Source organism: Chiloscyllium plagiosum, unplaced genomic scaffold, assembly GCF_037043375.1.
Source record: "Chiloscyllium plagiosum isolate Xiang-an unplaced genomic scaffold, Cpla_swu_hap1 HiC_scaffold_32, whole genome shotgun sequence".
Classification (NCBI taxonomy): Eukaryota; Metazoa; Chordata; class Chondrichthyes; order Orectolobiformes; family Hemiscylliidae; genus Chiloscyllium; species Chiloscyllium plagiosum.
In genome coordinates this window covers 34,765,711-35,037,662 of record NW_028270170.1, presented here as the reverse complement: position 1 = coordinate 35,037,662, position 271,952 = coordinate 34,765,711, and the positions used below count along the sequence as shown (strand labels likewise).

General features: G+C 42.3%; 1 protein-coding gene across 1 annotated transcript; it reads right to left on the bottom strand.

The window, feature by feature from the left end:
- Positions 1 to 29,097: 29,097 nt before the first annotated feature.
- LOC122539982 (integrin alpha-8-like) lies at positions 29,098 to 180,506 on the bottom strand. The gene is made up of 30 exons (XM_087977898.1): positions 180,259 to 180,506; positions 158,783 to 158,913; positions 146,365 to 146,462; positions 140,031 to 140,205; positions 136,252 to 136,301; positions 134,095 to 134,140; positions 121,833 to 121,961; positions 118,224 to 118,268; positions 110,380 to 110,423; positions 100,430 to 100,486; positions 96,029 to 96,081; positions 92,721 to 92,929; positions 90,616 to 90,807; positions 87,485 to 87,530; positions 85,393 to 85,500; positions 84,107 to 84,162; positions 83,080 to 83,231; positions 73,198 to 73,335; positions 71,574 to 71,641; positions 69,782 to 69,929; positions 63,555 to 63,647; positions 62,129 to 62,205; positions 58,021 to 58,101; positions 56,392 to 56,497; positions 51,013 to 51,165; positions 46,006 to 46,125; positions 42,722 to 42,835; positions 40,451 to 40,552; positions 35,421 to 35,543; positions 29,098 to 31,671 (listed from the first exon to the last, which is right to left on the bottom strand). Exons 1-30 carry the CDS (start codon positions 180,486 to 180,488, stop codon positions 31,618 to 31,620), a joined length of 3,198 nt encoding a protein of 1,065 aa, XP_087834024.1. The 5' UTR covers positions 180,489 to 180,506; the 3' UTR covers positions 29,098 to 31,617.
- Between the last annotated feature and the right edge of the window lie 91,446 nt (positions 180,507 to 271,952).

Genomic DNA, 271,952 nt, shown 5'->3' with positions numbered 1-271,952 from the left:
CTGACCCTTGCAGAAATCCTCTAGTCACCGGTTGCTATACTGATAAAGACCACTTTATTTCCACTTTCTCTGCTCCAAAAGCTAGTGCTTCCAAATAAACCTGTTGGACTATAACCTGGTGTTGGTGAGTTTTAACTCTCTCCACGCCAGTACCATTCCCCTGATACCATCAACTCTTATCTTATTTAGCAGCCTCCTGCTTGTCAAAAGCCTTCTGGAAATCTATGTAGATCATGTCCACTGGCTCTTCTTTATCTAATTGGCTCATTATCTCCTCAAAGAATTCAAACAGATTTGGTCAGGCATGACCCACTCTAACTAATATCTTCACATGCAGATGAGGAAGTGCACCACTTCAACTGGGACAACACATCCATCCTAGGATAAGCCAAGCAGAGACATGCAGAAAATTCCTAGAAGCATGGCATTCCAATCAGAACTCTATCAACAAACACATTGACCTTGGATCCCATTTACCAGGCCCTGAGAAAAAGAACAGGAAATGACATCACCACAGGAAATTATGTCACCAACCCAAGGAAACCTGAACACATAAATAAAAAGCGGCCATACCACCAGTGCTTCACTGGAGGCTCACTGATGATGAAATGTCTGAAAACAAATATCCAGCTGAGCAAGCAAACTTCCAACCATGACCTCCTGTTGATGAGACCATGCTGACTCAGCCCTATTTTACCATGCACTTCCAAGAACTCCCTCCCTTTTTAAAACAGTGGTGTTACATTAATTATTTTTCAGTTCTCTGACACCCTCCCCGATTCCAGTGATTCCTGATTTGTGGTGATCTATGCCTCTACAGGCTCCTTAGCTTTCCCCTTCAGAACTTTAGGGTATAGTCCTCTTGGTCTGTGTGATTTATCCAGTTTCAAATGTTTCAGCATCTACCACCTTCTCCTTAATGAAGGCCACTACCCTTATCTCTGCCCCCAACTCTCTTGAAGTTCTGGTGTGGTACTGATATCTTCCACTCTGAAGATTGATGCAAAGTAACTGTTTAGTTCCTCCACTATTTCTTTGCTCCCTGTTACTACTTCTCCAGACTCATTTTCCAGTAGTCAAATGACCACTCTTGCCTCCTTTTCTTTTGTATATCTTAAAAAAACTCTTGCAATCTTCTTTTGTATTACAAGCTAGCTCACTCATGTTTTACCTCCCCACTTATTTTGTTGTCCTCTGCTGGTTTTTGAATGCATTCCAATCCTTTGACTTCTCACTAATCTTCACCACAGTATATGCTTTTTCTTTTGCTTTTATGCTGTCCCTACCTTCCCTTGTCAAAAATGTATGCCTTATTTTCCACTTAGTATGTTTTCTCTTCCTTGGGATCAATTTCTGCTGAGGCTTCCCAGTTATCCCTGAAAGGTCTGCCATTGCTGCTCCACCACCTTCCCTGCTTGGCTTACAATCAGCTCTGGCCAGCTCTTCCATCGTGTCTTTGTAGTTACCTTTACTGCATTGTAATACCATTACATCTTATTCCAGCTTCTCCCTCTCAAACTGCAGGGTGAATTCTATCATAATATAGTCATTGTCCCCTCAGGGTTCCTACACCTTCATGCTCCTTCTTTCTGTAAGGCAGGAAGAGAACCTCAAGTTTTTTTGTGTGTAGCTGTACTGTAGTATACAAGAGGTCAGAAATCTCAAAATCCAAACAATTTATCTTCCACTGCTTTCATTATAACATGTTTTGCTCACATTGTATGTTTTCATAAAGTTTCATGAAATATTGTTCTTCCTGTTACTGAGCGCATTTGTAATGATGCTTTTTACTGTGAGAAATTGCTGACAGCACTGGCCATATGAACATGACCTTCGAACAAAGGAAAATGGAACATTTTCTGCTCAAGAAAATGCTGACTCTGATCCAACTGAACACAAATCTAGTTTTATGAAACATTTAAAAAAAAAGCACGCTTCGATAAGCTGGTAAATTTAAATACAAATACGAAACCAGAAAAGAATGGAAGTATGCAGCAGTCTTATCAGCATCTGTCTGTTTAACATTCCAGTCGTTGATTCTTTGTTAGCATTGAATACTGATAAAAGGTCAACTACCAAAATGTTAACACTGTGCTGTTCACCAGCTGGAAATATAGATCACACTCTCTGCTGCTAGATCAGCTAGGACTTACCAACTATTAAACAAAAGCAGGAAGCACTGATAAATTCAGCCAGTCTGGCCACTTCTGTGGAGAGAGAAATGTCTAGAGTCCAGTGTGACTCTTTTCTGAAGTAGCAATAATTACTGAGTTTTCCAAAGCTTTCTGCTTTAATTTCAGTTCTGCAATATCCGCCATTAATGGCTTTGATCTTAACAAGTGGTAGCTTGGAAGGCAACTGGAGTTGAGTGAAGGGGGTTCCAGGTCTCATCAATGAGCTAAGCTAATTGATAAGAAATTAATCAATAATCAGAAAAAGGTAGAGATGCCTTATTTTGGTATTGGATTGCAGAGGCTGTCACAACATGATTGATTTACTTTCAATGTCTTGTTTTTCTCTCAAAGCTAATTCGCCTCAAGTGTCATTTACAACCTGTAAAGTTATTTCTGTTAAACTGCCAACCTGGATGACTACTGTCAACATAGAGTCATAGAGCCATAGAGATACATAGCAGGGAAACAGACCCTTCAGTCCAAATAGTCCATGCCAACCAGATATCCTAAATTAATCTAGTCCCATTTGCCAGCGTTTAGCCCGTATCCTCTAAACCCTTCTTATTCATATACCCTTTTAAATGTTATAATTGTACCAGCCTCCACCACCTCCTCTGGCAGCTCATTCCATACACGTACCACCCTCTGGTGAAAAAGTTGCCCCTCAGGTCCTTTTTAAATCATTCCCCTTCCACCTTAAACATATGTCCTCTAGTTTTGGACTTCCCACCATGGGGAAAAGACTTTGGCTATTCACCTTATCCATGCCCCTCATGATTTTATAAACTTCTATAAGATCACCCCTCAGCCTCCAATGCTCCCAGCTGATTTAACTCAAATCTTCCAACCCTGACAACATCTTTGTAAATCTTTTCTGAACCCTTTCAAGTTTAACAATGTCTTTCTTGCAATAGCGAGACCAGAATTGCACGCAATATTCCAAAAGTGGCTAACCAATGTCCTGTACAGCTGCAATATGACCTCCCAACTCCTATATTCAATGCCCTGGCCAATAAAGGTAAGTGTACCAGATGCCTCCTTCACTATCCCGTCCACATGTGACTCCACTTTCAAGAAACTATGAACCCGCACTCCAAGATCTCTTTGTACACCGACATTCGCTAGGACCTTACTACTGAGTGTATATGTTCTTATCTGATTTGCCTTACCAAAATGCAGCACATTTATCTAAATTAAACTCCACCTGTCACTCCTCAGCCCATTGGCCCATCTGATCAAGGTCCCGTTGTACGCTGAGGTAACCGCCTCGGCTGTCCACTCTACCACCAAATTTGGTGTCATCTGCAAACTTACTAACCATACTTCCCATACGTTCATCTAAATTATTTATGTAAACAACAAAAAGCAGTGGACCCAGCACTAATATTTCCTGAAGAAGGGCTTATGCCCGAAACGTCGATTCTCCTGTTCCTTGCATGCTGCCTGACCTGCTGCGCTTTTCCAGCAACACATTTTCAGCTCTGATCTCCAGCATCTGCAGTCTCCTCCAGCACTAATATTTGTCAATTTTAAGAACTATCAAGTCCCCTCTTTTGTTTAAATGGATGCATCCAACAAACAATTTTTTTAAAAAAAGCTAAACTAAACTAACATTGAATTTAAAAAAATCACAATTTAGCAGTGATGAATAAGGTAACATTGTGAGAAAATGTGGGCTTATCCACTTTGGACCAAGAAGGCCAGATTAGATGAATAACTCTATGCAATGGGTCCCGATGGGGACGTGGGCAAAGGGGAGGTAGGTTGCCTGAACTGTGGATGGTCAGACAGATCCAACACATGGTGTCCATGGAAACACTTGAAGGTTTTTCCAATCAATGACCACCAGAAGGACTGCAGTAGTTATCAACATTGGATACGATCATATGATATTATCATTTAATTTTTGGATCAGACACTATTGAGTCCCTTTAAAGGGGGCAATTTTCATTGAAATGTTAATTTTCAATGGTAGTATCTGTAGGGATGGGGCATTGTAGATATGCAGATTAGCCATTGACATACACCTTGATGTATTTGTGATTGCAGTAGCCATGTGAACAAGATTTGGTTTGAATGATGGTATTGGAATCACTATCTGACACCACAACCTACCTCCCCTTTGCCCACGTCCCCATCGGGACCCATCATACCCAAATCCAAGACACCATCAGTGCCCTCATTGCCTCTGGTGATCTCCCCTTCCCTGCCTCCAAATTCATATGCCCCCACCCCATGTTTGCGGTTCTACCTGCTCCCCAAGATCCACAACCCAACTACCTGGCCGACCCATTGTCTTGGCATGGAAGATATAGACTATATGGAAGATATAGACTGTGGGGACATAGATGGTGATATCTTACAAAATGTCCATATTACAGAGGAGGAAGTGCTGGATGTCTTGAAATGCATAAAAGTGGATAAATCTCCAGGACCTGATCAGGTGTTACCCTAGAACTTTGTGGGAAGCTAGAGAAGTGATTGCTGGGCAACTTGCTGAGATATTTGTATCAGTCACAGGTGAGGTGCCGAAAAACTGGAGGTTGGCTAACATGGTGCCACTGTTTAAGAAGGATGGTAAGAACAAGCCAGGGAACAATAGACCAGTGAGCCTGACATCGGTAGTGGGCAACTGAGGGACGGGATGTACATGTATTTGGAAAGACAAGGACTGATTAGGGATAGTCAACATGGTTTTGTGTGAGGGAAATCATATGTCACAAACTTGATTGAGTTTTTTGAGGAAGTAACAAAGAGGATTGATGAGGGCAGAGCAGTAGATCTGATCTATATGGACTTCAGTAAGGCGTTCGACAAGGTTCCCCATGGGAGACTGATTAGCAAGGTTAGATCTCACGGAATACAGGGAGAACTAGCCATTTGGATACAGAACTGGCTCAAAGGTAGAAGACAGAGGGTGGTGGTGGAGGGTTGTTTTTCAGACTGGAGGCCTGTGACCAGTGGAGTGCCACAAGGATCAGTGCTGGGTCCTCTACTTGTTGTAATTTACATAAATGATTTGGATGCGAGCATAAAAGGTACAGTTAGTAGGTTTGCAGATGACACCAAAATTGGAGGTGTAGTGGACAGCAAAGAGGGTTACCTCAGATTACAACAGGATCTGGACCAAATAGGCCAATGGACTGAGAAGTGGCAGATGGAGTTTAATTCAGATAAATGCAAGGCGCTGCATCTTGGGAAAGCAAATCTTAGCAGGGCTTATACACTTAATGGTCAGGTCCTCGGGCGTGTTGCTGAACAAAGAGACCTTGGAGTGCATGGTTCATAGCTCCTTGAAAGTGGAGCGGTAGGTGGATAGGATAGTGAAGAAGGCATTTGATATGCTTTCCTTTATTGGTCAGAGTATTGAGTACAGGAGTTGGGAGGTCATGTTGCGGCTGTACAGGACATTGGTTAGGCCACTGTTGGAATATTGGGTGCAATCCTGGTCTCCTTCCTATTGGAAAGATGTTGTGAAACTTGAAAGGGTTCCAGAAAAGATTTACAAGGATGTTGCCAGTGTTGGAGGATTTGAGCTATGGAGAGAGGCTGAACAAGTGGAGCTGTTTTCCCTGGAGCATCGGAGGCTGAGGGGTGACCTTATAGAGGTTTAAAAAATTATGAGGGGCGTGGATAGGATAAATAGGCAAAGTCTTTTCCCTAGGGTCAGAGAGTCCAGAACTAGAGGCATTGGTTTATGGTGAGAGGGGAAAGATATAAAAGAGACCCATGGGGCAATTTTTTCACACAGAGGGTGGTAGGTGTATGGAATGAGCTGGCAAAGGAAGTGGTGGAGGCTGGTACAATTGCAACATTTAAGAGGCATTTGGATGGGTATATGACTAGGAAGGGTTTGGAGGGATATGGGCCGGGTGCTGGCAGGTGGGAGTAGATTGGGTTGGGATATCTGCTCGGACGGGTTGGACCGAAGGGTCTGTTTCCATGCTGTACATCTCTATAACTCTATACTCCTGCCCCACTGAACTCATCTCGTCCTACGGGGAGAAAGTGAGGTCTGCAGATGCTGGAGATCAGAGATGGAAATGTGTTGCTGGAGAAGTGCAGCAGGTCAGGCAGCATCTAGGGAACAGGAGAATCGACGTTTCGGGCATTAGCCCTTCTTCAGGAAGAAGGGCTAATGCCCGAAACGTCGATTCTCCTGTTCCCTAGATGCTGCCTGACCTGCTGCGCTTTTCCAGCAACACATTTCCATCTCTCATCTCGTCCTACCTCAACTCCACTTCACTGTGGACATGCAGTCCTTATATATGTCCATACCCCAACAAGGAAGGCCTCCAGGCTCTCAACTTCTTCCTCTCAAACAGACCCATCCAGTCCCCCTCCAACAATACCTCCTCCGCCTTGCCAAACTGGTCCTCACCCTCTGTAATTTTTCCTTCAACTCCTCCCAATTCCTCCAAATCCATGTGGTACTCATGGGTACCCAGGTGGACCCCAGCAACGCCTGCCTCTCTGTTGGCTATGTCGAACAGTCCCTTTTCAGTACCAACATGGGCACTGTGCCCTAACTCTTCTGTTGTTACAACGATGACTGCATCAGAACAGCGTCCTGCACCCAGGCTGAACTGGAACAGTTCATCGACTTCGCCCACAACTTCCATCCCACTCTCAAATTCACTCGGGCACCTCCCTCCCCTTTCTTGACTTCACCATTTCCATCTTCAGCAACAGTCTGCAGACAGATGTCGACTACAAACCTACAGATTCCCATAACTACTTGGACTACACCTCCTTCTACCCAGTATCCTGCAAAAAACTCCATCCTATTCTCCCAATTCCTCTGCCTCCACCGCATTTGCATGGATGAAGAGACATTTTACTCGTGAGCATCTCAGATGTCTACCTATTTTGAGTAACATGCATTTCCTCCCTCCATCATCCAGACAGCCATCCACTGCACCACTTCCATTCCCTGTTCCACTGCTCTGAACTGCCCCCAACGCAATAAGGACAGAGTACCCCTTTGTCCTCACCTAACAAACCACCACTCTCTGCATCAAATGCAAATACTAACGCCAACTCCAAATAGACTCCACCACCAAGAACATCTTCCCCTCCCCACTACTCTCTGCCTTCCGCAAGGACCATTTTCTCTGACAGTCCTTAGTTCACGCCACTCCCACCCCCCAACTCCCAGGTACCTTCCCCTGCAACCGGAAAAAAATTCAAAACCTGTCGGTACACCACACCAGTCATCTCTATCCAGGGCCCCAAACAGTCCTTCCAGATGAGACAGAGGTTCATCTGCCTCTCCTCCAACCTAGTTTACTGCATCGGGTGCTCCTGATGTGGTCATCTCTACATCAGGAAAACTAAACGTAAACTCTGCAAATGGCTCACAGAGCATCTCAGCCAGGCCCACAGGGACCGACCGGACCTTCCAGTCACCGCCCATTTTAATTCCCCCAACCACTCCCTTTCTGACATGGCCATCCTTGGCTTCCTCCATTACTAAACCAAACTACAGAGCCTATTGGAGGAACAAACCTTATCTTCTGCCTGGGCACCCTACAGCCCGGAGGACTCAATATTGAGTTCTTCAATTTCAAATAACCTCCCTCCTCATCCCCTGATTCCTTTCACAGCCCCTCCCCTTCACTGCCTTGCTCCCTGCCTCCAACTGGATTCACTCCTCCACTAAACCAACCAGGTCGTACCCTCTACCTGTCTTCACCTATCTTTACCATCACACTGCCCCCGGCTCCCCCTTTATCTGCAGCTCCCCCCCCACCCTCAATCCTGAAGAAAGGTTACACCTGAAATGTCAGCTTCTCCACCTCCTGATGCTGCCTGGCTTGCTGTGTCCTTCCAGCCTCCTGCCTGTCTACCTTGGAATCATTTAGGAGAGAGATGTCTGCAAGGTAATCGTCTATTAGTTTTAATATAGATGCTTCAAGGAAACAGCTTGAGCTCTGGCTCCCACTGACTTGAACCCATACTAAAACATGATGTCACCAGCAGAGACATCAATCAAAAGTAGATTGTGTTTTCCACATGAGGCAGGAACCTTGAGAAAGTTTCCCAAGTACTTTATGTTGAAGATTTACCCAGAATGACATCTGATTGGCAGCTATGTCAACACTAGCTGAGCCATCACTGCCCATTCTACAGCCTTTGATTCTGTTGAAATACTAATGCAGGCATATGGAGGGGAGTAATGGAAGACCCTCTCTACAAGTACAAGTCAGCCTTGGGGCTCCATTCGGGGAGGCAACAGCTCAGGCTGGTACTTTCCTTATGCATAACGCATATTCCAGACCGCATCTTTCTAAGGTAAAGAATTGATGATACCGCAACAGGTTCTCTATCATTCCTAGTAGTGTTTAACATCTCTTTTAGCCCCAAGGAGAACCTTGTAATTGAACATGTTTGGTTTCAACCAGCAGCTCCAGAAACCAGAAGGCTCGTTTGACTCCTTTACTAATGATTTATATAAATTGACCAATTCTTGCAGCTAAGTCATGCTAAAAGATGAGTTTATTCAAGATAGAATAATGGACAGTGCCCTCAATCACAAACTATATTTTTTGTGATCTAAACAGATGTTTTGAGCAGGTGGTCCATATGCTAGGCAGGTAAAACAAAGATGCTGAATCTTGGATGTGATTAGAGGCAAATTTAAGGCTCTGTCCAGGCCTCTTAGTTATTTAGACCCAAAAATGCCTACCCATTCACCAGAAAAGTCTGCCAAAATGGGAGAGAAGGCAGGGGGTGCTATTTTGAAATGTTGGTATTGCAGCACAAGATGGCAACACAGATAGCAAGATTGTCCAACAGGGAATGCACAGCGATCTCACCGTGGTCGAATTGTCATTTTCAGTAATTCTATAAGTCAAGATCACTTTTGAAAGGCAAATTAACTCAATTAGTTCCTGGTCAGCAGGAAATCTAACAAATTGAATAGAATAAGAAAGGAATATAGCATACACACAGTTTTTAATTAGATGGAAATACATGACTCTTGAAGTAATCAAGATTTGTTGTCAAATAATCTTATAAGAATTTTGATGCAAAGTTTTGTCTTGACTCAGAAGCAATCATTCCTATTGATATAAGCAGTATTAGATGAGTATATTGTTGCTGTAGTCCCACTACTCTGAGACTATGAGTCACAACGTGAAATAAACTATTTTACCCAAGTTCCAATATGGCCAATTGGATGCTTTATCTGTATTAAATTTCAAATGGAAAGATCCAACAACCAGATTTCCATTATAATTACAAGATGATTCACTTATTATAATACAAAATTCAATTGGTTAAGATGCAGAATTGGTTAAAATACAGAATTTGTAATATGAAAGTATAAATTTTTACCCATCTAGATAAACAATGAAAACAATACACTACAGGAAAATGGGAAAAGTAAATGAAATTTTGTCAGACTCTGCTGTGAGGAAATCTAATATTGAGGAGTTCCTTCAGTCAATCTTCCAAAAGAAGAATCAAGTTTCATATTGATCTCACAACACAGGAGTTTCAGGAACAGGAGTGTTGAGCTGGGAATCTGCTTTCCTTTCTTCTAACCTCTTTGTAACTGATTCCAAACAATTAAACACTTTTCAAACTCAAAGTACTTGAAACAAATTCATTTTCCACAATCCTTCGAAACTCAGGTCTTCAAAGAAATGATCAATTTGAGCCAGCTTCAATGCTCTGGCAGATATTTCACAATGGAAGGAACTGTACACCTTCAATCATCAGATAGCAAGACCCAGGGTCTAGATTGCAATACCTTTTCACTTAAAGGTTGTTTTGTATCAACCCTTACTTACAAAGGCAAAGTTATTAATGAGTTTAATTACATCACAATCTCTCTGAAATTCTGCCAGACCAGACTGCGATAGAATTCTTCATCTACTCTGACACTGATGCCAGTTTCTATGCTAACAAAGAATGGTCAAATGCGACTACAGTAACACATGTTTTTTTTCAATGCGAATTGGCTATAACATGATTGAAGAATCTAGACCATTATTTGTAGAATGCAAACTTTCCTTACCTGTATTGGCTACAATGTGATTCCGGTCCCATTGCTTTATATCGTGCTGCTAATTCGCGTTTTTCTTATAATGTGGGATCGCACGGAAACAGAACTAACGTATTATATCAGAACAAACTGTACTAAATATGCAAAGGAAGTATAAATGTCTTCAACAGTACAAGGCAGTTACAATGATTTCCTGACTATAGTCAGACAGAGTAAACCAGCTTTACATTCACAGAGTACAACAAACACTGCCGATCCTTTGCAACACTGAAGCAAAATATCATTGTTTTTAACTTTTCCATATAAGCCTAGTACAATTTTTGATCATGACCAACTTTCTTGGGGTACTGTCAGATCTTTGGGGTGGAGGAACACCCACAGTGCTGTGAGGAAGGGAGTTTCACAATTTTGGCCAAGCGATAGTGAAGGAACGGATGATACAGTTCCATGTCAGGATAGAGTGTGATTTGGAGAGGAACTTACAGCTGGTGGCGGTTCCATGCACCTACTGACTTACCTTTGAGCTGATAGTGGTCACGGATTTGGAATGTGCTGTTAGAGGAATTGATAGTTACTGCGGTGCATCTTGCAGATAGTACATACTGCTGCCCCTCTGCGTTGATGATGAGGGCGTTGAATGTCGAAGGTGCATTGGGTGCCAGTAAAGTTGACCGCTTTGATCTGGATGGTGCAAAACTTCTTCATTATTGAGGGAACTGCACTCATCCAGGTAAGTGGATCGAATTCCATCTCACTCTGACGTGTGTCTTGTGGCTTATGGTTAGGCATTGGGGAGACAGGAGGTCAGCTACTTGCTGCAGAATATAGCCTCAGACCTGCTCTTGTAGCCATAACATTTAGATTAGATTAGATTACTTACAGTGTGGAAACAGGCCCTTCGGCCTAACAAGTCCACACCGACCCGCCGAAGCGCAACCCACGCATTCCCCTACATTTACCCCTATACCTAATACTACGGGCAATTTAGCGTGGCCACTTCACCTGACCTGCACATCTTTGGACTGTGGGAGGAAACCGGAGCACCCAGAGGAAACCCACGCAGACACGGGGAAAACGTGCAAACTCCACACAGTCAGTCGCCTGAGTCGGGAATTGAACCTGGGTCTCTGGCGGTGTGAGGCAGCAGTGCTAACCACTGTTTATGATGCTTGTCCTATTCAGATATTGGTTAATGTTAAAACCCTAGATGTCAATAATGGGGGAGTCAGCAATCGTATTACAATTGAATGCAGTTCCCTCAACAATGAAGAGGTTTTGCACCATCCAGGTCATTGGTTAGATTCTCTCTTGTTGAAGATTGTTATTCCCTGGCATTTACATGGCATACATTTTAGTCACCATTTATCATCATAAGCTTGGATATTGTCCAGGTCTTCTATGTTTGGAGATGGACTGTTTCAGGAGTTGTGTCTGAGGAGTTGTGAACAGTGCTGAATATTGTGCCATCAACACTTTTGACATTATGATGGAGGGAAGGTCATTGATGAAGCTTTTGAAGATGATCGGGCCATGGTTTCTACCCTGAAGAACTCCTGGAGTTGAGATGATGGACCTCCAATAGCCACAATCATCTTCCTTTGTGCCAGATATGACCCCAACCAGTAGAGAGTTTCCCCCTCATTTGAACATTTGAAGAAATACCTGTTTAAAACAATAACTTGACTTCTGATCTGAGCTTATCTGAACAGACAAACCCATTACTAAAACATATCTGTGTCATCAACTTCAATGAGAAGCATTGACATATTTACAGGCTCCAGGCACAGAAGTCATGAAAATCCAGTAGATAGTTAAAAGGATGTAAAAAGCTCATTGAATTGTGGTTTCTATTTCATGAGAGCTGGAACAGAAAGGGATGAAAGTGATAGAGTCATAGAGATGTACAGCACGAAAACAGAGCCTTTGTTCCAACTTGTCCATGCCGAACAGATATCCTAACCTAATCTAGTCCCATTTGCCAGCACGTGGCCCATATCCCACTAAACCCCACCTATTTATATACCCATCTAGTTGCCTTTTAAATGTTAAAAATCACACAATATCATGTTATAGTCCAACAGGTTTATTCAGGAGCACTAGTTTTCAGAATGCCACTCCTTCATCAGGTGGTTGTGGAGGTTAAGATCATGCTCACAGAATTTGTAGCCAAAGGAGTCCAGTGTCATGGCAATGTGATACAGTAAACAATCTTAGATTAAAACTTCCATCTTTTATAATGGGATATGCTGGTTTCTGTTCTTTGATACAATAATCCCAGAAATTATTTTAAATTACATTCTCAAGTTAGCTCAGCTGTCTTGAGAAAAACGTGTATTAGCAGCACCATTTAAACTAAAGGGACTGGAATCACATTGTAGCCAATATAGGTAAGGAAAGTTCGCATTCTACATATATAGTCTAGAGTCATCAATCACTTTTAAATGTTATAATTGTACCAGTCCTCTTACACTTGTTTATAACTCTGGGTACACTGTAGCTGTGATATTGCAGTCATTTCTAGTCATTCCACCTCAGGAAAGATATATTGACAGTGAAGAGGATAGTTTTAGATTCACCAGAGTGATGCCAGGGCTAAAACTGTTAAATAATGAGGCTAAGTTGGATAGTGTAGGGGTGCATTATTTTGAATATAAATGTTGAAGTACTGATCTAATTGATATCTTTTAATATCATTTTACAATTTGGTAAGATGGATAAGGAGAAACTGTGTCCTCTGCTGGAGAAGTCCCGAACAGGGGATTTCAGATTAAAATTAGAGTTAGGCTGTTCAGGCATGATGTTAGGGAGCATTTCCTGAAACAAAAAATGGGGCTTCTTGAAACAAAAAATGGGGCAGAACAACTGAAAGTTTCTCCCCCAAAAAATTTCTGACATTTGGTCAGTTTCTATTCGGAAAACTGAGATTGGTAAGTTTTAGTTCGGTAAGGGTGTTGAGGGTTATGGAAACAAGGCAGATAATGAGGTGTGAAATATGGTTCCGCGAGATCTAATTTATTTGTGGTAGAGACTTGAGCGACTAAATTATTGATCCGTGTTCTTAAGGGGGGATTGAGAAGCATGCTGAGTTTTTCCTTCTTTTATATTTTGTTGAGATGACATGCAGAGACATTTTGTGACACATCTTCATCAAAGATTGAAAGGGTTCAGTTAAGAGGCTAAAAATCAGAAATTGTACTCCGTGTTCCAGGAACAGGGAAGAGCTGATGGATCAGCTATTGTTTACTGTTCCTACCCACCAATATCTGCCAAGTATGGCAGCTACTGGGACATGGAATTAGAATAGAAGCTAAATCAACTATGATGCCATGTGATCAAATAAGCTGCCTGCACATGTCATACTGAACAAAAAGAAGAAGAGACTTGCACTTGTGTAAATCCTTTCATTATCTGCAGCCAATTTAGTGTTGTTATAATATAGGAAATTGTCAAACCAGAAACATAGCTGATAGGATAAGGTACCAGAACACTGCTGTTAATGACAGAATGATAACAGTTAGTGACTCCAGGAGTAAGGATGAATGTTGACTTACTCTCATCGCAAAGTGATAATTAAATGCATTGATTGAATATCACATGCAGTGATTAAAATATGCAGTGAAAGTATTTTTTCCCTCAGTTTTCACAGTGAAAGAGTTAAAGACAGACAAATTCAAGCCTCTGCAAGTTGCAGGTGACAGCTGTATTTATTCATTTTTGCTCTTTGACACCACAGAGCTGACTTCATCTCCTGTGTCCAATGTAGCCTTTCTTCTTTTTAGTTTGAGATTTAATGAAATTTATCTTCTCATCTTTGTTTAATAGTAACATGAGTGTCGACATGTGTAGAGACACATTTATCGACTGACTGCTCTTATAGTTAAAAGGAGCTGTGAGTCAGCTTTTTAATAGCCAACCTCTGACACAGTCATGTTCTTGATCTACACAGTAAATCATTGAGAATGGGGAGGCATGAGTTATCTGCCACCAAATACTGCAGGCAGAACCCATGCAGTTGAGAAACAAGATGAGTAAGTAAGCTCAGGAAGTAGAGACTGACTCATCGTTTTACTTTTGGTGTCTCTGAGGGTATTTTGGAAATCTAAAAGAAAACAGAAAAAGCTGAATATATTCAGCAAGTCTGGCAGCATCTGTGGAGGAAGTAACAAAGTTCACTTCTTAGATTAATGATCTTACAGAACTTTTCAGACCTTTCCTGGAAACGCACCTGGAATGAAAAGAAACCGGAAATGTGTTAATTGTTGATCCTCCCAACTTTTGTCCCCATGCTATTTAGTATTCTAAATAGTTCCACTGTCCTGCGTGCCATCATCACAATTGAACCTAACCACCCCCACATGCATACATTTCCCCAAAGGAGGGATCAGCTGTAGGAACATTGGTTTAGTTTCCTGTACTTCCTTAGCTCAGGGATGGTGAAATTAGCAGTAGCACAGCGGTCTGCACATCAGTTTGGCTTAGACAAATGACCAGAGACTGAGAATGAAGCAGTGGGACATCGATGACTTGCATATTAAAACTTTTGGCTAAGTTCCGGTTTATACTGGGGGGGGTGGGAATATTGTCATAGTCATAGAATTGTGCATCACTGAACACATTAGAACAAATCATCCTGTTTGCAGAGTTTATGCTCAGCATAAAATTAACTTACACTTTATAATTTGGAGAACTCTGTCTTAAATAATCTGAAGAGATGAAATATAAATGTATTTACTCAAATTAAACTATTGGGGAACGCAGCATTTTGAGGTTAACTATCAATCTCTAAGTGCAAGGAAAGTCTGTGAATAATTTAGTGAACAATTAACTTTTTTAACACACTGCACATACCCTTCTCTTATCTTTCTATCTTACTGAGATACATAGAATTACTAATTAAATACTGAAAACAACCGTTTTAAAAGCAAATTTACAATATAAATATTTCTGCTTTTTCTTTAAAAAATGAAAGCGGTCATTAGAATTCACAGAGTAATGTAGGTTCCTCTGCCAGGCCTCCCTGTTTGAAACACAGCCAGTGTTAGGGGAGACTGTAACTAGGCATTATCACCCTGGTGTGACCTGACCTAATTTCTCTGGTAAATTTTGTAGAAAGGCAAATGAAATAGGATTCATTAAATATGCATTATTCTGGATAAAGATAGAGGGTGAGAATGTCACTACCATCAACTAATAATCAGGTTAATATTGGTATTAATTAATGTTAATAGACAGACATCAGACATTGACTACTTGTGATTCCCAAAGCACTGTTTCCCATCAGTGGTAATCTGTCTTGGAAACACAGCAGGAAGGAATTAACTCTCTCATACTAACTCAATAGGGAAGGATCACACAAAAACCCCAAGTAGTATTCATTCTAACAAACTAAACATTGCTGTCATCTTTTCAAATAATATTGAGAAAACATGCATGCAATTGTGGTTATTATTTTGTCTTGGCCACAAAACTTCTGACCAATGTTGACCAGCAATAGTTAATGAAATAAAATTGTATTTTTCTTCATGTAGTTGATTTTACAGTAGTAACTAATTTTACAGAGTTTATCAATTGTAAAGGAATCAGTTGTAATTTTCCTCTTTAATAAGAAATACTCGGCCATACAACTTGGTGACCCTTGACCTGGAAACAGTACCAATATGTTATTGCGCTTATTTGATTTATTTATTGTCACATGTAACCTATTACAAAATGCAGTGAAAAGTCTTGTGCAGTGTCATCTCTGTCCAACACCATCTTAAAACACAGAAAAATAAAACAAAACATGGAATATAAAGGCAGAAAAAGGAAAAAATAAAGAAAGTATTCAACTTTGTGGTCATTCTTGCTAAGTCATGGGCCATGGGCCTGGTGGCCAGGTACTAGTGCCCATTACCATGCTGCCACCACTGGATTGAAAGTTGCCACCCTTCAGTGCCATCTCATCTCTGCCAATGCCCTCACCACTAAGCGTCCTCACTGGACCTCACCAATGAAGATGCCACCAATACTGCTGGGTATCACACTGGCCCAAACTTGACCGTGCCAACATCATGAGTCTGCTTCAGGCCCACCTTGCCGCTGCAGCCGCTGTTGATGCATTGGGTCTCATACTTGGGCCCAAACCCGCCACTGCCACTGCCTCCATGAATCTGTGCTGGGAACAGAAGCTGCTGGAAACCAAACCCACCTTCAATATGCCGACTTGCCGATGCTGTCACTGCAAACGAACTCTTCACCAAGAGGTATGAAAAATAAAATAAAGAAGAATAAAAATGAAAGAAGAGAGGAAAAAAAAGTTAAACATGCACAAGAGGACAATGAAGATATGGAAGCTAAGCTGTAGCTATTAGACACAAAGGGGAGGCTATTGATGCAAGGATGAGCTACAAGCAGAGAAGCTGAAGGGTGAAGGTGATCAGTGCAGAGCCTTTGGAACAAAAGAAAAACAAAAGAAAGACAAACACAGAGAATTCCTGTGAGGAAGCAAAGAAAATCTCTCTCAGAAAGAGGTCTAGGATCGCTTAGAAGTAAAAAAATCACACAACACCAGGTTATAGTCGAAGACGTTTAATTGGAGGCACTAGCTTTCGGTTGACAACCACCTAATGAAGGAGCAGTGCTCCGAAAGCTAGTGCTTCCAATTAAACGTGTCGGAGTATAACCTGGTGTTGTGTGATGTTTATCTTTGTACACCTCAGTCCAACACCGGCATCTCTAAATCATGACTCTTAGAAGTAGCGTGTCATCCGGCTGTAAAGATCTAAAATTTGGAATAAAGGTTTAAAAGCTCTGTGAATAGTTTGAAGGTGCAGCTGGGTGTTTCCCAAGCTGTGGACAAACCATGAAAGGAACTCTGGAGAGCAATCAGGACTGTTGTGACTCAAGAAAAAGTGTGTTCATACAAATGTGCCAAACTAATGTGTCTGTGAAACAAGAAGGTGAAAGGTATTCACACCTGACCAAACTTATTTGAGTAAAGAATAGTATATTGTAGAACTATGTAGTAACACAGTACAGTTCCATGTTTGTGGAGAGTTCCTGGTGGTTGAGTAGGATGTGTGCTTGTTGTATTGACTATTTTAAAGTAAAATTTCCCTTTTTGTTTGAGGTGTGGTTTTCCTGCATTGATTCTGATCTACACCAAACTAAGTGTTTTAAAGAGTGAAATCTCATTGGTTATTTCTTCTTTAGGGGCTATTTCATAAATTTAGTTACTTTTGTTTGTGATTACCCCACAACTCTGCAAGGTCTGCCTTGGAATCTACAGCTGTTTAGAAAATGGTGGTAATCTGCTGCTTTGGAAGTAAGTGAGAAAAGAGAGTCCTGATGAAGACCCATCACATGTAATTGAGTAAAATGTGGGATATTGGCTATTATTGCACAGGAAAAGTGGACATTTCACTTAATTCAGCAAAGAACTGGATCATGGATAATCTTAGGGTAAAAATTCCTATTCAAACACAAAATGTGTTGGAGAAATTCAACAGGTCTTCAGCATTTGTGGAGAGAGAAATAGATTAAGTTTTGAGTCTGATATGACTTTTTCAGATTCCATTGGATTGTTCCAACAGTTATGACTGTTCCTAATTTACAAAAGTATTAAAGCTACTGTTAGATTGTGAATTGTGTTTTGGTGCAATCACTCACTCTCCAAATTATTCGTTCTGATATAAACTTGGTCTCCCTGTAAACTATCTACTCAACGTGGCAATAAACTTACCCATTCTGTGACTGTGGAGTGGGTGTGACATTCTGTGAGATAAAGATGTTCTGTTGATGATAAAATATTGTGTTAGCCTTAATAAAACCATACTAAACAAGAGAACTGTTGGAAATATTCAGTGTGTTGAAGTGTTGAGAAACTTGTCTGCATGCATTTCCATTTTGTTAAAACCACAACTCACTGGAATTAACTTTGTCTTCCCAATTAGCATCTGCGCTATTGAGAAACTCAATGCTTCACTAATCTGACACCAAATGTGACTGGTGACTTGCACTTCTTCATCTACTTCCATGTGGGTGCTTGATGCTTTGCCGTATAGCATTGCATCTTTAAATGGTGGTTACAGTCATATGTGCTGCCACATCTCAAGTACAGTTGGCAGAGGAAGGCAAGTCGTTCGCTGGACCATCTGCAAATTCAATTGACCAATGTCAAACAGTGGGCACCTTCAGGCTAAAGTGCAAACTTTAATGGAAGTGTTGATGGCTGAAGAGCATGGAAATGTGCAAATGATGAAGAGGGAGCAGCTGTGGCTGAACCACATCAAATTACAAGAGTGATGGAGCAAAGGAAAGATAAATCAGGCAGGACCATGCCCCAGACAGTCCGGGGTCTGACCAAAACACTCTAGTTTGTCTTAGGAGAGGACAAGTTGGTGAAATGGGTGGTCTCCTCTGATGAGGAAGCTGAAGGTGAAGATGCACCAAAAGGATTCCCACAGAAATGAAGATGACAGGACTGTGCTTAAATGAGTCAAAGAGTCATGCGAGAACCTCATAGCATCTACTTCCAGGGGACTAAGCTACATAGAAATAATTCTTTTAACATTCCAATAGCATGAACCAGCTGGCTGGAAGGCCACTGCACTCATTACTTAAGTTACCGCATTGACTGAGAAACATTGCTTTTTGTACTATTGCTTGCAATCAGGTAATGCTCTTTTTGCTATTTACTTATGATGTGATAATGTTTAGGGACAGGAAGCTTATTTGAGAAATATTGAGGCTCTATGATAACTGTGCCCACCAGTAGCTGCTACACATTAGGGTCTCTTAGGACAGGAGCTCATGGAGATTTCCAATATTCTGGGCCACACCTCCATCAAAGAGAAGGAAGATATGTGTACAGCTAAAGATTATTATAATATATTACAACCTTTTCAGCGTGGGGAGGGGAAGATGTTCTTGGTGCTGGGGTTTAGTTGGAGTTGGCAGAAATGTTTAAGGAAGATGCATTGGATACAGAGACTGGTGGGATTGTAGGTAAGGACCGGGGGACTGTCTTTATTGCACTTGGGGAAGGGTTTAGAACATGGGAACAGGGAATGGAAGTGGTGCTGTGGAGGGCTGTCTGGATGACGGGGGAGGGAAAGCATGTTATTCAAAATAGGTGGGCATCTGGGATCAATTTCGCCTGCAACTTCCACCCCACCCTCAAATTCATTTGGTCCACCTCGGACACCTCCCTCCCCTTTCTTGACCTCACATTTCCATCTCTGATGACAGTCTCCAGACGGATGTTTACTATAAGACTCCCATAACTACCTGGACTACACTTCCTCCCACCCAATATCCTGCAAGAACTCCATCCCATTCTCCCAATTCCTTCACCTCTGCCGATTTTGCTCGGATGAGGAGACATTCCACTCGTGAGCATCCCAGATATCCAACTATTTTGAATAACATGCTTTTCCTGCTCCCATCATCCAGACAACCCCCTACTGCACCACCTCCATTCCCCGTTCTACTGCTCTAAACCCACCCCTCAATTCAAGAGTCCCCCTTGTCCTCACCTACCACCCCACCAGTCTCCGCATCCAATGCATTAATCCTTAAACACGTTCACCAACTCAAACTAGACCTCGCCCGCCACCAAGAACATCTTCCCCTCCCCACCCCTCTCTGCCTTCTGTAATGACCATTCCCTCTGACAGTCCTTGGTTTGCATCACTCTCCCCACCAACCCTCCCCCGAATCCCCAGGTACCTTCCCTTGCAAGCAGAAAAGTTGTAAAACCACACCCCCCGTCAAACCTCCATCCAGGGCCCAAAACAGTCCTTCCAGTTGAGGCAGAGGTTCACCTGCCTCTCCTCCAACCTAGTTTACTGCATCAGGTGCTCCTGATGTGGTCTTCTCTCCATCAGGGAGACTGAATGTAAACTTAGGGAATGACTCACTGAGCATCTCAGCCGGACCCAGGGGCCTGCCTGACGTCCCAGTCACTGCCCATTGAATTCCCCTTCCCACTCCCTTTCCGACATCACCATCCTTGGGCCTCCTCCATTGCCAAATGAACTAGGGACAAATTGGAGGAACAACATCTCATCCTCCGACTGGGCAGCATACAGCCCGGAGGACTCAACACTGAGTTCTCCAATTTCAAATAACCTCCCTCCCCATCCCCTGACCCCTTTCCCAGCCCCTCCTCCTTCCCTTCCACTGCTCCCTGCCACTGACCAGATTCATTCACCCCACTGACCAACTAGGTCGTACCCTCTACTTGTCTTCACCAATCCCCACTTCACCACCCAGCCCCCACCATTTCCTTTATCTGCAGCTCCCCTCATACCCACCCCCACTCCTGAAGAAGGGTTACACCTGAAACGTCGACTTCTCCACATTTTGATGCTGCCTGACTTGCTGTGTTCTTCCAGTCTCCTGCCTGTCTATTTTGGATTCCAGCATCTGCAGTTTTTTGTCTCTAGCTAAGGATAATGATGGAACAGACTCTGATTTCATTCCTGTATATGGCTGACCAGGAATCTCTCCCACTGTCATTACTTGTCATCGATGCATGCTGGAAGGATTTGCATGTGTATTCATTGCTAGGTTAGCTCAATTGGCTGAATGGCTGGTTTGTGATGCAGAGAGACACTAACAGTGTGGGTTCAACTCCTGAAAATGGCTGAACTTAGCATGAAAACCTCTCCATTCAGCTGAGGCATGGTGATCCTTAGGTTAAACCCACACCAGTTGTGCCTCTCTCTCTAAGGAGTGAGGACCCTAGGGTCTGATAGGATTATGGCAGCTTTTCTTCATGACTTGCCCTCAATATTATTCAAAAGGTAGAAGAGGTTAAATAGCAGGTGCAAATAAGCTCCTATGGAAAGGAATATTCAATATTATTTACTCAGTTAGGGAGACTGAAAACTAAATACAGCATTATACTGAAGAAAGATGTTAATTCTGATGCTTATTTACAGCTCAACAAGATCACAAGGAGAGAAATGCTGTGTTTCTGGTTGACAAAGGTTTAGCAAAACTAACCAAAAGTTGAGTTTTCACAAACTCCGTGCAAATCAATCCTGCCTAGTCTCATTGGATGAACAATCAAAATTGCATACTTCATTTGTCTGTTTGGGAGATTATAATTTTAAAAATTCCCATTTAGGATTACCTCAGTCACAGAGAGTTTTTAATGGACTATGTCCAATATTTCACAAGGTCACCTTGCAGCCTTATGACATATTGAAATAGGGGGAAACAGCTGAGTGCATGGTCGCAGAATACCCACTGTCATAGAACCCTTGCAGTGTGGAAGCAGGCCATTCAGCCCATCAAGTCCACATGGAAGAGCATCCAAAGAGCTACCCTAACCCTGTAACTCTACAATGCCCATGGCTAATCCACGCAGCCTGCACATCCCTGAACAATTGGGCAATTTAGCACGGTCAATCCACCTAACTTATACATTTTTGGACAGTGCGAAGAATCTGGAGCATGTGGAGGAAACCCACACAGACATGGGGAGAATGTGCCAACTCCACACAGACAGTTGGCAGAGGTTGGAATTTAAGCTGGGTCCCTGGTGCTATGAGGCAGTAGTGCTAACCACGAAGCAACAGTGCCGAAAGCGTTTACAAACAGAAGGCCTCATTCATAATGATGTGCAAATTCTTCAAGGAATCTATTGTTAATAGTGAAGGCAAAATGGCAGCTCTTCAGAAGTCTAAAGGTATTGTGGAGTTCTCCACTGCAAAAGTTATTTCATGAGCTCCAACGGTTCTTCAGAGATTGTAAATTGATGCATGAATGTTTTGCCTCATTTAGCACAAGAAGACAAGGATGGTTGTAAAAGCTGCATGAAGATAGTAATTTGCAGAGGGTAAAATGCATCTTGACATTCATGGATGTCTTGGTGCATTAAAATGCATCCTTTCCAAACATCGGAGCAGCCAATGTTTCAGCTACAGGCTTGGGAGCAGTGCTCTTCCAGGGAGGACTGCATGGGTGTTGCAAACTGGTCAATTTGTGATTGAGAAGAAGGCTCTCTCAGTTTTGAGTCAAGGTTAATGTGGTGCTGGAAAAGCACAGCAGGTCAGGCAGCATCCAAGGAGCAGGAAAATCGATGTTTCGGGCAAAAGTCCTTCATTCCTGATGTCGATTTTCCTGCTCCTCAGATGCTACCTGACCTGCTGTGCTTTTCCAGCACCACACTAATCTTGACTCTGATCTCCAGCATTTGCAGTCCTCACTTTCGCCTTTCTCAGTTTTGAGTTAGGGAGAGACTTTACCTTTGGTGAGAAAGTGGTCATATAAACTATTCATTTATCTCCTGGATGAGATGGAGCTGTTGGGGATGCTTCCAAAGATAAAAAGATTTCAACTTTGTCTCATGAATTTCATCAATGAGACTGTAAAATGCAGGGAAAACTACAGATGGCAACTGATGTACTCCCAGAGTGGAGTTTCACAAGTCCACTAGGCGCAATCTAAGTTTGTTCTACAAAATCAAACCATACACTCAGTCACTGAGCCAGATCCAACATGAGTATTTGAAGGTCCACAGATGTCCTATCAACTGTCAACATACTGTTGAAAGGGGCCAATGGGTTGGCCCTGAAGACGTATTTTGAGCACCGGTGTCACCTTATAGTTATAGACTTAGCTGTGATTGCTCACTCCAGCCTCACTTCAGGAGGATCTCCCAGGAAAGCTTCTCCAGGGAGACTCAGGGATGGCCAAGTGCAGAGCCAGAACTCGGTCAATAATGTGGTTGCCTGGGATCTCTGAGAACGTTGAGGATTTCATTACCGATGTGAGACTTGCACCAAGCACATAGCACTGGGGGACCTTATCAATATTTTACATCATATATATGCAAAGTCTAATATCTCTGATGTTGGATAACAGGCTACAATTCACTAATTAATGCTTCAGCCAATATGCAGCCAGTTGTGGACTTATAGAGTCAGAGAGATGTACAGCATGGAAATAGACTTGAACACATCACAAGCTGTCTGTGATACCCGCAATCGAATGGAGAAGCTGAGCACAAGGGTGACAATAGTTAAGATGTTCTTGAAGAAGAATACAAACTTCTGCCGGACAATGCTATGTTATAGTCAAGAGTGTGGTGCTAGAAAGGCACAACAGGTCAGGCAGCATCAGAGAAGCAGGAAAATCGACATTTCAGGCAAAAGCCCTTCATCAGGAATGAGTCCTGATGAAGGGCTTTTGCCCAAAACCTCAATTTTCCTGCTTCTCTGATACTGCCTGACCTGCTGTGCTTTTCCAGCACCACACTCTTGACTCTGATCGCCAGCATCTGCAGTCCTCATTTTTGCTTCAATGCTATGTTATAGATTCATTCAGCTCAATGTGTTCGAGTATCATCAGAGTTACAGGATAGGAAACCATAGACTGAGTTCCTTATTCCACCAAAGGAATTGACTCCACATTTACATCTATAAGGCTATCAAAGACATGTATAACAAGGAGCAATCCAATCATATACAACAGCCCATAGACTACAATTAGAGCTAACATGTGAGATGGTGTTTACATTTGGGACAGGAGCAACAGGTATATGGCTCAGGGATCTGAACAGAAAGTATATGGCCATCTGAGGAACAGCAATCCAGAAGAGATTGTATATTGTTTGTAATAGGCGAAAGTAAGGACTGCAGATGCTGGAGATCAGAGATGAGAGCATACTCTGGAAAAGCACCGCAGGTCAGGCAGCATCCAAGGAGCAGGAAAATCGACGTTTTGGGCAAGAGCCCTTCATCAGGAATTGTTTGTATTGTCAAAGGGATCATTAGAAGGAACTGCAAAAACCTTCTTGTGGTATTATGGGTGGCACAGTGGCTCAGTGGTTAGCACTGCTGCCTCACAGCACCAGGGCCCCAGGTTCAATTCCAGCCTTGGGTAACTGTCTGTGTGGAGTTTGCATATTCTCCCCGTGTCTGTGTGGGTTTCCTTCGGGTGCTCCGGTTTCCTTTCACAGTCCAAAGATGTGCAGGTCAGGTCAATTAGCCATGCTAAATTGCCCATAGTGTTAGGTGCATTAGTCAGAGGGAAATGGGTCTGGGTGAGTTACACTTCGGAGGGTTGGTGTGGACTTGTTGGGCTGAAGGGCCCGTTTCCACACTGTAGACAATCTAATCTATATCTCGGTGGTTAATCAGCCAATGAACCAATGGTGACCTTAACAACATAAGGGAACTTCAGATCCCAAACTGTCAGAAAGTGAACTAGAGGTGCAATCTTCCACACAGCAATCAAACAGTCTTCTAAGTCCAAGAAAAGTATTCTAGAACCATCTGAATTTATAGAGTCAAAGACTTGGAGGTGAGATAAGATAGTGATAAATATAATTTAAATTTGAGGGGCATGGTATTTTCCCTGGGTTGGGAGAGTCCAGAACTAGAGGCCATAGGTTTAGGGTGAGAGGGAAAAGGTTTAAAAGGGACCTAAGGTGCAACTTTTTCACGCAAAGAATGGTGTGTGTATGGCATGAGCTGTCAGAGGAAGAAGTGGACGTGTGTACAATGACAACTTTTAAAAGGCATCTGGATGTGTATATGAATCAGAAGGGTTTAGAGGGATATGGGCAAAATGCTGTCAAATGGGACTAGAGCAATTTAGGATATCTGGTCAGCATGGAAGAATCGAACCGAAGGATCTGTTTCTGTCGCATATACCTCTGTGACTCTATGTGCAATCCACAGAACACTGTTATCTAATATTTCAAGATGTGACAGGAAAATCGGCATTTTTAGATATTGGTTTGTGAGATGTAGGTTTCACTGGCTGGGACAACGTTTATCAGCCTTTGTTAATTGCCTTCTAAAGATAGTGCAGCTGCAGTCTATGTGATGTAGGTAGATGCACAGTTTTAGTAAGCAGGGAGATCCAGGATTTTGACCCAGCAACACTGAAATAACAATGAAATATTTCAATGACTGGATGGTGAGAGGATTGGAGGAGAACTTGCAGGTGGCAGGCTGTTCAAACTTATAGACAGTCCTTGTCCTCCTAGATGTTAGTGATTGAAGGTTTGGAAGGTGCTGTCTAAGGAGCCGTGGTGGATATCTGCAGGATAACATAAAGGTGGTACACGCTGTTGCTGCTGAGTGTCATGAGTGGAGAGAGTGAATGTTATTTGGACGTGTAATGATGTTCATCGATGCAATTAGATCACAGATTGATGGGCTTGTAGCTCTGGTAATGTTTCTTTATGAATTACATGACTAGTGCGTGTATGGAATGAGCTGCCAGAGCAAGTGGTGGATGCTGATACAGTTACAACATTTAAACACATCTGGATGGGTATATGAACAGGAAGGGCTTAGAGGATATGTGTCAAGTGCTGGCAAATGGGACTAGATTAATTAGGATAGTTAGTTGACATGGATAAATTGGACTGAAGGGCCTGTTTCTGTGCTGTACATCTCTTTGACTCTATAACTCTACACAAATGTATTTTAATAATATGAAAATAAACTTGTAGTAATGTTGGGTATGGATTAGTTTTGAGGAGTGCCATATTACCATTCATTCTGATGATATTGTATGCACCTGTGGACAGGACAGCCTAAGAGTTTGAAGGAATGAAGTCTTGTATCTGGCTTTCCTCAAGGTCTCCGTAACAATGTCAATCACATCAGTGTAACCTTTAACTAGCTGCTCATATACAATATGTTGCACTGAGCTCGAATGCATGTACAACAACGTGTATCCATGAGTGTAGCTAAGAGGGAATGTTGCTCATTGACCTGCTATATTAGTTACAAGCGGTCAAAATGCATTTCTACTTTATTGTTCATCTTTCACATTCTTAACGGATTAACTTGATTTATAGATTACAACAGCAGCAATGGAATTAGAGTGAATTCAACATGAATAATGTTTATTTACATTTATAAGGCTTTCTAAATGCACTCATGCATTTGCAAAAATGACAGGAGATAAACTAACTGTCCAACTGAGAACATTGGATTTACTACAGTAATATATTGTTAGTGTACTTACATCCATTGTTACACAAATATCACTTACAGAGGTTCCCTACATTATTAAAACACCAAATATTTACAAATGGCCATGTAGGACAATAGAAGACCATTATTCCTCTTTAATTCTTTTTAAGTGGAATATATCCATTAGCAGTATAGGGTAAAATTAAGCTCTGTTGTAATGTGCTATAAATAAATACACATTGGCATGCCGTGAGAGATTGCTATGCAACACATCTTTGGTCCTAGCTCCAGCAAATGATTGAGTTTGTATAAACAAAAGGTGGAATCTGGAGAGCAGGTCAAACAGTCCTGTTCATGTGGAATCATGGGTGAGGTCTGGTATATCCCATTTTATCTGCAGTGGACAGCCTGTGCTGTCCACTGGGACTCTGTATTGGGCTGAACAGATGATGACAACAGCTGCAAAATGCTGTGTAGGACAAGAGATATGACAAAAATTAAAATCTGTTCATTGAAGATGAATGGCCTGTACTTGCATGTTTTGATAGAACGAGGATCCTTGGGAATGTGAGTAGTAGGATAGACTCTGTGCTTCACAAAAAAGTAAATATTTGCCATCCTGAGTTTGCTATTATCAACATTCATAAAGAAGAATGTTGTGGTAATGGGATACGAACACATTCATCGCAGTTTTGCAGTATAAGGCACTCATTACTGGCATTTTGTTGGTTAATCAAAAGCAGATAGTATGCTGGAACATGAAATCTTCTCACTTTTTGAAAATATTAAAACCCTCTTTTTATATGAATATGTTTCCTCTTCTATGATGTTGTAGGACTGGATTAACAGTGTGGGGGTATTGCCATTGCTCTGAGGGAATGGACTATGGGTGTGGAGACTGTAGCTTGGGAGCAGAAGTTTTAGAATTCTCAGATTTCTGTGAGAAGTCGAAATTTGCTTCATTAAAACTTGCATGTGATAAATACAGACATTTCTGTTTGTCTCATGCAGTTTTTATTCTGCTTAGAGATGAAAGCAAAGCTGTAATTTGCATCAAGCTGGTAATAATATACGTATATTAATAAATCACGGACCCAGAGGACAAGCTATTGCCAGAAAACACCAGAATCTTTTAAAAATCTCCAGAAGAAACAGTATCTTAAATTAATTTTAACTTTCAAGCAAACGCTAATGAGTGAGAAAGAATAGGAACTCAAAACAGATGAAGACCACCAGGGAGAGTTATCAGTCGTCCTACCATATTTATGGACACACCCATTCCTGTCAGAATCTGGAAAGAGTCAGCAGGCCATTCAGCTCCAAGAGGCACTACATTTAATCTAGCAATTGTCCTCTCACAATGTTCAAACATATTCACTTTCTAACTAAGGCCATGGTTTATTCAAGGAGAAAGTGAGGACTGCAGATGCTGGAGATCAGAGCTGAAAATGTGTTGCTGGAAAAGCGCAGCAGGTCAGGCAGCATCCAAGGAGCAGGAGAATCGACTTTTCGGGCATGAGCCCTTCACATTTTCAGCCATGGTTTATCAATTCAGGGCAAAAATCCTGACCGATTCTTCCCTAAAGATGTTTTTCTCTGTCTGCTGTCAGCCCAGCTTACATGAGCTTACTTAGCATAACCTAAGGATTGAACTGGGGACATTCCTGGTCTTTGCCATGCTGCATAATACATTTAACATTCTAAGAAGTGAATGGAATTTGAGCTTCATATCAAACACTTTAACAGGAGTCAGCAACAAAATAAATGTCATTCAATTTCCAATTATGTCAACTTTCAGGCTGTGCCTTTCATGAAGCTAAGAAACATTTTAAAAACTCTCGCATCATATACTTTCAGTGGTTTGGAATTATTGAATATTTTGACAGATTTAGGTGCTTTGTGTTATTACATGGCTTCGGAGTTTTGTTCATAGTAGTTATTTGTGGAATCGGTAATACGGTTGTTAAAAGGTGTAATGGGGTATGTATGGAGATTGAGGGGATTGTGGAGGCAATGAGACTTCCACTCATCATCAGAACTGGGCTGATGTCCCAGTGTACTGAGGTAGCCCTTTTTAAACTGATGGCATTGGCATTGACTTTACTCTGCCCTGCCTCTAGCCTGCTGAGGAAAACAGCAGACCTGGACTCAGTCCATTTCTGTTTCCATTTCTGCCGACCCACTATAAAGATATCTTGAGGGGGGATTACAAGAATGCGGTTATCAGGAAATTCCTGACTGCTGATTTCCATGAAAATCAAGCCTGTTGTCTCTCTTCGGTCAGTTGATGTCATCCAGGGTTGTTAGTGGATGCTTCGATATTATCACTTCTTTTGATGTGAAGAAGAAAGGAAAGCAGCCAGGAGTTCTCAACTTTAAATCAGGAGTCTTGTTTCTGATTTCTAGGGAGAAGTGTATGTATTCGACATAAGCATTACGCAGGTTCAGTTACAATGTTTAAAATACATTTTGTTAAGTACATGAAGAGGTAAGGTTTGGAAGTATACGGGCAAAATGCAGGCAGATTGGACTGGTCTAGTTTGGAAACACAGTCAATGTGGACTAGTTGGACTGAAGGGTCCTGTTTTCATGCTGTATGATTCGCTGAGGCTCTACTTAAACAGGATTGCACCTCCTAAAATAGTCTATCTAATGTCTATTCTTCAGCTTGATGAACTAGGACATGGGTGAGCCTGTGAAGAGCTAAAATCAAATGGAACCAAAGTGAAGATCCTAATGATATAAGGAGAAATATATAAATTCAGTTAATATGTTGTCTCTTTCAATCAATCAAATTGGTTTCCTCATTTGTACTTGCTCGAGGGCTCCATACCAGAAAGACTCACTGGTAATATCAGTCTTTAAATATTCAGAGCTGTGCTATTGCATGTCTTGTTAGTTCAAAGCTTGAAAAATAGCACAAAACTTCTTTCATCCATTTGTTTTGTGGGTGCTGAGGAGGGTGCTACTATGACACGTGGAATCATTAACATCAATTCAATTTTATTATTCAGACTGAAGAAGTCAAGTGGAATTTTACAATCCCTAGAAAACATAGAATACAGTCATGCTAAGTAGATAAGTCATATTTAACTTCAAAAATAAAATCTTACATTTGTATAGCACTTTAAGTTGAATCTAACAATATTTGTTTACAGGCGATGGCAAAGTTTTATGGATTTTGCGGTGTTCATTCATTATATGTTCCTGTCTAGTGGTACACAAGGTTAGAGGGGTTGTGTATGTAAAAGGCACTGAAGTGTTTGGTCACCCAGGATCATACTGAATGGCTGGGCAGCCTTAATGGGCTGAATGGCCTCTTCCAGTTCCTGTAATTAAAATAATAATAGCCGACTAATTCAATGCTCTTTCTTGATATCCTTCAAATTGATTTCAGAAATGGAGAGAAAGAAAAAGGAATTTGTCTTGGGAAAGAAGATGGAGAGAGGAAAATATACTCAGGTGAAGACAGAATATTTTCCTTGATACTTTCACTGCAAGAGGCCAAGATCATTATGTCGATGGTTGATTTACCTTATGCCAATTTCAAAATCAAAATTTAACCCTTTAACCAATGGAATGACCAAGTCCTTGCACAGCTCCCAGTTAGAAATTCATTGAAAAGCATTTGATGATAGCTTTCCTCATAATTCAGATTGTTCATTCCTAAACAGGAAGGGAGAGCTATTGTAATGGCTAGCCAAGATCATCAGAGACATGAGACCTTTCCATGAAGCTTAGTGTCACACTGGAAAATACCTTTAACTGCTAAACCATTGGGGAAACTAACCTGAAATCCTTTTTAAAGATAAAACCCAAGAGAAAGGTACATTCATAGCAACTACAACTTTAAAATGCAGACATAACAATGGACAGTTTTGGTCGCCCTGCTATAGGATGGATATTGTTAAACTGGAGAGGGTGCAGAAAAGATTTACAAGGATGTTACTGGTATTGGAGGGTCTGAGTTATAAGGAGAGGCTGGATAGGCTTGGACTTTTTTTGCTGGAGGTAGGAGTTTGAGAGGTGACCTTAGAGAGGTTTATAAAATCGTGAGGGACATAGATAAAATGAAGAGCAAACTTCTTTTCCCTACGGTAGGGGAGTTCAAAACTAGAGGATATATTTTTAAGGTGAGAGGAGAAATATATAAATGGTAGCTGAGGGACAACTTTTTCACACAGAGGGTGGTTCATATGTGGAATGAACTGTCAGAGGAAGTGGTATAGGAAGGTACAGTTACATTTAAAAAAAACGTTTAGGAAAGGTTTAGAGTAATATGGGCCAAATGCAGGCAAAGGGAACTAGTTCAGCTTGGGAAACTTGGTCAGCATGGACAAGTTGGACCAAAGGCCTGTTTCCATGCTATATGACTATATGACTCAAGTTGCAATTTGTTTAAGCATAATATTTGGGAAAATCAGAAGCTATAAGAGATATGGCAACTTATACAATATAAGTTATGACAACCTAGTGTGAATCTCTAGTTTGATAATATACTAGATCCATGCACTGAAATGCTGGAAGGGCTGCTTGCCTTTGGTCTAATGGAAAAACAAGGTAGAGTGCACTGGATAAAGGACCAGTTGTGATGGCCAAAGCAAAAGAATGAGAAGAATAGAATGGGAAGGGGCTGGATACATTTACAATTTTGCAAATTAATCATGGTTAAATCAATTCGCCCGTTATATACAGCAAAACAAGCTTGAGCTAAATCTGGTCTAGCGTCATAACACATAAGGATGTGATTGCTATCTGCCTGCTCTGGGACAATGGTTTACTTCAGAAAATTGCTCACTTCCAGAGTTTTATAAAATTCCTTTTGTGGGTTTTAGTGAGCAGTTGTTGCCCAACCCCCAATTACTCTTGAACACCCTGGTTTACAAGGCCATTTTGAAGTCAACCATATTGCTCTTGATCTGGAGTCAAACATAGGGCTAGACCAGGTTAGGACAGTAGATTTCATTCCCTTAAGGACAATAATAAATCAGATGAGCTTTTCACACCAATTTATTGGAGTTTCATGGTTACCATCACTGAGACTAGCTTTCAATTCCAGACTTTTATTGATTGAACTTGCACTCCATCAGCTGATGAGGCGACATTGTGATGAACCCATCTCTCCAAAGTATGAGTCTGGACCCCTAGGTTACTAGTCCAGTGAGGTTGCCATTTCCTCTCACTTCTCGATTGTCTTGATATATAATCTGGGCCGAAAGATTTTACAAGATTAACAGATATTTTTAAAACTGTTCACAGAATTGAAAATATGACAGGAACCATTTTCAACACAAGTCGCCAGTAGGAAACTCAACTCATGGAAGTTCCTAATGGATACATGAGTATTGCCTTTCCTGCAATTTTTTTCTGAAATTAATGGTGAAAAATCAGACAACAGCAAGCTTCCCATGTACACCTGAAGACCAAAGTGGAATTTGACTCCATGAGTTGTAATAAGATTTGGAGAGGCTGCAGTTTCTTGAGGAGGATAGGAGTGGGTTGCACGTTACAGCAACTCTTCCCTTTCAGTTGGTGGCAGTTTCCGTTTGAAAAATCCGCACTGGAACAAAAAAGGATAAAGGGGAAATAAATAAAACAAAGTGCATTAAACACTCGCTATGCATTCTAATTCTGGAAGGTGAACAGAAGAACAAGATTAAAACCTACAGCCAGGCCGAATCGATAACAGATCAGAATGTAACCTGCAAACATAGGATTAGATCCCAATAATGTGCTGCCCACCACGAATTAGCTTTGTTTAATATTTGGAAATTAAGCACAAATCTAATATTTTAAAATGAGTCTTTTTTTCTCATTTCCTTTTGCTTTAGAAGAGGAAACTCGAACTCCAATGTAGGTGAGTTGCAGTTCCACATCATCCTAGAATAAATGCCATGATTCTTACCCTACAGTGGAATACTTTCAGTCAGTTTCTTTACTTACTACAATTTTAATTTTAAATGGTTTTATGTGTTTATGTATGTACCTCTCAGCTTGACTTGATTGAAAGATCTTTTCAGCTGGTCACTACAGCTGGATGTTGCTACATGTTGATTGTAAGTGCAATTCTTCAGCAACCCAGATGGCCACATGCACCAAGGTCACAGACACCTGCCCTAATGTGAAGAAACATCCCACGTTTCCTCCTCACTACCCTCTGGTCCAATGAAGACCTGTCCACATTTAGGTTAAAAGCAGAGGTTGGATAGCCTAGGACTTTTTCCACTGAGTGTAGGACTGACCTTATAAAGGTCCATAAAATCATGAGGGGCATAGATAAGGTAGATAGCCAACAGCTTTTCCCCATGGTAAGGGAGTCTAAAACTAAAGTGCATAGGATTAAGGTGAGGGGGGAGAGATATAAAAGAGTCCACAGAGGGTGGTGAGTGTCTGGAATGGGATGACAGAGGCTATGGTGGAAGAGAGTACAATTTCGTCATTTCAGAAATATAAAGGGGATAGCTATGGAGGGATATGGACTAAACACAGGCAAATTGGACTAGATTAATTGTGAAAACTAGGTGTTATGGGCAAGTTGGGCCCAAGGGCCTGTTTCCATGCTATAGACCTCTATGACTCTAATTCAGGGTCAATGAGTGTGGAATACCAACAGGCATCCCAATGCAGCTTATGTATTTGGGGCCTTAAAAACCAAAGGCAAGTTTTGTTGTGGGGGGTGACAATCACAAAGGGTGAAGGTCTCAGACACTATGGTAACAGCACAGATTATATTTGTCTGTCTAAAAGGAGCACCTTGAAGGATCCAAAAATAATTCACATAACCATTAGCGAGACTCTTCTGTGTTCCAACACCTGTTGAACCCAGTCAGAGAATGCAGTAGGCAGTGTCCAACCTGGGTCAATGTGAACCAATGATCAGGGATCTTATTTATGTTACAGGATCCCAAGTTCCATATTATAGGGACCAATGACCGGAAACAGAGTTTGTACACCCAGCCACATTCTAAAGAGATCCACCTGCCTTGCCAGTGTTAACTTGGCCAATTCGTATTTCAAGGCTATTACCATTCTATTAATGCCAGGTAGTCAAAATTGAATCCAATTTGCATCTTCATTGAACCCCAATTAACATTACACCTGAATTGTAGTTGCGCACTGTAAGTGGATTGCCTGCCTACTGTAAAACAAGCTGAGATCTCTTCATTCTGAGATGAGCTGAGGGAGACAGTATAACAATATTATAAAATACACTGCAGATCAAAATTAAACTCAAAAGGTCACTGAGAAGAGAAATTGAACGGAATAATAAAAAGTGAATCCTGTGCAGCTGTCTTCCCATTGTCAGAAAATTTGACTACATCAGCAGAAAAAAACAATCCTTCTACTCATAGACACATCGGGCTGGATTTGCAACGTGGGTTTGGGAACCAGTGCACAGGTGCAATCTAGGCCCCACTCTTCAAATTGGTGACTCATTAGCACTGCTGCCTCACAGCGCCATGAGCCCGGTTCAATTCCACCCTCAGGTGACTATCTGTGTGGAATTTGCACATTCTCCCCGTGTCTGTGTGCGTTTCCTACGGGTGCTTCGATTTCCTCCCACAGTCCAAAGGTGTGCAGGCGAATTGGATTGGCTGTGCTAAATTTTCCAGAGTGTCCAGGGATGTGTAGCTTAGGTGGATTTGCCATGGGAAATGCAGGGTTATAGGGATAGAGTAGGGAAGTGGGCCAGGGTGGGATGCTGTTCAGAGTGCTGGTGTGGACTCAATGGACCAAATGGCCTTTTTCCATGCTGTGGGAATTCTGTGATTCTATGAAATTCTAATTGTCTAAGTGGCGAAAAAGTGAACTCAGCACCGAATGGGAGAGTATGAGAGAGACAGAGAGAGTGTGAGAGAGAGAATGTGTGAGAGAGACAGAGAGAGTGTGAAAGAAAGAGAGTGTGTGAGAAAGAGAGAGAGTGTGTGTGAGAGAGAGAGCAAGAGAGAGAGAGAGAGAGATTCAGATATCTCTGGGAAGCAGGCACAGCCTATAGGACACCTATGGCAAAAGGAGATGTTGGGGGCTGCTGCTGCCTTGTTGACCATTGGGAAAGTCATACCGAGAGATGAAGTAGAGAGTGGCCTTAAAAGGGAAGGTTAAAAGGATTCATTATCTGAAACTAATTGGCCTAATGGATTAACCAATCCCTAAAAAGTATACTGGGGCTCCACAGATTGGACAGCTATGCAATAATAGGCATACGACTGTTTGGTCAGCTGGTCAAGAAAACTTGAATATTTTAATTTCAACTGGCCAGGGATACTCAAAATAAACTACTCAAGGACCTTGTGGGATTGAGAATTGGCTTTGACCATGTTTGTAGCTCCTGCCCATTTGCTATACAAGCTATGCTGGAGTGTCAGCAACACAGGGCAAACTCTGGGAACAGGATTTTTAATTCCCCTGAGCATTAGGTTCCCAGCCCTTGTGGCTGTTTGAATATTAAGTCTATGATCCCTCCCTTCCGAGGTCCTTTTCAGCTAACTCACTTCTTCTGGACTGAGCTGTTGCATAAAGGTACAGTTTGGATTACTTGCTCTTGATTGCTAGAATTTCCACCATTTTAACCACCCAAACATTTTTTATAAGATAAATATGTCAGCAACAAATTATTTTCTTTTTCCTTTCAATTTTAATCTCTCTTCCTTGTCCCCACATCAGATGAAGCAGATGGTAATTGTCACCTTCATCACTCAGATGATAAGCCGGCAGCGTGAATTGATCTGATTTTTTGATTTGATTTATCATGTACCTAGATACAGTGAAAAGTTTTGTTTTGCTTGCAGTGCAGGCAGTTCATACCATACAAAGTGCATTAGAAATAGAACAGAGTGAGGAGTACAATGTTATGGCTGAACAGAAAGTACACAGAGAGTGAGATCAACATTAAACTTTAAATTTGAGAGGTCTATTCAGAAGTCTAAACAGCAGGGAAGAAGCTGTTCTTGATTTTGTTGGCACGTGTGTTTAAGCTTTTGTATCTTTTGCCTGATGGAAAAGGTTAGAAGAGATTATAACCGGGGCAGGAGGGGTCTTTGATGATGTTGGCTGCCTTTCTGAGTCAATGGTTGCTCATCCATGAGAGAGGGAAAAGCATCAGAAACGGAGATCAGAACATTTTTCTTTTAACAGAAAGGCCAACAGACTCTGCTCGTTTATCAACCGTGATGAAGGTGAAAATTACACATTGTGCTTTATTTATGGATCAAACATGGATCTGTCAATGATTCTGAGGCTTATTTCAAATGGATCTCATACTCATTCTCACTATTGTACATGCTGTATCATCAGCAGCAGCATAGATACCTTCCAAAGGATGAATACCATCAGAGCCACAAGGAGCAGACCACCAAGAACAGCAACTATAATGCACCAGACAGGTATGGGTAAAACAACCTCAGGACCACTGCGGTCAATTCGAGTTACTACCTGAGAAAAAGAACCACATAATATAATTGATATTATTGTAATTGATGGTATTTACATAGTAGAAGAGAAAGCAGCACTAATGGATTTACCCAACTGTCAATCATCTCATTCACTCTTTTATTACCAGTTGGGTTTGAGCTCCTTCAAAATTCGCACAACCCCGATGCTTAAATGAATTGTAAAGAATGTTGTAGCTATAAACATAAATATTTCCTAATAGCTAGAATTGAAAAGCAGTTGAATTGAATTTTTTTTTCCTTCAAATAAGTGTAGCTGCAAGACAAAATCTTAAAATTAAGTCCAATGATAATGAATAAATTTTTTAAAACAAAAAACAGATCACTGTTTTCCAATACAATATTCAATAGGTGTCCAACTGGGAAAATTAAATTATTCAATCAAGTGAAACATGACTGGTGAGAATAAAGAGCTCAATTGTCATTAGTTTTGAGGTTAATGGTGTTTCTGAATTTTGCATAGAATTAGACTTCCCTCCCTTTTTGAGGGATGAGATGTTAAAATACTGATAGCTATCTCCATGTGGAAGGAAGACGCAGTGAGTGTGTAGCTCATTGGTACCTCATGTTTAACATCTTAGGGCTCTTTCTATTTCAGAAATCTGACCTAGAGGCTTGTGTTTTTGAGGGGACAGAGAGGGAGGGGCGTAGAATCAAACCCAGCAGACACCATTTTCATGAGGGACGACCATGGTTTGCATATCAATGATTCAGTTGCACATGTTAAAGTGAAGCTGCCTTTAGTCAGATCCAACGGGATGTCCAAAGCATGATTTGTATACTTCAGATCAATCAGGAGAAGGTCTGAAGTTATTTTTAGAATCTTAGTGTACCCTTTTGGAGGTGTAAGGTACCTTTTTTGGGTATGTCCAGGTTGACCTTTGGGAGCGTTAAGATTCCCTTTACGATTGTTAAGCAAAGACATGAATGTGTGTGAAAAAGTGATTGGAGCAGTTTAGCTGTCATGCGAACTGTCAAGCTGTCAAGACATTTAAACCCCTGTTCTTTAAATTTAAAAATAAACCCATCTGATTAAAAAGAAATAAATGCTCGCTATTTCATGCTGAGGGCCGACATTTAAAGAAATGTGCTGCATGACTGATTTCACAACCTCTCATTAACATAGCGCTCTCCTGTTGGTTCAAAGATTTAAGTGCGTCGTATGTTTTTGAATTGGGACTAGAATGCAAATGTTTATTTTTGTGAGGAACTTTATGGTTGAAGAATGCCAAACCAAATCAGAGGATTTAAAAAATGACTTCATTTAAAAATAGTGAATTCATCAGTAGACACTGAAGAACTCTATTTCATTTTGCCACAGCATGGACCCTGAGGTCTTTCCATACTGAGTGAATGTCATGGAGGCTGTAAGGGCAAGAATGAGGGACATGGGTTGTGCCTTGATTGGCATAGGGATTATAAAGACCCCTGGGTTTAAAGGAAAACATATAGGTTGAGTTGCATGAGGGTTCAGGTGGCAGCATGCATTGACATAGATGGAGCACAGGGAACACATGGGGAGTGAGGGCTAGAAGGCCATTTATTGTTTTATTTTTAAACAGCTCGGAAACAATTGTTAAACACATGTTAGGTCTTTCTTCACACCCGACAGATCTTATGGCTGCCTCCGACCTCTTTCTTGGGTCAGCGGGCATTGTCCCAATACACTGGAACATCTGACTAACACTCCACAAAAATAGCAGAAAGCTATGCACTGCAGCAACCACTAAATCACCCCCCCATCGCAAATTTCCTCATAGAATTGTGCCCTTTCTCAGTTGGAGATCCTTTGATTCCCTCTGTGTTGTTCAGTGGTCATTCTCTTGTCCCTGAATCAGAATGGGTTGTGGGTTCAAGTCCCACTGCAGAAATGGGAGTGCATAATCTTGACTGATACTCCAGCAGTACTGAGGGATAGCTGCACCTTCAGATGTGCCATCATTTTAATGGGGTGTTAAACAAATGGTCCATCTGTTTCCGCAGGTGGATATAAGAGATCCCAATTCACCATTCAAACAAGGAGAGTCAGGTGCTCAATATTTATCTCTCAATAAGCATCAATTTTTCAATAGATTATCCGAACATATCTCTTTGCTCAGGGACCTTGCATTTTCTACATTTGCGACTGAATTTCTTATGTTCCTCATTAACACATTAAAAGTGCTTCAAAGGTTGTAAAGCACTTTGCAATGTCTTGAGGTCATGATAAACATGTTGTGTACATGAACCTTTTCCTTTGCATAATGACAAACACCTATGTTAACCTCTCATGCAATAATTGTATCCTGCTTTCAGTGAGTGCTATGCAGAATCTTAGTGTTGCATGTATCAACTTCTTTTGTGAACAAGGTCTGCACTAGCTGTCTAATTTGGGAAGTTAAATCATTTAGTTAAGTGTACTATGACTGGTGAGAATAAATAGCTCAGTTGTCTCCAAATGTAAATCCCTCTTTGGGTTTCTCATTGACCTTTCTCCTCCTTTTATCACCCATTTCTGTTCACTGTATTGATAAAATACATTGGAATTTCCTTTGGTATTGGCTGCCAGCAACATTCCCTGCTTCACTGCTTTGTGGCCCTCTATCTAGTAGGTCCAGGAAGCAGAAGCCATTTATCAGCTCACTGGTGTTTGTGGAGGATCCCAGGACTGAGTAGCTGTGCAGTTTAAAGGAAACAAAGACTACAGACTTTTTCATAATCCCTCATTTATTCAGTCTCTCACCTCCCTTCTGTATTCAGCTGGTTCTCAACTTGATTTTAGTACCTGATTCTTGTCTTAAGCACAATTTTTCTTCATTATCTTGAATTCTATCTGCTTTGTCTTACTTTTCCCTTACCCAAATCTTTACCTGCTAGCCCTTGATTTCAGTTTATTTGGCCCAGCTCAGGAATCAATTCTAGCATGACCTCCCTGTGTGTTGGACTGGACACATACTGTTTATGAAACCGTCTGTGCACAATTGAGAAACTCTTGTCCCTTGCTGTCTTTTATATACAGTAACGCCTCGACATACGAATGACCCCATTCACGAACAAATCAGTTTACGAACAGGATTGTACGTAAAATTTTGCTTCAAGGTACGAATGAAGGTAGGAACGCAAAAAGCCCGTGTGTGACCGTGTTTCATTGTTCTGCTTTGCTACGCGCTTGTTGAACGCAAAAGCTCTCGGGCCCCACGTGACCTCATTCAGTTCATCTTTGGCGCGTGTGCTGTGAACAGCCATCCAAGCATTCCTACACTATCTGAACAATGGGAAAAATTTATTCAGTTCGCGAACTTTTCGGTTCGCGAACCGGGTCCTGGTACGGATTAAGTTCGTGAGTCGAGGCGCTATTGTATCTCAGGTATATACAAGCAATTAAAGTCTCCCACTATCACTATTCTATGATGTTTACCTCTCTCTGTAATTTCCCTGCATATTTATTTCTCTACATCTTTTCCATTAGCTGGTGATCTATGGATTATACCTTCATTATCCCTTAGCTCAAGTCAAATCACTGATGTCCCAGAAACCTCTGAAACATTCTCTTTGTCCTGAACTAAAATGTATGATCACTAACAACATCAAGGTGTATGAAGAGAAAGCAGGAGCTTAGCATGGAGATAGGAATTCACCACGATTGCACTAAATTACACAGCAGGCTTGAAGGGATTAATGGTCTCCTCCTACTCCTAGCTTCTGCACTGTCCTTCACAAGAAACATCACCCCTCCTCCTTTTATTTCTTTCCTACCTTTTCTGAATATGGTTAGTTCAGTTCAGTTTTTGGTTAACAGTATCCCCCAGGATGTTGATAGTGGGGGATTCAGTAACAGTATATTAAAGAATATCAAAGAGAAATGGTTAGATTTTCTTTGTTAGAGATGGCCATTGCCTGGCATTTGTTCTGCCAGCTATGATGAGTATTTGGTTGAATTTCAGAAGCTCCAGAACTATTTGTCTTTGCATGGGGAGGAACAAGCATTTTAACTGGTAGCTTTCAGAAGTCACTAAAGCAATCTTTGATGCGTGGGAAAAAAGGCATTTATCTGTTTTTAACACAGATTGATCACTTGAAAGGATTTATTTTGAAGATATTCTGAGTCATGACAGTAGTTGATATTAAATAGGGGACAATGAAATATATATGTGGAGCAACCAAGGGGCATGGGGGATTTGGCGACTGAGGTCTACTGCCCTCAGCACTGCTGTATTAGCAGCAGAAAGATTTAGAGAAAGGTAGTTGATTTATGCTCTTCATTTTCTCGAGTTTTCTGTCAATCTTCCATTGAAGTTACAGCAAATGAACAAGAGAACCTTCAACAAAAACAGAAATTCCTGGAAAAACTCGGTGAATCTGGCAGCATCCACGGAGAGAAAGCAGAGTTAACATTGTGGGTCTAGTGACCCTTCACAAGAACTCAGTTAAACAGCTCTTTGCGAATCTTTGTGGATATTACAAGGCAATGGCCTAGTGGTATTATCACTAGACTGTTAATCCAAAGACCCAGGTAATATTCTAGGGACCCAGGTTTGAATCCCACCATAACAGATGGTGAAATTTGAATTCAGCAAATGTCTGGAATTAAGGGCCTAATGACCATGAATTCATTGTCAATTGTCGGAAAAAGCCATCTGGTTCACTATTGTCCTTTAGGGAAGGAAACTGCCATCCTTACCTGGTCTGGCCTACATGTGACTCCAGACCCACAGCAATGTGGTTGAGTCTTTACTGCCCTCTGGGCAATTAGGGATGGGCAAGAAATGCTGGCCCAACTGGCATTGCCTTCGTCCCGTGAATGAATAAAAAAAAGTCCGTAATATCTGAAAATATTGGCCTATGACTAGAACGGACCTCCCAGTAGCTGAAATCTCCAATTCTGCCATATCTCATCTTGGTGTCACTTACCATCGTGTTGTCACTGGGAAATTCTACAGGCTGTACTTTGTATGGCACTTCTTGCACAATGTATGATGCTTTGGACTGGAATGTAAACTGTTTCTTATGGTTCTGTAAGACAGAAAAGCGATTTTGTTTTAATACCTTTTTATTTCCTTCCCACCTTGCCTGCAGGTATTGTCCTTTGTTGGGAGATGACTCCACAGGTATTGGCAGCTCTCAATGAACATTGACTTTAAAGCACAGGGCAGTTGAAAATCGCTCATGGAAAACCAGGAGACCGAGGATCAAGCCCCACCAGCCGAATTTACCAGCAGTAGGATCCTGCCAATACTCTCATCCTCCACTATATACAAAATTACCTCTTTCAGCTGTCTTCTCGGCAATGGGCAGAGTGGCCTGCCCCAAAATTTTGAGGCCTATTCAAACAACTGCATCATTCAGACCATACTTTATACAGTGTAATTATAAAATTATCTGAGTCAATGTTACTGATGTCACATTGAAAACTGGTCGGTAAATCTAGAGGAAAACTTGGCTCAAGAGTCGAAGGCATTGCCTTGATAAATTTTGCTGGGAGTAATTCATTGGATAACTGTAACCAAAGCATTAAGTATACAATAAAGAACATTATGTACCCTGAAGAATACCAGTTAAAGGTACATCAAAGATTCCTCACATTCATCTTGGGGATTTCAGTGAGATTGATCAGCTGTGGCTAGATATTCTCAGACTCAGGAACGTTTCTCCTTCTGGACTATTGGCGCCAATTTTTTGATTCACATTAGAAGTTGGACTAGAGGTGGGTGGGCTGGAAAATTGTCTTGGGAGAGCCGTGTACTGTTTTGCTAATATGTTCCTGCCTCTGGAGTATTTTAAAAACGGATGCTGGGTGGGTGAAGGTTTTACAGCATAAGCTGGTGATCATTAATGAAGGCTCATAAAGGGCCTAATAAGAATAAGCAGCCCAACCCTGGCCAATGATAGAAAGCACCAGGAACCAGTGTTCTAAACAATTGGTCATCACCACAATGGCTGTGACTGAGAGGTGGCCAAGGTTATGGTTATAGGTTGACTTATGAAGGACTTTCTCTTCCAAAATGCAATCTGGTAGCAGTGGTGAGTATGAATTTCCTCTTCACTCACATGTCTTCAGACGGCTTTTCTATCTCGAGGTCCCTTCTTTATCTCTAATCTACTATGGCAGCTACCTCTTCTCGGAGTGTGGCTGCTGTGCTCTCAGGGCTGGTAGACTTCCATTGGCCTGCCAGTCTTGGAATCCTTACTTAAAGGATGAGCCATTCTCAAATTAGGTCATGCCTAATGCTCCGAATGAAATGCCCTGTCCTCAATCTTTAGGATTGACTCTGAGCTGGAGCCTACAACACCTTAATTCCTAATGCTCACCAGATTGAATATATTGAACTTTGGTCTAAGATGTAAGTGGGTAAAGTTCTTTCTCCCTTGTTCTCCAAATCCTCCTTAAGATGATTAATTATGCTGAGTTATGGTCCCATTAGATACTATTAGGCACAAAAAGTGTGATGCTGGAAAAGCACAGCCGTCAGGCAGCATCCAGGGAACATCCTGATGAAGGGGCTTATCCCTGAAACGTCAATTCTCCTGCTCCTCAGATGCTGCCTGACCTGCTGTGCTTTTCCAGCACCACACTCTCGACCCAGCATCCAAGGAGCAGGAGAGTCGACATTTGGAATGTGAGCTTATGCTTAATCAGAAATGTAAGCTTATGCTCGAAACGTCAACTCTCCTTCTCGGATGCTGCCTGACCGGCTGTGCTTTTCCAGCACCGCAAGCTTTGACTCTGATCTCCAACATCTGCAGTCCTCCGTTTCTCCCACTATTAGACACTATAACCAAGTGACTCTTCTTCATGTGGCACATTAGTGAAGAACATTTTGACATTAGTAATATAAGGAGCATCACATTCTCTCAATGATCCTATTCTCAACTAGGTTCCTTCTATTCATTTTCTGATCCTTGGCCCATAATCTGGAATTGGAATTTTGGTGGATCCTCCCTTTCTCTACTTCAAGGATGGGGTGACCGATTGTCATTGCTAGGCCAGCTGTGTTCATAGGCATAGAACTGAACCAGGAACCTAGCTTGGTTGAGTTCCAGAATGGGCTGTATCTTTATCAATGCTCCGTAATGTTCTGCAAATTTCTGCCAGCTACCAGTAACCAAAATTATTCAGAAGGAAGACGGTGGGGAGGGCTGGTAACAGAATCTGCTCTGAGATAACAAAGTTCATTGATTTACCTGCACAAAGAACTCCATCCTGAGCTGAGAGTTTATGTTTATCACAGCTCGCTTCTCTTTCTCCAGAAGTCCCACGCGGCACATAATTTTCACACAGGTCACGGTGGTGCAAGTCTGTTAAGAAGACAGCCCAGTTTCAGGTTCAAAGCACATCAAAGCCTCATACAGGGAAACATTTGCAAATGTACTCATAAATGAATGAGTATTAAACTAAGTAGCAAAAACTGACCCTGTCCAAATCAAGTTAAGAAAAATCAAAACTAAATGAAACTTAAATCAACTAAATGAATAGAAAGTGGCAAATTATTGGGAATAACTCAACATTCTATCACAAAACAGCATTCCCATAAGGCAGATTGAAGATGAGGGTATTGTTATGGACCAGACCTGACCCCCTCAAAACATTTCATGAAGGTAGCCCAGACCCTAACTTTATATTTTCTTCTGGGCAGATGTAAGTGGATATTCCAGGAGTGATGCAGCTGGTCAAAACACTCAGCTTCGAACAAAACAGAATTTCTTTAAACATTATGAATGAAACACAAACAAAACAAAACAGAATTTAGAATAACTTTAATTTATTTGATAAGCCAACTGACAGGATATCACAACTTAACAAAGCTGTTCCAATTCCTGCAACATCCCATAAACACACCCCTTGGCAAAAGGTAAATTCAAATACAGGCAGGAGTTTTCAGAGAGAAAGTTCAGGAAAGACCTCTGTTGAAACATGGAATTTCTTTTCACTGTAGCCACTTCTCTGCTACCAACAGTTTTCTGACTGCTTGCTAAAAACCAAACTAGAAAAAAAAAACTGGCTGAACTGGCCACTCCCCTGCCACTGTTCAAAGTAAGGAAAAAGTGAGGACTGCAGATGCAGGAGATCAGAGCTGAAAATGTGTTGCTGGAAAAGCGCAGCAGGTCAGGCAGCATCCAAGGAGCAGGAGAAGGGCTCATGCCCGAAACGTCGATTCTCCTGCTCCTTGGCTGCTGCCTGACCTGCTGCGCTTTTCCAGCAACACATTTTCAGCACTGATCAAAGTAACCATTTCCAGATAAATCAGTACTTCTGCCTTTACAATCCATCTTGAAAAAAAACAAGGGTAACACAAAGTTGTTAAAGGGGCAGCATTGTCACAATATATTTTCCCAGCTTGAGGCCAGTCTAGGTGAAACGCTTGCATCAATTGTGTCCAACAATTAAAGAATAAACGAGAATTTTCAGGACCTGAAGCATTTATCAAACGGAAGGGACAGTATTGTTTGGAAATTAGAGTTCACCAATGAGGACTACCATTGTTTCCAAATACTGTTTCATAGGAAATAGGAGCCGATGTAGGTTCTTTGGCTCTTTAAGCCTTCATGGCCAATTATCGAACTCTGTTCCCACTTTCTCACTCTTTGTTCTAGCAAATAAATAATGTAGATTAAGGGACACAGCATCCATTAGAATCAATATTAATTCTGGAACCATTGATTAAAAACCAGATGTAATTTCAAACAATCTGATGAATCCATGCAGTCAGCTTGGAGAACTTGCCAATGACTGACAAAGCCTAAAATCTCCAATTTGTTTATTTGTTCATAAGGTTTTTTTTTCCATGGGATGTGAGCATCACTACAAGGTCAGCATTATTCCTTATCTCTAAGTATCATTGAGAAGATAATGGTAAACAGTGTTCTTGAACCACTTCAGTCCAATTCTATAGTGGTTTAGGAGATTGGAGTGGTTTTCAGAGCACAATTAGGAGTCAACCATACAGTGGGGACTGGAGTCACTAGTGGACCAAATGGACTAAAGGCTTTTGGGAACCAATTAGATTTTAACAGAATTTGATAGTTGCCTGATCATCACTACAGAGATAGGCTTTTAATTCCCAATTTATTAACTCATTGAGTTTAAATTACATCAATAGCCATGGTAGAATTTTAATCTAGGTTCCTATTGTCTCTGGATTACGTGTTGAGTGATATCATTACTACACATCATCCCTGTAAGTTACAGGCAATTCCAACTGACCAGATATTATCTACTTCTAGTAATTACCATTGCACAATCTAAAATACCTTTCAGGTTCATAATTAGAGTTATAGAGTCATTTGGTGTACAGCATGGAATCAGACCCTTTGGTCCAACATGTCCATACTGACCAGTTATCCTAAACGAAGCGAGTCCCATTTGACAGCATTTGACTCATATCTCTCTAAACTCTTCCTATTCTTGTACCCAACCAGATGCCTTTGAAATGTTGTAATTGTATCAGCCTCCACCACCTCTTCTGGCAGCTTGTTCCATAGATGCAAAATAAAAACCCCTCAGTTCCCTTTTAAATCTTGCTCCTCTTACCTTAAACCTATGACCTCTAGCTTTAGACTCCCCTACCCTGGGAATAAGACCTTGGTTATTCACCCTACCTATGCCCTTCATGACTTTTAAAGCCTCCATAAGGTCACCCCTCAGCCTCCGACACTCCAGAGAAAAATGTCCCAGCCTATTCAGCCTCTCCACATAGCTCGAAACCTCCAATCCTGAGAACATCCTTGTAAATCCTTTTTGAACTCTTTCAAGTTTAATAGCATTGACTGATGTCTACAATATACATTGAAAATACTGGTGTGCTGGTTCAAGATTGGAATTAATGGCATTCGCATTGATGCAGCTAGAAATAGTGCTCAATTTTTGCACAGATGAAAATTGTTGTTCTGGCTAAATGATTCAAATTTGGCTGAACTAACAGTCTGATCAAAAACCAGAATTAGTAAGGGGATATATTGAATTCTGATTTATTTTATTAACCTATTTTTCTTACCAACGTGTTCAGAAATGTTATTACACACCTCTGAGAAGGTGGGTCTTGAATCCAGGCCTTACATAGAATTCTTAGCTTGCCTTGAGCTCTGAACATATAAACCCAAGTTTGAGAAACAGTACATCTAACTGCTACACAGTATGAAACTATTGCAATAATAGACATTTATTTGGCAACACATTGCCTCAAGTATGTGAGCAGCATGTGGAAGCCTGTGATAAATAGGTCAGTGTCTTTTCAGGGTGAAGATTTATTTGTGGGCAGGTTCAGTCAGCCAAACACTAAGGCAACAGACTGTGCAAGCTAGAAGTGCCAACATGTTAAATCACATGGAGTAGTGAGACAGTTCTGCAAGGAGTGATTTTACAATGCTGGAGAGGAATGTTTGTTTTTATACAATAAAAATGTTAGGACATCAAGCTGCAAAAACCCATGCAGTTATTCTTCGTTTGACTTTTTGAAAAACATCCTTACCAAATTAAAGATGATCTCCTTCATTGTATTTTCTACTTTGCTGACATCTCTTTTATTTAAGTTATGTCGGGAGTTCTCAGTAGTAATAGACAATGGATTCATTGTACTCATTGTTTCTACCTGCAGGTGAAAAGCAATTTCATTATTCATGATTCTTGAATTCTATGTATAGCTGGATCCATACAACTTTGATAAACTCTTTAAGGCACATCGCTTTCACATGAGAATAGTTTTGAACATCATTTGTTTGGGGTGAATTAAAGAATCTTCACTCTGCTGGCTTAGTTGATAATGGTGTTGTTTGAAGCTATGTTGCTGAGTCTTATAATCTAAAATAACATCCTGATTCAATTACTGACCTCTGGTCAGCTAGTTAATGGTTACTAAGCAAGGCAATAGAGATGCTATAATCGGAGCATTGTCGGTGGTGAGCAAGAAAAGAAATACAACTTCCTGCTCCACAGGAAGAGGTTAGAACTATGTGTCATCACCAAACCTATAAATACATTGGACCCTATCCAAGCAACTATTCTTTATCCTCAACAATGATCAAGTAAAAGGAGCAAACCACCAAACTGACCTACTGTGATCCATCTAGATTCATAGATTCATTCGGGACATTGAGGTTGCATCAACAATAACTACCACTGAATGTGCACTCATTCCAATTTCCTGCACTTGCCCCATATCCTTGAATGTTATGATATTTCAAGCGCTCATCCAAATATTTTTTAACTATTGTAAGGTTTCCAGCCTCCACTATCTTCCCAAGCAGTACATTCCAGATTCCCATCACCCTCTGATTGAAAAAATATTATTTCCCAAGTCCCCTCTGAATCTCCTGCCCCTTACCTGAAAACTATGCCCTCTTGTGATTGACCTTCAACAAAGGGGAACAACTGTTCTCTATTCACCCTGTCCGTACCCGTCATAATCTTATCCATCTCAATCATATCCCCCTTTGGTCTTCCCTGCAGTAAAGAGAACAATCCAAGCCTATCTAGTCTCTCCTTATAGCTCAATTTCTCCATCCCAGGCAATATTCTGGTGAACCTCCTCTGTACCCCCTCTAGTGCTATCATATCCTTCCTGTAGTGAGGTGACCAGAACTGTGCAGACTACTCCAGCTGGGGCCTGACCAATGTTCTGCACAATTTTAACATTACCTCCTTGCTCTTATACTCCAAGCAACGACCGATTAAAGCAAGTGTCCCATATGCCTTCTTAACTATCCTATCCACATGCTCTGTTGATTTCAGGGATCTGTAAATAATTACCACACGATCTCTCTATTCTCCTAAGCTACTCAAAGTCTTGCCATATATTAAATACTCCCTCATCTTGTTTCTTCTAAAATGCATCACCTTGCACTTTTCAGGGTTAAATACTCTCTGCCACTGGTCTGCCCATCTATATCTTCCTGCAACCTATAACATTCACTATTAACCTCTCTATGAATCTTGGTGTTAGCTGCAAATTTGCTTAGCAATCCCTCACATTTTCAGCATATCATTTATATATATAACAAACAATAAGGATCCCAGTACTGATCCTTGTGGCACACCACTGGACACTGGCCCCCAGTCACTCAAACAGCTTTCTTCTGCCACACTTTGAGCGCTATTACTAAACCGATCTATCTCACCAATATCTCCCCATTTCATATGCTTCATATTCTCAATCCATCTCCCATGTCAAAAGCTTTGCTAAAATCCATATTATCAATATCAACTGAACTTGCCTCACCCACACATGATCATATTTTCAAAAATATTCTAACAGATTTGTTAGGCATGACATCCCTCTGACAAAGTTATGTTGATTATCTCTAATTAACCCATGCCTTTCCAAGTGGGTATTAATTTGCTCCTTCAGAATTTTATACAATAGTTTCCCTACCACTGGGTTGTAATTTCTTTATTCATCTATACCATCTATTATGAAGTTGTAGGTGTGTACTGTACCTTTAAGAGAGAGTGACTGCTGTTCTGCACTGAGAGCTTACAAGCACCTAAATCATTTGACTAACTAGCAGTCCCAGGGTCTACTGGAAAATTGAAATATGTAACATTTGGCTGAGAAATAGATACCTGAGTTGGTTGCTGTTTTGACAATAATTTCAATTTAACCAATCAATTTAAATTATGCCCCAAGATACTAAAACCCAACCGAGTTTGAATTTATAGTTTTGCCAACATTGAACCAATGAGACGATCCAAAATTGGGGGTATAAAAAAGGCAGGCAGTTTGACAGTCAGACAGTGTGACTGCCATTGAAACACTTTCTATCAAAGATACCTTTTCATATGAAACGTATTCACAGTAAAAGAAAGAAGACGACCCAGGGAGTTCCTCAGCCACAAAAAGACACTGACGATGACAGCCGCTGTATGGTTTTAAAATTAGGTTCATGTAATTTTAATAAATATTTTATTGGAACAGTACATTGTTATAGAGTTGGAAACAGAAAGTAAGCAGTTAAGAGAAAGGGTGGAGTTTAGAGTTGTGAATAGTTGTTGTTTAATGTTCACCTTTAGAGTTAAAGACTAAATTGATATTATTTTCTTTAAATAGTGGAATTTGGAAGTTCTTTGTCACTCACCTTTTGACAGATTACGAGGTCAGGTGAGCTTTTATGGGTGTTTGGTTTAATTAACAGAGGGGTTCACCGCCATGTCATAACACACTCCGCTTAAAACGTGGAACCACATTGGTCATCCTCCAGACCTCTGCATCTCTCTCGTGGCTAGAGAGGAATTAAAAATTTGTGACAAATTCCTGCCTTGCCTCCCATAGTGACCTGGGATGCAATTCCTCTAGGCCAGGGGATTTGTCTGTGTTTAAGCCCAACAAAGCCTCCAAAACCTCCCTGTGTTCTATGTCAAACTGTGCATGTTCCTCACAGTCCCTTTTCCCATATTCTGTATCTGTGTTCTCCATTCCAGAGTGAAGAATGAAGTTTTCATTTAATACCCTTCCAATATCCTGCGGCTTCACACAAAGGTTCCTTGGTTCCTATTGTGTCCTAATCTTTCCATGGTTAATCTATTCCCCTTAATGTATTTATAAAATATCTTAGGATTCTCCCTAATCCTGTTAGCAAGTCCTTTCTCATGCTCCCTTTTTGCTCTTCTAATTGTTTGCTTAAGTTTCCTTCTGTACTTCATGTGTTCCTCTATGGCTGCAGCTGAGTTGTCTACTTTGGACTTGCTAAATGCCCCACTCTTCTTCCTCCTCCAGTTCTGAATTGTCCTAGACATCCAGGATTCTCTGAACTTATTGCTCCTACATTTCCCTCCCTGGAGTAAATGTTGCACCTGTACTGTCCCCAGCTCCTTTTTGAATGCGCCCCATTGCTCTGCTGTAGACTTACCCACAAGGAGTTAGCCCAGTTTATTGTGGCCAGATCCTGCTTCATTTTAATAAAATTTGCCTTCCCCTAGTCCAAAACTGTCATTTGCAAGCCATCATTTTTCTTGTTCAGAACAAATTTGAACTGAACCATATTCTGGTTGGTATTGCTAAAATGTTCCCTCACTGACACATTGAACATCTGGCCAGCTTCTTTCCACAGAAGCAGATCCAGCACTGTGCTGTCCTTTGTTGGGTCTTTTATATATTGATATAAAAAACTCCCATGGATACATTTTAAGACGTCTGCCCATTCTAAACCATTAACACTATGGCTATCCCAATTTATAAGGAGAAAGTTGAACTCCCCGAGTATATTTACCCAATTATTACTCCTACACACCTCTGTGAACTATTTACAGAGTTGCTCCTCTATTTCCTGCTGACTCTTTGGGGGCCGTATAACACATTCCCAGTAAACTGCCTCCTTAATATTCCTAAGTCCTACCCACAAAATTATCATCTTTCCTTACTGCAGTAATTGACTCCTTAATTAATAGTGCTACCCACACCCTTCTTACACCCTCCTCTGTCTCACCTGAGAATCCTATAGCTCAGAATGTTAAGTTGCTAGTCCAATCCTTCCCTCAACCATGCTCCTGTGATAGCAACAATATCATACACCCAATGCGCCAATCCATGCCACTCACTCATCAGTCGTAACTATTACATCCCGCGCATTAAGGTGAAGTCCATCCAGCCTTGTCTTATTCTCTTGACATTCAACATAGAACTCACTATGGCTTACTTCCCTTGCTGTAACATGATATATCTCCATTTCATTTATATTCTGTGTCCCCTCCTTCTCCTAGATGAGATAAAACTCCATCCTGGGGTCACATCTTTGGCTGCAGAAACACCTGTCTGCTCCCCTAACTAAAGAGTCAACTATCACTCTTATTTTCCCTCCACACCTTCGTTTAGTCAAACTGCTTGTGATGCCAGAAGCTTGGCTCTGACTGCATTCCTCTGAAAGACCAGCACCCTCATCAGCTTCCAAAATGGAATACCAGTTAGTGTGCGAGACCCCAGGGGATACCTGCGCTACCTGCCTATTCTTTCTGGTCTGTCTGGTGGTCACCCATTCCCTTCTTTTCTCTAATCACTTCAGCTGTGGTATGACTCTCTCTAAATGTTGCTATCCATATAACCCAGCCTCACGAATGAGCTCTGGTGTCTCCAACCGCTGCTCAAGCTCCGAGACTCGGAGCTCCAGCTTCTGCAGCTGGAAGCATTTCCTGCATATGTGCTCACCATCTGTGGTCATACGGCATTCCTAATAATAATGAAAAGTCTCTATTAAATAGACAACAGTCACAATATCATAGCATACTTGTCCTAACTATAATAATAGTACTTGAAGAAGATCAAAGTAAAACATAAATATCATTATTCCTTTAATAATAAAATCTTTGTTTTAAATTAGTATCCTCAAAAGAAACTATAAATTGTTAGTTACACGATTCACAAATTCCTGAACAGAACATTAATACAGTATGCAATACACTATAATATGCCGACAATAATGATTTTCATCATCTTATCCCTTATTTCCTCACATGATAACTTGCACATTTTAAAAGTGCAAATTCTTACCCAATTTTCAGCATTGGAAGCGTTCACTGTGCAGTTGATTTGGCCCCATGGAATGATCTTCGATTTGAACAGTAGACTGTTACCAAGGAAAGCTGCAGGCCAGTCAATTTCAAGTACAGCACCACTAATTGCTGATGGACCATTGTTACGTAGCTAGGGTGAGACACAGAACGGATTATATAACACCTTTATTTCATAACCATTTGATCATTTTCAAATTAACTAACGTACCGCACCATGATGAGTTAACTTCTTTTACCTCTTGATGAGAACAAGAGGTCACTGCTCTGCCAATTTGTTCACTAAGAAGTTTGTAATGATTATAATTCCCCTGTTTATTGAATACCCTTACTTCTTAAGTATCTGTCTCCGTCAATTGTTTTTGCAATCACAATATTTTGGGATTATGCATTAGACATTCTTGTGGTCATTTGAGTTTTTTGAGAATAAGCTTTTAGCCTGTTTAGTTCTAATACTATGAATGTCTTCCCCTGTTTTGGACTCCTTTGCGAACTGGAAGAGAGACTTCTGATTGTTTCTGATTTCTATTTTCACATGTTCAATAACTTTCAGGTTGACATTGCAAGTTAAATGAACCCACTTTTGATAAAGTTCTACTGAATTAGAGCTGTTAACCTGGAGCTCTGGTAGTTTTATAGTTGACATATTCCCTAACTCTCAGCATCAAATGCACCATCGAGTCTGCAACTCAACTTGCAAGGTGATACAAATGAGAGTTTGCATTCTGACAGGGCACACTATTCTGAATCTGTTCCTCCACCTCATCGAGCAACTGCACCACCCCGGAGTCATTTGGATTTATCCAGTGTCACAAAAGAAAAGGACTGTATTTTTCATCAGGCCCTTCTTCATTCAGGCTCTGTCACAATCCTAGTGTATCACCAGAAAACTGAGGCAAAATCCTGTATGGTCATAGCTGAGACACTGATTCCGAAAGAAAGATAAGAACAAATGAATTTGTGTGTCAGGACTTAAGGTGGGATTTTCACTAATGAGTCAGATAGCACAAATTGGGAAATTTCCTGACGCGCAGATCTGCCTCAGTTTAACATGCTTATTATCTCACAATTTTCACTCCAAGGCAGAGTGAGGGATATATTGTGAGATAGAGTTGGGTCCAGAAGCAGATCTTAGATGACCATGGGCGCTGGCGAGACAGGCTAATAAGGTGTGTTGTGGTTCTCTGCGAATTCATGTCAGTTGTAATAAAAGTTGCCTTCCAGCCTTTACACTTCATGCTGCCCAGCAACTCCCCATAGCACCTCATACTCTCCATGCCAACTCATTTCCCATTCATGCTCATTCACCCACAATGCACTATGTATATAATAACAATGGCATGTGTGGAACTGCTGCGAAAGAAAAGAACACTCTTCGGAGATATTTTAAAAAATTATTGGCTGTTCCTACAACTCTATAAATGTCAATCAAACAGACCATTAAAGTATCAACAACAGAGGTTTCAAACACTTTATATCTCTTAATCGAGTCTGATAAAACAATTATTCCTTTGTCAATGGCTCACAGAAAGAACAACTTATTTTCACTGTGTAAAAGTGTCATTCGAACAAAGCCAAGAATTTGGTTTGCTTGTTAAAACAGATTCCCCACTGAGTTATTACTTTGATGGTCTGGGTTCTCAACTGAGCTTGCATAATGGGGAATACCTTGTGAAAGTGCAGAAAAGGAGCATAAGTTGGAAATGGGTTAGAATGGAAGGTATTGGTAGGAAGGAATTGGTATTGAATGGAAGGAATGGAAGGTAATGAATGGGCCACAAAGAGTGGATAGGTGTTATAGATTTAGCATTTTCAATGCATTTTTCAAATGGTTCCAGAATCCAGACTATGTTTCATGATGCCTCTGAGGGGCTATGAGCCATGGAAAAGCTGACTTCACAGGAATTGGGGCCTAGGTGATATTATCTTTGCAATGGAGCTAAACAGGTCCAGAATGCAGAGCATGGATTCGCTACATGCTTCCTTATCTCATGCCAGCAAAAAAATTGTTGTTGTCAGCGATGTGATAGAAATCCTGGAATCTGACCATCCCCACTGTTTTTAAATGACTCCAGATTTATTCCAACCCCACGAAGGTCCAGCCCTTAGGTCAATAAGATTTATTCCCCTCACATGCTGCCCATGTTGTCACCAATCAAAGATGCTATTTTATATCAACTTTGTCCAATTAGTATTCATGATTCAATTTAAATTCACTTCTTATGTGGTTTTCCCATCGAAAAACATCTGTGTCTCACTGAAACTTAATACAGCAAGATTGTATGCCAGTCTACATCATAAGGCTTTATCAACTACCATACCACCTTCAAAAATGCATGTCCAGTTTAAAAAGTGCATTTGCTGCGATTTGTTTTTTCAACATTGAGTCCATTGACATTTCTGAGAAAATTGTGATCATATTTCTTCTATTAAGCAACTGACCCACACAGGGAGGAGACACAACATATGTAAATTTAGTGGCTCACTGGAAACTATATATGGTATTGTTGCTATCATGTTGTTTACTGGATAAAAGCACCCACAAAGGATAGCTGATGTACATTGGTTCACCTTGAACATATGACACAGAAACAGATCATTCAACCCAATTAGTCATTCCAATCCACATTAATCTCACCCGAGTCCATCAACTCAGTTCAGCCTCACGGAATTTTATTTTCTTCTAGTTTTCTTTTGGAAGTATTCTATTCACCTCAATGACTTCCTGTAGTACTGTGTTTTACATTTTAACTACACTCTGAGTGAAGTCATGTCTCTGTAGACTCTATTAGGGAGCAGAAGTCATTTGGTTCGATTCCCATCTTGCACTCCCATCAGGGCTCCTGATGAAGGGCTTATGCCTGAAACGTCTATTTTCCTGCTCCTCGGATGCTTTTCCAGCACCACACTCTCGACTCTAATCTCCAGCATCTGCAATCCTCACTTTCACCTCTATGACCTTAGTCCAATCAATAATTTGACAATAATGAGCCTCGTGTTAGGTGGGGAAATGTGGTCAAGGGGTCAATCTGACATCTGTTCGGTGACCATGAAAAGACATTCACAGGCAGAAAATTGGTTTGAAGCTGACTATCTCCTAAGCCCTCCCCTCAGTCATAACCCACTAACGGTGGGCTAAATCCACCCATTACTCAGGGGCAAGGCCCACCCTTGGGTGATGCTAGTCAATCTGAATGGTCAGCAGCCCCCATTACTGCTGGCAGTGCCAGAACTTAGTTGTGGGCACTAGGAATCTTCAGAAAGGTGTCCAAAAAAAGATCATGGCTGACCTGTGAAGGCAAGCTCTGTATTTCATGGTGGTGAAGACTCCGAGAGAGAGTTGGGTGAAGAGATGGAGGCAGGTTCTGCTGGGCAGGTGTTGCTGAATTCTACGTGGGTGGCATCTGGTGCCCTGATATACTTAGGGCATCCCGGAATAAACTCCCCCTACTATTCTTCCCACATTTATTCATGTAGGTATTTAAAAACAGCTTGCCCATTCCTGTCTGACTGTCCACACCAGCTATATTTTCGCATGGGCAGAATATTAAACGAGTCAAGGAAGAGGAGAGGAGGAGAAATTTCTAGACAGTAAATGAACTGTGGAATTCTCTGCCGTAGAAAGTGAAACTATAACATTGAATGTTTTCAAGAAGGAGTTAGGCATGGTTCTTTGGGGTAAAGTGATTAGAGGGTAAGGGGAGGAAACAGGAACAGGTTACTGAGCTGGGTGATCTGTCATAATCATAATGAATGGCAGAGCAGACTCAAAGGGCTGAATGGCCTACGTCTGCTCCTATTTGCTTTGTATCAATGTTTCTAAGTCAGTTGAGCTTTTAATAATCTGAGAGGCCACCAACAAGCTCAATTAACCCTTAATTAGGTATTTGCATAAGTGGGTCTGCCTGAATTACGGGCTGAAATTGGAGGTGGGTGGGTAGGTAATGGGGGGGGGGGTGGAGGGGCACCCTGGGACATATCGTACACACCCCCACATAGCGGGTGCATATCTCCCAGTGTTGATGTATAGTGGGGACATTGCTGATCTCAATTCTGGTGTCCATTATACTCAAAGAGCCTGGTAACTGTAAAATGTAAAGAAGGATTAATTAGGTGAGAGATTCCGATCAGAGGCAGTTGGAATACAATAAGATTAATGTGGATTAGAAACACTGTTACTGACTAACCTGTGAAAAGATCTAATTCTCTGCTCTGTATTCCACAGAAACCTAATTATATGGGTAGTTGTCACTCGATTAGTTGAACCTATTAACTGAGCATCATTGTAGCCAAAATTTCACAACTGGGAGACATGGTGAAGATTGGCAAATGTTATTGATGCAAAGATTCAATGATCTGTGACAAGGGCTCAAATCTCACCGTGAAGCTGGCAGAATTTAGGTTCATAAATCTGGAATTGAAAGTTAACCTAATTAATATTGTGGCACAGTGGCTCAGTGGTTAGCAGTGCTGCCTTACAGCACCAGGATAAAACAAGGATGCTGGAAACCAGATTCTAGATTAGAGTGGTGCTGGAAAAGTACAGCAGTTCAGGCAGCATCCGAGAAGCAGGAAAATTGATGTTTCTGGCAAAAGCCCTTCATCAGGACCTGGGTTCAATTCCATCTTCGGGTGACTGTCTGTGTGGAGTTTGCACATTCTCCCCGTGTCTGTGTGGGTTTCCGTCGGGTGCTCCAGTTTCCTCCCACAGTCCAAAGGTGTGCAAATTCAGTGGATTGGCCATGCTAAATTGGCCATAGTGTGCAGGGATGTGTAGGTTAGGTGCATTAACCTTGGGAAATTCAGAGTGAAAGGATAAGGGATGTGTTACTCTTTAGAGGGTCAGTGTGAACTTGTGGGGCCAAATGGCATGTTTCCACACTGAAGGGATTCTATGGTATTCTATTCTACAGTAATATTGACCAAGAAACTATCACTGATTTGTTAAAAAAACCCATCTAGTTGGCTTTAAAGAAAGAAATCTGTTAGCATTACCTGATCTGATGCGTGTGTGATTTCAGACCCATAGCAATGTGACTGACTCTTAAATGCCCTCTGCGATGGCCCAGCAAGCCATTGAAATCAAAGGCAATTAAGGATGGACAATAAATGTTGGCTTAGCCAATGACACCCACATCTTATGAGAGAATCAAAAAGTAAAATAGCTGCCAGCATGAGATCAAATTAGTGTAGTAAATGCCGCCTCTCTGTCCCAAGATGTGGACGCCGATTAAGACATGAAATTATTTGCTCAACCAGTACGCATGCATATAAAAATGGCAACATCAAAAGCAAAAGATGGCATATCAGATAACCATCAAAATGCAGTACCTTTAAATCTGACAGGCGCTGTACCTACCTCATAGGTGTGCTGTATCATTGGCAGAGGCTCATTCTTCACTTCTAGATCTGCAGATGACTCTAGATCAACATAGGGGAGGACAATGTTCTCAGGTAGTGAAGCCCTGACATTAAAAGACAACAAGTTATGAAGAAACTCCAAAATCTTTAATTTTAAATAATTTTGTTCCTTTGATCAATTTTCTCACAACATGCAACCATTCCCTGGTTTGCCTCCGATTAATTATTCAACTTCTTTGATTGAAGGGTGATTCCTAAATGCTGGGGTCGATATGCCATTTTCCTCTGTTTATCATGAATAGAGATTATAGCTCACATTAATAGTTTGACATGTTGGGAGAGGGGTGTTGCATTGCATGTTAATAACAGCGACAGTCTTTCAACGAATAGAAAGCAAGTCAGTTCCGCAATGCAACACCATCTGCTTGATTTTCCTTTTTGTGCACCGTTTAGGTGATACCCAGTGTTCAAACAGTGAAGAAAGGTATTATATGTGCTGACTTGTGATTCAATTGCCTGAAGATGTCATTCTCCGATTTTGCAGACTGGTATAGCAATCACTGTAGCTCTAAACAGACGGGTTTGTGAGAGTATTTTTAAATCAGTGAAGAAGACCAAAGAACCAAGTCAAGGAGCGTTTCCCTGGGGATGGGGGAGTTCAAAACAAGGGAATATATTTGAAAGGTAAGAGGAGAAAGGTTTAAAAAATACACGAGGGGCACCGTTTTATGCAGAGCCTTGTTTATGTGTGGAATGAACTGCCGGAGAAAATGGTAGATGCAGGTACAGTTAAATGTTTAAAAAGTGTTTGGATAAGTACATGAATAGGAAAGGCTTGGAGGGATATGGGCCAAATGCAGACAGGTGGGATTTGATTAGTTTGGGAATGTGGCCAGCATGGACTGGTTGGACGGAAGGGTCTGTTTTAGTGCTGTATGACTCTATGACTCTAAGCTGGGCATCTGTTCATATCAGTGACATTGGATGATGAAGGCTGATGAGAAAACCTTCAAGCTTTCCTCCAAATCACACCTTATCCTGTTCATTGTTGCTGAACGAAAATTCTGAAACTCCTATCTAACAGCGCTGCAGGAATACTTTCACCACACGAACTGTAGCATTTTAGGAAGAAGGCCTATATCAATTTTCTTTGAGGAAAATTAGAAATAGGTCATAAATACCAGCCTTGCCAGCAACATTCACAATATAGAAATTAATCTAAAATCATGATCACTGTTCTATCCTGTCCTGGCAAAGCATACCTCATGCTTCCCTGCATAGGTACAGATGGTTTTCTTTGTGTGGTAAGGTGAAGGCTATTTGTTTGATGCTGACTGCACATCTTCGGCTATTAAGCCCAACAAGCAGTGCAAATAATTACTTCTCTTATTTCCACAGTCTTGAGAAAGAGTCAGTGGGTCATTATGTACAAGGCAGTTCAGTGAATGCATATTGTACTGTGGGTAAGCCACATTTGCAGTGAGTGCACGTCAGAGGTAGAGTTATATCAGAGATGGGTTCATCCTGCCAGGAACATGGGAAGGCAGGATTACTCCTACAGTTCACAATACCACACATTAAAGACAATAAAAATAAATTTGAAAAGATTAACAAGACTGATTCTTACCCTGTTAGATAAATCTGGGTCACAACTTGAACAGGAAACGTCAAATAGATCTCCTCACTGCTGGAATTTCGTATGTTTTTACTGGAAAATTAAATTGATATCAAGTTACTGAAGGATAAGAGTAAGGAGCCAATGTTCTATGATTGAATTTGTTCCATTATCTGAACCTTGACAATAAATCACAATCTCTTACTCACATTTTCTCATGATTACATGAATTAAAATCAATGCAGATAGAAGTGGAGGTGAAATGGTACTGATGACATTATGAGATAGACATTGAATAGCTAGTTCAATGTGATGGTATAATGAAGAGAGCTGTTGGATGTGATGAGGCAGCGTTCTCAGTAAGAGTGAAGCCACAGTCTTTCATAGAACCAGAGGCTTTCCCCCATGGGATTAATCAAGGTATCCTTCTTCATTAATACATGATACATAATGGACTGCAGTACTTAGGAATGATTTGATTGTATTTGGGTCCAATATGTTTTTGTGTTAGAACATCAATGAGATGCATGTTTTGCATCTCAACTTTTCTGTTTTAGCTCATACACTATTATACTTGTAATTATTCTGATCATTGAGTGTGCATATTGTGTAATTAATTAATTTTTCTTTCAATTATAAAATCATGAGCCATACCCTTCTCTCTGAGCCAGCCTAATCCCTTAGAAGATGAGTCTAATCTGCTCAGAATTTTTAGAAAACAGCTAATGAAAAATATGTTTTTCCCACCAAAATTAAGGAAAATATGTTCTAAAGGAGGTAGCAGTGTGAGGAATGTCCCTCAGACTCAATGATATTTGTGTTCTCTCTACCTCCACTCTCTATTTCACCACTGTTGGGCACTCTAACCTCAGCTCCTGAGATTTGTCTTCAGGTCACTGAGATTGAGGTAAGTGGCATAATATTCATTAGACTCAATACACAAACTTCCTGTGGAAGGCTGACAGGTGGTTAAAGGAGCTCATATGTGAAATGTCAGTGAGGCCCTAGGCCCAATTTCCACTTCAGTAATTTAGACATGACCTGAACAAAACCTATCACAGACAAAGGATAAAATTTCTGCTTTTGTATTTACTTGTCTCAGAGATAGATCCAAACACCCTTTTTTAGTTTTATGGCAGCCTGGTAGCATTAGTCATAGACCTTGAAAGATTCATGCATTCCAACATCTAGGATATTCCTCCTTTTAGCAATTTTGAATATCAAGCCTTGCTTGATATTCTTTGTAACTTATTTATTTGACCCACAGTTCCTCATCACTATACATTATTTGCCAGTAATTGTAGACAAATTGAGGGTGGTATGGTAACTCAGTGGTTATTACTGCTGCCTCATAGCACCAGGGACCCAGGTTTGATTCCAGCTTCAGGTGAGTGTCTGTGTGGAGTTTGTACATTCTTTCTGTGTCTGCATGGGTTTCCTCTGGGTGCTCTGGTTTCCCTCCTCAGTCCAAAGATGTGCAGGTTAGGTGGATTGCCCAGAGTATTCAAGGATGTGCAGACTAGTGGATTGGCTATGGAAAATGCAGGGTTACAAGGATAAGGTAGAGTGGGATGTTCTTCAGATGGGCTAAGTGGCCTGCTTCTACTCTGTAAGGATTCTATGACACATTTCCTCGGAATTGTCTCCTATCTGAGTTAATTATATCATTTATACCTTTTTAAAAATGTTCTCCTATTGTATCTGCATTTGCCTGCAACCTGATTCCCCCCCCACCCCCCCAAATCATTGATGAAGATGATGAGGTTCAACAAGCCCAGATGATCTTGTGCTACTTCTCTGATGCTAGGCCCCTGAGGCAAACTCCTTCCCAAAACCGTTAATGACAGCTCGCTATTTATCAGAATACAATTTCATAACTAGTTTCAAATCTGCCCAACAATCCCACAGGATTCATCTCTTTGAAAAACCTGGCCAACAAAGTTTTCAAAATTAAGATATTCAAATAACTGCACAGAGGCTAGTATCCCATCACTAAATCACCCTTTATTTACATGTGTATTGTACATGGACTGAGACCAGCCAACTCAAAGCCAGTCCCTAGACTGTGGAGACATTCTGAATCTCCTGTTTATATCAGTCAGCCAGGGCTCCCTGATTGGCCCAGGGTTAACAGCCACGATCAAGAATCTCACAGTCAATGAGATCCACTTGGCCCTGGTTCTAATCACTACAGATATGCAATGGCAACCAGCCTCTTACATCCTCATCTCACCCATTCCTCACCTCAGGAAGTTACCCTTATCTTTCAAACTTGTAATCAATCCACAAATAAACACTCTTAACACTTTCTGACAGTTAAGTCTCATTCCTGAGCTCATGGTCCAATCAAAGATCTTGGAAGAACTTGCACCTCCAAAATCAGTGGCAATCTTTTCCCAGATTGAATCTCTCCAATGGTGGGGCATTATTCCATTTTGTCCTCTTTTATGCTTCAACATAGAAGACCACTCCATCATTATTTAATGTTTCACCTCCATTCCCTATTCTGTAGCTAACTGGGTCTGGCTTCTTCTCATTTCACATTGACCTAGCCAAGTATTATCAGTTTGTCTTCACCCTCAACCTCACCTATGTGCTTCAATTCTGTGGCATCATCTCAAACTATGGCGTCAGCTTTCTCTCTATATACAAATACACTCAGACTTTCTGGCAGCGAGTAGAGAGAAAAAAACATCAACACTCACTATCATTCTTTCACTGATACAGAGAGCAACTCCTGAAATTCACACATTCACGGTGAAAAGAGGAAATTCAGGAGTTCCTGTCAGCGATTAATGTTGAGGCTCATCCAATTTTCAATCAATTAGAAATCACTGAACTGATGGAAACTTTACACTATTAGTTACACAGAAGAAACCTTTGAATAACTGACATCTTATTGAAAATTTTATGGTTTCATAATTGCTACTTATCAGCATCACTGGCCCTGCAATTTAATTTTATATTTGTGAAATATCAAATTTCTCCAATAATTAAAAATTAGACATTTAAGGTTTTTTTATACAACTAAAGAATTTGTTTGTGGTATTTCAATTTCTACTTTGATTGTGTGCATACCCAATTATTTATTTCACTCCCTGTAAAATGTTATATTTTAAAAAGTGCATCTTCCTTTCCGGTTTGTTGTCTGTGAGGATTATCTTGTTTAAAGACATTGTTGTTTCTGGACAGTGGGAGATCCCTTGGACTTGGTCTCAGATTTAAAAATCAAAACAGGGGAAACCAATGCCACCAAGACTTCCAGATGTTTATGGGCATCTTTCTTTGTGTCCAGAGTATGCATCGTCAATTCATTGACCACAGACACCAAGCCATTGCATGTTATTGTACTCAATGAGGTGACTTTGTTCAAGGTGAAGTTTCCCATCAATCCTTGCAAGGGACTGACTGGGTTGTACAAGTGTACCGTCAATCTGAGAAGTTTTTACCTCATCAAATATTGTTCAACTTCTCACATACAGGATACCCTCTTCACACTTACAGGACATATTTCTGACCAGTCCTATCCTCAGCAACCCCATCTGCAGCTGCCTCCTGTTCTATCACAAGGCAACAAAAGGTATGACAAACCTTTCCCTATCTGTTAAGAGTTATTTAGAATCATTGATTCCCTACAGTTTGGAAGCAGGCTATTCAGCCCATTCTGTCCAGACCGCTGCTCTGACAAGCATTTCTTCCCAGACCCTCACCCCCTTCGCTATCCCTGTAACCCTCTATTTCACATGGCTGATCCACCTAGCCTGCATATCTTTGGACTGTGGGAGTAAATTGGAGTACCCAGAGGAAACCCATACAGACACTGGGAGAACTTGCAAACTCCACATAGATAGTTACCTGAGGCTGGAATAGAACCTGGGTCCCTGATATTGTGAGGCAGCATTGTTAACTACTGTACCGCACCCACTTACTGCGTGGTTGGATGCACCACCTTCTCAACACAGGCCAAGCTTTCCCGAGACATTATTTTCTTGCCTGGAGAACACTTTTATAAATATTGGCCAGCGTGGGCTGCTTTGTGGCCTTCATAGATATTTGTCATGGGGCTTTGATCAGATTTGCATGTTTTAGCCCATTCACTGTGAGGCTCTGTAATATTTACCTTTTAATCTGCATGCTGAGCGTAATATTCTCCACCTGGTCCAAGTTGTGAACCATGAAATGGAACGTTGCCGATATCTAAGGAGAAGCAAATTAAACAAAGCTTTTCCATTGTCTTCGTCATTGGTGCAGTAAAGTGACTAGCTGTGTACTTATCAAAAAGTCAAGCAGCAATTACTAATCAATACACAACAAAGCAAATATTCCAGGTCTGGATTAATATATTAAAGTAACAAGCCAGAATTTATTTTCTACAGCCAGCGTTCTGGCCCTTTGAGCAGTTGATTTGTCATTACAATATGAAGCATGAGGTGAGCTGGTTAACAGTGAGGTCATGAGGACATGCGGGATTAATGTCTAACATGCACCTGATGAGCATAATCTGTAGCATTCTCACACAAGAATAAACTGACCTTCAGAAGATGTACCGAAAAGGTTGATTAAAATGTATACTTCCTGTCAAACCTCAGTAAGCAGCCAGTCATGAGGTGGATGGTTCAGTGTCAAACATACTGCCTCATGAGTAACATAGTTCAGGAAGGTCTAGGGTCAGACCCTGGTTTCCTCTGAGAGAGTGCTTTGTGGGTTGGGTGGAAATGTCCCTGTTCCAATCAGGAGAAGCAAGTGACAAGAATCAACCCCTGGGGTTTTATTTAGCTTATTCTTGAGATGTGGATGCCATTGGCATGTATTGCTCAGCCATAGTTGGCCTTGAAAAGATGCCAGTGGGTTGCTTTATTGAAGAGCTGTAGTCCGATTGGTATCTAGAGAATTGTCTGAGAAACAGCATGTGTGAGCATCAGTCATCAGCTGTGATGTACATCCCTTTCCCCTCACCTCTTCTGATCTGAAACTCCCACAGTCTCTTAGCTGTCATGCCAGATATAGGCGGGAGGATGCCAATACTATGGCAGCATGATGGCTCAGTGGTTAGCACCAGGGACCCAGGTTCAATTCTAGCCTTGTGTGACCGTCTGTGTGGAGTTTGCATATTCTCCCTGTGTCTCTGTGGGTCTCCTCTGGGTGCTCTGGTTTCCTCCCACATCACAAAGATGTGCAGATTAGGTGAATTGGCCATGTTAAATTGTCAATAGTCTTCTACGTTAGGGGAATTAGACAGGGGAAATGAGAAGCAGTAGGATAGAAGCATGGGTCTGGGTGGGTTACTCTTTGGAGAGTTGGTATGGACTTGTTGGGCCAAATGGCTTGTTTCCACACAGTAGGGATTCAATGATTCTCCTGTGGAACCCAACCCCAGAAAAAGTAAAGGAAAAACAAATAGGGTAAATATTGGGTAAATTATACATCCATATATTGCAATATTGCTATATCATACATCGTCTCTTGAATTCACCCTTCAGTTGTAGCAGTACTTTGTTACACTGTGATCTGTAAATACCGCCATTTAGATATTCTTTGGAGCTCACCTGTGCACCACTTTTCATAGGATTACCGAGGTCACAGATCAAAGTTTTTGTGGCATTCTCCGCCTGCACGTTACAGCTCAGCTTTGTGGTGCCCTTAAAGAAAAACATGTACAAACTTATGGAAACAGCAAGGAAATATAACCTGTCAACATCAAAGAAAAAAAAGTCCAAAATTGTATTGTACAGGAATTGTACGATCATAAATGTGAGATTCCAAGCCCAAGAATAGCACCATCCCTTGGCTGAGATGAAAGAAAAGGTGGATCAAACTTGGAACTTTGTATAGTTATATCCCACAGTGAGGGTACCCTGAACTGATTTTCAAGTTGTCCTAAGTGATGTGTAAAAGAGGTCACTTTAACATTGTGTTTTGTATAGATCAAACATATTTTCCAGCAGGATTTAAACTAACCTAATGATAGGGGCCTTTGAAATCATAGAATTCCTACAGTGCAGAAGCAGGCCATTCAGCACATTGAGTCCATACTGACCCTCTAAAGAGGATCCCACCAGACCCATTGCTCCTAATCTAATCCTGTAACCCTTTATTCCCCATGGCTAATCCACCTAACCCACACAACCCTGGGAAATTTGGGCAATTTAGCATAACGAATCCACCTAACCTGCACATCTTTGAACTGTGAGAGGAAACCAGAGCACATGGAAGAAACCCATGCAGACACAGGGAGAATGTGCAAACTCCACCCAATCACCCGAGAGTAAATTGAACCTGGGCCCCTGGCACTGTGAGGCAACAGTGCTTACCACTGAGCCACCATGCTACCCTCAATTCATCCACAATTACTGGAAAGAAATGTGTAGTGGGAAGGAACTATGGGTTAAATAAACAAGTTACACATTAATAGAGGATTAGTAGAGGACTCTGAGGTCAGCACAATCAGGGCCAAGCCAAAGAAGGATCTAACTTTTACTTAACTTGAAAACAAATCTCTCTTCCACATTAACTCCAAAGTAGCAGCAGCAGCAGTGTGTGAGCTGGCGGTGCTCTGAGGACATGAGCTGGCCACTTTCACATGATAAGGACTTTTGAGCAGAGTGGCTTCCCTCTGCAAGTAGGAAGATGATCTCAATAAGGGCACAACTAGTTCCCAAGAACTCCATGTTTTTAAAATTGCTGACAGGAAGGTCAACAGACCCAAAACCGTCAGAGGTTGGTTGCTGCTTCTATTCTCTGCTACTTTTACTTTGATTTGAACAGGAGTAACTTGATAGCACATGTAGTGTATTGAAAGATTGTGTCACCTTGCTTTTCCAAATGGTGAGGTGTCAATAGGTTTAATTCAGTGATGGTAGTTTGTGGTTGACCATACATTAGTTGTACTCAGTGCAATACACAATGGCAAAATGGTGACGACGCTGGAGTAGATTTCTATTTCATGTTTAATTTAAGAAATTAAGAACTGAAGAACATTGTTCCATGTTTTTGAAATTCCAAAAGTTGGTTTTGAGGAAAATTGGGCAATTTGAAAGATTGCTCTATCTGTACATTGTACTCAGGTACACAATGAGTCAGCGTGCAAAGTATTTAAAAGAAAAGAATATATATGGGCACAATGAAGGAATTCAAACCTAACAAATTAAGCTGGTCTAACTATGACAAAAGTTATACATTTGATCAAAAGTGAGTAAAGTTGGAAATAAGGATAAAGCAAATGATGGGGTCAAATGTCTTTGAGGTGTTCTCCAACCTATGTTACCTGCAGAACCCAGTACTCTGGAATATACTCCATTCTGGTTGTGGAGACTTTGGAGAAGATTTGTAGCTCAGGTTGTGGACCAGGTTGTTGGTTTGCTCACTGAGCTGGTGGGTTTGTTTTGAGATGTTTCATCTCCATGCTAGGTAACACCATTAATGAGCCTCTGGTGAAGCAGTGGTGCTCTGTCCCACTTGCTACTTAAGTATCTTGGTTTGTTGTGTTGAGTGATATCATTTCCTGTCCTGATTCTGAGAATTCTGGTAATTCTATTCTGCACGCTTTCCAATATGTTCACTCCTTCTTTTCACTCCTTCTCTCCTTCCTTGTTTATTTTATTTTTTATTCACTTGTAGGATGTGGATGTCACTGGCTGGGCCAAAATGTCTTGTCCATTTCTAGTTGGCCTTGTGAAGGTGGTGGTGAGCTGCCTCTTAGGGTATTGTCTATATTCCTATATTTCATCCTCCCAGTTGTTCCTATAAATGTACACAATACTCCAGTTGATTCCAATAAGTGTCTTATACAAATTCAGCATCATCTACTTGGTCTTGTACTATACACCCGTATTGATAAAGCCCAAGATACTCTATGCTTTATTTACTGCTGTCGCCATCTTCCATGACCTGTTCACATTTGTACATAGGTCCCTCTGTTCCTGTAACCTTTTTAGAATTGTATTCCTTTTATTTATATTCTCTTTTAATGATTTTCTATCAAAGTGCATCACCTCACACTTCTTTACACCTATCCATCCACTTCACCAACTTGTCTATATCCTTTTGAAACACTAGTTAAAATAATCAGAAATATGCAGAAAGGAGAAAAGAAATAAGTGAGTTCTTACATCATTCCTGGTCCAATTATAATATTTTGTTCAATATATACTGCCGTTAAACACGTTTTTACGAGTAACTTTGGCAGTATCAGTGTGCTTCGTTGTGACTCTAGTAAATTCAGTATGCAATCCAACCAGGGTCTTGGGGAGTGTTGCTGAATAAAGAGACCTTGAATGCAGGTTCATAGCTCCTTGAAAAGTGGAGTTGCAGGTAGATAGGATAGTGAAGAAGGTGTTTGGTATGCTTTCCTTTATTGGTCAGAGCATTGAGTGTAGGAGTTGGGAGGTCATGTTGCGGCTGCACAGGACATTGGTTTGGCTGTTTTTGGAATATTGTGTGCAATTCTGATCTCCCTGTTACAGGAAGAATGTTGTGAAACTTGAAAGGGTTCAGAAAAGATTTACAAGGATGTTGCCAGAGTTGGAGGGTTTGCGCTTTAGGGAGAGGTTGAACAGGCTGGAGCTGTTTACTCTGGGAGAGTCGGAGGCTAAGAGGTGACCCTATAGAGGTTTAGATTAGATTAGATTACATACAGTGTGGAAACAGGGCCTTCGGCCCAACAAGTCCACAACAATCACCGAAGCGCACCCACCCAGACCCATTCCCCTACATTTACCCCTGCACCTAACCATACGGGCAATTTAGCATGGCCAATTCACCTGACCTGCACATTTTTGGACTGTGGGGGGAAACCGGAGCACCAAGAGGAAACCCACGCAGACACGGGGAGAATGTGCAAACTTCACACAGTCAGTCGCCTGAGGCGGGAATTGAACCCGGGCCTCTGGTGCTGTAAGGCAGTAGTGCTAATCACTGTGCCACCGTGCCACCCAAAATGATGAGATAGGGTAAATAGACAAGATCTTTTCCCTAGGGTGGAGGAGTCCAGAACTAGAGGACATAGATTTAGGGAGAGAGGGGAGAGGTTTAAAAGGGACCTAAGGGGCAACTTTGTCACACAGAGGGTGGTGCGTATATGGAATGAGCTGCCAGAGGAAGTGGTGGAGGTTCGTACAATTACAGTATTTAAAAGGCAACTGGATGGAAATATGAATAGGGAGGGTTTAGAGGGATACCGGCCAAGTGCTGGAAAATGGGACTAGTTTAGGTTAGCAAAGGTAAAAAAAACAATATTTGGAGTTATATACAAGCTTCCAACAGTGGTCAGGAGCTGGGGCACAAGATACACCAGGAGATAGAAGAGACGTGTAGGAAAGGCAAAGTAATCATGGGGGATTTCAATATGCAGGTAGACTTGGAAAATCAGCTTGGTAGTGGACTGCGGAAAAGGAATTTGTGGAATTTTCCACAAGATGGCTTTTTGGAGTAGTTTGTGTTGGAGCCCACTAGGGAACAGGCAATACTGGATTTCGTGTTGTGCAATGAGGCAGACTTGATAAGGTTCCTTACGGTGAAGGAGCCCTTATGAGGAAGTGGTCATTATATGACTGAATTTACTCTGCAATTTGAGAGGGAGAAGATAGAATCAAAGGGAATGGTATTACAGCTGAATAAAGGTAACTACAGAGGCACTAGGGAGGAGCTGGGTAGAATTCACTTGGAGAGGAGTCTAACATAAAAACAGTGGAATAGCAATGGCAGGAGTTTCTGGGAGTAATTCAGGAAACACAGCAGAGATTCATCTTGAGGAAAAAGAAGCATGGTATGGGGAGGATGAGGCAACATGGCTGACTAGGGGCACCAAGGATAGCATGAAAGCAAAAGAGAAAGCATATAATGTGGTGAAGGGAAGTGGGAAACCAGAGGATCGTGAAGCTTATGAAGACCAACAGAGGACAACAAAAAAAGAAGTAAGGAGGAAGAAGATTAAATATGAGGGTAAGTAATATACAGGAAGACTGTAAGAGTTTCTTTAGATATAGGAATGGCAAAAGAGAGGCAAAGGTGGACACTCGGCTGATGGAAAATAACGCTGGAGAGATAGTAGGGGGGAACAAGGAAATGGCTGAGGAACTGAATAATTACTTTGCGTCAGTCTTCATGGTGAAAGACAGGGATAATATCCCAAAAACTCAAGAGAGTGAGGGGGCAGAGCTACCAAGCTGATTTTCCCAGTCCATATTGAAAGCCCCCATGATTGCTATAGCTTTGTGTTTCCTACACATCGCCAAGGAGAAGGTGCTAGAAAAACTGAATGGCCTGAAGGTGGATAAATCATCTGGATCAGATGGACTACACTCCAGAATTCTAAGAGATATAGGTGAAGAGATAGCAGAGGCGTTAGTGATCTTCAGAGTCTTCACAAACCTTCACAAACCTTGCAAAGATCTTCAGAATGTTCAACGGCCTGTCACAGTTGAAAATGGATATCCCACCTTGCATTAAATACCAAATGCAATTTTCATAAAATAGCAGCAGCTGCTTGCATTTAAAAAGCAGCTTTAACATAATAAAATGACCTATAGCACTCTACAGGGGCTTAAGCAGAAAGCAAAAATTACACTGAGCCACAGAAAGAATATCAGGACAGGCAACCAAAAGTATGGTCACAGAGTGAGGTACAACTTCACAACAGAGGGAACAGAATGGGTGGCACGGTGGCTCAGTGGTTAGCACTGCTACCTCACAGCACCAGGATCCTGGGTTCAATTCCAGCAACTGTCTGTATGGAGTTTACATGTTCTCCCTGTGTCTGTGTGGGCTTTCTCCCACAGTCCAAAGCTGTGTGGGTCAGGTGAATTGGCCAAGCTAAATTGCTCAGGATGTGTGGGGTAGGTGCATTAGTCAGGGGAAATGTGGGGTAATGGGTCTGGGTGGGTGATCTTCAGAGGGGTGATGTGAACTTGTTGGGCAGAAGGGCCTGTTTCCTTGCTGTAGGAATTCTAACTTGATGAAGGAGAGAGAGAGACAGCAAGGTTTATGGGTAGAATTCCAATTCCCCAAGAAAAATCACAAAGCATCCTAAAATACATTTTACAAATGTGATAAACCTCTGATTTGACTCACGAGATGTTTATTAATGGCAATTGGATTGTGTGACCTTGAACAGATCAAGTGAATAGAAATTAATCTTAATCGTTGAAGAATATGGTGCAGATTCAGTCCTCTCACTTTAAATCAATGCAACCTTTAATGTACGAGGAGAAAGTGAGATCTGCAGATGCTGGAGATCAAAGTTGAAACTTTATTGCTGGAACAGCACAGCAGGTCAGGCAGCATCCAGGGAACAGGAGATTCGACGTTTCGGGCACAGGCCCTTCTTCAGGAATGAGCAGAGAGTGTTCAGCAGGAGAAGATAAAAGGTAGGGAGGAGGGACTTGGAGGAGGGGCGTTGGAAATGTGATAGATGGAAAGAGGTCAAGGTGAGGGTGATAGGTCGGAGTAGGATGGAGGCGGAGAGGTCAAGAAGGTCCCTCCTCCCTACCTTTTATCTTCTCCTGCTGAACACTCTCTGCTCATTCCTGAAGAAGGGCCTGTGCCCGAAACGTCGAATCTCCTGTTCCCTGGATGCTGCCTGACCTGCTGTGCTGTTCCAGCAATAAAGTTTCAACCTTTAATGTACCTCATTCAATGCCAATGAACAGTGAAGGATAATGTTTGACAACCATTTCACAATATTGATCCTGCAAGGGTTTCATGTGGTTTAACTTAACTGAAGATTAGTGAATTTACCCTGCACAATATAGATATCAATCAATAAAACTAATCATACCTTACTGTTCTGCACAACTTTGTTGAAGTCTACTTGTGGAAGGATGGGGATGTGAAGTTCTGTTTCATAGGCTCCTTCTCCATTATTGACTGCATTGATAGTCACAGTGAGTGGATTTGGGTCTCCAACAATCAAGTGGGTCTTATCTCTGAAATCATTGGGAAAAGAAACTGTGTTATGGGTGACACTGGTTCCCTCATCCATGAGAAACATAAAAATCTCAAGCTCAATCCTATTCACTCATGCCTCCTTCCTAACAGGAGGCAACAGATAGCAGATCAGAAACAGATATGCTTGCTGGGCTTTGCAGCTCCTCCAATCAATTGTTGCTATGACCAATGACAGTGCCATAAATGCCACCCTGGCTGAGATCAGGTCACATGGCACAGAGTAGAATTATATCAGCTGGAATGACCTTTCTGTGTGTAATGCAGAACCACATCACATGTGGAACCAGACTATCTACGCCATCTTAACTATTTGCACTGGAGTGGACCATTTCTGACAGGCCGAAAGGGTAAGAAAGATCAAATCATTTAGGCTCCTCTGAGTGCTAATCCAGGGCTCTGGGGGAGACCAATGAGCAGGCCATTTAACTCTATACCCACTGCAGGATGTAACATGACTCTGAGATGCACACAAGTCAGAGAAAATTAAAATGAAAGGGCTAAGTCATAGATTCCCTCCAGTGCAGATACAGGCCATTCAGCCCATCAAGTCTGCATTGACCCTCCAAAGAGCATCACCACCCGGACCCATCCCCCAACCCCATTCCTGTTACTCTGACTTTACACTGGCTAACCCACCTAACCTGCAAATCCCTGGACACTATGGGCATTTTAGCATGGCAATCCACCAAAACTGCACATCTTTGGAGTGTGGGAGGAAACTGGATCCCCCAGAGGAAACCCACACAGACATAGGGAGAATGTGCAAACTCCACAGACAGTGGTCTGATGGAATCAAACCTGGGTCCTGGTGGTGAGGCGCCACCCTAAGGTAGCCATAGTCTTACCAGATCAGGAGGCTGTTCTGTCATTGGACAGATATAGAATCAATGAAGAATCATAGAATTCCTACAGTGTGGAAGCAGGTCATTTGCCCCATCAAGTCCACATTGTTGCAACAAGGTCAGCCAGGTGGACCTCACAGAATGTGAGTTCTCTGATTGGGGCTGTTAATCTGGTTCAATCAGGGAGCCCTGGCTGACAGATAAACACAGGAGTCTTAGACATCCTGTTCACTCTGAGGGAACTGGATCAATGTCAAGGTCTCTCACACGTAAATGAAAGGTGACTTGGTGACAGGATACCAGCCTCTGTGGCGTTATTTCAGGTTCAGCACTGTCATAAAGGAGTAAGGGGAGGTAGGGAAGCAGAAAGAGTGTTGGGGAGGAATTTGCAGAGCATAAGACATACTCAACTGAAGGGACAAGCCACTGGACATGGCACAAAGAAAATGCTCACAATATATTTCATATTTGTTTACTTTAAAAGCACGGCCTATTTATACGTGAGCACGTTGCATTTCTTCAGAAACACATTCAAGTCCCTTTCAAAACAACGATTATAGAAGACCACAAAGAAATTTTGCTCATTCTATAATTAAAATCTTCCCACTTGATCCTTATTATACACTGTAAGCCTCAACCCCATTCATAAAAGTTTGATCAAAGATTCCTTGACAAGACAGACATTTCTGGTCAGTAATTATTTATTTCTTTAGGGAAGGAGATTATTTATGAATATTCTCAGTAAGGATGAGTACAAACCGAAACATGAAACAGACTTACACTGTTGCATTTAATTTGAGATCTGGGATGCATATTCCATCATTTCCACAGTCCAGAAGAATGCGAGTCTACAACAGTGAGAGAGAACTATTATGGTCAATTTTCATTTCTTTTCCTGATTTTTGACCTTTATGATTAGAATTGTGAGGCAATTTGGCAAATAAAAAGAGTACAATGGATGGGGACAAGGTTTAATCATGCGAAGAACAATAAATATAAAAAAAAGCTCATTATCAGATTGATTGATGCATGTATAGCAAGGCAGATTTAACCAGTGGCAAAATAGCTATGATAACTACTACAAAGATACAGTTATAAGTTGTTCAAGACTGGGAAACAAATATCTTAGTGTATAACACTTCCAAGAGACAACCTGAATAGCAAAAAAGAAGCTATAAAAGGATTACATAAGGACAGTCATAAGAAATGACTTTGCAACAGAAAGTCAAGAAGTAAATTTACTGAAGATTAGTGAAACCAAGGGTCAGAAACTGTTGGTGAGAATCATTTACAGTGCTCCTTAAAAGTAGTTGTACAATTGAATAAAGCATGAAGCAAGAAATGCTTGGAGATTAGAATAAAGGAGTTGTGATATTCATGGGGGTCCTTAATCTACATTTAGACTGGACTATCCAAATGGGCAAAAGGATTCTGGAAGATTAATTTATTGAATGCTGTGATAGCTGGATCTTTGACCTGACAGACAATCAAGAGATCCAGGAAGAGGGCCAGCAAACATTGTAATAAATGATGGAGCAGGGGACTCAATCCCCAAAAGCTTACATTTTCCTAAAAGGGTCCTCTCAGATTGCAGTCTTGGCTTTCTCATCTTGAATCAGCAACTAGCCCTCAGGGCATCAGCTGACTTGAACATGGTGGTGGGGTGGGAAAAACATGGATATTCTTGGACCTAGTTTCTTAGTGAGCAATGTATTTATCCATTGAGTGACAAGATGCATTGTTATAAGTTGCTGGTAAGAGACCAAATGTATTCCTCTGTTACAATGAGCCAGGTTTTCAATAAGTCAAAACTGGGACACGCTGAAAAGTCTTGGTAAGGAGGGGGGTTCTATAATGCTTGAGATGGTGGGTAACCGATGGCAGGAGTTTGTAGGAGGGGCAGCTGAAGGTGGGAGATGAGTGATAGGATCTCCTGAAATAGGTCCAGCCAGAATTGGCAATGCCACTCCTTGGACCATTTTCAAAGTCATCATCCAAAACTTGAGCCACTGCTGCCAAAGAAAACGTAGTGACAATTCCCTGAGAGATGTCAAGAGGCAGAAACAGAAGTCTGCACGTAGTGGCGCTTGTGGTGCAGTGGTAGTGTCCCTACCTTTGAGTTAGAAGGCCTGCGTTCAAGTCCCACCTGCGCTTGAGGTGCGTAATAATATCTCTGAACAAGTTGATAGAAAATATCCGCTGTGTGCAGTCCATAGGGATGTAAAAATGTTGTAGAGGAGGAAGGAAAATTTCACAGATTCCTCAGGCTCAGTTCATATTTAATGAATGGTGAAATGTGGGTTTTTTGAACAAGGAGATTGCTTCGACGTTTACTGAAAAATCAGGATGTCTGGTCACCCTATCCTCCAGTAAGTTTTGCAACAATTACGTTCTGCCACTTTACCTTTTTAGTCACCCAGGTTTGACTGCGGGGACTCAGCACTGGCTTCAGTTTGCCAGAACCCAGCTGTTGCTCCTCAGACAGACTGCAGTTCACAGTCACAACAATCGGACTCAGCTTGTCTTTAAACTCCGTTTCTTGCTGTGAAAGACAATGACAATAAGTTCACTTATCTGGCCCAGGAATTCATGGTGTTATGACAGTCCAGTCCCAACCTCCCTCTGAGTGTCCCCTTCGAGGTCCCAGTCTCCAGCATATAATCAGATTACTGGTGCCTCGGAGATTCAAGAGGGAACAAAATGATCATTCTTCAACTGATGGATTCACAGTAACATCTTGAGGGGCAGTTGAGCAGGTTTTAGCATTGTAACATAACCTGCACATTTCATCACATGAACTCGAACTCCCTCTTCCAGTCAAACTATCTTTGATCACCTCCAACAATACGTTTCAGCACTAATAAACTGAAAAGGTCAGAGATGGTCGGCATGGTCAAGCTGGGCTGAATGGCCTCCTTCTGTGTTGTATTAGTTCTATGGTTCTATGTCTTTGGTAGTCCAGGAAACTGATCTCTAATTCCTAGAGGTTTTTGGACAAATCAACCCTACAATTTAGAGCACCATGCTATTTGTGGCACAGGACAATTCCCCCAAACTGCAAGATCCTGATTCGAGGGTGGGCAAATTATTGGAGAGGATTCTGAGAGATAGGATTTATGATTATTAGGAAAATCATAGTTTGATTAGAGTTAATTAGCATGGCTTTGTGAGGGGCAAGTTATGCCTCACAAGTCTTATCGAGTTATTTGAGGATGTGACAAAACACATTAATGAAGATAGAGCAGTGGATGTGGTGTAAATGGATTTTAGCAAGGCACTTGATAAGGTTCCCCATGGTAGACTCATTCAGAAAGTAGTGAGGCATGGGATACAGGGAAATTTGACTGTCTGGATACAGAGGGTGGCAGTTGATGGAAAATATTCAGCCTGGAGCTTGGTGACCAGTGGTGTTTCACTGGGATCTGTTCTGGGACCTCTGCTCTTTGTGAATTTTAAAAATGACTTGGATGAGGAAGTGGAAAGGTGAGTTAGTAAGTTTGCAGATGACAGGAAGGTTGGTGGAGTGGTGAATAGTGTGGACGGCTGTTGTAGATTGCAACGGGACATTAACATGATGCAGAACTTGGCCGAGCAGTGGTAGATTGAGTTTAACATGGAAAAGTGTAAAGTGATTTATTTTGGAAGGTCAAGTTTGAAGGCAGATTACAGGATTAAAGGCAGGATTCTTGGTAGTGTGGAGGAACAGAGGGATTTTGGGGTATACATCCATAGATCCCCCAAATTTGTCAACCAAGTTGATAGGGTTGTTAAGAAAGCGTATGGTGTGTTGGCTTTCATTAGCAGGGGTATCAAGTTTAAGAGACATGATGTTATGCTGCAGCTCTATAAAGCCCTGGTTAGACGACACTTGGAATACTGTGTTCAGTTCTGGTTGTCCAATTATAGGTAGGTCGTGCAAGCTTTAGTGAGGGTGCAGAGGAGACTTACCAGGATGCTGCTTGGACTGGAGGACATGTCTTATGAAGCAAGGTTGAGGGAGCTCGGGATTTTCTGATTGGAGCGAAGAAGGATGAGAGGTGACTTGGTACAGGAGTACAAGATGTTGAGAGGCAGAGATAGACAGAATAGCCAGAGACTTTTTCCCAGGGTGGAAATGTCTATCACAAGGGGGCAAATTTTAAAGGTGATTGGGGGAAGGTTTAAGGGAGATGTTAGAGGTTGGTTCTTTACACAGAGAGTGCTGGGTGCGTGAAATGCACTGCCAGCAGCCAGTAGAGTCAGATACATTAGGGACATTTAAGTGACTCTTGGATAGGCATATGGAAGATAGTAAAATGTGGGTTATGTAGGTTAATTTGATCTCAGAGTAGGTTCAAAGGTCGGCACAACATTGAGGACTGAAGGGCCAGTAATATGCTGTACTGCTCTATGTTTTTGTTCTATGTTCTTTGTGTGGTGGATGCAAGGAGATGTATCCATAAGACCATAAGACACAGGAGTGGAAGTAAGGCCATTCGGCCCATCAAGTCTACTCTGCCATTTAATCATGGCTGATGGGCATTTCAACTCCACTTACCCGCACTCTCCCTGTAGCCCTTAATTCCTTGCGAGATCAAGAATTTATCAATCTCTGCCTTGAAGACATTTAACCTCCCAACTTCCACTATGCTCAGTGGCAATGAATTCCACAGGCCCACCATTCTCTGACTGAAGAACTGTCTCCTCATTTCCATTCTAAATTGACCCCCACTAATTGTAAGGCTGTGCCCATGGGTCCTAGTCTCCCTGCCTAACAGAAACAATTTCCCAGCGTCCACCCTTTCTAAGCCAAGCATTATCTTGTAAGTTTCTATTACATCTCCCCTTAACCATCTAAACTCTAATGAATACAATCCCAGGATCCTCAGCTGTTCATCGTATGGTAGGCCTACCATTCCAGGGATCATCCGTGTGAATCTCCGCTGGACACGCTCCAGTGTCAGTATGTCCTTCCTGAGGTGTGGGACCCAAAATTGGACACAGTACTCCAAATGGGGCCCATTTACAGCACCTTAAAGTCTCAGTAGCATATCATTGCTTTTATAGTCCAACCTTCTTGAGATAAATGACAACATTACATTCGCTTTCTTAATCATGGACTCAACTTGCAATTAATCTTTAATCATGGACTAGCACTCCCAGATCCATTTGTACTTTGGCCTTATGGAGTTTTTCACCGTTTAGAAAATAGTCCTTGCCTGTGTTGTTTTTTCCATAGTGCAAGACATCGCATTTGCTCATGTTGAATTTCATCAGCCATTTCCTGGACCACTCTCCTAAAATGTCTAAATCTTCCTGCAGCCTCCCCACCTCCTCAGTATTACTTGCCTGTCCACCTAACTTCATCTCATCACCAAACTTCACCAGAATGCCCGCAGTCCCTTCATACACCTCATTTATTTATATAGTGAACAGCTGCAGCCCCAACACTGCACCCTGCGGGATGCCACCCATCACTAGCTGCCATTCCAAAAAAGAACCTTTTATCCCAACTCTCTGCCTTCTGTCAGACAGCCAATCCTCAATCCATACCAGTAGCTCACCTCAAACACCATGGGCCCTCACCTTACTCAGCAGCATCCCATGAGCCACCTTATCAAAGGCCTTTTGGAAATCTAAGTAGATAACATTCACTGGGTTTCCCTGGTCTAACCTACTTGTTATTCCTTCAGAGAATTCTAACAAGTTTGTCAAGCACAACCTCCCCTTATAAATCCATGCTGACTTGTCCTAATCCAACTCTGCACTTCCACGTATTTAGAAATCTCTTCCTTAACAATGGATTCTAGAATTTTACCAACACCCGCAGTTTAGGCTAATCGGCCTATAATTTTCCATCTTTTTTCTTGATCCTTTCTTGAACAAGGGGTTACAACATTGATTTTCCATTCATCTGGGACATTCTCTGACTCCAGTGTCTTTTGAAAGATCACAACCAACACCTCCACTATTTCCTCAGCCACCTCCCTCAGAACTCTAGGATGTAGTCCACCAGGACCAGGAGATTTATTAATTTTTAGACCTTTTAGCTTTTCTAGCACATTCTCTTTTGTAATGGCTACGATACTCAACTCTGTCCCCTAACTCTCCTTAATTCTTGGGATATTACTCATGTCCCTTATCTCCCAGCACTAGCCTTCCTGCATCTATTTGGAGTGGTCCAATGTCTACTTTTGCATCACGTTTGTTTCTTATGTATTGAACGAAACTTTTACTATCATTTCTAATATTACTGGCTAGCTTACCTTCATATTTGATCCTCTCCTTCCTTATTTCTCTCTTTGTTATCCTCTGTTTGTTTTTGTAGCCTTCCCAATCTTCTGATTTCCCAGTGCTCTTGGCCACTTTATAGGCTCTCTTTTTTTGTTTGACACATTTCCTGACTTCCTTTGTCAGCCATAGCTGCTAACCCCCCCCCGGATAATTTTTCTTTTCTTTGGGATGAACCCCTGTCTGTGGCCTCAATTACACCCAGAAACTCCTGCTATTGTTGCTCTGCGGTCTTACCCACTAGGCTCTGCTTCCAGTCGATTTTCGTCAGTTTCTCTCTCATACCCCTGTAATTATCTTTATTTAACCATTACATCTGACTTTGCCTTCTCTCTTTCGAACTGCAGACTGAACTCTACCATATTATGATTGCCACCTCCTAAGTGTTCCCTTATTTTAAGATCTTTTATAAAGTCTGGCTCATTAGATAGCACTAAGTCCAGAATAGCCTGCTCCTTTGTGGGCTCCATCATAAGCTGTTCCAAAAGGCCATCCTGTTAGCATTCCATGAATTCTTTTTCTTTGGATCCACTGGCAACATTATTCACCCAGTTCACCTGCATATTGAAGTCCCCCATGATCACCGTGAACTTGTCTTTCTGACATGTCCTATCTATATCCCGGAACATCTTGTGCCCCTGGTCCTGACCACTGCTGGGAGGTCTGTACGTAACTCCCATTATGGTTTTCTTTGCATTTGTGGTTCCTCAACTCCACATCATCTGACCTTATGTCATTCAATGCCATAGATTTAATTTCATTCTTAACTAACAAGGCAACCCACCCCCTCTGCCCACCTCCCTGACTTTTCAAAAGTTGTAAATCCTTGGATGTTTAACTGCCAGTCCTGAACCCCCTGCAACCATGTCTCTGTGATGCCTACCACATCATAATCGCTCACGAATATTTGTGCCGTTAATTCATCCACTTTGTTACTAATACTACGAGCATTCAGGTAAAGTATCTTAATACTAATTTTCTTATCCTCATGATTTCCAACATCTCTCCTAATATGTCCTAAGTTATCCTTCCTTTTTGCTTCATTCCCATCTGCCTTGAACTTAAACCCTGCACACATGCTAACCTGCCGCTTATCTTTCTACCTGACTCCATCTCCCTGTCGCTTTCCCTTTCCCTTCCCCCCGACTCACAAGTTTAAAGTCCTAATGACTACCCTATTTATCCTTTTCTCTTGAACACTGGTTCCAGATGGTTTAGGTGGAGACCATCCCATCAGTACAGATCCCCCCCCCAAAACTGATGCCAATGTCCCATGAAATGGAATCCGTCTTTCCCACACCAATCTCTTAGCCATGTGTTTACATCCCTAATTTTCTTATCCCTATGCCAATTAGCACATGGCTTGGGCAGTAATCCAGAGATTATGACCCTCGAGGACCTGTTCTTCAATTTCCTTCCTAGTGCTTGATAATCCCCAAACAGGTCCTCCACCCTAGCCTTGCCTATGTTATTGGTGCCAAGGTGGTCCACAACAACTGGATCTTACTCCTTCCGCTCAAGTCAAACCACATCCAGATTTTGTGGCAGTCAGTGTGCGATATTCTGAGTTACAAATATCTAGCAGCGCATCACATTGACAAAAGTGGGGAGATACATGTGGAAGGTAGGTGTCAGATTAGGGGGCCAGCTGGGTTAAGGGTGCCAGTTAAGTAGGCTATCAAGTAACTCAAAAGCCAGGTAGGCAGGGTGCCATGTAATTAGGATGCCAGTTGGGTCACACGCTTACTGAGAAGCCTGGATAGAGTGGAGATGGAGAAGACTTTTCCAAAAGTAGGAGAGACCAGGCCCGAGAGGGCAAGCTCAGAGTGAAGGCCGAACGCTTTAGAACTACAATGAGGAGGATGTGGAACTCTTTGCCACAGAGGGCTGTGGAGGCCAAGTCACTGAGTGGATTTAAGACAGAAATAGATAGGTTCTTCATTGGTAAGGGGTCAAGGGAGAATGCAGAAGAATGGGATCAAGAAACATATCAGCCGTAACCGATTGGAGAGCACACCTAATCGGCTGAATGGCCTAATATTGCTCCTATATCTTGATATCTTATGGTCTAGGGGTTGGATGCTTGGAAAATAAGTTGCCAGGTAAATGATAGAGCAGTTGAGGTGAGGGGAGGGTGAGTCTGTCAGGGTTACTGTGTTATCAGGGTTGGCAGGGGTGTTGGGGTGAGCAGAGGATGATGGTGAGGTCCGTGGTGGGGGAAGTGGGGTTTGTTGGGGCTTGTGGGCAATGGAGGGATTTGGGGTCAATAGGAAGTTTGTCAGAACCAGTAGGTTGTGGATGTCAGGACCGGTGTTGGTAGGGGGAGGTGAATGTATGTGTGTGTGGAGGTGGTGAGGTGGACTCATGTTGAGTTCAAGGGGGTCTTGGTTGAGGGTCAGAATTGTCAAGGATACTGAGTGTGCAAGGGTTTGAAGAAAGTAAGGTTGCGGGGCAAGGGCGCAGGGGATGTGTGCTAAATTGTTGGGACATGCTAATAATTATCCAAGAGTTAGACTAAATTTTTAAATGTAGGAGCAAATTACTGCAGCTGCTGGAATCTGTGCTATAAACATTAAATGCTGGAGATACAGTGGGTCAGGCAGCATCCATCGAGACAGAGAAAGTTAATATTTTGAGTCGAGATAACTCTTCACCAGAGCTAGAGAGAAGTGTGGAGGGGACAGAATTTATGAAATAGTTTGGGGATGGGGGTATTGGGTGTAGAGTGCTGGTGCAGGCAAGATGTTGATAGTTTAGATTAAGTGATCGGAATGTGAGAATGGCAGACTCAAAAAGACAGACACTGGGCTGGGGGGAAGGGAGAGAAGACATGATAACAAGCTAACAGAAAGGGAAGAAATGGTTCACAATTTGAAGGTGTTGAACTCAATATTAAGTCCAGAAGGCTGTAAAATGTCTAGTCTGAAGATGAGATGTTATTCCTCCAGTTTGCGCTGTGATTCACTGGAACACTGTAGCATGCCGAAGACAGACAGGTGGGTGGGCGTGCGATCAGGATACTGCGTTAAAATGACCTGCTACAGGAAGGTCAGAGTCATGCTTGCATATAGACTGGAGGTGTTCTGCAAAGCAGTTACTCAGTCTGCGTTTGGTTTCTCCAAAGTGGAGTAGGCCACATTGGGTGCAGTGAATACAATACACAATCGGAAGAGGTACAGGTGAAATGCTGCTTCACCTGGAAAGGCTGTTTAGGCCCTTGGATAGTGAGCAGGGAGGAAGTGTAGAGGCAGATGTTGCACTTTCTGCAGTTACATGGGAAGGTGCCATGGAGAGGGGAGAGGTATTGCTGTTTGTGAACTGGCCTCGGGTGCCCCAGAGGGAATGATCCCTGTGAAATGCAGAGGGGGGAATGAGGGGAAGATGTTTTTGGTGATGGTGTTCTGCTGGTGTTGTCTGAAATGGGGGAGAATGATCCTTTGGATGCAAAGGCTGGTGGGATGGAAAGTGAGGACTAGGAGGATGCAATCATGCTGTTGTGAGTGATGGGACGGGGCAGGGGCAGAAGCACGGGTGATAAGTCGGATACGGTTGAGGGCCCTGTCAACCACAGTGAGCGGGAAACCCTGGTCATGAAAGAAGCAAGCCATGTCAGCAGTGCTGATCCTGGAAGGTGGCATCATCCAAACAGATGTGACATAGGCGAAGGAACTGGGAGAATGGGGTGGACTCCTTGCAGGACGTGAGGTTTGAGGAGCTGTAGTGAAGGTAGCTATGGGAGTCAGTGGTTTTGTAGTGGTTGGCAGTGGGCAGTTTATTCCCTGAAATGGAGTCAGAGAGGTCAAGGAAAGGGATGAAGGTGATGGAAGTGAACAATGTGAGAGTTGTAGAGGAGTGGAAGTTGGAGGCAAAATGAATGAAGTTTTCAAGGTCCAGGCAGGAGCACGAAGCGGCACTGATGCAGTCATTGATATACCAATAAAACAGTTGTGGGAGGGACCCAGTGTCGAACTGGAACAAGGATTGTTCGACATACCCCAAAAAGAAGCAGGCATAACTGGAACCCATGCGGGTGCCCATTGCTACTTCTTTGACTTGGCAGAAGTGAGATGAATTAAAGGAGAAATTGTTCAGTGAGAGGAGAAGAGTGGTGGCGCATGGGAATTGTTTGGGCCTCTGGTTGAGAAAGAAGCCGAGAACTCACACACGGTTTGGGTGGAGAATGGAGGTACAGAGGGATTGGACATCCATGGTGAACAGAAGGCAGTTAGGGCCAGAGAATTAGGAATTGTCAATATGGTGGCAGGTATCAGAGGAATTTCAGCTGTGGGTGGTCAGGGTATGGAGAAGTGGAGGGATGTTGGAGCCAAGGTAGGAGGAAATGAGCTCGGTGGGGCAGGAACAGGCTAATACAATGGGCCTACTGGGACAGTCTGGTTTGTGGATTTTGGGAAGGAGATAGTGTGGGCTGTCCAGGGTTGTGTAACTACTAGGTTGGAGGTGGCAGCGGCAGCAGGATCTCCCAAGGTAGAGGTTGGTGACAATCTTGGTTGATGTTCAGATGTGGGGTCATGGTCCAGGGGGCAGTAGGAAGAAGTGTCCAAGATTTGGCATTGAACTTCTGCAAGGTAAAGATCAGTTTCTAATTATCTCACTTTCTCTGGATAACTTAACAAAATTGGAACACTTTGAATTCTCTGACTTGAAGTGTTTTTTTTTCCCAGAGGGTCCCGCACACAGGGAAATTGCCTGTCAGAATCTTCAATTTCCCTGGCAAATGCAACTGCAGTCTGCACCGCTGAAACGGCTATCTGTCTGGCCAGTGGAATATCTGACCCAGTATATTATATCATCTCCTGATGTGTTTATGAGGAAGAGAGTGAGAGAAATTAATTAATTCCTGTAGTTTCACTAAACGCCTGCTGGTGGCGATGCTGTGCACCCCCCCCCCCACCCCCACCCCCACCACTGGTCTCAGCAGCCCCACCTGCAGTCACTTTATGGTTCTGCAACTGTAATATCAAATGTGAACAACTCCATTTTGACCTATTTAATTTGCTCCTTTAAAATAAATTTTTAAAAAGTGAACGTTGCACTATTTTGGAATTTTGACATGAATCAGAAAACTAAATCTTGATTCCATTGAATTTCTGGTATTTATAGAATCAAACAAATTCACTGCACCTAAAAGATTGGCTATTTGTTACATGATATCTGTGCTGACTGTTTGAAATTAGATGCATTCTCCTGTTTTTCTCCAATTGTCCTGTAAATCTCTCCTTTTCAAGTATTAATCCTTTTGAAAGTTACTGTTCAATTAATATCCTTTGGAGGTGAATTGTTACAGACCATAAATACTCATTGCTGAATTCTCAGGCCTGGTGAGGTTAGGGCTACTGTGGTCCTAAATTAGGATCAGAGACTTTGGGAGGGAGGATATGTGCACTGAGAGGAGCTCAATTATATCCAGGGGTTAGGAATGAAGGCACCTTTACCCCTGAATCACTAAACTCCTCAATCCAATTAAACTTCCAGATTACCCAGGGCTGGGAAAATCCAGATGTCTGGAGGTCATATTTAAAATGATCCTGGAAATGATATTCACGGTCACATTTCCTTCACCAGGCAGCCTTTTTGGAGGAGTTGGCTGTCTGAACAACATTTATTGAGGTTGGAGATGGGCATTTTGGGGGTGGGGTGGGGATGTAGGGGTTGGAGTTGGATATGTGTTGAGCAGCTAATATTTGACACTTTAATAACACCCCACAACCCAACCCAAAACTCATCCACAGTTTAAAGCGAAACTCAGCTCAGGAGGTAGAAACTTCTCCACTTTTCCACTGGAGGATACTCTCCAATGGTTGGGAGTTAATGAACACTGCTGGAAGGAGTAAAGATGGTTATCCTATATCTGTCTTTTGCTACTCTTGGTCCGGTCTGGCTTTTGATTGAGACTGGCTTCAATATTGGAGAAAACTTTACTCCCTGGCACTGAATACCATTGCATGTTCACAAACAATCGACTGGAATATTTATGAAGTTAAGAAAAGGCAGATACCCTGAGATAGGCAGTGAAATTTTGGCAGGCTGCTTGTTTATTTCTCGTCAGAGAAAACTGGAAATTTTTCTGGGCTTGGTATGATTGCAGGAAAAGGATTCGTCGCTGGGAACGCTGCTTATTTTTGTCCAACTCGATTTGACCATTCAAAGCTTGAAACAGAGAAAATAAGGAAGAGTTAATGGCCAAATATTTATAGAATTAAGTTATTATATAGAGTACCCTGTACACCGAAACAAATGCTTGTACTTCAACAGATTGATGGGTAGTCTGGAGCTAATGACTGGTCAACGTGTACTGTAGTCAATGCCTGTTTACCAACAGACTGACAATGTACACTGGACCTAATCACTGTACACAAGACTAACAGTGTACTTTGGAGCCAATGACTGGACACTCAGACTGTCAACATAAACTGAAGCTAATGTCTATACAGTAACAGATTCACAGTACACATAGGAGCCAATAACTACATATCATTATAGAAGTGCACTTTGAGATTAATTGATGGCCATATATAAACAAAATTATAATGTATAATGGATTTAATTGTTGTAGGGTTTCTAATTGCATTTGTCATGCCACTAAGTACCAAACTCAATTCAATTCTTCCTTCCTACTTTGAATGAGAGAGGTCAGAATTCCATTACAGTATATCCATAGATCAGCTAACTAATTAATCAGACAGACCTGACTCTGAGTGATGATAAATGGGTTGCAAAGAAGGTTAAAGTGGTCTGTGGAGACAGCTTTGCTGTGCTTAATGCTGAATGTTCGCGCGCAGGAAGGACAAGCTGATTTCTTTTGTTCCAACCTGGTGTACGGTCACCCCATTTCAACAGGAATCAGCGACTGGAGTCACTCGAAATGCCCTCATTCCAGCTATGGGGCATATCAGCAAATGAAACAAATCAGAGTAGAGAGAACAGAAGGAAACTGACAAGAAGAAAAGAACAGGCAAGAAATGCTTGGAAGATGAATATTGTGTGGCAAGTGTGGACTTCAACTCCTTCTTATCTTTGCTTACCATATTGGTGGCCAATGTCATGTCCTTTTACCATTAAACAAACCCGAACTTCAAGACTGTAAGACAATGCAAAGTATGTTAAAACCATAATCACATTAATCATATGAACCAGAGAAGTTATAAATACATAAGCTGCCATTTTCTATTTTAAATCACAGAACTTTATAGTAAAGGGTTGCACATCTATTCAATCTTCCATGATCTACCCCACCCTATCGAGTGAAAGTAAATGCTTGAAGTCTGAAATAAAAGCAGTAAGTGCCAGAGAGACTCAACACATCTGACAACATCTGTAGACAGAAAACAGAATTAATTGTTCAAATCAGTTGATTACAAAAAAAAAGTAATCAAGATCAGTTTTCTGATTTTTTCAATATTTCAAAAGTGTGGTAACCCACAACTTCCACTTTTTTAGAAATTTATATTAAGGGACCAGGTCTCAGAATTAAAGAAGTTGAAATATGCCATCCTTAGACCAAGGAAGAGACATACTGGACCCAAAACATTAACTTTGTTTATCTTTTCAAAGATGCTCTTAGCCTATCTAGGATCTCTTCAAAGGCGAACTGCTCAACGTCCTGGTGAACCTCCACTGTACCCTTTCTAGTGCAATCACCTCTTTCCCATAGAGTGGTGACCAGAACTGCACCCAGAACTGCAGCCTAACTGGTTTGATATACAGCTCCATCAAAACATCCTCGCTTTTATTTTCAATGCCTTGACTAACAACAGCAAGTCTCCCATATGCCTTCTCAACCATCATATTGAAGTCTCCTTCTGCCTTCAATGTCTAATTCGAGTCTCTTTTTCACTCCTCATGTACTTGAAATATTCCTCCTGCCAGGGACATAATTTGTGCATTTTATTATTGCCTGTGATCAATGTATGGGAAGTGTCTTTACTTTCATACCCTCAAAATTATTGATCCCAATTAAATAATTTCATTCGAAGCTTTAATTAATTTAAAAGTGAAATAATCATTTATTACCCCTACTTATGCTGGAGGTTTTTAAAGAAAAGTCCAAAGTTTCATTCACTAGACATAGACAACCACTCACACAAAGTTAAGATATAGATGAAAATAAAAGCAAAACAAAGATAATTGGGGCTCTCCTTTAGCTGTAGCTGGTCTTTAGATTTTTCTGCACTGGATAGTTGCCCAGAGAGAATATCTGTCTTTACTGTATTAGTTAATCTAAGAGTTACTTTAGACCGGTTTATAGGTATCATGTGGAAGGCTACCATCTTCACAGTACTGGCACACAAATTCACTGGAAATTTCTTACCATGTCACTAAGGTAGATTTCTGTGACAATACACATTTTTTTTCTTCTGGATTTAGAATGTCAGGCACAAGTATGATATGGGCGTCTGCTGTTATAACAGGCCTTGCTCTGTTTATGGGAGAAAGAGAAAACTCATTAGAATCTTGTCTAGTCAGTACTATATCAGTATATCATCACATCAGGTTACAGAAGAACCTGTACCTAGGTACCTTGTCACAACTTATAAACTTTTCACTGTACTTATTAGAGTACATGTGACAACAAAGCTAATTCAATTCAATTCACATCAGTGGTAGGGACATTTCAGTTTCTCATATTCATCTATTTAGACATTGCTGCATTACATAAAGTATTCCATGGGAGGAACACTCTAATTTTCCTTCACCCTTTCTCTGTAAATGTGAGGGATTGACCTTCATGATCTTCTGTTTGAGTTGTGTTGATACTCACTGCTTGAATGTAACATCAACCATAATCAAATAAGGCAGGCATTAGAAAGGGAGAGATAGAATCCCTACAGTGTGAATGCAGGCTATTTGGCCCAACACCGACCTTCTGATGAGTAACCCCACCCAGATCTATTCTGCTACATTTCCCGTGATTAATGCACATAATCTACACATATCTGAACAGTGTGGACAATTTAGCATGGCCAATTCACCCAACCTGCATATCTTTTGATTGTGGGAATAAATCACAGCACCCAGAGAAACCCACACAGACACAGGGTGAATGTGCAAACTCCACACAGACAGTCGCCCAAAGCTAGAATTGAACCCAGATCCCTGGCGCTACAAGGCAGCTGTGCTAACCACTGAGCCAATGTCAATGATAGAACTATCAGCAGCAAAAGTTGGGAAATAAGGTGGAAAATGTGAATAAAATAGGACAACATGTTCATTCAAAACATTACATTAACCAGCCCATATTTATAGAAACCATAGTTTCCCAAAATTGACATAGACTGAGAAAATGTTAGCATCTTCACAACAGAGAATACAGGAAGGACATACTTTGATAAACCTTTAGCTCCCATTGACTCACTTAAACCAATATTGCAAGAACTGTAATTTGTTTTTCATGTGAAAAACATTCAATTCTTTGGCTATATGCAATGTCATTGCTCTGGTATGACTGAGAGGCACATGACCAAGTGCCATCACTCTGCATCCATATGCCAGAATATCACTGGCAATCTGGATCATATGCAAGAATACCATTCTTCAACTGGAACTGTATCCCATTGTGGGTTAATCTCTGAAGAGAATAATAAAATTGCAATGATTTACAGAAGTCAAGGAGGGCACTGGGTTAATTTATCCCCGATAGCTTTTTCCCAGAAAGCCAGCAAAAATAATACATTGTCCTACTCTATTTCCATGTTCCAATGTCATCTTCTGTATCAACAAGGTTTTCAATATTCCCCTATTTACTGCACTAGTCTCTGCCACAACTAATCCCTTTGACAAGGTATTCCGCTGTCCATCATCCCTCAATTTGAAGATTTGTCTTCTAACTCCTCTCCTGACTCATTTATTGATAATTTTAAATTGCTGGCCTATTTCCACTGAGGAAGAGACCTTTCATATTTTATGATTTTGAAAGCATAGCTTAAAACTGATTCTCTCCAACTCTGTTCTCGTCTGAATAGTCCACATCTTTCAAGTGTCTCACAATCAGAGAGAAAAGTAGTGGCAAAGAGATGAAAATGATGTGTCAGCCTCTGATTCTCCACTCTCCTTTAAATATGATTTACTAAACCTCTTCATGAAAACAATTGCTTTTTAGCATACTGATTTTTCCTGTCTACTGTCTGATTTCCAATGGGTTTGTAATATAGAACACCTCCCCTGCCTCCATTCCTAGTTCAGGGGATTTGCTCCTATGAAGGGGAATTAAGTACGTAAAGCGTGCTACATAAACATTGTTTTTTCTTGGGAAGAAGATTCTCTTTAGGCACCATTCGACTGAATAGTTGAGACAGAGCCACGTAAGTTTATGACAGTACAAACAATGAGAAGCATAGATGATGTAGGAAGGTGGAAGATGATCAGATTAAAAAGAGGCCTTCTGGCTGTGTGGAAGTCCTCACCTGTACAGTAGAACTTTGTCAACATCATGAGCACCAACAATCAAATCTGCCAACATAATAAAAGTCTGTTACAAAATAGGAAGAAAACTGTCTCACATTCTTTCATGGAGTTTTCAAAAAGTGACATTCCAATGTCTCGCGGTGAATATATCAGAATAAAGCCACACAGTTACTTGATTATTTCACAGTCTCAGTATAATGTATCAGCTCCCTGTTTTTCTACCGCCAACCCTTACTTCCCCAAATTGCTGACTTTTCCCAGGATACAGGCTCGTTGGTTCAGCAGTGCTGTGGAATCACAAATTAACACCAGCTGGTGGGCCGCTCCATCACTGCAGTGGGTGATGTTTAGATGTGAATCTGGACCACAAGCATCAGCAGGGGATTGACTTCCTGTCTTCAACCAATGTCCACAACCAGTAAAACTAACAGTAACAAAAAGACCGACCAAGGAAGCAAGGTTCTCGATTTCTCTCATCTTGGTGCAGAGACTCAGAAGCCTTTGGTCATGTTTTAACTTTGGTTCCTTTGCGGAGTTGAGATAACTCAACACAGACTGTGAATCAGCCCTGAGACCTCCCTGAGACCTCCCACTGATAGACTACACTTTCTCAATACAATTAAAATAGCTTGCTTCTGACAGAATGAAAAATGTTGAAAGAAAGGTTGGAAATGTCTGTTAGTTTATTAACTCTAATATTATTTATAATTTACTCTCAGTATCGTGGCTGATCCTCACAAGGCTGCATTTGTTTCAACCATGCTGTGGGAGAACTTACAGTTGAGGGCTTTAAAGAACGACACAGTGCATAGGAATAGAGTAAGTTCAGGTCTGGCTGGGTCCAGGTATTGGGTCCCTCTGTTGAAGGGCATTAATGAACCTATCTGTTATCAAACCAGTGAACTTCCACCCTGCAATCTTACATGAACTGGGAACCTCTATGTTCCTGGCCCATTACTGTGAGCATGGCATCATTGTGTGCTCCATTTGAGATGGTCAGTCACTTAGTCCTATGGTGACTTTTAATTATTAAATTGGACAGGAACTGAATTTCCAAAACTTATTTTCAATGTTTTGCTTTTGGTTTTATACAGCTTAATGGGAGATTTTTACATTCTGTGATGCTTTTATTTTGGAGGGTTTGAGCTATAGGTAGAGGCTGTTTAGATTTGTGCTATTTTCCTTGGAACGTCAGAGGTTGAGGGGTGACCTCATGGATGTTTATAAAATCATGAAGGGCATGGATATAGTAAGTAGCTCAGGTACTTTTTTCCCCAGGGTAATGGAGTCCAAAATTAGAGGGCAAAGGTTTAAGGCGAGAAGGGAAAGATTTAAAAGGGACCTAAAGGGCAACTTTCTTCATGCAGAGGGTGGTGCATGTATGGAATGAGCTGTCAGAGGAAGTGGTAGAGGCTGGTACAATTACAGCATTTAAAAGGCATCTGGATGGGTATATGAATAGGAAGGGTTTGGAGTGATATGGGCCAAATGCTGGCAAATGGGACTAAGTCAATTTAGGATATCTAATGGGCATGGGCGAATTGGACCGAAGGGTCTGTTTCCATGCTGTACATCTGTTGTAGTTCTGTTCGCCAAGCTGGGAATTTGTGTTGCAGACGTTTCGTCCCCTGTCTGGGTGACATCCTCAGTGCTTGGGAGCCTCCTGTGAAGCGCTTCTGTGATGTTTCCTCCGGCATTTATAGTGATTTGTATCTGCTGCTTCCGGTTGTCAGTTCTAGCTGTCCACTGCAGTGGCCGGTATATTGGGTCCAGGTCGATGTGCTTATTGATTGAATCTGTGGATGAATGCCATGTCTCTAGGAATTCCCTGGCTGTTCTCTGTTTGGCTTGTCCTATAATAGTAGTGTTGTCCCAGTCGAATTCATGTTGCTTGTCATCTGAGTGCTTTTACATCTCTATGACTTTGTTAAAAAAGCTGGCAGAGCAATTTTCTACCTATGCGTGTTAATTCACTTGCTTGCATTTGCGATGAGTTTATACATTTTGCAAACAAATACATGGAGGTGTCCACTAGAGGATGCTGTCAGCTCAGAGTTCTGAACAAGTCGTCTCTAAAGCCTGGTGGGTTCCTCCCCTTCTCATCATGTCAGGTTTGAGCATATTTTCTCCTTCCCACAATCGTCAATATTTTCCTGCACATACTTCTTTGTAAACCACATCTTTCCAGGTCACAGCTCATCTGTAAATGTTTAACGGAATTGAAAATGTATAAACGCACTCCTGTATATTTACCTGTTATTCATGACTTGGCCCTTTCTAATCATATGTAGATTAACCCTTAAGACATGACCTTTAAGAAAAGTCTACAACAGGAGATGTTAAAACTGAGGACAACTGAATCAAATTGTAACACTCTGTTTTCCAAGCCCAGTTCCTGCTTAAACACGGAACATTTTATTCATTTTCATCTACATTGGACATAAGGATAGCCTTCAAAATGAGACAGAAGCAGTCATTTTCCTGTCAGATAGCTCTGGTTGATCATTACCGGAGTTCGATGTCGAGGGATATTTTGTCCTCCCTGCTCTTTCTTTTTATGTGGTTTTCCATCTAAATCTGACAAAAGGGAGCCATTATGTTGGAAAGGCAACATTGAGAAATATTCATGCAGGGAGTATATATGTGGAAATATACAGGCTCTGATTAAGAGTCGAGAGTGTGGTGCTGGAAAAGCACAGCTGGCCAGGCAGCATCCGAGGAGTGGGAGAGTCAATGTTTCAGGCTTAAGCCGTTCATAAGCCCGATGAAGGTCTTATGCCCGAAATGTCAATTCTCTTGCTCATTGGATGTTGCCTGACCAGCTGTGCTTTTCCAGCACCCCACTCTCGACTCTGATCTCCAGCACCTGCAGTCCTCACTTACTCCTAGGCGCTGAATAAGTCAAATTCGATTTTCATTGTTTGAGATTCTGAGAATTTCACCAATACCTGGGAATTGTTTGACTTTGATACTGTAATTCAGTGTTTATCTGCCACTTTCTTGCAGGAAATACTGATCAAAGTTGAAAAATAACAAAACTAGAGATTACATTTTCTTATTGTATATCTCTATGTTCACAGCACAATACTACACATGTAAACAAATAAAATGAAAGACATGGAGACATCACCGGTGTAGTTATTTGCATCTATATCTGCGCCTCCTTGCAGCGAGAAGCCAAATCCTGCTGATACTAAACCAGGGGCCCAGGTTCCCTTCAGCTCTTGGTAAGATTTTGAGAGCAGTCCATTAGCATGGCCCAGGTAAATGAACACTCTTCCATTGCCATCTTCACCAGCATATGGTGCTCCGATTGCCACATCTAGAGAGACATAGATTGCAGATTTGCATATAATTTACATGTTGTCACAAATTATGCTGGATGGTGGAAATTTAATAAATGGAAATACAAAAGTCTCTCCTTGAAAATGCCACTAGCTTTGCACCACAGCGGTACTCATTATCTAGCTCAGGTCAAACCTATTTCCCTTTCTCCTGTTGTCTTTCATTTACTGCCCAGTTGTTCTGGGTTCTTGACAGAATAGGGATCCAGATTCATTCTTGAGACTCAGATTCAGATCGGTTGCAGAAGTTTGAACCCAGCTTTGAACTATTACTGAAGCAAAAATTCACTCATGTTCCCAGAGCTGGTGTTCAGAGGAAGCCTTCAGTATAAGATCAGTAAAACTATTGATCTTGCAATGGGAATGGGTGGTCCTCATTACTCTCAACCCTCATGAGGCCTTCTGGCTGATCTCTCAGCTGCCTTTAGGGATTTTTATCTGATACAGCCCGCATGAGAAAACCTTGCTAACTGGCAGAATTCTGATGCAGCTAGCAAAGTAATGAACCTAAGTCTTTGGTTGTGTTATATCATCCTACCCCTCCAAATAAATCTAAACTGAAGTGTGCCTTCATCCTGCCAACTGTATGGTCAGATCATGGCATAAATAGCTGCAAATTGCACATTAATGGCTCATGGGAGCAGGTGCTCTTACTAAATAGCAGTTATCTCTCATCATATCTAATATTTGTTAACAAGGTGTGCGTCCCACCTTCTGAAGTTCAGACCTAGTTGGAGGAGGTTTACACTTTGCAGACATTTAGAGAGGGAAGATTGCCTTTGAACAGTATATGGTTCTGGAATCCTTTGGGAAGGTCAAATGGTCTTTCAGAGAAGCATGGTGCCTTTGAGACTGTTAAAAGTAGACTTGAACGTGTGTAAACTCTCAATATCAAATGGTCAACACCAAGATGAAAAATAACTGTCTGCCATATTGAAATATCATTGCTTACTCCTTAAATCTGTCTGTTGACATAAGCCTGAAAGTTAGCAATATAAGATTAGTGCTGCTTGACTGACTTCATAACCTTCCCTTATCATAATGGGGTGCAGCACCAAATGGTTACAAAATCTTTGAAGTAGGATTATGAATTTCAATGCTTGGTTTAGAAGGAATTACAGTTAAGTAAGTGTAGAATATAGTGAATGGTTTTATTTTATAACTGTGAGAGTTACTTAAACACTTAATTTTATCTCATCACAACCTGGATCCTAAGGTCTGATCATGGGTGGGTTCTGAGTGACTCCACATGGTAGACGTAAAGGTGAAAGGGGAAGTTATGTTAGGGCATAAGTTGCCATGATTTGATGTTAAATTGGTCTATGGGCTATAAAGGGCAGTAGAGGTGGGTGAAGGGCATGGTTGGAGTGTATGAGTCCATTGTGGAAGGGTAGAGATCATGAGCTGGAATGGATGTGAAATGGTAATGTGTGGGTTTTAGAGGATACATGAGTGACTGAGGGCTGTGAGGGGGGCTTTATTTATTTTGTTTTATTACTTTTTCTAAAAACCTTTGATGAAATGTTGATGGACCGAGCCTGGCCTATGACGTGACCAGTCTCTGCTCGACACCTCCCCACTCCACCCCAACCCCCACAGCCTTTGTACTGCTTCCACGGTTCCCCAAATGACTTTCAGAAAGTCTCCCCTCCCCACAATGAACAAAAGTCCAATGTTCTGGGGCGGTTTCGTCCAGGTTGATTTTGTGGAGCCTGGATACATCATATCTGCAATGAAAGATCAGACCTGAATGCTGCTTAGGGTGGAGGCACATCTATGTATTTGTCAATAGACAAGAATTAGGCAAAAGATTTGGCACTTTGTTTCCACTTTCACCACCTAGCTCTGGATTGATTTAACCCACTGCACGATAACCTGACAAGTTCATTACCCTTGTATCCATCAGAGTCAAGGTCCCCAAGGATGGTGATGGCACTGCCAAAGCGCCCAAACTTATCAGTTCCTGTGATGGTCTGCGTTGGCTGCTTGAAGTTTTCAAGCTGATCTTGGAGATAAACATAAACCCGCCCGACCTCACGCTGTTTGCCATCCTGTCCAAGGTTCATAAATAGAGGCGCTCCGACTAAGATATCGTCTCTCCTACACAGCAACAGCAGAGAGACACATAAATATCAGCAACTTACTCATTATATATCAACAAGAAATTAAACTGGATTATTTGCAGGATTTCAGAGAGCACAAGGAACATATGTCAAGTTAAAAATAAATATTATTTAATTTGTAAAAAATATTATCTGCATTTTATTCTTAGTCACATCCTTCCACTCTTAAAAGGACTGCCAGGCGGTGGGTATATAATGGGGTACAGTCCATAGTGTATCGACTTGCAGTTCCACAGCATTTTAGAAAATATTCCTCCTCCCCTTCAAACTGTATGTGAAACCTGGAAGTTATGTTAAAAGGCTAAAGGTTCAAGAGCTATATCCAATAAAGCTTATTATATTTGGAGTTCACATTGCATTTTACTACCTCGTAGAAATGCAGAAATTATTACCTTAATCTTTGAAATACTGCTTTGAAAAATTAAGGAACCAATGGAAGGTAAAAGGTCAATTAACTACTTGCCTAAAAAAACCCCATCAGGAATTAAATATCACAAGGTATGTTATCAGAATCAAATTTAATCCTAGTTGGCTATGGATAAAGTAACCTACTGGGTGAAGCCCTAGACTAAGTAAACCAGTGGTCATTAATCCAAATCTTGCAATGACAAATTATGAAATCGAGTTCAGGGATTATGGGCTAGCATTAGACAGTATCACAGAAACCTGCTGGGTGTTTTTGTTGTAAAAAAACCCACTGGCCCATTCTTGCCCAACAGGGAAAGGATCTTGTCAGCCCTGTGTCACCTGGATGACACATAGCTCCAGTCCTATACAGTGGCCATGAGCTCTGCTGTGGAAACCCACCATCTGCTTCACCCATGGTTCCCAAACCCTGTGCTGTGTGGAGAGCATTGTGACTTTCTCATGGTCAAAAGGGAACTTGGTCCATGAATTAAAGATGACAGGCAGATTCATAAAAGCGCTCGGCCTTGCAGCTTGAACAGAGCAGCAGCCTGCAATTGAAGGTAACTAATATGGAGGCCACATCAAAATGGAGGTGCCCTTGCTCTCTTACTTTCTTAGTGTAAAAGAATAGACTTTCTAGGGCACCATTGCTGAGGAAAAGCCTCTCCATAGAATGTCACGCCACGCAGGCAGGGATGGCCTCTTACTCAACTCAAAGGTTTGAGGCCAGTTGTTGCTCGGAGGAAATCTCCAGGAGCCCAAACTGTCCTCTTCCTCTCAGAACCTGGAGGCTCATAGGAAAATCCCAGTCAGACATCTTTAATGGCCTCAAATGTTGAAAGTGAAGCTATTGAGAATTGAAGATTTGATGCATAAACGCTGGTGATCCTGTATCCTGTCCATCCTACCTGGATGTGTTATGGGTGGGGGGGTGGGTGGGGGGGGAGCGCAAAGCTGGATTGCTCAGTGGGGTTATTTGAACCACCTAGGCAAAAGTGGGTACCTGAGATGCTGGAGATTAAAGTCAGATTAGAATGGTGCTGGAAAAGCACAGCAGGTCAGGCAACATCCAGGGAGCAGGAAAATTTACATTTCCGGCAAAAGCCCTTCATCAGGAATGATGTTGGGAGCCTCATTTGAAGCAATCTGCCGGTTCCTAATCCCAAATCTGGATGGGGCTCAAAGTCCATCTGAGGACGGAGTTGTGAGGAAAAGCTGATAAACGGTAGAACTTGACAACCTTAAAAGTAGGCATCTGATTATTATTGGGAGAGAGGTCTGATGTAAGGTGGTGGCTGAAGGCCTGGCCAATGGAGCAGATTTCATGAAGGCCTGGAATGATCGTGTGGAGTTAACTTGAAAATTGAGAAATTAGAAAGATTTGTGACAGCAGACAAACCTGGAGAAAGGTCTTGTAGGGAAGACCAGAATGCTTTGAATCCATTACACAATGTGACAGAAAGTGAACGGAGACCGTTTGGTGCAACAACACCATGGATTGGGGGTTAGAGTCTGCTTATAGACTGGATGCTAAGTCATATAAGGACCACCCAACCTTCAGAAGCAAAAAGCTGGCCCCTGGGAATTGAGCAGACTATTTGTTTAGATTTATCCCTTTTCGAACAAGAGTTTTAAGGAGGGAACTCGCCAGGCTGAGCTGGGCCCTGGCTATACCAGCCCTTTGGAAAGCCTGAGCAGGGAAGTGGCCGGAGATGTACCATATTGGTACACATACCCATCAGCCTTGTCTAAAGGAAGTGTCCTCTCGTTGGCCCAAGCAAGTTCCTGCATGGTCACCGCAGGAGGAGCAGCAATGTGCACAATCCTGGAGATAGGGACATAGGAACAGGAGTAGGCCCCGGAGCATGATCCACTCAGTGAAATTGTGGCTGACCTGTGGCCTAACTCTATAATGGCCCATATCCCACAATACCTTGGTATAACAAAAATAGATCCACTTTAGATCAAAACTGAATCTCTCATCTGCTGCCTTTTGTGGAAGATGGACTGGACCTGCATCCTTTGGGCTGACATGAAGGTGGGTCATTGGAAGTGGGGGATGCAAGGCGACCTTATAGAGGTTCTCATGATTGTAGATTTATGTACATAGCAAGGGGTAGGAAAGTTCAAAACTAGACGGTATAGGTTTAAAGGAAGAGAGAGCAAAGATTTAAAAAGGACAAGGGGGACAACTTTTTTTTACACAGAGGGTGGTTCATGTGTGGGAATGCACTGTCAAGAAAAGTGGTGGATGCAGGTACAGTTATAAAATTTAAAAGACATTTGCATTGGTGCATGAATAGGGAAGGTTTGGATGGAAAGGGCCCAAGCGCAGGCAGGTGGGACTAGTTTAATTTGGGATCATGGTTGGTGTGAACCAAAGGGTCTGTTTCCATGCTGTATGATTCCAAGTAACCTCAAAATAAGACAGGTGATTAACATGACAATTGGCCCAGGGAGAGGGGGGGGGTGGATTCTACACCTTAACTGTAAAGTATAGAATAATTTCAAGTTGACAACAGTAATAAAAGTCACTAACCCGCAAACATTTTTCCAGTTACTGCTTTGATGGGAAGGTTTGTTGTTTATAACAATTCCATCTCCCTTTGGAGAGTTATAATAAAGGACGCAAGTAACAGTTCATTGCATAGGGCTGAGCAATCCTTACCCATCACTGTTTATATCTGTGGCAGCCACCACATAGCCGAAATACGCAGCTACCTGCAAATCAAAACCCACAGACTGAGAGACACAATAAATCGGTTTCATTGCCTGTCACAAGTATGTTTCAATCTTTAGCACTGACATCCCTCAGCTTGACAGCCGTGAAATTCCATTTCTACTTTATATGGCATGACAATCGAATATTTACTGAATATTTCCGTACTTGCAGTGCATTCACGCTCTGCTGCCTCAACACAAAATCTTGTATAAATCGACAGTGAATTGAGCGTGAAGGTCTGAACTGATTCAAAATGAAGTGGGAATCTGCTCTTCCTTCTCACTTCTGCTTCGTCCCAGGAACAAATAAATTAAAACAAAATCCTCCACCAGGTCAGTTCCTGATGTTTGATCAGACTGTATGAAGCCAAACCACTTTGAACCAACATCTCACCTATAGCCCTAACATAGCCTTAACCTGCCCCTGTTATGAATTCATAGTAAATGCCTATTAGGTAACTTGCAAAAGTTACACGTGTTCCACTCATTAAAGGGTAACAGAGAAAGCCACGTTAGATGGAAACTTATCTCAGTGGTAACTTTTGATTCTAAGTCACAAGTTCAAATCTCATTGTAAAATTGAAGCATCGAATTGGACACTGGGAAACACAAATAGGGGGGAAGCACACACCTTTAAACCAGACGAAAGATCGTTGACCTGAAATGTTAACTTGGTTTCTCTCTTTGCTGAGGCGACATGACCTGTAGACTATTTCCAGCAAGTTCCTGTGTGTTTCTCTCCGACAGTCGGCATTCACAGCCTTCTCCTTCTGTCTTTTTAAGAGAGGCTTGCATTCTGGTTGCAGCAGGTGCTGGAAGGGTCGAGGGAAGACAGTCTGAGCAGAACAAATGGAAATTAAGCCCCAGAGTTCAGAGAGTGCTCTCTGACACAGCACAGGGCAGGTTTGTGCAAGGATTAGGCAGGCAGAAAGCAGGCTTCTGTCTACGGGAACTGAAAAGGCCCTCCGGAAAACAAAATTTGCAAAGGTAATGGGACCCAGATAAACAACACTGCCAATGCCAACACTGTAACCATAAGGTCCTGGACATAGTGCAGAAAGATGTTTAAAGTCACCAGGGTCAATTAATTCATCCTCAAATATTATTTCACATCGCGTGTTCACCACATCCCTTCATTCATCTACGAACAATCTCTGAGAAACATCACAGCAGCATGGGACTCACTGGTTAGCACTGCTGCCTCACAGTGCCTGGGACCCAGGTTCAATTCCAATCTCAGGTGAGGAGCTTGTACATTCTCCCCATGTCTGCATGGGTATCCTCCGGGGGCTCCAGTTTCCTCCCACAGTGCAAAATATATGCAGATTAAGTGGATCAACCACGTTAAATAGTCTGTAGTGTCCACGCTAGGTGGATTAGCCATTGGAGATGCAGGTTTACAGGGAGGGGGTGAGTCTGGGTGGGGTGCTCCCTGGAGGAGATGGTGTGCTTCCATACTGTAGGGATTCAATGATAGTCACTCATGTCTCCGATTCAGAGCTTCACTTGACTGTTGCCGGCTTCACAGACACACTGTTTGATGTTCACTCGTCAAGAAATATTAGCCGTCTCGATTCCACATCATGCACTGACACAAAGTGATGCCCTGCAGGATCTGCCTGGCAGGGGACATGCACTGCGATAAGCCTTCAGCATGAGGGACAATATCTTGGTCAGCACTCTGCAGCCATGACTGAAGACATGGGCAGCAGCGGAGATGAAGCGATTAAAGCTAACGGTGTGCTCATGCCCAATCCTCCTGAACACATCACATCTCAGCCCACAAACCCAGCCCACAGGCTCAGCTGATGTCCAAGCTGCAGGTGGTATCAGGGTGCACCTCCTTCATTTTCCCTGAGCCCCAATAATTATGACCCTTGTGCATTTTTGCTTTGAGCTTCCCAAGATCTGCCACCTGGCCAGGTAGCGATAGAACAGCAGGACGTGGACAAGGAAGAGCACAGAAAAGTCACTCTCACTCTGACACCAGCTCAATTGTATTGTGTTGAGTGTTCATTCTTGTATATTCCAAAGAATACCAATACTCAGATATTGATAACATGTTCATCTTAGAGGAAACTTTAGAAGCATCTACACCAGGAATAAGGGGCCTGCAGCCAAAATGGAGGGGAGTGGGTGGGTGGGGAGGGGGGGGGGGGTGTGGCGGGAGGAATGGCACTGATAGCAATGTTCAGGGACAGTATCCTCTTCTTTTCCCTCCTTTACCTCCTTGCCCTGTCCTCCTCTCTTCTTGTCCTCAAATGCTCGTATATACCTGACGGCAGGAGCTGAGGTTTCACGTTGATGAGGACGGAGCAGACCAGCTTGAATGAGGACACACTCTGAAATCTACCGTAGGACTTCTCCAGGGCAGTACAAACTATGGAATCATAACTAAAGCATCCCAGTGGTCTGCTGGATGACACTGGGTGTAGTAGCATATTGTACGAACTTCGTTCTTGTGGGGTGCTAATTGGAATCATGAGCCAGATTGCAAACAGCTAACCCTGGTTTCTCATTCTGTCTGAAATATTGGTGGAACTGGCATTGAATAAATGTGTTCTGGCTACTGACAGGATTGAGGGCATTGACCTGTGTGATGCCCTGGACATGCTTCCATCTTCACAGTGGAACCTTCTGTTGCTGCGGCACATCTCAGATTTTCTTGCAATCCAGTCAGTGTCACTCTACACTGTTTGGAGGAAGGGTCACTGAACCTGAAACGTTAACTCTGAGTTCTCTCCACGGGTGCTGCCAGCTCAGCTGAGCTTTTCCAGCAATTACTGTACTTGTTTCACTGTGCTACTCTTGTGCACAATCATATACCTCTCTGGAAATACAATGTATTCCTCTCTCACTATACGTAGAATTGTAGTCACCTCTCACATACAACAGGAGACTGTTGCATGGCAGTTTGGGAGATGTTGTCTTTCCCATTCCACTTGATGCAATTATGAACTAAGCCACTGGAGAGCGCTTTACAGCTATCCAAAATGTTGTTTTAAGATCAGTACCAAATAACATTACAATAATCTTTTGCTGTTCAGATATTTTAAATGACTATTGCTTAAGAATACGATCAGAAGATTACGTCTGTGGAAAATCAGTTAAACAGTTAGCACTGGTGTCAAAATTCAATGTAACAATGCAGAAAGGGGCAAAAGTGTTTAGAAATCGACCTGTGTGGAATGAATGCCAATTGTGATAAGATAGAGTCATAGAGATGTAAGCACGAAAACAGATCCTTCAGTCCAACACATCCATGCCAAACAGATATTCTAATCTAATCTAGTGCCATTTGCCAGCACTTGGCCCATATCCACCTAAATGCTTCCTATTCGTATACCCATCCAGATGCCTTGTAAAATATTGTAATTGTACCAGCTTCCACCACTTCCTCTGATAGTTCATTCCATACTTGCATGAAAAGGTTGCCCCTTAGGTCTCTTTTAAAATTTTCCCCTTACACCCTAAATCTTATCATAGAATCCCTACAGTGTGGAAACAGGCCTTTTGGCCCAACAAGTCCACACTGACCCTTCGAAGAGTATTCCACTGAGAGCTATTCCTCTAGATTACCTCTGACTGATGCACCTATCCTACACATCCTTGAACACTATGGGCAATTTAGCTTGACCAATTAATCTAAGCTACTAAATATGTTTGGACTGTGGGAGGAAACCAGTGCACCCGGAGGAAACCCACACAGACACAGGGAGAACGTGCAAACACCACACAGACAGTCGCCCCAGGCTGGAATTGAACTTGGGTCCCTGGTGCTGTGAGGCAACAGTGCTAACCACTGAGCCATCATGCTTCCCCCACTCATATAGAACCAGTGCTTTCTAGTTCTGGACTCCCCAACCCCAGGGAAAAGGCATTGTCTATTTACCCTATCCATGCTCTCATGATTTTATAAACCTCTACAAGGTCACCCCTCTGACGCTCCATGGAAAATAGTCCCAGCCTATTCAGCCTCTCCTTATAGCTGAAACCCTCTAACCGTGGCAACATGCTTGTAAATCTATTCTGAACTCTCTCATGTTTCACAATATAGTATTAAGCTGTGCATCAAAACCCAGGTGCAAATTTGCCTTCAAAAAAACAATTATATTTCCATAGGATTTGATGGGACTTTGGGAAATCCCAAAAACATTAAACCACTGGAAACAACTTTGTAGGTTGCTCACTGTTGTAATATGGAAAACACAGCATCCAATTTTATTAACTACAAATATAACTATCTATTGTGGGTGTGGGTTGTAGGAGTCTATTTAACTACATTGCTACATCTCCTAAATTGAAAACAGCAAAACTCAAGGTTGCAAGCTTAATAGTTATTTCTTACCTGTTCGCCGGCAATAGTTTGTTTGCTAATCATGGTCATAGAATCTACAATAATTACCTGTCAATGCAAAAAGACAACAGAAGTTTAAACTTTATTGTTTAAATGAAGAAGATGTACAACCAAGCACTGAAATTAAGAACCTCCTGTCAATCTGTGACTTCCCTATAAAACTAGCTCTGCATTATGGGGCACAAAAACGTTGCTCCAGAGAGACAGCGATGTAAGTTGTGGTTTTCTGTATGTAAGCCAGCGCAACACATATAACAGAGTTTAGCTTTGGTTTGAGTCAGACATCTGGAGATTTACTAACAACTAAGTATGTACTGTAATATGACACATCAGACTTGCATGTAAATCTGGGTTATACATTAATGGTCTGCCCGTACTGCATATAAAACAAAACTTTTCACTGTATTGAGGTACATGTGACAATAATAAATCAAATATGTACACTCAGAATTCTGTTACATTATTTATATAGTTAACAGGCTGACTGACAAATAAAAACAGAATTTGCTGGATAAACTCAGCAGGTCTGGCAGCATCTGTGGAGAGAGGAACAGAATTAACTTTTTGAGGCCAATATGACTCTTCTTCAGAACTAAGAAAGATTGGATAATGGAAGCTATGTTCTAGACAGAGGAGGAGGAGTAGCAAGTGGAACAGATTATAAAGCTGCCCAGAACAAAAGACAAAGGCAGTGCTAATAGTAGTAAAGGAGAGATGGAGATGTAAAATGAGTGTAAATGAAGATGTGAAAGGAGAAAATGGGTCTGCTCTGCAGAGAAAATGGGTCTAGAGCTGAGTGGGAGTGAGCAGAGAGCAGCCTGGGAAGGTAAGAGATTATAAAAACCTACTTCATGGATTTGGGGCCTGCACTTTGGGGTGAGAGCTGAGCAGGAGCGAGTGGAGAGCAGTCTGGGAAGGTAAGAGATTATAAAAACTTACCTCATGGATTTGGGATCTGTACTTTGGGGTGGGAGCTGAGTCTGGGAAGGTAAGAGATTCTGATTCGAAATAGTTTTGACTGAGGAGAAACTGAAAGGTGATGCCGCAGGAGGGCCGTCATTTGATTAGCTAATAAGGGGTCTGCTAAATTTGAATCTGTTTTAAATTGAATCTTGTTGATTTATTAATCACAACTTATTTATTGGTTATCTTGCATAAACAGAGATATGAAAACAGTTAAAAATTTAAAAATCCAAATTCAAAACAAATAAAATAAGGATGAAGGTCAGGTGATGTGTTGTTTCTGCATGATGTGGGAGCTGGTGGACCCCATTGTGGTTCCCAGTGATCATGTCTGTATTAAATGTTAGTTGCTGGAAGAACGCTAGCTCCGAGTCGATGAGCTGGACTCTGAGTTTCAAACATTGTGACACATCAGGGAGGGGAGAGTTACCTAGATGTTCTGCTTCAGGAGACAGTCATACCCCTTAGATTAACGAATTCAAATTCAGAGACTGGTTAGGGACAGGAGGGTGTGGCTGAGAGCGAAGCAGTTAGAGGGCCCCAGGAGGGAGAGTTGCAGGAGCCTCAGATCCTGTTCATGTTCAACATGTTTTGCCCCTGTGTGAATGGGAATGGGGACTGCATGGAGGATGAGCTGAGTGACTGCAGCACTATGGTGCAGGGAGCCATTCAAGTGGGGGGAGAGAAGAGAAATGTTGTTATAATTGGGGATAGTATAGTTAGAGGCATAGACACTGTTCTCTCTGACTAAGATTGAGAATTCTGAAGATTCTATTGCCTGTGAGCTGCTTGGCTTCAGGATATCTCATCTGGGCCTCAGAGGAACTTGGAGTGGGAGGGTAAAGATTCAGTGATCATGCCCACGTAGGTACCAACTACATAGATAAAACTAGGGCAGAGGTTCTGCTAAGGGAGTGTGAACAGCTAGGAACTAAATTAAAAAGCAGAACCAACAAGGTCATAATCCCTGGAGAAAGTGAGGTCTGCAGATGCTGGAGATCAAAGTTGAAACTTTATTGCTGGAACAGCACAGCAGGTCAGGCAGCATCCAGGGAACAGGAGATTCGACGTTTCGGGCACAGGCCCTTCTTCAGGAATGAGCAGAGAGTGTTCAGCAGGAGAAGATAAAAGGTAGGGAGGAGGGACTTGGAGGAGGGGCGTTGGAAATGTGATAGGTGGAAAGAGGTCAAGGTGAGGGTGATAGGTCGGAGTAGGATGGAGGCGGAGAGGTCAAGAAGAAGACTGCAGAAGAAGACTGCAGCCGGGCTGGAGGGATCCGGCTGAGACAAGGTGGGGGGAGGGGGGATGAAGAAACTGGTGAAGTCCAAGTTCATCCCCTGCGGTTGGAGGGTTCCCAGTCGGAAGATAAGACACTCCTCCTCCGACCGTCGGGTTGTTGTGGTTTGGCGGTGGATGAGTCCAATGACCTGCATATCCTCGGTGGAGTGGGAGGGGGAGTTGAAATGCTGTGCTACAGGTTGGTTGGGTTGGTTCATCCGGGTGGCCCGGAGGTGCTCTCTGAATCGCTCCGTAATCCCTGGACTACTCCCTGAGTCATGAGCTAATTGGCAAAGCGTCAATAGGGTTAAGCATGTAAATGCATGTCCCAAAGATTGGTTTGGGAGAAATGGGTTTGAATTCATGGTACTGGGGAAGAAGGAACCTGTTCAAATGGGACGGTCTTCATCTGAAACATGCTGGGCCCAGAGTCCTAGCAAAACATATAACTAGGGCTGTAGACGAAGTTTTAAATTAAATTGGGGTGGAGGGCTCAGTTATAAGGAAATCAGAAAACCTGAATTAAAGGAGGAGATAAGAGTGCAGAACTCAGGAGAGATTATTAAAATCTCCAGCACAGACACAAATAGGACAGAATGTATGGAAAGGGATAGCAATCAAACTTAAAGCACACTGGACAAATGATTGACAGTGAGAAGAGAGATAGTTAATACAAGACTGAAGGTGTTATATCTGAATGCACACAGAATAAAGAATAAGGTAAATGAGCTTAAAGGAAAAGTGAAACAGACTCAGCCAGATGAAAGAGTACATTGAGGGATGGAACTATTCAGGCCTCTTTTCAAGGAAGAAGCAGAAAGCCTTCAGACCATCATGATGGTGATTGGAGGATCAACACCTTGGTTTCTGCTTAGGCACTTTACAGCCACTAGAGGTCACCACTGAGTAATACTATTAGAGAGGTTGACATCTATTCTCCATTTCTCTCACATTTTCTCCCAGTTTGTATTGCTTGACGCTCTCAGTAGAGCGGGGACATTTTCTCCTTTTCAACCTTCAGTTACACCAATTTTAATATCTCTATATCTCCTTTACAACCATTAGCACTGCCTTTGTGTTTTGTGGTGAGCACCCTCACAATATATTCCATTCATTCCTCTTCCCCCTCTGTCCACCATTTTCTAGTTCTGAAGGAAAGTTAATCAAGACTCACAAGGTTAACTCTGGTTTTCTCTCCACAGATGCGGACAGACCTGCTGAGTTCTTCTATCCCTTTCTGTTTTTATTTCGGATTTCCAGTATCTGCAAAATTTTGCTTATATTTAACTGACTGACTAGCAGCCCGACTCTCAACAGAATGTATGGAGAGTAAGACAGAGACAGTTTATACAAGACCATCACATGTTATGATGTCTTCTAGCCATCTTAAATGGATAGTGTACTCCTGAGGTCTGTGTAATAATACAACAGCCCATACCAGAACCAGTGTATAATATGTGCCCACCTCACTGCATATGGGCATCGCTAATTGCATCAGCAATTATTGCCTATCCCTAGTTGCCCTTGAGAAGTAATGGTGAGCTGCACTATTTGCTGTAGGTAGACCCACATGCTGGTTGGGAGGGAATTCCAGGTTTCTGTCCCAACAGCGCTAAAGGAGCAGTACTTTATTAATCTGGATGGTGAGTGCCTTGGAGGAGAACTTGAAGGGGATGGTTTTCCCATTAATCTGTTTCCTTGTCCTTTGAGATGGAAGCAGCTATGGGTTAGGAAGGTGCACCCCAGGCCATCAACATGGACTTCACCAGTTTCCTCATTTCCCCTGCCCTCCACCTTACCCCAGTTCCAACCTTCCAGCTCAGTACTGTCCTCATGACCTGTCCTACCTGCCAATCTCCCTTCCCACCTATCCACTCCACCCTCCTCTCTGACCTATCACCTCCATCCCCACCCCCATTTACCTATTGTACTCTTTGCTACCTTCTCCCCAGCCCCACTATCCCCACTTTTATCTCTTTACCCTGGAGGCTCCCTGCCTCCATTCCTGATGGAGGGGTTTTGCCCCAAACGTCGATTTTCCTACTCCTCGGATGCTGCCTGACCTGCTGTGCTTTTCCAGCACCCCTCTGATATGAAAACGTTAGGAAGGTGCAGTCTAAGGAGACTGGTGAATTTCTGCAGTGCATCTTGTAGATAGTATACCCAGCCGTGCATCATTGGTGGAGGGAGTGGATGTGCTGAAAACCAAGCAGACTGTTTTATCCTGGATGGTGAGAAGCTTCATCCACGCAGTCACCTGAGCTAACCACCCTTCATCCAAATGCTATCAGTCACTTCTAAAGGAAAATAAATGATAATCTATTAATTTAAATAAAGTCATCTATTTCCACTGGAAAAAGGAGCTTCAAAGCATAACGATAAAGAATGGATTTCATTGTGTTGAGAGATGTTTTCAATAAAACTGAGCAAAATTCCTAACCTGTTTAGAAACTTTCTAACATATGTTGTTCAGAATCCCAAATGGTCTCAATAAAAATACCAACACCAATGTATTTTGCAATTGAAGGAAATCTTCCAGGCAGCTTGGCCACATTTTGTGTTTAATGGGGTTGGTATATTATAAAATTAAAAAGAAATTAAGTCAAACTTAGATCAAAAGGAATCAAAACTTCATTGTAACCAGAGTGAGTTGATTAGGATTCAGCTCAGATTAACTAGTTCATGCCTTGATGCCTCTCATATTCCACTTTAATTTGATTTAAGGAAAGTTCTTTGAACCTTCCAGTAAAATGGTCAAATCCATTCAGTTTTGAAATGCCCTATTCCTCTTCAGTTGAGACATTCAACTTTTTGAAATTCAATGCATATTTTATCCTTTCAAAACTTAATGAATACTATTGCTGAAGGGATAACAGGCCAAAGTGTTGAGCATCATTTCATCACCAAGTCCTGGTCATAACTGGTCTTTAATTGAGATTAAAGCTGCCTTTATTACAAAACACTGAGAGTTAAAGGCCCATAGGTGGTCAATGGAATGAAATAAAATATAGAAAGTCTGCAGAGGTTCAACATGACTGAAAATGAGACAATGAGAAGTAGGAAGAGGAGTAGTCCATTTGGCCCCTTGAGCCTGCTCTGCCATTCACTAGGATCATGGCTAATCTGATATTCCTCATATCCACTTTCCTGCCCTTTCCCCAAAACCCTTGACACTCTTATTGATCAAGAATCTATCTCAGCCTTAAATAGAAACAAGGACTGTACCCCCACAGCTCTCTGCAACAAGGAATTCCAAAGATACAACCATCTCGAAGAAGAATCCCTCCAGTGTGGAAACAGGCCCTTCAGCTCATCAGGTCCACACTGACCTTCCGAAGAGTAACCCACCCCCCCCCATCCTATATTTTACCCCTGACTCATAACCTACACTATCGGCAATTTAGCATGGTCAATTCATCTAACCTGCACATCTTTGGACTGTGGGAGAAAACCAGAGCACCCAGATAGGGGGAGAATGTGCTATCTCCACACAGAGAGTCACCTGAGGCTAGAATTGAACCCAGGTCGCTGGTGCTCTGAGGTAGCAGTGCTAACCACTGAGCCACCGTGCCAACCCAGATAAGTAATTCCTCCACATTTCAGTCTTAAGATGGCACTCCTTTATTCTGAGACTTTGCCCTTTAGTCCTAGACTCGCCCATGAGGGGAAACATCCTCTGGGTATTTATCCTGTCAAGCCCCTTCAAAATCCAACATGAGATCACCTCTTATTCTTTTGAATTCCAGTGAGTAAAATCCCAACCCTGTTTGATCTTTGCTCACAAGCCAATCCCTCTACACCAGGGATCATCCTAATGACGTTCTTTGAATTTCTCCAATAAAATGATATCTTTTCTTAAATAAGGGACCAAAATTGCTCTCAGTACTCTAGATATCATCTCCCCAGCACCTTGTAGAGTTTCAGAGCTGAAAATGTGTTGCTGGAAAAGCGCAGCAGGTCAGGCAGCATCTAGGGAACAGGAGAATCGACATTTCGGGCATAAGCCCTTCTTCAGGAATGAGGAAAGTTTGTCCAGCAGGCTAAGATAAAAGGTAGGGAGGAGGGACTTGGGGGAGGGGTGTCGGAAATGTGATAGGTGGAAAGAGGTCAAGGTGAGGGTGATCGGTCAGACTGGGGTGGGGGCGGAGAGGTCAGGAAGAAGATTGCAGGTTAGGAAGGCAGTGCTGAATTCGATGGATTTGACTGAGACAAGGTGGGGGGAGGGGAAATGAGGAAACTGGTGAAATCCGAGTTCATCCCTTGTGGTTGGAGGGTTCCTAGGCGGAAGATGAGGCGCTCTTCCTCCAACCGTCGTGTTGTTGTGGTCTGGCGATGGAGGAGTCCAAAGACCTGCATATCCTTGGTGGAGTGGGAGGGGGAGTTGAAGTGTTGAGCCACAGGGTGGTTGGGTTGGTTGGTCCGGGTGTCCCAGAGGTGTTCTCTGAAACGCTCCGCAAGTAGCCGGACTGTCTCCCCAATATAGAGGAGGCCACATCGGGTGCAGAGGATGCAATAGATGATGTGTGTGGAGGTGCAGGTGAATCTGTGGCGGATATGGAAGTTTCCTTTGGGGCCTTGGAGGGAGGTGAGGGGGGAGGTGTGGGCGCATGTCTTGCACCTCTTGCGGTTGCAGGGGAAGGTGCCGGGAGTGGAGGTTGGGTTGGTGGGGGGTATGGATCTGACGAGGGAGTCACGGAGGGAGTGGTCTTTATGGAATGCTGATAGGGGAGGGTAGGGAAATATATCCTTGGTGGTGGGGTCCGTTTGGAGGTGGCGGAAATGACAGCGGATGATGCGCTGTACATGGAGATTGGTGGGGTGGTAGGTGAGGACCAGTGGGGTTCTATCCTGGTGGCGGTTGGAGGGACGGGGCTCAAGGGTGGAGGGGTGGGAAGTGGAAGAGATGCGGTGGAGGGATCGTCGACCACGTCGGGGGGGAAATTGCGGTCCTTGAAGATGGAGGCCATCTGGGTTGTGCGTTTTTGGAACTGGTCCTCCTGGGAGCAGATGCGGCAGAGTCGAAGAAATTGGGAGAATGGGATGGCGTTTTTACAGGGGGCAGGGTGGGAGGAGGTGTAGTCCAGGTAGCTGTGGGAGTCGGTCGGTTTGTAGTAGATGTCCGTGTTGATTCGGTCATCTGAGATAGAAATAGAAAGGTCGAGGAAGGGGAGGGAGGAATCTGAGACTGTCCAGGTGAATTTGAGGTCGGGGTGGAAGGTGTTGGTGAAGTAGATGAACTGTTCATCCTCCTCGTGGGAGCACGAGGCGGCGCCGATACAATCATCGATGTAGCGGAGGAAAAGGTAGGGGGTGGGGCCAGTGTAGTTGCGGAAGATGGACTGTTCCACATATCCTACGAAGAGGCAGGCATAGCTGGGGCCCATGCGGGTGCCCATGGCTACTCCTTTCGTTTGGAGGAAGTGGGAGGATTGGAAAGAGAAGTTGTTCAGGGTGAGGACCAGTTCAGTCAGTCGAAGGAGGGTGTCAGTGGAAGGGTACTGGTTGGTACGGCGGGAAAGGAAGAAGCGGAGGGCTTTGAGTCCTTCGTGATGGGAAATGGAGGTGTACAGGGACTGGATGTCCATGGTGAAAATAAGGCGTTGGGGACCAGGGAAGCGAAAATTCTGGAGCAGGTGGAGGGCATGGGTGGTGTCCCGAACGTAGGTGGGGAGTTCTTGGACTAAGGGGGACAGGACGGTGTCAAGGTATGCGGAGATGAGTTCGGTGGGGCAAGAGCAGGTGGAGACAATGGGTCGCCTGGGGCAGTCAGGTTTGTGGATTTTGGGCAGGAGGTAGAAGCGGGCGGTGCGGGGTTGTGGGACTATGAGGTTGGAGGCGGTGGATGGGAGATCCCCCGAGGTGATGAGGTTATGGATGGTCTGAGAGATGAGCGTTTCAGAGAACACCTCTGGGACACCCGGACCAACCAACCCAACCACCCTGTGGCTCAACACTTCAACTCCCCCTCCCACTCCACCAAGGATATGCAGGTCTTTGGACTCCTCCATCGCCAGACCACAACAACACGACGGTTGGAGGAAGAGCGCCTCATCTTCCGCCTAGGAACCCTCCAACCACAAGGGATGAACTCGGATTTCACCAGTTTCCTCATTTCCCCTCCCCCCACCTTGTCTCAGTCAAATCCATCGAATTCAGCACTGCCTTCCTAACCTGCATTCTTCTTCCTGACCTCTCCGTCCCCACCCCAGTCTGACCTATCACCCTCACCTTGACCTCTTTCCACCTATCACATTTCCGACGCCCCTAACCCAAGTCCCTCCTCCCTACCTTTTATCTTAGCCTGCTGGACAAACTTTTCACATTCCTGAAGAAGGGCTTATGCCCAAAACGTCGATTCTCCTGTTCCCTAGATGTTGCCTGACCTGCTGCGCTTTTCCAGCAACACATTTTCAGCTCTGATCTCCAGCATCTGCAGTCCTCACTTTCTCCTTGTAGAGTTTCAGTCAGACTTCCTTACTCTTATACTCCAACCCCTTTGAAATAATGGCCAACATTTTATTAGCCTTCTTTACTACCTCTGCAACAGTGCTAGCTTTCTGTGTTTCATGCACATGTACTCCAAGTCCTTTGGTGTTTCAGCTTGCTACAGCTTATCTCCATTTAAAAAATATTCTGTTCTTTTGTTCATCCTTCCAAAATGAACAACTTCATGTAAATGTAAAAACCAAAAGAACTATATCAGTTCAAGAGCAAACTATACAGTAAAAGGAAAAACCTTTGGAAAATTGATGTACAGAGAGATCTGGGTATTCAGGTCAATTTTACCTTGAAGGTAGAAACACAAGTCAATAGAATGGTCAAGAAGGCATATGTCATGCTTTCCTTTATCGGATGGAGTATTGGGTACAACAGTTGATAGGTCATGTTACAGTCGTGTAAGACTTTGGTTCAGCCACATTTGGAATACTGCATACAATTCTGGTCGCCACATTACCAAAAGGATGTGGATGCATTGACGGTGGTGCAAAGGAGGTTCACCGGGATGTTGCCTGGTATGGAGGGCACTAGCTATGAAGAGAAATTGAGTAGATTAGGATTATTCTCATTAGAAAGATGGAGGTTGAGGAGGAACCTGATTGAGGACTACAAAATCATGAGAGGTACAGATAGGGTGGATAGCAAGAAACTTTTTCCCTGAGTGGGGACTCAATTACTAGGGGTCATGAGTTCAAAGTGGAAGGAGAATAGTTTAAAGGAGATATGCCTGGCAAGTTCTTTATGCAGAGGGTGGTGAGTACCTAGAATGCATTGCCAGTGGAAGTGATAGAGTCGGGCACAACAGCATCATTTAAGATGCTCCTAGACAAGTACATGAATGGGCAGGGAGCAGAGGGATACAGGTCCTTAGAAAATAGATGGATGATGTAAATCAGAAGCAAAAACAGAAATTGCTGGAAAAGCTCAGCAGGTCTAGCAGCATCCATGAAGAAAAATCAGGGTTAATATTTCAGGTCTGGTGATCTTTCCTGAGAACTCAGACCTGCTGAGCTTTTCCAGAAACTTCTTTTTAATTTTCACATCAGTGTGTTTTTTTCTCAGTTGGACCGGGTTTGAAGGGGTGAATTCTGAATACATCAAACTTGGATTTAACAGAAGAAAATGCACTCAAAACATTTGTTCAATGTTAAACACAGAGCATGCCAATATTCATCAACATTTATTTAACCAATCATACATACCGATCCCAATGCGTGTTTTGCCCTGGGAGCTCCCAGAAGATAATCTATAAAAAGAATAGACAGGTTAAAGTTTTCTTTTAATAACAAGGACTTTAGTAACGAGACCATGTCCAAAGCTGATGCAGGAACAACGACATCTCAGTGTGGCTCATGGATTCTGAGAGTGGAAATCCCAAGCTGAGCTTGATAGGAGGATGGCTGAGGGTGGTGGGGATTGTAAAGCTGATGGGTAAAGACATTCCTGGTCGGGCCTCCAATGAATAAGGGATAGGTTTCTGTCTGCATCAAGGGGAATGCAGTGGTGTCATCTTGGTATTCCAAAATCTCATAAATAGCAATAAGACCATAAGATATAGGAGTGGAAGTAAGGCCACTTGGCCCATCAAGTCCACTCTGCCATTCAATCATGGCTGATGGACACTTCAACGCCACTTATCTGCACTCTCCCCGTAGCCCTTAATTCTCTGCGAGATTAAGAATTTATCGATCCCTGCCTTGAAGACATTTAATGTCCCAGCCTCCGCTGCACTCTGTGGCAATGAATTCCACAATGGCAATTCCACAATGAATGGGGGAATGGATCAGTTTATCCAGAATTGTGTGAAGGATAACGGATTGCGAACACAGTGTTGAATTTCCCACAGAGTGACCTGAGCTCAGTTGGTTGTGCCTTGGTCTCAGTCCAGAAGATTGTACATTCACACTCTGCCCAATGCTGTCTGGGCTGAAAAATCTAAATTCCTTACGGCATTTGCTTTCTGCATTAAAGCCACTGCATAAATACAATTATTTGTTCAAACTTCAGTGAAGCACTTCGAGAAAGTTGTCCCTTGAGAGAAAGAGAAATGCTAAACCAAGTTTGTACCTGCCTTTTCCAGCAGTTCAGGCAATTATACAAGATGCTCTCTTTCAAAACAGAGGGTTCATTTCAGGAGTTCTAGTCACATTCTTTCCTCAGAAATCATTAGCAACAATAACCAAATTACCGAGTCACTCATCTCACTGCAGTTTGTGAAAATATCGCTGCACGTAGGTTTGCACCTAAAACTGTCACATGACGCAGTGAGAGCACATCAGAGCACATATATCAATTTGATATGAAGACCTTGGGATGTGCTTCTCTGACTCTAGCCTCTTGAGCATCTCTTGTTTTAATCGCTTCATCTTTGCTGGCTGTGCCTTTCAGCTACCAAAATCTAAAGCTCTCAAATTCCCTCCTTAAACCTTTCCATTTCTCCACCTTTCTCTCTCTCTCCTCCTCAAAACCTACCTCTTCAGCCAAGCTTTTTCCCACTTGCATGAATATTGCATTATGGGATTCATTGTCACATTTTGTTTCATGATGTTCCAGGCAAGCGACTGAGGATGTTCCATTCTATAAACGATGCCCAGTGAAGTTGAAGTTGTTTTAATCCTTAAGATGTGGATAAAAGCTAGAGAAGGGTCAGACCATTCAGTCCATCAAGTCTGCACCGACCCTTTGAAGGGCAACCCGAATGCAGCCCTCTAACTGTAAGCCAGCATTTAGTATGTCTAATTTGCATCCCTGAACACCACAGGGCAATTTAACATCACCAGTCCACCTAACCTGCACATCTTTGGACTGTTGGAGGAAACCCACACAGATGTAGGGTGAATGTGCAAACTCCACACAGACAGTTGCTCAAGGCTAGAATTGAAGCTGGGTTCCTAATCCTGTGAGGCAGCAATGCTAACCACTGAGCCACCGTGCCGCCCCAAAGACAGCATTTGAAAATATTTCTTCTTCCAAGTAGTTAGCATGAGTCTTTCGCCCACTTGTATCATGTAGTTTACTGTGTTGTCCAAATGACAGCGTGGATAAGTTTCTGCTGAGCAAACAAATCCAGTCCTCCAGGGGCAGACTGTACTGCGCTCAATTAACCGTGTGGTCACATGAGTTTCTCTATGATCATAATGGGGAAACCTGTATGGGCTGCAGTGCTGGCTCTCCCCAAGGGTTTCCAGCTTTCCTTGGCATTGCTTCAAGTGACACTATATGAAGCAAACTCTTTCCCACTAATTGTGGCAATGGTGTATGTTGTGCAATGTTGCGCAGTCGAAGTGTGAGGATATTATTGAATGTTGCAAAATGGCAACCTGCAGCTAAAGATAAAAGCAGCAGGCACCTCCATATTTCCTACAGTCAGTTTGGGTTTCTCTGCATCTTAACCAGGCTCATGGTTATAGAGCACCAGAAATCCTTAAACCAGTACTGGGATAACTTGTTCCACACAAAAATTCCAGCACACAAATTAAATGGTATTTTAACAAATAGCTGAACAGATCAAGTGAATTCGAGCATTATGGATAGCACAGGCAACTGTTTCAGATTGCCAGTAAATCAACCATTCACTAAGCACCAGTTTCAATCTACAGTACCATTGAAAATTGCCAGTACAGTAAAAGAGTATCTGTATAATTATAATAGAGCACTTCCTTGAATGTCGCTATATTTGGTACATTTGACTATTGGTTTGATTCCAAAATTCAAATGCTTTAAATATTCCAACTTATTTTGTGAATCACTTGCTGATTATAATAAAGTTATTGGGGCTGGGTATTGCATTTTGCGAAGGTATTCATCAGAGAGAAATTTGAGGAGTGAATTATTTGGAAAACTGCAAAATCTCTGCTGAGAACAGATTGGATTTATTGCTGTTCAAGTCATAAATGTGGTTTATTTGATAACCAGGCACCAAAGCCTTGCCTTTAGTCTAAATGTAACTTCTAAATGTTGAAATTCAAAGAAAGATTGAACAACATATAAATTTCAATAAATTAATTTGATTAAAAGCAAGGGGGCCTGCATTTAAACAGCATCCAACTGATTTTTCCGATCCTCAAAAGGTAGAAGCTAGTCCAAAGACTTCACCTTCTATCATGAGGTGGCACAGTGGCACAGTGGTTAGCACTCTGCCTCACAATGCCAGGGACCTGGGTTAGATTCCAGCCTCGGGTGACTGCTCAGGGAGTTTGCACATTCTCCCCATGTCTAGGTAGGTTTCCTCTAGGTGCTCCAGTTTCTTCTCACAGTCCAAAGATGTGCAGGTTTGATGAATTGGACATACTGAATTGCGGGTCAGGCAGCATCCAAGAAGCATGAAAAATTGACGTTTTGGGCAAAAGCCCTTCATCAGGAAACGTCATTTCTTTCCTGCTCCTCAATGCTGCCTGACCTCCCCTGTGCTTTTCCAGATCCACTCTAATCTTGACTCTGATCTCCAGCATCTGCAGTACCCATTTCCGCCCTGCTAAATTGCCCACAATGTTCAGCGAAGTGTAGGTTAGGTGCATTCGTCAGAGGAATGTATAGTGATAGAGTAAGGGAATGGGTCTGGGTGGGATACTCGTCAGCAGGTCCATGTGGACTTGTTGGGCCAAACGGGCTGTTTCCAAACTGTAGGGATTCTATGATATTCCTGTGAAGTGTTGGTTTAATTCCTTTTCCAAAAGGCAGCACCTTTCATAGTAGACCCACTAAGCAGCATTATCATCAATGTCTCGTCCTCACATGCCTAGAATGGGACTTGAACCTATAATTATTATAAACTCAGAGACCAGAGTTTAACGCTGAGTTATAGATATCCCACTGAACCAAACATACAGCAGCCCTGTGCTCTATGTAGACCAAGAGGTTAGTTGGAAGTGACTGCCCTTGACATCAAAGCAGCTTTTGACTGGCATTGGGGAACACCAGCAAACCTCGTGTCAATGGGAATTGGCAGAAACTTCTGGGGTCGCCCTCAGCACAAAGGCTATGATTGGAGGTCGATTGTCTCAGTTGTGGAAGAGTTTCGCAGAGGCCAACCATCTTCAGCTGCGTCATGAATGAACTTCTCACCATTAAAAGGTTGTCCAAAATTTAGCACAATTCCATAGGTACTGCAGCAGTCTATGTCCATGTACAGCAACTAACAGGCGTGGATTAATAAATAGCAAGTAACATTGCTGCCTCACAATTAAGGGGCAATGACTCATTTCAAACAAGAGAGAATCTAACCATCAACTTTAGACATCCAGTTGCATTACTATTACTGAATCCCCACTATCAACGTCCTGAAGTCCCAACTAACCAGCTTTATACATATTGTGGCTACAAGAGCAGGTCAGGGGCTGGGAACGTTCCAGTGAGGACCTAAATTCCTGACTCCCCAAAGCCAATCCATCATCTACTTTAAGGTAGGATTGATTACAGGATAGAAGTCTGTATCATGGACCTGTCAACACTTATTCTAATGTTAAAAATCTCATCCCAGTCCAACACCGGCACCTCCACATCATGACTTATTCTAATGGGTAGCTTGTCCCTCTCCCCTCACTGTTGAACTTGTTGGTTTTTCTCCTTTGCTCTATTCTACCAATAACCTGGATTTAGACACAGTAGAGTAATTCCAACTCTTTATTTCCTCAGTTACTACATTCTAATACAGAACGCAGTAGTCTCCATCTCTCTGAGTTTTCTGCCCATGTCACAATTGCATTATCTGTTACATCATTAATTGCCCATCCCAGTTGGCCTTGTGAAGGTAGTGATGAACTCCCATTTTCATCTGCTGCAGTTCCTTTAATGTAAGTGTGCCAACAGTGTTGTTATGAAAGGATTTTCAAGATTTTGACTCAGTTACAGTGAAGGAACAGTGATATATTTCCAAGTCAGGATGGTGTGCAGCTTAGAGGAGAACTTGAAGGTGCTGGTGCCGCTGTGCATCTGCTGCCCTTAGAAGAGACTGAATTACTCTATCTCTTGTTCCACATCATCTACAAGGTACTGGTTAGGAAGTTAATGGAATAGGTTCCACTTGCCTGGATGGGTGCAGCTCCAACAACACTCCAAAGAATTCCTACAGTGCCCAACAAGTCCACATTGATCCTCCAAAGACTAACCCACCCAGACCCATTCTCCTTACATTTACCACTGACTAATGCACCTAACCTACACATTCCTGAACACTATGGGCAATTTAGCATGGCCAATTCCCCCCTAACTACACATCTTTGGATTGTGGGAGGAAACCAGAACACCCGGAGGAAACCCAAGCAGACACAGAGAGAATGTGCAAACTCCACACCTGAGGTTAGATTCGAACTTGAGTCCCTGGTGCTGTGAGGCAGCAGTGCTAAGCACTGGAAGCTTGGCATCATTCAGGTCAAAATTGGTTGGCATCACATCCACCATCTTTAACATATATTCCCGCCACCATTGATGAACAGTAGAATCAGTATGTACCATCTACAAAATATACTGTAGCACACCACAATGAGTCCTTTGGTGGCAACTTTGGTGCACTATATCACCTAGAAAGACACTGTTATGCATCCTGTTATATTAAACTGGAAGTTTCCAGCAGCACTTCACAGTAAGATTGGTTCCTCCTTGGAATCTTTACTTTTCATTCAGACCAAATCCACTTTGTGAATTAAAAGTATCCTCATGACTTGCAAAATGCCACAGTTTCTGTTCTACCCTGGCATAACATCTAACTGCCCATTCTACAGGCCTTGTACTGCCATTAGTTCTACCCCTGCACCAACACTGAAGGTGGGTTGACTTTGATAATTGAGAGGTCTATAAAGCATCATGGATCAATCACTCCAATGGCCTAGCCTTGAATTGCATGGACAGGTTGTCACTCTAAAAGGATGGGGTATGAAGGGCTGGGTGAGTCAGCAGCTCAACGAGCCTAAGTCTAACATAAAAGATGTTCTACTTGCATGTTTGTTACAAGGTCAGTCATTTCCGGTAGGATTGATCAGCTTTGTCCAGTTTTTAAGATGAGACCAAGAATGGATCCCACATCTGCTCTGAACAGCCATGCCTTCCACTCAGCTCTGTGTTCCTGGGAATATGATGGAAGGAACCCTCCAACCACAAGGGATAAACTCGGATTTCTCCAGTTTCCTCATTTCCCCTCCCCCCACCTTGTCTCAGTCAAATCCCTCGAACTCAGCACCGCCTTCCTAACCCGCAATCTTCTTCCTGACCTCTCCGCCCCCACCCCCACTCCGGCCTATCACCCTCACCTTGACCTCCTTCCACCTATCGCATTTCCAACGCCCCTCCCCCAAGTCCCTCCTCCCTACCTTTTATCTTAGCCTGCTGGACACACTTTCCTAATACCTGAAGAAGGGCTCATGCCCGATTCTCCTGCTCCTTGGATGCTGCCTGACCTGCTGCGCTTTTCCAGCAACACATATTTCAGCTCTGATCTCCATCATCTGTAGTCCTCACTTTCCTCTTATCAGGACTAACATGCACGAAAACAAACTTGGAAAGGGAACTCCAATGTATTGAGTATGAGAAGAGAATACTGATTAGTTTGACTATTGTTGGCATGGGGATTCAGCAGGAACAGTTAACCATCAATCTTAGCTGAAAATATTCAATATTGACCATCAAAAATGCCTCTGCCTTCCCATACTAACAATTCCCATACAATGTTGTATCAATTGCTGTTCCATCTCCACATTTAGTTTCTTGTGTGTCCAGCCCAATAGTGCAAAACAAAAAGTTTTAACTTAATATCTTTTTTTGATAATGTTTTAGTTCTATCTCCCTGACCAAGGAATTTTGGCATCTGATACTGAAAATTGTAGAATTAGACGCTAATGTTATATTAGATGAGTGTGATAAGAAACTCTTTAATAACTATTAAGTGCAGGAATATGCTTAAGATTCCTGTATCAATGTACTTAAAAGAATACCTGAGATTTATTGTTAAATTGATTGCTGATGAAGGAACTAGCTTTGGTTCTGTTTACCTTTGATATGTATAAATGTCCCATGCCTCAAGGCAGTCATATAAATACTTGTGAAAACATATGATACCTTGAAGCAATACCAGAGGTAAGGTCAGAAGCCTTGTGTCTACCCAACCATGCAAAGGAAGCTCACATGATATAGTCTAGTTAGATATGGTCTATTCAAAGACTGATCACAAACCCCTGAGGCAAATAAAGTGGCTCAGAACAATAAAACATGAAGACAGTAGCTGAGCAGTCAACACATAAACTCACAATCTTCATCGATAGTTAATCCTAGTCAGACCACCCAATCAACCTGCAGTTAAGATAATCTGACTAACTAGGGTGTAACCATATGTTTCTTAACTTACTTCTTGTAGTGACTGGAATGAAGTTGGCCAGGTGGACCTTATTGAATATGAGTTTCCTGATTGGGGCTGTTAACCTGGGCCAATTAGGGAGCTCTGGCTGAACAGATAAACAGGAATTTCAAGGATTCTTCTCACTCTCGGGATGAGCTCTGAGCCAGCTGGTCAGAGTCCAGGAATTGTCCACTTCTAAATAAAGGGTGACTTGGTAACTGGATGCTGACTGCTGTGGAGTTTTTTCACCCCTATATGTGTCTTTTTTTACCTATCATCTCTTGGCAATAAAACTGTTGAACTTGCAGTAAAATTGTGTCAGTTATGGTTCACAATCTCGAGGAAATGACATGGGTCAGGTACACACAAAGTTGACTGTAATTGACTGGAACATCTCCAGCTGACCTCTTTAACAGAGACAATCCTCATCATGTCCCTGTGCTTGTAGCACTTGTATTCTTCAGTGGAACTCAGGAGATGAATTTATAAGAATATGGCTTTATGGCAGCCCTTAGGGACTTTAGACTGCCTAGCACCTCATTGAAATAAGGCTTAGCTAGATTCTATTCCCAATCAAATCTGTTCAGAATTAAATTCTCCTGTCTTATGTCACTTGTTTTCAGACAACGTAAACTGATCCATTCTAGAGACTTTTGGGATTAATAAGGGCAAGTGTAATAATGACATTAGACTGGAATAGTCAAAGACACTGAACTTTACCTTTAACAGAGTCTCCTGTAAATTCCCCCATAGTGAGTGAGTAACCTGTAAAGCAGATGTATTCAGACTGTAATGAAGGTAATAACATGAGACATATTTCACCATCTTTCAAGCCGCATTTAACAGAGCAAATCTTCAAATGGAAGTGTTCTGATTTTCCCTCATCCAGACAAATTACATCTTGCACTAGAATCCGAATATCTGACAGGGTTACAAAACTGATCTGTCATTTAACTGACAAGATAATGTGGGATGTGGTACCAACATGACAATATCTTCAATAATCTTCTTTTAAGCATCAATGTCTTGATAGATCAAATCTCTGACAGGACTGTAACAAAGAATACATACTTGATGGGATGCCTATTGACGGTTTCAGAGAGAAATAAAATATTGCCAGTGAGTTTTAGAATAGATTACATTCAGACTGCACTTGAAGAAACCTCATAATATATCAGTGGTGGAAGCTTATTCCTTCTTCACTTCAAAGCCAATTATCGGTAACATATAAATTATGTATAAAGTAACTCAAGAGATAGGGGTGGACAATAATTGCTGGCCAAGTCAGTGAAGTCCACATTCCATAAGTCAATTAAAAACAAAATGAATACTTTGCCATCGGACACCCTTAGAATCCTGATAGTAGTGTTGTGTGCACATAGTGTTGTGTGCACATCATTGAACAATTCATTCTAAGACAAGGTCATTTGATGTATAGGTTGCCTTATCAGGAGAGCAGTGATTTCTTTTTTGTTTTTAAGTTCATTGTCGTTCTTTAAAAGCCTTTGAATGTAACTCAAACAATTTTTAAACTTTAAGGTCCCTGGATTGGGTGGACTGACACACACAATTTGACTTGAAGGAGTCCCAAAGCTGAGGGAATTCTGATGAATTTCTGAAACAATCAAAGGAAAATGACAGCCATACACTTGGGATTAGCAAGAGGGAAAATGGTGACACACACCTGGCTAGTGGGTTATTTGGCAAGTGCTTGGACAAGGCACAGAGTTATTCTCATGGGAAAGTGAATGAAAGGTAGGAAAATAGATCATTATTGAAATAATTACTATTAGTGTTTAGTTCTCAGATACTATACTATGATATTCTTTGAAGGTAACAAATAGAGTCAGGGTGACTGCTGCCTGCTTGACAGTTGCTCTGTGTAACCTGAGTAAGACAAATAAAAAGTCTGACTCCAAACGGGTGATAGCGTAAGCTGGGCTGATAGCTTGCAGCAGTACTGAATGAATGTTAGATTGTTGGTTTTTGATAAGGCATTTAACCAGGACTTGTCACCCCGGTCATATTGGTTTCAAATAGTCCATTACATTTACATGAAGAAAGGATGTTCCTGCTAGTATTCTGACTAATATTCATCCATGAACTAACATAATGAAATATGATTATTAGATTATTAGAATTTTAGAAGGGCTGCAACACTGAAGAAGGCCATTCAGTCCATCATGTTGTATCTCTGTAAGAGTAATTCACTTCAACACACTCTCCTGCAGCTTTGCAAGCTTTTCTGTTTCAGACAATAATTGAATTTTCCTTTGAATGCCATGAATGAATCTATGTCCACCATACTCTCATGCAATGCATTTTCTAGATCCTAAACACACAGTAAAAACCAGTGTAAAGCTGGTTTGGGAATAGGTACAGAATCAGAGTTCTGATAAACTAAGATATTGTAATGGGGTCCACAATTTCTTCTTGTTTTTTGTAACACTGTGAAGAAATGTAAAGTGCTGTACATTAGATTAAGATTATATTAAGGAAAGGTTAACTATGTGTTTGACAGGCAGAGGTATTGGACAAATCAAAGGTGAATTTGTTTGAGCAGCTGACTATTTTCCACATGAGGAAATACATCTGAGCATCTTCCAATTATTGGGCAATCTACTTATATAACATTAGAGTCTGTGCTTTTAAAGGCACATCCTGCTGAGTTAGGTCAAAAGATATGAAGTAGAAATTTGTGGAGTCAAAACTTTTGACACCCCCTCAAATGTTATAAGAATAATATGGCATTTCATTCAAGAAATACGTTTGCAGCCCAAAGATGGAATTTCATTGTAAGTTTCATCAGAATATTCATACATACAAATCAAGTTACAAACATGGAACAATATGACAAAGCTATTAAAAATAGATAACAAAATTGAGCAAGTCACAGGAAACTGATGAATGGGATCTTAAAGGAAATACTAAATTACAATTACAATTAAAAATTACAAATTTATATAACATTCCTGAAGAAAGGCGCTGAAATACATACAGATTTTATCAATTAATTACATTGTTGACAACCTAGACCATGTCTATAATAGCACTGTATCCCATGACCATTCCATTCAATATCTTACAGAGATGAATTTAGCCAAAACATTAGCGTTGATCTCAATGTGGTCAGAAGAAGTGCTGAAATTAGGAAGGATGTATAAGGGGATTTCTGAAGTTAGTATAAATATTAACTCTTAGATATTTTCTAATCAACCTGTTCAGAGATGTTATTACATACCTCTGGAGCAGGTGGGATTTAATGCTGGGGCTCCTGGCTCAAAGTTGGGGGCACTACTACTGCAACACTACAACACTTTGCTTATTTGTAAGGTTGCAACATTCACATAAAGGGGGTGACTAATGTTGGGATTAATTTCAATACAAACTTCTATTTTTTGTTGTTTTGTGTGCAGTGAGCCCAGATTGGTGCAAAGGATGGGCACAACCAGTGCCAACAGCTAGTTGGACAAGGATTCTGGAAGGATTGTGAGATCTTAGAATAAACAGCAAATTTATTTTGTTTTCTTCAGCATACCATCCAATCAACCACCCCATTCAAATTTGCTGGTCTATCTATACTCAAGATTTGCAATGTTTTCTTTTCACTTCTGTCTGGATATAATTGCCAAATCTTATATGCATGGGCATTCAGGTAGTGATAGAACTTAACCAGTTGATAACTTATCAGGGCAAGGTATTGTTAAGTTTTCCAGTGGTTGCTCAGCCAGGACTACCTAACCAATTATAGCATTTGACTGTATGAGTCCTCACAGCGAAAGAAGGAGAACTCCATTCCCACACAGGGCAGCATGGGTGGCTCAATGGCGAGCACTGCTGCCTCACAGCGTGAGGGACCCGGGTTCAATTCCAGCCTTGGGCGACTGCGTGGAGTTTGTACATTCTCCCCGTGTCTGCGTGGGTTTCCTCCGGGTGCTCGATTTCCTCTTGCAATCCAAAGATGTGCAGGTAAGGTGAATTGGTCATGCTAATTTGCTCAAAGTATTCAGGAATGTGTAGAATGGGTGCATTAGTCAGGGATCAATGGGATATTCTTCAGAGAGTTGGTGTGGATATGTTGGGGCCTGCTTCCACTCTGTAGGGATTCTATAATAATCGTATGATAGGTCTATTCTATGATCCATGATTTAGATTTTGGAACTGAATTTAGCAAATTATACCAACCTATTCTTAAATCATATACAATCTTCGTGCTCCCCATATCTACGCTAGTTGCAAAAATACATGGATAATTAATTTTTGAAAGGATAATATATCTGGAGACTAGCATTAGGATTAGAACTTAGAGGAAAATCATTCAAGTCTTACCTTCAAAATGGTTATCTTTTTTCCCTCTGGCATCTTTTGTTTCTTTTTTTAATCCTAGTGGTCTCAGAGGCTGATCACGTTGGTAATCCTTAACAATCATGTCAATGTTGCTGGTAGCAAATAACTGACCTGAGTGGATTACAGCAAGTTTAAACAATTGTCCTTTAGGGGTGTTGTGCTAAAACATTCATTGTAGATTTTATAGGTTAAGTAGCACTGAGTAGTGTTCAGTATGCAGACACTGTAGGAATGGAGTGATATGGAAAAAATGATTGATGCTACAATAACAGTGTTTTTTCAGAAAACCCAAAAGAACTGCAGATGCTGGAAATCAAAATGAAAAACAGAAGTTGCTGGAAAACTCATCACGTCTGATAACATCAGTGGAGGGAGGAAGAGAGCCAACAGAAGAAGGGTCACTGGACTCAAAACATCATGTTATGTTATGAGAAAGCAGAGTGACATTTGGTAGTATCATTAGGGAGACAGATAACCAAACAGCTTCAAAAATATAACTGAGACTTTTTTAATTGAAAAAATAGATTTTTAAAAATTTAACAACAGATACAAAACAATACAATTCAAAACAATACAAAGAAAGAACACAAAAAAGTTAAAAAAAACCTCATGTACAAATGTATATATATATATATATATATATATAGAAAAGTATATAATATAAAAACCCAACTAACTATGTAACTAAATTACCAATAACCAACAACAAACTAATAGATAGCAATAACTCTTCTTAGCCAAAAAAGACACTCATATGTTCACAGTTCCTCTTCTCTAGATATTGGACTTGTAAAGTACAATTGTGACAGCTATAAATTGGCCCTTATTAGTGTGGCAGATACATCTGTGTCCAGGTATTCCAAAAAGGGCTGCCATGTCTTATAAAAATTCTCATTTTTGTGGTGTACCATACTTGTGAAAAATAACCCTTCCACCAACCCGGCTGGCTCGGGGAGGTGGGGGGAAGGGGAGCGGTTTCGGATACCCAACCGAGCTAAATATTCTTTCTTGCGCAGAAAAGTTGAAAAGTTTTTTTCTGATGTGCATCTGCAGGGAATGCACTGGGCAGGCCCAGAAGGAGAGAAATTGGGTCCTTCTCCACCCTTACACCTAAAGTCCTCTCCATTGCACCCGCCACAGTGCTCCAGTATGTTTGAAGCCTACCACAGGACCAGAGACAATAGATGAGAGTGCCCATACAGACATCGCACTTGGGACATGTTGAAGATACCCCGGTTTAAATTTTGATAAATTGTCCGGAGCCAAGTGGACCCTGTGGAGAAGCTTCAACTGTAAAGTATGGGTCCTATTGCAAATTGATATCTTTATTGCGTTTTCTCTGAGAAGACTTCAACACCTAGCTCTCTCTCCCACACCCTGCAGAGTGGATCGAACTCATCTGAGGAGGCAGCCCCCAATTGATGATATAAAGTGCTGACAGAAAGTGTACTCTTAGCACTGGGTACTCTCCTGTCTATGTTGGATTTGTAGGGATCAGTCAAAAGTGTAGTCTGATTTTGAATAAAATCCATAACTTGAAAAAAACGAAAGAGGTCCCTGTTAGATAGCTCATATTTCCGTGCTAACTGATTGAAGGACATCATTGTGTCTCCCTCAAGTAAATCAGCTATGCAAGACACACTCCTAGCTGCCCAACATTTGAATCCTGAATCTATCATCCCCGGTTGAAAACCCGGCATACCCACTATAGGTGTAAGAGAAGATGCTTTGCCAATATTGCCTTCCCTCTGTGAAATTGTCCTCCATGCTTTAACATTATTGATAACAATTGGGTTATGGAAATATTCCCTAACTGTCCTCATTTTGTCCAGAAATAGCATACTAGTAAGGAGTACTTTGCCTGGGAGGCTTCGATATCTAACCATATTGAAAGAGGGTCCCCACAGACCCAATTACTCACATAGGATAAAAGCGAGCTCAGTTGGTAGCTTTTAATGTCCATAAGGTCTACTCCCCCCAATCTGTGAGGCAATTGCAGTTCAGCTAATTTAATGAGAAGCGGCTTATGATGCCAAATAAAGGAGTTGAACCAGCCATTCAATCTCCTGAATGTTTGCTTATTGAAAATCGGGGGAGCATCCGTATACGGTACAACGAAAGGAGGAGAATATTCATCTTAATAAGTGCTATCCGACCCAACCACGAGACCGGAAGTGCCTCCCATCTTTGAAGGTCTTGTTTGATTTTGTCAAATAATTGAACAAAATTAGCTTTGAACAGCTGATCCAGAACTAGAGTAATGAATATGCCCAAATACACAAACCCCTCTGTGACTACTTAAATGGGAATCGAGTTTTGCCCTCAAGACCTAGCTCCTTCGTAAGACCACCCATAGGCATAGCCTCTGATTTTGCAGGATTAATCTTGTACCCCGAAAAAGGCACCAAACGCACTGATGCATTATATCAGGTGAGGCACCGAAACTGCTGGATTTGACAAAAAAAAGGACATTGTCCACGTACAACAAAATCTTATGTAATTTTGACTCCACCGCTGGAGCTGATATATTAGGATCCCTACAAATGGCCTCCGCCAATGCTTTAATCACTGATGTAAAAAGTAGTGGCGAAAGGGGACAGCCCTGCTGGCTGCCCCAAAAAATGTTAAAATTGCTTGATTGCACCTCTTTGGTGATGACGGCAGCGAGAGGGTCACTGTGGAGAACCTTTACCCATCTTGTAAAGACTTCGTCCAAGCCAAACCGCTCCAGAGTATAGAAAAGAAACGGTTGCTCAACTTGGTCAAATGTCTTCTCTGCATCTAGAGAAGTCACTAATCCCTGTATTGACTGTTGTTGACATGCATGAATTACATTAAGCAGCCTCCTAACACTATTGAAGGACCTGCGGCCCTTTATGAAGCACGTCTGGTCCTCTTTAACAATAGAAGGTAACACAGTCTCCAGCCTTAACGCAAGAGTCTTAGAGAGGATTTTAAAGTGAACATTGAAGAGTGAAATGGGCCTATACGAAGCACAGTCCTCCAGGACCTTCCCTTTTTTAAGAATGAGCAAAATATTGGCCTCTCTCAGAGATGGCGGGAGACAATCATGGCTGTATGAATCATTAAACGTATTGAGTACCATGCCTGACGGTATGTTTATAAATCCTTATAGAATTCGCTGGGAAGTCCATCAGGACCAGGCACCTTCTTCCCTGAAGCAGCTTTACAGCCTCCTGCACCTCTTGCTCTGATAAGCGGGCTTTGAGAAAGGACTTTTGTTTGGGAGTCATGCCTGGGAGCTCCAGATCCTTGAAAAAGGACTCCATTTTGGCCCACCCCTCCGCACAACCCTCAGATTGGTATAATTTAGAGGAAAAGCTCCAGAATGCCACATTAGTCTTTTTGGAATCACATGTTAGGTTCCCAGACCCTTCCCTAATCACTGTAATGGCTTGAGGGCAGTCCTTTTCCTGGTAAAATATGCTAAGTATTTGTCTCGCCTGTCACCATGCTCATACAACCTTTGCTTTGCAAAGGTAAACTCTTTCTTTGCTGTCTGTGTGAGCACGGAATTCAATGCAGACCGCAGCACTGTAATCCTCTGTAGCTTGACCAATGAGGCCTGTCAAAGTCAGCCTTCTTGGCTGCCTTCAACCGTGCTTCAAGGAGACATTGCTGCTCATCCTTCTGCTGCTTCCTACTAGCAGAGTAGGAAATAATTAACCCCCCCGGCATAGGCTTTGGCAGTTTCACAAAGGACGGATGGGCTACTAACCCAGCCTGAGTTAATGTCTAGGAACGTCCGAAATTCCCTAGAGAAATACTCCACAAGCTTATTATCCTTGAGGATAAAGGGATCCATTTACCAGTACTTTGAACACACTGTAACATCCTTAATCTTAACCAACAGGTACACTGGAACATGATCGGAGATGGTAATATTACCAATCGTACAAGATGCCACCAAGTCCAGGGTTGCCACAGGTCAGAAAAAAATCAATCCTGGTGTGACATCTGTGTGGATTGGAAAAAAATGTAAAGTCCCTGCCTGTAGGGTGGAGATGCCTCCAGATGTCCACCAACCCTAACTCTACGCATAGATCCACTAATTGTTTAGTTTGTACAGAAGCTATCGAGGGTCGTTTGGGCAACCTGTCTACTGTGGGATCCATGAGACAATTGAAATCTCCCCCTATTCCAGGACTCAAGACTGATCAGTTTACAAAACGCATCTACCAAAAATTTGAGGGGATGAGCTTGAGGGCAAGAAACATTTAAAACACCATACTCTTCCCCATTTATTAGGGCTTTGAGAATTACAAATTTCCCGTGTGTGTCATTCACACACTGTAGTAACTTAAATGGGAGATTCCTCCCAATCAATATAGCCACTCCCCTACTTCTGGTATTAAAAGATGAAAAGTAAACCGGATCAAAGCCACTCTGCTGTAGTTTCAAATGCTCCCTACCATCCAAATGTGTCTCCTGTAACAAAGCAATATCCACCTTCTCCTTTCTAAGACTCAAAAATGCCTTCATCCTCTTAATTGGTGAGTGACTCCCCTTGATATTCCAGGTACCACCATTTAATCAAGTCATTAGCCATAACCTTCTGCAGTAACAGAGCTGAGGGACTCGAACCACAAATCGCTAAATTTTAGTGTCACATGATCCATCAAACATAAAAACTACATAAACTAAAACCACTACATTTAACAAACCTACAAAGCTATCAAAAATTATATACAATAAAAACCAAAAAACAAACTAACATATAAAACGCCAATGGCGCTGAATAGGGGAACTCACTCCCTGCTCAAAAGGGGCAACTACCCATCCCAAACTGCCGGTAAGTAGGCATCTAGCCATCCCAGCCAATTTGCCTCCTACTAGCTAGAGCCACACTGCAAACACAAGCAGAAAAGAAAGTAAATACACCATGGAAGAGAAAAAGGGGTGAATACCCCACCCATCCTTTGGCATAACTTAACTTAGAAATTGAAAGTACATGCCTCATTACCGCCAAACATAGTTTAACCCAAATTATTACCAATAAAAAAAGGAAAAGAAAGCACCAACCGGACTTCCTTTGTTTCTTAAAAAAAAGACATACCCAAACCACATTACTGTTTATACATACTAAATTGTTCAGATTAATTTAATTTGTCCACAAAGTCTCTGCCTTCTCCGACGTGTCAAAGAGATGTACGGATCCATGTTAGGTGTACCGTAGCACTGCCAGATACCTCAGAGAGTACTGGATCCCGAGCTCCCTCAGTCTTCTCTTGACACCATCATAGGATTTTCTTTTCTGGATCACCGCCACTGAAAAGTCCTGGAAGAACATGATCTTAGAGCCCCCATAAATTAGGGCCTTCAGATCCTTCCCCTTGATTCTGGAAGCTTCCACAATTCTCTCCTTATCCCGATAGTGATGAAACCGCACCAGGAGAGGATGAGGATGTTGACCCAGACCTGACCTCTGCGCTGTGACCCAGTGATCCCTCTCAATCTTCAAGCCTCTCATTCCAGCTTCCAAGTTAAGGAATTTCGGCAACCAGTCCTCAATAAATTCCACCTGCCGCTCACCTTCCTTACCCTCCGACAGACCGGCGATCCGAATATTTTTTCTCCTGCCCCTGTTCTCAAGATCATCCACTTGGTCACGTAAACTATGGACATGTGCCTCCAGGGATTGGATTCTGTCCTTGGAGGAACTGGTATCAGCTTCCACCACTGGGACTCTGTTTTCAACCTCGTCCGTCCTTTTTTCCAGGTCTCCCAGCTGCTGTTCATGCTTCTGCAGCATGATAGAGATCGGGGCCAGCTTCTCCTTCATCTGCTTACCCAACATCTCGTAATATTTCATGAGCTCATTCACCAGGGCCTCGAAAATAATCGAGTCCCAGGATCCTGCAGGCTAGGCCGCGGGCCCAGCCTCAGACACTCCTCCTCCCTTCTTCGGCATCTCTGGACGGCAAAAACGCAGGTAAGTTAATTTTTCACGGTTTCCTGGAAATCCATGGTCCGGGTTTGGCAGGTTGGAAGTTCGTCCTGCTTGTGCTGCGGTGTAGAGCTCTGCAATGAGATCCTCCTAGATTGCCGCCATCTTGGATCCAGCACATGACTGAGACTTTAATTGTGCTACAATTTTTTTTTCTGTGGAACGTATCTCAAACCACAATAGCACTTGTAAAGTTTAAAACTGCAGCAGCCATACTGGGAAGTTTCTAGTTTGTGCACGAGCGAAGAGTAATGAGGGGCAAAGCAGAATCAGACTTATCCAGATAAACATATGATTTCACACTATGCTCTCCCAGCCTGTGATAGAAGTGAATGTAGCAGAACTTCCAACATATTATAAAAGACAAAGTCCTCTCAACGTAAACTAACAGGCCAGGGATGTCTCGAGCGCAGCTCTTATCTTGTCTATGTCACTGCTGAAGGTACAGCACAAATCAGATCTCTGGTAAAGGAGAAGCATCATCAGATCCTAGGAATCTCTCAACCATAACAAATCACACTGCTGTCTGCTGAACTTTAATACTGCCTCCTGTGTGACATTTATCATGACTCTGATGGAAATATGATTTGGAGATGCTGGTGTTGGACTGGGGTGTGCAAAGTTAAAAATCACACAACACCAGGTTATAGTCCAACAGGTTTAATTGGAAGCACACTAGCTTTTGGAGCGTCGCTCCGAAAGCTAGTGTGCTTCCAATTAAACCTGTTGGACTATAACCTGGTGTTGTGTGATTTTTAACTCTGATGGAAATAGTATGCTCCATTATTCTATAAGATTTTGCAAGTGTGAAATAAGACCAATTTAATCTTTAGAGTGGTTAATGCCTCACTGTGACCACTATGGAACAAAGAACAAAGAACTATACAGCACAGGAGCAGTCCCTTTGCACATCTCCCCCTCCAACTCCCATCAAGCCTGCACCAATTCCTAATCCTTCTTTAAACCAAATACTTACTACCCACATGCAATTTCTATCCCACTGTTCACCTCCTGTCCATATGTCTATCCAGATACACTTTAAATGTTGCTAATGTGTCTGCCTCTACCACCTTCACTGGCAGTGTGTTCCAGGCACCCTCCACCATCTGTCTGAAAAATGTCCCCCTAAATCTCCCCGCCCACCCTCACCTTGAACCTGTGTCCTCTTTTTGTTGACCTTTCCACCCTGGGAAAAAGCCTCTGACTATCCACCCTATCTACGCCTCTTATAGTAGACCTCGATCAAGTCACCCCTCAGCCTCTGTCTTTGTAATGAAAACAATTTGAATTTATCCAACCTCTCCTCATAACTAAAACTGTCCAGAACAGGCAATATCCTGGTAACCTTTAATTTAAGATTAAAAAATCCACACTCGGTTTCATCAATGAACAGAAGTACAATTTTATCAAACCAGGCGGCGGAAGTAGATTACTAGTCATAGAAAGTCATAGAGATACACAGCGTGGAAACAGGCCCTTTGGTCCAACTCATCCATGCCATTCAGATATCTTAAATTAACCTAGTCTCATTTGCCAGCACTTGGCCCCTATCCTTCTAAACCCTTCCTATTCATGTACCCATCCAGGTGCCTTTAAAATGTTGTAATTATACCCATCTCCACCTCTTCCTCTGGCAGCTCTTTTCATATACTGACCACCCTCAGCATGAAAAAGTTGCCCCTTAGATCCCTTTTATATCTTTCCCCTCTCACCTTAAACCTATACTGTCTAGTTTTGGAGTCCACTACCCTGGGTAAAAGACCTTGGCTCTTCACTCTATCTCTGCTCCCCATGATTTTATAAATATCTATAAGGTCATATATAGATCATAGAATCCCTACAGTGCAGAAACAGGTCACTTGGTCAAACTAGTCTACACTGACCCTCCAAAGAGTAACCCACCCTGAGCCATTCCCCTACACTATTAGTCTTCATTTACCCCTGACTAATGCACCTAACCCACACACTATGGGTAATTTAGCTTGGCCAATTCACCTAACCTGCACATCTTTGGAAATGTAGGAGGAAACCGGAGCACCCAGAGGAAACCCATGCACACACGGGGAGAATGTGCAAACTCCACAAGCCAGTCGTTCGAGGCTGGAATCGGACCTGGGTTCTTGGTGCTGTGAGGCAGCAGTGCTAACCACTGAGCCACCGTATCACCCCACAGCCTCCGATGCTCCAGGGAAAATAGCCCAGCCTTTTCAGCCTCTCCCAATAGCTCAATCTATCCAATCCTTGTGACATCCTTGTAAATCTTTTCTGAACCCTTTCAAGTTTCACAACATCCTTCCTATAGTAGGGAGACCAGAATTGCACACAATATTCCAAAAGTGGCCTAACCAATGTCCTACACAGCCACAATATGACCTTCCAACTCCTATACTCAATGCACTGACCAATAATGGCAAGCATACCAAGCGTCTTCTTTACTATCCTGTCTACCTGCGACTCCACTTTCAAGAAGCTATGAAGCAGTACTCCAAGGTCTCTTTCTGGGTAATCCAAGATGAAGAATGGGGAAAAAATTGTGGCTGTAAGAGATGCTCCTTTTTAAAGGGATTTTCAGTGTTGGAGCTGATCTCCTCAAAGTTCTGGAGCAGCAACTACCATTTTATAAGCTGTTGCATTGTTTTGGAACTTTGGAAAAAAAGCAATTAAAACAACAGCACTTTTAAAAAAAGGATGTCAGAAGTCATATGATACCAGGTTATGGTCCAACAGATTTAATTGAAATCACGAGCTTTTGGAGCACTGTTGAATGGTTAGCACGGCCAGCCTCGGGTGATTGTTGTGTGGGGTTCGCACATTCTCCCTGTGTCTGCATGGGTTTCCTCCTATAGTCCGAAAATATGCAGGTTAGGTGGATTGGCCATGCTAAATTTGTCTCGCAGTGTCCAGGGATGTGCAGGCTAGGTAGATTAGCCATGGTAAATGAGGAATTATGGGGACAGGACGGGAGGCTGGATCTGGGTGGAATGATCTTCAGAGGATCAGTGCAGGGCTTAATGGGCTGAATGCCATCTTTCTGCACTGTTGGGGTTCTATGACTCTATGATATTAACAGAAAAAGATAGTGTAGATGACGATAACGTAATACCACTGTTTGGGAAACCTAGAACTAGGGGCCAGACCATTCAGAAGGGATGCTAGAGTCATAGAGATATACAGCATGGAAATAGACCATTTGGTCCAACTTGTCCATGCTGACCAGACATCCTAAATTAATTTAGTCTCATATGCCAGCACTTAGCCCAACTCCCTCTAAACCCTTGCTTTTCTTGCACACCTCCAGATGCCTTTTAAATGTTGTTATTATACCAGCCTCCACCACTTCCTCTGGCAGCTCATTCCATACATGTACCAACCTTTGCTTGAAAAGGTTGCCCCTTAGGTCCCTTTCTAACCCTAAACCTATGCCCCTCTAGTTCTGGACTCTCCCACCGCAGGGAAAAATCCTTGTCTATTTACTCTATCCATGCGCCCGCACCCACCCCCACCCTCCATGATTTTACAGACAAATTGTGGTAGATATTTGAAACTCTCTTCCACAAATGGCAGTGAATGCTGTATCAGTTGTTAATTTTAAATCTGACATAGATAACATTTTGATAAGCAAAGGTATTAAGTGACATGGGCCAAATGCAGAGAGATGGAATTGGGCCAGAGATCAGCCATGATCTTACTGAATTGCAGAACAGGCTCAAGGGGTTGAATGCCTATTCCTGTTCCTAATTTCCTATCTCCAGAATTGTATCCATTATTTCTCCTCCTATGGTGACTGTATAGGAACCTTTATGGTGTTCTATGTACACATGCAAGTGTTCAAGTCATTTCAACTTACACCACTAAAAATACTTGATTTTCAGCTACTCTGTCCTCTTCCAAAGCCTCATTAGATGCCATCTCTTTTAGCCAGGCATTTTGGTCATCTTTCTCATCTCACACTTAGCTCCATTAAGTGTTTTTTTTCTCAATCCCTGTGACACACCAATAGAAGCTTTGCAGATGCAAGTAATTCCTGTTTTGGCTGAGAGAGTGAAGCCATACATAATCATTAATTTTCCACAGTTAAGATAAACTAGAAAAACAAAAGCGCAAGTGTACCGCTACAAGGGCAATGTATTTAAATTAGGCACGACTGCTCACACTGCATCACATTATGTTAATGAGCAGCAATTAAGAAATGTTCTCGACATGTTGACTGTCTTAAACATAAGTGATGGTTTTTGTGGATTAGAAATGTAAAACAAAGGTGAATGGCGTTTGTAAATTAACAGCATTGCACAGGAATCTCTTTCTATTTGACTGTCACATAATCAGTGTTTAATAATAAACACTGATTATGGATCATTACAGAGAGAAACAGGCTGAATGAGAATTGAGCTTAAAGTAAATAAACCTAAAACTCAGAGCTTCGAAGGCAATCAACATTTTGGGTTTTACAGTTAAACATAATCTATTATATGAAACACAGATCAGCGAGAAATAAATTATAGGACTATTAAGGAAAGAAAGAATCTGTTTTGTGTAACATCCTGTCATGTCCCCAGGATATCCAAAAGTACTCCTGCTCCTCCTCTTCCAATGTTTAAGAATGTATATTTTTACCATAGGTTGTAGCCTAGCAGATGGTCCTTTAGGATCTCATGTCTGGCTACACGTCAGACAGATTTCCCCAAGCAGAGCAGTCACCAATGTTATAGTATGAACTAATCTTTGCAGTAGGGGCCTCGAATAGGTGATAGACTCAAAGCATAATATGATTCTGCATGGCAATATTGTGACATTCCAGCTGACAGTAGACCTTTTGTAAATAAATGGCAAGTGTCACTATGTACTGAGGTTACACCAGTCCTCAGTATTGCCAAGGATGGGACTGGCCTCGCTCTAAGTAGTTGGACCATTCTGTACCACCTGTCCTTCGTGGAGATATTTGCAAAGAAAAACACCTTTGACCACAAGTCCATCAGGAAGTGATCAGCACGTGGTGTCCTCGAGACCCTGCAGGAAAAGGAGTGTGTGGATCCTGTCAGGTTGCTCCCTGAGCAGACAGTCAAAGTCATTTGCCAGAATGCCTCATCACCAGAACTTTCCAACAAGCACCAATACATCGTTTGGCTGGTGGTGACAAGGGTACTACTGGTGAGATCCTTCGTTTATGCCCAGACTCTCTGTGCCACTCTATACTGCCCTCGAAGTGGCTGCAGTGGGGGATGAAGCTGTCACATATCTCCTGCTGGAATGTGCCTTTGCAAAGGATGTCTGGAGACAGATGCAATGGTTTTTATCACAGTTTGTCCCAAGCACTCTGTGACGCAGGACTCTGTGCTCTACGGTCTGTTTCCCAGGATGCACACCCAGACAAACATCAACCGTGCCTGGAGGACCATCAACTTGGTGAAAGACGCTTTTGGTCTGCCCAAATCCTTTTGGTCTTCCAGAGCCAAGAGTTGACTCTGACCGAGTGTTGCAGGCTGGTACATTCCAAGGTCCAGGGCTACGTGCTGAGGGACGCACTGAAGCTTGGGCAGCTGCCACCAGGGCACAATGAGGAAAGACCACTGTCAGACGTCTTTCTGCTAAAGGTAAATGGGGCTTGGTTCAGTTATTGGACCCCCCCTTGATGCCTCAGATATATGTAAATATAATCCTGTACAAGTAAAAAATGCCTTGAGTTTGTATTGTTGGATAGAGTTCAATTGCAATGTTCATTTGTTTTTCTTCAAACGTTACTGTACAGAACCGAACTGCTTTAGTGACTGTGTATGCATATATATTTTTATAAATAAAGTATATTTTTGAAATTTAAAAAAAAATTGTTTAATTATGAGCATGTTTTTCCTACAGCTGAACAATTCCACAACATAAAGAGAGACATCAAATGCAAAACAAATACAGGATGATGCCAGAAAACAATGCAACAGAATTGCTGATCAGACTGTATTCTGGACAATAGGGAGAGATTATGTGATAAGACCTAAATAAAACATCAAAGTGCTTGATTGAATAAATTTAGAGAAAAAGTTTAAAATTTGAGAGGAATCCATTGCTAGTAGCATTGCATATGGGGAGGTCCTTCATAAATCTAAGAGCTCATTCAGGGCAGCATTCTTTTCACAGAGATGGGTGAGAACCTGAAACTACCCCTAACCCCTACCATAACACTATTCAGGGGGTTTCACAAGTTTTTATTCCAAGAAGAGAGGTAAGGTTTTGGTTAAAATAACAATACAATTTAACACGCAGCCCTTTAATATTAGGGTTCCTTACCTTGCCAGAAGTAGCTGCCAGGTGCACCAAGTAGTATGTCTCCTGCCTAAAACACAAAGGATTAAACTCTTACAAAACATTGGCTCTTGCCTTATGTGTGTATAGCATAGAATAGCTGCTACCTGGTGATAATTGAGGATCTAAAATTCAGCTATTTTGGCCCTTGTTGATGTATTCTGCCAAAAAAAGGTATATAAAATAGTTTTACCACTTGTAGGGTTGTCTTAGCTTCCTCTGAAATGTAGAGCGGTACATTTTCCTGATCTTTCGGGCCATGTTGCATATTGTAGCAGGACAAAGTTGACAAGTGCAGCCAAATCAGGAGAAAAGCAACGATCCCAGTTTAAGAACGATCTAGCCATCCACATCTTGTTGCTGCTGTGCAATGTCAAGAGAGGCTGGACTTAGGCTCATGTTGGTTTCAATGTCAAGGCAGGCTTGGATTCTGGGATGCTTTATTGGCTGCAATATTGCACCTTCAAGAAGCCCTGCTTCACAGAGAGTTTTGATGAAGCTGCGCAGGGAAGACTGAGTGTTTAGGTTTTACTGCTCAGCTGCATCACTCGAGGTATTAACCTATTGACTTAAATGACTGCAAAACTAGGGCATTAAGTAAGTCCTTTTTCCTTGCCTTGTCAATGCAGAATTCTACAGTAATAGTACCCTGAAGCAACTATTTACATGGATTATTAGCATTATGTTCTCGCTGACTAATTTTCTCCTGTCTCCTAAGTTTGCTGTCACCCCCTAGTGGCCAACTGTTTATTCATCACACACACAAAGCTATTCGACATGAAAGGCACTGTAGATGAAAGTTAAAAAACCCTGGCTCTTGTTTGGTTTCCCTCAAATATGAAGCTGCAATTATTACAATTTTCTTTGCAAAGAGTGAACCTCTTCTAGTAAGTCTGTAAACCCAATAATTTAAGGACTTTAACTTCACTGTGATCATTAGATTATTCCTCCTCCTTGCGATCTCTGAGAAAAAGCTACAACCACAATGTAAGATAGAAACTATATTCCTCAAGCAGGAGAATGAGACGTTCTGCATGCAAACCCTGTTAATTTGATATCTCAACCCTGCTTCATTAAACATCCCACTGCATGATTCTGTTTTAGTTTTATTTACCTACAAAAATAATTTTAAGAATTAGTTTGAGGAGTTTATAAAATCATGAGGGGTACAGATAAGGTGTCTTTCCCCTAGGATGAATTTCAAGACAGCGGACATTTTTTTTCAGGCAAGAGGGGTAAGATTTAAAAAAGACATGAGAGGGTGTTTTGTGTGTGGAATGAACTTGCAGAGGAAGTGTGGATGCAGGTACAGTTACAACTTTGAAAAGACATTTGGATAAATACACAAATAAGAAATAAATACACAAGTAAGAAATGTTTGGAAGGAAATGGACGAAGTGCAGGCAGATGGGGCTATGTTTAGTTGGGATTATGATTGGCATGGACTGGTTGGACCTAAGGGTCCATTTCCATGCTGTATGACTGTATGGTTCTACCTGTCTTCACCTATCCCCACTTCACCACCTTGGTCCCTTTACCTGCAACTCCCCCCCCAACCTCCCCTCACTTCCAGTCACTTCCACCAGGAGGGTACACATGCAGATTAGTAGTTTTGGGCGTGTGTGGTGCTGTGGCAGTGCCCCTACTTCTGAGCCAGGAGACCCATTTTCAGAAGTGCGTAATAACATCACTGCACATCTTGATTGGAAAATATCCTCAGAAGTTGGGTCTTGAGATATAGTCAAATGGTGAATTACCCTGAACCACTTCATTATCACTAAAGAGTAAGGGTGTCACAGTTAACTGCAAGGCGGAGGCACAGACTAAAAGTGACCGAGTCTTTCATTTCCCCTTACCATAGACTAAAAGAGAATGAGTGATACGAACATACATATTCTCTGAGCCTTCAACACACCCGTATCAAATGTATTTATCTAATGTTTAATGAATTCTTTGGAACATTTAATATATGTATTTGTGTTTCTGTGCAAATAGTAGAAGACAAACTTGTGAACATATTAAGTATTTGTGCACTAATGCAGCTCAGGGTCAGTTCCAAACTTACCAGCATCAAATTTGCAAAATCAAAGTTATTGCAACAATGGGAATGAAGAGCAGAAACGCACAATGTTAAAGTATTACCTCCGTGATTACACTGCTCCAGCCGGCTTCACAAAAACGCTGATCTGGGACTGAGAAATAACACTGTCATTAATCATTTACCTCACAGGCTACAATTTCACGCACACACACATAGAAAGCTGTTGTGTTTGCTGCTTGGGTTGCATTTTAGATAATTCCTGTCTCTTTCCTATTCCCCAGAAATGTCTGAGCAGAAAGATTCAAACAAAGCATGCAGAGGCAAATCATGGCCATGGTGACAGTGAATTTTGGAAGCTGCAGAGTGAGACGTAGACACATTTCCAGTTGTTCCATTTTAACACAAAATATAGCAAGAAATCAGTTGTGAATCTGTCAAAAACAAACCCATCTCTAATGATCTGACTGTGTAAACTTCACTTTTATTTCCCAGCGCCAGGAAACCAACATTTTACTTTTAAACAAACTCAAGAGTTTGCAGCTTTAGGCTCCATTGCTTACATCTTAATGTAGGCCTCTGTCACCTCACTTACAAATTGACCCTCCTTTTCCCCTTATTTCTCACTCTATTACCTCTGAATTTTGTACAATTGCTATTGTCCAATTCTGGCTGTTAGTTTAATTTAAATTTCTTGGCACATATTTCATCCTCATTTAGCTTGGTTTCTTTCTGATCACAAGGCCCATTGCTTTCATTAAATCCCTTTCCACTCTATGAGCTAGATTTTCAATTGCCAGTGAGGGCAGTATGTCCAGCTTTGAAAATAGTGTTCATGGATAATGTGTCAGTCTATCAATACCTCTAAAATGCACTACTCATAGAGTCATAGCCCACAGAGTGGCCCTTTGGCCCATTGCATCAGCAATAACCTATCTGCACTAACTAATCCCCATTGACCCATAGCCTTGACTGTTGTGACATTTCAAGAGCTCATCCACATACTTAAAGGTTGTGAGATTTTCACTTTTTAAAAAAATTCATTCACTGATGAAGAAGGCATTGGTTCGGCAGTATTTATTGCCCATCCCTAATTGCCCAGCGGGATGTTAAGAGTCACCTCATCAGGAGTCACAGATAAGGATGGCAGTTTCCTTCCCTAAAGGATATTAATGAAACAGAGGGGTTTTCCTGACAATCGACAGTGGCTTCGTGGTCAAAAATAGAACCTTAGACTTTTTTTATTGAATTCAAATTCCACCATCTGCTGTGACGGGATTTGAACTCAGATCCCCAAAACATTATCTGAGTGTCTAGATTAACAGTCCAGCAATGATACCACTGGGCTGTCACTTCCCCATGCAAGATAGTGCATTCCAGATTCTGTAGCTAAAATACTCCAACCCAAGAATATCCTGGTTAAATTTCTTTGCCTCACCGTCAGTGGAATCACATCCTTCTTATAGTGTGGTGACCACATAGTACTCTAACCTCACAGAAATCTTGTACATAACCACCCTGCTCTGATAATCTATGCCATGACAGATAAAGGCAAGTGTCCCATAGTCTTTTTAAACACTCTATTAACATGTCCAGCTGCATTCAGGGATCTGTAGATAAGCACCCCAAGAGCTTCCTAGTGTACTGCAATATATTGAGTACTCCCTTGTCTTGTTTCTCCTTCCAAAGTGCATCGCCTCACATTTTTCAGGGTTAAACGTCATCTGCCACTGATCTGTCCATCTGACAAACCTGTCTACAGCCTCCTACAAACTAAGACCTTCCACCCAGCCAATTTTCATGTCATCCGCAAGCTTACTTTTCATGCCTCCCACATTCAATTCTATATCATTTATATATACATCATGAATAATAAGGGACCCAGCACTAATCCATTACTGTATAAAGTACCAGCCTCTAGTCAGACAAAGAGCCTTCAACAACCACCCCCTGTCTCCTAAACCAAATTAGGATCTTCCAAGTTACTCTGGGTCCCATTCCCTTCTGCCTTCTTTATCAGTCTGCCACATGGGACCTTGTCAAAGGCCTTGCTGAAATCTGTATAAACTAGTTCAACTGTACTACCTGCCTGATCACCTCCTTGAAAAATGTAATCAAATTTCATTGGCATGATCTGTCTCCAACCAAGCCATGCTGACTATCCCTGATCAAAACATACCTCCCCAAGTAGAGATTAATTCTCTGCTACTGCAAGACCAGAGCAATGAGAGAGCTGACAACCTGCCTCTTGCTGATTAAGATGCTATTAACCTGTTGAAGAGCTTGTTGATGACCTAGAGAAGGCCAAAAGGAGACTTTCAAAATAGCGAGTGTGAAGAGTGAACAGTCTGGGACTTGTGTTTGCACATCTATTAGGGAAACGGAGGGAGCCAGATGTGATGGTGCAGATGAATTAAAATGCTGAAAAAAATATACCTATGTTCTCTTGTGTATAGCTGCCTTAGCTGCCTTCTGTCTTTGAGCACTGCCTTCAGAGCCAGTTCCTGCCTCTGCTAACTGGTCAGTACATTGAGTGAAGGTGTTGGGATGTCATATTGCAGCTGCACAGGACATTAGTGAGGCCACTTTTGAAGTACTGCGTACAATCCAATCGGAAAGGGTGCAGGAAAGATTTACAAGGATATTGCCAGGAATGGAGAGGCTGCATAGACTGGGACTTTCTTTCCCTAGAGCGTAAGAGGCTGCGGGGTGATTTTATAGAAGTTTATAAAATCATGAGGTGCATTGATAAAGTGAATAGTCAAGGTCTTTTCCCTCGGTTAAAGGAGTCCAAAACGATAGGGCATAGGTTTAAGATTACGGGAGAAAGATTTAAAAGGGACCTGAAGGGCAACTTTTTTCTGAACAGAGGGTGGTGCGTATGTGGAATGAACTGCATTTATGGAAGTGGTAGATGCAGGTACAGTTACAACATTTAAAAGACATTTGGACAGGTACCTGAATAAGAAAGGTTTAGAGTATGGGTGGGAGCAGGAAAGTGGGACTAGTTCAATTTGGGATTATGCTTGGCATAGACGAGTGGACTGAAGGGCCCGTTTCCGTATGACACCGACACCAGTACAGTAATTCAGTGCCAAGATAAATTCTGGCTGACTGAGGAATCTGAGGATTAAAACAGCAATGTGCAGTGATGCAGATGTGGCACAGGGTCACAGCCTGGAAGTGAACGGTAGTGGGCGGCACAGTGGTTAGCACTGCTGCCTCACAGCACAAGAGACCTGGGTTCAATTCCTGACTCAAGTGACTGACTGTGTGGAGTTTGCACATTCTCCCCATGTCTGCGTGGGTTTCCTCTGGTTTCCTCCCACAGTCCAAAGATGTGCAGGTTAGGTGAATTGGCCATGCTAAATTGCCCGTAGTGTTAGGTAAAGGGGTAAATGTAGGGGAATGGGTGGGTTGCACTTCGGAGGGGCGGTGTGGACTTGTTGGGCCGAAGGGCCTGTTTCCACACTAAGTAATCTAATCTGAACTGAGTGTCAGATTCCCGAGCTCAAATTGTTATCCAACCCAGTGTTTGATTTTCTTGATTTATCTCCTGACTCCTTCTGAAAAGACCATTTTCTCTCTCTTTTTTCTTGCTACATGTGTATTTCATTTGACATGTAAAAGCGTGGCAGGAGATTTAATTTCAAGCTTACCAAAAGCAACAGAGAGACCATGAAACAAAATCCCAGAAGAGTTTCAAACATCATCATATGAACTTTATCAAAAAGATCTGGTGTGATGAAAAATTAACCTGTGAAGCCATTCTGTGCTGCTGGGGAACAGCCTAATTCAATCACTGAGTCCTCACAAACTTTAAGAGTTCAGGAATTTTGACATTTTTAAAAATCTCATCATTTTATGCAGGACATTCTCTTACTGTTTGATATATTAAGCTGCCATTGCAAAATATTGGAACGACAGGGTGAATATTCTGCGTAGCTCCTGAAGTTTTGAACTGCTATTCGGCACGTGCCCACTGGCGTCACTCCACCAGTCTCGACCTTGGAGTTGATGGTCCGTGAATATTTCCAGTGGTACAATGGAGCACAGGCCTGCAGATTGAACATAGATATTTAGTATTGTTAACACATCAGCAATGATTGCTTTAATAGATTTTTGTTTTAAACAAAATCTCTTCCTAAAACATTTCTTTCTGAAGGAGTAAGAAAACTCCCTGATTACCAAAGACTCATATACACTGTTTTTTATTTGCTCCCTGGATGTAGACATCGCTGGTTAGCCAGTATTTGTAATCCATCTCTCATTGACTTTGTGAGGGTGGAGGTGAATTACTTTCATGAACTGCTGCAGTCCATGTGGTGTATGCAGACCCATAGTCCTGTTATAAAGGAAGCTCAATGATTCCTTGTGATTGTGAGAAATGCTGATAAGGGCCAGTTTTACTCACTATTGCCATCTGCCATGGAAGGCCTTACCTCACAACCATTGCTGTTCTTGCATAGCATTGGTTTGGAGGAAGTCCAAGATTTTGACATTGTGAATATTGACTGTAGTGACAGGGGTATCATTCAAGCTTTCGTTCTTTGGCCAATGGATAGGAACTGGAACCCTGATTGGTTTTCATCTCCACAAGCCAGATCCCATTGGTTAGTCAGTACAAATCAACCTTCTGAATAGAGTGGTTTAGCCAACCTCCTTCATAAGCAAATAAAGACACAAAGGAAGCACAAACACCCTTATTTTGAAGTGGGGAAGTTGCAAATAGTTAACAAAAACATCCCCGTGCCCATCTCGTGATGTGAATGCATGAAAAGTGTATGAATTTCCAAAATCTATGGTTAAAAAAATGTTCCGTCAGGTTCTTATTACAGTTAATATCTTGCACTCTCTCAAATGTTAGCTTTTGGACACTTCCATGGTCTAGTAGACAAAGGTATTTTAAATAAAAAAAACTTGTATAATGAAAGTGGAGTGGTCAGTTCTCCCAGCTCTGCTTTTGTCTGGTTGGGTTTTGTTTTAGCACAGGAGTTGAAAAACTGCTGGTCTCCAAAGAAGCAGGTCCAGGCTGATCCTTCTCTCTCTCTGGCTTCTCTCCTGTAAGACCCTGGACTTGATTTTATCTTTAGAGCCAAGAAGTGTTTTTAGAGATTGTTGCAAGTATGGGGAACAGCATTATTAAGTTGGGATGATCTGTTAGGGTTTTTGGATCGGTTAAATTATTTGGTATTCAGTTCTCTTTTATTTGTGTTTCATTTGGTAATACTGTAAATAGATTCCGTTTTGTTTAAAACTAAGCAAATTGACCAGCTGCATCTTTCCTGGAATTTCCATTGTTCACCTGCTTAAAACAACTAACAAAGTGAGGGTCTGGGCTATTTTCTTGAAATGATTTGAGGGTGTCTTGCCTGGTTCATAACACTAGACAGCCATGCTCCAGTACCATGTAATCTGACATCACTATGACACATGCTCAGTGGTTATACTTAGAGTGCAAGTATAATTCCCTTTACTCTACAATTGCCGTCGGTCTGGATTCACAAATACACCAGACCAGGGATGGACAGCAGACTTTCTTCCCTAAAGAACAAACTTCAACCAAAATGATTGATGGTAGTTTCAAGGTCACCATTAGTGAGACTAACTTTACAGTTCCTGTTTTACTGATTGAGTGTAAACTCCACCATTTGAATATGCATCCACAAAGCATTAACCACGGCCTTTGAATAACTAGAGTCATAGAGTCATACGGTATAGAAACAGACCCACTGGTCCAATCAGTCTGGCTACAATCCAAACTATGATATTCCCACCTGCCTGTACTTGGCCTACATCCCTCCAAGAGTTTCTTATTCATGTTCTTATGCAAATGTCTTTTAAAGTTTGAACTCTACCCCACTACTCCCTCTGAAAGTTCATTCCTCACACAAACCTCACATTCCTCACACAGCATCTATACAATGTGGAAACAGGCCCTTCGGCCTAACAAGTCCACACCAACCCTCCGAAGAGGGACCCACCCTCCCACCAATGCACCCAACCTATAGATCCCCAAACATTATGGGCAATTTAGCATGGCCAATTCACCTAACCTGCACATCTTTAGATTGAGGGAGGAAACCCACGCAGACACAGGGAAGAATGTATAAATTCCACACGGACAGTCATCTGAGGCTGGAATTGAACTCAGGTCCCTGGCGCTGTGAGGCAGTAGTGCTAACCATAGAGACATTGTGACATCCTGTATAACTTCAACATGATATCCCAACTCCTTTACTCAAAGGTCTGAGTAGTGAAGACAAGCATGCTAAGCACTTTCTTAACCACTCTGTCTATATATGACACAAACTTCACTCTTTGTGTTAGAAAGTACCCCTTCATGTCTTTTTTAAATCTTTCCCTCCTAGAAATCCCCCACCCTAGGGAAAAGACACTTGCCATTCACCTTATCTAATCCCCTCATGACTTTAGAAACTTTTATAATATCACTCCTCACCCTTCTATGCTCCACTGAAAAAACTCCCGATCTATTCTGCCTCTCCTTAAGACTCAATCCCTCCATTCCTGGCAGCATCCTGGTAATTTTTTTCTGGACCCACTTCAATTTAATAATATCCTTCCTATAATAGGGCAACCAGAACTGGACACAATACACCAGGAGAAGCCTCATCAACATCCTGTACAACCTCAATATGATATCCCAACTCCTATAGTCAAAGGTCTGAGTAATAAAGACAAGTGTGCTAAGCACTTTCTTAACCTCCCTGTCTATATGTGATACAAACTTCAGAGAATTAGGTACCTGAACCCCTAAGTCTGTCTGTTCTATAACACTAGCCCCAAGATGCTACTAGTCCAGTGATATTCCCATTATACCTCTAGATTAGATTAGATTAGATTCCCTACAGTGTGGAAACAGGCCCTTCGGCCCAACAAGTCCACACCGACTCTCCAAAGAGTAACCCATCCAGACCCATTTCTCTCTGACTAATGCACCAAACACTATTGGCAATTTAGAATGGCCAATTCATCTCATCTGCACATCTTTGGAGTGTGGGAGAAAACCAGAGCACCTGGAGGAAACACACGCAGCTACTGGGAGAATGTGCAAACTCCACACAGACAGTTGCCCGAGGTCGGAATCGAACCTGGGTCCCTGGTGCTGTGAGGCAGCAGTGCTAATGACCACTTCTCACTGTCTGAGGAATTATTGCTGATCTTGTATTTCTGACCTCTAAAATATTTTTATTACACTGACCTTACCTATGATTTCAGCTAAAACTGACTTGACAGGCTGGGGGCATGGCCCAGATATCAGGACTCCTGTTCTGAGTCGCTTGTGTGCAGTTTTTGTTGGAAAGTACTAATGTCTAAATATCAAGATAAGCTCAACTGTAGTGCTTTCCCCATACCCTGCAACAAATAACCTGCTGGCGCACAGTATGGCAGACTATGGCTTCTATTGTCTGTAGGCAGGAAGAACAGTTAATTATGTGGGATGATGGAATATTGTACAGAGTTCTGTTCACTACACTACCAGAAAGACATGGATGCTTTGGAGAGGGTACAGAGAAGCTTTACTTGGATATTGCCTGGTCTGGAGGGGTTTAGGTATGAGGAGAGGTTGGATAAGATCGGATTGTTTTCACTGGAAAGACAAAGGTCGAGGGGCAACCTGACAGAGGCTTACAAAATTATGAGTATCTTCAGGTGGGGGAAGGGAAAGAGGGATAGAAACTGCACATGGGCAATAGGTAGTGGGTCTAAATAAAGACTAGGAATCGGCACAGGCTTGGTGGGCTGAAGGGCTGTGTTGTATTGTATTGTGTAAAAGACTCCCATTGACATACTGTCTCTACAAGTATTCCATCAGTGCTCCCTGGTCAGACATTAATTAGTTTCAATTTCCGATCATGTAATGGCCTCATCCCTTTGCACTGATGTTGGTAGGCTGCATGTGGTGTTGCCTGACAGCTAAAGCCTCCAGCAGCTAATGGTGTCCTTCCTAAAAAGTCCTGATCAACTGATGTGACATCAGGAAGGGGAGAGACATGGTGAGAGCCAATCTCCTGGTCTTGTTTCCCAACTCCCAACACCACTCTCTCCAGTGAGTCTGTCCCAGAAATACTCACAGACTTAAGACACTCTGCACTCACTACACACACACATACATGTTCTCACACTCACAACCCCCAACCCAGACAGACACACACACACACAGACAGACAAAGATCCACATGCACACATATATTTTGTGGGGTGAATTTGTCCTTGAAGGGTTACATTATACTTTGCTCAAAAACTGCATGCATTCATGTAGAACTCTGAACTCAAAAACTGCATGAATTCATGTAAAACTAAGTTATCTCACTTTTTAGATTAGAATCAATCTAAACATCATGGCATAGACAGAGAACACAGGGGGCTAACACCTTCAACATATTGTCTAACTATCACCATTGTTAACAGCTAACCCCGAGAATGCAACTTTTTTAAAAAAAAGGTTTTGTTATTTACACATGAAAGAAGTGAAACTATCATTGTATTCTAACAGATGAAAGGCTTAACAGACAATCAATTTTTCAATGTATAATTTCAGTTACATCACACTATAAATTTTTGCTATAAATTCCGTGTTAGGATTGAGCCCTCCACTATCACCTAATGAAGGAGCGTCGCTCCGAAAGCTAGTGTGTTTCCAATTAAGAGAAAATGAGGACTGCAGATGCTGGGGATCAGAGCTTAAAAATGTGTTGCTGGAAAAGCGCAGCAGGTCAGGCAGCATCAAAGAAGAAGGAGAATTGACGTTTCGGGCATAAGCCCTTCCAGAACTTTTTCCTGGGGTGGAAATGGCTATTACGAGGAGACATAATTTTAAGGTGATTGGAAGAAGGTTTAGGGGCGATAAAAGTTTGGTACACCATTGAGGGCCGAAGGGTCTGTACTGTGCTGTACTGTTCTATGTTCTGTATTCTATGTTCTATGACCAACAATGATAGAAGAAAGGAAATTGTGAAAGTGCAGGAGGAGAGAATGAAAGGTACATTAGTATCTCGGAGGGTTGCAACAATTGTAGACATTCCAGAGCAAGGGAGCGATCTAACTGGGAAGGTGAATATAAAATTAAACCCATTATACTGGTGCATTTATGTTAAAAGTCCTTGTGAATGTCATTAAAATGCAACAAAATATAGGAGTGAGCGTAAACAAGACAAAATCAGCAAATCGGTGCAAAGAAAACAGAGAAAAGAAAAAAAAAATCCAAAAATTAAAAGTAATAAAGATTTGGATTTGGTGTGTGTGCTCCAAAAGTGCCCTTACACACAATTGAATGAAAATCCTTTTTCTTATTTGAAAATTAAAATTTCAAGTGCATTATAGTAGAATAGCTATTATTGGAGGTGCTTGATTTTCTGTGGGCTTTCAGCAACCTGAACCCGAACTTCCCTTGATGCTTTGCTCTGTGGATGCATTTCATCCCAATTGTGCTTTTTAAAAAAAATGTTTCATGAGGAGCATCACTGACAAGGTAAGTATTTGTTGCTCTTGACCTGAGTAACTTCCTATACCACTTTGAAGAAGTGACAAAGAAGATTGATGAAGGCAAGGAAGTAGACATTGTCTATATGGACTTCAGCAAAGCATTCAGCAAGGTTCCGCATGGTCAGGTTTATGGTGAGAGGGGAAAGATATAAAAGGCACCTAAGATGCAACCATTTCACGTATATGGAATGAGCTGCCAGAGGAAGTGGTGGAGGCTGGTACAGTTACAACCTTTAAAAGGCATCTGGATGGGTATATGAATAGGATGGGTTTACAGGGATATGGGCCAAGTGCTGGCAAATGGAGTAGATTAATTTAGGATAGCTGGTCAGCATGGACAAGTTGTACTGAAGGGTCTTTTTCTATGCTGTACAGCTCTATGACTCTATTTCAAAGGGGACTTAAGAGTGTTATGGGCCTGGAGTCACAGATCTGGTTAGCATTGCAGACTTTCTTCCCTAAAGGGTGGCAGTGAACTAACAAATGACAGCACCATACTTGCCTTTACTGAAATTATCTTTCAGTTCCAGATTTTCGATCAGTTGAATTTGAATACCACCTGTTGCCTTTGCTGTTTAAACCCATCTCACCACAGCATTAGACTGTGGTACAAGCCCAGTGATATTATCACAACACCACTTTCCTGGCTCAATTCCAAAGGAAATTTCACTCCATCAGCTCTCTTCTAGATTTGCACCACATGAACTCACCAAAACTTGGTCCTTGAGTGATTTGACTGTAGCCCCAAACCATTGATGGGATTTGTAATCTTTCATTTCTTCTATGACATTGTGAATATGTCGGTTACCTGCAGGAATAAATTCATATTATTGACAAACTGTGCTGGCAATCGAAAGACACTCAGCGCAGTGATAGAGTGTATGAACTGGTTTTAATTAATTGTATTTCTTGTCAGAATACCCTAATTTGCCATATTTAATTTTGCTTCATCTCTCAAATTTCCACTCCTTGCTTCCCTGCAGGTGCAAGATCTTATTGTGGCTTTAGTTCAGTCAAAGATAAAGAAAAGTGAAGTAGTGCAGATGCTGGAAATATGAAATAAAGCAATCAACCAGCATAACACCAAGCTCCTGAAGTGGGAGTCTGGGCAATAATGTTTGCAAAGCTATTCAAGTCATTGAGGATGTTGAAATAAAGTTAAAACCTGTCCTCAACCGTGGCACGGTGGCTCAGTGGTGAGCACTGATGCCTCACAGCACCAGGGACCCGGGTTCAATTCCAGCTTCAGGCGACTGTCTGTGCGGAGTTTGTACATTCTCCCCTTGTCTGCATGGGTTTCCCCTCTGATTTCCTCCCACAATCCAAAGTTGTGCAGGTTAAGGGGATTGGCCATGCTAAATTGCCTGTCGTGTTCAGGGGTGTGTAGGGTAGGTGCATTAATCAGGGGTAAATGTCAATTACTATGGTAGGGGAATGGGTCAGGGTGGGTTATTCTTGGGAGGGTTGGTGTGGACTTGTTGGGCTGAAGGGTTCGTTTTCACACTGTAGGGATTCTAATTCTAACAAGTACAGATGGTTTAATAGTCCCAAGACTCTTCAACTGCACAAAGTAATAAATGAGAGAAGACCTGAGAAAGAGAGATGTCTGGTGCAATAACAAATATTCATCAAGAGCACTACTTCGAGATAAATTGTGACTGAGAACAAGAAACAGAAGTATAAGCCAGCAAAAGGCTTTTTCAGGACCAATGCCAAAACCATTTCTTTACACAGTGTTCTACTTCTGTCAATACAAGATTGACCACTTGTCAAACATCTTCATTTTCAAATGGGAGTGAAGTGTCATTGCTCATGTAACTTCAGCAAGTGCAATAGTTAATTTGTGCACAGCTAATTCTCACAAACAGTAATGTGATAAAAGCAGGTGATCTGCTTATCACGGTGTTAGTTAGTTGGCCAGGAGACTAGGGGAACTCTTTTTAAACATTTTTAAAAAAAAGTTATGTGATTTTTATATCGGCACTATAGGAAGGATGTGATTACACTGGAAGGATTGCAGAGGAGCTAATTCGAGAGGTCGGAAAAACTCTGGTTGATTTCTTTGGAGCACGGCAAGTTGAGAGGGAGAAAAGATTATAAGGGGCATGGGCAGGATGAATAGAAAGCAGTTTTCCCCCTTAGTTGAAGAGTCAATAACAAAGGGACACAATCTTAAAGGCAGGAGATTTAGAGAGTTTAGGATACCTATTTTCACCCATTGATGGTGGGGGTCTGAAATGGGGGCCTGGGAAGGTGGTTGAGGTGGGAAATCTTTCAAACTTTAAAAAGCACTTGGTTGAGCACTCGAAATGCCATGACATTCAAGGAGGTGGACCTAGAGGTGGAAAATAGGAGAAGTGTAAATTTAGTGTAGCTTTTGATGGTATAGATTTTAGTGGGCTGAAAGGCCTCATCAGTGTGATTCTATAATTGTGTGATTCTATATTCAACTGAAAAGGAAGAATAGGGCTTGGTTTAATGTTTGACAATGCAGTACTCAGTCAGTGGTGTAGTGAAATGACTATGTGCTGAAGACTCTGGAGTGGGATTTCCATCCAATGCAACCTGACTCAGAGGCAGGAGAATCACCAACTGAACCAAGATTGAGGTCTTACATCATCTTGAATGCTCATCTTCCTCAAGGCTCATTGCACCACCTCTGACTCTCAGTTTGTTCTTTTACAGCAATTCAAACTTCTCCCCTCGTGGGCGGCACGGTGGCACAGTGGTTAGCACTGCTGCCTCACAGCGCCAGAGACCCGGGTTCAATTCCCGCCTCAGGCGACTGACTGTGTGGAGTTTGCACATTCTCCCCGTGTCTGCGTGGGTTTCCTCCCGGTGCTCCGGTTTCCTCCCACAGTCCAAAGATGTGAAGGTCAGGTGAATTGGCCATGCTAAATTGCCCGTAGTGTTAGGTAAGCGGTAAATATAGGGGTATGGGTGGATTGCGCTTCGGCGGGGCTGTGTGGACTTGTTGGGCTGAAGGGCCTGTTTCCACATTGTAAGTAATCTGATCTTCCTTGAAAGCCTAATCCAGGCTCCATTAGGACCATTTCTTCCTAGGTTTATCTTAGCTTTCCAATTTGGCCAGTGACCAAAGTTCAGTGGTGCAGTACCTTAGCAGGGATGACCGTGGAGGAACAATGGCGGATATTTCTGTGTATAATGCAGAAGTTGCAGGATCAGTTCATTCCAAAAAGGAAGAAAGATCCCAGGAGGAGGCATGGGTGGCCGTGGCTGACGAGGGAAGTTAAGAAACATATAAAGTTAAAAGAGACAAAGTATAACATAGCAAAGATAAGTGGGAAAATGGAGGACTGGGAAGCTTTTAAAGAACAACAGAGGATTACTAAGAAGGAAATACACAGAGAAAAAATGAGGTACGAAGGTAAACTGGCCAATAATATAAAGGAGGATAGTAAAAGTTTTTTTAGGTATGTGAAAGACAAAAAAATGGTTAAGACTAAAATTGGGCCCTTGAAGACAGAAACAGGGGAATATATTACGGGGAACAAAGAAATGGCAGAAGAATTGAATTGGTACTTCAGATCTGTGTTCACTGGGGAAGACACAAGCAATCTCCCTGAGGTAACAGTGGCTGAAGGACCTGAACTGAAGGGAATTTATATTTGCCAGGAATTGGTGTTGGAGAGACTGTTAGGTCTGAAAGTTGATAAGTCCCCAGGGCCTGATGGTCTACATCCCAGGGTACTGAAAGAGGTGGCTCGAGAAATCGTGGATGCGTTGGTGATTATTTTCCAGAGTTCGATAGATTCGGGATCAGTTCATGCAGATTGGAGGGTGGCTAATGTTGTACCACTTTTTAAGAAAGGTGGGAGAGAGAAAGCAGGAAATTATAGACCAGTTAGTCTGACCTCAGTGGTGGGAAAGATGCTGGAGTCTACTATAAAGGATGAAATTACGACACATCTGGATAGTAGTAACAGGATAGGTCAGAGTCAGCATGGATTTATGAAGGGGAAATCATGCTTGACTAATCTTCTGGAATTTTTTGAGGATGTAACTCTGAAGAAGGATGAGGGAGATCCAGTAGATGTAGTCTACCTGGACTTTCAGAAAGCTTTTGATAAAATCCCACATAGGAGGTTAGTGAGCAAAATTAGGGCGCATGGTATTGGGGGCAAAGTACTAACTTGGATTGAAAGTTGGTTGGCTGATAGGAACCAAAGAATAGTGATAAATGGCTCAATTTCGGAATGGCAGGCAGTGACCAGCGGGGTACCGCAGGGATCAGTACTGGGACTGCAGCTTTTTACAATATATGTTAATGATATAGAAGATGGTATTAGTAATAACATTAGCAAATTTGCTGATGATACTAAGCTGGGTGGCAGGGTGAAATGTGATGAGGATGTTAGGAGATTACAGGGTGACCTGGACAAGTTAGGTGAGTGGTCAGATGTATGGCAGATGCAGTTTAATGTGGATAAATGTATGGTTATCCACTTTGGTGGCAAGAACAGGAAGGCAGATTACTACCTAAATGGAATCAATTTAGGTAAAGGGGCAGTACAGAGAGATCTGGGTGTTCTTGTACACCAGTCAATGAAGGTAAGTATGTAGGTACAGCAGGTAGTGAAGAAGGCTAATAGCATGCTGGCCTTCATAACAAGAGGGATTGAGTATAGAAGCAAAGAGGTTCTTCTGCTGCTGTACAAGGCCCTGGTGAGACCACACCTGGAGTACTGTGTGCAGTTCTGGTCTCCAAATTTGAGGAAAGGCATTCTGGCTATTGAGGGAGTGCAGCGTAGGTTCACGAGGTCAATTTCTGGAATGGCAGGATTACCTTACACTGAAAGACTGGAGCGACTGGGCTTGTATACCCTTGAGTTTAGAAGACTGAGAGGGGATCTGATTGAGACATATAAGATTATTAAAGGATTGGACACTCTGGAGGCAGGAAACATGTTTCCGCTGATGGGTGAGTGCCGAACCAGAGGACATAACTTAAAAATACGGGGTAGACCATTTAGGACAGAGATGAGGAGAAACTTCTTCACCCAGAGAGTGGTGGCTGTGTGGAATGCTCTGCCCCAGAGGGCAGTGGAGGCCCAATTTCTGGATTCATTTAAGAAAGAGTTGGATAGAGCTCTCAAGGATTGTGGAATCAAGGGTTATGGAGATAAGGCAGGAACAGGATACTGATTAAGGATGATCAGCCATGATCATATTGAATGGTGGTGCAGGCTCGAAGGGCAGAATGGCCTACTCCTGCACCTATTGTCTATTGTCTATTGACCCTCTAGCTTGCTATCAAACATTTGCACACCACCCCAACTCCCTCGAGCCTCTGGGATGCGATGTGGCTTCAGTCTAGTGACTAACTGGGGCATCAATGAGTAACAATGCAACAATGTTTGTACATTAGCTACTTACTATTGGGTTCAGTGTTTGCCGAGCTACAGCAGGGGAGAAAAAGGTACTGTAAAATTTAAATTGCTTTGTAAACATTGATAAACAATTTGCCTTCCCATTTCAGCCCAGTGTTCAACAATATTAAAAATTGCTTAAACCAAGTCAGTATGTTCAGTATATTGGAAAATCAATACACTATGGTCCCTGAGGGGAAAGGAGCAGGGGAAAGAACCTATAATCAAATTATGGCTTGCTGCTTCCTCCACTGGTACGATGCAGCTCCATTTATACAGAACTGTGTCCAGAACAGTCACACGGTTAATCCCCAATCAGGAGTGAGTTAATTGTTCTTGACCAGATGGAACTCATTCCATGGACAAGTGACACTGATACCCTGATAAAGCAATGGGATTAATTTCAAACATATGCTCTACTTCATGAAACAAATGCATACAACGTCACTAAAGCAGTTCAATTCTGTACAGTGAGGGAAACAAACAAACCTTGGAATTTGACTGTATCCAAGAGACAAACAAAATGCATTTCTTACTTGAGCAGGATTGTGTTTACGTGTATCTGAGGCCCGAGGAGGATTCAATAACTGAACAGACCCCCATTTAACCTCTGCAGTAAATATTTTTTGTATTAGCCCTGGTATGGCAGCGTGGCTTAGTGCTAACTCCCTCACCCCTGAATTGTATGTTCATAACCCGTTCAATTATTTGTGCCATTCCAAAATATAGAAAGCAAATGTGCCAAATATCTTCTTCATCACACTGTCTACCCATGATGCCACTTTCAAGGAACTATGTATCTGTACCCCTTAGTCTCTCTATTCTACAACACTCCTCAAGGCCCTACTATTAACTGTGTAAGTCCTGCCTTTGTTTGTCTTTCCAAAGTGAAACACCTCACATTTATCTAAATTAAACCCCATTTGCCATTCAAAGGCCCACTGGCCCAGTTGATCAAGATCCCAATGTAACCTTAGATAACCTTTTTCACCGTCCACTCTTCTACCATTTTTGGTCTCATCCACAAACTTACTAACCATGCCTCCTATATACTCATCCAAATTGTTTATATAACTGATGAACAACAGTGAACCCAGATTCTTGTGACACACCACTGATCACAGGTCTCCAATCTGAACAATCTCCTGGACCTCTCCACCTCCATCTTTAGTGACCGACTAACCACGGACATCTACTACAAACCGATGGGCTCCCACAGCTACCTGGACTACGCCTCCTCCCACCCTGCTTCCTGTAAATACGCCATCCCTTATTCCCAATTCCTCGTCCTCTGCTGCATCTGTTCCCTAGATGACCTGTACAGCACTGAACTGCTTTAGTGACGTTGTATGCATTTGTTTCATGAAAATCCGAGATGGCCTCTTTCTTTAAAGACTGCAATTTCTCCTCCCAAGTAGTCGATAATGCCCTCCAGTGCATCTCCTCCACTTCCCGCACCTCTGCCTTAAACCCCAGCTCTCCAACCCAAACAAGAATAGAACCCCCCCCCCCGCCGCCCCGGTCCTCACCTTCCACCCTATCAACCTCCGTATACATTGCATCATCCTCCTCCATTTCGACCACCTACGAACAGAACTCACCACTAGGGATGTATTTCCCTCCCTACCCCTATTATCATTCCGGCAGACCATTCCCTCTGCGATTCCCTCGTCAGATCCATGTCCCCCACCAGCCCTGACCCGACTCCTGGCACCTTCCCCTGCCACCACGTGAAGTGCAAAACCTGCCCTCACACCCCCCCCCACCCCACCCTCACCTCCGTCCAAGGCCCCAAAGGATCCTTCCACATCTGACAGAAATTTACCTCTACCTCTACAAATGTCATCTACTGTATCCGGTGCACCCGATGTGGTCTCTTCTACCTGGGGGAGACGGGATGGCAACTTGTGGATCATTTCAGAGGACATCTCTGGGACACCCACATTGACCAACCCCACCGCCCTGTGGCCAAACACTTTAATTTCCCCCTCCCACTCTGCCAAGGACATGCAGGTCCTGGGCCTCCTCCATCGCCAAACACTAACCACCGATGCCTTGAGGAAGAAAGCCTTAGGACCCTGCAACCACATGGGATTAATGTGGATTTCACCAGTTTCCTCATTTCCCCTCCCCCCACCTTACCCCAGATCCAACCTTCCAACTCAGCACTGCCCTCTTGAACTGTCCTACCTGTCCATCTTCCTTCCCACCTATCCACTCTACCCTCTTCTCTGACCTAGCACTTCCTCCCCCACCTTCATCTACCTATTGCATTCTCAGCTACCTTCCCCCCAGGCCCACCCCCCCGTCCCATTTATCTCTCAGCCCCCACTGGCCTACAAGCCTCATTCCTGATGAAGGGCTTATGCCCGAAACGTTGATCCTCCTGCTTCTCGGATGCTGCCTGACAGGCTGTGCCACACTCTCGATTCTGATCTCCACCAGCTGCAGTCCTCACTTTCTCCTAGATAGACATTTCCACCTGACTAATATAGTTATTGGTCTTTCAGCTCATTGAACTGTTTCAGTTTTGAGTTTGAGTTCAAGTGTTGATGAGTTGAATGCTTAGCAACTGCTGCAACAATCAATTGGTCTTACAGACTTAACAAACATAGATCCAGCTGCCTGCTCCATGTCAGTTCCCCCACACAGCCTCTGGCCAAGAAGTCCAGCTGCCTTTCTCAGCAGTGGAGATTTTCCTCCACTGTAATGATGTGTCTGGCATGAATCCAGATGGGATAAAATGAATACCACCTTCATCACAACTGCACACTGCTAACCTTTAAGCACATATTTTGCAAAGCTCTGAATCAAAGACCAGTGCAGTCAGCAAGTCAACACACCATATTAAAGAGAATTATATGCATGGTATTTGGTAATGAACATGGCTCAAAAAAATGTTGGTCATTGTCATTAGCTCTTTATTTGATATGAGCTCTTGCCTATTCTCTTACTTTTTAAATTACAGAAAAAGAAACAGTTTATATGAGTTAGTTGGTAACTGGAACTTTTTTCCACCACACACATAGAATAGTCATTCAGATAATGGAACTTCACATATTTTTGAAGATTCTTCCTATTATATTGGAAGATTGATGTTGAATTGCGAGTTCTGGGTGGTTACTGAAAGTTACATTTTCTCTTTGCAATGAGGTGGTAGCAATGTAGGACAAGTTAGTGCTTCTAATGACATTACTATATCTTGAGCTGTGGGGCCAGAAGTCATTTATAATGCAGAGTCGGCTCAAGAAAACATCCTTGACCCACCAACGCCTTAATGGTAGAAAATCCAGACTGACGTCAAGTCTCGAATGGGTAAAACTTCCAAGTCCATTTGAATTTGCAGAAGAGGTATCCAATCCTTCCATTCAAATAATTACTTTGCTCCCCAGAGTCAACCTCTGCCTCCTTTCTCCAGATCTCTGGGGAAGGGCATTAACTGGACCAGTGCAGAATATTTGACACACTCTGCTTTCCTGTTGGCACTTCCCTGTGTCGGTTGGGGAGTAGGATATTGATAGGATGGGGAAAGAGAAATCTAGCTCAGTATACAAATATCTGATTGGTCTTCTTGTCCATGTTAGTCCCTTTCCTGTTGTGTTATGTCTCACAGCAGATGTCCAATATACCTTTAAGGGACATTGTCGTGATAACATCACCATATCATATATGTGAGCCAATGGTCTAAAGGTCTCAGTTTCCATCTTACTGTGTCCTCTTGGAGCATGACTGAGGGAAGCATGTTACAGATTTCACCCAAATTGCTCAGTTTGAGCCCAGAAGGTCACAATTGCATTTGTCATGGACTAGGCCACACTACTCAAAACATCCTTAAGCAGGTAGCCCAGACCATCACTTTGCAATTTGTTTTGGTAAGTGTACAGTGAAAGTTACCCAGAGTAAGCTAGCTAGGTTGACTACCAGGTTTTAAAACGGACAAAAATTTATTCACAACATTACATAATGAAACACAAAGAACTGAATAAAGAATACCTACAGAACTCAGTCTATCCAGACTAGACTTAAGTAAGCTGTTCCGAATATACACAACGGTCCCAATAAGCAAATCCCTTAAACACAGTAAAAATGTATACAGGCCGAAGTTAGAAGGATAGAAGGAGAGAGAGTTTAGCAGCCTTTCTTCACACAGTCCACTGCTGAACTCATCTGCTAACTGAACTTCAGTTTCCAGTACTAGCCACTCCTCTTTCATTAATAAGGTCACTTCTAAACATAAAGGCTTTAACCTAAAGTCTCATCTGTTTACTTATAGACAAAAACACCTCTCAATACCCTTTTATTTCTGTACCAAACCCAGCGATTTCAGAGCCTGGAGTGTTTTATGACCCCTCTGAAAAAGAAATCAAGGACACAGTATCCTTGAGAAAAGGAAGAGCTTTTAGAAAAAAGGACCAGCTTTGTGACACAGTGTGCAGAGGTAGGTACCATGAGCTGTGATAAAAGGATATTGAGTTCTTCAGTACTGTGTGACCCACACCTTGTCACTGTTTTATGAGAGCTAATGTTAAGTACCACAATGTGATAGTGGCAAATTGTCAATATATCTCGCCACATCACACCATGGTGTCATACTGAGTCAATCCTATTCTGCTGCATCATTTGGCTGTTGACCATCCTGCAATTCAAACCTTTCACAGTACCAGCGAGCTAGGAATTGTTGACTGTATGACTCACACTGGATAAACCAAGAATGCAAAAAACATACAGTTTTGAGCAAATTCTTCTGATTAAAACCAAAGGTCAGAATCTTTCTGAGGCATTGATGAGACAAGGAGAGATCCATGCTTCCTCTTTGCAGGAAGGTCTATCAAACCATAAACCCATCGACCAATGGCAAGACCACTGAGGGGGTGGGGGTCTTCCTCAGGAATCAAGGCCACCAGGGAGGAAGGCTTGATAACTGAGAGCTTCCAGCCAATACCCCCCCAGACCGATGCTTAGATAGGGTGCCAGGAATGGGAGGTGGGTATGGTGGGTGACATGGTTGAGTGGGTAGGTGGGTTTGTGGTTGGTTTGGTGATGTCAAGGTGGGCTGTCTGGTTGGGAGCTGGTCAATGGTGAGGCTGAGTGGTCAGGTTGGTCAGGATTGAAAATGGATGGTGAGGGTTAGTCAAGTTTGCAAGAGTCATCAGAGTGATTGGGTCGGATCAGGTCTGGGGATGGATTTTGGGGAGCTTCGGTGGTCTGTATTTGAGGCAAGTTAGTGTCACTGATCAGGGTGTGGGTCAGTTGTATAGTTACTCAGGAGTTAGATTAGGAGCTGGATATTACATGCCCCTGCCACTTCTGTTTTCAGTGGATGTGGGCAAGGCCATGTAATATAGGCTGGCACTCCACATTCCCATCTATGAGGAGAAAGTAAGGACTGCAGATGCTGGAGATCAGAGTCGAGAGTGTGGTGCTGGAAAAGCACAACAGGTCAGGCAGTATCCGAGGAGCAGGAGAATTGACATTTTGGGCAAGAACCCTTAATCAAGAAGATGAAAAGTTCTTGCCCGAAACGTTGATGCTCCTGCTCCTTGGATGCTGCCTGACCTGCTGTGCTTTTCCAGCACCACACTATCAAGTTACTTTCCCATAATGCAAAGGGTGGGTGGATACCAAAATTGGTAACCTGCGCACCGTACATAAATAAATACTGAAGGACCAACTGAGCTTATGAAAAACATAATTGACTCTACTATTATGCCAGCCAAGTCATAAAGCAGTTGGCATGATTTTAAAAAAAAGCATGAGTGGGATTTCTACTTTCTAAAAAAAAGTTTAAGATGCCAGGAAAGAAAGGCGCACTAGTTTGGGTTGAGTGTGCCCTTTGCTCATTAGGATCACTCCCCCAAGAAGATGGTGACACTCTCGTTCCTGCCTGGATGTATTTTAAAAAGTCACCATCTTTCCTGTGCTGCCAAAAGAATCCTGCCCAACGTCCCCAAAATTGGCTCATTCAGAGATCCGTCAGATCCACCTTCAAGGTCCCCCCCTCCCCAAGTTAGGTGATGTCAGCTCACCACAGAAACGGGTTGAAACCAAAACTTTGACTGGTTTCGAGAAGGTGATTGATATAGTTAAGAGAGTCATAAAGCTGTACAGCATGGAAACAGACCCTTTGTCCCAACTCGTCCTTGATGACCAGATATCCCAACCTAATCTAGTCCCATTTGCCAGCACTTGGCCCATATCCCTCCAAACCCTTCCTATTCTTATACCCATCCAGCCTCAACCACTTCCTCTGGCAGCCCATTCCACACACACGTACCACCCTCTGTGTGAAAAAGTTGCCTCTTAAGTCCCTTTTATATCTTTCCCCTCTCACCCTAAACCTATGCCCTCCAGTTCTGGACTCCATCACCCCTGGGAAAAAACCTTGTCTATTTATCATATCCATGCGCCTCATGATTTTATAAACCTCTGTAAGGTCACCTCTCAGCCTCTGACGCTCCAGAGAAAACAACACCAGCCTATTCAACCTCTCCCTTTAACTCAAATCCTCCAATCCTGGCAACATCCTTGTAAATCTGTTCTGACCCTTTCAAGTTTCACAATATCTTTCTGATAGGAAGGAGACCAGATATGCACACAATATTCCAAAAGTGGCCTAACCAATGTCCTGTACAGCCACAACCTGACCTCTCAATGTACTCCTGTACTCAATGCTCTGACCAATAAAGGAAAGCATACCAAACACCTTCTTCACTATCCTATCTATCTGCAACTCTACTTTCAAGGAACTATGAACCTGCACTCCAAGGTCTCTTTGTTCAGCAGCACTCCTAAGGACCTTACCATTAAGTGTATAAGTCCTGCACTGATTTGCTTTTCCAAAATGCAGCACCTCATGTTTATCTAAATTAAACTTCATCTGACACTTCTCAGCCCATTGGCCCATCTGATCAAGTTCTCGTTGTACTCTGAGGTAACCTTCTTTGCTCCCCGTCATACCTCCAATTGTGGTGTCATCTGCAAACCTCTTAGGTCTATAGGGATCAAAGGGCATGTGGAGCAAGCAGGAAGAGGGCACTGAGTTGGATGATCAGCCCTTATCATATTGAATGACAAACCAGGCTTAAAGGGCTGAATGGCCTACTTTTTTTCCTATTATTTCTCTGTTTGTCATAAACTTTCTTTCAGGGATGTGGACAAGCAATTCCTTCCTTAGGAATTGTCTGTCTAACATTTTGCAGGTAACTATCCAGCTCCCAGAGAGAATAACCAGGAACAGATCAGTAACAAATCAGAAACAAAATTCAAAATGAATGTTTGATCATGCTAGAGCTCTATGTTGAGGTATACAAGTTGAGTCAGACCAGTATGCTGCATTCACAAGTTTTAATGTTTCTTCAGAACTGCCTAGAGTCCCCGCTTCAACTCAAATCCTTTTCTCAAACAGTCCAGAAGAACAGGAAAATCCCTTTCAGAAATTCAAACTTCCTGAGCAATAGCCACAGAGGCAACATATCAGGAAGTCTGTAGGATGGCATTGACATCTATGGCCATACATCCAGTCTGTGATGACCCAGAGACTAGAAGATCTTGGCTGATATATTTTATACTCATTATCGTGAGCAGAAGTGTTCAATATTCCATTGATATTAAAGGGATTTAGGTAGGTGACAAATTTTGCTCAAGTTGACTTAGAGTTACACTGTTCTTGCGGACTGTAATATCAGAGGCTACAAACTCCACAATTTGCAGAATCAACTGAGTGAGCTGTTGAACTTACCCTCCGTGTCGAATGGTATTATGTTGCAGTGATTTCCATTACTTGACCAAGGACAGAGAAACACTGCTCCACCTTCTATTATGTTTTCTTGTGTAGTATTTGCCTTGGGGGCACCAATCAGCACACCTGGACTGCAAACAAACAGGAAAATCTTTAAATTATTTTTCTCTGTTGTAATACTTTACTCTTTCAGTTTGTTTGTATCTTACCTCTGAACTAAAAACTTTTTTATTACATTTACTTCTAGTATATCAATTGTGGACAGAATTACTTTGTACACAGAAATTTAGCTGAAACTTTTCTGCATTCAATTATAAATATCTTGGAGGTACTATAGCTGAGATGTGCAAATATGAGATTGTACACTATCATACATGTTCAGTTACGTTAATCTGACATAGAGATTAGATTAATTACAGTGTGGAAACAGGCCCTTCGGCCCAACAAGTCCACACTGAAGCACACCCACCTAGACCCATTCCCCTACACTTAACAATACGGGCAATTTAAAATGGCCAATTCACCTAACCTGCACATTTTTGGACTATGGGAGGAAACCGGAGCACCCGGAGGAAACCCACACAGACACGGGGAGAATGTGCAAACTCCACACAGTCAATCGCTTGAGGCGGGAATTGAACCTGGGTCTCTGGCGCTGTGAGGCAGCAGTAACAAACCCAGTGACGGAAGTTTGAAATTGAATCAACTTTCCATAATGATCTGATGCACCAAACAAGCAGTTCTGTAGAGCTCCAAAGACTTATGTATTGGGAGCAGGAATAGGCCACTCAGACCCTAACTTGTTTTGCCACTTGATATGATCATAGCTGATTTAATGGAGGGCTCCCCTCTATATTCCCATCTACCCACCATACCCTTTTACTCTCCTGTCAATCAAAAATGATTATCTCAAATTTAAGAAGATCCAGTGGCTCTATCTCCATTGTTTATCTGGGGAACAGAATTCCACAGACTATCAACCCCAAGTAAAGAAAAGCCCTTATTTCCATTTTAAATGGGAAACCCTTAATTTTTAAACTGTAAGTGCTCTAACTGTCTGAATCACAGATTAGTGGGTAAAATAGCCTTCTCATTCAGAGGTGGGTATCTTTCTGCACACCTTAAAATAACTTGATGAGATCTACCCTTATAGCTGATTGGTTAGACTGCAGGAGCATTACAAGTATCTCAGCCCACACTAGAGAATTATGGTAATATAAGGCAAAACATTCTGGATTTAGGGAAGTGTAATGTGTTCTTATGTCGAACAATGTATTGCATGAACAGAAACTCTCAAAAGAATTCACTATGGTGAAGGGTTATTGTGCATTTCAGAAATCTAACTGAGGAAATCAAACTGATATGTGACACTACCAAATTATTTGACAACAATGTATTTCCAAATTATTAACCCATAATTAACAACACCATATACAAAATGACAAGGAAGTCTGATACAGATTTTAACATCAACACATTTCAACTTGAACTTGATTATTTTTTCCCAAATTCTTCTTCCACTGCACGGGAATGATATCCCTCATTTTCTTTCTTCATGTCAACATTATTCATTCCTTCCTCTTTCTCCCCAGTATCTGTGTTCAAACTCTTTGAATGTAATCTACTTTTCCACCAAAGCTATTGAGCTGTCTTTCATACCATATTTTAGCCCATCTCCTAGCTTTGGTCTTGCAATCACTCACATCATGTTTCTCTGTTTCAGGGTTCTAGCAGTGCATTAAGCTTGCAAGTAAATTCGCCTACATTTATTTGAAACTGTTGTAAGTGCAGAGATCCAAAGGCAAACACATAACTTCTCAGCTGAGCACTGAATCCTTTGATTTATGACATACAAAATGCAGGGTAAAGAGTCATAATCTATTTGTAGTCCTCAGTTGAAGAATAGAAATATAAACCACTCAAGCAACTGTATTGCATTTTTTCACCTCATTACAATGTGCTAACTTGTATAAAGTACAAATACAAGTGGTTTCCTATTGGAAAAGATACTGTAGCCAAGAAAATAAATCAGGTCTTCAGCAGACGCAATTTTGTCTGATAGCAAAATTCACAACTGATCTTGGAGGCACCTGTTGGGGAGAGGTCACAGCACAGAAATAGATAAGTCAATAGTTTTACGTGTAGCCTTGCTGTAAATCTACAATAGTGACTAGAGTGGGTTTGTTCTTAATTGTATGTTTTAATTAGGATCTGTCTCTTGATTTAATTAGGATCTGTCTCTTGATTTAATTATAAGCCAGAAGTATTAAGTTAGCCTGGAACAGTGTTTTGCAGAGCAATAAGATGGCGCTATTTTGTGGGTCTGTAGATTGGAAGAAGCAAAATAGCTTTTAGTAGAGTGATGTGCTCTTCTTGTTGGTTGTGGAAGTTTTGAGAGAGAGTTGAAGGGTTACTGAGGATTATATCTGCAATAAATGTCATTGGTTGTGAATCCTGTCATTTCAAATGGATCAGTTGGAGCTACAGTTAGAGGCAATGAGGAATTTACAAGAGTTAGGGAATGTGATGGATAGCAGCTATAGGAAGGGAAATAAAGCCACAATTACAGTCAGGTAGATGGGTTAGCTCCAAGAAAGGTAGGACAGGTAGATGGGTAGTACAGGAGTCTGCTGTAGCTATCCCCATTTCAAACAAGTGTGCTGTTTTGGAAAATGTAGGGGGTAATGGACTCTCAAAGGAATGTAGCATGAACAGACAAGTTTCTGATACTGAGACTGGCTCTAAAGTAATGAGGGGTACATCAGGTTCCAAGCGATCAATTGTGTTAGGGGACTCTCTAGTCAGGGGCACAGACAGACGTTTCTGTGGCCAGCAGTGAAAAACAGAATGGTGTGTTGCTTCCCTGGTGCCAGGATCAAAGATGTCTCAGAGAGGATGCAGAATGTTCTCAAGGGGAAGAGGGCTCAGCAGGAGGTCATTGTACACATTGGTGCCAATGACATAGGAAGGGAAAAGGATGAGGTTTTGAAGGGAGAATATGGAAAGTTAGGTAGGAATTTAAAAAGGAGGTCCTTGAGGGCAGTAATATCTGGATTGCTCCCGGTGTTATGAGCTAGCGAGGGTAGGAATAGGAGGATAGAGCAGATGAATGTATGACTGAACAGCTGGTGTATGAGAGAACAATTCACATTTTTGGGGTAGAAGTGACGTGCATAGTAAGGATGGATTGCACCTGAATTGGAAGGAGACTAAAATACTGGCAGGGAGATTTGCTAGACAGTGTTGAGAAGATTTGTAGCTCAACTATGCATTTGTAGCTCCAAGCATGGTATTCCAACTGGAACTCTATCAACAGATACATTGACTCGGATCCCATTTACCACCCCATGAGAAAAAGAATAGGAAATGGCGTCACTGTAGGAAATGATGTCACCACAGGAAATGACATCATCACCAACCCTAGGAAACTTAAACATATAAATAGAAAGTGGGCTACATCACCAGTGCTTCGTTCGGAGGCTCACTGAAGATGTTACCTAGTATGGTGACGAAACATCTGAAAATGCACCTTCCAGCTTTGCAAGCAAACCTACATCTAGAGATTTACTAGTGCTGCTCAGGAGGATTTAATTTAATAAAGTGAGGGGTTGGGACCCAGGGAGAAAGTGAGGAAAGAGATCAATCTGAGGCTGGTACAGTTAAGAAAAGAAGTGAGTCAAACAGGACAGGCAGGATCAAAGCAGAGAACAAGGTAGGACTGATAAATTAAACTGCATTTATTTCAATGCAAGATATCTAACAGGGAAGGCAGATGAACTCAGGGCATGGTTAGGGACATGGGACTGGGATATAATAGCAATTACAGAAATGTAGCTCAGGGCTGGACAGGACAGGCAACTTAATGTTCCAGGATAAAAATGCTATAGGAAGGATAGAAAGGAAGGCAAGAGAGGAGGGAGAGTGGTGTTTTTGATAAGGGATAGCATTACAGCTGTGCTAAGGGAGGATATTCCCAGAAATACATCCACAGAAGTTATTTGCATGGAACTGAGAAACAAGAAAGGGATGATCACCTTATTGGGATTGTATTATAGATCCCGGAATAGTCAGAGGGAAATTGAGAAACAAATTTGGAATGAGATTTCAGTTATCTGTAAGAATAATAGGGTGGTTGTGGTAGGGGACTTTAACTTTCCAAACATAGACTGGGACTGCCATAGTGTTCAGGGTTTAGATGGAGAGGAATTTGTTAAGTGTGTACAAGACAATTTTCTGATTCAGTATGTGGATGTACCTACTAGAAAAGCTGCAAAACATGACCTACTCTTGGGAAATAAAGCAGGGCAGGTGACTGAGGTGTCAGTTGGGGAGCACTTTGGGGCCAGCGACCATAATTCTATTAGTTTTCAAATAGTGATGGAAAGGGATAGACCAGATCTAACAGTTGAAGTTCTAAATTGGAGAAAGGCTAATCTTGATGGTATTAGGCAAGAACTTTCAAAAGCTGATTGGGTGCAGAAGTTTGCAGATAAAGGGACGACTGGAAAATGAGAAGCCTTCAGAAATGAGATAATGAGAGTCCAGAGAAAGTACCTTCCTGCTGGGGTGAATTTCCTGAAGAAGGGCTCATACCCAAAACGTCGATTCTCCTGCTCCTTGGATGCTACCTGACCTGCTGCGCTTTTCCAGCAACACATTTTCAGGGGTGAAAGGAAAGGCTGTTAAGTGTCAGAAATAGTGGATGACTAAAGAAATTGAGGGTTTGGTTAAGAAAAAGAAGGAAGCATATGTCAGGTATAGGCAGGAAAGATTGAGTGAATCCTTAGTGTATAAAGGCAATAGGAGTATACTTAAGAGGGAAATCAGGAAGGAAAAAAAGGGGACATGAGATGGCTTTGGCAAATAGAGTTAAGGAGAATCCAAAGGGTTTTTACAAATATATTTAGGACAAAAGCGTAACTAGGGAGCTAATACAGCCCCTCAAAGATCAGCAAGGTGGCCTTTGTGTGAAGCTGCAGGGGACGGGGGAGATACTAAACGAGTATTTTGCATCAGTGTTTACTGTGGAGAAGGACATGGAAGATATAGAATGTGGGGAAATAGATGGTGACATCTTGAAAAATGTCCATATTACAGAGGGAAATGATGGATGTCTTGAAACACATAAAGGTGGATAAATCCCCTGGACCTGATCAGGTGTACCCTAGAACTCTATGAGAAGCTAGGGAAGTGATTACTGGGCCCCTTGCTAAGAATATTTGTATCAATCAATAGTCACAGGTGAGGTGCCAGAAGACTGGAGGTTGGCTAATGAGGTATTTAAGATAGGTGGTAAGGACAAGCCAGGGAACTATAGACCGGTGAGCCTGACGTCGGTGGTGGGCAAGTTGCTGGAGAGAATCCTGAGAGACAGGATTTACAAGTATTTGGAAAGGCAAGGATTGATTAGGGTTAGTCAACATGGCTTTGTGTGTGGGAAGTCCTGTCTCATGAACTTGATTGAGTTTTTTTGAAAAATTAATGAAGAGGATTGATGAGGGCAGAGCATTGGACCTGATCTATATGGACTTCAGTAAGGTGTTCGACAAGGTTCCCATGGGAGATTGGTTAGCAAGCTTAGGTCTGGTGGGATGTAGGGAGAACTAGCCATTTGGATACAGAACTGGCTGAAAGGTAGAAGACAGAAGGTGGTGGAGGAGGGTTGTTTTTCAGACTGGAGGCCTGTGTCCAGTGGAGTACCACAAGGATTGGTGCTGGGTCCACTACTTTTCATCATTTATGTAAATGATTTGGATATAAACATAGGAGGTATAGTTAGTAAGTTTGCAGATGGCACCAAAATTGGAGATGTAGTGGGACTGTTTTCCCTGGAGCGTCGAAGGTTACCTTAAATTACAGCGGGATCTTGATCAGATGAGCCAATGGGCTAATGGGTGGCAGATGGAGTTTAATTTAGATATATGCGAGGTGCTGCATTTTGGGAAAGCAAATCTTAGTAGGACTTTGTTAGAAATCACACAACACCAGGTTATAGTCCAACAGGTTTAGTTGGAAGCACACTAGCTTTTGTAGCGACGCTCCTTCATCAGGTGATCAGGCTGGGACTGTATTCCCTGTAGCTTCAAAGGCTGAGGGGTGACCTTATTGAGGTTTATAAAATCATGAGGGGCATGGATAGGATAAATAGACAAAGTTTTTTCCCTGGGGTGGGGGAGTTCAGGAGTAGAGGGCATAGGTTTAGGGTGAGAGGAGAAAATTATAAAAGGGGCCTTAGAGGCAATGGAGGAGGCTGATACAAGTGAGACATTTAAAAGGCATTTGGATGGGTATATGGGTATATGAATAGGAAGGGATGAATAGGAGGGATATGGGCCAGGTGCTGGCAAATGGAACTAGATTAGGTTGGGATATCTGGTAGGAATGGACAAGTTGGAATGAAGGGTCTGTTTCATGCTGTATACCTCTCTGACTATATGACTCTAATCTAGCCAATATTTGTTATTAGTTTCTATTTACCTTTGAGATGGTTGTTGTGAGTTACTAGAGGAGAAGGCAAAGCCCCAAATAAAAGACTTCGTTAATACATATACACAAAAATATGTGGAAATTGCAAAGACAATGGGATAACTGGAGGCAATTAGTTACTGGTTATCATTTCCATTGCCCTTGGCCTTATTTACAAACCTCTTGTTTCCTTCTCATTCAGGGAGACCTAGCCATAAGAAAAACATTTCATTTTTATATAGTGCTTTTCAAATATTACAAAAGTTCCAAGTGCACCTCACAGGAATATTATAAATGAAGAGTATGACAGGGTGTCACATATGGGGATTTTAGATCAAAAAGCTTGGCTTTAAACAGCTTTTTTGTGAAGAAAGTGAGGTAGAGGGGCAACAGGTGTCGGGAGAAATTCCAGGATTTGAGGCTGAGATATCTGTCAGTACAATGACCAACGGTGAAGTACTTAATGCTGGGGATGCACAAAAAGCCAAAGTTAGAGTGTGGGCGTATGGGTTTGTTTGGCTGGAAGAGATTGTAAAAGTAGGGAAGCGTGAGGCTTGGAAACAAGGATGAGAATTTGTAATCGAGATATCGCTTTCCAGTCAGTCAGTGTAGGTCAGAGAGCACGGGGGGAATGGGGGAAAGGCATCGGCTGTGAATTAAGCTGTGGACAGTGGAGGATCAGGTATGGGAAATGGCAAGGCTGCAGAAGGGCTTGAATTGTGGAGAATGAAGTAGCAGATGGAATACAATAAGGGAGAATGTGATGTAATGCACTTTGATAGGAAGATTAGAGGCATAGATTCTTTTCTAAATGCGGAAAGGCTTTAGAGGTCAGAAGCACAAAGGGTCTTAATTGAGGATTCTCTTAAGGTAAACATGTAGATTCAGTTGGTAGTTAGAATGGCAAATTCAATGTCAGCATTCATTTCAAGAGAGTTAAAAGAGCAGAGATGTACTGCTGAGGCTGTATATGGCTCTGGTCAGGCCACAATTGGGATGTTGTGAGCAGTTTTGGGCTCTGTATCTAAGGAAGGATATGTTGGCATTGGTCAGGGTCCACAGGCGTTTTACAAGAATGAACCTGGGGATGAAAGGCTTGTCATATGAGGAGCGGTTGAGGACATTGAGTCTATCCTTGATGGAGTTTAGAAGAATGAGAGGAGATCTGATTGAAACTTATGGAATACTAAGAGGCCTGGATAGAGTGAGTGTAGAGAAGATGTTTCCACCAGGAGGAAAGACCTGAGGCCACAGCTTTAGAGTGAAGGGGCAAGTTCTTTAGAACTGAGAAGAGGAGAAGCTTTCTCAGCCAAAATGTGGTGAATCTGTGGAACACATTGCCACAGAAGGCAGTGGAGGAGGTTGAGTCTTTGAGTGATTGAAAACAGAAATAGATAGTTTCTTGATTAGTGAGGAGATCAAAAGTTATGGGGAGAAGGCAGGAGAATGGGGTTGAGAAACATCTAGGCCATAAACATATGGCAAAGCAGGCTTGATAGATCAAATGGTCTAATTCCGCTCATATATCTTATGGTTTGGGCGACCATCATTTCAATCTCTGACCTCAAATGTACTATGGAAGCAGGAAGAGAAGCCATTGTAAATGATTTTCCAGCTATGGTTGAACCTATGAGAATGGAACAACGTGAGAGCAGTCCCACCCAGCTGAATGTTATCAGAGACATACTTAAGGAGGATGGTGTTATACTGTGTCAAATACTGTAGACAACTTAATAAGATCAAGGAAGGAAAGTTCATCTTTCTCACTGTCACATAGGGTTCTTTTCTCAATGTTGATAGAATTCAATCCTGTACTGTGGTAGGTACAACAATCTGTTTGGAGGGATTCAAACGGAAGTTTTGGGAAAGCTGGGAATAGATTTGGAAGATAATGGAATTTCAAGATCTTAGATTGGAGATGGGACAGGACTTTGAAATGTCAAAGAGTCAGTGGTTGGGGTTTTTGAGAGGGTGATGCCAACACATTAAAGGATAAATATCTGAAGAGAGTTTCTATTGGCTCAGCTGAGGTTCAGGGAAGCTGGGTGATTGGCGGTTCAGTGGGAATAGGACCAAGGGATCAGGAGGTTAGTCTCTGTTGATGATGAAACAATCAAGGCAGATGTATGAACAAAATAATTTCAAGGAGTGCATGAGGGGGCACTGCAGAGAGACTAGAGGCAGACAGAGTTTGTCCAGGGTAGCAGGGTATTAGTAAGGGAAACACAGCCAGATTATTGGAAGGGAGACACTCAACATCGTGGTATCAAAGGGCTCCGTCAGCTCCTCGCACTTGTTATTGGAGATGAGGAAGAAAGGACAGGGGAGATTAGTCTGAGAAGACTTTTTGCAATAGGGAAAGAATTCCTATGGTTTCCTGTGCAATCCACCATGTTCTGGAAATGATATGTTGGTTTGGCAGCTGAGTGCAGGAGCTAATAATATTTTATCTGGACCAACCAGAGGTCTGGATCGTAGCTTGTTTATTCAGTTGTCTCTACATTCTCTCTGAGTCTGTATTCCTTGGATTTAAGGAAGGTCAAGGCAGTACAAGGAGGATGGTGAGAGAATTATGGCTTTATTGAGGACTGGGACATTGAAGATGGAGGTGAGGCTGTTGAACAGCTATAGAAATGTTCTGGTGAATGGAGGACCAAGGGATACACACTTTGGAATTTTGAAAGTGCAGTTGTAACTAAATGGGGGGACAGTTTATTTTCCCAGGAATGGGTACAGAAGGAGATAGGGTTTAGGCACAAAAAGGGGATCTGAATGTTGAATGATACAGAAAATGGTCATAGATGGCCTTACCTGCAAATGAAACAATGGAACTAGCAAGGCCATATGAAGAAACAAGTTCAAAAGGGGCCCATGATTACTGCTAAGAGGGTTTTCATGGAGTCAGAGATTTAGGGAGGACAAGGCTTGATTGTATAAGTTAAGGATAAGAACAATCAAATGCAACATATTCATTATTTGAGCACATATAAAGAAGCAATTTTGTCTTTGGAACAGTGAGTAGGGTGGGGAGTTATTCACTTGCAATGTTTCTCCGTGAGTAAATGGAAACTGAGTAAAGATTGACTTTTAGTTCCCTTTTTCACCAGCTGGCTTTCCAAAGTTTAACAATAAGAGGACAGTGAATTCAGAGAAGAGAACAAGATAAATGATGCGGTGTTTGAAACCAATCCACTTCTAAATGTTTACATGGCTGTCCTTCAACCTATAACTATGGTATTTCTTTCCATAACTTTAAGGCTCTCTGTCCTAAAAAAATGAGCTTTCTTCATACATCGATGTCCATTCCTTCTAGATCCTTCAATAACTGGAAACAGTCTATTTCTGCCTAATCTCTCCAAAGAATTAACTTCTATTTATATGGCATTTTCACCACTTCAGGACTTTCTGATGTAATTGCTAGTTGTGAAACATTTTCTGAACTGCCATCAATGTTGTGCTGTAGAAAGATGCAGCAGCAAGCTCCCACACACAGCAATGAGAAAAATGCCTGGATGACCAGATTGTTAACCATTGCCTTGGGCACTGAGTATCACTTGCCAATGTTCTCCTCAAGTAGTGCCATGGGATACTTTCTACCTGCCTGAGAAAACCAACAGTGCTCAGTTTAACATCCCATCTGACACACAACATTTCTGTCAGTGCCCAATTCCCTCAGTACTGCAATGGAATATCAGCATAAATTGCCATCCTTGTGGTAAAGTACCATCTTCACTTGAAATGGAGTGTGTTACTTAAAAATAAAAACTCTATCCCCCACAACTCCAATTTGTTGCTATATATTATCCTCATCAATCCTTCTTCAGTGTTATCTGAATCTCTTGCTCTTAAGACGCCTCCCCATCTTTATTGCCTCACGCATTTTTTCTCTTCCTCTCAATGCCTGAGAATTTGAGTACAAGTAATTTAGTTCATTGACACTTCTGAAGATTCTATTGAATATCTGCTACTCAAAACTTTCACTTTCTGAAGAAACTAGACAAGTTATAGAGTCATAGAGTCATAAAGCATGGAAACAGACTCTTCAGTCCAAACAGTCCATGCTGACCATGTCCCCAAATTAAACTAATTCCACCTGCCTGTGCTTGGTTCAAGCTTCTCCAAACCTTTCCTATTCATGTTCTTATCAAAACGTCTTTTAAATATTGTAACTGTACCAGATGCCACCCACTTTCTCTGGCAATTCATTCCACGCATGAACCACTCAGTGTAAAAATATTGTCTCTCATGTCCTTTTTAAATCTTTCTCGTCTCACCTTAAAAAATACCTCCCAGTTTATAAGGTTGCCCCTCAACTTCCTACACTCCAATGAAAAATGCCCAGTCTTTCCAGTCTATTTTTATATCTCAAAGATATCTTCAGCGGCAACATCCTGGTAAGTCTTTTCTGAACCCTCTCCAGTTTAATATAATATCCTTCCTAGAACCGGACACAGTATTCCAGAAGAGGCCTCACCAACATCCTGTACAACCTGAACATGGCGTCCCAACTCCTATACTCAAAGGTCTAAGCAATGAAGGCAAGTGTGCTAAACACCTTTTTAACCACATTGTTTATCTGTGCTGCAAATTTCAAAGACTTACTTGAACTCCCTAGGTCTTTCTGTTCTACCATTCCACCCAGAGCCCTACCATTAATTGTATAAGTGTTGACCTTATTTGTTTTACCAAAATGAAATAGTTCACATTTATCTAAACCCCATCTGCCATTCCTCAGCCCATTGACCCAATACATCAATATTTCTTTGTAACCTTAGATAACCTTCTTCACTGTCCACTAAACCACCAAATTTGGTGTGATCTGCAAACTTACTAACTATGTCTCCTATATTCTCATTCAAATCATTTATATAAATGACAAACAAAAGTGAACCCAGTACCAGTCCCTGAAGCATACCGTTGGTCACAGGCCTCCAGTCCAAAGAACAGCATTCCACCACCACCCTCTGTCTCCTACTATTTAGCCAATTTTGTATCCATTTGGCAGCTCACCCTGAATCTCATGTGATCTAACTTTATTAGTTAGTCTACCATGTGGAGCTTTGTCAAAGGCTTTACTAAAGTCCAAGTAAACAGCGTCTACTACTCTGCCCTCATCAATCCTTTTGGTTGTTGCATTAAAAAACTCAATGCAGTTTGCATAAAACCATGCTGACCTTATCTAATCATAGAAATTCCTATCCCTACTGTGTGGAACAGGCCATTTGGCCCAACAAGTCCACACAGACACTCAGAAGGCTATCCCACCCAGACCTATTCCCCTACCCTATTATTTTACATGGTGGCTCAGCTTTTAGACCTGCTGCCTCACAGCGCCAGGGACCTTAGATCAATTCTAGCCTTGGGCAACTTTCTGTGTTGGAGTTTGCAAATTCTCCCCATGTCTGTTTGGGTTTCCTCTGGGTGCTCAGGTTTCCTCCCACAGTTCAAAGATGTGCAGATTAGATGAATTGGCCAGACTAAATTGCCGATAGTGTTTAGAAATGTGTAGGTTAGGTGCATTAGTCAGGGGGGTTTAAACTAATGTGGCAGGGGGATGGAAACCAAAATTAGGTTAGTGGAGATAGTAACTAAAGCCTGTAAGGAACTAGATAATGAAGTCAGCGTGACTTAGGGGAAGAATAGGCAGGGAACAGATGATGAATGCAAAGGGACATGTGGTTTGAGATGGATTTGTTTTCATGTGAGAAGTGTAGTAGGTAAGGCAGATGAACTTAGGGCTTGGATTAGTACCTGGGAGAATAATGTTGTCGCTATTACTGAGACTTAGTTGAGGGAAGGGCAAAATTGGCAACGAAATATCACAGGATATAGATGCTTCCGGTGGGTTAGAGAGGGAGGTAAAATGGGTGGAGGAGTTGCATTATTGGTCAGAGAGGATATCACAGTTGTGCTGAAGGAAGATACTATTGAGGACTCGAGCAGTGAGGCAATATGGGCACAGCTCAGAAATAGGAAGGGTGTTGGGAGATTTTAATGTTCCCAACATTGACTGGGGTTCACTTAGTGTTAGAGGTCTAGATGGGGCAAAATTTGTAAGTAGCATCCAGTAGGGTTTTCTAGAACAGTATGTAAATAGACCAACTCAGGAAGGGGTCATTCTGGACCTGGTGTTGGGGAATGAGCCCGGCCAGGTGGTTGAAGTTTCAGTAGGGGATTACTTTGGGAATAACGATCACAGTTCCGTAAGTTTTAGAACACTCATGTACAAAGACGAGAGTGGTCCTAAAGTAATAGTTCTAACTTGGGGGCAGGCCAACCAAAGCAGAATTCAGCAGAAGCTGGAGAATGTGGATTGTGAGGAGCTGTTTGAAGGAAAATCCACATTTGATCTATGGGAGGCTTTTAAAGAGGGCTGATTAGAGTGCAAGATAGATATGTCCCTGTGAAAATGAGGGAGAGAAATGGCAATGTTAGGGAACCATGGATGACAGGTGAAATTGTGAGACTAGCTAAGAGGGAAAAGGAAGCATACATAAGGTATAGGCAACTGAAAACAGATGAAACTTTGGAAGAATATCGGGAAAGTAGGACCAACATGAAATGAGGAATTAAGAGGGCTAAAAGGGGTCATGAAATATCTTTAGCAAATGGCGTTAAGAACAAAGAACAAAGGACAAAGAAAGTTTACAGCCCAAGAACAGGTCCTTTGGCCTCCAAGCCTGAGCAGATCCAAATGTACTGTCTAAACCTGTCGGTCAATTCCCTCTGCTCCTCACCTACTCATGCACCTGTCCAGATGCATCTTAAATGAATCTACCATGCCTGCCTCTACCATCTCTGCTGGTAACGCGTTCCAAACGCCCACCACTCTCTGTGTGAAGTATTTGCCGCGTGTATCCCCCTTAAACTTTCCACCTCTCACGTTGAAAGCATGACCTCTCATTATTGAATCCTTCACCCTGGGAAAGAGCTTGTCTCTATCCACCCTGTCTCTACCCTGATTTTGTAAACCTCAATCAGGTCCCCCCCCATCTCCTTTTTTCTAGTGAAAATAAACCTAACCTACTAAAGGAAAATTCCAAAGTCTTTTATTCGTATATAAGGAGCAAGAGGGTAGCTAGAGAAAGGGTTGGCCACTCAAGGACAAAGGAGGAAAGTTATGCATGGCGTCAGAGAAACTGGATGAGATTCTTAATAAGTACTTTGCATCAGTATTCACCAAGAAGTGGGACATCATCGATGCTGAGGTTAGGGATAGATTTTAATTACTCCAGGTCAAGTCGGCATAAGGAGGGAGAAAGTATTGGATATTCGAAGAGACATTAAGATGGACAAGTCCCCAGGTCCGGATGGGATTCATCCCAGGTTACTGAGGGAAGCAAGAGAGGAAATCGCTGGGGCCTTAACAGATATCCTTGAACATGGGTGAGGTCCTGGAGGACTGGAGAATTGCTAATGTTGTCCCCTTGTTTAAAAAGGGTAGCAGGGATAATCCAGGTAATTATAGACCAGTGAGCCTGATGTCAGTGATAGGGAAGCTGCTGGAGAAGATACTGAGGGATATGATCTATTCACATTTGGAAGAAAATGGGCTTATCAGTGATAGGCAGCATGGTTTGTGCAGGGAAGTTCCCGTCATACCAACTTAATAGAATTCTTTGAGGTGGTGACAAAGTTGATTGATGAGAGTAGGGCTGTAAATGTCATATACATGGACTTCAGTAAAGCATTCAATAAGGTTCCCATGGTAGGCAGATGGAGGAAGTGAAGTCACATGCGGTCCAGGGTGTACTAACTAGATGGATAGAGAACTGGCTGGTCAGTAGGATACAGAGAGTAGTAGTCGAAGGGTGTTTCTCAAAATGGAGAACTGTGACCATTGGTGTTCCACAGGGATCTGTGTTGGGACTACTGTTGTTTGTGACATACATAAATGGTCTGGAGGAATGTATAGGTGGTCTGATTAGCAAGTTTGCAAGTGACACTAAGATTGGTGGAGTAGCAGATAGTGAAGGGGACTGTCGGAGAATGCAGCAGAATATAGACAGATTGGAGAGTTGAGCAGAGAAATGGCAGATGGAGTTCAATTGGAGAAAATGAGCGGTGATGCATTTTGGAAGATCCAATTCAAGAGCGAACTATACGGTAAATGGAAAGCCCTGGGGAAAATTGATTTAGAGAGAGGTCTGGGTGTTCAGGTCCATTATATCCTGAAGGTGGCATCGCAGATTGATAGAGTGGTCAAGAAGACATACGGCATGCTTTCCTTCATCGGACGGGCTATTGAGTAGAAGAGTAGGCAGGTCATGTTACAGTTGTATAGGATTTTGGTTTGGCCCTATTTGGAATACTGTGTACAGTTCTGGTTGCCACATTACCAAAAGGATGTGGATGTTTTGGAGAGGGTGGAGAGGAGGTTCACCAGGATGTTGCCTGGTATGGAGGGTGCTAGATATGAAGAAAGGTTGAGTGGATTAGGATTATTTTCATTAGAAAGGTGGAGGTTGAGGGGGGAACCTGATTGAGGTCTACAAAATCATGAGAAATATAGACAGGGTGGATAGCAAGAAGCTTTTTCTGAGAGTGGGGCACTGAATTACTAAGGGTTCATGAGTTCAAGGTGAGATGGGAAAAGTTTAGGGGAGATATGCATGAAAAGTTCTTTACTCAGAGTGTGGTGGGTGCGTAGAACGCGTTGCCAATGGAGGTGGTAGAGGTGGGCATGATAGCATCATTTAAGATGTACCTAGACAGATACACGAATGGGCAGGGAGCAAATGGATACAGATCATTAGAAAATAGTTGACAGGTTTAGGTAGAGGATCTGGATCAGTGCAAGCTTGGAGGGCCAAAGGGCCTGTTCCTGTGCCGCCATTTTCTTTGTTCTTTCGTTCTTTGAAATGTCAAGTAATAGGGCAAGAGAATGGATCTGGGTGGGATACTCTTTGGAGGGTTGGTGTGGACTTGTTGGGCCAAATGGCCTGTTTCCACACTGTAGGGAATCCATTAATTTCCATGAATCCGTGCCTCTCCAAATGTTTGTAAACTCAGAATTACCTCCAATGACTTACCCACCGCCAATATGGTAGTGATGCTGTTGTGATGTCTGGTTGCAATTTCATTTTATAAAAATAATTTTTAAAAATAAGTTGGTGGCAGACTGAGATTTATCCTTAATTGCCATGAAAAGTTGGTAAGTGGGTTTGCTTCTGTTTGAAGCAGAAAGTGAGGTCTGCAGTTGCTGGAGATCAGAGCTGAAAATGTGTTGCTGGAAAAGCGCAGCAGGTCAGGCAGCATCCAGGGAACAGGAGAATCGACGTTTCGGGCATAAGCCCTTCTTCAGGAATAAGGAAAGTTTGTCCAGCAGGCTAAGATAAAAGGTAGGGAGGAGGGACTTGGGGGAGGGGCGTCGGAAATGTGATAAGTGGAAAGAGGTCAAGGTGAGGGTGATAGGTCAGACTGGCGTGGGGGCGGAGAGGTCGGGAAGAAGATGGAAGGTTAGGAAGGCGGTGCTGAATTCGATGGATTTGACTGAGACAGGGTTGGGGGAGGGGAAATGAGGAAACTGGTGAAATCCGAGTTCATCCCTTGTGGTTGGAGGGTTCCTAGGCGGAAGATGAGGCGTTCTTCCTCCAACCGTCGTTTTGTTGTGGTCTGACGATGGGGGAGTCCAAGGACCTGCATATCCTTGGTGGAGTGGGAGGGGGAATTGAAATGTTGAGCCACCGGGTGGTTGGGTTGGTTGGTCTGGGTGTCCCAGAGGTGTTCTCTGAAACGCTCCGCAAGTAGCCAGCCTGTCTCCCCAATATAGAGGAGGCCACATCGGGTGCAGAGGATGCAATAGATAATGTGTGTGGAGGTGCAGGTGAATCTGTGGCGGATATGGAAGTTTCCTTTGGGGCCTTGGAGGGAGGTGAGGGGGGAGGTGTAGGCGCAAGTCTTGCACCTCCTGCGGTTGCAGGGGAAAGTGCCGGGAGTGGAGGTTGGGTTGGTGGGGGGTGTGGATCTGACGAGGGAGTCACGGAGGGAGTGGTCTTTACGGAATGCTGATAGGGGAGGGGAGGGAAATATATCCTTGGTGGTGGGGTCCGTTTGGAGGTGGCGGAAATGACGGCGGATGATGCGCTGTACATGGAGATTGGTGGGGTGGTAGGTGAGGACCAGTGGGGTTCTGTCCTGGTGGCGGTTGGAGGGGCGGGGTTCAAGGGCGGAGGAGCGGGAAGTGGAAGAGATGCGGTGGAGGGCATCGTCGACCACGTCGGGGGGGAAATTGCGGTCCTTGAAGAAGGAGGCCATCTGGGTTGTGCGTTTTTGGAACTGGTCCTCCTGGGAGAAGATGCGGCGGAGTTGAAGGAATTGGCAGAATGGGATGGCGTTTTTACAGGGGGCAGGATGGGAGGAGGTGTAATCCAGGTAGCTGTGGGAGTCGGTCGGTTTGTAGTAGATGTCCGTGTTGATTCGGTCATCTGAGATAGAAATAGAAAGGTCGAGGAAGGGGAGGGAGGAATCTGAGACTGTCCAGGTGAATTTGAGGTCGGGTTGGAAGGTGTCCAGGTGAATTTGAGGTCGGGGTGGAAGGTGTCCAGGTGAATTTGAGGTCGGGGTGGAAGGTGTCCCTGTCCCTGTACACCTCCATCCCCCATCACGAAGGACTCAAAGCCCTCCACTTCTTTCTATCCCGCCGTACCGACCAGTACCCTTCCACTGACACCCTCCTTCGAATGACTGAACTGGTCCTCACCCTGAACAACTTCTTTTTCCAATCCTCCCACTTCCTCCAAACGAAAGGAGTAGCCATGGGCACCCGCATGGGCCCCAGCTATGCCTGCCTCTTCGTAGGATATGTGGAACAATCCTTCTTCAGCAACTACACTGTCCTCACCCCCCACCTTTTCCTCCGCTACATCGATGACTGTATCGGCGCCGCCTCGTGCTCCCACGAGGAGGTTGAACTTCATCAACACCTTCCACCCCGACCTCAAATTCAGCTGGACAGTCTCAGATTCCTCCCTCCCCTTCCTCGACCTTTTTATTTCTATCTCAGGCGACCGACTCAACACGGACATCTACTACAAACCGACCGACTCCCACAGCTACCTGGACTACACCTCCTCCCATCCTGCCCCCTGTAAAAACGCCATCCCATTCTCGCAATTCCTTCGACTCCGCCGCATCTGCTGCCAGGAGGACTAGTTCCAAAAACGCACAACCCAGATGGCCTCCTTCTTCAAGGACCGCAATTTCCCCCCCGACGTGGTCGACGATGCCCTCCACCGCATCTCTTCCACTTCCCGCTCCTCCGCCCTTGAACCCCGCCCCTCCAATCGCCACCAGGACAGAAACCCACTGGTCCTCACCTACCACCCCACCAATCTCCATGTACAGCGCATCATCCGCCGTCATTTCCGCCACCTCCAAATGGACCCCACCACCAAGGATATATTTCCCTCCCCTCCCCTATCAGCATTCCGTAAAGACCACTCCCTCCGTGACTCCCTCGTCAGATCCACACCCCCCACCAACCCAACCTCCACTCCCGGCACCTTCCCCTGCAACCGCAGGAGGTGCAAGACTTGCGCCCACACCTCCGCCCTCACCTCCCTCCAAGGCCCCAAAGGAAACTTCCATATCCGCCACAGATTCACCTGCACCTCCACACACATTATCTATTGCATCCTCTGCACCCGATGTGGCCTCCTCTATATTGGGGAGACAGGCCGGCTACTTGCGGAGCGTTTCAGAGAACACCTCTGGGACACCCGGACCAACCAACCCAACCACCCGGTGGCTCAACATTTCAATTCCCCCTCCCACTCCACCAAGGATATGCAGGTCCTTGGACTCCCCCATCATCAGACCACAACAAAACGACGGTTGGAGGAAGAACGCCTCATCTTCCGCCTAGGAACCCTCCAACCACAAGGGATGAACTCGGATTTCACCAGTTTCCTCATTTCCCCTCCCCCACCCTGTCTCAGTCAAATCCATCAAATTCAGCACCGCCTTCCTAACCTTCCATCTTCTTCCCGACCTCTCCGCCCCCCACGCCAGTCTGACCTATCACCCTCACCTTGACCTCTTTCCACCTATCACATTTCCGACGCCCCTCCCCCAAGTCCCTCCTCCCTACCTTTTATCTTAGCCTGCTGGACAAACTTTCCTCATTCCTGAAGAAGGGCTTATGCCCGAAACGTCGATTCTCCTGTTCCCTGGATGCTGCCTGACCTGCTGCGCTTTTCCAGCAACACATTTTCAGCTCTGTTTCAAGCAACTGAGTGAATTTCTAGACAACTTCAGAGGTCAGTTAAGAGTTAATTACATTGATGTGGAACTGGAATCACATTGGAGTCATACTCGGCAGCAACAGTAGGTTTGACTTTCCTGACACTCACTCTGGGTTTTACAACTCACTGGCAGTTTCACAGACACTTTTACTCAGTGCAGGTTCTGATTTTGAGACTTTCTTCAGTCATTTATTTTTGGATTTGAACCTTCCTTGGACTTTTCATCCAATTCTCTGATTATGAGGATCGTGGCACAAATCCATGAGACTCCCATAACCAATGAAGTATATGGCTTCAGCCTCCATCTCTCTGCCTATTTTCCATTCGGACAAAGTGTAATACACACTCCAATCCTAACTTGCTGTCTCTAGCCCATTTCATGAGTAACATCAACAGGTTTTGCTTTTCTGAATTCAAATGGCTGCTTGACCCCCAACTCCACTATCAGTGATTGATCATTATTACTGTACAAGATAGTAATGGACAAGAATGGTCAAATGATACATTGAAATCTATTCATCCAGAAATGATTGAAAGATCCCTTGTTAATCGCACTTTGGATAATTGTGTGGGATAAAACGGGTTATAGTGAATTAGCAAATTTTTTCACATCTTTCTTCATTTTATCCCATTTGGATATAAATATGAAAGAGGCCGCTGCTTCCTCCCCATTCATCAGACAAAATCCAAATTATCGCCTTTATTCAACAAGAATTTGCTGGCCTCTTTTAAATTGGTGGCATATTCAGTTATTGGAATTTAATTTGGAATACCTCTATACTGTGTGTTTCTTCAATGCAAATTGGATTTAATGGGATTGAAGAATTTCGACTGTTACTTGTAGAACATGAACTTTCCTTATTTGTACTGACTCTAAGGTGATTCTGGCCCAATTAGTTTAAATTATGTGGTTATTGCATGGGGATGGAACTATCACGTAATATCAGAACCCTCTGTATTTGCCATTTCCATAACTTGTGTTGCACAGCAGCAAAATACAATTTTGACACCTTTTTACCACCTGAACTATTTACGATGTTCCATTCAGCCACTAAGTTTCTACTCCCTAGAATTTTATCTGCAAATGACTTCATAGAGGTGTTAGTCCTAGTGCTAGACCATTAATCCAGAGGACCAGGTAATGTTCTAGGTACCTACGTTCAAATTGCATCATGGCAGATGAAGTACTTTGAATTCAATAAAAATCTGGATGTACGAGTTTAATGCTGACCATGTAATCACTGTCGATTGTTGGAAGTTCCTTTTGAGAAGGAAATCAATTGTCCTTATCTGATCTGGTCTACACCAAATTGGAGGTGTAGTGGACAGCAAAGAAGGTTACCTCAGATTACAACAGGATATTGACCAGATGGGCTAATGGGCTGAGAAGTGGCAGATGGAGTTTAATTCAGATAAATGTGAGGTGCTGCATTTTGGGCAAACACATCTTAGCAGGACTTATACACTTAATGGTAAGGTCCTAGGGAGTGTTGCTGAACAAAGAGACCTTGGAGTGCAGGTTCATAGCTCCTTGAAAGTGGAGTCGCAGGTAGGTAGGATAGTGAAGAAGGCATTTGGTATGCTTTCTTTTATTGGTCAGAGTATTGAGTACAGGAGTTGGGAGGTCATGTTGCGGCTGTACAGGACATTGGTTAGGCCACTGTTGGAATATTGCACGCAATTCTGGTCTCCTTCCTATCGGAAAGATGTTGTGAAACTTGAAAGGGTTCAGGAAAGATTTACAAGGATGTTGCCAGGGTTGGAGGATTTGAGCTATAGGGAGAGGCTTAACAGGCTGGGGCTATTTTCCCTGGACCGTCGGAGGCTGAGGGGTGACCTTATAGAGATTTACAAAATTATGAGGGGGGTGGATAGGATAAATAGACAAAGTCTTTTCTCTGGGGTCAGGGAGTCCAGAACTAGAGGGCATAGGTTTAGGGTGAGAGGGGAAAGATATAAAAGAGACCTAAGGGGCAACTTTTTCACACAGAGGGTAGTTGGTGTATGGAATGAGCTGCCAGAAGAAGTTGTGGAGTCTGGTACAATTGCAACATTTAAAAGGCATTTGGATAGGTATATGAATAGGAAGGGTTTGGGACCGGGTGCTGGCAGGTGGGACTAGATTGGGTTGGGATATCTGGTTGGCATGGACGGGTTGGACCGAAAGGTCTGTCTCCATTCTGTACATCTCTATGACTCTATGACTCCACACCCACAACAATGTAGTTGATTCTTAACTACTGCCTTCTGGGCAATTAGGGTTTGGCAAGAAATGCTGTCCTAGCCAGCAGCACTCACATCCCAAGAATGAATATAAAATACTTTGCTGCAATTCACTCCCTTTAAAAGCTTTCTGAAAACATTGACACTCTTTCTATGTATCTGGTCTTAATCACACACTCCGACTGTCAGGTCCAGTGCTCTTGCCCCTAAGGTATAGGATTCTAGACCAGTGCTATGTTTTTCAGAACAATAAGACTCTGATGTTGTTTTCACCTGACATGCTCTTGCCTCAATCATCATCCATGCACAGGGAAACAGGCAGCTTTTCTAGGAGGTCTGCATGTGACTGAGGGATTCTCTTTCCCCCTTTTTGCAAAAGCAACCACTTGCTGGCGAAGATTTCTTTATCCAGATATTCAGAGCCTTGCTGACTCCTGTCTTTTTGGACATTAACTCAGGCTCTGTGTGCAGCACTTTGCTAAGTCTTGAACAATGAACAGAATATCAACTGGTAAAATGTAAAAGCTGTAGGCAAGTACTTACTTCCCACCATCTGGCAAGTAGAACTCGACAGAAAATCCAAAATAGCTTCCTTCAGGCCCCGAATAAATGATTGGGTTTTCTGCATCAAAATTGAATGCATGAAGGTGCAATAGTCCAAGCAGATAAACGGACAAAATTTCCATTAAATAGCAAGCATGCATTTTCCAGACCTTTGCGTCCAAATCAAACACAGCTAAAGAAAAATAGAAGTTGACTAAGTGTTTGATCATGTCACTCCCTCAGCTAGGAAAGGAAATTACGTCTGTTACTTCTCCAGTTTTTATGATCATTGTGGTTAAACATGATCCTTGTGATAACATATATCAACACATGCAGTGACTTGCTCTTTGCAAAAGAAAATTGCATGATCTGGGTTGTAAAGAAGACTTATTTCAGCTGCACTGTCTCTCTCTCTCTCTCTCTCGAAAGCTCTTACCAACTGAATGAGCAGATGCATTACATGTAAGAAGGCAATAGGTCAGTAAGAAATGTGAAATACAATTAGAATGACAGTCAGACACTGAACAAAATAATGACCTGGTGGAATTCCTGATTCTTTTATCCAGCGAGGAAATTAGGTTCTATGTTGAAATGTTGCACCTCCTTTTATTTCTCATTGAATTTATTCCAAAGGTGTGCTAAATGTCACTTCTCTCAGATCACTGCTGAGGATTATATCTGACTTTATGCTGTTCCAAAGAGATTTAAGCTTGAGACAGAGAATTAACCAAGGTTTGGCAGTCTCAGGCATGGATTCGAAGAGATAATAACAATAATTGCCGTGAGAGGTGGAAGATCAGATTGTTGTAGTATAAAGAGAAAATTGTTAACAGATATGTTTCAAAATTTAAAAATAGTTCTTTCACAGGTTGTGAGCACCAGTCCTATGCCAGCATTTTCTGTCCATTGCCAGAACTCACTTTGAGAAGGTAGTCGTGAACTGCAGCAGTCGGTGTAATGTAGGTACAGCCAGAGTGGTCTTAGGAGGGACGTTTGGTATTTTGACCTACTGGCAATGAACAATTGGCAATACAGGTTCAAGTCAGAATGGGGTATGGTTTGGAGGTACTTGCATTCCCATGTATCTGCTGCCCTACATCTAGTGGTTGTTTTGAAGTTGAAGCCATGTACTATATTTTTAACAAGGTGTTCCGCACTGAGAGCTTACAAGTAGCTATGTATCTGTTGAGATGGCAGTCCCAGAGTATACTGGAAAAGTGAAAATATGTAATATTTGGCTGTGAAATGGATACCTGAGTTTTGGTTGTTGTTTTGACAACAACTCGAATTTAACCAATCAGTTTAAATTATACCCCAGGATACTAAAAGCCAATTGAGTTTGAATTTATTGTTTTGCCTACATTGAACTGTGAGAAACAAAGCTCACTCACTTCAATAATTTCAGTCCGAGACACGATCTGAAGCAATCAGTATGTTTATTATTCGCTTGCACACAGAGTTTAGCAAGTACATATCTTATATAGGATTCACTACTCCAAATCCGGTGCCCATTACTATTGTTTATCTCTTGCCTTATCCGGTCTTGTGCATAACAAAGTACAAGTTTTACTCGGCCATTTCACCCCATCCCGCTGTGGCCCATTGTTGGGTATATCCTTCTTCATGATTATCTACTTCCTCCACCTGTGCCATTTCCTCCCTTTCCCCAACCATATTGATCCTTATGATCTTTTAATTGGGGTTTGTTTTTGTGTTTTTGCAAAAGTGGGAAACAGATGCTTATAACTGCTGCTTGTACAAACATATCTGGCTTAATCTACATCCTCATAGCACCTTATCTATTTGTTTATCATTGTTAGCAGGCACATTTCATTCTTACATTCACATTTTAGCTAATACAAAAACAGTTATATATTTCCTCCACATAGTTTTCATTCTTGTTGACTCAGCTCTTGGTTGAAACAATTATACACTGGTGTGAGTGCATTTACCTTGCATAAGTAATTATAATTGCAGAAGTAACACTACTTTACCTATATCCCACAATTTCCCCCTTTTTCTTGAATTACCATTTGTTATCTTCTGCATTTTCTTTTAAGCATCGCCCCCAAAATTCGCAAGCATCATTCCGGAGATTTCATCCTTCTTGGTCTCACTTATCCCCTCATTATTTAATCGATAAAGTTCCTCTGCCCAATTCCCTTTTAGGGGCATCTGTTTCATTAAGGCTGTCTCAATCAGTCTTTGGGTGAGCCCTCATATACAGGGTATGATACAACAGCCAATGGCTACCAATACTCCGACTACGACGATCAGGGAAGTAAGGATGGAAACCACCACCCCCTTCCATTTTCCAAACCAGGATTCAAGCCATCCTGTGAGAGATGGCCTACTCCTGAATTCTCAGCCAGTTCCTCTGCTAAGGTAGTCAATCCCCTTAAGGCCCGAGTAATTGAACCATCAGGCGCAGTGTTATTAGGAATAAAGGTACAACAGCTTCCTCCTAACATCACACACACACACACACCCCTTTTCTCCGCTAAAATCATATCAAGGGCCATTCTGTTTTCCCATGCCATCCTACTAATCGCATCAAGCTGTTCAGATATTCCTTTAACGGCATCTCTTGTATAATTTATAAATCGCTGTTGATTATAGAAAATGTAATTTATCCGATCTACATTTTTATTAATTGTTACCCACCAAAAGAGAGCTGACTCATAGTCTGCTGCAATCTGATTATGAGCCTTGAATTTATCAGGTACTCCCCTAGGAACTCCTACAAAATCGAGATAAATCCTGTCATTGAAAGAAGTGTCTAACAGTGATCTCTTACTCCTTCCCTTTTTCCCTACTATCTTTTCCTTCTCAAATGCCAGGGTAAATGGAATTGCCAATTGTACAATTGCACATATCCCTCTCCAATCCGGAGGGAGGGTGGGTCTCAGTATTTTGCCTCCACAGTACCACCACAGATCCGCTTGGGGAACCTTTAGTGCTGACTAGTTCCCTCCTTTGTCCATTTCGGTGACATTCTTAATCTCTGTACATAATTTCAGCTCCCCAAATCTCTAGACCGATTTGTACCTCGTCTACGAACACACGACATGTGATTTCCAACTGCGGCGGAAAATGTGGGGGGGACTTTTGAATCTTTCTTCTCCAAGGGAGGGAACATCAGAGATAGGGAGGTACAGTTCCTATCATTCCATGCAGTCTCATCCTGATACAGGGCTATCATACATTTCATGCCCTGCCTGTCTCGCTTCCACCCGAGCGGAAAGGGAACCACCTGGGCCACTGGCCTTCCGGAGGCACATGCATAGCAATTGCTCTTATTCAGACTTTTTACAGTATACTTTACCCATTCAACCCAGGCATTTGCATCCCCATATCCAGTTTCTATTTCAATGGTCTGTTTTAAGTCCTTTACGTCTAGAATTTTTACTACTTTAAGGTCATCGGGAGGGGTGAAAGGTTGTACCTTATTATACAGTAGTTCTACCCGTTTTCCCTGTCCTACACTAATTTGAAAACAACAGCCTGAGAAATCATTCCCATTTGCTTTCATTTCTATCCCAAATGTTTCATTTACTTGTATCTCATAGGTTCCCCCCCCTCCCCAGAATTGCTTCGTGCCATGTGGTTTTCTTTATCGTTAAGTATATTGGGTTACACTTTTTATCGGGACAATCGCGAGCTGGTTGGAAGGGGGCCCAGTGTACTGTGACAAGACCATTATACCAAGTACCATCCCCAAGGCCATCCCCATAGGACTTAAGATGTATCTCTGAGCTGCGGTACTGTCTCTGATTTTCTACATCCCCACAATTTACTAAGCTGCATGCATCAGCGTCTATTACTTGTGGATTATCAGACTCAGGAACCGTTAATAACACGTACGAAAATGATATTTGACAAAATCCCGATACTAAGAGGGCTAGCATCATAACTCTAAACATCCCCAGCATTCTAAAAAAAAGCGCTGAAGCACAAAAAGACTTAATATATACAATCCTACAGAAATAATCCCGCGTTCGCGTCGCCAAAGTATAATCAGTTACTCAAAGTCTCTTTAGCCTGAGTTTCAGCGGGTCTTGCGTTGATTCGGCTGTCCAGACTTCTTCCTCAACTGGAGATTCCACTGGCCCTTTGATCCGAGTGTAATGAGTCCAGCCTTTCTCCGCCGTCCTTATTGCCGTTTCAGTCAAAAGAGCTTGATACCGCCCTTCCCAGTCCAGCTGCAATTTAGTCTCTGTCCATGATTTTACTAAGACCCAATCTCCAGGCCGGATGGGATGAACGGTGAATTCAGGGGGTGGAGTCTGTTTCCTGAGGAAAGACAAAGAGGAGGACAAGCCCAGTATATACTTCTTTAAGAACAAGTCTTTAGTTTTGGGAATTGGCAATTCTCCATTCGTTCCCAGATAAGGTAATCCAAATAAGATTTCATAGGGGGATAATCCCAAATCTTTCCTTGGGGCTGTTCGTACTCGCAAGAGAGCTATAGGTAAACATTTGGTCCAAGGGAGTCTGGTTTCTATTATCAATTTAGAGAGCTGTCGTTTGAGTGTTTGGTTCATTCTCTCAACCCTTCCTGATGATGGCGGGTGCCATGGAGTATGGAACTCCCAGGAAATTCCCAATCCTTTCATTACCCCCTGTAACACTTTGGAGGTAAAATGAGTTCCTTGGTCAGAATCTATACGGTTCACTAGCCCATATCAGGGAATTATGTGCTCCAATATTGTTTTAGACACCCCACTCGCAGTGGCAGTAGCTAGGGGGTATGCCTCAACCCAACCAGATAGATGATCTATTATGACAAGCATATATTTTAGTCTTCCTACTCTGGGTAGTTCAGTATAATTTACTTGTATACTCTGGAAGGGTCTCAATCCCGGGTCTCTTCCTCCTGGGGTCTGTTTTCTCAAGACTTTCTTATTTACCTTTCTGCATATTATACATCCCTCACATATTTGTTTAGCAATGGTATATATTCCTTTCCATCCATATTCCCTAAGAACTAAATCACACATTGCTTGTACTCCCCAATGGCTGCCTTGGTGTAGACAGCCATAATCTCTCGCATCATCATTTTGTTTAACATTTCCCTTCCATCAGGTAACATCCAATGCCCGTCTGTTGTTTTTGCAGCCCCTAAATCTTGCAATTCTTTTTCCTCTCTTTCAGTAAATGTAGGAGCTTCCGGGGATCAGGGACAGTAGATATTAGGGAATGGATCACCACTTCTTGTGGGTTCAGGGCTGCTTCCTTAGCCACTTCATCGGCTAATCTATTCCCCCTAACATCTGGTTCATTTCCTTTCTGATGACCACTTACGTGCACTACCGCTATTTCTCGGGGGAGTAATAGGGACTCCAAGACCCGTTTAATCAACTCCTCATGTGCTAATTCCTTCCCCCAGCTATTGATCAGTCCTCTTTCTTGCCATATCTTTCTGAAAGTGTGCACAACACCAAATGCATATTTAGAGTCAGTGTATACTGTTCCCTCTTTATTTTCTAATGCCCTAAGGGCTCTTTCCAATGCATAGAGTTTGCAGGTCTGAGCTGACCACCCATTTGGCAACCTTCCTGCCTCTACCACATTACCTTTCATCCCGTCTACGACTGCATACCCATTATGTCTTTTCCCTTCAGTCACCTGGGATAATCCGTCTATAAAAAGTCGGGCTCCTGCATGAAGCGGAACATCTCTCAGGTCCATGTGGACCTTAGTTTGGTAATCTATAATGTCAAGGCAGTCGTGCTCTGGATTCTGAGGAGATTCTCCTTCCCCTTTCCAAAGAAAGGCAGCTGGATTTAAACAATTGTTCGTGACCAACACTAGATCATCTTTTTCTATTAATATTGCCTCATATTTCAGAATTCGCGAGTCTGTCAACCATCGCCCAGCTTTTTGGTTTAGGATCATTCTCACTTGGTGTGGGGTGCTTACTATTAGGGCTCCCCCAAATGTAAGCTTTCTGCTTTCCTCCAGTGGCAGTGCAGTGGCAGCCATGGCCTGCACACACTCAGGCCACCCCTGGGATACTAGATCCAATAGCTTTGACAGATATGCTACTGGCTGTTCCATTCCTCCCCACCTCTGGGTTAATACTTCCAAAGCCGCTCCCTTATCTACGTTAGCAAAGAGGTGGAAAGGTTTATCTAGAGAAGGTAAGGCTGACACGGGGGCATGGATCAGATCTCTTTTGAGTTCCTCAACTGGTTCTTTTTCCTCATCATCCCAACTTAGACACTTTGGTTCCTCCTCTAATAGTTTGGGATATAATTTCTTAGCCTTTTGAGCATAAGAATCAATCCACAATCTGCAATATCCCGTTAAACCCAAAAATTTACGTAACTCCCATTTAGTCCTGGGCAGCGGCATCCCCACTATTCCCTCTACCTGTTCCGGGCTTATCTTTCACTTTCCCTCACTAACTAAATGTCCCAAATATTTCACTTCTCGCTCCACATATTGTAGTTTGTTTTTAGATACTCGCAGTCCCTATTGACCCAGGAAATTTAATAATTTGTTAGTGGCTTCTACTACTCTTTCTCTTCTTTTTCCTGTTACTAAGAGGTCGTCTACATACTGCAACAGGATAATTCCCTTAGGGCTGCTTAATTTCTCCAATATTTGTTCTAGCATCTGTACAAATAAATTTGGGGATTCAAAATCTGTGAGAAAATTTGTAGCTCGGGTGCTCGTTGTTGTGGTTCTGTTCGCCGAGCTGGGAATTTGTGTTGCAGACGTTTCGTCCCCTGTCCCCAAGTCCTAAACTACGAAAGCAACCACCCCAACATACACAAAAGAATTTGCATCAAGACACTATTCAAAAGGGCCACAACACACTGCAGTACACCAGAACTGCAAAAAGAGGAAGAAGAACACCTATACAATGTATTCACCAAAAACGGATACCCGCGCAATTTCATCAACAGATGCCTAAGGGAAAGACAATGGAATGAGGACATGCCACAAGCCAAAGGACTAGCCACACTACCATGCATCAAGAGCATTTCCAAACTGACAGCCAGACTACTGTGACCACTAGGACTCATAACAGCACACAAACCAACAGCCACTCTCAGACAACAACTCACCAGAACGAAGGACCCAATACCCAGCATGAGCAAAACCAATGTAGTGTACAAAATCCCATGCAAGGACTGCACAAAACACTACATAGGACAAACAGGAAGACAGCTAATGATCCACATCCATGAACACCAACTAGCCATGAAACGACACGACCAGCTATCCTTAGTAGCCACACACGCAGATGACAAGCAACATGAATTCGACTGGGACAACACTACTATTATAGGACAAGCCAAACAGAGAAGAGCCAGGGAATTCCTAGAGGCATGGCACTCATCCACAGATTCAAACAAAAAGCACATCGACCTGGACCCAATATACCGACCACTGCAACGGACTGCTGGAACTGACAACCGGAAGCAGCAGATTCAAACCACTACAAATGCCGGAGGAAACATCACAGAAGCGTTTCACAGGAGGCTCCCAAGCACTGAGGATGTCACCTAGACAGGGGACGAAACGTCTGCAACACAAATTCCCAGCTCGGTGAACAGAACCACAACAAATTCGGGGATTCCGTAAACCCCTGGGGGAGCATGGTCCACCCGTATTGCTGTTCCCGTCCTGTCTTGGGATCTTCCCATTCAAAGGCAAACAAATTCCTACTTTCCTTCGCCAAGGGACAAGCCCAAAAGGCATCCTTTAAACCTATCACACTAAACCATTTGTGGTCATGAGGGATCTTACTTAATAATGTATAGGTATTTGGAACCACTGGGTGCCTGATCTGTACTATTCGATTCAATGTTCTCAAATCCTGCACCAATCGGTAAGTTCCATCAGATTTCCGCACTGGTAGAATTGGGGTATTATAAGGAGACATGCATGGCTCCAATAGTCCACCTCTAATCAGTCCCTCAATTACTGGCTGCAGTCCTCGTTTACCTTCTATGGAAATGGGATATTGTCGCTCACAGACAACGTCCCCTTTCCTTTTTAAATTTATTTCTAGGGGAGGGATCTGTATTTTTCCACGATTCCCTTCTCTAGCCCATACAATAGGGTCTATCTCTCTCTCCACATCCTCTGTCAACATTGCCATTTGTACAACTAATTCTTTTTCCTGAATTCCAATCTCCAGTCCTAAGAGGATAATTAAATCTTTCTCTAGTAAGTTACTTCCTATATCAGGGATGTACAGCAGTTCCTCTGTGACTGTATCCTTAGGACCTTCTATCATCATAGGTTCAAATACTGGAATAGTAAATCCTTCCCCTTTTACCCCGGAAACAGTAATTGACCGTGTTGACATTTCTGCTTTCTTTGGTTTAAAATTCAGTGATGACCGTGCTGCCCCCGTATCTACTAGGAAGACTACCTCTTCCCTATAGGGTCCCACCTTCAAGTTTATCAAGGGTTCCTGGTGGGTCCCCGGGGGCAGGAATCCCTGACACCCCTATTCTTCATCAAAATTCATAAGCGGAATTGCCCTTTCTTCCCTTTGTAGATCAGGACACTCCCGCTTAAAATGCCCTATCTTTCCGCAATAATAGCATTCTGCCTCTGGAGACTTCCATCTCTGCCCCGTCGCCCGAACCCTCTATCAAATGCTCCCCCTAGTCCTCTCCCTCTCCCTCTCCATCTTCCTCTCTGTTTTACATGCTGCCACTCACCGCTCCAATTGCTCACTATTTGTTCCATTCTTTTCTTAACTACATCATCAACTGTAGCTACCATCATTTTTGCCTTCTGTTTTTGTCTTTCATCCTCTCTCTTTACAAAATTTTCTGTGCCTCTCTTAACAATTCATCTAACGGTTTTTCACTCCACCCTTCTATCTTCTGTATCTTTCTCTGTATGTCTGGCCATGCCTTTGTCACAAAATGTACTTTCATAAGACCCTGTGCCACTGGGTCCTCAGGGTTCATTCCAGAGTATTTCCGCATTGAATCTCTTAATCTTTGCAAGAAAGCTGAGGGAGTCTCATCTTTCTCCTGTCTAACTTCAAAGGCTCTAGTCAAATTTGTGACTTTGGAACTGCCTCTCTTATTCCTTTTAGAATCAGGTCTTTCAATTCCCTCATTTCTTCTCTATGCTCCAGGTTTTGATTTTTCCACTGGGGTTCTCTCAGGGGAAACTTTGTCTCTCCCTGTCCAGCATCCCCATCTCCAATGGGATGCTCCCTGTCCCATATTTTAATGGCTGCTCCTCGTATAAGTCCCCTTTCTTCCCCAGTAAATAGTATATTCAAAATAGACATTAACTCAGTCCACGTATACAGACTGGGCCCCAAGAAGTGATCAATTTGTTCAGACAACCCCACCGGATCCTCAACCAGGACCTTCATCTCCTTTTTAAATGTTCTGACCTCCCCACTGGTGAGGGGGGCATTTACAAACCCAATCTCTTTGTCCCCTATTGGTACCTCCCGAAGGGGATACGTCTTTATGTTTTCCCCTTTTTTTGCTTTTGTTTTTCCCCCTTAGGCTTTGGTTTAGATACTCCGGAGGCCTCCTCTACGTCTACTTTATCTTCCCTTTCTTTTGTTGAGGATTGAGGGTCGGGAACAACAACATCCCCGTCCACCGCCCCTTCGTCCTCCTCTTGTGAGTCATCCATTCCCTGTCCCTGTCTGTCTCTCCTCCTCCCCCATTTTCACCTAATCTGATTTTATGGTATGGGGGGGACAAGCAACCAAGAGGATCTCAGGGACTGGGTGGGGCAGAGGGGGAATCCTTTGTCTTTACTACCATCATTTCCAAACTGCCCTTCCAACAGGATGCATAGTCCGCCTCTTCTTGACTAAAAGCTTGTTTTTTATTCACATAAACTCTAAATACTGACATACCCAATCCTCGTCCGAATGATACTTTGGCCAGAAGACAGCCAGGCAAAGGATCGGTTCTTTGGTCCATACTAAGCAACAATAATTAATCATTTTCTTTTTATCTTTTACCCTTGTACAAGTGTTATTTGTCCATTCCCGCAACATTCTCCTCAACGGACTTTCAGGAGGAATATTACCATGGACTTTTTCTTCCTTTACTCCGTGACAGTTATTCTGCCTACCCCCAATTTCTCGGGGCCCTCGCCAGTCCCTCAGTGATTAAATACCCCTTTTACCAAGGCAATAGGTAAAAGTCAGTTTTCTTACCTTGGTCTGTGCACAGAGTTGCCTGGCACCTTGTTGCTGTATTTTCTATCGACCTCCTTTCACTGTCTGATTCAGATGTCTCTCTTGTGGGATTCGTACCAGTCGCCCAAGGGAGCGGACCAAACTGGGACACAAGACCGCTCCTCAATTGGGAACGGGACGCGTCTTCCCAGTGTCCAGGGCCACCCACTCCCCCCGGCGATGGAAGAACATCCTGGACGGCCCCCAATTGTGAGAAACAAAGCTCACTCACTTCAATAATTTCAGTCTGAGACAGGATCTGAAGCAATCAGTATGTTTATTATTCACTTGCAAGCATGGTGCCTGGAATTGGCACACAGAGTTTAGCAAGTACATATCTTATATAGAATTCACTACTCCAAACTCGGTGCCCATTACTATTGTTTATCTCTTGCCTTATCCAGCCTTGTGCATAACAAAGTACAAGTTTTACTCGGCCATTTCACCACATCCTGCTGTGGCCCATTGTTAGATATATCCTTCTTCATGATTATCTACTTCCTCCACCTGTGCCATTTCCTCCCTTTCCCCAACCATATTGATCCTTATGACCTTTTAATTGGGGTTTGTTTTTGTGTTTTTGCAAAAGTGGGAAACAGATCCTTATAACTACTACTTGTACAAACATATCTGTCTTAATCTAATCCTCACAGCACCTTATCTATTTGTCTACCATTGTTAGCAGGCACATTTCATTCTTGCATTCACATTTTAGCTAATACAAAAACAGTTATATATTTCCTCCACATAGTTTTCATTCTTGTTGACTCAGCTCTTGGTTGAAACAATTATACACTGGTGTGAGTGCATTTACCTTGCATAAGTAATTATAATTGCAGAAGTAACACTACTTTACCTATATCCCACAGAACCAATTAGATGATTCGATGTCGAGGGTAAACACTCTCTACCAAAGGTAAAAAGAAAGAAGATGGCCCAGGGAGATCAACAACTGGAAGAGTGAAGACACAGAAGAAGACAGAGACTGTATGGTTTTCAAATTAAGTTGATGTAATTTTGATAAGTGTCTTATTGGAACAGTATATTGTTATAAAGTTGGAGGCAGATAGTAAGCAGTTAAGAGAAAGAGAGATTTAAATTTTTGCATAGTTTTTGTTTAATGTTCACTTTTAAAGTAAGAAAATAAATTGATGTTATTTTCTTTAAGTAGTAGAATTTGGGATTTCTCTGTCACTCATATTTTAACAGATTACAAGGCGAGGCAATCTTTTCTGGGCATTTGACTTAATTAACGAGGGATTTGCCTCCGTGTCATAATGTGGTAGAGTATGCAGGCTTAGAAGCTGCTGTTGAATGATAGAATCCCTATAATGTGGAAGCCGGCCATTCCACCCATTGGGTCCACACCGACCCTCTGAAGAGCATCCCACCCAACCCTATCTCTGTAACCGTGCATTTCCCATGGCTAATCCACCTAGCCTGCACATCGCTGGACACTATGGGCAATTTAGCATGGCCAATCTACCTAACCTGCACATCTCTGGACTGTGGGAGGAAACAGGAAACCCATGCAGACACGGGGAGAATGTGCAAACTCCACACAGACAGTCACCTGAAGCTGACCAACAGCAAAGTCTTTCTTACTCAAGTTCAAAGGTGAGCTTATTACAAAACTATTGCTGAAAGTTACTAAGTGAAAACATTGAGATAAAATACAGATAAAATGATTAAAAGTAGATAGAGATAAATTATACTTACAAAATAAGATCAGTCTATTAACACTGAACTCCCTGTTACTCATTAATAGATTATCTTTCTAAAGTGAAGATTTTTAAAAATTGAAGTCCAAATGTGGTTGAGTAGTTGCAAGTTTCTTCCACAGGTGGACTGAGTCGAGCAGGATCTGGGAATTATCAAAATCTCCTTTATGTTGCTTTTAATGCACTGCAGGTTGTAACCTGGTTCAGAATAGCTGTCCCAGCTGATTTGCCTTTCTTCCCTCTCTCTGTTGATAACCATCTCTCTGTTGATATCTCTCAGGGAACCTGAGAGTGTTCAGTTTAAGGTGGTTTTACACAGCCCGTCACAAGTATATTACAGCAGATGTATTATTATCTTGTACCTAAGGAACTGGTTAATCCAATATTCCAGATAATCAAGGTACATACAACCACAGTAAACCTTGACCAAGTGAAGCTTCGAGACATCAATATTCCTTAAAAGAATCTATGCACAACCATCAACATACCTCCTAAAATCAATGTAAAAGCACACAGTTGATAATAGAAACATAATGCAGAGGGTATTCACATCACTTATACTTTATTTACAGCACAGTTACTTGGACATTGTTGTAGATCGTGCCATTTCAGGTAAATAGTTTTTTATGGTTTATCAAGGGTGTTGATTGATAAAGTGACAGTTAAAACAAATATTTTAAATTGTTTGGAGAAGAAATACAATCTGTACCGATCTGCTTCTGGGCTTGCCATGTTCATGTAACATCCACCATGAAATACTGACTGGAGGCTGCCATCTTGCAGCAGTTTCAATAAAGTCACACATGAGGCTAGACTGATATCTTGAGAGGTCGCAATGAGGTGTCAGAAATGGAACTGGGACTCAGTGTTGAAGAGCTGTAAAAAGTTCTGAGCTTTGAAAGCTGCCACACAAAGGATTAGGAAATTCAACACCATAAATCATCTTCACACTGGCCCCAGTCAAATGAAAAGGCTGAGGTGGTTGCACATGTACACAATGCCCATTGTTGTTGCCTAAAGGTTATTCAAATTCTCAGTGTCTTCCTTTGTGGTTGATGCTGAGATAACATACCAAGTCTGTCTGCTTTTCAGATAGCAATAAAGTAATATTTGACTTCTGGGAGCCTCCTTTTTAGGCTCTTTTAGGTGCATTTAAAGAAAGAAGTTTATTAAATATTTAGATCTACATTGTCATAAAAACTCTCTTCAAGGTCTTGATATTAGACTCTATAGTCCACCTAAAGTTTAATCAATGATTTCTAACATTCTACCAAAACTTAGTGAAACTGAGAGCAATATAGAATAAGTCATCTGAATATTTTTATTTCAGAAATCCCTTAAAAATACCCAATAAAAATATGCCAAGTGCCTTTGACACAATTGAAAAGGTAGATCAATTGTTAACTGAGATCAGTGAACTCAGTATCAACCAAGAAGAGAAATTGGTACTTCTGATTTATGTGGCTTATTGCTTCTAAATTATTTCAGTCCGGCTATTTTAATTGTTTTTTTCCTGTCTTGTATTATTTCCCACAAAAAGCCCAACTCAGTTTGTTTTTACTGATTCAATGGATGGTGCGGCTCTGGCTTGGCAAACATTTATTTCCCATCCCAATTGCACTGGAGAAGGCGGTAGTGAGCTATCTTCTGAACTGCTGTAGTCCTTGGAATGTAGAGAACCCGACAGTTCTGTCATAGCACCAGGGACTTGGGTTCAATTCCAGCCTTGGGTGAGTGTCTGTGTGGAGTATGTACATTATCCCTGTATCTGTGCAAGTTTCCTCAGGGTGCTCTGGTTTCCTCCCATCATCCAAAGCTGTGTAGGTCAGGTGAATTGGCAGTGCAAATTGTTCATGGTGTTCTGGGATGTGTAGGTTAAGCGCATTAGTCAGGGATAAATGTAGAGTCATAGGGTAGGCAAATGGGTCTGGATGGGATGCTCTTCTGAGGGTCAGTGTAGATTTATTGGGCCAAGTGGCCTGTTTCCACACGGTAGGGATTATATTTTTAAAAATTTATCTAGAGACAATGATAGTAATAGTGACATACTTCCAAGTCAGGATAATGAGTGGTTTGGAGAGGAACTTACAAGTGGTGGTCTTTCCTGTGTATCAGCTGCCCTTGTCTTTCTAGATGGTAGAGCTGACGGGTTTGGAAGATGCAGTTGAAGGAGACTGATTAAGTTATTGCCATGCATTGTCGGATGGTATATTCCCTGAAGCATGTTATCTGTTCATGGGAACTAAAGCCACAAAAGGAATTTTTTTTTTGACAAAAGTAAAGAGAAAATGAGCCAAGAAAGGAAGATATATTTATATAAAAAAGACACAAAGAAGAATCAATAATATTGTAAGTGAGGAAGCAAGTAGAGTGGGTTAGTAAAAGCAGAAACTGCTGGAGAAACTCAGCAGATCTTTCTTTCTGTGGAGAGGGAAAATAAGTTAACATTTTCAGTCCAGTGTGACTCTTCTTCCGATGGTTTGAAGGTCTGAAAAAGAGTCATATTGGAGTGTTACCAGACTGGCTGAGTTTCTCCAGCATCTTCTATTTTCATTTCATATTTCCAGCATCCATAATATTTTGCTTTTTTGTCAAGTGGAAGGGACTGCTAGTTGTGAATTAGATTTAGCTGATACTAAAGACAATGACTGTAAAATAAATGTAGAGCATCAGATGTCAAAGCATTTCGGAAAATTGTCCGAAGGTCAGAGATTTTTAACTTTCTGCCCAGGCTCAAAGTAGTGTTGTTGTAGAGAGCATTTACTTCCAATGAAACAAACAGAAATAAAATTGGGACAGCACAGTGAATCAGTGGTTAGCACTGCTGTCTTACAACACCAGGGACCTGGGCTCAATGTCAGCTTCAGATGACTGTCTGTGTGGAATTTGCACATTCTCCCTGTGTCTGCGTGGGTTTTCTCCAGGTGCTCTGGTTTTCTTCCACAGTCCAAAGGTGTGCAGTTAGGTTAATTGGCCATGCTAACCTTGCCCACAATGTGTGGGTTAGGAGGATTAGCCATGGAAAACATAGTGTTACAGAGATTGGGTGAGCTGTTCTTCAGAGGGTCAGTATGGGCTGAATGGTCTGCTTTCACTTTGTAAGGATTCTATGAATTTTATAACGCACTAAACCAGTTTTACAGGTAGGATTGATGGAAGCAACTAACATTGTCGCTGACTGAATTCTTTTACCAATGTAAATAAAAAATAAAAATAATTGTAAGGTTAAGGATTTAATGACTGTAAGTGAAATGCATGCATTGCTATATTTATCCAGGCTATCTGGCACAGCGGGATACAGCCTGTGAGCCATGTGTGAACTGTACTATCTCCTGTTTCCTTCAGTGGTGGAGGACTCAAGTTATAAACAGTATGTATTATCGGGCATTCCAGAACAATGTAATCTACAGCCCACATCCATTATCTTGCATCCTATTTTGTGCTTGCAACATTTCCAGTCACAACATCACAGAGTCTTGGAGTCATACAACACAGAAATAGGCCCTTCCTTCCAACCAGTCCATGCCAACCATAATGGCAAACTAAACTTGTCCAACTTGCCTGCATTTAGCCCATATCCCTCCAAACATTTATACTCATGTATTTATCCAAATGACGTTTAAACAATATAAGTCTACCCATATCCACCACTTCCTCTGGAAGGTCATTCCACATACAAACCACTCTTTGTGTGAAGAAATTGCCTCTCACCTAAAAATATGCTCCCTAGTCTTGAAGTCTCCCACCCCAGGGTAAAGACACCTGCCATTAACCTTATCTATACCTCTCATGATTTTATGAACATTTCCAAGGTCACCTCTTCACCTCCTATGCTCCAATAAAAAAAGTTCCATCTCATCCAGCGTCTCCTTATAACTCAAATCATCCATTCTTGGCAACATCCTTGTAAATCTTTTCTGGACCCTCCCCAGCTTAATAAATATCCTTTCTATAACAGGGTGAGCAGAACTGGACACAGTACAATAGAAGTGGCCTCCACCAATGTCCTGTACAATCTCAACATGTCGTCTCAACTCCTACATTCAGAGGTTTCGTCAATGAAGACAAACATGTTAAATGCCTTCTTAACCATTTTGTCTACATGTGATGCAAATTTCAAAGACTTATGTACATGAACCCCTAGATCTCTCTGTTCTACAAGACTACCCAGGATTCTGTCATTAATTGTATAAGTCCTGTCTTTGTTTGAATTACCAAAATGCAATACCTCACATTTATCCAATATCTCACATTTAAATTTCACCTGCCACTCCTCAACCCATTGACCCAAATGATCAAGATCTCTTTATAATCTGAGATAACCTTCTTCACTGTCCACTATACCACCAATTTTGGAGTCATCTACAAACTTACTAACCACGCCTTCTATATTCTAATCTAAGTCATTTGTATAATGACAAACAAAAGAGTTTATGCTTATTAAGTCTTTGACCTTTTTAACAGGCCAAGATTATGAAGATTAGATTAGATTAGATTACAGTGTGGAAACAGGCCCTTCGGCCCAACAAGTCCACACCGACCCGCCGAAGCGAAACCCACCCATACCCCTTACCTAACACTACGGGCAATTTAGCATGGCCAATTCACCTGACCCTGCACATCTTTGGACTGTGGGAGGAAACCGGAGCACCCGGAGGAAACCCACGCAGACACGGGGAGAACGTGCAAACTCCACACAGTCAGTCGCTTGAGGTGGGAATTGAACCCGGGTCTCAGGCGCTGTGAGGCAGCAGTGCTAACCACTGTGCCACCGTGCCGCCCACTATTTATTGGGAAACAGAAGGCACACGCCAATGTTACCATGTTGTGCTTTTGATTTCAAGAGATTGTGTTCTGAAAGAAAATTGCAGGACTTCTTTGGTTGTTTATATAAGTTATCGGAATTGTGAAAGGGCTGTCTTTCTTTGAAGAGGGAATGGAGAATTCTGGATATGAGACAGGAAATGTGCTATGTTGTGTCTTTGAGTGAGTAGGGTTATGAGTTTCCCATACCAAACTATCTCCTGTCACATACATAACTGATAACTTGAGTTTCTCAGAATGATCTTGCTAGAGCCTCAACCCAGTTATCACATTTTTCCAGTAGCAACAATCCAAGTCACTTCTTTAACATTTCACAAAGTTGAGAAAATGGGATGCTGAAGGAGGATTAGGGATGATTAAACAAAATTATATGAAGTCAACATTATATCAAACCATCTCACTTGATATTTGCCATTTTGTTCATGAACCTAATAATTATTGAGTATGGTTTCATTGCCCCTATTGACTCACTAGTATCATATCCTAGTGTCCATTCTCATATATCCTGCCCATCCACAGGAAAGGAGACCCTTTATAATGTTTAGAAAATAGTTACCTCAGTGTAAGAATTTTAGTTTGATAGTTTCAGATTAGACATGCTTGGTTTGAACATCAAAGGGGTTATTTGAAAATAAGAAAGTCTAACTCACTTATGGTTAATCCAGGGAGGGGGATCCCAAACTCTAAACTAGGAATTGGGAGAAACAGTTAAGTTAAATCTATAGAGGTCAGAGAGGAGCAAGATCTCTCAGGGATTTGAGTACTATACAATGATGCTGTTAGGATGGATTTTTACTGTGTATTTCAAAATCTTTTGAATTATGTTATAGTTGAATATTTTGGTTTAGTTTCATTTATCTTTTTTTTTTGTGTGATAAACTTTTGCTTTAGTGTAAAAAGCCAGTGTCCAGCATAGTATACTGTATTTCAGTGAAAGACCACCTCATTAAATTAAAAACAAATCCATCAAGCCAGATTTCCTGGGATCTGATTTATCCAGTACTAACATCAACTGGGATCATAACATTTTGTAGACCTATACTCTGGACAGTATCTTAAAATTTAATGGTATGTTGTTAGATTAGATTGGATTACATTACAGCGTGGAAACAGGCCCTTCAGCCCAACAAGTTCACACCGCCCCACCGAAGCGCAACCCACCCATACCCCTACATTTACCCCTTACCTAACACTACGGGCAATTTAGCATGGCCAATTCACCTGACCTGCACATCTTTGGAATGTGGGAGGAAACTGGAGCACCCAGAGGAAACCCACGCAGACACGTGGAGAACATGCAAACTCCACACAGTCGCCTGAGGCGGGAATTGAACCCAGGTCTCAGGCACTGTGAGGCAGCAGTGCTAACCACTGTGCCACCGTGCCACCTATGGTTATTGTTCTCCAAAGCTGCTGGCAACAAAAAGAAAGTGCAAGATACTCCTCACATAGATTTGCTGGGAGGATTCCTTCAGCCCCAGGAGGTATTTGATTCAGAAGAATTTCTAACAGCGTTTTTGCTGCTGGGAAGAAAAGGGAAATACCTTCATAGTTTCTAAAACATGACTTGACTGTTTTCTTGAAGGTAGCTACTATTGACACATTCCTGAAGTTGGGATGATTCGGACTTGGGATGATGCCGGTGTTGGACTTGGGTGTACAAAGTTAAAAATCACACAACACCAGGTTATAGTCCAACAGGTTTAATTGGAAGCACACTAGCTTTCAGAGCGATGCTCCTTCATCAGGACAATCACCTGATGAAGGAGCATCGCTCCAAAAGCTAGTGTGCTTCCAATTAAACCTGTTGGACTCTAACCTGATGTTGTGTGATTTTTAACTGAAGTTGGGAAGTTGAGATGGGTGGGTGGAATTTCTTTTTTTCTCCCTAATCCATTGAAAAAGTGCTTGGAGTTTTGATAGAGTAGAAAGTCCAGCAATTTTGAAGAACTCAAATTGAATCCCTGTTGCAGCTTAGATATTATTTCTTTTATCTGTTTGTTGACTTGTAGCTCTCTCATTGATAATGGTTCATCTGTGGATTCTGTTACAAATTACTGGGAAAACCCTGGAGAGTATCAACTGCCATTGTTGATTCACATTTGGGATGTTGTTAGCCCTTTGATTTTCCCCTACCATTAATGGCTGAGATGCATGTATTTAGAATTACACATTCCAACTTATTCCCAATAACTTCTAGACCAAAGAGAATCTAGCCACGTCTGCCTTAAAAATATTTAATGACATCACACCCAAGGCAGAGAATTCAAATGTTGTACAACCCTCAGAGGAAGAAATTCTTCTCATTTTTGTCCAGATGGATGAGGGCTAGTTTTGAAACCTTTCTTCCTACTGCCTCACGAGGGGAAACATTCTTTCCACATTCACCTTGTCAAGGTAATTCAGAGCCCAATACACTTCAATCAAGTCATTCCTCATTTTTCTAAACTTGAGTGGGAACAGGCTCAGCCTGTCTAACTTAACCTTATAAGATAACCCAGCCTTTCCAGATATAAATCTAGTAAACTTTCTTCGAACAGTCGCCAAAATACTTACATCCTTTGTTAAATAAGGAGACCAAAACTATACCGAGTACCCAGATGTAATCTAACCAGTCTCCTGTATAATTAAAGTATAATATCATCATATTTATGTTCAATTCCTCTTATAATAAAGGAGAGAATCCAATTAGCTTTCTTAATCAGATCCTACATCATAACTTTTTGTGCCTCATGTATTTAAGAAGAGAACCATGATCCTGTGTGTGAAAGGAGATTTTGTCCAATAAATCTTCAGGGGTGGCACGGGTGGCTCACAGTGTCAGGGACCCAGGTTTGATTCCCACTTCAGGCGACTGTCTGTGTGGAGTTTGCACATTAACCCTATGTCTGCGTGAATTTCCTCTGGGTGCTCCGGTTTCCTCCCACAATCCAAAAATTTGCAGGTTAGGTGAATTGGCCATGCTAAATTGTCCATAGTATTCAGGGATATGGAGGTTAGGTGCATTAGTCAGGGATAACTGTAGAATAATAGGACACCTTCAGAGGATCAGTGTGGATTTGTTGGGCCAAATGGCCTGTTTCCACACTATAGGAATTCTATGATTGTAGATAATCCCTGCCAATTCAAAAAAGGGCCTGCTATGCCATTATGGTCTACTGATTGTTGGAGCCTTTGGGCTTTCTCTACATTTCCTTTAACTTCCCAATTTGTCTGTCGGATTCAGCAGTTTCAATGCTGCCCTTTTATTCATGACCTTGTGTTGTTCTGCTGGGCAATGAAGGCTGCTAATTCTTGATTTTGGAGATCAGATATTTGAGAATTATTCTTGTTGAACACACAGGAGATGTGCAAACCTTGATGTTATTAAATCTCACTGTTCTGGAATTGTGAAGATTTTCCCACATTGTTTGCAGGTTCCACTTGGAATTCCTCACTTCAGTCAGGAAGTGCTGTAGGGCTGAGGCATTAATCCTCACCCAGGGCATCACAGTGGCTCAGTGGTTAACACTGCTGTCTTGCAGCATCAGGGATCCAGGTTTAATTCCATACTAGGGGCAACTATCTGTGTGGAGTTTGCACATTCTCCCCATGACTGTGTGGGTTTGCTCCGGTTTCCTCCCACAGTCCAGATGTGCAGGCTAGGTGAATTGGCCATGCTAAATTGCCCATAGTGTCCAGGGATGTGTAGGTTAGGTGGATTAGCCATTGGAAATGCAGGATTACAGGATGGGTCTGGATGGGATGCTCTATGGAGATCCAGTGTGGACTCAATGGGCTGAATGGCTTGCTTCCACACTGCTGGGATTTTATGATTGCTTTGATCCTCTGGGCTTTTCAATGACTTGGTACCAACTTCATCATTATCAATGAGTGTCTGGCAGGCAATGGTTCCCCACATGGTATTACTTAGATCTTTGTCTGAACAATGACATGATTCAGGATATGTCAATGTTTTGACCTGGGAGTTGCAACTGTGAGGTACACAGTTTCCTTTCACCAATTCTGCTGATGAGCACTTGCTATGCCACACTTTGTCTGGACAAGACCCTGTGAATTTGCTGCCAAGGGTTGCACAATGAGGAGCAAGATGCCCACTATGACATCGCTCAAGCAATTGGCAGAGAACACATGCCTTTCCCCTGCATCAGATCAGTGATCCCTGGAGAAACCCTCTGATGATGGTGGTCCCTGCAACACAGTTCTATGTCGAGCCATCAGGGAATCTAAGCAATGTGGCTTTCTGATACTCAGAGCTGACCAGAGAGTGATGCAGAGGCAGTAGTGTAACTCAGAGTTTCCAGTTTTATATCTCACTCAGACCTGGTACTCACAAAATAGCAACATTATTAATGAACTGTCCATCACTACCTCCCAAGTTAAAGAACCTAATTAAATATTACCACCTATTTGATATTGTACATGTATTCCCAGAAATTAGGAAGAGACTGCAGAGCAATGACAGAAATAACTGCAGTGGTGATGGAAAGGAATTTAACAGATTGCCAAATTCTCCCTCACATGATTAATTGTCCCATTTGTAATGCAGAAAGCAGTGGGGAGGGGGAAAGATGGAAACAGACGGCTTTAATTAAATAGCGCTGAACTTTTCTGAAAGGTTTTTTTGTTATTTAAATCCAACATTTTTAAATGAAGATGACACAGCCAGTCAAAACATCCAGGGGCAAATTGAAAAAAAGGAGAGGATTCCTGACAAAACTCTTAACAGGAGAGCAGCAAGACAAATAATTAAAAATTTATAAATGCAACCTTGTCAGCTAAATTTAGAGAAATGGTTCATAAAATGTACAAAACTGACAAGGCAGTAATAACTCTCTGGCTTTGCATAGCCTGCTGTGCCCAATCACTAACCAACCTGCTTATGCAAAGTTTTAAATGATATTTGAAGCCAAAATGCAGAACTAGTCCTGAAACACAAACTACTGTTTGACTGGATGGACCAGAATATGCAATCTTCATGAATGCTGTCCACTTGCCAAATGTTACCATTTTGCCAGAAGAATGGGGATAACTGAATGTTGCTTATGGCTTGAAGGATTCTGGGTAATTTGGTGATTTGCTATATTATTGGCTACCTTTTTGTTTAAGATGAGGTGTATTGTAACAAATTGTGCCATTCCATCCATTGAGTAGAATTAGCTGTAACCATCTCTAGCTCATTTTAGCAAAGAGACTTTAAGATAGCCACATCCAAGTGCTATAGCTTTGGTAGCTGAAGTGAAGGAGATTGCTCATCGTACAGACCTCCCTCTCTGCAAAGTGGCTAGAATGTATGAACAGGAGTAGAATATTCAGCTGTTCAAAGCTGTCCTCCATTTAACTCAGACATGGAGTTTTCCCATATTGTTTACTCAACAAAAAGTCTGTCAGTCAGAGTTTTGATATTTTTTAATTGACTGAATCGCAATGGAATTTGAAACGAAAATATTCACTGCCACTTATGAACAAGCACATTCTAACATTAATCCTGAAAAGCTCTAGCTCCAATTTTAAGCTTCTGCCTCTTTTCTTTCAAGGCTCCCTTAATAGGAAACTCAATTCTCTCTATCCCCATTCTTTAATCATCTGGATCAACAACACAAAAGCAAGTAAATGAGCAGATCAAAGTTATTGCCAGTATCGTGATTTAATCAGGAAGGGTGCACAGATAATAGACAGGAGAAAGTGAGGACTGCAGATGCTGGAGATCAGAGCTGAAAATGTGTTGCTGGAAAAGTGCAGCAGGTCAGGCAGCATCCAAGGAGCAGGAGAATCGACGTTTTGGGCATGAGCCCTTCCTGAAGAAGGGCTCTTGCCCGAAATGTCGATTCTCCTGCTCCTTGGATGCTGCCTGACCTGCTGCACTTTTCCAGCAACACATTTTCAGCACAGATAATAGACAGCCTATTATTCCACGAGTTATCACAAATGTGTAAGACCCAATGAAACCACCAAGACAATCAATTTGCCTGACTGACTGCTAAAGTAAGAACAAAACTGAGTCATACTAAGTTTCATCATTAACAGGAAAATAACTCAATCTATAACTCAAGTGGGCAGCATGGTGGCTCAGTGGTTAGCACTGCTGCTTCACTGTACCAGGGAACCGGGTTTAATTCCTGCCTCTGGCAACTCTCTGTGTGGAGCTTGCATATTCTCCCTATGTCTGTGTGGGTTTGCTCTGGTTTCCTCCCATAGTCCAAAGATGTGCAGGTTAGGTGCATTGGCCATGCTAAATTGCCTTGAGTGTTAGGTGCATTAGCGAGGGATAACTGTAGGGGAATGAGTCTGGGTGGGATGCTCTTTGGAGGATTGGTGTGAACTTGTTGGGCTGAAAGGCAATCTAATCTAATCTATTGTAAGTGCAATTAATCTTTAATTAACAGCAGAAAAAAATATCACTAATCAAATACTATGCAACTTAAACTGGATTCCCTTAAAATCCCAAACACAGATATGTTCATAAATAAGATAATAAGAGGCAGATGGTTTGATAAAAATATGGGTGCAAAATTTTCGACAGAGATAATGATTTCTGCAGATTCTATCGTGTGTAAATTACCACAAGCTACCTTTAATTTGGCTATTTGCTAAGTCTCACAGACAATCAAATTCTGAAACTTTCCTGCAGAAAGCAACCAAAATAAGACCCCTCAATTAACAAGTGAAATCTCACAGCCCAACATGGCTATTGCCCGATTAATGATTGAATTTGGCTACAATTCTAACCAAAAGTGTCTGTCTCTGCAAGTGCCCAGGCGGTGTTGTTCTCCAGAGTTCTGCTGCTGAACAGTCCTGGAGTTCAACTCTCTGTTTTTCTGTCTCTCACATTTATGGCGTGACATTATTGATGCTCAGTTAGATTCTTTCATGAGAGGTACTGATTACTCCTTTGTAACCATCAAGTCTGCAGCTTGCCTCTTTGTCTGCAGAAGCATCCCTGTTCCTTGTTACATTTTTAAAAGTCACACAACTGGCTACCTGATGAAGAAGGAGTGCTTTGAAAGCTGTGCTTCCATATAAACCTGTTGGACTATAACCTGGTATTGTGCAATTTTTAACTTTGTCCATCCCAGTCTAACACCGGCTCCTCCACATAGAGTCATAGAGATGTACAGCCTGGAAACAGACTCTTCGGTCCAACCCGTCCATGCCGACCAGATATCCCAACCCAATCTAGTCACACCTGCCAGCAGCCGGCCCATATCCCTCCAAACCCTTCCTATTCATATACCCATCCAAATGCCTCTTATATGTTGCAATTGTACCAGCCTCCACCACATCCTCTGGCAGCTCATTCCATACACGTACCACTCTCTGCATGAAAACGTTGCCCCTTAGGCCTCTTTTACATCTTTCCCCTCTCATCCTAAACCTATGCCCTCCAGTTCTGGACTCCCCGACCCCAGGGAAAAGACTTTATCTATTTATCCTATCCATGCCTCTCATAATTTTATAAACCTCAATAAGGTCACCCCTCAGCCTCCAACGCTCCAGGGAAAACAGCCCCAGCCTGTTCAGCCTCTCCCTATAGCTCAGATCCTCCAACCCTGGCAACATCCTTGTAAATCTTTTCTGAACCCTTTCAAGTTTCAAAACATCTTTCCGAAAGGAAGGAGACCAGAACTGCATGCAATATTCCAACAGTGGCCTAACCAATGTCCTGTACAGCCGCAACATGACCTCCCAACTCCTGTACTCAGTACTCTGACCAATAAAGGAAAGCATACCAAACACCTTCTTCACTATCTATCTACCTGCGACTCCACTTTCAAGGAGCTATGAACCTGCACTCCAAGGTCTCTTTGTTCAGCAACATGCCCTAGGACCTTACCATTAAGTGTATAAGTCCTGCTAAGATTTGCTTTCCCAAAATGCAGCCCCTCGCATTTATCTGATGACATCCTTATTACATATGGCATTGACTGCCTGTTTGAAGACACAATTTTCCTGCAGTTAACTCCTTAAATTCTTCTGTGAGCAGTCACTTGTCCTGTGGCATAAAGCATCCAGTTATCAAGCAGGTGTTAAAACAGTTTTGTTTATGTAATTTCAAATCCTTCTTCTCCCAGGTTTGGCTAATTGCTTTCAAGTCCTGTATAACAGCTTGTCTTTGTCCTTTAACAATTTATTCCAGACAGGGTTATTGCTGCTTCTTTCAATCTATGAACAACTATTAAAGTTCTGAAATTTATATTTATAATTGAAATATGAAACCCAAGCTGGAAGGCTACTTCTTACAGTTATTTTGCTAACAATGACATGCTGTTGTGTGCAAAGCAATGGTTATTCATGGGCTCGACAGCTGATCAGATAGACCCAGGTCTTTCTCTTATCAGAATTCTTTCCTTTACATGTCTGGGTGTTTTTATTAGATATTAGATTACTTACAGTGTGGAAACAAGTCCTTCGGCCCAACAAGTCCACACCGACCCGCCGAAGCGCAACCCACCCAGACCCATTCCCCTACACCTAACACTACAGGCAATCTAGCATGGCCAATTCACCTGACCTGCACATTTTTGGACTGTGGGAGGAAACCAGAGCGCCCGGAGGAAACCCATGCAGACTCAGGAGAACATGCAAACTTCACACAGTCAGTCGCCTGAGGCAGGAATTGAACCCGGGTCTCTGGCGCTGTGAGGCAACAGTGCTAACCACTGTGCCACCGTGCCGCCCGTATCTTTTCCCTTACACAGAAAGAAGGGAGAGAGAAGTTTTCTTTTTGATAGGAAGTTTTTGACTGCACTATCCTCACAGCTTTGTAGTAAACTGTAGCTTAACCATCCCCAAGGACTGTCATCAGGCAGATTTTTTCCCTTAGCTCAAAGATTCCTGATGTCACTGTGTCTCAATAATGTAACAATCGCATTGCTCAAAAAGCAACTCAATCTGATACAGCTACAAATATACACCATAAAATTCCATTTAATTTTTAAAATATTACGGAATTTCCCTGGTCTTTTAGTGAGATAGCAGTATCTGACTTACATTCCAGTTTATAATCCAAAAAGGGAAAATATATGATCTTTTACACCAAGACCTGAAGGGATTTAAGAATGAAGATAGTAAGTTGAAACAAAATCTGTTATAGTAAATAAAATCAATGAATATATCTTACAAGTATTTGCCATATCTGAATGTGGATAGAGACAAAAAAATAACTGCAGATGCTGGAATCCAATGTAGTTAAGCAGGAGGTTGCAAGAATACAGCAAGCTAGGCAGCATCAGGAGGTGGAGAAGTCAACGTTCTGGGTGTAACCCTTCCTCAGGACTGGGGGTGGTTGTGGGGGTGGGGGGGGAGGGGGGGAGTTGTTGACAAAGGGGGTAGCAGGAGCAGAGTGGTGAGGTAGGAATAGGTGAAGACAGGTAGAGGGTACAATCTGGTTGGTCAGTGGGAGGAATGAATCTGGCTGGTTGCTGGAAGGAAGGGTCGGACAGAGGAATGGAAGGGAGAGGGAGGGGCTGGGAAGGGAGTGGGGGGATAGGAAGGGAGGGTTATTTGAAATTGGAGAACTCAGTGTTGAGTCCTCTGGGCTGTAGGCTGCCGAGGCAGAAGATAAGGTTTTGTTCCTCCAATTTGCAGTCTGATTTGTTGTGGAAATGGAAGAGGCCAGAGATGATCATGTCAGAAAGAAAGTGGGAAGGAGAATTAAAATGGGTGGTGACTGGGAGGTCCGGTCAGCTCCTGTGAGCCCGGCTGAGATGCTCAGTGAAATGTGCCCTGAGTTTACATTTGGTCTCCCCGATGTAGACAAGACCATATCGGGAGGACCAGGTGCAGTAAACTAGGTTGGAGGAGAGGCAGGTGAACCTCTGTCTCTCCTGGAAGGAATTTTTGGGGCACTGGATGAAGTGAGGGGGCTGGTGTACCAGCAGGCTTTTCTATCTTTTCCAGTTGTTGGAGAAGGTACCTGGGAATTTGGGGAGTGGTCAGTGGAGAGAGTGTCAAGGACTGTCAGAGGGAACGGTCCTTGCAGAAGGCAGAGAGGGGTGGGGAGTGGAAGATTTTCTTGGTAGTGGGGTCTAGTTGGAATTGGCGGAGTGTTTCAGGATGATATGTTGGATGCAGAGATATGGAAGCAGGTTATATAAACCAATATAAACCTCTCATCCTTTCCTGATTTCAGCATGAACATGATTACTGCAAACTCCTCGGACTCTGCTTTCTCTCCATAGATGCTGCCAGACCTGCTTTGTTTCTCCAGCTATTTCTGTTATTCTTTCAGAGTTTCAGCATCCTCAGGTTATTTTTAATATTAGCTATAGTGATGTGATCAATAACGGATTAGCATGATATATATAAATATATACAGGGTGGGGCTTTGCCCACAGCACGAAATCCAATATGGGTTCATACAGTATTGTTTGAGACTAGCAGAGAGAATCTTCCTTTACCTAAACACTTGACACCAGCTTTGCCTACACATTGAAAATTCCCAGCAGTGACATGAACAGAGTATTAATGAGGAGACAATGAATGTATCCACTTCAGAAATTTCATTGTCTCATGACTGAACCAGCTGTCATTGCCTCCTCTCCTCCACACCATAAGGGTGTGGTTGAAAGTAAAACTAAACGTTCACACTGAGCTCATGGCTAGCATCATTATATCACTGTCATGTAATGTTTGTCTTACTGAGTAACGGACAGGATTAGATTCCATTTGAGTAACACCACATGCAAATCGATGTGGTTATCTGATTGTGTGATATGGATAATATCCAGAAACAATGATGCAGGAATTAGTGCTCTTCGGGGGCTGGTTACACTCATAATACACTCACTGACGTTCACTCATGTTCTAACAGCATTTGCATTAATTTAGCATCTTTCTGGATGTGAATCATCTCCAAACATTTCACAAGAGCGTCATCTGACTAAAACTGAGCTAAAAAAGATAGTTTGACAATTGAATGGAGTTCCATCAAGGAGGTAAGTATTAATTCACATCTAAAGGAGAAGAGAGAGAGAGAAGTGGAGTCCAAGAGGGTTGAGAAGGGAATTCTGGAATTTCGGGATGAAAGATCAGAAAATAAAATGGTGGAACAAGAGAAGTAAGGGATGTACAACAGGGCAGGATTGGAAAAGCACAGATTGACAGCTGTGAAGATGGTGGAGCAAAATACTAACTGTTGCTATGCCAATATAATAATGCTTCTCATTATCTGGGGAAAAGTGTCACGGGGAGAATGCTGCAGAGACAGCTCACGGGAAGAATACTGGGGACACAGCACACGGGGAGAATGTTGGAGAGAGTGCACATGGGGAGAATGCTGGCGAGACAGCACATGTACAGTTTTGAAGAGATGTTGTGTTCTCTGCATGCAGGCTCCCTGACAGGTTGAGATCTGTCTGGTCCTGTGAGTACAAACATGTTACTGTACTAATTGATCGCCTAAGGTATAACTGCACATGCAGATATTGCTTTTTAAACTCTTCCTCAACACCTGGAAATACAAAGCCAATATATTCAATGAATATAAACAGGCATTGCTGGAAAAGCTCAGCAGGTCTGGCAGCTTCTGTGGAGAGAAATGAAAGTTAACGTTACAGATCGAGTGTACCTTCCTCAGAACTGAAAGTTCAATGAATGTCCATTTCTCCATGCATGGGTAGCAGGCAATGCAATATCCCTGAAGAAACAGACAAGGGGGCACAGGGGTGGAAAAGGATGTTTCCGGGTTAGGGTGGTGGAGCGGGGATGGGGGTTGGTTGAGATGGGAGGAATTCTGGCTTCCAGAAATTTTCAACAAGTTTAGCTGCAAAGTGTAGCCACAAAACACTTTGATTCCAAAACAGCAAAGATGAAGTGAAATACGTGGAAGCAAACATAAGCTATTTACACAAAGTCTCAAGGAATGACGGCACAGTCAGAGAAGGGATCTATTTCACATGAAAGGCCTTCCTATGGGGCATTGCCTGGTTTAACTAATCTTGATTCCTTACTGAGCCTCGTGAATAACACGTGCAGAATCCTTGGTGTCACAGTGGTTTAATATCACATTATCAGGCATCCTGAGAGGAAGTCTCATCACTCATGCAACAACACAAAACCGATTACCGACAGTTTGTTGTTTGTGGGGGGTTTCTGGGCACAAATTGGTTTCCTACTTTAGAACATTGATGACATTTCAATCCATGATGTACTCCTGGAAACACTGGACAGTTTGCAACAAATACTATCAAGAGGACATGGCATCTGTTCATCACAGACAACAACTGCATTACATCTAGATTTCAGGTATTCCTCCACTGTCAGATATCTGGGATAACTCCTAGAGTTCAGTCCTAGGCTGCTTATCTCTTTTGCAATGATATCCCTTTTTCATTTCCACCTTCTATTTTAGTTATTAAGTAGGTTCTGAAAGAAAAATGTGATTTTTTTTTAAAGAAAACATATTTGCAAATCACTGTGCAAGCAATGCAAATCTTAAATACATGATTATATTAGATTCCTTACAATGTGGAAACAGGCCCTTTGGCCCAACAAGTCCACACCGACCCTCTGAAGAGCAACCCACCCAGACCCATTCCCCTACATTCACCACTGACTAATGCACCTAACACTGTGGGCAATTTAGCATGGCCAATTCACTTGACCTGTGGGAGGAAATTGGAACACCCGGAGGAAACCCACGCAGACACAGGGAGAATGTGCAAACTCCACACAACCAGTTGCCCGAGGCGGCAATTGTACCCGGGTCCCTGGTGCTGTGAGGCAGCAGTGCTAACCACTGGGCCACCGTGCTGCCCAAAGTTTTTCTCACATTTCTTTAAATCATTTTTTTCCACTAATATAACTTCAGTCATGTCTCTTCTATGATAGCAGTGATACACAGTTTTCATAACACTTCAAGGTCATTGTCCAGTAGTTTCAAATCAGTTCATCCCAATAATCATTGTTTATTATGTCTATAGACCAAGTTGTGCAGAATTGGAAGTTTTGTGTTCAGGATGACACAAAGCAAGATAGGATGGTACAGCACAATGAGTGCAAATGATTCAATATGGGATATATTTACTGTGTCTGTACATGTAGGGAATGGTTTTCTACAATTTACTGCATCCAATGGCAGAGCATTTATATGGTGCCAAATATTTACTAATGTTTTCAGACACAGAAAATAAGTTTGGGCATGTACCCAAGTGGAGTAACAATATTGGACAGCTAAGTTATGAAATTTAATCTTAACCCCTGCAACAAGAAATGACCTATACAACAGATTGAATAAAGCAGCTTCGGGATAGTATTAAATCAGCTGCAATCAATCCTGTCCCTTTTATATGTGCTACCTTTTCACAACCTGGTGGCAATCTGAAAAAAACACATGCACATTAAGGCGATTCTGCTCAAGGGAGTTGAACCCGTGCATTTTAAAAACTCAGTTGAATAATCAAAAGAAAACTTTAAACCATTGCTCCATATTAGTCAGAGTGGAGAGGTAAAGGTGAAACAGGTTCTGACAGGCTCAACCTTGGTTCCTGGGAACACTGCATCATATTATGGTGCTGCCGTGCCAAATCTCAGATTAACAAGATCAAGGACTGGCCAGAAATGAGTGGAAATGGCACTTATTGACGTTCATAACACAGGTTTGTGTTTCTGTGTTCCTGCTCAGCTGAACATTATCTGATTTACAGGATGAGCACTGGCACTAAGGGGTTGGTTAGCTTAGTTAGTTAGATGGCTGCTCTGCAATGCCAATTAACAGCAACAGTGTGGGGTTCAATTCCTGTCACTAGCTGAAATGGCCATGCAGGACTGTCTCTCTTAACGTCTCTGCTGGACTGAGGCCTGGTGACTTCATGTTAAACTACTGCTGCCTGTGTATGTCCCTCTAAGGAGAGTAGACAGGCAGGAGGCTGGAAGAACACAGCAAACCAGGCAACATCAGGAAGTGCAGAAGTTGATGTTTTGGGTATAACCCTTCTTCAGGACTGGGGGTGGGTGTAGGGAGAGCGGCAGATAAAGGAGTTGGCGGGGGCAGGGTGGTGAGGTAGGGATAGGTGAAGACAGACTGAGGGTATGATGTTGTTGGTCAGTGGGAGGAATTAATCCGGTTGGTGGCAGGGAGGGGGAGGGGCTGGGGAGGGAGTCAGGGCTGGGTAGGGAGGTTATTTGAAATTGGAGAACTCAATGTTGAGTTCTCCAGGCCTTAGGGTGCCACAGCTTCTATTGGGGGAACAATGCCTTATCTTCCACCTGTGTCCATCTTCGGGGACTCTGCTCCCTGTGTCATTGACATAGCTTGACATTCCCAATGGAAACAGAGAAGGGCAGTACAACTGACTCACAATTTCCCCTCTGCAAATCATTAGAGCTAGTAAGTTGTGAAGCAAAGATTTGGTGTCCCCAAGTTTCTGTTTTAAAAACCTATAGATGGTTGGACAAAGGGACGACTTGTGAGAGTCAGGTGGCTGATATTTTATAGGTGGGACAAGGGGCATGTGGAAGATACTATCTAGCACACAGATTTTCACCAGGAGCTCAACAGGGTGGCTTCACTCATGGTGCTGTTAATTCTGGCTTAGTTGTAACCTGTTGCACAGACAATCACATCTGGCTGAATTTTACTTTTATTCCTGGATAAATCTGAGTTGCATTGAGTATTTGGAGAGCTTTTTTTTGCCGTGATGCCTAGTGAGATTGTTCACCCTATCTTACTAAACTCTCCTCATTAATTACCTACCACGTCCCTGTGGAGTCTCTCACATTCAATTTCTATCCCATCTGACCCTGAACAACTCGTCACTCAGCAGATTTCCACCAAAACCCCAGCATCCTTTGCATCATCTTTCAAATCCCATAATGCACCTGGGTGAGCACTGGTATTCCAAAGCTGCCCTGCTCACTCATGGATGAAGGTGGGAGACATTGGAAAATGGGGAAGATGATTCTCCAACAGGGACTTAGAGGTCCCATTGGATAGGATGGTGCAGAGGAGAGGCATCTTCTTCCAAGGTAATCAGCAGAGGAGGGTATGCCACGAGACCTTACCAGGCTGGGTTGAGGTTGCCACCCTGGTCTGGTGCCCCCAAGGGAAGCAGAAGTCCAGGAGGTAGCAGAAGGTCATTGGCCTTCAAACATCCAGTCCTAACTGGATGTAAAAGATTTCATGCTTTACTTTAAAGAAAAGTTTGGGACTTCTCCACAATGTCCTCTGCAATATTTCACCTGGAACCCAACATCTGAAAAGAAGTGGGCTTGTCATTTGTCCCTTTGTTGTTTGTGGGATCCTGCTGTGTAAAAATTGCCTGTTGTATTTCTTACACTACAGTTGACTTCAGAAGCACTTCATTGTTGTGACCTGTAGAAAAATGGAGGGTAAACCCAGATGCTTGAAATGGGCGAGTGTCCCATTCGTCAATGCTAATGCCCATTAACTTGATGATGTTTGGTTTCAAACTAATTCTAAGCTGAATTCACAAAAGTATCTGACGCGTCCTAGATAGCTGCAGGATTTCAAAGTTTCCTTATATGTTAATCCGAACTGCTGTTTTAACAAATGGATATAAGCAACAAGACTACTTCAGAACAAACAAACTTGATATAAATGCATACCAGTGCAGCTCTTTTGTGCGGTAACAGTGTTTTATGTCATCAGGCTACAGATGCTAAGATAAAATCTGAATAACAATCCCCTTTCTTAGTCTCTGACTGCAGACATTTGTCCTTTGTCACTGTTTCCATAATTTATTACTGTGCTAAACACTATTCCCCTTTTGGCAAAGATTTGGGTTGTTTATATAACCTTCAAACAACACTAATGTGGTACGAGGGCAGTGTAGACCTCTGTAGAATGAACTCAAATTTTACACTGTCCTGTAATTTGATCCTGTTTGAATCTTATAAAAAATATTGTGAGCCCTCTGGGACTTTAAAGTTCTATATTGAAAACCTGAAATATTTATTCATTCTTTCACCATCTGCAATAACAGCTTCACTCTGAGTTTTGTCCTGCTGGTCTTTGATTTCTGCGTGTTTTGAAGGCCTCCACATTTCGTGATTCGATGATTAAATTCTAAAGTCACTTTATTCTATTTTGTCCCCAAACTTTCATCAATGCTTTGCATGTGTCCCAATGAGCTGAATTCCAATTCTGAAATGACACAAGCTGCCAAGTTGTTTTACATTATTTTGATTACAGTCTGTAAGGAAGAATCAAATAAGGATCCAGCATTCTCTGTTGCTAGGCTTGTGCTCATTAGAGTTTAGGAACAAGTGGCAACCTTATTGAAACATACAAAGGGACATGGCACGGTGGCTCAGTGGTTAGTCCTGCTGCCTCACAGTGCCAGGGATCCAAGTTTAAATCCCCATCAGACAACTGTCTGAGTGGGTTTGCTCTGGTTTCCTCCCATAGTCCAAGGATGTGCAGGCTTGGTGGATTAGCTGTGGGAAATGCAATGATTAGGTGGGATGCCCTTCAGAGAATTGGTGTGAACTTAATGGGTCATATAGCCTACTCCCATACTGGGGCAGCACGGTGGCTCAGTGGTTAGCACTGTTGCCTCACTGCACCAGTGTCCCAGGTTCAATTCTGGCCTCAGGTGACTGTCTGTGTGGAGTTTGCACGTTCTCCCAGTGTCTGTATGGGTTTCCTCCGGGTGCTCCGGTTTCCTCCCACAGTCCAAAGATGTGCAAGTTAGGTGAATTAGCCATGCTAAACTGCCTGTAGGGTTAGATGCATGTGTGAGAGGGAAATGGGACTGGGTGGGTTACTCTTTGGAGGGTCGGTGTGGATTTGTTGGACCGAAGGGCCTGTTTCCACACTGTAGGGATTCTAATCTAATCAGGGTAGATACAGAGAGGATATTATTCCTTCAAGGACAGTCCAGGAATAGGGACATAATCCTGAGTAAGGGGTCACTCAATTACGACAGAGATGAGAAGGAATTTCTTCTGTTAGAGGGTAGTGAGTCCGTGGAATTCATTAGCGCAGCGGGCTATAGAGGCTGGGTCATTAAGTATATTTAAGCTCATGCTAAACTTTTAATCGGTAAGGAGATCTCGGGTTATGGAAGAAAGTGGAGTTGGTGATTATCAGTTCAGCCATAGTGTCATTTAATGGTGAGGATATACAATGGGCTGAACGTCTTACGTTCACTCTGACATGTTATGGTCCTTTGGATTAAAGTATGACATCATTCCAGGAATCCTGCTTCATGTGTGGCCGTACATGAAAGCTTTCTGTACAATATTCTGGAGTTTGAAAGTAAGGCACAGGGGAACTCGCAGACTCAGAGAACTGTTATGATGCACAACAAGGCCATTCGGCCCACCATATCCACTAAAGGTCTTCAAACAACCAGTATCACCTGAGGTCCTGCTCTTTCCCCATTCTCTTGCGCATTATTTCTGTTCAACTAATCATGCAATACTCTCTTGACTGCCTCAGTCGAATATACTGTGAGATACTAGAAGATTGCAGACTAAGCGGCAGAACTCCAGCTTTTGCTAAATCCTTGAAGGAAGCGATAATAATTGAGGAATTCGAAGCATTTTGCTGTAAAACCAGTGTCTGAATTTTGATGAGTCACAACCAGGCGATCTAAGGACAGCATATATGGATTTTGAACATGAGAGACATACTGAATGGGTTCCTCTTATTTTTAAATCACATTTATTTTTACTTTAAACAGGGTGGGAAATTGCTTAATTTCTTCTACTTGCGTGAGTAAAACCAATGGTCTCATATAATCATCAAAATTCCACCCTCATGTTACATTACCCAAAATACTTTCTTCACAAGGGACACTAGATTAGAAGAATTTAACCAAAAATCCAACTATATTACTGGGCTTGTTTCATTGTTGAAGTGGCCAAAATATCAGAATTTTCAAATGCTCCTTCACCATTGTAGAGAAAGTGAGGACTGCAGATGCTGGAGATCAGAGCTGAAAATGTGTTGCTGGAAAAGCGCAGCAGGTCAGGCAGCATCCAGGGAACAGGAGAATCGACGTTTCGGGCATAAGCTCTTCTTCAGGAATGAGGAAAGTTTGTCCAGCAGGCTAAGATAAAAGGTAGGGAGGAGGGACTTGGGGGAGGGGCGTCGGAAATGTGATAGATGGAAAGAGGTCAAGGTGAGGGTGATAGGTCAGACTGGGGTGGGGGCGGAGAGGTCGAGAAGAAGATTGCAGGTTAGGAAGGCGGTGCTGAATTCGATGGATTTGACTGAGACAAGGTGGGGGGAGGGGAAATGAGGAAACTGGTGAAATCCGAGTTCATCCCTTGTGGTTGGAGGGTTCTTAGGCGGAAGATGAGGCGCTCTTCCCCTACTTGCGGAGCGTTTCAGAGAACACCTCTGGGACACCCGGACCAACCAACACAACCACCCTGTGGCTCAACATTTCAATTCCCCCTCCCACTCCACCAAGGATATGCAGGTCTTTGGACTCCTCCATCGCCAGACCACAACAAAACGACGGTTGGAGGAAGAGCGCCTCATCTTCCGCCTAGGAACCCTCCAACCACAAGGGATGAACTCGGATTTCACCAGTTTCCTCATTTCCCCTCCCCCCACCTTGTCTCAGTCAAATCCATCGAATTCAGCACCGCCTTCCTAACCTGCAATCTTCTTCTCGACCTCTCCGCCCCCACCCCAGTCTGACCTATCACCCTCACCTTGACCTCTTTCCATCTATCACATTTCCGACGCCCCTCCCCCAAGTCCCTCCTCCCTACCTTTTATCTTAGCCTGCTGGACAAACTTTCCTCATTCCTGAAGAAGAGCTTATGCCCGAAACGTCGATTCTCCTGTTCCCTGGATGCTGCCTGACCTGCTGCGCTTTTCCAGCAACACATTTTCAGCCCTTCTCCACTGACTGAAACTTTAACCACTTGTCACAAAGCTACAGTTATGTTTAACCAAAATCCAAGTGACTACAGTTTGTTAAAAAGGTGTGCACTGTGATAGACTGCCTTCTAGTGGCCTTTAATATAAATACATACATGAAATCCTAGGACAGTTCAGAGTTCAGATGCAGTGGGTTGGATTTTACAGGATTCATTGGCAGCTGAACATAAGAAGGAACAGTAAGTACTTTTAAAATGCTGCTTGTGTTGCAATAATGGTTCAAAACCAGTTAATACTGAAGTTGCATTAAGCTCCACCCAGTCTATTGATATCACACAGTCTTTGCATAGAGAAGAGAGTCAAGCATGAGGTCCTGATGGAGACAGATGGCCCTGATAATCTTTGTGATAATGTTTAACTGGTTAATGTAACTTGTACCAATAGCTATCATGTAATAAACTACATATTGTTATGTTGAGTAACTGCCTCTTCTCATTAAGACTCAGAAGAGAATGCTAAAGTAAAAAGAAAGACTGGTAAGTGTTTTATCCCTCAACTACTGCTAATTAGATAAGCCTTTGATCTCAGCATTGGAAGGAAGAAGGATCACTTAACACAGGAGCTCTCCTCTGGGTGGGGTGACTATCATAAGGAGTCACTTGTCAGAAACCCTTGCTAGCCGGGTTAGTTGAGAGGGCTTTGAACATTGGGATAGCCAAACTCAGAGACATGTTTGATGGTGGAGGAGTAGGCTGGAAGATGCCTCTGCAGTTAGCTCATAGGGCATAGGTCAACACTCAGTACATGGTCCAACCCATCCCAAGCCTGATGCCTATGGTTTCTGAGAATGCACGGGGAATCCAGCGGGCTCAAGTGAGATAGGAGCTTCTAGATGAACTGACTCCCATCTGTCCAGAATTTGAGATTGGCCCAAGAAACATAACTCTCCCTCATGATCCTGTGCCCTACAATTTAAGATACCTTGAGGAAATTTCCTTCACGTCCTTCAAAACAGAATGAAGGTGTTTACTGTATGGGCTGTTGCTGCACACTATCGACTTACTCATCTTCTTCCATCACTTGGATACCCCTTTGAGTAACGTTCTGCCCTCCCGCGGCTATGTTCCAAAGTGGAGAAATTGCTATAAGGAAGGCCACACTCTTTCCATTTGCTGGAGACTGTTGCATGCAATAAATCTTGTCTCCATATAGAGTAGGGGCAGGCAAATCAGAACTCCTCTATATTGCCCTGCTCCTTGGCCTGGTAAAGTGGCCATCAACAAGGCCAGGCCATGGGCTATGGTGGGGTCGCAGCAGCAGACTTTCCTCTTTTGTGGTTAATCTGTACTCCAACCTCCACAGACAGGGAGCAACGACATGGCACAGGCCTTCTGCAGGTGGGCACCACAGGGGCTGGAGTACATTGTCTCACAGGCAATGCATTTTGATAAGTTTCCATTGCAAGTTTCTATTAACCTTTTGTTTTTTTTTGTTACATTGCCCCATTAGGTCTGTCTAAACTTTATTGGTAAGGAGTAGAAAGGCGAATTAGTGCCAGCGCTCAATTCCAGCCATAGTATATGTCACAACATAGGAAATGATGATCACTGGTGAGGATTGCTGCATAAACACCTCGAGATAACAACAGTGAGGAAGCTCCATTCACCCTGAGAGAAAGATATTTCAGCAGAAAAGTGGGTTCATTGTTTTAAGAACATTACTGCTTTAAGGAGACTCAAGATAGTCTGTTGTCCAGCTTCACAAAGTGCTCAAATGGACAATCAGTCCACAGTACTCATGGAACAATGGCAAGGCAAAAGCAACATGGCAGAAGGAAACCTTACTGTCAGACCTGGTAAGAGACACAAGAGAAACAATATGGACTGGGAAGCGAGTATGAAGTAGTTATGCTGGGCAGCAAAATAATACTTACTTAAACAGTTCAGAGCTCCAGGAATAAAATGATAAATTGCTATGGGGAAGGAGGTAACCTTTAAAATAATGGTGCAAAAGACAGGGCTAGGAAGGGCAGAAGCAGTACTTAAACTTTAAAATGAACCTAACTACATTGCGCATATGCTTCATGAGGCTTAGCTGCAGTAAACAGATCAACTAGTACTTTAATTATTATTGAGGCTACATTACTAGATTATATCTAAAATAAAAGGTGATTGAAAGAATTTGAACAGAGTGTAATGGAAGAATATTGTTTAAAAAGTAGTAAAGACTGTGATAATAAAAGAACATACACAATTTAAACCAGAATTTTGGCAAGAAGATTAATTAAGGTCATGGCCCCAGATACTAACTTAATAAATTATGAAATGGGATGAGAACTGCCTGTTGGACCATGAAAGGTGGGGAAACACCACTTTGCTCTTGAAGCAGTGTGAATTCACCATCTTGGCTCCAGACAGCAGTAAGGCATCCAGGGGGCAGGAAACCACCATTTTGATCATTAAAAAAGACAGAGCAAGCCCAACAAATGGCACAGAGATACAGTATTTAAAAAAAAGTAAAACATGCGGTATTGGACTCTGGTAGCCAACCACTGGGAGCTTAAATAAAACAAAGAACCACAGATGCTGAAGATGAGAAACAGAAACTGTTCATATTATGGTCTCCTTTACATTGGGGAGATGAAACCCAGGCTGGGTAACTGCTTTGCACAACACCTATGATCTGTCTGTAAAAATGACATTGAACATCCAGTTGCCCGCCACTTCAACACATCAATGTGTTCCCACATCAACACTTCTATTGCAGACTTGCTGCGGTGTTCCAGTGAGCCTCAATTCAAGCTCAAAGAACAGCATCTCATTTATGTCTGGGGACCCTATTGCCTCGAGGAATCAACATTTAGTTCAATAATTTTGGAGACTGTCTTTCCTTCTATGTTTCATACCTAGCCCCACACCCTGGTCTTCTCATCACATGGGTTGCTTTTATTGCAGCTAATCCATTCTCACTGACTCTTAATCCTATTAACACATGGCATGGGTTTCTTTCAGCACAACCTACCCATTACCTCCTATCCTCAGCTCTCATTCTCATTTATTCTCTTCTGGCCTACTATCAGTAATTCCCTTGTTTGTCTCTTTCTTTCATATCTCTCTCTCTCTCTCTCTCTCTGGGCTCCATCAGCATCTTTCAATTCATTTCTTCTACACTCCTCAACTTCACCTTCAGCAGAAATACCACTTTTTCTCAGGCTACTAATAGTTCTGAAGAAGGGTCACTGGACTCAAAAGGTTAACACTACTTTCTCGCTATAGATGCTGACAGACCCGCTGAGTTTCTCCAGCAACTTCAGTTTTTGGTTTTGAATCCACTGATAGCTGATGGTTTTGCGGTAGAATTGTCACCAATCCCTCTTTTCATGCTAATCCTCAGGACTTGTCAACTTTTCAATGATAGAGGATAGACCAGTCAAGTACCTTCACTAGAGACATTTGTTTTATTTAATAAGCTACAGTATATTTGATGACAGCAATAACTGAGCAATAGAGCTTCATAGGCATAACAAAAGAATGCTACATATGTAACGCTATTGGTCACTTCCAGAAAATGTATAGAAGTAGGACATTGTATCAGAGCATCAAAAAGGGAAAGACATATTCAAACAAGGAGGTTAATATGGAAGAACCTCTTCCTTTTGAAAAAGTACCCAAATTAGACAATATATTGTTGCTAGAAAAGATGATGGAGGCATTCCTAGGGGAAATTGGTGATTCATCCAATTTGAATTTGACATATTGACCGTATTTAAATGAGCAGGGTGTTAAGCTCGATAGAATGTCACTGTCGTTTCAGGTGAACCACCATGGCTAAAGAAGTAGAGGTTTCAACCTGTTGAATAGGTTAGATGTCTTCACGTACCTTCTGCAGGTGTCTTCCAAGTGAATTAGAAGATTTCACATTTGTAATCGTAATATTGGTAAAATGCTGTTTACATAGCATTGCAAGTACCACTTGTACTGACTGTTCTTGTTTGAATAACAAAGGAGCAAATATTTGCTCTTCATTATTTTTCATAATCTGATGTCAAAGTCAAATTTACTGCATTTATGAACAGTGTGCTGCTTTGCTCTCTGGACATTTCCAATTTAAGATTTGTCAATGAAATTAAATAGGTTATGCTGATCATTCTTTCTCTCAACATTTCTTTATTCTAGCAAGCATTGCTGACTTTTGTCTTCTGAGTTTTCTTTAGCAATCAAGAAATGCAAAACATTTCTATAGGTTTTGTAAAAGCTGCTATTTTCTTTACGATGAAAGTATAAAACAATTTTCTTAAGCCAAAATTGGTTATTTCAGTAGATTATTTCTTCATTTTGTGTTCTGCCATCAGTCTTGGAACCCTACCGAAATCTTCATCAGTTGTACCTTGACCAGTTGAAGACATTTGTTTGTTTCTAGCCCAATTGTTTTCTTGAACTATTTGAAATCCTTCTGCAAGCTTAAAGTTGGGATTTGCCTGAGGACTCAAAGTTAAAAGTGCTGACTGTCAATTACGTACACATTTTCAATTTTCTTATTGTCGTTATGTTGTCATGTTACTTGTAGCATATGTAAACTCCTAGGAGATATTTTAGCTGAAGCATGCCATCTCATTTTGTGGTGTGAATTTGTACTTGCAGAGTTACATTGCACTTTGCTCAAAAACTACATACATTCATGTAGAACTCTGAGCTCAAAAACTGCATGAATTTATGTAAAACTCTGTTATCTCACTTTTTAGATTAGAATCAATCTAAACATCCGGTCATAGACAGAGAACACAGGGGGCCAACACCTTCAACATATTGTCTAGCTATCACCATTGTTAACAGCTAACCCGAGAATGCAACTTTAAAAAAAAGGGTTTTGTGATTTACACATGAAAGAAGTGAAACTACCACTGTATTCTAACAGATGAAAGGCTTAACAGACAATCAATTTTTCAAAGTATAATTTCAGTTACATCACACTGCAAATTTTTGCTATAAATTCTGTGTTACGATCGAGCCCTCCACAATCACCTGATGAAGGACCGTCGCTCCGAAAGCTAGTGTGCTTCCAATTAAACCTGTTGGACTATAACTTGGTGTTGTGTGATTTTTAACTTTGTACACCCCAGTCCAACACCTGCATCTCCAAATCATGACTACTTATAGAAGTTATAGACCAGCACTCCCAAAGGAGACCAATATGGCATCCCCGACTCCTCATAGTCTTTTTCATTATTGAAAACTAATCAATACACCTTGTACCTATGCAATTAATTATACCTTGTTGTGTAAGGTAAGTGCCTCTGCTAATTAATATGCAAAAATGACTATTTATCTGTTACCTCTGCAAATTAATTAGGGCCTTAAATTCAGCATTGAAACAAAGATTGGTGGCAGCCTTCTATCCCAACTATAAGTTGGCAGTGGTTTTGACCACAATTTCTAACACTTATGAATTGCCTTGTCATCATCATTCACAACCTATGAATGCATTAAAGAATTCATGCATTTAATGTGTAGTCATTGTTGTTTTGTGCAGAGCAATTTCCCACAATCAGTAACAATGAAATAATCATTGTTTCTTATGATCTTAGTTGAGGAATTAACGTTGGTCAGTGCACTGAAGATCCTAAGGTGTATGCTTGTTGGTTCATACAGGGTAGTGTTTACAGATTATGGGGGGAGGATTGAGTAGAGCTAATGGGAGATGAAACAATTAGAATATCACAGAATCATGAAGGAGGTTATTCAGCCCATTGAGCCTGTACTGAATGGGACAAAGTTAATAAAAGTGTTCTTGAAGTGGGGCAGTACAATTCAGTTCAATGCCCTGAATTTATTGGATCTCAGAAAGAATGTAATCCAAATGATCTGAAAGACCCTTTTTCAACTATTGCTTGAATTCCCCCTGTGTGCCTCTCAGGTGATGATGAGAGATATTCAATAGGGTCATATTTGCCTATAGTCCAGAATCTTGTCTGTCCAATTTTCCACTTAATGGAACTGAACCAGCAATCAGAAGGAAGAACTCAAATTCCACCTTCAATACATTTATTTACTTGTGGAATGTTGCGCGGAAATAGTATGAAACATTCATAAAGAAATGAATTGGCTCAGCATTGAGAATGAGGAACCTGTCTGTCAATCATAGAGCACACGTGGATGGTAGGATTCCAACATGTGACTGGTTGGCCAACAAATGCAGCTGGCACAGCATCACCCACTAACCAGGAGCAGGTTTTGTTCAGTGACCATTGCAATTTCTAGCAAATTTAAAAGTGTGAGAGAGCTACATTGCTACATTTAATTACGCCAGACCGTAAGGAAATCACAGACAAGCTAATTTTCAATTGCTTATGACAGAAAAGCAAAGAGCTGCTTGCCTGCTATTTGCAACGGATGGGAGTGGATCTGCAATTAAGGAGGTCTTAAAGAGACCTGAATATTTTTAATGAATTATTTTCTTTCAACGACTTTTTCAATGATAGTCTACTGTTTCCTTTCCTCATTTGTTGACACCTTCCCCTCATTTTGTTGGGCTGTGATTTATTATGTTTGTCATATTGATATAGAGGCAAAACTGGGTGGTTATAGTCTATTGGTTGGTTCAACTGGGATATTTAGAAGAACAGAGCTGAAAATGTGTTGCTGGAAAAGCGCAGCAGGTCAGGCAGCATCCAAGGAGCAGGAGAATCGACGTTTCGGGCATGAGCCCTTCTTCAGGATAATCACTGATCTCCAGCATCTGCAGTCCTCACTTTCTCCTATTTAGAGGAATAGCTGAGTGGATATGAATAAAGGGGTCTCACAATTCAGGTATCCCTCCCAATATAAGGCACAAAAAGTAATGTTGCACTGTCCAATGTTGGCAGGCATGACAGCTCACAATAAATGATAAGATCAAAAAATAGCAAAGGCAACTATTTTATTGTGAAGGGGACAAAAAGCAATAAACTGCAGGACAGTTAGCTAACCATCTGCATAGAGAAGATGCTAGAAATCATGGTTTAGGGCTAACATCCTCAACAATCACCTTTAGCTGTTCCATCAATGACCTTTCTTCCATCATAATATCATAAGATCATAAGACATAGGAGCAGAAATTAGGCCATTCAGCCCATTGAGTCTGTTCCACCATTCAATCAGAGCTGAGAAGTTTCTCAACTATGATTGAATGGTGGAGCAGACTCAAAACCATATACAAGGCACAATTCAGGAGTATGATGGCATGTTTCCCACTTGCCTGAATGAATGCAGCTCCAACAACACTCAAGAAGCTTGACACTATCCAAGATAAAGCAGCACACTCGTTTGACACCCACAAGCAAACCAATCCCTCCACCACCAATGCTCAGTTGCAGCAGTGTGTACTAGCTACAAAATTCACTGCAGAAATTCAGCAAAGATCCTCAGACAGCATCTTCCAATCTCAGAACCACTTCCATCTGGAAGGAAGAGGGAAGCAGATATATGGGAACACCACTACCTGCAAATTCTGCTCCAAGCAACTCACCATCTTGATTTGGAAATATATTGCTGTACGTCCAGTGTCTCTGGGTCAAAGTCCGAGAATGTCTCTATCTGTTGGCACTGTGGATCTACCTCCAGCACATAGACTGCAACAATTTAAGAAGATAGCTCACCACCACTTTCTCAGGGCAACTGGTGATAGGCAATAAATGCCTGCCAGCTAGTGACACCCACGTCCCATGAGAAAATGAGAAAATGTTGACATGGACAGGAGACTGACTAGCTAAGAGGAAACAGAGAGTAGGCAGAAATGGGACATTTTCTGGTTGGCAAGATGTAACAAGTGGTGAGCCACAGGGATCAGAGCTGGAGCCTCAACTGGTTCCAATTTATATTAATGAATGAAGGAAACAAAGGCATGGTTGCTATGTTTGCTAATGCCACAAAAATAAATAGGAAAATAAGTTCTGAAGAGGACATGTGATTGCAAAGAGGTAAGCATAAATTAAATAGACGGCTTGGAAGCTGAGAAGCCTTCTTCATCGTCCTGTCTATCTGTAACTCCACTTTCAAACAACGATGCACCTGCACCCCTACGTCTCTTTATTTGGCAACACTCACCAGGACCCTACCATTAACTGTATGGGTCCTGCCCTGATTTGTGTTTCCAAAATGCAACACCTCACATTTATCTATATGAAACTCCACCCACCACTCTTTGGCCCATCGACCCATCTGATCAAGGTTCCATTGTCCTCTGAGATAATCTTCTTCACTGTCTACTATTTTGGTGTCATCTGCAAACGTACTAACCATACCCCCTATATTCATATCCAAATTATTTATGAAAATGATTAAAAGCAGGGGACCCAGCACCAATTCTTGCGATACACTACTGGTCAGAGGGCTCCAGTCCAGAAAAAACAAGCCTCCACCACCACCCTCTGTCTCCAGCCTTCAAACCCATTTTGTATCCAACTGGCTAGTTTCATGTGGAGTCCATGTGATCTAACCTTGGTAATTGGTCTACTATGCAGAACCTTGATGAACGCCTTGCTGAAGTCCATATTGATAATGTCTACTACTCTACCTTCATTGATCTTCTTTGTCACTTCATCAAAAAACCTAATCAAGTTAGCGAGACATGGTTTCCCCCACTCAAAGCCACAAGGATAGGAAGGACAAAGCAAAATGATTCAGTAATGGATAATATTCACTGCACTGGCAGGCACCACATGACACCTTTCATTATTGAACAGTGGAGTGTGCCTGAGGATGTCTCTGTATTTACCTTGGATTTTGTTATGTGTGTCCTAACTCTCTCCAAAGAAGATTGTGTCATAGTCACCTGTACAACAAAGGCAGGTGCAGCCTTTACCCTCGTCTGATGCTGCTAATTGTGATTCCAGCATTTGATAAGCTTCAAAGAGGCCACCCCAGTGACTTGGAGACTCCTGACACCCTGTTCCCCACTGAGGTTCAGGTCGGAGAATTGCTCCAGTGTTTGGATATCTGCTCTCATTTTTAGATACTGAAAGTTGCATTTAATTTAATTCAGCCAATTCCGTACTCTACTTTGAGAAAGGAATTTTGATTAATTTTGTCATATCCATTATTTTACACTGAATATTCTGTAATATGAAATAGAGTAGCAGCCCCACTTCAATAACAATGTGCAAATCTGGGTAATCTTCCCTAAGCAGATGTGTTGGCATACCCATGCATATTAATTATAGCTGGCTTACGTCTATCGTCTTAAGTACAATTAGGCAATGCCAACATGCAATCCTCACATCCCATATCAGTTTCTAAATAGTCACGCAGGTTTCTTGCTGTGTTCCTCTTCCACTGAGGCTGAGGCTATCCCAGTTGAAGCAAGTCCGAGGCTTTATTGTCCTGAAATAAAAACCAAAAGAACTGCAGGTACTGTAAATAAGAATCAAAAACAGAAATTGCTCGAAATGTTCAGCAGGTCTGGCAGCATCTGAGAAGAGAATTCAATGTTAACGTTTTGGGTCCGGTGACCTTTCCTCAGAATATTATTGCCCTTGGTTGACAGAGTTCAGGATTGATTGTGGCTTGCATTTGGATGTTCAGTATGATCAATAAGGAATGTGTGTGTTCTTGTGAAGATTAGAATTAAGGCTACAGGATGAAATAGGCCGTGAGGACTTGCCATTTGGCTCACCCAGGAAAACTGACTAAAAAGGGGCTGGTGTCTGTAACCCAACAATAGGTTAGTCCCTTTGCAGGCGATAAAATTAATATTAACAGGTCCTGTGCATTTTATTACTTGATCCTGGAATGTGTGACCAACATAGGGGTCACAGAACAACAAGCAAAATACAGTAAATATGTGGGTGCTTTATTATAATTTGATCTGGAACATATATCTGGTACACAGCTGCTACTTTGTCAGTTGCAATCACAACTCATGGGTCTTTGGGAAGTGTGTCATCATTCCCTTGCGTAACTCTCCAGTTACAGCACAGTCTCTGAAAGCAATCTGATGACATGATGCAACACAATTAGATTTCTCAGACACCTCAAAAGCTAGTGTGGACAAGTTGACAAGCATTTTTGTTCTGTGACACCAATCCGGTATTCTGACTGAAATGAATCCAGAATGTTATTCACAATTCATATCAGTCAGCTGTACTTCCAACTCTCATGCTGCCTTAGCAAAGCACTCAACCTTAATACTGGGGATGCAGTCAATTGTTGTACAAGTCCTAATGAAAGGTCTACATGTGAACCATTCTCTCCTCTCTCCTGTTGACCTGATTTCCAGCATTGTTTTTCATTGTGTATAAAAGGTGGTGGCCAGGAATTTCAGAGTGCTGTGTTGTCCCTTGGGGAAAGTAAGGTATTTTAAACATAAATGGGTCGATTTTGATGCAGAACCATTATTTCACTGTTAATTGTTTCTTAATGGCATAAAACCAAGCAAAGGTGAAGTAAGAGTCATTTAAATAGTGGTTGCACTTTGGGTGACATTTAGAGAAACAAGGATTCTTACATTGTACATGTCTGTTTTCTAAGGGAGTACCAGAAGATCAGAACTGAAGTATTTTCAGTTGGCTGACATATCCCTCCAATCCTGGAGTGTGGCACCATCCATCATTGGTTCACACTGCTGACTCATAATGCTAGGGATCTGGGTTCAATTCCAGCCTCAGGCAATTGGCTGTGTGGAGTGTGCACATTCTCCCCGTGTCTGTGTGGGTTTCCTCTGGATGCTCCAGTTTCCTCCCAAAGGTGCACAGGTTAGGTGAAGGGTCACTCGACGCAAAATGTCTCCACAGATGCTGCCAGGCCAGCTGAACCTTTCCAGCAATTTCTGGCTTTGTTGTAGATTAATCATGCTATATTGCCAATAATATCCAAGGATGTGCAGCCTAGGTGGATTAGCAATGGGGAAATGCAGGGTTATGGGGATGGATCGGGGTGTGATGCTCTGATGTGAACTCAGTGGACCAAATGGACTGTTTCTATACTGTAGGGGTTCTACAATCCTATATTTTCTTGATTTCAGTGTCCAACTGCGATAGGCATAGAGAGTGACCCCTCACCCTCATGAGAATTTCCAATCATGGGAAGAAAGATGCAGAGACGCAGATCAAGTGCTGGGTCCTCCTGCCTGATGTTGTACAAGTCCTAATGAAAGGTCTACATGTGAACCATTCTTTCCTCTCTCCTGTTGACCTGATTTCCAGCATTGTTTTTCATTGTGTATAAAAGGTGGTGGCCAGGAATTTCAGAGTGCTGTGTTGTCCCTTGGGGAAAGTAAGGTATTTTAAACATAAATGGGTCGATTTTGATGCAGAACCATTATTTCACTGTTAATTGTTTCTTAATGGCATAAAACCAAGCAAAGGTGAAGTAAGAGTCATTTAAATAGTGGTTGCACTTTGGGTGACATTTAGAGAAACAAGGATTCTTACATTGTACATGTCTGTTTTCTAAGGGAGTACCAGAAGATCAGAACTGAAGTATTTTCAGTTGGCTGACATATCCCTCCAATCCTGGAGTGTGGCACCATCCATCATTGGTTCACACTGCTGACTCATAATGCTAGGGATCTGGGTTCAATTCCAGCCTCAGGCAATTGGCTGTGTGGAGTGTGCACATTCTCCCCGTGTCTGTGTGGGTTTCCTCTGGATGCTCCAGTTTCCTCCCAAAGGTGCACAGGTTAGGTGAAGGGTCACTCGACGCAAAATGTCTCCACAGATGCTGCCAGGCCAGCTGAACCTTTCCAGCAATTTCTGGCTTTGTTGTAGATTAATCATGCTATATTGCCAATAATATCCAAGGATGTGCAGCCTAGGTGGATTAGCAATGGGGAAATGCAGGGTTATGGGGATGGATCGGGGTGTGATGCTCTGATGTGAACTCAGTGGACCAAATGGACTGTTTCTATACTGTAGGGGTTCTACAATCCTATATTTTCTTGATTTCAGTGTCCAACTGCGATAGGCATAGAGAGTGACCCCTCACCCTCATGAGAATTTCCAATCATGGGAAGAAAGATGCAGAGACGCAGATCAAGTGCTGGGTCCTCCTGCCTGATGTACAATCTCAGGCTCTGAAATTTCAGATTCTCTTCTTTTACAAATCCTTATTTTGTCTGGCAAGACACCTTTCAGCAAAGATAATTGCTGACTGACCCTGATATTTAGATAGCTAGACACACAGACCTTTGTCTTATGTGCTCAGAAAGAGAAAAATATATGACTCACAGATTATGAAAAGAAATCACGCTTTGGCAGTTCTCATCCTCTTACCTCAGTCAAAGCTGTGAGCTTTCTTTCGCATAAAGAAGCTGGGAGGACTGAGCTTTGATGGCAAAAAAGATCAGCTTAACTCAAGCCTTGAGCAAAATAAAAGTACTGAAAAATCAATAGAAGAGCCAAGGCAATGAAAGTCCAAATTACTTTCAGACAAGAATTGTAAGTAGAAATGTGACAATAAATAGGATGAGCGGAAGGTGAAAAATTCAGTCAGATGAACCAAAGTGAAAGTTTCAGAAACAGGATTAAGTAAAAGTACAGCAGGAGAACTGTAATAAACTTATGACCAATGGATAAATGCAGTCTGCTGAGGACAGCAATAGTTCAAAATGAAAAAAGTATCTAATCTGGATTTGGATGCCTAGTTCTCTTAGAACTGCAGGTTATGCAGCTAACCTGTTGACATATTTCTACTGTCTCTGTTCCACAACCTGTGCAAGGTATCAGCCTCAGAGCTATCACAAAGATTTACAACCCAATGGTTGGGGCGACGATAGAGAAATTACCATTGGTCCTTTGGTAAAGGTTTGATTAAGTTAATGTTGCCTAATGGTAATCTGGAAACATAGCAATAAATTACCATTATACCATCAGGACCAGGAAGACAAATATCTTGTACAGAATTGTCAAGGGTGAATTATGGATGAATGCTGTCTCTTCATTTATTTGGCTGCATGGCCTCTATTGCTCTCTCAAGCAATTAGTGATCCCACATTAATTTAGAACATATAGCAAAATTATTTTCATTGGTATATGAGCACAATATGAATCAAGTTCTCATCCCTTAATAAACTTGAGTTAATAAGTTAAATCTGTCATGGCAACCACATCTGTGTTGGAGGCCAGCTACATGTCACAGAGGGGATAGGTTGCCTGCATACTTTGCTCCAGATGGTAATTGCATCTCATTAGATTAGTCTCATCTGATTTAGTCAGTGATTAGGGACAAGGAACAGTGTAAATGCAACTTGGGCAGTTAACGGGACCAAGAAGGTAGGACCGGAGGAAACTCACTCCTTGCAATCGTCTAAGAAGTTCAATGTTAGTGCCGCCTCCAGGGATAATAGAGAGCACTGTGGTGTAGATCGACAGACTGACCGTTGCACCATGTTACACGGAACCATTCAAGTGGGGGAAATCAAAAGAAATGCAGTGGAATTCGGGGAAAGTATAGTCGGGGGGAGATAGTTTTCTGCAGCCCAGAGAGCATGAGATGGAGATGTCTGTGTTGTATGTCCCATTCCAAAGATTGAATATCTGCATAGGTTGGACAGGAACTCAGTGGAAGGTTGATGATCTAGTTTCACACTCTATGAAGGTACCAGCACCTTAGGTAAGACGAGTAACAAGGTTCTGCATGAGCAGAATGAGGACCTGGACATGAAACAAAAAACACAAAACCTCAAAGGGAATAACATCTGGATTATTATCTCATTCAGATGCAAATTAGCATAGGTTAAAGAATATTAGAGAGGTGAATGCATGGCATGCATGAGAAGTGAGTTCTGATTTTGTGGCATTGACACCAGTATTTGGGAAAGTCCAGTCTGTACCATTGTGATGGTCTTCATCTAAATTGTGCTGGGGCCAGCATTCCAGTGAGCTTTTATTTTCTGTAGTGGAGAGAGTTTTAAATTATACGGAGGAATGAAGGGACCATGTAGAGGAAGATCAAGTAATGACAAAAATAATGGTCAAGGTAGCTACAAAGTTAAAATGAAGAGTATGGCAGGGAGGGACAAGAATTGTAAAATTAAGCATTTGTCAACAGATAGAATCAGAGTTTTTTTTTAAAAGTAATACTTTAAAGGCTCTGTATTTGAATGGCTGTAGCACTCACAATGAAACAACTTAAGTAGAAAATCATAAGTAAACCTGATAGCCATTACAGAGCTGAGGCTAGAAGGAAATGAAAGCCAACCTGGATATCCAAGGAGATATGGCTATAAGAAGGGAGAGGATGCTGTGAGAAGATAGAGAAAGTGAGGACTGCAGATGCTGGAGAGTCAGAGTCGAAAAGTGTGGTACCAGAAAAGCACAGCAGGTCAGGTAGCATCCGAGGAGCAGGAAAATTGACGTTTCGGGCATAAGCCCTTCATCAGATATTCCTGATGAAGGGCTTATGCCCAAAACATCGAGTCTCCTGCTCCTCAGAATATGCCTGACCTGCTGTGCTTTTCCAGTGCCAAACCTTTTGACTGCTGTGAGAAGATGGTTAGGTAGCTCTGTTAATTAAATAGCATATTGGTGTTGTAGTAGGAGAGATTATATTTGTTCAAAAGTTCAAGATGGAGGGTGGAATCTTCCCAGCCCCTGAACAATGTGGGCAATAGTGAGAAAGTTGGGAAAATCCCGTGACTTAGCCAATGAGGAGCTTCTCGATATAGAGAGCAAGTAACCCCATTTTCCAAACAAGTGGTGAATGTCAGACGAGATTCTTGCTAGTGAGCAGCAAGAGGCCTATCAGCATGCACTACCATGAATTAACATCAGATTATTACTTAATCTTGCCACATTATTCCAGTTTTCCCACTCATAATATGCAATTTCCTATTTCCCTTTAAATTACTTGAACTGCATTGGCGGGTGAAAGTAATGAGTGAAGTCAGCGCAGACTCCCAGCCTTGAGAAGATCAAGGTGAAGTCCCATGCAGTCTGGATGTGAGTCCTAGCATGGCCTGGAGATGAAGCCTTGCACGGTCTGGAGATGAAGCCTGGTGCAGTCTGTAGGTGAGACCTGCCGTGGTCTGGAAATGAGGTCTGGGGCAGTCTGAATTTGAGGCCTAGCATGGTCTGGAAGTGAGAACTGGGGAGGTCTGGAGGTGAGGCCTTACGCAGTCTGGAGGTGGGGCCTAGCGTGGTCTGGAGGTAAGACCTGGCACGGTCTGGAAATGAGGCCCAGGGCAGTCTGAAGGGCATTCTAGAGGTGACACGGGGGTGGTCTGGACTTGAGGCCTAGCACGGTCTGGAAGTGAGGACTGGGGAGTGCTGGAGGTGAGACATAGCAAGGTGTGGGCTTGAGGCCTAGTGTGGTCTGGAGGTGAGGCCCGGTGCGGTCTGGAGGTGAGGCCTGTTGCCGTCTGGATGTGAGGCCTGGTGCAGTTTGGAGGTGAGGCCTGGTGCGGTCTGGAGGTGAGGCCTGGTGCAGTCTGGAGGTGAGGCCTGGTGCAGTCTGGAGGTGAGGCTTGCAGCAGTCTGTAGGCCTGTATGATCTCGTCTGCTCCATCTTCTCTGCTTGGAAGGACTGTAATTCTGAACTTGTGATTTCTTTATCCTTCTAATTTATTCCTAAGATTTTGTACTGAGATACCTTTCGTACCTAAGATGATGCAAAGATCTATAGTGTTGCACTTTTTGTTTCTTTATTTTTCTAATTTATTCCTAAGAAGCTGTACCTAGGTACCTTTGGACCTAAGTCGGTGCTGTAAGCGGCAACTTTGTAAACTTCTCACTGTATTCATGTGAGTACAGGTGACAATGAAGCTAATTCTAATTCTAATTAAAGGCTCACACTGCTTCAGTTTTGAATTATATTTTAGAGCAGAAACAAAGGCAGACAGCTTGTGGCAGCAGTGATCAGTCAAGGAAATGGGCATGTTGCTAAATGGCACTGTGCTATGTCCATCTCACACCTGCACCAGCAAAGCAAAGGAGTGAAAAATCAGCCAGAGTCCCCATTCGTGAGCTCCATCCAAACCCTTCATCAAACTGTGCTTGCTAGTGGAGCATTGACCTAATTTTCTTTTGCTGCCTTCACAGTCGAATACCTGGCCAATATTTAATGTGAAGGTAGTGACAAGCGAGCTCTCTTGGGCAGGATATCATGCTGGCAACTCCAAAGGTAAATACCATGCAGTGTCTTCACCGAGAGGAGAAAAATGTGAATGAGCTTCCGCCTTTGGAATATGGTGGAGACACTTCAAACTTAGAGTTGCCACTTTCCTTTGATCAAAACAAAACAGTGATAGATTATTGCATTTTACTTAACTAAGGATCACAAATGATGGTATCTTATCTGTGCATCTGATGCTTTGGTACCATAATATGAGAGGTTAGGGACACTTTTTTAAAAATAATGAATGCTTAAAATTAGCAATTTTTGAGAAGATTTGCAGCTCAGGTTGATGATAAATATGTAAGTTAGCTCGCTGAGCTGCAAGGTTTGTTTTCAGACGTTTCGCCACCATGACTAGGTGACATCATCAGTGAGAGTCTCCAGTGAAGCTCTGCTGGTATGTCCCGTCTCTCTGTTATAGATCTTGGCTTCTTAAGGTGGGTGATGTCATTTCTGGTTCATTTTTCAAGGGAAGATAGATGGGATCTAAAGCGTTGTGTTTATTGATGGAGTTCTGGTTAGAATGTCATGCCTCTAAAGTGTCATCAGAAAACGGAACAAATTAGAGGAAACACTCAACTCCATCAACAATATCCTGACAGGCATAAAATTCACAAAAGAGGAGGAGAACGACAACACACTCACATTCTGTGATGTGACAGTTAACGGGGAGCTTCAAACCAGAGTCAACAGAGAAACAACAAACACAGACCAAACACTTAGCTTCAGCAGCAACCATCCCAACACCCACAAACGGAGCTGCATCAAGACATTATTTCAACGAGCTACATCACACTGCAGCACCCAAGAACTACAAACAGCAGAAGAAATAAATCTATAAACATTTTCAAGAAAAACGGGTACCCAATAAACACAATCCGCCGATTCCTCAGAAACAAACCCAAACAAGCAGACACAACGCAATCAAAAACTACAGCCACATTACCTTACATTAAAGACATATCAGAAATGACTTCCAGACTACTCAGGCCCCTTGACATCATGGTAACCCACAAACCTACCAACATACTTAAACAGCAACTAATGAACCTAAAGAATCCATTAGATACCACCAGCAAAACTAATATCATTTAACAGATAGCATGCAAGAACTGTAAAACACACTACATCAGGCAAATTAACAGGAAACTTACCACCAGCATACATGAACACCAATTAGCCACTAAAAGACATGACCCACTATCACTAGTTTCTATACATACAGATAAAGGAGGATACCATTTTGACTGGGACAACACACACATCCAAGGATTGGTGAAACAAAGACACAAGAATTCTTTGTGGCATGGCATTCTAACCAGAACTCCATCAATAAACACATCAACTTAGATCCTATCTGCCTTCCCTTTAAAAAAGCAACCAGAAATGACATCACCCACCTTAAGAAACCAAGACCTATAAATAGAGAGGTGGAACATACCACCAGCACTTCAGCGGAGACTCTCATTGATGGTGTTATCTTTGCATGGTGACGAAATGTCTGAAAACAAACCTTGCAGCTCAGCGAGCTAACTTACATACTTAATGCTTAAAATTGCTCAGTAGCTCTGTACAAATCTCTTACATTTTACGACAGTCATTATTAGTCAATGGGGCCAGTGTAGATATTCACCCCTATGTAGCATATAGACATTTTATTAAATTTAGTTCCAATTCCCATCCTTTTCACCTTGTTGTCAAAATCCACCCCACTGCAAACCATTTCGAGCTTGAAAGTCCCAAATTATGAAGGCAAACCATATCAGGGTTACACCCCATGTTCTGGCTTGACTCACACTGAAGCATTGATTGGAAGATGAAAACATACTGTTTGAATCATGGTTAGAGTTACAGAATGCCTACAGTGTGGAAGCAGGCCATTCAGTACATCAGGTTCACATCAACCCTCCAAAGAGCATCCCACCCAGACCCACTGCCCCACCCTGCATTTCCCATGGCTAATCTATCACGTCTGCACAGCCACTAGACACTATGGGCAATCCAGGAGGTAAAAACAATGACTGCAGATGCTGGAAACCAGATTCTGGATCAGTGGTGCTGGAAGAGCACAGCAATTCAGGCAGCATCCGATGAGCAGCAAAATCGACGTTTCGGGCAAAAGCCCTTCATCAGGAATAAAGGCAGAGAGCCTGAAGCGTGGAGAGATAAGCTAGAGGAGGGTGGGGGTGGGGAGAAAGTAGCATAGAGTACAATAGTGAGTGGGGGAGGAGATGAAGGTGATAGGTCAGGGAGGAGAGGGTGGAGTGGATAGGTGGAAAAGGAGCTAGGCAGGTCGGACAAGTCTGGACAGGTCAAGGGGACAGTGTGGAGCTGGAAGTTTGAAACTAGGATGAGGTGGGGGAAGGGGAAATGAGGAAGCTGTTGAAGTCCACATTGATGCCCTGGGGTTGAAGTGTTCCGAGGCGGAAGATGAGGCGTTCTTCCTCCAGGCGTCTGGTGGTGAGGGAGCGGCGGTTAAGGAGGCCCAGGACCTCCATGTCCTCGGCAGAGTGGGAGGGGGAGTTGAAATGTTGGGCCACGGGGCAGTTTTGGTTGATTGGTGCGGGTGTCTCGGAGATGTTCCCTAAAGCGCTCTGCTTGGAGGCGCCCAGTCTCCCCAATGTAGAGGAGACTGCATCGGGAACAACGGATACAATAAATGATATTAGTGGATGTGCAGGTAAAACATCCACCTTACCTGCACACCTTTAGGCTGTAGGAGTGTGGGATATAGGTAAAGTAGTGTTGCTTCTGCAATCATAAATATTTATGCAAGGTAAATGAACTCACACCAATGAACTCAGGCAATAGCTGAGTCAACAAGAATGAAAACCATGTGAAGGAAATACATAATTGCTTTTGTATTAGCTAAAATGTGCATGCAAGAATGAAATGTGCCTGCAAACAATGGTAGATGTTACAGACAAATAGATAAGGTGCTGTGAGGGGAGGGGGTTAAGCTAGATATGCCTGTACAAACAGTCGTTGTAAGCATCTGTTTCCTGCTTCTGCAAAAACAAGAACAAACCACAATCAAGAAGTCATGAGGTCATAAGGTCATAACAAATGAGGGAAACAGATGGTAGTGAAGGAGGATATACCTAACAATGGACCACGGTGGGATGTGGTCAAACAGCTTTGTGAGGCCAGAAATAAGCATTTTGTCACAGACAAGGCCAGATGAGGCAAGAGATAAACAGGAGTAATGGGCGCCGGTCTTAGAGAGGTGGGAGATGTAAACAGGGGAGGAGCAATGGGATGAAAGAATAGGAACAAAATTACATAAATATTGTGTACTAGTTGAATTCAGTGTGTGTGTGTAACTGTCTTTGTACACAGTAGACACCACACCCCTCTTGCAAGAGCAAAATAAATGACACTACTGATTCAGATCTTGTCTCGGACTGAAATTATTGAAGTGAGTGAGTTTCGTTTATCACAGGAGGAACCCCACATAGACACAAGGAGAATGTATAAACTCCACACAGTCACCCAAGGGTGGAATCAAACGCAGGTCCCTGGTGCCTCAGGTGATCTGTGCCCACGTGTAAACATGAAGATGTAACAGGGGAGGTGAAATACAGACTTCATGTGTCCAAGTCATGAATGCAATGAAGAAAGTGGTTTAATGGCATAACTAGGTCAGAAAAAAGGAGTTCATTTGCAAATTCAACTGTGCAATGTGTTTTAGCTCACTTCCCATCTTTCACTCAGTCTTGCAAAGCATTTTACTTCACAACAGTCCAATCATAACACAACATGAAAGATTTGGGGCTGCAACAATATTCCAATAAGTTGACAATATCTTGTGTTTCCATGTTCAACCCACAACACTGAAAACTACCCCACAATGTGGGAAATTGTTCAGGTATATCCCATAAAGAAAAAGTAGGAAAATCCCATTCCGGCTAAAGAGCACCTCAACTCATACCTGTAAATCAATATAGAATACTATTACCCTTTCTCAGGTCCTAGAGACTAAGTTAAAGGCCTCCAGGTCTTAATAGAAATCAACAATTGAGGTAGATTACCCTGTATCTTCCAGTCAAGATCTTTTTAAACTGTAGTACCTCGCTTGGGAATATCTGTCATTGTGTCTGACTGCGTAGTTTATGCTTAAGATGGGGAATTGAGGATGGTAACCCCTCAGGAGGCTCACCAATGTCACAACGTTATCCGTAAAAAGATAAACGGCAGTTCTTTCAAACTCTGGAACATCTGCTAGGGTGTCCTCTAACACATCACCAATGAAGACATCAAATAGGATGGATGGCAATGGGCAACTTCATCACCCTTTTCTTTCAAGTGGAATCAGTTCAGTGAGTCTTTCACTCACTGTTGCACGAACAAAGCTAACTGTGACCAGTGACTATATACTGCCTCTGGGTTTCAATTGTGTCTCCTTGGAGCTGACAGTAAATCACAAGGTAATATCACTTTAGTGAAGCTTGATCATCTGAAGCGTACAAGCAGAATAAAAAAGTACTTGACAACAGAGGCTGCAGCTGAGGAGGAACTGATCTGATCTGACATTGTGGTAATAAATGTTCTGAGCCAGAGTTAAATAGATTTCCAGTTGCAGCTACCTACATCCCCAAGAATTTTGTACTTTGTATTTTGAGTGTTTGCATATTTCTGTATATTCCTCTTCAGCATATAACTGATGTCTGTCACTTTTCAAGGTGTATATGTGAGAATACAGAACATAGAAGGGCTATTTAAAAACACATGCTATTTCAGTCAAATATATTATGTTTTATAATGAAGAACATTATGGCTTGAGTCTGATATGCATGTGGGTGGGAGTTTTATGATTCATTCCTGTGATTATAAAGTGCAAAGAATTCAGTCAGTCTGGCATTATAAACCGATGCTGAGCTTTAAAGAGTACAATGCAAAAGACTTGTAGCCATCAATCCCTTCAGGATGCTGAGGATTCTGTAATGTTTAGATATATGTTAGCCATGATGTGGAGGTGCCAGTATCTCCATATCATGAGGGCCGTGGATAGGGTAAGTAGACAAGGTCTTTTCTCTGGGATGTGGATGTCCAAAACCAAAGGGCAAAGGTTTAGGGTGCAAGGGGAAAGATTTAAAAAGGCCCTAAGAGGCAACTTCTTCACGCAGAGAGTGGTGCGTGTATGGAATGAGCTGCCAGGGGAAGTGGTGGAGGCTGGTACAGTTACAGCACTTTAAAGGCATCTGGATGGATATATGAATAGGAAGGGTTTAAAGGGATATGGGCCAAATGGTGGCAAATGTGACTAGATTAATTTAGGATATCTGTCGGCATAGATGAGTTGAACCAAAAGGTCTGGTGCCACCGTGTAATACTCTATGACCCTATTATTCTACATCATGCTTTACCTCCCTGTATTCAAAGCAGTCTTGAGCATGATTATAAAATCCCAATAGTGTGGACACAGGCCATTCAACCCATTGAGTCCAAACTGACCCTCAGAAGAGCATCCCACCCAACCCTTTACCCTATCTCTGTATTTCCCATGGCTAATCCACCTAGACTACATATCCCTGGACATTATGGGTAATTTAGCAAGGCCAATCTATCTGACCTGCATAGCTTTGGACTGTGGGAGGAAACCGGAGCACTCAGCGGAAACCCACACAGTCACAGGGAGAATGTGCAGAATTGAAGGGTGGAATTAAAACCAGGTCACAGTGAGGGAGCAGTGCTAACCACTGAGCCACCATGCTACCCTGATGAGTTAAGTAAATAGATTCCCAAGTTCTTTCTGTTAGATAACCAGTAGAAGACAAAGATCATTTATTCAACCCATTTTAAAACTTCGATCTGACATATAAATGTAGGCCCCATTAAAGTTACAATAAATCAACAGCCAACTTTTTGTCTCTCAGTAGTCAGAAACAACATGTAACATTTTACTGGAACTGCTGGGTGCTACATCCTCTTCAGGAAGACACAGAAAATTCCTAATGCTTGATAAGTTTGTCCAGTATATTGTTACAATTCTGTCATACTTCCCGGCTTTTAAAAATGACCTTAATTTTCTCCCCCTCCTGTCCGAAGAATGTCAAGAAGTTTCCAGAACCTGATTTTAACTGGTCACTTTTGATATCTCAGTATCAAGGGAGAAATTGACATTGAACTGTAGGAGTTGTAACAGCTAAATCCATTTGTGCAATTACTTGAGAAGTTAATTTTTCCTTCTGAGTACAACATGGCTCTTTATCCTGCTGGTCCAGACACATTCTCTTATTACTCTCTCCATAGATGCTGCCAAACTAGCTGAATTTGTCTAGCACTTTCTGTTTTTCTTTCAGATATCCAGTCTCCGCAGTATTTTGCTTTTACTTCACATGTCCTTGTTCTGAATTCCTGAGTCATTTAGTGAGACTGCAGTGATTGGTGGCTAAAGTAATGGAGAGGTCTCCTCTGCAATCAGTGCACCATGATCTCCAGACAAATTATACAACAAAAACTAACAGAAGGTGCTAACTAGGGATAGAACCATTGACAATAAAAGCAGAAAATTCTGGAAATAAGTAGTAGATCTAGCAGCATCTGTGGAGAGAGCAAGCATGTTACTGTCACAGATATTTACCATCTGCAGTGTTATGTTTCTGTGAAACTATGACAAACGTATCTCGTATTTTCAGACAATTTGGGGAGCAAAAGTTTACTGCCCTTATCCTATCAACAGAGGTAAAACAACTTATTGTTTTCTTTCACTGATGCAATAACATAATCACCTACATAAAAGGTTTTAAGGCCACCCATTAGTACTCAGACTGAGTTTCACTACAATCCACAGAATTATTCACTGGCAATGTCTTACAGTCATAGAGAGCTAGAGCACAGAAAAGGGCTCTTCGGCCCATCAATTCTGTGCCGGTCAAAAACAAGCATCTAGCTTTTCTAATCCCATCTTCCAGAACTCGAACCGTCGCCTTGTTTCATAGTATGGATGCTTCTTTAAAAAAAAATCAGATTCCCTGCAGTGTGGAAACAGGCCCTTCAGCCCAACAAGTCAACACCAACCTTGTGAAGAGTAACCCACTCAGACACATCTGCCTCTGACTAATGTACCTATCACTGTGGGCAATTTAGCACGTCCAGTTCACCCAACCTGCACATCTTTATGACTGTGGGACGAAACCAGAGCAGACCCACACAGACACATGGAGAATGTGCAAACTCCACACAGACAGTCACCCGAGGCTGGAATCAAACCTGGGACCCTGGTGCTGTGAGGCAGCAGTGCTAACCACTGAGCCACTGTGCTGCCCATTGCTTAAATGTTACCAGAATCTCTGTCTCTACTACCCTTAAGGCAGTGAAGTTAAGATTCCCAGCACCCTCTGGGTGAAAAATGTTTTCCTCACATCCCCTCTAAACCTCCTGCCCCTTACCTTAAATCTATCTTCCTGGTCATTGACTCCCTCACCAGGGGTGATGTTCCTTTTTGTCTACTCTCTCTATGCCCCTTATTATTTTATACATTTCAACCATGTCTCCCCTCAGCCTCCTCTGCTCCAAAGAAAACAATTCCAATCTGTCCAATCTCTCTTCTTAACTAAGACACAGTTGAAGGAAGCCCTTCAAGCTATTCAGTAATTCCGTGGGCGATCTGTCTGCATTCCAAATTTCACATTCCTATCCTTCCATTCCTAAGTTTCTGACTGGGATCTTATTTGCATGGTAATAACATCTGCCGGAATCATAATGTTCTTCATTACCCCTTCATGTCCGTACATTATTTCCCCATTTATAAAATCTGCAAAACTGTACAGGTTTTCTTCATGTTTTCATTACTTACCTTCGTACATCCAGAGAATTATAGTTTTGAAGCACCTAGGTCAGTCTGTTCCTCAATGGCGTTCAGTGTTTTTCCATTGAACGCATCCTGTTACCCCTTGTTTATCTCCCAAAATGTATATCTTATACATATTCACATTAGACTACATTTGCCCACAGCCATTGTGCTAACCTGACAGCACTTGCCAAACCTTGGAATTGCTCACAAATTTCAAGATGTTGTTTCCTGTTCCCAAGTCCCTATTATCTATATGCACTGTGAACAAAAATGCACCCAATATTGGCCCTGGGACACGACACCCTTTCCATTCCTGACTCTTATACTTTGATATGAACTGAACTTGGAAAGCGAAACAGTCTAGAATTGAGTAAACAATGGGATATGAAACGACTGCAGGACCTCATTTAAATAAATTCCTACCTTTTCTTACATTTTTATGATTGATTAATTCACTGGATGAAGGTATAGCTGGCTAAACCAGGAGGACAATTACAAGTCAACTACATTGCTGTGGGTCTGGAGTCACATGTAGGCCAGACCAGGAAAGGATGGCAGTTTCCTTCCCTAAAGAACATTAGTGAACCAGATGTTTTTGTTTTCCTGACAATCAACCCATGGTCATCATTAGACTCTTCATGCTAGATTTTTATTGAATTCCATTTCCACCATCTGCTATGGCAGATATGAACCTGAGTCCCCAGAACATTACCTCGGGCCTCTGGATTAACAGTCCAGCGATAACCTCACTAAGGCATCACCACCCCGTCACTGAGTATGGATACCCAATCAGAGTAATTCCACTGCATAATTCTGCCAATTCAGCTGTGGCTTATTATGAAACTCTCTGCTGCCCAATCGTCACTGTTAATGTGACATGCACCAAACAGAACATTGTGTCAGCTAAAATCACAGCTTGTTCCACATGAATAGCGGGATTTTGTACCTTTCATTCTTTTGAACAATGTTTTGCCATGTGTGCACATCACAACAAATCTCTTTTTCTGAAGGGTTTGATTCAAAATCCTTTCGCTGTCCAAGGAGCGAGTCCAATTGGCTTGGGGCTGTGTCAACCTACTGTGATTCCACCTGACTCAGTCAGATTGAAAAACTTCCCAATGATGGTCAGTAATGTCAGGCTTTATATTTGTTGTAGAGAGAGATTGTGGCAGGTGGATGCTTTAATTTATTTATTTTAATGGAACAGCACCAGAGCCAAATTACCTCAGAAATAACATTTAAACTTTGAATTGCTCAATAAGTGAGATAAACAGCAAATAACTGCTCCAGACTATACACCAAACACAATTTACAGCTATGCCCCCAGTTTAAAATAACTTCTTTTTTTATTGTCACTGCACATAATTGCAACGCCTCATGTGTAAGATTTGCTGAGTAGAGTCAGTTAGTTTGTATCTATTAACACAAATACAATACAAATATATGGAGGATGCTAACTATGAAGAGAGGTTGAGTAGATTAAGATTATTTTCATTCGAAAGACAGAGGTTGAGAAGGGGATTTGATTGAGGTCTACAAAACCATCTCCATTTCTGTTTTCAGCAGCAGAAAGAGCGGGAGCTTGAATGAGAGACCTGCCGGGAAAGGTGAGTCACTAATTTAAATCTTAAAAGCTTACCTCAGAGAGCAGAGGTTTCTGGGAAAGGAGGGACTTTTTTCTCCCCCCCAACCCCTCAGCTATATAAGTGAGTGTTTTCTAAACCAGAGACTCTACCTTTGGGGAGACAGGCCGCCTACCTGCGGAACGTTTCAGAGAACACCTCTGGGACACCCACACCAACCAACCCAACCGCCCCGTGGCTGACCGCTTTAACTCCCCCTCCCACTCTGTCAAGGACATGCAGGTCCTTGGTCTCCTCCATTGCCAGACCATGGCAACACGACGCCTGGAGGAAGAGTGCCTCATCTTTTGCCTAGGAACCCTCCAACCACAAGGGATGCATGCAGATTTCTCCAGCTTCCTCATTTCCCCTCCCCCCACCTTATCTCTGTCCCAACCCTTGGACTCAGCACCGCCTTCTTGACCTGCAATCTTCTTCCCGACCTCTCCGCCCCCACCCCCTCTCTGACCTGTCACCCTCACCTTAACCTCCTTCCACCTACCACATTCCCAACGCCCCTCCCCCAAGTCCCTCCTCCCTACCTTTTATCTTACCTGCTTGGCACACCTTCCTCATTTCTGAAGAAGGGCTTATGCCCGAAACGTCGATTCCCCTGCTCCTTGGATGCTGCCTGACCTGCTGCGCTTTTCCAGCAACACATTTTTCAGCTCTGATCTCCAGCATCTGCAGTCCTCACTTTCTCCTGGTTTGATTTTAAGAATAAGGAAGCCTTACTGCAATGGTACAAACTTTGGTTGAGACCAAACCTGATTTTTTTTTTTTAACTTTTTTACTAAGGTCGGATTTTTTTCTCTGGAGAGAAGGAGGGAGAGAGGAGACCTGATCGAGGTGTACAAAATAATGAGAGGAATAAATAGAGTCAATAGCCAGAGACTTTTCCCCAGGGCAGGATTGACTGGCATGAGAAGTCATAGTTTGAAGATATTAGGAGGAAGGTATAAAGGAGACATCAGAGGTAGGTTCTTTACGCAGAGAGTTGTGAATGCATGGAATGCGTTGCCAGCTGTGGTGGTGGAAGTAGAGTCATTGGGGACATTTAAGCAACTGCTGGACATGCACATGGATAGCATTGAGTTGAGGGGTGCGTAGGTTAAGTTACTATATTTTACATTAGGATTAAGTCTCGGTACAACATCGTGGGCCTAAGGGCCTGTTCTGTGTTGTACTTTTCTATGTTCTATGTTCAATGTTAAAGGGGTTTTCCTTTTACTTACTTAAAAAGGATATACTTAGAGGATCTTCAGAAGTTCGTCATATGGGTCCTTAAATAATGATTACATAGAATGAGTCCATTCTTTGTGGAGTTTAAAAATAAATCTTAATGAACCATATTAAATCCTGAGAGAGTGTTACAGCTGCTGAGAGGCAGTTTCCCCTCACGGGAGAGTCTAAATTAGGAACATTGAGGATAAGTGTTCAGCTATCTACTATTGAGTTAAGGAGAAAATGTCTTCATTTAAACATTCAGAATGATTAGAATTCTCAACTCCAGAACATTGTGGATGTCTGGCCATTGAATATATTCAAGGCTTTAGGTTTATAGTCACTATAGAAATGTAAGTTATTGTTAATTCACTAATGGGATGTGGGCATTAGCAGGTGGGGCCAGCAGTTGGTAACCACTTTTAGATGTCCTTGAGAATTATGGGGGTGTTCCAGATCAATTTCTGGTCAATGGTAACCCATAGGATATTGATAGTGGTGAATCCAGTGATGGAGATGCTATTGACTGTCAATGGTTTGTGGTTGGACTCTCTCTCTTGCTGGAGTTGGTCATTGCCTGAGACTTATAACAGAGATATAACTGGGCACTATCAGCCTAGGACCGGATGTTGCCCAGATCTTGCTGAATTTGGTTATGGATGACTTCAGGATTAGAGAAGTTGTAAAAAGTGCAGAACATTGTACATTCATCTGTGAATATCCCCACCTCTGACATTATGATGAAGGGGAGATATTTGGTAAAGCAGCTGAAAATGATTGTATGTGGAATTGTGTGTTTTTCAATTCTGAGAAATTCCTGCAGAGATGTCCTGGGACTGAGATGATTGATCTCCAACAATCACAACCATCTTGCTTTGTATTAGGTATCACTTCAACCAGAGGACAATTCTGTCCCTGTCTCCAGTTTTGCTAGAGCCCCTTGATGTCACAATTGGTTAAAGGTTGCCTTGATATCAATGGTATGCACAGTCACTTTCCCCTTTGAGTTCCAGCTCTTTTGTCCCATGTTTGGAGCAAGGCTACATGGATACGAGGAGTTGAATGGTCTGGCATAACAGAAGCTGAATATCAATAAGTATGCTATTATTGAGAAGTGCCATTTGATAGTACTGCTCTCATACCTTCTACCAATTTGCTAATGATTAAGAGTAGACTGATGAAGCTGTAATTGGCTAGATAGATCTGTTTACCAGACAGAAAAAACTTGGGCTATCTTCCACCTTATCGGGTAGATATCAGCATTGTAAATGCACTGAAGGAGGTTGGTTAGAGGTGCAGAATACTCTGAAGCACAGTAGTAGTAAGTAGTATTACTGCCAAAAACTTCATCAGTGCTCAGACCCTGTGCAGTATTCAGTTATATTGGGTGGTAACCCATCCAGACCCATTCCCCCACTACTTGACATTTGTTGAATCAAAAGGCATGAACTAAATTGGCTGTAGACTGGAATTTACGATGCTAGGGAGACAGTGAAAGAGGCAGGACATGGTTTCATTGTCTATATTTGACCCAGAGACACAAGACTTCATGGGGTTTAGACTAAACATTGAGGAATAGAATAGATCCCCTTCAGTGTAGAAACAGGCCCTTTGGCCCAACAAGTCCACACTGACCCTCCAAAGAGTAACCCACCCAGACCCATTCCCCTACAACTTGACCCTGACTAATGCACCTAAACTACACAGCCCTGAACACTATGGACAATTTAGCATAAGCAATTCACCTGACCTGCACATCTTTGGATGGTGGGAGGAAACTGGAGTAAACCCACACAGACACAGGGAGAACGTGCAAACTATACATAGATGGTTGCCTGAAGTGGGAATCAAAAACGGGCCTCTGACACTGTGAGGCAGCAGTGCTAACCACTGAGCCACTGTGCTGCCCCAAACACCAAGGCAAACTCCTGTCAACTGTATACCACTATGCCACCTCTGGTGGGACAGGATATACCCAGAGATGGTGGTGCTACACTGTGCCCAATTTTGGCTTGAGTCCCCAGATTTTAGTTAAAAAGACTTTGCACTGATGCCTTTGAATGTGCCATTGTCATTTCCAGTGCTTTGGTAGATGCTGGGTGTTCCTCAGTCTCCAGGTTTCATGCCTTTTCTGACGCTTTGTAATGGTTAGCTGTGCCTGGGCCGCTCACTGGGCCACTTCAGAGTGAATTATATTCTGGAGCTTTGTACAGGCCAAACCAAGGGGCGTTGATAAGCCAGATGAGTTTTTCCAACAACCTATTTATGGTCACTGTTAGACTAACATTTGATTACACATTCCATCAACTGAATTCATATCTCACCATCTGCTGCAGTGGGATTCAGTTGTCCACAGGCATGAGCATGTTATCCAGATTATTCATCCAGTGGCAGTGCCACTACACTGCCCCCTTGGGGCCAAGCAGGAAATTGGAATCAAGGCAGAAGATTAGCCATGACCATATCAATTGGCTAAGTAGGCCATATCACCAATTATGCTCCTATTTCCCATGTTATTATTTATAATATGTGAATAATAAGATTGGAACTGAACCAAGCAGATAAATTAATTGGTCTCCTTTATAATTTTCTATCATTTCTCGTAAATTCCTGAGTAGTTTGGTATCCAGTGTGTGCAATATAACTTCAATCATACTTTAATATCCAGCATGTACAATATAACTTAAACCACATGCTAATATCCAGCGTGTACAATATGACTTAAATCATACTTTAATATCGGGCGTGTACAATGTAACTTCAATCATACTTTAATATCCAGCACGTACAATATAACTTAAATCATACTCTAATATCCAGCGTGCACAATATAACTTAAATCATACTTTAAAAAGTCTAACTTATTCTTCCCTTTTGTGATATCTCCTGAGAGGTCAACCCACAGAGTTCCTTGTGGCCTTTCTGTGAACCACTTCCACCATTTCAAGCAATTTGCCACACATCTCTGTCTCTGCACAACACACTCCCACAGCAGTCTTTGTTCTACCACATTTTGTTGAAAAAGTACCCAAACAGCAGTCACTTGATTGGGGCAGAAAGGCATGAAGTTTCAGATTAATGTTGTCATTTAAACAATCGCACACTCCGTGCTTTCTGTTATACAGAAATAAAATTAAATGGTCGAGGCTCATTGGTTCCCACCATCACTTGCATCCCAAGTGACTCTTGAAGCAGCCATGCAGAAGAAAAATCAACACACTACGGCAAGTGACAAGGCTGGAACATTTCATAGAGCAGGTATTTACATTGGAAATAATTCAGTGTTTGGAGACAGCAAGTGTATTTGTCTAAGTGACAGCTAGCCTTGGAAGACAGATGGGGCTTCCTGACATTAAAAGAAGCACTTGGTGTGACTAGACTTTGCGAGAAAGAATGAAATTCAGCCTAAATTTTAGTTTCTGCTCAACAGCGGTGGGTGAATAGAAAGAGGCTCCAAGACACCAGAAACAAGATGCTTTCAAGTGAAGATGCTCAGGTTAGAAAACTCAAAAGAATTTATTGCCTGTGGACTGGTAGTATTGATCCAAAAATCATTGCCACTATAAACTCTGTAATAAAAAGGGGTTGATTTCAGGACAGCAAAGCTATGATATAACAGGTCTTAGCTGGTTGTAGTATTATTGACTTCGGGGAAGCTTCTGTCTTCTCAGACTGCTTGTCTAACATAAAGTGCTGAATGAAATGTAATTCCTTACATCCATCATGTTCATGACTTAGAGTCATAAGGGTCATACAGCACAGAAACAGACCCTTAGGTCCAAGCAGTCTACACTGGCCATGATCCCAAATTAAACTAGCCCCACCTGCATGCACTTGGCCCATATCCCTTGCGACCTTCCCTATTCATGAACTTATCCAAATGCCTTTGAAACATTATAACTATATCAGCATCCATCACTTTCTTTGGTATTTCATTCCACACACGAATCATGGTCTGTGTAAAAACGTTGCCCCACGTGTCCTTTTTAAATCTTTCTCCTCTCACCCTAAAATTATGCTTCCTAGTTTTGAACTACAGCCCCCCACTAGGAAAAAGACCCCTGTCACTCACCTTATCTATGCCCCTCATGATCTTATAAACCTCAACCTCCTACACTTCAGTGAAAAAGTTGCAGTCTTTCCAATCTGTTTTTATGCCTCAAATGCTCTATTCCCAGAAAATTCCTGGTAATTTTTTGTTGAATCCTCTCCAGTTTAATAATATTCTTCCAATAATATGTGAGGAACACGATGGACACCTGGAGGTGATGAAGGACTCCCTCAGAAGAACAGTGTACGATGTTCAACACATCTCTCGCCAGTTCCGACGTGCCACAGAAACCGTAGTGACCTCCTCAGGAGACAGACACGAGCTGCAAAAGATGGGGTACCCTTTGTTGTCTAGCACTTGCTGGGAGCAGATAAACGACGCCATGTTCTTTGCAGCCTGCGAGACATTATTGATGATGATGAACACCTTGTCAAGACATTCCCTACGCCTCTACATCTTGCCTTTAAACAACCGCCAAACTTTAAACAGACTATTGTCCACAGCAAACTGCCCAGCCTTCAGGCAACATTGACCACAACAGCATACAACCCTGTCATGGCAACCACAGCAAGACATGCCAGAGTGTCGACACAGATACCACCATTACACGTGGAGACACCACGCACCATGTACACGACAGGTACTCATGTGACTCGGCCAACATTGTCTATCTCATACGCTGCAGGCAAAGATGCCCCAAGGCATGGTATATTGACGAGACCAAGCAGATGCTACAACAATGGATGAATAGACACCGCGCAACAATCACCAGACAGGAATGTTCCCTCCCCAGTCAGAGAACACTTCAGTGGTCAGGGATATTCAGCCTCGGATCGGTGGGCGGCACGGTGGCACAGTGGTTAGCACTGCTGCCTCGCAGTGCCAGAGACCCGGGTTCAATTCCCGCCTCAGGCGACTGACTGTGTGGAGTTTGCACATTCTCCCCGTGTCTGCGTGGGTTTCCTCCGGGGGCTCCGGTTTCCTCCCACAGTCCAAAGATGTGCAAGTCAGGTGAATTGGCCATGCTAAATTGCCCGTAGTGTTAGGTAAAAGGGGTAAATGTAGGGGTATGGGTGGGTTACGCTTCGGCGGGGCGGTGTGGACTTGTTGGGCCGAAGGGCCTGTTTCCACACTGTAAGTAATCTAATCTAATCTAAAAGTAATCTAATCTAATCTAATCTTCGGTTGACAATCCTCCAAGGCGGACTTCAGGATACACAACAATGCAAAGTGGCTGAGCAGAGGCTGATAGCCAAGTTCAGTACCCATGGGGATGGCCTCAACCAGGACCTTAGGTTTATGTCACACTACATGTGACCCCACTACACTGTACGCTCTCACACACACACCCATGTACATGCACACATACTCTTACATATTCACACACTCATGCAGATCCTCTCTCATACACACGCTCTCTCTTAGACACACACACATACACCCCTCTCACCACATGCACACACTCTCTCACAGGCTTATACTCTATCGCACTCACGTACACACTCTACCAAGCATGTGCACAGGCAAACACGCACTCTCTCATGCGCATTCACACTCACACTCTCTCTCTTTTCCTCACATATGTGCGCGCGCGTGCACATGCACCTGGTGTGAATTTACATTTGCAGATACATTCTGTTTTTGCTTAAAGAGCACACAACCTGCAGGCAGTCAATGCATGTAATGTTTTATAAATTCCTACTATGGAAATAGAACTGGTCTGATTCAAGATTGGGACACAGACAGACTCTAACCTCACCCCTTTAATACATCATCTGAGCTGAGATGTCATCTTTTTTTTAATAAAACCTTAAGTTATCTTGAGAATGTGACTTAAAAGAAGTGCTGGGATTTACATATTAATGAACCAAAACGTGCAACCCATTCTAAAAGATGAAAGACTTAACAGCTATCCAGGTTTGTTCAATATATCATTTTAATTGCATGGCACCCATGATCTTTTACTATAAATTCTGTTTCTTATGATCTTGCCCCACTAGTTACCTGATGATGGTAGCAGCAGTCTGAAACTTAGTACTTCCAAATAAACCTGTTAGACTATACCCTGGTGTTGAGTGGTTTTTAACTTTGTCCACCCCAGTCCAATAGCGGCACCTCTACATCATGGCTTCCAATAATACGGAGATCAGAACACATAGAACACCAGAAAAGGCCTGACCAATATCCTGTAAAACCTCAATATAACTCCTATATTCAAAGGTCAGCATAATGAAGGCAAGTGTGCTAAATGCCTTCTTAACCACCCTGTCTACCAGTGACTAGTATATCTCCAGCACCAACCTCTTCTATCTATCTTATTGGCTACTTCAGCAGACTGAGATAGTCACCCCCTCAGTGTTCTACTTAATACATGACTGAGCTTCTCACAAAAAGATGGGGTTACCACACCTAAAGTGTTATACACATACCTCTTGTGCTTTTTCATCAGGGAATATTTGATTTTCCTCTCCAATTTCTGCACTTACTAAACTTCAGCAAAATCAGAGTTCCATAATCTGAGGAATTTTGTATACAAAGTGTTGGGCTATGCCTAGCTGGGACCATTACCATGGATCCCTCGTATTGCAACAAATTGACTTCATGATACCCAATTTTTTACAAACCTTTATATAATCGAACCTAATCACAGAGTCATACAGTATAGAAGCAGGCCCTTCGACCCACCATATCTATGCTGACCAGCAAACACCAAACTACACCAATCTCATTTACCGGCACTTGGTCCATAGCGTACTATGTCCTGGCCTCGTAACTACTCACTCAGGGGTTTCTTAAATGTTGCAAGAGTGTCTGCCTCCACCACTCTCTCAGGCAGTGTGTTCCATATTTCTACCATCCTCAAAGTGAAATAAATTGCCTCAGATCCCCTTTAAATGATTTACTTCCCACTTTAAACTTATGCCCTTTTGTCTTAGACACGTGCACCATGGGTGAGAGATTCTCATGGTCTACTCTGTTTCCGTCTCTCATAATTTTGTACACTTCAATCAGATGCCCACTCAGTCTCTTCTGCTCCAGGGTAAACAAACCCAGCCTATCCAGTCTCTCCTCATAACTGAGACTTTTCATCCTCGGCAACATCCTGGTGAATCACCTCTGCACCCTCTCCAGTGCAATCATATCCTTTTCTGATTGTGGCGACCAGAAACACAGATCTGTGGACTCACTGGTGTTTTAGAAAGTTGTAGAGTCAGAGAGTGACACAGCATGGAAGTAGACCCTTCAATCCAGCTCACCCATGCTTACCAGGTTTTGCAAACTAAACTAGTTCCACATGCTTTAGGTCCATATTCATCTCAAGCCAGACATTTCGGAACCTGTGTCTCGTAAAACACTTTTGAAATAAAAACTAAGAACAACATAACCTTGTTAAAGGAGCAGCATCTTCATTGATATTGTAACAGTACTTGCATCTAACACTTCCTCTGGCAGTTTATTCCTCATATGAATCATCCTCTGTGTGAAGATGTTGCCCCTCAGGTCCCTTTTAACTCTTTCTCCTCTCAACCTAAAAATATACCCCATAGCTTTGAACTTCTCCTGCATAGAAAAAGACCGCTCCTATTCACCTTATCCACGTGAACACTGTTTACAGTAACAAGGTGAATATCTACAAATCCTGTCTCACAAGGGTACAGCTATTCAGAGTTCATTATTAACCAAATAACCAACTCATCCAGTTCCAGATATAGCACTCTGATATAAACACTCACTTTGCTCACATTTGCACTAGCAAGCATCTCTGTCAGGATATTGGTATTCCTCCAGGTTAGGTGCCACCCATCCTCCTTGTACAGGTCTCACGTGCCTTGGGGAACCCACAGATGGGCTGAATGGCCTTATTCCACTCCTACTTCTTATGGTCTTATGTATTTTCTTCTTGCTGTTAAGCAGAAGTCTGGTCTATTTATAGAGACTTCAGCTTGCTCCCCTCAGACACATTCTATGTTCTGAACTACTGACCAGATTTCAGGCTAGAATCCATGGCAATTGGTTTCCTACTTACTTTGCACTTTAAGCTTCATCCCCACAACAACCCCAGGTCATATGGACATTCCTGGAACCTACTGGTGTCAAAAACCAGGAAACCAGCTATTTTTCTTTCAGCAAATTGCCCAGTTCACTCTGACCCTAAACAGGTTGTTATTTTCTTTTTGTGCTAAGGATTTTCTCAGAACACGTCATGAGAAATAGCATTGCCAATGTTGCCTCTAAACTGCAGTGGTCTACAGGGATTCAATAATCAGGGAACAAACAGGCCACACTTCGGTAATATCCATTTTATGATGCGTATACACTCAACCCATCTTAAGCAACTGCACAGTGCAATAAAGCAACTGCAAAAAGATCTTGAATATAACGTTGCCTGACAATGCAAGTTTAGATTATACACTCAGGCCTCTAGAATATGACTCCAAGTCACAACATGTTGACTCAGAGATGAGGGAGCTGCCCACTGAGGCACAGGTAAGCACTTAAGTATTTTGGGGAGGTATAAGTTGGGAGTGTTTGCAAATGAAGCATGACAAAATGAAAAGTAAAGATGGCCATCTTAATGTGTATCTAAATATCAATGCGAAAGGTGTGGGAGCAGCTTGCAAAGAGTTCTCATTTTATTACTGGAATAGAAAATAGAAAAAATTTATAGTGCGAATTGCTCTGTAGAAGCATCAGTCAAGGGAAATGTTAGCCTTTCTGTTTTTAGGTTTTGTGGGCTTGGTTTTGTTCCAATGACTCACATGATACACTTTGGTGTGACACCCAATGGCTTACGTTTTAAGAAGGTCACTTGGAAGGATTTTGATCGAGTGAGTTTGTAACAAGACTGTGTTGCTCCTGTATTCTGTGCCCCAGATAATGGAGACCAGCATCCCTGAGGCCTACTTAACCACCCTGTCTACCTGTGCCGACACCTTCAGGGATTCTTTTAGATTAGATTAGATTAGATTAGATTACTTACAGTGTGGAAACAGGCCCTTCGGCCCAACAAGTCCACACTGACCCGCCGAAGCGCAACCCACCCATACCCCTACATTTACCCCTTTAACCTAACATTACGGGCAATTTAGCATGGCCAATTCACCTGACCCGCACATCTTTGGACTGTGGGAGGAAACCGGAGCACCCGGAGGAAACCCACGCAGACACGGGGAGAATGTGCAAACTCCACACAGTCAGTCGCCTGAGTCGGGAATTGAACCCGGGTCTTTGGCACTGTGAGGCAGCAGTGCTAACCACTGTGCCACCGTGCCGCCCGTTCCTCAGTACACTCTCATTGTGTATATCCTTCCTTTATTAGACCTCCCAAATTGTAATTCTTCACATTAACCAGGATTAAATTCATCACGGTGGCATGGTGGCTCAGTGGTTAGCACTGCTGCCTCACAGCACCAGGGTCCCATGCTTGATTCTAGCCTTGGGCGACTGTCTGTGTGGAGTTTGCACATTCTCCCTGTGTCTGCATCGGTGTGCTCTGGTTTCCTCCCACAGTCCAAAGATGCGCAGGTCTGGTGAATTGGCCATGCTAAATTGCCCATAGCTGTTGGTGCATTAGTCAGAGGGTCTGGGTGGGTTACTCTTCGGAAGGTTGGTGTGTGGACTGGTTGGGCCAAAGGGCCTGTTTCCACACTGTAGGGAATCTAATCTAATTTAATCATTGCTATGCTTAATTTGCCAGCTGATCAATATCAGACTGTAGCCTGAGACCATTCTCCTCATGATCAACAACACCACCAATTTTTGTATCACCTGCAACCATATTAATCATATCTTCTACATTTGCATCCAAGTCATTAATGTACATAACAAGCAGCAAGGGTTCCAGCACTGATTCATGTGGTGCACCGTTAATCACAGGCTTCCAATTTCAAAAAGCATACTCCGCCATCACCCTTTGCTTCCTATTTATCAGACAATTTTGGATCCAGTTTTCCAATTTGCCTTGGATCCAATGGACTTTTACTGTTTGGACCAGCCTTCAATGTAAGACCTTGTCAAAGGCAATACTGAAGTTCATGTAAACCACGTCTACTACACTGCCCTCATCAATATCTGTTGGTCATATTCTCCAATCATATTTCTCAATCTCCACCACCCTTTTAGCTCTAAAAACAATCTTAGGACGCAACTTCCCATTCAAACACAGGAAGTTAGGAGAAATTCAACAGTTCTGGCTGCATTTGTAGAGAGAGAAACAGTGCCAACATATCAACTCAGATATGATTTATCTTCAGAATTCTTCTAGTCTTCTAAACAATCCTTTGAAACCCTCCTTTTTTGATTTCTGGAACTCTTTTTGAAACGCACACTGTCTTGCTATCTTTCCACATCCCACCACATTTTGGTCTCAGCCTTTTTCTCCTACTTCATAACTGCCAGTTCCAGGTGCAAAACACTGAGTGACACTTTTAATATGAGCAGTGTCGTAGAACTGAAAGTGTTTGTAATGAACAATTTGAAACTGACATTCTGCTGAAAAATAATTATCACACAAATTATGGTCAACTCAAACTGCCATCTCAGTAAGTGACGTCAAAATGCAGGTTATTTTAAAAACAGCAAGGAAAATGCATTGACAGTAATTTTTTTTTGCAAGTAGTAAGTTCTGATGGCTCTGGGCTATTGCCAAATAAAATCTACATAATTGTTATTATTTTTCTGCTAAGTTTTCACTCATTGCTTGTGTTTTATTCAAATCTTATTTGATTTTTTCATTTTCTTCCTCAGTGATCTCTCTCTCTCTTTCTCTCTCTCCTGCAGTGATTAGATTTAGATTAGATTCCCTCCAGTGTGGAAACAGGCCCATCAGCCCAACAAATCAACACCAACCCTCCAAATAGTAACCCACCCAGACCCATTCCCCCTAGCTAATGCACCTAACTCTACAGACAATTTAGCATGACCAATTCACCTAACCTGCACATCTTTGGACTGTGGGAGGAAACCAGAGCACCTGGAGGAAGCCCACACAGACGTGGGGAGAATGTGCAAACTCCACACAGACAGTCACCCGAGGCAGGAATTGAACCCAGGTCCCTGGCAATGTGAGGCGGCAGTGCTAACCACTGAGCCCCCGTACCACTGAGCTGCTGTGACCTAATGTCTAAACTTTTGTTTTGATACCATTCATAATATGTTAACCACAAAGGTTGAACTCATGACTAAAACTAAGATTTTCCATTTCACTATCGAGTTATTCTTTAATTTTCTTTTTGTGTTCGTGTTTATTTTCCTCTTCCATTTCCCAAATCTTCCTGCATACCGGAAGGTCTCTATCATGCTGCTATCTAGATTTTTCAATCAGTTCAAATAATTATCATGAACCTGTCTCATTTGTCTTGCATGTGAAAAAGTTGAGCTTCAATCTCACAAAATGAGAAAGTAAGTGGTGGAAGTGAACAAGCAATTCATGTGAGAAATATTTACAACAACCATTTTATTGTTTCATATTCTATTACATTAAGGACTCATACAACTTTCCTTAGCGTTAATGGAAAAACGTTGAGGCAAGGGCTACTTTGTAGTTTCTTTTACTGAGTGGCAGATTTCTGGCAGCTCATTAATTCCTCTGGAAGGAAATACCCTGTACACTCCAGTACAAAACAAATCTCTCTGTTGTAGTTGTTCATGTACCCTGTCATTAGGGTAATCAATAACTCTTTTTACATTACAGTAAACAACACACTATCAGGTTAAGTTCTCTTATGCTTATTCTTGTTTTAGTAAAGGGTAAAGCAAGGGTTTAAAACTGTAATTAAGAGAGGCATTTTACTGAAGCAGACATACTTCTTAATTCTTTAGTCTCTCCTTTCAAATAGATTTATTTTCTTTCTTTTTTATTACTTTCTTCCCTCACAACAAGCCATGACTTGCAACTCCCCTACAGTTTTTAAATTCATTTACTGGATCTGGGCAGTCACTGGCTAGGCCATTATTTATTATCTGTTGCTAAATGCCATTGGTGGTAAGCCACCTTGATGAACTACTGCAGTCTATGGGGCTTACATAACTTACAGCCAACACTGCAGTTAGGAAGGGTGTTTCAGCATTTTGACTCAGTAACAGCAAAGGAATGCCAACCTAGTTCCATGAAAGCTGGTGCGCTTCCAACTAAACCTGTTGGACTATAAGTTGTGTGATTTTTAACTTTGAACAACCTAGCTCCAGGTCAGGATAGCATGTGGATTGAAGGGAAAATCAGTCATAAAGTCATAGAGTTTTACAGGATGGAAACAAGTCCTTTGGCCCAACCTGTCCATGCTGCCCAGTTTTCATCTTTAATTTAGTCCCAGTTGCCTGCATTTGGTCCATATCCCTCCACACCTATCCCATCCATGTACCTGTCCAAATGTTTCTTAAATAACAAAATTGTACTGGCCTCCACCACTACCTCTAGCAGCCCACTTCAGACATTCACCATTCACTCTCTGTGTGAACAAATTGCCCCTCTGGACCCTTTTGTATCTCTCCCCTCCCATTTTAAACCTATGCCCTCTAGTTTTAGACTCCCTCACCATGGAGAAAAGCTGTTGGCAATCTACCTTACCTATGATTGAATAAGTTGAAAGAAAGCATCATTTGGCTACAGGCCAACTCAAACCTTATTGAGGATTCAGCTGGTTCATGCAAGCAAATGTTGAGATGCATAAATGTAAGCAGGAAGATGATGAACCTGATAAAGGCAAATAGAGACTCATTAACCTGATATCCATTTCCTTTAAAATAATGCAATCAATTAATAAAAAATAAACTTTGTCTATCCAACCATAAGTTAGTAAACTGTTGCTAGTATGGATTCAGAAGAGAAGAATCCTATCATCAGAGTCATGGAGTTATACAGCATGGAAAGGGACCCTTCGGCTCAAACCATCCACGCCAACCAGAGTTCCTAAACTGAACGTGTCCTATTTGCCTGCATTTGGCCCCATCCCTCCAAACCTTTCCTATCCATGGAAATGATATTCAATTCTCTAAGGCAACAATGGATGTTGTTGGCATGAAGTTATTTGTTCAGGTTTCCAAAAATAGATAATCAACCATCGTTAACAATCGGCATAATTCTCTGTTAGAAAACGAGAAGCTTGAGAGGCTCAATGGGGTGAGGCAAGGCTTTTTCATCTACCATAGGCAGGGCCTGGGTTGACACTACACTGCTGGTGTCATACTGCACCATGCACTAGTCTTCTAAGCTAACTAATCTTTTCAGGTTTCCCAAAAGCATTTGATAAGATTGCATATTTGACATGACCAACCTGAGTGTGATGGCATATCAGGAGAAGTGCAGGAAATGCAACAAATAATTGGCTATAATGTGGAACACAAGTGCCCTTTGGATTTATGCTTGGGTGGCAGGATATGGGCAGTTGGCTTCTCCAGAGTTTGGGGCTTGCATTACCACTGTTCATAATTTATCTCAGAGCTCCGGATTGAGAAACTTGCGAATTTGATAATGATTCCAAACTAAGGGAGGCGGCGCAGAAGGGAATAACTCAGACAGTTGAAAACTGTAATTATTGGAAAAGCAGGACAATGGGAGATGAAATTTAATCTGCATAAGTGTGAAATGATGCACTGAAAGTAAACCATAATGAGACAGAGATTCCCCACCTAATAGAACTAGTGCTTTAATAGACTTGAAGCTAAACGAATTGAACCATTGCAAAGTAGTAATCAATAAAACAATTAATATATCCACAGCACAAAAGGCAAAAAGAATAGAGATTATTCAACATTGATTTTTGAGGAATTTGTCTAATTTCATTTTTTGGCAAACTCTTAAAATCGATAATTTGTCTACAAATTAGAAACCATTGAGAAATGCATAGGTTCATCAAAGGATAATCAGCAAGAAGTTCAGAATGAATGGTGTCCACCAAATTTAATAGAACTTTTTGAGCAGTGAATCTTTGGAGAAGATTCAGTGCATGTGCACTTTCAGAAATTATTTGTTAAGGCATTTCACAAGATACTGTTAGGAACTTGCTAGTGGGACTTTCAAGAGAAAATGTGACAACTTGACAGACAGTCCAATTTTATCTTCCTCCACCTGTAGGAACATAGAAACATAGATAATAGGAGCAGCTCATCTACTGAGGTAGTATGGGCTGAGGTTAGAAACAGGAAAGGAGAAATCACCCTGTTGGGAGTTTTCTATCAGCGTAGAGGAAAGGATTGCAAGGATGACTCTGGATAGGAGTGAAAATAACAGGGTAGTTGTTATGGGGGACTTCAACTTTCCAAATATTGAATGGAAATGCTACAGTTCAAGTACTTTAGACCAGTCACTTTTTGTCCAATGTGTGCAGGAGGGTTTCTTGACACAGTATGTAGATAGACTAACAAGGGTGAGGCCACATTAGATTTGGGATTGGGTAATGACCTGGCCAGCTGTTGGATTTGGAGGTCGGCGAGCACTTTGGTGATAGTGATCACAATTCAGTTACGTTTACTTTAGCAATGAAAAGGGATAGGTATATACCATAAAGCAAGAGTTATAGTTAGGGGAAAGGCAATTATTATGCGATTAGGCAAGATTTAGGATGCATAGGATGGGGAAGGAAACACAGGGGATGGGCATAATATAAATGTGGGGCTTGTTCAAGGAAAAGCTACTGCATGTCCTTGGTAAGTATGTACCTGTCAGCAGGGAGGAAGTGGATGAACGATGGTTTACTAAAGAAGTTGAATCTCTTGTCAAGAGGAAGAAGGAAGTTTATGTAAAGATGATACATGAAAGCTCAGTTAGGGCACTTGAGTGTTACAGGTTAGCCAGGAAGGACCTAAAGAGAGAGCTAAGAAGAGTCAGAAGGTTACATGAGAAGTCTTTGTCAGGTAGGATCAAGGAAAACATTAAAGCTTTCCATTGGTATGTCAGAAATAAAAGAATGAATACAGTAAGATTAAGGCCAATCAAGGACAGTAATGGAAAGTTGTGCGTGGAGTCCAAGGAGATAGGAGAGATGCTAAATGAATATTTTTCATCAGTATTCACACTGGAAAATGACAATGTTGCCGAGGAGAATACTGAGGTACAGGCTACTAGACTAGCTGGGATTGAGGTTCATAAGGAGGAAGTGTTAGCAATTCTGGAATGTGTGAAAATAGATATCCCCTGGGTAGGATGGGATTAAGAGATGGAAATGTGTTGCTGGAAAAGCGCAGCAGGTCAGGCAGCATCTAGGGAACAGGAGAATCGACGTTTCGGGCATTAGCCCTTCTTCAGGATAATGCCCGAAACGTCGATTCTCCTGTTCCCTAGATGCTGCCTGACCTGCTGCGCTTTTCCAGCAACACATTTCCATCTCTGATCTCCAGCATCTGCAGACCTCACTTTCTCCTCTAGGATGGGATTAATCCTAGGATTCTCTGGGAAGCTAGCGTGAAGGTTGCAGAACCTTTAGCTTGGATCTTTATGTTGTCATTTTCTACAGGAATAGTGCCAGAAGACTGGAGGATAGCAAATGTTGTCCTGCTGTTCAAGAAGTATGGTAATTATAGACCAATGAGCCTGACTTTGGTTAGGGGTAAAGTGTTGGAAAGGATTATAAGAGATAAGATTCATAATAATCTAGAAAGAACTAAGTTGATTAAGGATAGTTAACATGGTTTTGTGTAGGGTAGGTTGTGCCTCACAAACCTTACTGAATTCTTTGAGAAGATAACGAAACAGGTGGATGAGGGTAAAGTGGTTGATGTGGTGTATGTGGATATCAGTAAAGTGTTTGATAAGATTCCCCATGGTAGACTATTGCAGAAAATACAGAGACATGGGATTGAGGGTGATTTAGTGGTTTGGATCAGAAATTGGCTAGCTGTAAGAAGATAGAGGGTGTCATTACATTACAGATTACATTACAGTGTGGAAACAGGCCCTTCGGCCCAACAAGTCCACACCGACCCGCCGAAGCGCAACCCACCCAAACCCCTACATTTACCCCTTACCGAACACTACGGGCAATTTAGCATGGCCAATTCACCTGACCTGCACATCTTTGTGACTGTGGGAGGAAACCATCTTGGAATTCAGTTGCTAGAGTACTGCAAGGATTGGTTTTGGGGTGACTGCTATTTGTTATTTTTATAAATGACCTGGATGAGGGCCTAGAAGGATAGGTTAGTAAACTTGCGGATGACACTAAGGTTGGCAGAGTTGTGGACATTGCCAAGGGATGTTGTAGGTTATAGAGGGACATAGATAAGCTGCAGAGCTGGGCTAAGACATGGCAAGTGGAGTTTAATGTGGAAAAGTGTGAAGTGGTTCACTTTGGAAGGAATAGCAGGAATGCAGATTACTGGGCTAATGGTAAGATTCTTGGTAGTGTAGATGAGCAGAGAGATCTCTGTGTCCGTATACATAGATCCCTGAAAGTTGCCTCCCAGGTTGATAGGGTTGTTAAGAAGGCATAACGGTGTGTTAGCTTTTATTGGTAGAGGGATTGAGTTTCAGAGCTATGAGATCATGTTGCAGCTGTAAAAAACTCTGGTGCGGCTGCACTTGGAGTATTGCGTACTGTTCCGGTCACTGCATTATAGGAAGGATGTGGAAGCTTTAGAAAGGGTTCAGAGGCAATTTACCAGGATGTTGCCTGGCATGGATGGAACGTCTTATGAGGAATGGCTGAGGGACTTGAGACAGTTTTGTTAGAGAGAAGAAAGTTGAGAGGTGACTTATTTGAGATATACAAAATCATCATAGGGTTAGATGGGGGGAGGACAGTGAGAGCCTTTTTCCTTGAATGGTGATGGCTAGCTTGAGAGGAAATAGAATCATAGAGTCATAGGGTGATAGATAGAGGACAGATGTCAGACGTAGTTTCTTTACTCAGAGAGTAGTAGGGGCGTGGAACGCACTCCCTGCAACAGTAGTAGAGTTACCAACTTTAAGGCACTTAAATGGTCAATGCTGATCATCCAACTCAGTATCCTGTTCCTGTTTACTCCCATACACTTCAATCAACTTAGCTCTAAGAACAATATCTAACTCCCCCTTGAAAACATTCAATGTTTTGTGCTCAACTGTTTTTTTTTGGTATAGAATTCTACAGAAACAGCACTCTCTGAGTGGAGAATCTTCTCACCTCAGTCCTAAATGGCCTACCTTGTATCCTTAATCTGTGACCCCTGGTTCTGGACTGTCAGGCTTTTGGTGAACACTCTTCGTGAGTTTACCCGGTCTAGACATTAGAAGCTCATATATTTCTGTGAGGTCCCCCCTGATTTATTTCCACTCCGGTAGGTGTAGTCCTAACTGATGCAGTCTCTATTCACACATTGGTCCTGCCATCCTGGAAATCAGTCTGCTAAACCCCTAAATCCCTCCATCGCCAGATCATCCCTTCTCGGACAAGGAGTCCAACACAGCACACAATCCTCCAGGTGTGGTCTCACCAAGACCCTGTACAATTGCAGCAACACACCTCTGCTCCTGTACTCGAATGCTCTTGCTATGAAGGCCAGAATACATTGCCTTCTTCACTGCCTGTTGCACCTGTATGTTTACTTTCAGTGACTGGTGTACAAGGACATCCAAGTCTTTTTGCACTTCCCCTTTTGTTATTCTGATAATAATCTGCCTTCCTGCTTTGCTACCTATCCACCTGTATCTCTTGAAGAAAAGTTCTCCGAATTATTATAGCCAGATATATTGAACAAGAATGTAAGTGCAAATACTGCAAGAAGAATAGGGTGGCATGGTGGCTCACAACACCAGAGACCTGGGTTTAATTTCACCTTTGGTTGACTGTCTGTGTGGAGTTTGCACGTTCTCCCAGTCCCTATGTGAGTTTCCTACGGGTGCTCTGGTTTCCTCCCATAGTCCAAAGATGTGCAGGTCAGGAGGATTAGTCATGCTAAATTGCCCATAGTGCCCAGGAATGTGTAGACTACATGGGTTAGCCATAGGAAATGCAGGGTTACAGGTGTGGGGTGAATCTGGGTGGGATGCTCTTCAGAGAGTCAGTATGGACTCAAGCTGAATGGCCTGCTTCCACACTGCAGGGATTCTATGAATATGTATCCAAGAATGTTTACTCTGCATATATTAACTTCAATAACCATAAAGTGTACATTGTTATTTATAAATGCAATTTATTTATTATGTTTTAACTGTATTTAATATGCTATATTGCATAAATTTAACTTATAGTTACAATGGCTATCCACTGCTTAAATTTTCATCTAACACTGATCAACAAATCTAAACAGAGTACCTTTGTCCCAATAAAATTGATTCCTACATTCCTGGTTTGTACTGAACTGTTGCCTCCTTTTCCAAACAGAGGCCAACTGTTGGAGGGTCAGCAAGGTTGGGTTAGAGAGCCTGAGAAAATGGCACTGGGGTCAGGGAAGACTCCTGAGAATCTGCAAAAGAAATCTTGCAATGATGCTGAAAGGAATCTTAGATCTTAACCCTCCAGCCTAGCTGGTCTTGGTTCTAGCACCTGCTCTCCACGTCGCTCCCTCTGTCAGGCTGCTCCTGGTTGTGGCCATGCATAGTTATTTACTCCCTCCAAACCTTGATTTATTGGGTCGCACAGAACTAGGGAAGAATTTCAATTGCAGTTCCAAAGAATTACGTGCAGCTCAGGAGCCATAGCTTGCGAGCGAAATCAGGCAGGCAGATTACTATCTGATTGGGGAAAGGATGAGGTGCAATGAGAAGCGGGTATCTAAATCTAAGCATGCAGGGGTAGCAGGCAGTGAAGAAAGCAAATGGTATGTTGGTCTTCACAGTGAGAGGGTTCGAGTACAGGAACAGAAATGTGTTGCTACAATTGTACAGGGCTTTGGTAGGACCACACTTGGAGTACTGTGGGTGGTTTTGGCTTCGTTATCTGAGGAAGGATGTTCTTCCTAGCCAGTCAAAATTGAGGAAGTCTCTCCTGGAATGAAAAACATTATCTAGTTTATCAGAGACTGCGCCTCATGCAGAAAACAGCACTAGGCCAATGATATTGTGAAACAGTATTTCTCACATTTCTGCCATTATTCAGACTTGTAGCTGAATTATAATCACATTCACCAACATCGGACAGTACCATTATTTAACAGATTTAAAGGAGCACTCCAACTGAGTTATGAAATGAAAAAATATTTGCATAACATTTGATCCTGCCTCTCTGACAAAAGAATTCTTTCAAATAAAGTCCTTGCTGGAATGTAAGGTAATACGGCCAATTTAAACCCAGGCCCTTAAGAGAGCATATAAGAGATTTCCAAGAATGGTACTGGGCATGGGGGTTTTTAGCTACAATGTTAGATTGGGAAAGTTTGGCTTGTTTCCCTTTGAGCAAAAGGAGTAATTTGCCATAGGTATATGAGATTATGGCAGGTTTGGATGAGGGGGACAAGTACAAGGATTGGTCAGTGCATTGAGTATAGGAGTTGGGATGTCGTGTAGCGACTGCACAAGACATTGGTTTAGGCCACTTTTGGAATATTGGATTCAGTCCTGGTCTCTGTGCTATATCAAAGATGTTAAACTTGAAAGGGTTCAGAAAAGATTGACAAGGATGTTACCGGGTTTGGAAGGTTTGAGCTATTGGAAAAGGCTGAATAAGCTGGAGCTATTTTCCCTGGACAATTGGAGACTGAAGGGTGAACCTACAGAGGTTTATAAAATATTGAGGGGCATGGATGAGGTGAATAACCAAGGTCTTTGTTCCCAGGTAATTGAGTCCAAAACTAGGAGGCGTAAACTGAAGGTGAGATTTAAAAAGGATCTAAGGGACAAATTTTTCACACAGAGGATGGTGTGTATATGAATTGAGTTGCCACAAGAAGTGGTAGAAGCTGGTAAAATTACAACATTTAAAAGACATCTGGATGGGTACTTGAAAAGGAGGGGTTAAAAGGAATATGGACCAAACGCTGGCAAATTGGATTGGAGTAATTTAGGATAACTGGTCGGCATGGACGGGTTGGACCGAAGGGTCTATTCCCATGCTGTACATCTCTAAGACTCTATGAGTAGACCCAGATTTAAGGCTTTGGACAAGGGATGCAGAGGGGAACGTCAGGGACGAGGTTTTTAAGCAGCAAGTGGTAATAGAATTTACTGCCTGTTATGGGGGCAGGATGTGAAAATTATCAATGGTTTCAAAAGGGAGTTAGATTTGCACATGAAGGAAATAATTCTGCAGGGCTGCTGGGTAAAAGGGGGAAGGGTGAATAGCTGATGAGATTGCTTTACAGAGAAGAGCCATGAACTTTATAGACTGATTGGCCTCCTTCTGTGAAATAAATAACTGTCACAAATTAGCCAAGGTGATTGGTCTGTCTTTTCCGGCCCGAAACATTGATTCTCCAGCTCCTCGGATGCTGCCTGACCTGCTGTGCTTTTCCAGCATCACACTCTCAACTTTGACTGGTATTTGTTGAGTAAGAAATATTCAGAATTTCAGGATAAATTGTTGGCTTTCTACAAGTTGCATCATGGATACCCTAACATCTATCAGTGTGTGGAGGCAAATGGGGAGACGTTCATTCACTTAGCACCATTTCAGGCAGCACTACATTGGAATAGGGAACAAGCTGCCTGCAATGACATAGCTCATGTGATATATCTTTTTAATACAATAGAAGAGCACTGTGTCAGCAATGCACATACTATCCTGCAGCATTGTCTGGACCCAGGGAACTAATGCCATTGCATCACTCTGCTAGGAGCAGTGCTCCACAAATAAATTGAACTCTTCCTTTCTCCATCTCTGATTAACATCTCATCAAAAGACAGGCTAGCAACAATGCAGCATTGGGCTTGAACCTACAACCTTCTTGTTAAGCAGCAAGTTCACACAAACTTGCAAAGTAGGCATGCAATGGTTATGACCAGCTTCTCCCTTTTGCGAATTTGCTAAATCTCTACGAGGAAATTTTCAAAATGTATTGTGTGAATTGTGCAAAGTAACTACTTATTTGCAATTGAACTTGGCCAGATGAGGAATCAAAGGAAGATATCAGTGTCTTCACTCACCAGTGTTTGCTTTTGCTGCATTATATCCTGTTATACTCTACTGCACAACTGTTCTGAAGGGTAGACTGAATCGTTCTTTCATGGCAATGCTCGGGATCTCATCCAATTGTATCAGTGTAGACAGTAGGGCCAGAGCTTCACCATATTTTCAGTGATAGGCTGGGTTTGGGAAGGCTGGCAAAGTGTCAATGACAAGACATGAGTGGTGAGTCCCCTGGTCACATTACTGTTCCCCTTTGTCAGTGGTGGGAAAGGTGGCAAATCCGCCATCATCAGGAACATAACTGGCTGACCTAAGTGGCCAATTAAGGCCTTCTTCACACCTCTGCAAGCATTTTGCCCTAAGTGGGGATCTGCTGTGAGATGGAAAGGCTGTTCAGCAATGGCCAGGCATCTGGCAATGGTACCACACCTGCCTGACCTATGGAGATGCCCTCTCTATGAAGCTGCAACCTCAGAGCAATGGTTACTGTTAGCAGGGATGCTGCTGAAGCTTGTGGGCTGCTGATCCTCTGATAGGCTCAGCCGCTCTTGGAGACAGATTGTTGTCTTTAACTTGGATTGAGGCATTAAAAATGGCTACCTGATTGGGCACTTCAGGGAATATTCCTTCTTGGATCCTGCCAACAGTCGAAGGGAGGTGCTCCTGTTTTTGATCCCAGCTTCAGTCCTCTCTATACCACACAGCTCTGAGTGCTAACAAGTTATTTAACCACGAAGGAGGCAAACCCAATTGGTCAAGAGCCCTCTATAACCAATAGAACAGAAACTGCTGTAAAGTACCCAGCAATGCTGAGGCTAATTATTAACATCCCAACTGCTGTCCCAGTCAACAACGGGTAACCCAGCACAAAATGTGAATAGCACATTTGACATTCTGTTCTGGATAAATGAGTGTGATTTTAGACAGTGCCATTAAACATGAGGTCAATACAGGGAAAAGGTGGGTGACTTAGGTGTTAAATTAACAACCTTGCATTCAAGTGTAACTCCAGACTGAGGTTGTTGATAGTTTATTATTAAAAGTCAAAACATATGAAATTCTTTCATGACGTGGTTTTTAATAGTTTATTTGTTGAATCATACAGGAAAATGAAACAGGATCATGCGATGATTGACCGACTGGCCATGGATTAATACAATATATTTTTTTGTGAATTATTGTTTTTGAAATATTACCTGCCTCTCTGTAATTGCCCCACTCGATGGATACCAGCTGCTTGACCTCAATGCACTGGTAAGGTTTAATGACTATCAATATGACTGACGAGGTTACGTTGACACCATTAATACTTGATCTAGAGTCAGAAACAAAGCCAAAAATAAATCAGCGTCTACTCCATGCATGAGGGTTAAGTTGTAGCTCTGAAACAGCTACCTTCTAGAGAGATATAATCGCTGCTTCTGCTGAAACTATGTTTCAGAAATGCTGCAGTCCCCATATCTACTAATCTTTGCTTTTACTGAACTGACACTGTCCACTAACCAGTCTTATGTCAAGAACAATTGGGTAAGAATATTCTGAATATGCATTAAAAAAGCATTTTGTCAGGTTTTCAGAGTTCCATAGAGTCATAGAATTTTACAGCACGGAAACAGACCCTTCGGTCCAACTCATCCATACCGACCAGATATTCGAAATCATTCTAGTCCCATTTACCAGCATTTGGCCCATATCCCTCTAAATTCTTCTTATTCATATACCCATCCAGATGCCTTTTAAATGCTGTAATTGTACCAGCCTTCTCTGGCAGTTCATTCCAGACACGCACCACCCTCTGCATGAAAACGTTGCCCCTGAGGACCCTTTTAAATCTTTCCCCTCTCACCTTAAACCTATAGTTTTGGACTCCCTTACCTTGGGGAAAAGATCTTGGTGAATTACCCATGCCCTTCATGATTTTATAAACCTCTATAAGGTCACATCTCAGCCTCTGACAGTTCAGGGAACATAGTCCAGATCTATGAGGCCTCTCCCTATAGCTCAAACCCACCAACCCTAGCAACATCCTTGTAAATCTTTTCTAAATCCTTTCAAATTTCACAACATCCTTCTTATAGCAGGGAGACCTGAATTGAACAAAGTATTCCAAAAGAGGGTTAACCAATGCCATTGCCTAGTTACTGATGCCATTCCTCTTCCAGGCAAAAGTCAGACTAAGAGAAAGTGAGAACTGTAGATGCATGTCCATCTGTCATGACGAAGGTCTCCAAGCCTTCAGTTTCTTCCTCGCCTGCCGACCCAACTAGTACCCCTCCACCAACACACACGGAAGTGGTTCTCACCCTCAACAACTTCTCTTTCGAATCCCCCCACTTCCTTCAGACCAAGGGGGTAGCCATGGGCACCCACATGGGCCGCAGCTATGCCTGTCTCTTTATCAGATACTTGGAAGTCCATCTTCGACAGTTACACTGGCACAATCCCTCACTTCTTCCTCTGCTACATTGATGACTGTATCGCCACTGCCTCGTGCCCCCCAACCCGTCCAAACCCCGGCTCACACCCACAACTCCGCACCCCCTGTCTGACCCTGCACCCCCCCCGTCAGACCCCCCCAACCCTGCACCCCCCCCATCCAACACCCCAATCCCGCACACCCCTGTCAGACCCCCCCCAACACTGCACCCCCCATCCGACCTCCCCCCCAACCGCTCACACCCCAGCTGACCCCCCCCAACCCTGCACCCCCCAGTCTGATCCCGCTGACCCTGCCCCCATCCGAGCACGCCAATGCCTCAGTCCAACCACCCCTAAACCTGAACCTTCTGTCCGGTCACCCACCCCCCAACCCCGCCCCCGTCTGACCCCCCCCCCAACCCCACCCCTGTCAGCCATCCCCCTCAAACCTACAACACCACACCCCCCGTCTGACCCCTCCGACCCTGCCAAACCCCACCGTCTGACCCCGCCAACCCTGCCCCCCCATCCGACATCCTCAATTCCGCCCCTCCGTCTGGGTGGGATACTCTTGGAGTGTCAGTGTGAACCTGATGGGCCAAATGGCCTGATTCACATTGCAAGGATTCTATGAGAAGTGTCCTTTTTAACATTTTCTTTTCCTCTAGCAATTTGATTTTTTTTCACATTCTTGATGAAGCAAGATTAATTGATTTTAAAGATAAACCAGAAGCCATTTGTTCAAAATATTATGGAAGCTTTTTGGGATCCCTATGCTCACTTTATCTCCACCATCTGTAACCTCTGTTTTCCTTCATGTCACATTTGAAGTTGTTTCTGGTCAGTAACTTTGGAGAACTTGATGGATTGACAATGCGCATAACGCTTGTCACATACAAATTACCCTGGTACACAGAACTGGAATAGAGTACAGAGGCTAGACTCCTGTTAGCCACAGAATAGATTTCTTTGTCATTTATCAAATAGAAGTAGCTACAAACAAATCGATCAGATACGCAGCGAGTGGCCGTTTTACCAAATACAGTGATACAACATTTTCCAGATCATAAGGAATACAGTATTACATTTTCCAATACTTAGTGATATGGTTTAAGAAGGAGATGAAGGTTGTGGACAGGCTACAGAAGAGAATAATAGTGTGCCAGTAGTGACCCAAAAAGCCTGGGTTCAAGTCCCACCTGCTCCAGAGATGTATAACAATGCCTCTGAACAGGTGGATGAGAAAGATAGAAAGTTTCCAAGGATGAGGAATTTCAGTATTTGGGGAGACCGGAGGAGCTGCAATTGTTCACCTCAAGCTACAGAAGCTAAAAAGCAGATTTGATTGAGCTTTTTTAAATTAAGAAGGCTTTAGTTTGAGTAAAAAGGAAACTGTTTCAAATGATTGAAGGCTTAAACACCAGATGCCACAGATTCATGTCAACTGTCAAGAGGCAAAATGAGGAAAAAGCTTTTATCCAATGGTTGATTAAGATTGGAATGCATTGCTGGGAGAAGCAGTGGATCCAAAATCAATAGTAGCTTTCAAAAGAGATCTCGATAAATATTGCAGGAAAAGATATTGTAGAGAAGGAGGTGAGGAGTGGGACTAACTGCTTTGTTCATCGATGGAACTGGCAAAGTGGCCTGCTGTCTTTTGGTAATGTTCTGTACATAAAACAGGATCTGCTGTCTTCCCTTGAGTAATCTTTTTGGCTTGTAAATACAGCGATTATTAATAGGATTGTCATTTTATAAAATTAGCTCAAAAGTAACAAGTCTTCTGTAAATGAAAGTCTTGGAGTCAGTGACCGTAGCAGAACACAGGACCTTAGATTCCTGGCAGTGTTTCAGGGTTCGCATGACCAGTGGATGATGCTGAATGGCAGGGGTCAACCTGGGATCTAAACACATCAGTTGCAGCCTCACTCAGTCAGATCATGATCAGCACATTTTGTTCAGGTGGAGGAGGAAGCGTTCGGAGTCAGACAGTGTAGAATCTCTAACAATTCCCAAACATTAGTGGGCGGCACGATGGCACAGTGGTTAGCACTGCTGCCTCACAGCGCCTGAGACCCCGGTTCAATTCCCACCTCAGGCGACTGTGTGGAGTTTGCACGTTCTCCCCGTGTCTGCGTGGGTTTCCTCCGGGTGCTCCGGTTTCCTCCCACAGTCCAAAGATGTGCAGGTCAGGTGAATTGGCCATGCTAAATTGCCATAGTGTTAGGTAAGGAGTAAATGTAGGGGTAGGGGTGGGTTGCGCTTCGGCGGGTTGGTGTGGACTTGTTGGGCCGAAGGGCCTGTTTCCACACTGTAATGTAATCTAAACTAATTGTTTGAGAGGGGCATGGTGGGGAGCAGACACCCAGGTTGGGAGTTTGCTTGATTCTTGCCTGTTGGGTCTTGAGGCAGAGATCCAGTTCTGCATCATAAGGTGGACTCTTGAAGGAAAGGTAAGCAACCAGATTCACAAAACTGCCTGTGCTCTACACCAGAGGGCCACACAATCCAAATGATGGTGGGAATGGTAAATCATGAAGTTCAAATCAATGACTTCAAGGAGATTGTCAACAAGCTGGTCCTACACAGTAATGGTTAAGGATGCCATAAAAGCTTGCCCAGTCAACTTATCCACTTGTGATGTTCATGCTCAAAAACTCAAGTGTAAAAGAAGCCCAAGTTCAAATTGGGCACACTGTTGGAACTGCAATGTTGAAGGAGGAATATAAGAAGCCAGTAGTGAAATGGATCGAGCTGATTGATATGAATTTCCTATCCAAGAAACTGATTAAATGTGTATATTAAAATTTCTTTTCTAAGACAAAAAGTCAGTTAAATTTCAAAATGGCATTCTGGGCTGGTAGCCCACTGGAATGCCATACTGTGCCACATTAAGAGCTTGCCTGAAGTGGCAGATATGTAACAATCTCCCAATGGAGCAAAGGCCAACAGGCTATCTACTAAGGTATTTTCTGACCCTAGAAATTCTGCTGAGTTCAGTGATGAAGATTCCCAATGGGTAGATATTGATGTATATAATGAGATAATACTATGGCTTTAAGAGAATTGCAGGTTTCAATTTATTAATATGTAAATCCCAGAACTTCTTTCAAATCACATTCCCGGGATGACTTAAGGTTTTATGACAAAATAAAAATGGCATCTCAGCTCAGACAATGCATTAAAGTGAGGTTAGAGTCCATCTATATCCTAATCTTGAGTCAGACTGGTTCTATTTCTAAAGTAGGAATTTATAAAATGCCACATTCACTGACTGACTATAGACTATGGGCTTTTTGAACAAAATAGAATGTATCTGCAAATGCACATTCACCCCTTAGATTTGTGTGTGTGTATGTTTATGTGTGTGTGTGCGCGCACGCGCATGTGAGGGAGAGAGAGAGTGTGTGTGGGAGATAGGGAGAGAGTGTGGGAGTGTGTGTGTACTTGATAGAGTGTGCGCGAGTATGACGGAGTATATGCCTGTGGGAGGGTGTGCGCATAAGTGTGAGCGTTGGGGAGGAGGTGTGTGTGTCTAAGAGCATGTGTGCATAAGAGAGGATCTGCATGTGATTGTGTGTAAGAGTGTGTGTGTGTGTGTGTGTAGTGTAGTGGCGTCACCTGTAATGTGAAATGAACCCAAGCTCCTGGTTGAGGCCATTCTTATGGGTACCGAACTTAGCTATCAGCCTATGCTCGGACACCCTCCGTTGTGCACACATTCACATAAGTCTATGGGGTGAATACGAATTTGCAGATTTACATTTGCAGATATATTTTATTTTGTTCAAAAAGCACACAACCTGTAAGCAGTCAGTTCATGTGACATTTTATAAATCCCGACTTCGGAAATAGAACCAGTCTGACTCAAGTTTGAGATACAGAGAGACTCTAACCTCACATCTCTAATGCATCGTCTGAGCTGAGATGTCATCTTTTTTTTAAATATGACCTTAAGTTATCTCAGGAATGTGACTTGAAAGAAGTCCTGGGATTTACATATTAATGAATCAAATCCCACATCCCCATTCTAAATGAATAAAACTTAACAGCAATCTAGGTTTGTTCAATATATTGCACCAGTTGTATGACGCTTTGATCTTTTACTATAAATGCTGTATCATATGATTGTGTTCCACTAGCTATCTGACAAAAGAGCAGTAGTCCGAAAGCTAGTGCTTCCAAATAAACCTGTTGGACTATAACCTGGTGTCGTGTGATTTTTAACTCTGTCCAACACCAGCATCTCCATATCAAATTCAATGATGTTTCATAAAGGGAGATAAGAGAGAATGCAAAGCTGAAAGAGAGTTAAAGAGGTGATAGAAAATGATTGAAAACATAAAACAACAGCATTGGTGAAGATTATCCACTGAGGGTGGGTTCGAAGAAGGAAACAGAGGAGACAAGCTTGAGGGGATTGAATTCTGCAGATGGACAAAGTTCAATCGCAAGGATGGGATATTAAAAAATCTTATAATAGTTTTCCAATGAGTAAGTTACATCCAAAGGGTAATCCTCAATATAGTACAACCATGGCAATATCTGGATTGAGCTACTAACATTTGAAATAAAAGCCAAATGGGACAACGTGATTTGCCAGGGTGATTAAAAAAACCATAAGATGAAATGACCCTGGCTGCTTGCTCATATGAATGTATTAGTGGTCACGTTCTGAAGAAGTCATAACTGACTCAAAACATTTCTCTCTCCACAGATGCAGGCCGAACCTGCTGAGTTTCCTCAGCATTCTCTGCGCATGACACAGTAAAATACATTAGGTTTGATATGGGTAAAATTCTAGTATTAAAATCGGCATCAGTTGCAGCATCAGAACTGATAAAGTGAAGCAGAGGAAAACATGGTATCACTGCTCCTTTGTTAAAAGATGGACTGAGGTTGAGAGGGAACCTTATAGAAGTCTATAAAGTAATGAGGGGTATAGATAGAGTTAATGGTAATTAATGGTAGAGTTAATAGGTTGAGGGGTAATCTTATAGAAATTTATAAAATCATGAGACCGATAAGGTGAATGGTTAGGAGACACATTTAAAGCTGAGACAAGACAGATTTTAAAAAGACATGAGGAAGTAGTGCATACAGGTAAAATTACAACATTTAAACGACATTTGGATAAGTACATGAACAGGAGATATGTTCACAGAGATATGGATTAGATTACATTGCAGTGTGGAAATAGGCCCTTCAGCCCAACAAGTCCACACCGACCCGCCGAAGCGCAACCCACCCATACCCCTACATTTACCCCTTACCTAACACTATGGGCAATTTAGCATGGTCAATTCACCTGACCTGCACATCTTTGGACTGTGGGAGGAAACCGGAGCACCCGGAGGAAACCCACGCAGACACAGGGAGAACGTGCAAACTCCACACAGTCAGTCGCCTGAGGCGGGAATTGAACCCGGGTCTCTGGTGCTGTGAGGCAGCAGTGCTAACCACCTTGCCACCGTGCCACCCACAGGTTTCCGGGCTCTATGATTAAACAGCCCTCAAGCGAGATATGTTCACAGGTAAAGAGAAAACTGTAGGACAGCTGCTGTCTCTTGGAAAACAGTACCTCAGTCAGTAAGGACTTTCAGCAGAGCTAATGCTAAGGAGGCAATATTATACGACTAGAAAAATAGTACAAAATCAAAAAGCTGTAAATTTTGGTTAAGCATTGACTGAGAATGAGTTATTACCAACAAGTGAAGTGATTTAATATGATTTGACATTATTGTCACATATACTGAGACACAGTGAAAAGTATCATATTGCATGCGAACCAGGCAGATCACACCTTATGTAAGCACAGCACGGTAATAGAACAGAGTGCAGAATATTGTATTATAGCTACAGAGAAGGTGCAGAGAAAGATCAACTCTAATATATGAGTAGTCCGTTCATAAGTCTGATAACAGTGGTGAAGATGCTGTTCTTAAATCTGTTTTCAAACTTTTGTATCTTTTGCCTGATGGGAGAGA

Excerpts from the sequence above, each read along its gene's own strand:
- LOC122539982 (XM_087977898.1), bottom strand. The coding sequence starts at position 180,488 with ATGATCAAACACTTAGTCAACTTCTATTTTTCTTTAGCTGTGTTTGAT. Across the intron at positions 121,962-134,094 it reads TGGCAGCTACTTCTGGCAAG|GTCAGTTATTTGCTACCAGC; the intron begins GTAAGGAACCCT and ends TAATCCACTCAG. Across the intron at positions 51,166-56,391 it reads TGATACAGCACACCTATGAG|CTACGTAACAATGGTCCATC; the intron begins GTAGGTACAGCG and ends GTCTCACCCTAG.